General features: G+C 40.7%; 3 protein-coding genes, 1 non-coding gene and 1 pseudogene across 4 annotated transcripts; 4 read left to right on the top strand and 1 right to left on the bottom strand.

Annotated features, from left to right (window-relative positions):
• Positions 1-10,060: 10,060 nt before the first annotated feature.
• LOC145396972 (uncharacterized) lies at positions 10,061-10,537 on the bottom strand. Its single transcript, XM_080270202.1, has one exon. It carries the CDS (start codon positions 10,535-10,537, stop codon positions 10,061-10,063), a length of 477 nt encoding a protein of 158 aa, XP_080126328.1.
• A 3,762-nt stretch (positions 10,538-14,299) lies between these two features.
• Positions 14,300-14,623, top strand: LOC145396973 (zinc finger BED domain-containing protein 5-like). The gene has a single exon (XM_080270203.1). The coding sequence runs from the start codon at positions 14,300-14,302 to the stop codon at positions 14,621-14,623; it is 324 nt and encodes a 107-aa protein (XP_080126329.1).
• A 7,486-nt stretch (positions 14,624-22,109) lies between these two features.
• LOC145397381 (5S ribosomal RNA) lies at positions 22,110-22,228 on the top strand. The gene has a single exon (XR_013896956.1). It is a non-coding gene; the product is annotated as a 5S ribosomal RNA (ribosomal RNA).
• A 19,520-nt stretch (positions 22,229-41,748) lies between these two features.
• On the top strand, positions 41,749-233,714 carry LOC145396974 (ionotropic receptor 21a-like). The gene is made up of 14 exons (XM_080270204.1): positions 41,749-42,064; positions 42,366-42,565; positions 42,770-42,915; positions 62,519-62,708; positions 88,480-88,625; positions 98,948-99,041; positions 106,539-106,694; positions 116,135-116,279; positions 156,720-156,877; positions 201,903-202,054; positions 208,982-209,291; positions 209,645-209,797; positions 210,300-210,443; positions 233,526-233,714. Exons 1-14 carry the CDS (start codon positions 41,749-41,751, stop codon positions 233,712-233,714), a joined length of 2,499 nt encoding a protein of 832 aa, XP_080126330.1.
• Positions 186,872-186,990, top strand: LOC145397300 (5S ribosomal RNA; annotated as a pseudogene).
• Positions 233,715-288,358: the final 54,644 nt, after the last annotated feature.

A 288,358-nucleotide genomic window follows, 5' to 3' on the forward strand; every position in this document is an offset into this window, starting at 1 on the left:
TTACTTTTACCCGAATTAGAGATGTAAGCCAAGTCAGATATTAGGTGTGCCATTGCTTCATCCTTTGTTTGTTAAAGTAAATGCTGTGATGGATACGCAGCAAGAGAATGGAAAGGTGTAGTCATCGGCATATGAGTGGATAGGTTGAGATGTACAGCTTAGAAGGTCATTGATGATTAAAAGGAAAAGTTGGTGATGAGACAGAGCCCTGAGGGACATCACTATTAACAGCTCTTGGAGTACAATGGTGGCCGTCTAAAACAGCTGTGGTAGAACGACCAGAAAGGAAGCTAGAGATGAAGGCACAGATAGAAGGAGAGAAACAGTAAGAGGGCAATATGGAAATTAAAGATTTATGCCAGACTCGATCGAAAGCCTTTGGGATGTCAAGTGCAATGGCAAAGCTATCACCAAAGTACCGAAAGGAGGATGACCAGGAATCTGAAATATAGGTGAGAAAATCGCCAGGGATGGATCCCTGATAGAACGCATACTGATGATCAGAAAGAAGGCTGTGATAGGAAAGCTGTGTTAAAATATTTTTGTTAAGAATAACTCGAAAATTTTTGAAACAGGATGTTAAAGCTATTGGACAATAGTCAGAGGGATGGGAATTGCCATCTTTCTTTGAGACAGGCTGAATGAGAGCAAACTTCCAGCAAGAAGGAAAAGTGCCAATTAATAGACAATGGCAGAAAGGTTTACCTAGGCAGGTGAAAGCAAAGAAGTACAGTTCTTAAGGACAACAAGAGTGACCACATCAGGTTCGTATGCCTTGTTAGTATTGAGGCCAGTGATGGAAGAAAATACATCAATTGAAGAAATTTTAATGTCAATTATTATGAAGTTACAGAGGGGAAGAGATGGAGGAACAGCATCAGATTCGTCTACGGTGGAATTGGAGGAGACACTATGTGCGAATAGTTCTGCTTTATCAGCAGAAAAAATAGCTACAGAGCCATTAGAGTGGAAAAGAGGAGGGAAGGATGACGAGGTAAAGTTGTTAGAAAGGTTTTTCGCAAGGTGCCAGAAGGTGCGGGAAGAATTTGAGTTGGAGAGTTAAGAGCATTTAGTATGAATGAAATTAATTTTAGCTGGGCGAAGAACAGATTTAGCACGATTCTGGACAGAAACATAGAAGAGATATCGGGGTGGGCTGTCTCTGGTACCTTCTGTAGGCCTTCTTGCTGTGGGCAGCATTAAAATAAGCGTGATTAAACCATTTTTTTTTTTTTTTTTGCATTAGTCTCAGGATATGAGGAGGGAATATATGCTCCCATGCCCAAGAGAATAACCTCCATAATGTGCGAGGTACTCTCAGGTGGACCTCGGCCATGAAAGCAATAGTCATTCCAGGGAAAATGAAAGAAGTACTATCTGAGGGCCTCCCAGTCAGCAGCTCCAGAGTGCCACAGCCGCCACTTCTTGATAGGGTCCACAGGCCTTACTGGAGTGATAGGCCGGGTTAAGGTGATAAGGTTGTGATCAGAGGAGCCCAGGGCTGAGAAAAGGTTAACAGCATAGCAGAAGGATTAGTTATAAGAGATCAAGTATGTTGGAAATCTCCTCAAGGTGGTCAGGGGTACGGGTAGGCTGCTGTACAAGCTGCTCTAGGTCATTAAAGAAAGAAAAACTATAGGCTTGTTCACCAGGTGGATCAGTGAAAAGAGAGGAGAGCCAAATGTGGTGGTGAACATTGAAATCTCCTAGTATGGAAATATCAGAGAAATGAGAAATGGGTAGGATATCTTCCATCTTGGAAGTCAGATAGTCAATGAATTTTTCATAGTCACTAGAATCAGGGAATAAGTAAACAGCACAGATATATTTAGTCAGAGAATGACAGGATTGCTGAGGCCTGAGAGTAGAGAATTCTGAAGATTCAAGTTCAGGAACACGTGAGCAGATGTTATTGCCTACATATATACAATGGCCTCCTTTGGTTTTGAAATGAATATTGAGAAAGTATGAGGATACAGAAAAGGGATTACTATCAATTGCCTCAGAGAGTTGAGTTTCAGTGAGAAAGAGATTAGGTTTAGAGGAGGAGAGGTGGTGTTCAAAAGAGAGAAAGTTAGAGAAAAGAATGTGAATGTTGCAGAAATGAAGAAGTGAGTCAGACAGTGGTTCCAGTTATCTCGCTTGGTCGTCATCGGGAAAAGGGTAGATGGTGGGAGCTTTGATGCCCCCCCTTCCCCCCGGGTACTTCGAGACTTTGTAATGAGATGCCATTTACTTATTTATGTACCTATTTCTGGTTTAAATTTCGAGTACGAAGTCTATGAAGGTGGTGTTGACAGATAGAGAAACTTGTATTGGAGAGCAAACTGGCCTACTCTCTATGTTACTGAAACCCTGAAAAAGTTCAGCATAGGGGTATGGTCAGAAGCTAGTCCTGAGGGCTGATGAAACGGGAGCTCCAGCTCCCCCTACCATCTGCTTTCCATTCACCTTGGGGTACCGCCCTGCTCGACTGGTGCTACGATCTACTCCCAGCACATACCATTTTGTTTCAATATTCGGTTATCTATACTGGCCCTAAAATCTGGAACACTCTCTTTTGTGATCTAAAAATGTTTACATATTTACGTATATTTAAAAAGAAAACAAAGATATAAATACAATACTTCGCAGACAGCGAGGCTATGTTTTGCGCTTTTGTAATAATTTATCTTTTGTACATTGTAGTTATGTTTATAATTGGTGTTCATTTCTCTAATAAAAATACACATTTCTTATCAGTATTGATATGTTAAATGAGTACCTATCCCTTAAGGACTTATTTAGTTATATACGTATGTACTGAGGTGAGTGCGTAGGTGTGTGTCTATATTTAAATTATTTCTATATGTGCATGTACAAGTAAAACGTGTTTTTCTGTGGGAATACGAATAATATATTTGGCTGCTAAGGAGATAATGCTGTTCACCAGAGTAGCCACGCTAAATAAGAATACGTATTTAATAACATACGTATACAGTATAATGTCAGTAAACTTTATAAACTAAATTTAAACAAAACTACTACTACTACTACTACTACTACTACTTCTACTACTACTACTACTACTACTATTCACTCCCAAATGCATCATATCCCAGAACCATTTATTGCATAGCGCTTTGACCTGAACACTAAACTTTTTATTAATCGAAAATTCACATAGCAACAAATAAACAAACAAAAGCCGCAGCTTAAATGAAGATTAATGCTGGATTACCGAATTTGGTCTTTTATAATGTAAAGAGGCTGTAACATGAATCAAATCACATTTCTCACAATGACCCAGTCCTATAATTAGCCAAATTTATATTCTTCCTCAACAGATTTACAGCATTCCCCGTACGAACCTCCCAACACTACATAGGTTCATAGGAATGATGGCCTACACTACTAAGAATGTATAATGCTGCACCCCTTCCTTCTCCTTTGATACAGATTCTGTGTGTGTTTGTGTGTGTGTGTGTGTGTGTGTGTGTGTGTGTGTGTGTGTGTGTTTGTGTGAAGATATTCTTCTCCATTATTTTTTTAACGTACCAAACAATTCTATCCCCTTGGTGCAGGAGGAAGAGGAGATGGTGGTGCTGTCCCAGAAGTGTGTTAGTGTGCTGGTGCTTGTCTTTGCTGCAGCTACACTCCACACTGACATTACCTCAGCACTCGCCCACTCGACAGCAGTTGTGCCACCAGAGTCTGAGCGTGTCACTCCCGGTCACACCACCCACCAGCATGGGACGCAGCCTTTAGCCACGAGAACGAAGGATATCGTCAACAGTTTTGCAAGTCATGCACTCATCATTAATAATTCAGCGGTTTCGTCACTCTCCTGCTCATCGTCTAAGTACTTTGTTACTTGATTTTTTAAAACCACTTTGTATACATATGTAATCTACAACTAGCTCCACATTAGGGCATCACACTTAGGTAGGTAAGTGTGTGTAGAGGTTGGGGTGGGAGTTTGAGCGGGAGGAGAAGAACTGGTTTTGCTGCATCGTTCCTCAAGCTGACTGTGTAGAGGTAGGAAGGGGTAGGTGTGTTTGGATGTTTTACCTGTATTCACATTTTTCAGTGGGTGGACAGTGGCTTTGTTTTGCGGCAACGATAAATCCACCATTTGTGTAATGACATAGATAAAAATAGTTAACTGAGTCGAGTGATTGAAGTTCACTGAATGAAAGTAAACTGAATTTAACGATTAGTATCAAATCTGTAAGACCATGTCGCAATAATATCATGTGAAAGTCTACTAGCTCTGTAGAGAATGCCACATAGATCGGAACCAGAATCTATTATTTACATATTTTCCTCTATATGACTACCTAACATTTATTCAGTACCGGTACATAATTTTATTTTTGCGTGAATTACTCTGATAGATAGAACTGGACTATATTTATTTAATCTTTTTTTCTGAAACTGCAAATGTCACGTTAATACAGGACCGAATCTAGCACTTTGGAGTGTGGGGGAAGGGAAGGGAGCGAGGCTACTGCAAGATAGAGTTACCATATGATTCCTATAAACAGAACATTATGCACTTTCATTTTACCTGTTTTTTTTTGTAGAAGAGCAGTAATATAGGCAAGTATATAATCCTAATCAGTGAAGCATGAAATCACTTATAAGTAATCATTGATCTGCCAAAAAGTAGGGAGCTGTAAGTCCCTCCCCTCCCCTCCTCAAATTCGTGCCCGAAACAAATGCATGATGTTAAGTTTACATGATGATACAGCATTACCAATCTTCGATATCTGAATAATTATCAATCTGGTTGTTGTCATGGCTGTCCTTATGAACTTGTTACATCAATCGTAGCCTGTTTCTCATTTTTGCTTTTCCATGTGACTTGAGAAGAAATACCATGATAATCCCACTGCATCCCGGCAGATTTTTTGCCTATGGCCCTCTCCCCCCAGTCCCGGAAGATTTTTGGAAAGTTTTTTTTGCTGGGGGCTCAAACCTCCACTTTGGATGAGAAACAATGGAAAATACCCCCAAAAGTGCTCACGTGAGCTTATAAGTGCGCTATACAGGTGTCCCTCCAAACACCTGGTACCGTCTTCTCTGGATGTGCGGTGCTGCTGTCACGTTTTCTGTGGTAGGGGTAACTATTGCAACCACTCATAATAGGTAGATATTTGTTAATTTGATATGAATTTATATGTAGTACAAGAAGATATTGGTTTTCACACAATAATATTGGCAATATAAGCATTGTTTCACTAACCGAACACATCAACATACCGCAACTTCCTTGGCGATTTTACCTCCTCATCAGTTCTGCTTGTTTTTTCCTCCGGTGCCACGTAATCTTTGTCCTCCACATTGTCAGCAATTGGTGAATTACTCTCGCCTGTGAAGGCATCAAGCGTGGCTTGAAATTCGTCGTCTGAGAGACTGCGTGCGACACGTCTTTACTCGCCAGGTCACTGCTAACAGGTGAGTTGCTGAGACAATGCCGTGCAGTGGTCACGCAGGGTCAGGCAGTGTCCCCGCCTGGTGGCTGGTAGAGGAAGGTCTCCCACACATGCCTACCAGAAATCACCCGTGAAACTTGAAAAATGTGAAAATGAGGGACCTCACAATTGCAGAACGTACTTGTATGTCGTTGGGTCTCAGCATGAAAAAAAGTTGTGACATACCCATACGTCGACATGACGTGGCAGGTTAAGCTCATTTCATAGAAGCAAAGATAATCACATCCTTGCATAATTCACTTGTATTTTGTCTTTATCTCGTGGATGTTAATGCTTGTAATACTATGCTGAATGCTATACTTTCCTTCTTCGTTACATTATAATGTCATTTGAGAGTATGAAGACAATATACCAATCTTGCATTTCTATACTGTGTTTCTGGATATACCATTTTACATCAGATATATGATATGTGTAGAAAATTAGGAATAATCAAATGTAACAAGCACGTCATCTGAATTTATTATTTCTGAGCACATTTAGTCAGCACTTGCTAGTGGGGATCAATAGCCTGTCCAGCTCCTTTCACTTGCAGTGATGGCCAATAGCTGCTCTAGCATGCCACTAGAGATTCGAGTATGTGGCTGTTACAGGAACAACTTCCACTGGATGCTGGTGTGCTCCTTATTTTGTGATGACCTTCTTACCTGAGCAAGCTCCCAGGAATTTGCTATACTTAAATAGAGCAGTGATTCCCTACTTCGTGCCCTGTGCCACCATTTTATCCTTACTGTGCAGCAAAACTTGCTGTAATCTCTACAGTCATACTCTTGTAAATTGCCAATTCTCCATATCTAGAGATATTCCGTGGAGTTCTTGAGCAAGTCCTTGCGTGGCCAGTCATCAGCTCAAGATTCCCTTGCCCTGTAATCACTGCCGAATTCCTCTGGCATGTTTAATAAAGCACCGATGATGAACAAAACATACAATATGGAAATTGACACCTGTTTAGACTACGTGAGAAAAACTCGTACAAGTTCTGTAGCTGTCTCTCTGTGTGATGTAGTCCACCTGTGCAGCGTGATGTAATACTAGATGTTGTACTGTATATCGCCCATTCACTCTTGGCTTCTTACAAGATGTTGACCACGTGATGTAAGGGATGTTAAATAATCAATTAGTGTTTATCGTTACATATATTAGGAATTTACTGAATCCATACCAACCACCATCACTTTCATGATTCATTAGTTAACAATGCTTCCAGTAAGTGCTGTCAGCTCACATACCTAATAATACTATGTCTCCAACAATGAATCCTTCAATGAGACGTAGAGTAAAATGCATTCTTGTCTATGAAGATATTCAGTGCAGACCAAGAAGTCTGCCTCAGCAGTAAAATGCTGCTGTGCATACATTAGACTCCCTGCCCGATGTTCTTTTGTAAGTAGTTCTCTCCTGGTTGGGGCATAGGGATGGATGCCCTTCTTGCAAAAGCTACGCTTCACAGAAGTGGATGTCACTTCCACTTGAAGGGTTTCCTTGACTGCATCTCGAATGCATTCATACATGGGTTGACAGTGGCAATGGAAGTGGTCTACTGTCCCGGTCTAAAGTGGTTTGCTTTGGAGGTCGTTCCATCAGCAGATCAACCGGGTCCCCATTCTCTTCCGATATGAATGACGAAGGAACTACGTTGCAAATCCAGGGAAGGCACTCCAGCCTTCACCAACAAGCTAGCGATTGGGGAGGACCTAAAAGCTCCTGTAGCAAGTTGCAAACCAGCGTGATGTACAGGATTAAGAACCTTAAGTCGAGGGAGAGTTGGACATGAGTAAACCTCACAACCATAGGCAAGTTTAGATCCCACTAATGCCTGATACAGGTGTAGGAGAGTCTCATGAACAGCACCCCACTGGTTATGGGACAAAACCTTTAACAAATTCATAGCCCACATACAAGACACCAGATGTTGCAAATGTGGAACCAAAGTCAGCCAGCAGTCACATTTTAGACCAAGAAACTTGGTTTCCTCCACATACTGGAGGCGGCACCCACTGAGAAATAAGTCAGGGTCTGGGTGAACTCCCCTAATCCTACAAATGTGCATACCCACAGTTTTACTCAAAGAAAAAAGGAAAACCTCTTCGGTCCGCCCAATATATATATATATATATACATATATATATATATATATATATATATATATATATATATATATATATATATATATATATATATATATATATATATATATATATATATATATATATATAATTATATATATATATATATATATATATATATATATATATATATATATATATATAAATGACAGATGATCTTAGGTCTGTCGGCAGGCTGTCCTTGAATTTAAAAAATGAACCTATTCTAAAATTATTGACAAATACAAATTTAAAGTCGATCTGAGGATAGAGAGAACTTAATTTATTACATAGGTGATGTTTCATCTCCGAGGAAGCATCGCCTAAATAGGGCATTCTAAAGAACATAGATTGTTTCGGAACCGTATGAACAACAGGCCTTTGCTGGTACCTCATATTAAAAAATTTGCAGACTAAATTATCAAAAACATGTTTCGGAAAGCCATTCGTTAAGAAAAAAGATTTTAAACATTTTATTTCACTGTGAAATCTGTCATAGGTTGAAGTTAGATTATAAGCTCTATGTAGCAAGGTTTTGATGGCGTTTATCTTGAATTTATGACAACAATAACTCAAATAACTATTACCAACTCCTGAGAATGTCGGTTTATGAAAAATACTAAGTTCTAGTTTACCGTTACATTTTTCTATCATTAAATCCAAAAAAGATAGTTTACCATTAACTTCACTGTCTGTAGTAAATTCTATATTATTATGCTGTTTATTAATATACTCCAAAAACTTATTAGCTTGACACATTTTCAAAAATGGCAAACGTATCGTCAACATATCTGCAGTAAAATAATGATTTAAAATTATCCGGACAATTTCTTAGCCAATTCCGTTCATGAGAGCCCAGAAATATATTAGCAAAAGTGGGGCATAAGGGGGAACCCATTGCTACTCCATCAGTCTGTCTAAACAGTTCGTTGTTAAAAATGAATAGGCCATCCCTAACACACAATGTCAGCAAATTCTTAAACACAGATTTTGTCATGCCAGCAAATAACTGTAGGCCCTGAAAAGCTACATCTATACAAATATTAATGGTTTCATCTAGTGGAATATTTGTAAACAGGGATTTGACATCATAGCTCACCATGTAGTAATTGTTATTAAAAACAAATTGCGAAAGAGACTGCTTAAATTCATAGGAACTGGAAACTGAGTATTCGTTGGTGGTAAATGGTCTTAAAGGCAAAACGACGAATTTAGCCTGATGATAGGTAGCAGTGTTATAGGCAGCCATAATGGGTTGAAGCGGTACCGATTCCTTGTGAACCATTGGGAGTCTGTAAAGGACTGCTGGAGACGAACCTGTTGCTTTCAGCCGCTTCGAATCGTGTTCGTTCATTACGTTAAGAGATAACAGTTTAGTGACGAATCTATTTACCATGTCTTCCAGTTTGATATTCAGAGAAAAAATTTGACTGTAACATACTTTAACCAATTTAGAAGTGTCATTCAAAATATCATACATCTTGGAATTGTAATCAGTTTTGTCAAGTAATACAACACCCGATCCTTTATCCGGTTTGCAAATAACAAAATTACTTTTACCACCAAGAGCTTTAAGCAGGGATAGGTCCGCTTTAGTAAATATAGGAGAAAACACATTACGTGACTTAAAACATTCGAAATTTGCAAAAGCTATATCCTTTACACTTTTAATAACCTCGTCAAAATTATGACCCGCAGATAAATGGCAAGATTTCAATCTCTGAACAAGTTTTTCAAAAAGAACAAAATAACGGAAGAAGTTTAACTTGTGAACTGGAAGGTTAAATTCAAGGCCAAAGGCCAACAGGAACTTTTCACGAGCAGAGAGGGAAACACTCGAATAATTAAAGATTACTTTGTTTGGGACACAAGACGAGGGGTTTCCGTTAATACCAAGCTGTAATAATTTCTTATGATGCGTTTTAGACACATTGTCTTTAAGTACATTACATCTGAGACGCACGAAGGAATGTAAACATGCGCTATCCAGGCGTGACACAAGGTTTCCAAAATTTTCACTAACATTTTTAAATTTCACTTTCAAATGATTTAATTCCTTTTCTTTCGAATTGATTTCTAAATTTAGGAGTTTTGTTTCCCAAGATTTATGTAAATTAGAGCACATTAGAGTTTTTTGTACAATTTGAATTTCAAAAATTTGGGAAAAACACCATATGACTTGCAGCATTTGAGAAATGTAAGATCACACTGTTTCTTAACAATATTTCTGGAGGTCTTTTCAAAGCTCCGGAACACTTGCAGCGTAGCTTGTCCATATCGGCTGCAGACGACTTCTGAGACAGACTGGTCAGTGGGAAACCGGATCTTGCACAAGAAGAGAAATATATATATATATATATATATATATATATATATATATATATATATATATATATATATGTGTGTGTGTGTGTGTGTGTGTGTGTGTTTGTTCATGAGTTTATGAAATTGCAGTTATGAATTGCCTCGCTGGCCTAATCAAATGGTATTGCGGGCCTTATACGGCCCGAAGGCCAGACGTTCCCCACCTCTGACATAAAGGGAGGATAATAATCCTTCAGGCAATGAGTCTATTATGCCATTAATGGCAACTGCAAATAAAAGGACGATTAATACATTACATTGTGGAACACCTTCCTCCTGAAACCGAGGGGTAGAAAGTGAGGTGCCCACTTGAACCTGAAACCTGCCGTTCGACAAGAAGTCCTGGAGCAACACTGGCAGATGGCCACGCAACCCAGAGCTGTGAAGCATATTCATGCTGCCATGCTGCCACGTTGTATCATATGCCTTCTCCAAGCCAAAGAAAACAGTAACAAGATGCTGCTTCGAGGCAAAAACCTCACAGATAGCTGATTCAAGTCTGAGGAGGTTGTCAGATGTGCGAAACCCAGTCTGTGAAGGAGAGAAGAACCCATTCTTCCCTAGAAACCAAGCCAGCCTCACACTAACCATCATCTCAAACAGTTTACACATACAAAACATCAAACAAATAGGACAGCAATTAGAAACATGAGAATGGTCCTTACCAGGCTTAGGAAATGGGAGACTATACCCAGTTTCCAAGTAGTGGGCAGAATACCTTCATCCCAAATCCTATCCTAAAGGCCCAACAAAAACAGAAGAGATTCATCCGGTAAGTGGCTAATCATGGCATAAGGTATGTCATCCGGACCAGGAGCAGAATCACGACACTGCCGGAGAGCAGCTCTTAATTCATGGAGAGTAAAATATGTGTTATAGGTTTCTTCACCCCTAGAATGAAAGGAAAGACTAAGCCTCTCCTGTTGCTGCTGGTAACAACTGAACGTCTGAGAAGGATCCTTACCGGAGACACTGTAAAAGTTTTCTGTCAGGACAGATGCCACATTCAAATTGTTTGACACGGAAGCACAGTGAACAGTCAGCACTGGGGAAGGAGAAGGCGAATGCTTACCCATTATTTTCCTAACCTTCTTCCATACCAATGGTAAAGGAGTAGATGAGGAAACAGTCAAGACATAAACCCTCCAAGAGTTGCGGCAGGAGTTCTTCAGAACCCACTGATAGTGAGCTCGAGCTTTCTTGTAATCAGTTTTAAGAAAGGGAATATTACTGTTTTTCTTATATCTTCTGCCTGCTGCTTTACAGACACTTCGAGCCAGAGCACACTCCTCACTCCTCCAAGGCACAGGTCTCTTGCAGAATCTGCCAGACTTTCACAGGACAAAAGGATCCCAGCTTGAACTAGTTCTGCAACATCCACACTCTCAAACTCACAAACACCGAATTCAAGCCTACAGTGTTCCTCAAACTCTGCCAGTAAGTCTTATCCAAACACCATCGAAGAATGCATTCCACAGGCACTAAACTGCACGTTTTGACCACAATAGGGTAATGGTCACTACCACACAAGTCATGCAAAATTACACACGAAAAATCCAACGAGCAATCTGGAGAGGTGAACGTAAGATAAATAAATGAATAAGAACCAGTCTGAACATGAAAATGCATAGGGTCACCTTTAGTAAGAAGAGCCAAATCCAAATCCTCAGTTAAAGATGCCAAATCACCTCGGAGGTTAGAAACTGTATTGCCCCACAGAACATGATGCCCATTAAGATCACCCAGAATAGCAAACGGTCGAGGAAGCTAATTGATAAGGTGATCAAGGTCGGAACGTGAGACAGGCACAGATGGAGGTAAATAAATGCAACAAAATGTATATCTTCTCTCCAAGTGTAACTGAATAGCCACAACCTGATGAGGGTATCTAACAGAAAAGGAAGTGTATGGAATATCTGTCTGGCATAGAATAGCTCTACCACTTCGATTTGTACAGCCCATTAAAGCAGGGGGGTGGAAAACTGTATATCCTCTAGGAGCAGAAAGAGACCTATCTCCGACCACAGTCTCTTGAAGGCTAGCACAGAAAGGGTGAAACTCAAATAAAAACAACTGAAGTTCCTCCCACTTAACTCTAACACCACGACAGTTCCACTGCAAAGCAACATTTATTTAACCTGTCACGTCCTGAGGTTTTCCGCACCTCCGACATCCCCCAGTCCCGAGGTATTTTCGAAAAAATTTTTTTTGGCTAAAACCTTTGCTTTTGGTGAGAAACATCGAAAATTCATAGAGAAATCGCTCACCTGAGGTTTAAAATACTCAATCCAGGTAGGAGTTGTTCCTTACCTGACTGGGTTTTCTAACATGCTGGCACCAAAGAAAACGAGTTTTATGGGAGAGTAACTATTTTATCCACTCATAAATGGTATTTATTTATTTACTTGGTACAAATGTATATGTAGTATGAGAGTATATTGGTTTTCAAGCAGTAATAAAGGCATTATAAGCATTGTTTCACTCACTAACTAATCACCATACCTGACCTTTTTTTGCCACATTACCTGATCATTATTTCTGGCTGTTTCTTCCTCTAATGCTATGTAAACATTGTCCTCCACATTGTCATCGATTGGGGAATCACTCTGGCCCTGAATATCTTTACTAGCCAGGTCACTGGTAACAGGTGAATTGCTGATACAATGGGGGGAGGGGGGAGGTTATGCGGAGTAAGGCATTGTCCCTGCTTGGCATCTTGTAGAGGAATTGAGGAAGGTGTCCCATGTATACATATGAAAAATCACGCGCGAAAATTGAAAATTGTGCAAATTAGGGACCTTGCAATTGCACGACGTACCGGTACGTCGCTGGGACTGGCAAATGCAATTTGTTGCAACGTACCCATACGTCGACGGGACGGGGCGGGTTAACCAGACATGGTTGGTTACCAGGAACCTTTAGGAAGAGGAACACTGGATCCACCCAGATGAGGAATGGATGATTGAGGCCATACGTGGTGTTTAGAAAGACAAATTTGTTTATCGGTTCTGGGTTGACTGTAGGAGCTGGAGAAACAAGATTTGGTGCTGCAGCATTGTCAGAGGTAGCAGCAGAGGCTGCACTAACTCTCACACCAACCACCAGAAGCACGTCCACAGGAGAAGAAGCCTCAGAAGTAGTAGTGTCAAACTGCCTCTGACTGGTGTCTTTGGCAGAGAGTTTGCTTGGGGGATCCTCCACCAAAACCGACCCTGATGACCCCCTACTACATTTTGAAGAGCCAAAAGAACCTTGTTGGGTAGCGGGTGTAGGCTTACAAGCCTGAGGAATACGCAATATGCGTAGATGGTTAGACGTAGCAACTGCAGGTTGCAGCATTGTATGATGGGCAGAAATGGAGACAGGGACTGGAGAAGACTCTGGAGTCGAGGGTTGGCAAGACTCTCGAGCATCATCACAAACAGGGACTTGAGAAGGCTCTGCATTTGGGGATGACAAGACTCATGAGATGCAACACAAACAAAGACTGGAGAAGACACTACATTCGAGGGTTGGGACGACTCTTGAGCTTCATCACAAGCAGGTCAAACCAGAACTATGGCCGAAGAGAATGGCTCAAGGACAGAGCCATTGTCAGACACAGAAGCACATGCTGTTGAATGCGACTTGGAAGTCGCATCCCTAGAGGGGACCCTTGGACTTGATCTGGAGCCCAGCTGCAAATGTAACAACTTGACTAACAAACATCGATGGTACATGATACTTAGCCTCTGGGAAACTCAACCACTCCTTGGGATGTAGGGACAAAACCTCCTTCATAAATCTGTACCAATCACATGGCTTAGATCAGAGGTTCTTATCCTGGAGGATGTGAGCCCAGGGGAAAAAATAGGAATTTCTATAATTATATTTGTAATTCTCTTAACAAGAGCGTGGCTAATATCAAAATTTTTAAGAAGGATATACAAAACATGCTTGGATGGCTTTATGAACTACGAGAAGTAGAAATATTTCTAAATTCACAGCAGGTGTATGGTATGTAGAAGGACTGCTGGGCCTTGATAGCAGGCTGTGAAGCCTATGCCCAGAGTTGGACACATAAAAAAATAAAAAAGGCGGATCTCCATGAGAAGTTCCAGTCTGAAGGCTTTCTGCTGTCTCTAGCTTACCTGGTGGACATCTTCGAAGTGCTGAATGCAATAAACTTTAAACTATATGGGAAAACATCATCATCATGCACCACAACACCATTCGAGCCTTCATGGCCAAACTCGACCTCTGGAAATTTCGAATTCAAAATGGAAATACAGTCAGTTTTAGTAACTTGGAATCTGCCTTCATTCACAGTTATCTTGATTCTGAGGGGAAAAAATAATCACTCATTTGACTGACATGAAAGCAGAATTCATCAGATACTTCCTAGATATAGATGAGAAGCATGAAACCTGGAAATTCATCAGGAACCCATTACAATGTGAAGAATCTAATGTTTCGGATGAAGTGCAAGACAAATTTCTTGAATTAAAGTTCAACTCCTCAGCTGAGGAAGACTTGAAAGAACTGGCTCTTGAGACGTTCAGGGTCAAGTACCTGCCTGTGTACCCTCTGATCTTACATCAAGCTCTTCGGATTCTGACAATGTTTGGATCCATGTACCTTTGTGAAGCTGCATTTTCCATGCTCGTTGCTGTCAAGACCAAGTACAGAACCGGCTGAACGTTGAAGGGGACTTACGATGTGCACCCTTTGGCATTCGACCACTCATTCAAGATCTGGTAGCTAAGAAGCAGTGTAATTATCTAATTAAACTGGTAAGAGAGTAACCTCATTAAATATGCTGGGTATATTGTTTCCACAGAATTAATGCTCAATAGCAAGACTAAAAACGCCCTTTTTTTCAGCTTTTCCTTAAAATCTGGGAGGGAATTTTATCAGTTTGGTTGAAGATGCTAGGGGGGCGTGGAGGGAAGGACCAGCTACTAGAGGGGGCGTGGTAGCAAAAAGGTTAAGAGCCACTGACTTAGATGATGCTGCATGGCTACCACCATAGTTAACAAAAGTCTCAGGACCAACGCAATATTTCCTTTCATGAATGTCCATCCCATATGAAACACAAACTGGAGGCAGGGCTAGACACCGACAGGACCGACCAATGTGACCATAACGTTGGCAGTGAAAACATCTCCTTAGCATATTAACATACTCTTTAACTCGAAAACGATGCCAACCAGCAGTCAAAATCTCAGGAGCAAGCAGATAAAATATAACGATCAGTGTCGACGTCAGAACTAGGACACCACCTATCTTCTTAATTCTCTCCACTTTTGCAACATGTTGATCAGCAAGCTCTCTTATTAAGGTTGATTGCATTCCACACTTCGAAGATGTCCACCAGGTAAGCTAGAGATAGCAGAAAGCCTTCAGACTGGAACTTGTCATGGAGATCTGCCTTCTGCTGTGAATCTAGAAATATTGCTACTTTTCGTAGTTCATAAAGCCGTCCAAGCATGTTTTGTATATCCTTTATAATCATCTCGATATTAGGCACGCTCATGTTAAGAGAATTACAAATATAATTAGAGAAATTCCTTTTTTCTACCCGGGTTTGCATCCCCCCTGGAATTTACTCACGTCCCCCAGGTTAAGAACCTCTGCCTTAGATGGAGGTCGACGTCCACTGGCCGCCTCATAAGGCTCCAGGGTCACCATAAGAGACGGGGACTCCACAGAATTATCCTGAGACATGCCAGTGTGTCATGGCATTGAGATGCGAGCCAATTCATTATTAATTTCTTCCATTTAAAACAAGGAAAAGCCTTTATTCCCCCACGCCTCCACCCACCACGTAGCCCAACAAAAGGGGGTTATATGCCGGAGACAACTCCATTGGACCCCAGATGTAGCAGGAGAGTATATGAGGGGAACTACCTGGGGACCTGGGCAAGGGTGACTCCAGGACGATAGGAGCCACCGGGCCCCCCAGTGCCCACTTGACCCTAGCCAATTCATGACCAGCTGATTGACCTGGTCGGGCCCAAGCAAGCCGACCATCTAGCCAGAATAAGAAACCAAAGAGGTGCATTGCTAGCTGCAGGGTGCATCGTTCAGCATCACTCAACCCCCAAGACTCCCATCTCCAAGCATTAAGGGACGCCATGCATAGCAAACACGTGAGGAGGTAACAGTCTCACACTAGATGACAAACAGGCAGGGACTAACATCACCAGCGATGTAGGGGATGCTTCGTCCACGAGGCCAACAACAAAGGTAGACATGCCTCCAGAGTAGGTGGCACTGCCAGCCACGCTTCAAGCCCGGCCACCGCGTCAAGTTGACTAACCTTAGCGGGGCTCCCCAGCCTCTGTATGGTCTTGCATCCAGTGCATGTTATCTTACTCTTTCACCCACAGATGCGTAATCAATCACTGCCTTGCATCCTTTTAGCTCACGACCCACCATTTGAGCCTAAACAGGGTATTGGCTATCACTACTCCCCTCCTTGCTCAAATGTCCACTAGAGGACTACCATTCTCATCCATTTTTTTTTTTTTTAAATAACAGAACAGAGGAAGGAAAAACATATATATAAAAAAACTAATCCATACACCAGATTATTGGTGTCCTCTGCTCATAAAGTATATGTAACAGTTAGACTTGAACAGCATTAGGTTGAAGTTTTGAGGGAAACAACTCTGGGGAAGGGAGTTCCAGAGAGATGCAGTTCGAGGAATGAAAGAATTCTGATAGGCAGAAGTTCTGCAATATGGCTGAGTGACATTCCAGTCAGGAGCGCTACCAGATGCCTGTGTAGCACGAGGGAAGGCATGGAGAGGTGGCAACATTCCTTCTTACTTGTAGGGGAGGTAGTTTATTAGTAATAGCAGGATTATTAATAATTCTAACAGCTTTGTTCTGAATTTTGTCTTGTTTTAATCCAACCTCTCCATATCCATTCAACAAGGGTGAGCAATATTGAAGGTGAGAGTGCACATGACTCTTATAAATTAAGCTAACTGTTCGTCAGTGAAGAAGTTACGGACTCTGTACAATAATCTAAGTTTCTTTGAGGCGGTTTTAGCAAATGATCTGACATGAGAGGTCCAGCTGAGGGCATTGTTAAGTGAGACACCGAGAATTTCAATACTTTTGGAGATGGGAATATTTGTACCATTGAAGGTACTATACGAATCTGGCAATACCTATCTACTAGTAAATTGTATACATTTAGTTTTACTAGCATTGAATTAGACAAGGTTGTTTTGTCCCCATCCACTGATCGAAGATAGGTCTTGATCTATGGAGACTGGTGTACTGAGTTGAGAGTTAGAGATATCAGATTTTGTTAATGGGTGTCTGAGTGTGAATGAACTATGAAGTGTTGAGTCATCTGCATATGAATGGATGGGATTGTGGGTGATAGATAAGAGATCATTAATATGAACCAGGAACAGGGTTGGTGCAAGAACTGATCCCTGCAGCACTCCAGCGTTGAATCAGTGGAAATTGGACTATACATCATCTACTTTTACTCTTATTTTTCTGTCGCTGAGATATGAGGAAATCAAAGGGACAAAAGACTTTAGTCCATAGCAAGGGAGTTTAGAAAACAGGGAACGGTGCCATACTCTGTCGAAAGCTTTAGAAATATCAAGGGCTACTGCATGGCTTTCTCCATGTAGGTCGATTGATTGATGAATGGTACGAGTTAGGAGATTGAGTATGTCAATGGTGGCTCTTTCGTGGCGAAAACCATATTGTCTATCACTAATTAAATTGTTGGATTCAAGATGTTTAATTATGTGCTTATTAATTAAAGTTCCAAATACCTTATCAAGAGAAGAAGTGACAGCTATTGGTCTGTAGTCACAGGGGTCAGAGGAACTTCCTTTCTTTGAAACTGGGTGGATATTGGCTCCTTTCCATGAGCTAGGGAATGAAGAAGTACGTATGCATAGTCTGAATAATTTAGCAAGAACAGAGGCAAGTTCTGGGGAACACTTTTTCAAAACAATTGGCGGAATTCCATCTGGGCCACGGGTTTTGTTGGTATGTAAATTGTCTAGGATGGATTTTACGTATTTTGTCTGTATTTTAAGTAGAACAATTTCGGGAAGAGTCAAGTTTTAGTACTGGGATGTTCTGGCTGGCTTCCTCTATGGTAGAATTTCTAGCAAATGTATTGGCAAAGATATATGCTTTCACACGTGGGTCATTTGTAATGTTGCCATCTGAAGATTTTAGTGGGGGAATGGATGATGACTTGTTAAGGTAATTACTGAAAGAATTGAGAGTTGACCAGAATATTCTATTGTCATTATGGTTGTTAAGTACTTTTGATGCTTGATTTTGAAGAGTTTGATTTAGCAAGATTTATTACATGTTTTGCATGGTTTCTAGAAATTTTAAATTGAGAGAGTGATTCAGATGTTTTTTATTTTAAGTAAGAGTTATATGATAACGTCTTATGGACTCTTACTCTGGCACAGTTGCTATCAAACCATTATGGAGTGTTCGATCTTTTAGTGAACTGTTGACTTGGTATCAATAAATCCATACCAGAGTATTACGTCGCAAGTGTGGGACTGGGTGAAATTGGCATCACTAGAGAACAAAGACTGCCATGGAATGTCAGCAAGATAATTTCTAAAATCCATCCCAGTTTGCCCTATCAAAATGCCATCAAGTCACCCTGAGAGGTTCAGAACGAGGAGGTTTTGGGGGGCTAACTATTGAGGCTTTGATGAGATTGTGGTCAGAGGATCTAAGTAGAGATAATACCTCTATCCTGTACTGATCTGGATTATCTGTCAGGAATAGATCCAAGAGATGGGCATTATGATCAGGATTATCTAGTATTCTGGTTGGTTGCTTTACCAGCTGCGTGAGGTTAAACGATTCTGCAAACAGCTCGCACTCCAGACCAGCATCGTCAGTCCTAGCGGAATGCAATAACCATTCAACATTATGTAGGTTAAAATCACCCAGAATAGTAATTTCGGTGCTAAGGGAAAGGTTAAGGTTACTCAACTGTGTGGATATGGAATCAAATGCACTGGGTTCTGAAGAAGCACTTGGGAAGCAATAGACTACACAGATATATTTGATAATATTTTGACAATTTAGTTTATACAATGAGTAATTAAAACTGGATGAAGTGAAGTTTAAAATGGTGTCAACTGCATACTGAGATTTGATATAACAACAGGTGCCGCCCTTGTTACGTAAGTTTGTGAAGAGATGGTAACTGGGAAAACAAAATGGGAATATTTTAGTAGAGGGTGAGCTTTGTGGTTCTGTGAGGAATAGGGCCAAAGGGGATGTGGACTGTAGGAAAAAATGAACTGAATTTAAATTGGTACTAAGACCACGGATATTGGTGAAGAATAAGGCAGCACTTTCACTTCTCTGCTGATAAGCCTGACCGGAAATTGCATAGTCGCTGCCGACACAGTCGCTTGATGACGACCAGGAGGACTCTGTGCCACCAGTCCTACCCTGCCGGTGGTGGCAATTCGAGGTACCACATCGTTAGAAAGCAATATTGCAGTGGCCATTGCTAAAACAAATGGGAATAGAAGGTGTGATGTCTTATGTGCATGTAGTGTAGTGTAGACAGTCGAAGGTGGAGGTATTAAGAGAGCATGCTGGCCTACTCTCTGTGTAAATGAAAGCACTGAAAATGTTCAGCAAAGGGAGATGGTCAGGATCAAGTCCTGAGGGCTGGGGAAACGGGAGCTCCGGCTCTCCCTATCACCAGCTTGCCATCCACCTCGGGAGTACTTGCCCTGTTCGACTAGTGCTACAGTCTACTCCTCATTTCTGCACGCACCCCCAACTAACCAACTACTCCATCCACCTTCACATTCCGTAATTTTTCATTCGTTTCTCCAGTCAAAAACACTCTCTCACTCCTTACAAACTTTTCCATGCATGCTTCCACATTTGCTCAGAGCTCTTCTTTGACTCTGCTTGCACAGTCTTCTGTCGGCGCGCGCACACACACACACACACACACACACACACACACACACACACAACCGCCCACCATGCTTGTACTCCTACTTTCAATCTAACCCACATAATCTTTGAGCCAAGTGATTCATACTCTCTTATGTTCTCCTTCCATCTCAGGTGTACAATAGGACATACACTCTCCTTTGCCCTTTCATTCTCACCTACTCTCACACATATACCCTAATCCATAAGAAATGTGGAAAGCATTTAGTTATGAACTGTCGTCTATTGAGAGAAAAAATATACCTAGAATTATCCGAAGATATAACCACACTAATAAACCAACCTGGTTGTCGAAGAATATTCAAGAAATTGTTGGTCACAAAAGAAAAGCATATAACCAACCCCGTCCAGACCGATTATTCACCACAATCCCGGCAGATTTTCGATTTTTTTTTTTTTTTTTGGCTAAAACCTCCGCTTTTCATGAGAAACATTGGAAAATGCCCATAAAAGTGCTCAGTTGAGCTTGTAATCACATTACACAGGTGTCCCTCTGAATACCTGGTACCATCTTTGCAGGCCATGCCTTAGAGAAACCGTTTTCTATGGGAAGAGTAACTATTTCTAACCACGCCTAAAAGCTTTGATATTTATTTATTTGGTACGAATTTATATGTAGAACAAGAGTATATTGGTTTTCAGACAATAATAAAGGCGATATAAGTGTTGTTTCACTCACCAAACATATCAACATACCTCACCTTCTTTACAATTTTACCACCTCATCACATCTGCTTGTTTCTTCCTCTGGCTTGATTCCTCGTTTGTCCTCCACCTCCGGAATAACTTTCACCTTGAATTTCGTCATTGGAGTAACCATGGCGTGACATGTCTTAACTAGCCAGGTCACTGGCAACAGGTGAGTTGCTGAGAAAATTGTGTTGGGGCCAGGCAGTATCCCTGCCTGACGAGGGGTAGAGGAAGGTCTCCCACATATGCCTACCAGAAATCACCAGCGAACTTGAAAAATGTGCAAATGGCGGACCTCACAATTGCAAAACATATGGATAAGTCATCGGGTGTCACTGTGACAAAACGTGGGAATGTATTCATATGTGATCGGGACGCCTCGGGATAAAAATTAGAAATGTACAGGTAATAATGATAACAGTCCCTAATATTTTAAAACAGAGCAGCAATGTACGAAAATTAACTGGATTACTAAACGAGGCTATGAGGTAAATATTGCTCGTGAAGTAAAATTTTGAGAATCTTTCGTTATGTAAGGAATAATACTAATGTTAAAGATAGCATAAGTCCTCTATCAAACTCGTAAAGCGATTTTCAATGACAACCAAACAGCAGCAACTGTCCTGAAGGACCCCTTTAACATTATTTTCACATAAGAAAATAGTATACACATTCCCATCTCACATGTGGTTTTTGCAGAACCTGAAGACGATATAATTTTAATTATCGAAGTCCCAGGACATGAGGTATTAAATTAATCGACCCAACTAAATCAACCAGACAGGACCAGTATACTTCATAAATGCTAAAGAGTTAGTCTTCCTTTCCTATAACAAAAATATTCATTAGATCATCAAGTGAATCTGGGATGCCGGATCAACTCGCTAATATATCACCTGTCTCTAAAAAGGAGGATAAAAAATGAGCCACAAACTGTCACCAAACCAGCCTAACGATCTTACAACAGATATTCAACACAGGTTTCGTAATGATAGATCATGCCATACAAATCTGCTTGATTTTTAAGTACCATGCGATTATGGGGGGTTATATTCCATCGGATGTCATCAGTCTAATTTTCCATCTAAGACAAAGAGAAAAATTATAAGGCCACTCCTCTCTAACCAATTAAGTTCATGAACTGGTGTTTAGTTAACGAATCGCAAGCACCGTGTAGTGATAACTGGCTAATGATCAGTGTGCCTAGAAACAACAAGCGGAGTTCCACAATTGTCAGTTCTTGGACTAATTCTTTTCACTATAAATATCAATAATCTATAAAATGGACTCATTTCTATGGTAGTAAATTGTAAAAATGATATGATGATTGGAGGCAGAGTAATTATGCATAGAACTGTAAATCTATACAAAACAACTTGAATTCGTGAGAGAAATTGGAGCGAGAAATGGCAATTGAAATTTAATGTAGATTAATGTAAGGTAATGTACTTCGGGAAAAAAAATATTAAACATGAATAGATTATAATGCCAACGGCCCAACGGCCATACCACGTTGAGTACACCGCTTCCCGTCCGATCAGAGAAGTTAAGCAACGTTGGGTCTGGTTAGTACTTGGATGGGTGACCGCCTGGGAACACCAGATGCTGTTGGCATCCCTACGTGTCAAGTGGGGTTGGTGGAGGATTAGTGCCCCTCCCTGTAAAACAATTAACTCTAAGCCCTTGGCCACCCTGTTTGGGATACATGGCGTCTGGCAATGAATGAATGAAGATTATGATCAGTACATCACTGGCATAAGTAAAAGACAAGAAAGATTTGCGAGTTATTACAAGTAAAGACCTCAGAAGCTCAAAACAATGTATGGCAGCCAACAACAAGGCAAACAAAAGGCTTGGCTTCGTTGCAAATAACTTCGATCATAAAATGCCCGATGTTTTCATGTCATTAGTTATGCCACACCGAGAATACTGTTTGCAGAACTGGTCCCTGAACATTATTAGGGACGATTGGGAATTAATATAATTAAAGATATTCAAGGTAAAAAAAAGTGTATAGCAGCCAATAACAAGACAAACAAAATGCTCGGTTTCATCATAAGGAACTTCAATCATAAAAAGACCAATTTTTTAATATATCAATATTTAGACCATACCAAGAATACTGTGCACAGCAATGGCCCCTTAACCCTATTAATGTCTAAGATAACCTCGAGGGAGTGCAGTGCTGAACCACAAAAATTTCTGTATCGAAGCAAAATTTACATAACAAAGAGCAACAATGAAAATGAACATGTTTTCTCTAAAAATGGAAAGAAACTCGAAAGCAAGAGAAACTGATATAGGGAACAAAAATTAGTATTCGCGTAGTGGAACAATGGAGTAAGCTACCAGCAGAAATTATTGCAACATTTGTTGAGGCACCTAAAATTCGAGAAGACAAAAATTAATATTTCAAGACTATAGGCTACAACTTAGTGTAACATAATTACAGGTTGAAGTGTGTGACGACGATAATGACAAATTTTGCTTAAGGTGCGGGTAAGGGGATGGGTCTATTATGATGTGACAGGGGTAAACCAGCTCTGCTGTCGGGCCCTGATGCGGATGTCACTGATTGCACTGCGCAGTTGACCCTTGTGCGGTGTGGTGCAGTGAGGATCTGTCCCTTCTCCCCTTTGGAGCTAAGATGCGAATGACTGTGTTTGAATGGATAAGTAAATGGGGAGTGTGTCGTCCTGTCTCGGCTACCTCCCTTTCCTTGGGGGAAGCAGCCTAGGTATATAGATAGATAGATAGATGAAAACAATTGGAGACAGTATAAGCTCTTTCTTTTACAGACCTGTAAATTAAAGATCACATAGTGCAAAAATGTTCCTCATCTACCCGTTCCATAAAATATTCACTACTTGTTCTTTCTAACAAGAGTCATGTTCTTCCTACCCTTTTCCAAACAGTTTTACTGAGCAGTGTGGGAGACAGGATTCATTTCCTCTAAAACATCTTCTCCTACAAGTTGGTTAGGTCTCAGTAGAACTAACTTATTATCAAACAGATAGCCTCGTCACAGGCAAAAATATCTCATCGTATCTGTACCTTCATGCACTTCTGTGTAAATTATATGCAAAAATATGTATGTAGTCTAAGCATGAAGAATTCCAGTTACTGCACGTACGAAGTGCAGCAAATAAAAGAAAGCAGCTATAGGTAGATTGTGGCGACCTTCATCCACTCACCTGATGTAGTGCTGCCTATCTCTTCCTTTACTATTACCATTATTGCGCGCTTTTAATCGGCGGAGCAATATTGTTTTTTGTCGTCCTGTGTATGTGTGTGTGTGTGTGTGTGTGTGTGTGTGTGTGTGTGTGTGTGTGTGTGTGTGTAACTCACCGGGTCTGTCAGGATCACTTCATGGTCGTGATCATCAGCTTTTAGCCTCCCAGAAGAGAGCTGAGAGCTCATATAGTCCGATCTAAGGGCAAGGCTGTGACCTTCACACATGCACACACCCATCCCCTTGCTCAAGGCAGCCAGTAACCACCCACTTCGTCAATGAAACTTTTTGCAACCTGAGCGAGGTGCGAACTCCCGTCTACCAGATGGCAAACGAGAACGTTACCACTAAGCCAGCAAGGGGTGTGTGTGTGTGTGTGTGTGTGTGTGTGTGTGTGTGTGTGTGTGTGTGTGTGTGTGTGTGTGTGTGTGTGTGTGTGCTCCCATTGTATCTCATGAACGGCTTGAACTATTAACACGAGACCTTCAGGGTATCAAGATATCGCCAAAATCGTGGCCGAGTTCAAACATGGGCACTCGAGGTCAAGGTCAAGGTCGCTTAATCCTGCATCATCCTTGAACATGCTTGGGGTTTCATTTACTCGGGACTTATCTTGGAAAGATCATATTACATCTCTTGTAAAATCTGTTTCCAAGAGATTGGGTGTGCTAAGCCGACTCCGCTCTTTCTTTACCCCTGCACAATTGTTGACTCTATACAGGGGTTTTATCCGCCCCTGTGTGGAGTACAACTCTCATGTGTGGGGAGACTCCCCAATACAGCTCTTCTCAATAGGGTGGAGTCAAAGGCTTTTCGTCTCATTAACTCTCCTCCTCTGTATATATGTTATATATATATATATATATATATATATATATATATATATCGTTTTCGTTTTCGTTTTTAAAGGCTCCAACATGCTTGCATGTGTCGGCCTTGGTCACCTAATGGCGGCTCTCCACGCTGCACGATCCATTGCAGCCTCCCTGTTCAGTCCCTTAACCCTAAGGTCACACTTAATGACCTCGTCCCATGTATTTCTCGGTCTACCCCTCATAACCCCACCCCCAATATTAACACTTCTCACCTTCCTAACCCAATTATCATCCCCCATCCTCTCCACATGTCCAAAAAAAACTCAATCTACCTCTCCTCATCACAACACCAATACACTCCAGTCCCATCCTACCTCTCAACTCTTCCATTGTAAACCCAGCCCCTCCAGGCCTTGGACGCAGGGACACACTGCACATCCACCTAATCATTGTCATTTCTGTACGTCTGAGCCGGCGAATGTCTTCCTCCTTCACTGCCCTTATCTCACTGCCATACAGCATTACACTCCTAACACATGCTGCATACAAAGACCCCTTAGCACGTAGGGAGAGCCCTCTCAATGTCAGGAGAGGCAAGAGCTCCCTGAACTTCTTCCAACCACTTCTCACCCTAGCCACAGAGCTAGCTCCAGCCCCACCTCCAGCACACAACATGTCTCCCAAATAACAAAACTCTTCCACACACTCAAGAGATTCACCAGCAAGTTCAATCCTTTCACGTCTGACGATCTCCACCTGCTCACCCCGGCACGCCGTACACATAAAATCAGCATTATCTCGCAGTCTACCTCTGATACCACAACATCTCTTATGCACCCATTTATCACACACACCGCACAAGATGGAATTACTTCCCACGCCCTTGTGGCAAACTGCACATGGCCACTCTCCCTCGTCTTTGACAGTACCGCCACCAACCCTAGATATCATCACTTTTGTTTTATCTGCATTCACCCTTAAACCTTTTTGCCCCATACCATCTCTCCACTTCCTAAACCTTTCCTCCGCCTCCCTTTCATTCTCTGCAATCAACACCAAATCATCAGCATACAACAACTCCCACGGGAGTCCGTTTCTAAAGTCATGTGAAAGGGCTTCAAGTACAATGATAAACAACATGGGACTCAAGACTAACCCCTGATGCACACCAACATTCACGGAAAACTCATCACTCAAATCTCCATTCACTCTCCCCTGGGTGTGAGCACCCACATACATGGCCATAACCACCCTATATATATATATATATATATATATATATATATATATATATATATATATATTGTTACGGAACAGAAAAAGATAATGTACACTTTAAGTGAGAATACTAAAAATCACTACTGTCCCGTAAAGTTCCAGGTTCAAAACAAAAGAGTTAGGTAAAATTACAAGTTAAAGTTTAATGCTCAAACTAACAACAAAACATTCAGGACTCATGAGGATAATGTAATGGCAAAAAACAGGTTAAATATATGGTTAACTGCAATAGCCTCTATTAACACGAAATTAGCAAGAGTAAATTTATCTAAGTCAGCCCTGTTAAAATGAGAAAACTCTGGATAATGCTCAGTTAACGCAAGGTATATTATTACAGATACAAAATATTATTGCTAATGGCTGACACCCAAAACATATGAATCACAAAAACCTCACTTGGCATACGAATTAACACCCCATGCTACACAGTACAAGAAAAAATGTAATAACACTTATACTCAAATTACACAGCTGCTAGATGATTGGAGACTTCCTGAGCACTCACAATAATAACAACTGTACAGGGGAGGACAGAGATGTGAGCAAAATGAGGAGTAGATCTAAGTGGCCATAATGCAGAGACTGAGCTCATTATATAGGGGCCGGCAGAGCTTGATACAACTTGTAAGAAGGACGCGCAAATGAAGCCAGAGGGGACAAAGAGTTGACACTCCTGCTCTGAACAACAGAAAGAACGACTTACTCTACTATAAGGGAGGACGGGGGGAGTGAGGTAGAACACGCTCGTGATCAAACATGCAGCATACTGTACGTTAGAATTACACAAAGGATGATGAAATCATAGGCTATGTAACACCTCCTCACAAAGAAAAAAGAAATTTACAAAGGAAATTTCTTATTACTCTAAAACAATCTGTCTAAAGTCTAGATAAGCAATCTGCAATAATATTTTCTTTCCCCTTGACATGTTGTATGTCTAATGAATACTCCTGAAGAAGTAGACTCCATCTTGTCAATCTCTGATTTTTATCTTTAAACTTACTAAGGAATTTCAGTGGGTTATGATCGGTATAAATGACTATGGGGTCAAAACCAGAACACAAATGAAATGAAAAATGCTGTAAATCCAAAATCAAGACCAAAAGCTTTCTCAATAGTTGAGTAGTTCTCTTGAGGTGGAGTGAACTTCTTACAGTAATAAGATACAGGATGTTCAATACCCTGATCATCCTCTTGCAGCAAAACAGCCCCAGCTCCAGTATCACTTGCATCAACAGTCATCGTAAAAGGCTTAGCAAAATTTGGAGTAGCGAGCACTGGCTGACTTAATAAGATAGCTTTAAGTTTGGTGAAAGAGGATTCACAGTTATCGGTCCAGACAAATTTAACTCCCTTTTTCATTAGGTCTGTAAGTGGTGATACAAGAATTGAAAAGTTAAGAACAAATCTCCTGTAATAACCTACCATTCCCAAAAATCTTTGTAGCTCTTTCCTACTTTTAGGTCTGGGAAGATCACCTATAACCTGAACCTTAGCTCCTGGTGGTGCAACATGTCCATCACCAATTACGTACCCAAGGTACTGAACTTTAGCTTGACCAAACTCACACTTTGATAAATTAGCTACAAGATTAGCCTGAACCAAACGCTCAAGAAATTTACTGACATGGCATAGGTGATCTTTCCAGTTGTCACTGAAGATTAATACATCATCAATATAAACAACACACCCTGCCAAACCCTCTGTTACAACATTCATGAGCTTCTGAAATGTGGCTGGTGCATTCTTCATACCATATGGCATTACAGAACATGCAAAAGTCTTTCCTAGTGTTACAAAACATGAGATCTCCCTAGCATGTTCAGTCATAGGTACTTGCCAGTATCCCTTTAACAAATCAAACTTACTTATGTACCTAGCCTTTCCGATCTTGTCTATGCAATCTTCCACGCGAGGGAGAGGGTGTCTGTTTTGGTTATCTGATTAACACGTCTGTAGTCAATGCAAAGCCGCTGTGACCCACCTGGCTTAGGGACTAGAGTGACAGGAGAACTCCACTCGCTCTGACAGGGCTCAATCATCTTGTGGTCCAACAGGTAGCCAAGCTCCTTCTCGATGAGAGGAACTTTCACTGGGTTCACACGGTAAGGAGGCAATTTAATTGGCTTTGCGTCTCCAACATCGACATCATGCATCAACACAGTGGTTCTTCCTGGAGTGGCACGGAACACTTGCGGGTACTCCTGCAGTAATGCCGAAAACTCCTGCCTTTCCTTGGGAGCTAGATGAGAAAGCTTAGTCTGGAGATCATTCATGATATCAGGATTCTTCCCCAAACTATCACTCAGGCTCATACTGCATGGGAGAGCTTCACTTGCAGACCTGGGTGGAACAGCTACAGTGCAGACTGGGTTATTTTCGTCTCGCCTGTGACATAACTTTAGCATGTTGATGTGACATAGTTGCTTGTTCTTTCTACGATCTGGTGTGGCGATGACATAGTTGACATCACTGAGTTTCTTCTCCACGAAATAAGGACCACTAAACTTGGCTTGAAGAGGTCGCCCATGCACTGGTAGCAGAATCAAAACCTGATCTCCTGGCTGAAAGTGGCGTAACCTGGACTTCTTATCATACCAAGTCTTCATCTTCTCCTGAGCAGCTCCTAAATTCTCTCTCGCCAGCTGTAAAGCAGTGGACAGCCGTTCTTTGAACTTCATCACATACTCCAGCAGGTTGACGTCATCTTCCTCCGACAGCCAGCATTCCTTGAGTAGCTTAAAGGGTCCTCTTACTTCATGGCCAAACAGTAGTTCAAAGCCCAGTGATTCATTTGGAGATTCTCTTGCGGCAAATACAATGACTGGAAGACCTTTATCCCAGTCTTTCTGATGTTCCAAACAGTATTTCTTGAGCATCGATTTGAGTGTTTGATGATATCTCTCCAACGCTCCTTGGGTCTGGGATGGTAAGCTGAAGACGTGATCTGGGTGATGCCCAACTCTTTCAGAGACTGCTTGAAAACATTTGACATGAAATTACTTCCCCGGTCTGACTGTACCTCCTTGGGCAGACCAAACTTGGTGAAGAACCCTAGCATTTCCTTAACCACGTTCTTTGCAGAGATATTTCTAAGTGGAATGGCTTCAGGATAACGAGTAGCCATATCAATCAGGGTCAACACATATGAAAATCCTGAAGAAGTCTTAGGAAGAGGGCCCACAATATCCACCAACACACGGGTGAATGGCGCCTCAAAAGAAGGAATGGGAACTAGAGGTGCAACCTTTTTGGTCTGATTACACTTCCCGACAACTTGACAGGAGTGACAAGACTTACAATACCAGGAAACATCCCCGAAGATACCTGGCCAGTAGAAGTGTTTCAAAATGCGTGCCACAGTCTTCCACACTCCAAGGTGTCCTGCCAAACTGGAATCATGAGCCACTCTAATGATATCCTGCCTACAAACACGAGGGATGACAACTTGATGTACAACCTCCCATTCACAGTCGGCTGATGCTGTTGGGGGTCTCCACTTCCTCATAAGTACTCCTGACTTTATATAATAACAAGTAGAAGCACCAGCTGACTCTTCCTCACTGCAAGCAGAGTTAGCTAGACCTTTCAACTCAGGGTCAGCAACCTGCAACTCAACCAACTCTTGACGAGACAAATTATCAACACTACGGGGTACTGCCTCATCTGGTGAGTGGTCCAAATTAGCAAGAAAAGTGTCAGCTAGGATAACATCATCATCATCATCATTATCCTCTAAGTCACCAGTAACTTTAGACTTAGCCCTAGTGACAGCACATGCAGGGAACACATCAGGGACATCACAATCCTGGGCCGCAGCCACTGGCTCACTAGACAACTGAGGAGCTGGACACACTTGACTTCCACCAATATCATTTCCAAGTAAGAAAGTTACACCTGACATTGGGAGTGTCTCAACCAACCCAACCATAACAGAACCATTAACAAAACCAGACTCTAAATTCACTCTGCACAGAGGGACAAAGAAGTAATTATTCCCTACACCTTGTAAGATTACAGTTTCATCAGAGGAATTAACATTAGAGCCTAGAACACTGGTCAGCATAAGGGATTGGCAAGCACCTGTATCACGATATATTTTAACTGATTTCCTGTCATTACTGTCCAGAGGACTGACAAAACCATCAGACAGGAAATTAGCACATGAACTCTTGAGAGTATCACCCACGTTACTGCTCAAAAGAGGAGCTCCATCATGAGAATTTAATTTACCCCTCAAAGCAGGTTCAGTTAACTCAGTTAAAGAATTCTGGGAACTCTCAAGGGTGGACACTAGACCAATTGACTGAATATTTAAAGATTCCTTTTTGTTCACATCACACTGTCTCCTGAAACATTTCTCCGTAGTATGACCAAGCTTACTACAATAAGTACATTTACTTTCCTGAAATCTAGAGGTGGAGCTGGTATTTACTTCCTGAGAAACATCATCTTTATTCTCTTTCCTGTTACCTGTACTCTGAGTGGAGGCAACGTACTTACTCTCAGCTTTCCCTTTTTCTTTAGAATATCTCTTGTGAGTGAGAACATATTCATCAGCTAAAACTGCAGCATCAGACAAATTATCTATTCTTCTCTCATCAAGATATAGGCTTACATCTTTATTAATACACCTTTTGAAGCCCTCCAGCAAAATCATCTGCTTAAATTTGTCAAAATCAGAACCCACATTCTTAGAATTTAACCACTGCTCTAACAGATCTTCTTTGATTTTTGCATACTCAACATGGGATTGCTTATCTTGCTTATAAGTTGTCCTAAATTTTACTCTATAGGCTTCAGGAACAAGCTCATAGGCCTTAAGAATCAAGCTCTTAACTACATCATAATTATCACATTGATCCTGAGGCAAAGATGCATAAGTTACTTGAGCTTTACCGGTGAGAACAGTTTGAAGGAGTACTGGCCAATACTTTTTGGGCCAATTAAAACCCGTAGCTACCCTCTCAAACAACTGAAAATACTTTGTTAAATCAGATTCATTAAAAGGAGGGACAAGTTTAACATTTTTAGCCACATCAAAATCATCAGAGCTAGATGATCCAGTTCCACCTTGTTTCATGCGATACTCATGGTCTGCCTGAATCCTAGCAAGTTCAATTTGTGCCTGAGCCTGTACATGTGCCTCCTGAATACGAGCATTTGCCTGAAATTCAGCCTCCTGAATACGAGCCTGAGACTCCGCCTCCTTAGCATTTGCCTGAAATTCAGCCTCCTTAACACGAGCCTCCTGCAGAGCTAGCTGAAACTTAGCTATTTCAATCTGTGTTTGCTCATTTAGAGGAGTTACATTAAACAAGCTTTTATTAATCATGCCAACAATTTGATCTTTAGGATGATGAGAGTGAACTGCAATTCCCAATTGTTGAGCAACAAGCTTAAGTTCATTCTTTGTTCTGTTTTCTACATCACACACTGTTTGCACATTTGACAAAAAATCTTTGGCTTCATCAAGTGTAGTAATAGTAGACATCATGAATAAATCACAGTCACAAAATATCAAGCAATATCCTTATGATAATATCCTGAATATCCTGATAAGAGGTCGCCAAATTTATGTTATGGAACAGAGAAAGATAATGTACACTTTAAGTGAGAACACTAAAAATCACTACTGTCCCGTAGTGTTCCAGGTTCAAAACAAAAGAGTTAGGTAAAATTACAAGTTAAAGTTTAATGCTCAAACTAACAACAAAACATTCAGGACTCATAAGGATAATGTAATGGCAAAAAACAGGTTAAATATATGGTTAACTGCAATAGCCTCTATTAACACGAAATTAGCAAGAGTAAATTTATCTAATTCAGCCCTGTTAAAATGAGAAAACTCTGGATAATGCTCAGTTAACGCAAGATATATTATTACAGATACAAAATATTATTACTAATGGCTGACACCCAAAACATATGAATCACAAAAACCTCACTAGGCCTACTAATTAACACCCCATGCTACACAGTACAAGAAAAAATGTAATAACACTTATACTCAAATTACACAGCTGCTAGATGATTGGAGACTTCCTGAGCACTCACAATAATAACAACTGTACAGGGGAGGACAGAGATGTGAGCAAAATGAGGAGTAGATCTAAGTGGCCATAATGCAGAGACTGAGCTCATTATATAGGGGCCGGCAGAGCTTGATACAACTTGTAAGATGGACGCGGAAATGAAGCCAGAGGGGACAAAGAGTTGACACTCCTGCTCTGAACAACAGAAAGAACGACTTACTCTACTATAAGGGAGGACGGGGGGAGTGAGGTAGAACACGCTCGTGATCAAATATGCAGCATACTGTACGTTAGAATTACACAAAGGATGATGAAATCATAGGCTATGTAACAATATATATATATATATATATATATATATATCTATATATATATATATATATATATATATATATGTATATATATATCATCATCATCATCATCATCATCATCATCATCATCATCATCATGCGGACCTCCTTTCCCACCCTAGGGCAGGGTGAGGAGTAGCAATGTCCAGACAGCCCAAATTTGCCGAATCCAATGGGCCACGCTTCCATTCACTAGTCATTGAAGCTCCCGGAATCCTGGATCTATCGGATACCCGAAAAACATTCACCATGTTCTGTAGCTTCAAATAATCGTATCTGACAGAGTCAATCCAGACGCTGCCATTTTAGAAAGGGGTGCCAAAAATCCCTGATCATGCACTTATCCTCACAAAAGTCATCCAGCCAGCTCGATTTCCCGTCAGTTCCTTAGCCTCACCGAACTCCAAACCTCTCTTCGTCACACATTCATCCCCCATATCTCTCCACCTTCTCTTTGGCCTACCTTGCCTCCTCCCTCCTTCAAATTCGCTCAGATATACCTTTTTCACCACTCTATTGTTATCCATTCTCTTCTCATGACCATACCATCTCAGTACACTCTCTTCAGTTCTGGTGTCCACCGACTTCCTCACTCTGCATCTTTCACGAATCACATTATTTCGTATCCTATCCACCCTCTGTCCTCCATATACATTCCTCAGCAGTCCCTTCTCCACTGCTCTTACTCTTGACTTTTCATTTTCATGCCACACCATAGTCTCACATACACATGTTAACGTTGGCACTAACATTCCATCATGTAAGCCTCCACTCAAGCCTCTGTTTCTTATCAAGGACTTCATTGCACCAGCTACTTTTCTTCCTTGTGTCACTCTACTTTCAACTTCTTTTGCACATTTTCCTCTCTTTTCTATCACTGCACCCAGATATTTGAACTCTCTCACCAATTCCAGTCTCTCTCCATTCACTGTTACATTGCACGTGGGAGTCACCTTCACTCTCAGTAACAATCACTTTACTCTTTTCTACATTTATTCTCAAGGAACGAAGCCTACAGATCAGCAAAACTCAGCACTAACCTACCAAGTTCTTGTCCGGTACTTGCAAGGAGTACTGCATCATCAGCATACAACACATTTGAGATATTCCATCCATTACCATTCATTACCAATGCCATCCCACTCTCCATTACTCGTGCTTTTACTTCTCTCATCACCCCATCCATATATACTGTACATTGAACAACTATGGGGACATCGCACAATCTTGTCACACGCCCACACTGATCGTGAACCATTCACTTAGATGCCCATCAACCCTTCATGCTTCATCACCATCATAAAAAGTCTTGACGGCACCTAGCAGCTTACCCTCTACACCATACATGCGCAGAACTCTCCACAATCCTTCTTTGTCAACTTTGTCATATGCTTTATCCAGATTCATGAATGCCATAAACACCTTATGGTCCTTCTCACAAGCCTTCTGTACTACCTGTATCACTACAAATATTTGGTCCACACATCCTCTGCCACTCCTAAAACTACCATGTTCATTAGTTACCACGACTTCTGACATCTGTCTTACTTTCTCTGTAATAATTCTTCCATATACCTTTCCTACCACACTCAGTAAGCTTATGCCACGATAATTCATGCACTCACTTCGCTCACCTTTATTTTTGTACAGGGGTACAATCACAGCCTTTTTCCACTCTGCTGGCACAGTTTCACTCATCCATGCCTTCTTACATATCTCCAACAAGCACTTCATTCTATTCTTTCCACTACACTTAAGCATCTCTGCATACACCTCATCAACCCCAGCTGCTTTCCCATATTTCAGCCACTTCACAGCATTCTTCACCTGTGCGAGTGTCACGTCTCCTGGCACTGCATTCCCTTTTTGCACTCCCCCAAAACCAATCATGTGTACAGTCGCTCAGCTCTCTCTATTCCCATTCGTCAGGCTTTTAAAATATTCTTTCCATCTGGTCCTTACTTTATCTCCATAGGTTAATAATGTACCACCTGCATCCTTCACACCATCATATTTCTTTCCGCTTTCACTTCTACATTTCCGCACCTCTTTCCAGAATAACTTTCTATTTTCAGAGTAGTTCACATTCATTTTTCTTCCTAGACATTTACCTCCTTCTCTTTCCCCTTCACTATTCTCTTTATGTGCTTCTTGCTCTCAACATATTCAGTTCTTATTTCAACTGAACTCGTATCCTGTAACCACTTTAGCCAATTCTTCCTCTTTTCCTCCACGGATCTCTTTACATCCTCATCCCACCTTTCTTCTTTGTTGTTACTCTTTCCACACCACACACCGCTTTAGCATGTCTAACTAAGGAATCCCTATATGCATTCCACAGTCTGTCCAGATCTATTTCATTCCAGTTGAGTAATTCTAACTCGTCCTCTACTTTGGTCCTGTATTCATCTGCCATTTCTTTGATCCTCGGCTTCTCAACATTCAGTCCTTCTCCCTGACTGCTCCTCTCTCTCCTGATCCACCTCACTCCTCTCAGTTTGATCTTGCATACCACAATCATATGATCTGACAGACCTCCACATCGTCCTCTCACAGCCCTCGTATCAGTAACCATTCCCATCATTGACCTCTCTACAAGCACGTAATCAATTAGGCTTCTTTCAATACGATCCCCTTTCCCTCTATACCATGTGTATTTATGTGCATCTCTGTGTTTGAAATACGAGTTACAAATGCACAACCTCCTCTCCTGACACATATCCTTTAGTCTCTTCCCAATATCATTTTCTCCTGGTACTCCATAACAACCCATTATGTCATCCTCAGGACCAGTGCCTACTCTTCCATTCATATCCCCCATCACTATCACTTTATAGCTCCTGGGCATTTCTCTCACTACTTCACCCAGTTCATCCTAAAACCTGTCTTTAACTCTCTCACTCCTGTCCTCGCACGGTGCATATGCTACAATCACTGTCACTTTCACCTTCTCAAGCTTGAAGTTGATATAAATTCGCCACACTCTGACACATTTGTCGTCTCTCATTCCACTCTGCCACACCTCATTCATCAACAAAGCAACTCCTTCCTTACATCTTCCTCACCCATTCATTCCCGATCTTACACATTTCACACCCTCCCACTCCTCCACTTCGCACCCTTTCATCTTCGTTTCACACAATGTCATCACGGCATATCTCGCACTCTTGAACGCATTCACCACTTTCACCCTCTTGCTCTCCGCATTCACACCTCTCACATTCCACATGGCCATGCAAGTCTGCCCATTTGGTTGGGGCCCTGGGCAGGTATTGGGCCCTCCGAGGCTCTCTGAAATGACTGCCATAATTAAGAAATATTGGATACGGGAATCTGGGGGACACTTAACCCTGCCAGAAACCCCGGTTATATAGTTACCACCCAGCGTAGTTAATGGTTTCCTGGGTACAGGAAACCATTTGGCTTGTCATTCAGTGTAGAGATCATATGGCACCTATACATAGAGTGAGTGGATGATGGGTGCATCCACATACTACCCTTGCATGGGGTTGTCTCTCTCTCTCTCTCTCTCTCTCTCTCTCTCTCTCTCTCTCTCTCTCTCTCTCTATATATATATATATATATATATATATATATATACAGAGAGAGAGAGAGAGAGAGAGAGAGGAGAACCGCATGTAAGGGTTTAACATAATCTATATATAGACTTTACCGCAATGTGGAACAGTTGCTATATTTCATTAACATAGCAAGAAGGGTGTTGCAAGCATCTGGTTGGTGGAGTGTTATGAGTAGATTCTAGGCTTCTTTATTTCGCCTTGTAAAATGACCAAACCTAAAAAGGTATGCATCTCCCTAACATTAGTTTCCTTCCACATCAGATCTCTACTCTTTCTCATCATTTTCCCCTTCCCTCTCTTTTCGTCACAGACCTTGGCAGCATATTTGTTTGTTTCTCTCACTTTATGTTCAATTATATCCCTGTCTACAAAAGATAAAAATCTCCAGTGGGTCCTGAGAATTTTGCAAAACTATTTTGACCCCTGTGTCTCCAGTCAATGGCAATCGTTCACTATTAACTGGGGAGTGGCTCAACCACCCGACTGGAGCACTGTCACCATTGCATCAACTTCTGCACGATCAATATCGGAAGGATAATTTCATCAATATCTTAGTCTATTTTGGTTAACCCGTACCATCCCAGGGATTTTTGCAATTTTTTACCCTCCCAATCCCGGGACCAAAAACGGAAAATTTTTTTTATTGCATAAAACAATCCAAAAGGACATAAATCAAGGAAAAGCAAAAAAAAGTACTCCTTATAGAAGAAATAAGACCAGGATGGCCGTCTGTCGTGTTTTTAGTCCAGTTTCCCAAGCTGTTGGCAATGTTTTCCCACCCAGCTGGGCGGGATGAGAGAGAACGGGGGGGGGGGGAGGAGAGTGGGGGATTCCCCTTTCTCAGTGTCCTCCACTGGCTCATATACCTCTCCAGAATAGTCATCCAGGTCTTTCTCTTCTGAAGAATCACTAAATGAAGGGGCAGAAGGGTCCATGCGACAATTTCAACAGCCTCCTCCAGCCCAATGAGGAGGAAAAATGGCTTGATTTTCCCGACATTCTAATGCTACGACGAACAATGGCACACTGATGTTTCCCACCCACGCAGGGTTGCCAGATTCTTGTGACCGAAAGTAGCGCAAAAAGGCCTCAAAAGTAGCAAATTTCGGTATAAAGTAGCCCAACATAATTATGTACAGTATATATATATATATATATATATATATATATATATATATATATATATATATATATATATATATATATATAATCAATCTATTTATCTACAGTCTCTCTCTCTCCAGAAGTATATACATACAGACGCAGACAATTTAACTTTGCACAGCTTACCAGTTGAATGCTGCTCCAGTGTTCCTGTAAGGTTGTTCGACGTGATGTAAGCCTGATGTTAATTAACACAGAACTCCTTAATTACTGCATTAACTAAATTTACTTCTCTTTTCCTCAAATTATTTCATTTCCTTTACATTCGCGGAACTAAACTGTTTTCTTAACAAAACATAACTCATATTGTCTGAACTTAGTCATTTTTTCAACTTAACGAAACTCTTTTTGGATCTAAAGGAAAGTATTTTCTTAGACAGCTCATTATAATTTCATATTTAAATCATTCAGTAAGTCTCCACGACCACGACTTCACAGTTGAAGATTATCAGGAAAGTCTTCTGCTACTGCATCCACGACTCGTGGATGCAGAAGACACGGCTGAATGGGGTGGTAATCTCACACGTTCAGTTCGAATTCAATAGCCAATCAGGGATTTATACGAGAGTGCGAGAAATTTAAAGAGGGTGGATATGATAAATTATAAATCATTACCTTTGGGTGTCTTCAAAAGGTAATTATATTATATTTTAAGTGAAACATAATCACTAATCAATCTTTGACTTTCGCCTCATTAGCATACACTTAGCCACTGGGGGCAGGGGGGGCAGTTTGCCCCCCCTGGGATAATTTTTGGGAAATGCTGAGATTTTTGGCATAGTTCTTGTATGACAATACAGTTTTCCTAATTTTACCACTTGTATATTAAACAGTATTATCTACTTCCAAAAATATTTGTTTAGGAGCAATAATTTCCTTTGAAATTGAAAGCCAGACTAAATATTATAAAACTCTTGAGAAAAAATGACCAGTTATAACTTAACAACTTCCCCTATCACCTTAGATATGTGGTTAATATTAGAGCTCTAATGATGTTTTGCACTTGATTCCTGATGAGGTGAAAAAATGGCCTTCCTGTCCCCTCAGCCACATCTTCTCACCTGGCAGCCAGTTGCAAACACTACACAATTATTGTTACAAACAACTGAAACAAGCAGAATTTTTGAAGACTGCATGAAGCCATTTTGATCACCTCAGACTACATTTTAGAAGGTATGCAGATATAAATGTGTTTGCCAGGGGCCTCGTTTGGGTAGGGGACAGGGGGACGTGTCTCCCCCACTTTTTGGAGCCTGGGAGACAGAGTATCTTTTGCCCCCCTCCCCCACCTTTCAAGGCGAAAATTTTTCAGGATGAATAGCTTTATGCCGTTTTTCTTGTTTTTTCCTTAATGGAAAAATCCTTTCTATACAGTACAGTACAGTTCAGGTGACTTGAAAATCATTCCCTGCTGAGCGGGGCAGGTCGAGTGGTCACCTGAGTCAAGGATGCCTGAGCCAATGAGAATCAACTAAAAGAATAAGTAGTGGAAAATAGAATTTCTATTGGCTACCACCACAGCAGTAGTACAAAACAGAATACCAGACTGGGGGCGGGTGCTGCAGCGAATTTTGAAACAGAATACCAGACTGGGGGTGGGTGCGGCAGCGAATTTTAATTTACGCATATGTCCTAAGTGGAGAGAGAGGGAGAGAGAGAGAGAGAAATACAAAACCGCAAAGGAAAATAGAAAAAAAGTGATAGTATCACATATGTGGGAAAGTGTGTGTGTGTTTTGGACACTCAAGCCAGTGTCGTGTCATATTTGGGGGAAATATTTGAAGTGTTTGACTTTGATCCCCGTGGCAAAAATCCTGGATACGTCACTGTCATTAGTAGCCCAAGTTAGCCCAACTCATTTTTAAAGTAGCCCAAAAAGTCGCAAGTAGCGAAATTCAAAATTTAGTAGCACTTGGCTTCCAAAAGTAGCCCAATTCGCTACTTGTAGCCCAATCTGGCAACCCTGCACCCACGCAGAACCAAACTCAGTACTACAACTGCTTGGACACAGTGTTGCCAATACATTAAGCTATTCCTTAGCAAAAAATTAGCTAGATTAAAGCAGTTTGAGACGTGCTACAACGCTCGAATTTTGCTGTCTGCACCATCACGTCGCTGGGATTAATCGAGACGTTTTGTACTGTTGGCACCATGCCGACGGCGGGATTGTATGGGTTAACAAAGGGTGGGAGATGGTGGGCGAGAGAGCAAGAGAGGTGTGTTGTGGAGACAGGAACTCTGAGAGATGGGTGGTTGAGGTCAGAGGGAGAATGGCTGTGAAAAGACATCATATCTTTCAATAGATGTTGTTTACTATATCATACTTTGTTGTAACATATCACAGTAATATAGGATTTCATCATCATCATCATCATTATCCTGACCTCCATTCCCACCCTAGGACAGGGTGAGGAGTAGCAACGTCCAGACAGCCTAAGTTTGCCCAATTTAATGAGCTAAGCTTCCATTCACTCATCATTCCAGTCCATGGAATCCTGGCTCCATCAGATAGGCCAAAAATTTTTCACCACGTTCTGTACTTTCACATATAGGATGTAAGTATAATTAACACATAATACATTGTAGGTCTCCTTTCACTTTCTTGTCTTCCTCATATCCATACAAGTATGTTGTGGATAAAAGCACTGTCACATTCAATTCGTTTATATATTTATCCCTACTGGTTCTGATTGCCTGAAAAAACAATCCTGACATATTGTGACACCACCAGCTTTTGTCGTTCCACATCTATCCAAGAACGTTTACACTGGGGTTGGGGTACGGGTGGTGGGTGTGCAGTGTTCAATCTCCTGGTCATCACAGGCCACTACTGAGACTGCTAGGGGGCAGGGGAGAAATTAGCTCTTTCGAGTGTACGTGGAGTCTGCATCTTCTGTGGCAAAGCCTAACATTTGTAGGTCAGCCGTGGATGTATGATTTTGGAAATACTTGTTGTAGCTAGCTCAGTTACTCACATAGAAAACATATTTGTCGAGGATGTTAGCAACATTCACAAGATCATCAAAAAAGTTATCCATCAGCAGAGTTGTCAAAGGGATACAAGGGCGTTTATTACTTAGTATTACCCTTTCGCGCACGATGACGCAACGCAAATCATAATCCTTGTAATCTGAAGAGTAACCAATAATGAAACATGACGCAATTGTTTATGAATAATTGTAGAAACTTTTCCTGTGGATGAATTTGCGTCAAATTTTGGTAAGTCAATGGTGAGGGTAGCCAGGTCTAGAGGAAATATATGGCAACACCCAGGAGCTTATCAGAGGGGCAAGCGGCCTATTTTTAGCTCAGAGTTCTCCCAGCAGTCAGCCTAGTAGGGTGTCTGGGTGCGCAGCCAGCCTTTTTATTCCTTGATCTCTATTACTGCACCATCCATACCTTACATGTATTATATTGCTATTGTGTTATATATAGTGCAGTGTGCTTGTGAAGAAGGTTTCTAAGTGTTTCTTATATATTTTCAGAGAAAGCCAGATTTGAAATATCATAACCGATTTTTACCGTTCCCCTACTATTTTGCACCAAACCTACAATGTCTCACAAGGGCTTTTCATAGAAAGAGTACATGAAATACTTGTTTAGTGGAAGTGAGAGTGAAGAAAGCAGTCTAAGTGAATCTGAAAGTGAATTTGGTGAGGAAGAGAGAGCGAGGAGGAGGAAAGGGAGGGCTAAATCTGACCCCATGGGAGATAAGCACAAAGCCACCGTCAAGGCCGTGAGGCCGTGGTGATTAGTACTACAGACAGTCGTAGCACAGTCACTACCATCACACTTTTCACCACTGCCACCACTGGTGTAACTACTCCTGTCACCACTGCGATTAGTCCTATGACAACTGTCACCACCGCCATCACTCCTGTGACAACTGACACCATTGCCATCACTCCTATGACAATTGCCACCACTGCCATCACTGCCACCAGTCCTACCACCACTGGTATAACCCTTGCCACCAAGTGTCACGCCTGCCACCACTGGAACCACCCTGATCATGGAGACTGAGCAGTATTATCGCCACCTCTCTTCCACCCCTCCCACCCCAAACACTGTCCTCATTATCCCCACAGTCACCCTACACTCTCACAACACTCCAACCTGCCTGCATCTCACCACACATCCAAGATATTTCCATATCATCTTCCCCTTCAAAATCAAAGTCACTGTCCGCTTCAGACTACATTCCCCCTGAATATAGGCCAGCATCATCATCAGCAACAGCACCACCACAACCATCTCCTCCACAACTATTTTTATCACAATCATCACCACAAGTATCACCACAACCATCTTCATCACAACCATCACCACAACCATCTCCATCAACACGATTACCTGAACCTTCGTCCACCCAGCTATCATCAACACAATCATCATCATCATCTCCCTCCCCACCATAAAGACGAGGGTGGCGTGGGCCTAGGTGAGGTAATGGTGGGCGGCCGAGAGGTAGTCTTCTGTTTTGGGGTCGGATGAGCCACACACGTACACAGCCGAGCATTTTTCCAGGTGAAGACCGTCAGGAGGAAGCTTGGAGTTCTGGATTATTCACACCCAATGCTGGCCCCTTCACTGAAACCCCATGTTTGAGAGTGGCAGCACGAACAACACCACTCCAATACTTCCAACTTTCTTTTACCAGGGAGTTGTTGCTCTGCCTGATGGTCGAAACCAACAACTATGCCAAGTTCCTGGGGACTGCAATAGATGTTTGGTACCTCTGCAAAAAAGAGGAAATGGCCTGGTTCCTTGGATTATTCTTCCTTATGGGGATTTGTGAACGGCCAACCACAAGACACTATTGGCGTTCAACAGAGGTTCATGAATACCCCATATTTCGGCAGGCTATGAGTGGAAAACGCTTCAGGGCCATCCTGAAGCACTTTCATGCCTTCAGTGGTCTCGCCATACCCGAGGGCAATCAGGACCAGCTAATAAGGATGCACACAGTGATGTACAGTAGTATCTTCTTCAGAGGTTCAAGGAGGGTTACAGCCTGGCGGAACATCTTAGCCTGGATGAGGGATCTCTGGCTTGGAAGGGGCGGCTCTCCTCCCGTATATATAACCCTATGAAGCCTCAAAAGTATGCCTTAAAATATACATCTTGGCTGAGGCAAGGAGTGGTTACATTTGGATTTTTGAAGTATACACAGGGGATAACAAGTCCCTACAGAACACAGTGTGAGGCCTTGTTGAACCTTTGAACTGAAGAGGATACAAGTTGTATGTGAACAATTATTACAACTCTGTATCACTGTGTGAATGCCTTTTCACAGAGGGAGTGTATGTGTGTGGCACAGGACGACTGGCGAAGGGAGCACCGAGGGAGCTGCAGGACATCAGCAGTGCTAGAAGCCTTCCTGATGATGGATTGGAAGCTAGGCGCAAGGGCAGTGTAATGGTGTTGCTGTGGAAGGACAAACGTATCATAAGTATGGTGTCTGCCTTCCACAGCGATACCACCGTCCTTAAGCAGGTGCAAAGGAAGGTCAAGGGTCCAGCCAGGAAATTCCATCACATTCTGAAAACAAAGAACAAGCCCGTTGTGGTGGAGGACTATAATAGGCACATGGGCGGGGTGGATCATTTCGATCAGATGATCCAATACTACCCCACCCAAAGGAGAACGGTCAAGTGGACCAAGAAACTGACTTTATTTCATCCACATGGCCCTATTCAGTGCCTACACCCTCTACAAGAAGAACACCACCAGGCTTATGACTTCCTAGAATTCCAGGAACACATATGCCACAAACTCTTGGCATTCCAGAGGAAGGAGTGGCTGGCATCGGGTCATGCCCTTCAACATGCTCCTGACCTTCCCTCGCAAAGACGACCACCTGTACCTGCAGCAACAAGTCCCTCAACTGCAGCCTCCACTCTACCTGCAACAATTGCTGCACCTCCTGCAACACTTGGATGCAACACTGCACCACACCCTGGAGAGAATCCCCAACAGGAAAAGGCTGTGTGTGTTGTGCTATTTGAACAAGAGGAGGAGGGACACCAGCTATTTATGTCCTGTTTGTGATGTGCTGCTCTGCACAGGACTGTGCTTTCATCAGTATCATACTGATGAAAGCATACAGCAGTAAATCACATTGCACGCACACACACACACACACACACACACACACACACACACACAGATTTAAATGCTGTATATAAAAAATTTTGTGAATTTTATGAAATAGGAGTCCAGAAGTACATCCCACAGCACAAAGAAGCAGATAAGAAAATACAGAAATGGTTCAATACAGAATGTAAAAAATCAAAAGAAAGACGAGATTTGTTGTGGAATAGATACAGAAGACACAATAGTGAAAGGGCATATAATAATTACAAACAGGCAAGAAATGACTATACAAGAATAAGGAGGGAAGCCCAAAAACAGTTTGAGGAGGATATAATAAATAAAAGTAGTGATCAACCAAAGCTGTTTTACAGCTATATCAGAAGCAAAACCAAAGTAAAAGATATAATACAATCCATTACGAACGAGGGAATCATTTATACCCAAGAGAAAGATATTTGTGAAGCACTAAATAAGAATTTCCAATTAGTTTTTACAGAAGAAAAAAATTTTGAGAGGGACTATGTGGAACACGCGTGTCCACACATACTACCAGATATACAAATAGCAGAAAAAGTAATATAGGAGGAGTTAAGTAGATTAGACAGAGGAAAAGCAAGTGGTCCTGATGAAATTTCATGTTGGGTATTACGAGAATGCATAGGAGTTATGTAAACCATTATTTTTAATTTTCAAGAAATCCTTGAGTCAAGGTAAACTACCTTATATTTGGAAAAAAGCAAATATTGACCCCTTATTCAAGAAAGGAAATAGACAAAATCCACTCAACTACCGACCAGTATCACTGACCAGTGTTGTAAGCAAGGTATTAGAAAAACTTATAAGATAAGCTTGGGTAAATCATCTAGAAGAACATAGTATGATAACAGAAAGACAGTTTGGTTTCAGAAAAGGAAAATCATGTGTTTCTAATCTGTTGAGCTACTATGACAGAGCAACAAACACAATACAGGAAAGGGAAGGATGGGTGGACAGTATCTATTTAGATTTCAAGAAAGCTTTTGACACAGTACCACACCAAAGACTTTTATGGAAACTGTACCATCAAGGAGGAATTCGAGGCAAACTGTTTTGTTGGATGCAAGACTTTCTCATAAAAAGAGAAATGAGGACAGTACTAAGAGGAAACTACTCATCATGGAAAGAAGTGACTAGTGGAGTACCACAGGGTTCAGTGCTGGCACCAATCATGTTTTTAGTGTATATAAATGATAAAAACAGTAACACTGGAAATGAGAGCTATCTGAATATGTTTTTCAGATGATGCAAAAATACAAAGGAGAATTACTAACACAGACTCTTGTAAAGAGCTACAAGAAGAATTAAATAAACTTCATGAATGGAGTAGTACATGGCAAATGGAAGTCAATGTGGACAAGTGTCACGTAATCAAGTTTGGTAAAAGTGGAAAAAGACCTGATTGGGATTATAAGTTAGGAAATAAAACCCTATACACATTAGAAAGAGAGAAAGACCTAGGTGTGATTATCAATAACAGACTATCTCCGGCTGACCACATCAGCGAGAAGGTACGGAACTTGTATACATTGCTTGCAAATATGAGACTAGCATTCACATACATAAATGAAGACATGCTAAGAAGGATAATAACATCATTCATTGGACCAACCCTGGAATATGCATCAGTAGTCTGGAGTCCTCATCTCAAAAAGCACATAGACAAGATTGAAAAAGTTCAAAGGGCCGCTACAAGATGGATACCAAGCTTAAGGGGCCTAAGCTACGAAGAAAGACTAAATAAACTGAATCTACCAACACTACAGGAGAGAAGAAAAAGAGGTGACATGATAATGCTATATAAATGCATATCAGGAACGGAAAAAATAGACATTAATGATTACTTAACATATGGAGAAGCATCAGCAAGAGGACACTGCAAAAAATTGCATAAGAAAAGAGGTGATAAAGACGTAAGGAAATTCAGTGTTCCAAACAGAGCAATTGATCAATGGAATGCACTACCGAATGAAATAGTGTGTGCCAAAACAATTCACAAATTTAAGGATATGTACGATAAATATGGTTTAAGACACGGGACAGTACGAGCTTGACTCATTCTTGTAAAGATACAATTAGGTAAGAACAATTAGGTAAGAACAGGTTGTGATTGTACCTGTCCTCCTCTGTGCAACTCCATCTCCTCTCAAGAAACACTACAACACTGCTAGAGGAAGTGAGTAACCAGCTTATTTGTCTAGTTTTTATACAGTACTATTGTATTGTAGGAAATAAATTGTATGTTTACTATATATTACTCATAGTGAAAATTTGGGGCATTTCATTGCTATTCTCTCAGTCATTTTACTCGTAAAGTATAGGTCGCATAAAAAATAAGAAGAAAGCATGATGTAGCTGATGATTTCTTAAGTATACTTTTGTAAAACAAAGTAACCTTTGTGTGCAAATAATTTTTTGAGGAAAAGTTACGAAAGACGAACATATTCAGCCTACGGGCTGGAGCGTAGGTGCTGTCACCATGTGCAACTAACCATAACTTTTCAAAATTCATTTTCTCAATAACAGTGAGGGTTATAACACTGTGAATTATATCATGAGCTTCCTTAACCTTTGGGCTACAAAACTGGATAGAATTTACATATATGTTTGTAACAGTGTGATTAATAACATACGAAATAATAAGGAAATCAGACGTTTTTAGGCAATTTTCGTAGTTTTTTTTTTTTTCGATTTACTTGAAAACTACTGGAAAGATTAACTCGAAACTTGTCTTTTTCGAAAGACTGTGAAATTCTGCATATAGACATGTCCTTTGCAATTGCGCATCACGGGAAAAAATTTTCACGGGAAAATTTTTTCACGGTGATGTTGGGAAGTTATGACACGCTTGTTTTCACCTGAATAAGGTATATTCTAGCTTCGTTTCTGTACTATTATTCATCTGTTTTATGTTTTGCTTTTATCTGATAGTATGAACATCAGCGAAGATCATGGGATGCAATTTAAAACAATATAAACACTTTCCGAGGGTAAATTGGACCATAGAATTTTTTCCTTTCCGCGTGAGCAGGGCCAGCCTGAGCGGGGTTTTGGTTCTTTGTGGGAACCAAAACTTATCGAAAACTTATGGTGCCTGAGGGGGTTAATAGTAGCCCAATCTTTACTGAATGGAATACAGCAATTCATTATGGACACAAAACAACGCCAGGAGTCACGCTTAATCCCTCCACTTGCTCTCCTTGCCTCAGCCCTTGCCACTTTGTAAAGTTGCCTTCACGAGGCTGACTCTCAAAAATCGTGTATCTCCTATTGTGTTTCCTGGGCAATTAGGTGCTCACTAATGAGCTCTATGTTTCACATAGATTAGAGAAGTCTTGGGAATTGCAACCTCAGCCACGTTTAATATGGAATTAATTAAATTTTGGAATTTTACATACATGGTCTCACAAAATATATCCAAATCGGCCACCCTTGAGAAGGATCCCTAATCTGTTTTCCTAAAGTTAAATTTTGAAAGTGGAGTGTCTAAAAAACGTCTCGAGTATTACAAAGATAGATTGGTAAATGATAACTTCCCAAGGAGTAGAGAAATCTTGACGTGTATCTGGGGGAGGGGGGGGGGGCTGAGACAAGACAATGGCCTAAAAGTTACCAGTACGGTCATCTACACGAGTCACTACCATCGTTCAAAAGACAGAAGTTCAGCTGTAGTATCTGGTAGGCTCCTTGCTTCTCACGAACACAGATCCTTATCCTACCCATTATAATAGGTATGGGCATTATAATCGTCCATATCTAACTTTTTAGGAGAAGGTAGTCAAAAAGTGAATCCAACGCACCATCATCAAAGGGGCCCTTTGGAGGACAGTAGAGAGAACAAATACATACAAGTTATTAAATTTTGCTCTGCACATGATAGCTTGCAAATTAAATTTAGAACAACTGTCTGTGGATGTGACATGTGTGAGGATATGGCAACTGTGACCATTATATCTTCTACATGAGCGATAGTGTTTGAACTGTGGAGGATATGGTCACCATTAACCTCTTCATGGTATGGAACATCTCTTATACTCTTTTCCAGTTAACATCAGAATATATATTTTCTTTCGGTTACAAAAGTCATAGGTGCCACTGTGTAAATACAGACACCATTGACATTACTGTGGTTGGGACGTAGCAAGTATTTTATCCAAGCTTACATTGAAGATGGCATTAATCTGAGAGTGAATAATAGGAACCTGAATGTAAAGCAAAATATTAATTATTCCTGAAGTTAAAACCTGAGCTTAAAAAATAATTCATTGTCTGTGAAAGCCAACACAGAAATCAGTCAATAATCCTTAAGCAAGCAATTACTACCAGTAACTGTACTGTATCGTAGCTTATTAAATATGATTCACACATGCTAATAAAATGGAATTAATATTTGAACAATCAGACTCCTCACACCATTGTTTTCCACATGTGCATCCTTCCTCTCTCACTTCTGCCGGACAAATGGGGGGTCATTGGGAATTTGGGATCGGTAGGTTTTAAGGGCTCAAAGGATTCAAAGCAAGATGGTGAACTCGGCAAGGGAGGGTTCAACTTCCTGGTATTACGTCCTACTGTACATAACAATAACTTCATTCTCTATTATATTTTTGCTCTGTTCAGACGATTTTTCTAGCAGAAAAATAACTTGAAGGTGCATAAAAACATATCAGCAGATTTCAGGCTTTCTCTGAAAAATATTTGGAGGTTCTATTAAACAAATCGGGGCTCCTCTCTCGGGGCACCACAGTGTAAGAAATTTCTAGTATTTCCTAGTAAACAACTCGTAGGTCCTTACTCATCCCTAGAATCGTCCTTAAGTAAATTCAAACAAGTCTCATAGAGTTAGGTGGCCCGTAACTTAATCTCAACTCACCTACAGTAACTGTTTCTCTTCTATCTCTTAGCTAATCCCCCCTTGAATTGGCCAATTCGTAAAGGTTACTTATCTACTGCGGAGGGAGTGTTGGACAACCAATGACGATGCGTCTGCTTTTCTGTAGTTGCTTGAGCCATCAAGCGTCCTTGAGTGTATAGGTACAAGCTAACTTGATGAGGTTTAGGAGCACAGTGCATGAACGTGGCAGGCTCCAGTTCCTTATAGAATTGTAGGGGTGCCAACTATTAATTAATTACAGTACTAAATACAGTTAGATTACATCATTATATACAGTGTGAATCTAACAAATTAATCTTAGTTTTAATTAAACTAAAGTTAAACCAAATATTCCCTTTAACTATGTGAATTTCTTAAATCCACATCTGCTATAAGACCTTTTCATCCTCGCCACATCATCTAACGCACAGACGCAGTTTATGTCCATGGAAATAACCATATAATTACTTGTATTTACAATATAGTTGTCCACGAGGATTAAATGCAGGAGCATTTAATTTATCAATAATTAGAATTATTAAAGAGAACGTAATTTCTGGGTTATAAAAAACCTTTTGAACAAGTAATAACGGTCTCTAGTTTTCCTCTGCTTCTAACCAGGGACTTCTATTATAAAAAGTAGAGAGTGCAAATGCTCTGGGGAAAATATTTCCCACACTTTTAAGAGATTCGAAGCAGGATGGTGAATTGGGCGAAGTAGGGTTTCAGCAACCAGAATTAACACCCTTATTCCAATTACATCTATCCGTAGCCGAATATGTTCGTTCTATCTCTAGAAAGTAATCGAACTCCATGGGTTAGATGAAGCCTATACCAGCTCCTAAAAATTATATGTTGTTCCTAAATTAAATAACATCTGAATAGTGAAATCAGTAACAGATGGTTCAAACAGCCAATGTTTATTCCTTCTCTGCATTTTGTTACTGTTCTCTCCAATTTTCTTTTTTGTAAAGATTAGTCAAGATATTTCAAACGGAAATGCATTGTTATTTTATCCTTCATTAGCCCTTTGGAGAGGAAGGGTCTCTCTCAAGCAGCAGCAAATCGTCCAGAGGTCAAGTGATTAAAGATGTCTGCAGCTCGATATTGTGACTCTAGACAAACAGTGTACAGTATGGAGGCAACCACATAGAAAAGATATTGCACCCAGCTTCACTGTAGGCAAAATAAATTAATGAATTAACCACAACAACAACAACAACAACAATAATAATAATAATAATAAAAATAATAATAACAATAAAAATAATAATAATAATAATAATAATAATAATAATAAAAATAATAATAATAATAATAATAATAATAATAATAATAAAAATAATACAATAATAATAATAACTCGGGAAATTCATCACCCCTGCTCATAGTTAATTTAATGGTTGAACATTTGACTTTGTTCATTTACATTGTCATTTGACCGGTTGTTTTTAATATTAAATTATTTCATCCTTGCCAGACCCTCAACGCCACCAAATTTGTTCTAGATCGGAGCAAAAACTGTTTGAGTTAACCCCATGGCTTTAACCTGGCGTTGTCAGCATCAAAACTCTTCATCCTTGATTGTCCCTGAACTCCACCATAAGGTTTTGTGTAAACCGAGTTTATCTCTTGGCCTTGACCTTGATCTTACTCTGTGAGTGACTGATTTAAAATCCGAATCATTTCATCCGTGCTTCATTTTCAACCATTTCATTAAGTTTAATCTCTATCAGTTCAGAACTGTAAAATTAACCTTGCCCCATGACCCTGATGTTTGATTTGTTCTTCTGAAAAACATTAGGAAAGCTCAATCCTGACGGAAAACATTTACAGTAATTTTGGTCCGAACCAGGGACAAACTGAATTACTTGGTTCACAATTATTATTATTATTATTATTATTATTATTATTATTATTATACGTGCAGTTTTCATCATATAAAAAAAGGAAGACTGCTTACCCAATTCTGCGGAAAAAAAAAAAGTGTGTGAAAATTACACTGAGTGTAAGTGTGAGTAAGAGTAAGAAGTAAATTAGTGTGAGACACTGAGTGAGTTTGTGAAAAAAAGTGTGAGTGATTATGTGAAACTGTGAGCATGAATGCAATTAAGAGTATAAAACAGTGAGAGTAAAAGAGTGACTAGGAAGTGTCAGTGAGTGGAAAAGTATGAACGTTACTGCCATATTAAACAGAATGTGTAAAAATGTGTGTAGTCCACCTATTTTTATGCAGCAGTTTATGGAACACCTTCATTTTTTGTGAACAGCTTGTATTTCACAATAAAAAGGGAAATTACCAACGTTATAGAATGGTCCGAAATATTGATATATCCCAATTGAGCTTCATTTATTTTTAGGACGTCTGAATATGTCCAAATTTCTCACTCTTGGTTTTAATGATACGGTTCTAAGTTACAACGATTGAAAGATTGACTGAAACTAGGTGATAGTGTATACGTTTGTGAGTGAATGAATGCAAGAACAAGCCGGTAGGCTAAACTGACCACATCTAAGCGGGGCAAGTAGTACTCATTAACGTCTATAAGCAGGCAAAGTTTCATTCGATTCCATCCATCCACTGTGGAGCTCAAGGACTTAAAATTATCGAAATTGTCTACCCAAGGTACAAATTATCGGTGGCGCTGCCAGCGGCGGGAAGTGAGATTCGACACTAAAAATCTTTTCTATGTGGAGGAACTCCAGTGCATCAGTCCACCAAAGAATCATGGTCCTGGCTCAATAATCCTCGGAGCCTTGGCATTTTACACGGGCATGGTCGTATTTTTAGCGTTTTTCATATACTCAGCAATTGATGACCTTTGACTCCTGACCTGGTGGATATAGGTTATGCATGTACAAAGCACACTGGTAGTACTCATTAACGTCTATAAGCACCCAAAGTTTCACTCGATTCCATCCACTCACAGTGGAGCCAGGGCACTTGAAATTCGCAGAATGGCCCACCAGATGCACAACTTCTAGGTGGTACTGCCAGCGACTGGAACTGAGTTTCGACATGAAATGTAATTCTTGCATGGAGGTACTCCAGTGCAAGATTTCTTCCTAGAATCTTGGCTCTGGCTTAATAATCTTCAGAGCCTTAGTACTGTATTTCATGCGAGTATAGTCATGATTTTAGCTATTTTTACCATTTTAGCATCTGATAAACTTTGACCCGGACCCGGCCAATGTAGCATGTAAGTAAGTGTACAACAGAAAGTTGTAGTACTAGCCAATGTCTATAAGCATGCAAATTTTCATTCAGTTCCATTAAACTGCTGTGTAACTAGGGGGGAATTTCTGAAAACCAGTACTGGTTGGTAGGGATGGTAAGACTAATCTTTGTAGGCTTGCCACTCGAAAATTAGAGGAGAGAAGGGAAGAATGGATGGCACACTTTCGACAGGGAATGACCTCACGATTATGCCAAAAGAAGTCAGAGTATTCTATGCCCATTAATAATGCTCCTACACCTCAAAACATAAAAGTATTAAAAAAAAATGGGTGTTCGGTTGTTGCTAGCCAGTGAGTAGTTGTCTAGCAACCAAAGCTTGCAGACACAACTAGGTCATAGGCTAGTCATTGTGTCCAAGTTTTGCTGGAATTGGTTAATTCTGAAGGGTAGAATTGCCTGCCACAATTAAAGATTTCTAGCGATGCTGTGGCTAATCATTGCAGGATTGCCTCTTATTGGACATGTCCTCAAGATTAAGCCGAAAGAAGTCATAGCTTTCTATACCCATTGGTAAAGCTTGTTCAGCTCAAAACGTAAAAGTACAACAAATGCTGGTTTTTGGCCATTGCTAGACAACAAGTAGTTTCCTAGCAACCAAAACCTTGTGGGCAAAACTAGGTCATAGGTTGGTCAATGTGTCCAAGTTTCATCGGAATCAGTAGAAGTGCCTGCCAGAATTGTATATGAAAGATAGAATGAAAATGTGATTAACGTTAAACCGTCACGTCCCGAGCTATTAGCACCTCTGACACCCCCCAATCCCGGGGTATTTTCGATTTTTTTTTTCTTTGCTAAAACCTCCGCTTTTGGTGAGAAACATCGAAATTTCATAGAGAAATTGCTCACCTGAGGTTTAAAATACTCAATCCAGGTAGCAGTACCTCCTTACCTGACTGGGATTTTCTACCAGGCTGGCACCAAAGAAAACGAGTTCTATGGGAGGGTAACTATTTCACTCATAAACGGTATTTATTTATTTACTTGGTATGAATTTATATGTAGTATGAGAGTATATTGGTTTTCAAACAGTAGTATAGGCATTAAAAGCATTGTTTCACTCACTAACTCATCACCATACCTGACCTTCTTTTGCCACATTACCTGATCATCATTTCTGACTGTTTCTTCCTCTAATGCTATGTAAACTTTGTCCTCCACATTGTCATCAATTGGGGAATCACTCTGGCCCTGAATGTCTTTATTGGCCAGGTCATTGGTAACAGGTGAATTGCCGAGACAATGGCGTGTGGGGGGGGAGGTTATGCGGTGTAAGGCATTGTCCCTGCTTGGCATCTTGTAGAGGAATAGAGGAAGATGTCCCGTGTATACGTATGAAAAATCACACGCGAAAATTGAAAATTGTGCAAATTAGGGACCTTGCAATTGCATGACGTACCAGTACGTCATCGGGACTGGCAAATGCAAAATGTTGCAACGTACCCATATTTCGACAGGACGGGGTGGGTTAATGGTAGTATGGAGCTGGCAAAAAAAAAAAATAAAAAGAAAGAGAAACTGGTAGGCAACGATAACCTGCTCTAAGTAGACCAAGTTTTATCAGCAACAGGAAGTGAATTTCGAAACTTAAAGTAACTTCTACATGGAGGTACTCCAGTGCAACATTCCACCCAAGATTCATTGCTCTGACTCAATAATCTTCACAGCCATAGCATTTTGCACAAGTAAGGTCATAATTTTAGCGCTTTTCATATTTTCTACGCTTCATGACCTTTGACCCCTGACCTGACAGATATTTGTCATGCATGTATGATGCACACTTGTACTACTCATTAACTAATATAAGTATCCAAAGTTTCATTCGATTCCATTCTCCCACTGTAAAACAAGGGAACTTGAAATTCTCGGAATGGCCTACGAGAGGTATAGTTTCTACAGTAGGTGGTGTATGCCAGCGGCTGGAGGTGTTTCGACACTAAATGTCATTCTTGTGTGAAGGTACTCCACTGCAACATTCCACCCAAAAATCATGGCCCTGGCTTAACTCACCACCTCCCGGCCGATTTTTCACCACTGACCCCCCCCTCCCAATCCTGGCAGATTTTGGGGATCTTTTTTTTTTTTGGTTCTAACCTCTGCTTTTTATGAGAAACATTGAAAAATACCAAAATAAGTGCTCACCTGACTTTTGAGATATACAGATGTCCCTTCGAATAACTGGTACTGTCTTCTCTTTTTTTTTTTTTTTTTTTATGCGAGGAAGAAGGAACCAAAGGCCATGAGCCCGCAGTAACAGTTCCCTCCAAGAGAAAAACAAAATACAATATAGAGCCAAATTCAAGATCCGATCATTTTGAGATGCCTGGACACACTGCGTTTGAAAGACTGGAGATCATAGGCAGCAGGAAATACAGACAGAGGGAGACAGTTCCAGAGCTGACCTGTTGCATAAATGAAAGACTGGGAGTAACGGTTAACTCTTGCATTAGAGAGTTGGACAGAAAAAGGATGAGAGTTTGCTGCCAGACGGGTGCTACGCGCCCGTCGTAGAGGTGGAGGAATGCAAGCAGAGAGTTCAGAGGAGCAGTGACCATTAAAGTAGCGATAGAAAAGAGATAAAAGATGCAACAGTGCGGTGAAGAGACAGAGGTTGATGGGAGTCAGTAAGAGGAGGAGAGTTAGTGAGACGAAAAGCCTTTGCCTCCACCCTATTGAGAAGAGCTGTATGTGGGGATCCTCCCCACACATGAGAATTGTACTCCACTCAGGAGCGGATAAAACCCCTGTATAGAGTCAACAATTGTGCAGGGGTGAAGAAAGTGCGGAGTCGGCTTAGCACACCCAATCTCTTGGAAGCAGATTTTACAAGAGATGTAATATGATATTTCCAAGATAAGTCGAGTAAATGAAACCCCAAGCATGTTCAAGGATGATGCAGGATTAAGCTGAATATTATTAAACATTAGTGGGTATACCTGTGGAAGATTTTGTCGGGTTGATAGGTGTAAGAACTGAGTCTTAGATGCATTAAAGACAACCATATTATTTTTACCCCAGTCAGAGATACAAGCCAAATCAGACATTAGGTGTGCCACAGCCTCATCCCTTGCTTGTTGAAGTAACTGTTGAGATGGGTGTTGCGGGAACCGAATGGAAAGGTGAAGGGTGGAGTCGTCAGCGTATGAGTGGATAGGGTTAGATGTACAGCTTAGAAGATCATTGATGAATAAAAGGAAGAGAGTTGGTGATAGGACAGAGCCCTGAGGAACACCACTGTTGATAGATCTAGGAGAAGAACGATGGCCATCTACAACAGCGGCTATAGAACGACCAGAAAGGAAGCTAGAGATGAAGGCACAGATAGAAGGATAGAAACCGTAGGAGGGCAGTTTGGAAATTAAAGATTTATGCCAGACTCGATCGAAAGCCTTTGAGATGTCAAGTGCAATGGCAAAGCTTTCGCCAAAGTCCCGAAAGGAGGATGACCAGGAGTCTGAAAGGTAGGTGAGAAGATCGCCAGTGGAGCGTCCCTGACGGAACCCATACTGACGATCGGAAAGAAGGTTGTGATAGGAAAGATGCCTTAAAATTTTTCTATTAAGAATTGACTCGAAAACTTTTGAAATACAGGACGTTAAAGCAATTGGACGATAGTTGGAGGGTTGGGAGTGGTCACCCTTCTTTGGGACTGGCTGAATGAGAGCAAACTTCCAGCAAGAAGGAAAGGTACAAGTTGATAGACAAAAGGCGAAAAGAGTTTGCCTAGGCAGGGTGTAAGCACAGAAGCACAGTTCTTGAGAACAACAGGAGGGACCCCATCAGGCCCATATGCCTTGTTAGTACTGAGGCCAGTGATGGCAGAAAATACATCCAATGAAGAAATTTTAATGTCAGCCATGAGGAAGTCAGAGGGGGGAAGTGATGGAGGAACAGCACCGGAATCGTCTAAGGTAGAATTGGAGGAGAAAGTCTGTGCGAAGAGAACTGCTTTGTCAGTAGAAGAAATAGCTACAGAACCATCAGAGCAGAAAAGAGGAGGGAAGGATGATGAGGTAAAGTTGTTAGAAAGATTTTTGGCAAGATGCCAGAAGGAGCGGGAAGAATTCGAGTCGGAGAGTTGAGAGCATTTAGTATGGATGAAATTATTTTTAGTAGAGCGAAGAACAGACTTAGCACGATTCCGGGCTGAAACGTAAAGATGGTGTGATTCAGGGGTGGGTTGGCTCCGGTACCTTTTGTAGGCCCTCTCCTTGTTGCGGACAGCATTAGAACAAGCGTGATTAAACCAAGGCTTTCTTGCATTAGTCAAAGGATATGAGAAAGGAATGTATGCTTCCATGCCCGAGAGAATAACCTCCGTAATGCGCAAAGCACACTCAGATGACTCACGGCCATGGAAGCAATAATCAATCCATGGAAAATCAAAGAAATACTGCCTGAGGGCCTCCCAGTCCGCGGCTCCAAAATGCCACAGACGACGTTTCACTGGAGGGTCCACAGGCCGTACCGGAGTGATAGGACAGGTCAAGGTAATAAGGTTGTGATTGGAGGAGCCCAACGGAGAGAAAAGATTAACAGAGTAAGCAGAAGGATTAGTTGTGAGGAAGAGGTCAAGTATGTTGGAGCTCTCTCCAAGGCGGTCAGGGATACGGGTAGGATGCTGTACAAGCTGCTCTAGGTCATTAAGGATAGAAAAGATGTAGGCTTGTTCACCAGGTGGATCCGTGAAAGGAGAGGAGAGCCAAAGGTGGTGGTGAACATTGAAATCTCCAAGAATGGAGATTTCAGAGAAAGGGGAAATGGATAGAATGTGTTCCATCGTAGAAGTAAGATAGTCGAAGAATTTTTGATAGTCAGTAGAATTAGGGGATAAGTAAACAGCACAGATATATTTAGTCAGAGAATGACAGGAAAGCCGAAGCCAGAGTGTGGAGAATTCAGAAGAATCAAGTTCAGGAACACGAGAGCAAGATAAGTCGTTGCGTATATATACTGTACACAACAGCCACCTTTGGCTTTGAAATGAGTATAGAGAAAGTAGGAGGATACAGAAAAGGGTTTGCTGTCAGTTGCCTCAGACAGCTGAGTCTCCGTTAGAAAAAGAAGGTGAGGTTTAGAGGAGGAGAGGTGGTGCTCAACAGAGCGAAAGTTAGAGGAAAGGCCACGAATGTTGTAGAAATGAAGAAGAAGAGAGTCAGACCATGGTTCCAGGCACCTTGAGTCGTCACCGGGAGACGGGCAGATGGTGGGGGCATTTATGGTCCCCCCCCCTGGGGACTCCGAGGCTTGATACGATGACGCCATTTTGGTAAATTTTGAATAGGAAGTGTAGTGTGTACTGTGCATGTAGTTAGGTGTAGATAGTTAGAGAAATTTGTACTGGAGAGCATGCTGGCCTACTCTCTGTGTAACTGAGACACTGAAAAAGTTCAGCAAAGGGGGATGGTCAGGAACTAGTTCCTAGGGCTGATGAAACGGGAGCTCCAGCACTCCCTGTCATCAGCTTTCCATCCACCTCGGGAGTACTGCCCTGCTCGACTGGTGCTACAGTCTACTCCGTGCTGCTGCTGTCACGTTTTCAGTGATAGCAGTAACTATTGCAAACCCCTCAGAATAAGTAGATATTTGTTCATCCAACATGCACTGTCTCTCACCCTATCTCTTTTACAGTGAATTACAGTAGTAAATTTTCTCATACTTAAGCTCACACATTCGCATGCTCACACATTTTCACATATTTTGACTCTCACAGTTGGTTGCTTTCACTCACTCACTCACTCAGTCTCAGTCTCATGATCTCATTCCTCCTTCTCGTGTATATATATATATATATATATATACATATATATATATATATATATATATATATATATATATATATATATATTCCAGAGGGTTGAGTATGCACTTTTGTTCTAATTTCAGAAGGTACTTACCACAGATCTGCATCACATTTTTCAAATTGATTTTTATTATTATTATTATCATTATTATTATTATTATTATTATTATTATTAATATTTGCCCACACCTATTACTTAGGTCTAGATATTGCTTTTTCTGGTATTTTTATATTTCCTCCTCAGAGTCTCGCAACGATTCCGGAAAAATCGGAGACTGCACGAGGAATCTGAAAGGCCTAGGTTATGTGTCTTGGTATGGGTCATTGCTGATTAACCCGCCCCGTCCCGACGACGTATGGGTACGTCACCACGATTTGCATTTGCCAGTCCCGGCGACGTACCAGTACGTCGTGCAATTGCAATGTGCATAATTTCGACAATTTTCAAATTTCGCGCTTGATTTGCGGTACGTACCCTCGCCTGACCTTCCCCTACCTGCCACCAGGCGGGGACACTCGGCGACCCCGCGCGACCCACGCTAGCCCGCCACTTGTCCACTCACCTGGTAGCCACGGTCCTGCTCAGACATGGCTAAGAGAGGTCTCTCAGAGAGCGAAATTCAAGTCGCCCTGGACACCTTTACCGGCGACAGTGATTCCCCATTGGATGACGAGGAGATGGACAAAGATTATGTGCAGCCAGAGGAGGAGGAAACCACCAGCAGTGACGAGGAAGTTCCGTCACCAAGGAAGCGGCAGTACGTGACTTACCGTGCTGCTAGAGAGGGGCAGGAGGCAAAAAAGGCACGTGGTATGTCATATCCCTATCCCCAGCGTGCCTTGGAAGCCGAATTTGAGGTCGAGGACGAGGACGAGGACGGAGACGTGGGACGTGCTGCCACGTGGTATGGGCGGGAGGTGATTACGCATCGTGGCCCAGAGCGCACACCACGTCGTCTAAGCAGGTATGGGCCTAGCATTCTGTTTGGGGCGGTAGGAAGTGAAGTGGAGGGAGTGGGGAGTGAAATGGACATTCCTGGGATTAGGGAAAGTGAGAGTGAGGTGGGTGAGTCATTGCTCTCCCTACGCAGTGTGAGGCGGCAGAGTGGATCACGTGGGCCAGTGCGGGTGCGTTCCTTATCACGTGGGGTTGTGAGGGAGGGGAAGGTGGGGAGGAACCACTCCAAAGCACGTCTTATGCTCCCCAATATCCCCTAACACGTGGTCGAGCAAGGTTGCGTGAGAGAGCACGTGGTGTGGTAATGGAGGGGGAAGGTGGGGAGGAACCACTCCCCAGCACGTCTTCTGCTCCCCAATATCAAACTATTTCATCCCCACAGCCCCCTAATGTTCCTCAAGGCCGTAAGGGTAAGGGAAAGGGAAAGGGTAAAGGCAGAGGGAAGAGGAGTGACAGTGGGGAAGCCCTCCGTACTCCTTCTCCCCAACCTCCCCAACCAGGATCTCCTCACCACCCAGACGAAGGCGGTGATGGGGACGAGGGATTTGTGTCGTGGGATTGGGAGGATGGGAGTGATTTTTCTCCCCTCATTCACCCCTTCACTGAGCAGGGGCGATCTGGCTGCATTGCACCAGGTATTCACTGTAATTCAAGCAGGTTGGATTTTTTCCACCTGTTTTTCAGTGAGGCCTTCGTTGATCAGATCGTGCTTCAAACAAACCTGTTTGCAAGCGGCCAGCAGCTAGAAAGTGAAAGATTGGGAACAAGGAGTAGGCATTCAATGATTTATGATTACCCTGTCTCCATTCCAGAAATGTTCTTATTTTTTGCCCTTGTCCTTTTGATGGGTATAATAAGAAAAAATAGAATTCCTGCTTACTGGACTACGGACCCTGTTATGTTTACCCCCATATTTGGTCAAGTGATGAGCCGTAATCGGTTTCAACAAATTCTAAGTCGCCTCCATTTTTATGATGCTAATGACCCTGCAAATGCAAACAACATGGACAAAATGAGGCGAATTAGGCTGGTCTTTGATCACCTCAGGCAAACCTTTCGATCCTCATTCTATCCCTATAGAGATCTCGTCATAGACGAGAGTCTCGTGTTGTGGAGAGGCAATATTTCATTCAGACAGTATATACCCAGCAAAAGGCACCGTTTTGGGTTCAAGATCTTTGTTATGTGTGACTGTAGGACTGGATACGTGCAAGACATAGTCTTGTACACCGGTGCACAGACAGACATAATAGAAGATCGAAGTATAGGACTTTCTGGAGCAGTGGTAAAGACGATGATACAAGACTACCTTCATCGTGGTCACGTTCTCTATCTCGACAACTGGTACACTAGCCCTCTTCTCGCTCGTTATCTTCACAGACATGAAACGGGAGTCTGTGGAACCGTAAAGGTGAACCGGCGTCACATGGTCAAGGTAGGGCGGAAACTTGCAAGGAGTGAGGTTGTCTTCTTCAAAGCAAACAACATCCTTGCAACAATGTGGAACCACAACAGAGAAGTAAGCCTCTTGTCCACGGTTCACCGCCCCTTGATGCACCGTACTGATTCTGTTGATTACCATAGCGAGAGCAGGCGTCGTGTTTGGAAACCTGAATGTGTCATGGACTATAATATAAACATGCGCCTTGTGGACCTGTCAGACTCCATGATATCGACGGTAGAGTGTGCCAGGACCACGATGAAGTGGTATAAAAAACTGTTCTTTCACTTGCTAGATATCACTGCTCTGAATTGCCACCACCTTCATGCCATGACCACAGGAGTTCAGGAAACCTTTGAAGGGTTTGTGAGGGAGCTCACACGAGAAATCTTTGCAAAATATGCTGTTGAAAGGCCCCAGCAGCGCCCCCGCACTGCCCCTATTACCCACACTCCCCAGAGAATATCCGCCCGCCATTTCCCCACTCCTATCCCGCCCCAGCCCAACAGACCTAGGCCCCAGCGCAGGTGTCACGTGTGCAGTCATTCCCAGGTGAGACTCACGACACAGAGGAAGGACACCCGCTATGAGTGCGTGCAGTGTGACGTGGGTCTGTGTATTCACCCATGTTTTAGTGAATATCACACGTTGCTGCAATTTTAGCATGGTGTGACTGCGAAAGGACGCAGAAATTATGATGTAAATGCGACAGACAGACGCTCTGTCAAAATATCAGTTATGTGGATCGCCAAATATTAGTATAAAGTGCCTACGGGTAGAACATAAGTGCAAACATTGGGTGTAAGTATATAAATCTGCCCTAAGTTGAAACTTACATAGAGAGGGTTGTTTGATGCGATATTCTGTCGCTCAGTGCAATAAATACGGCCCCTTATTATAAATTTTCTATTATGTGACATTCTTACGGGTATAATATAAGTTCAAATTATTGTATATGATGATGTATTTCCTAAGTCAAATATTCATAGCGTGTCTATAAAGATAAGATTTCCTGACGCTTAGTCGAATGAATAAGGCACGTATTAGTCAAAATAAAAGTCAGCAAGTGATAAAGTGAATAATTAGTATATAAGTGTGTGAGTGAATTAGTATATAAGTGTGTGAGTATTATGTATGACGTAACATTCCTTGCGAGGGTATTTTCAGGCGATATTCTCACGCTCACTTGAATAAATAATGGCAGTAAGTATGTACAGTGCATTGGAGGGGTGTAAACGTGTGTAATGTAAGTGGGAAAATATAATTGGAGTGAATAAATAAAGTAGATGATGAAACACGAGTGTTTGAGATCGTGGTTGCTACGTGAATAGGCGCTAGCATATCGCTAAATGCCCTCGTAATGAATGAAAATAATTGAAAACCTTCACAGTGGTGGGGGAAAGGTTCTATGTAAATGGGAAAATAATTGGAAAGTGATAAAACAATTTGGTATGTTGAAATACGAGTCATAGCGAGTGCGCTTACTAAGCTGATGTGCGCTAAACTTATGCTGCATGTCATCAAAATGAATGAAAACATCTGAAATCACTTACAAACAGTTGTAATTGGTAAATTGTCATTGAAACAGAAGTATACAAGTAGAAAAAATGATAGGTTGACTCATACCAGAAACTTAGCATATAGCATGTTACGACTCGGACCAAACTCGCTATGCTCGCGCGATGGTACAATGCTTATTTTTCCTATATATGTGTCTGAAATACATTATATTGTTACTGTTATTGTTTATTAGTACAAATTCAATAAATGTAGAGGTGTTGTGTGTTGTTTGTCCCATTACTCATTACCATAGAAAACGTTTACGCATATCCAGCCCATTACAGAATACGATACCTGCGGGGGGAAACCGCACCTGTATAGACCACTTATAGACCGCAGAGACCACTTTCTTCAAGATTTTCCATAGTTTCTCGACCTAAGCGGAAGTTTCATAAGAAAAAAAAATTTTCCAAAAAGGCTCGGGACTTGGGGATGTCATAGGTGCGGAAAGGCTCGGGACGTGACGGGTTAAAAAAAAAAAAATCCAAATCCTTTACGCACAGTAGAAGGGCATGTCACAAAGAGTCTTATAGGAATTATGTTGTGAATGAAATAAGTTGGTCGTGTTTGCTGGAGATTTCAATACGACCTGCACAAGAAATCTGAATGGAAAGGTTATATGTCCTGGAATGGCCCATTGCTAATGGAAAAAATCAAAATCTCCCCTGTGGGGTTAGGGTCATTGTAAGAAACAGCAGATGGAGACTAGTGGCTGTTTGCAGGACAGTTACAGAGTTCTAGTTATTTTTAATATTATTATTAGTAATAGTATTAGTATTACTACTACTACTACTACTACTACTCTAGTAGTAGTAGTAGTAGTAGTAATAGTAGTAGTAGTAGTTGTAGTAGTATCATTACTGGGAGCTATTGTTTTTGTAGTTGTTGTTATAATAATGATGATGATGATGATTACTTGACGATTGTTTCACTACATAGCAGGCAGTGTCACCACGTAGATTGAGACAAGTATTGGCATATATTTCAGCCGTATAAACTTTTTAATATCCGTACTAGACATCCATGTTACTACCAGCTGTGCTTTACATCGCCTCACAGATAGACAGAATCTGGTTTCATTATTTCATCTGTCTGCTGTTGTACTTTCATGTGCAGTTAGATACTATATATTCATTAGCATATGTAGGATCAATCCCATTAGTCAGAGGACACTTATCTGCACGTTACCCTCACCGACCAAAACTTGTTCTAGTTTGCTTAAGAAAGACGTATCTTACTGTGTTAACGATGACTATGAACAACCCTTTGATTTCGAAAAGTGTCTTAAGCTAATGTAATTGAGTGAAGACAGCAAGAATAATCTGACATAACGTTGGGATCAAGGAGAAAGAGTTTATGTACTGTTGACTTTTCATGCACTTTTATAGAGGGATATTATTGTCGTCGTTATTTAATTTTTACCGTAAGTTTTCCCTGATTCCAATAGAGTGTCAAACTTGTTGTTGGGAGCTGATGTGGTGAGAGGAAAGGTGGATGATGAAGAGGCCCTGGCAAAGTTGCTGCGATGGATAATGGACAGGGAGCTTTCTGGCTGCTCTCTGCTCCTTGCCTTAGACCCCAGCTACTTAACAACATCTCTTGTCAACCAGCTGAGTTCAACACATTACTTCATGCAGGTCATGTGCTTTACTTTCCCTCTCATAGTTCAGCACAAAGGCTATTATAGTATTTCATTTTAGATACTGCTGGGCGATTTTTTCAGCTTTGGGAGACTTCTGACCATTGAGGTATTTAAATAAAGATTACATGCAAATATAATACATGCACTTCTTGTTCGCGTCTGCTTGCAGCCTAAATGTTCCATGAGATAAAGGTTTTTATTTTGTCAGACGTCTACGATCTATTCTTTACAAATAACTTTCAGTGTAACACTATATGGATGTGGAAGATGTACAGATTGTCCTTGGAGGAAGGTAGAGTCCTGGAGGATTGGAAGTCAGGTATAATCATTCCCCTGTACAAAGGAAAAGAGGAAAATCAAGTGTATGGTAACCATAGGAGCGTTTGTTTCTTAGTGCAATACGAAAAGTGTATGGTAGGATACTTATTGACAGAGTTAAGGAAATAACAGAGAAAATATTTTGAGAAGAACCGGGACGTATTTGGAAGGTAAGAGGTTGTATAGATCAGATGTCCATCCTTAGGTCTTTAGTGGAAAAGTTTCTAGAGAAAGGAAAGAATTGTATGGAGCCTCCATTGATTTTGAGAAAGCATATTACAGGGTGGATAGACAAGGAATGTGGAAAGTATTTTGAATATATGGAGTAAATGGGGAACCGTTAATGTCATGAATAGTATGTATGAGGGTGCTAAGGCTGGAGTGCGTGTAGATGGTGGACTGAGTGAAGTTTTCAGTCCGAATGTTGGACTGAAACAGGGATGTCATTTCTCAATGGTTATTCAATCTGCATATGAATGGAGCCTTAAAAGGAATAGAAGGTAGGGCAGTCGATTTTGGAGTGGTCCTAATGGGAAAGGACAGCATTTGGAAACTTACTGTTCTGTTGTTTGCAGGTGGTACTGCATTGCTAAGTGAAGGGGAACTGCAAGGCTTGATGAATGAGTTTGAAAGAGTGTGTAAGAAACGGAATCTAAAGGTGAATTTAGGAAAGCGTGAAGTCGTGGTCATCGAGAGAAGTGAAGTCACTGAATTCACAGTGAGATTGGATGATGAGGAAGTGGAAAATGTGATTGAATTTAAGCACTTGGGTATTGTGATGAGTAAGAATGGAAGTTTGGAGGATGAAGTGATTGAAAGGGTACAACAGTTAGGAAAGTCGCTGGTTCTGTGAAAACAGTGATAAGAAATAAGGAAGTGAGCATGGAAGTAAAAAAAAAACAGTCGCTGCATGATCGTATTACAATACCAACTCTAAAGTGTGGAAGTGAAGCTTGGGCCTTGTTGGACGGACAAGGCAGGAGTGAGAGCGGTGGAAATGAGTTATTTGAGAGGAGCACGTGGAGTTACATGGAGAGACAGACTGACAAAGGAGGAAGTGAGGAAGCGTTGTGGTGTGGATGTGGATGCGATAGAAAGCGTTAGGAGAAGTACACTGAGTTGGTTTGGCCATGTGGAGAGTGACAGACTAAAAAGGAGAGTGTAATGTGAGTGAGTTGGAGGGGGGGAGAGGGAAGGGGAGGCCGAGGATGAGATGGGGGGATGGAGTGGATAGGTATTTGTGAAAGGGGTGTGTGAGCTGGGGGGAGGGCAGCGAAATGGCGGGGGACAGGGCGACATGGAGGTGAAATGTTTGTAGCCACGCTTTACGGGATTAAGGCGTCTGGCAATATACAGATAAATAGATAACACTACACTAAAAGTCAATCATAAAACTACCTCTATAATACGTATTTCGATTTTATTATTTACATTCAATTCCCATATCTAACAAATTATGGCGTGGCCAGTCGGAATTATAGACATATAAAATCTTCAATCAAACTTTTTTTTTAATGCAAGGAAGAAGGAACCAAAGGCTAGGAGACCACAGATCGTGTCCTAACGAGAGAGAGAGAGAGAGAGAGAGAGAGAGAGAGAGAGAGAGAGAGAGAGAGAGAGAGAGCGAGAGAGAGAGAGAGGGAGAGATACAGGATTCGCAGCCTCTCATAATTCATAAATTAATATGATGTACTGTCAACATAACTTGTAATTTTGCAAAATGAATATTATCAGAAACAATTTCACAAGGTACATCAAGCAACTCGGGAAAATCATGTCATTGGTGAGATTGTGGCGAGTAGTAACTATAAAAAAATAACTGGTAAGAAAGGTTATATTTCTTGGTTGTCAGTATGTTTAAGGAACTGTACATGACAGGTACGCAGGAAAATACAGTGTAAAAGGAATGAACGAACAGTTAAGCCTTACCGTTAGGCAGCTGTTTGTTTAAACTTGTATATTATGGAAGCCTGCGCATTCTCAGCCGCCAGCCACTCACTCTCGTTCCTGTGTCGCACGTTAAACACATTTTCTCAGATGGTTCGCCGAGGTTTTTTCCCTCCATGCCTCTGCGATTACAAGTAGCGTTACCCGGGTTTACACTGGGCTATCATGGCTTCTTCATGCCTTCTTAATATGTGTTGGTTTCAGCGGACTGTGATGAATGTCTAGTTCTTATTGTCTTTCACTTGCGAGTGTCCGAGAATAGGGAACCGGAGTCAGAGATTTCTTTTTTCGCATAGGAGGGCCGATGGTGCTTACTGTCTATCGTCTGTGCTTGAAAGAACTTCTGGGTATCCGGCTGATTTATTTATTTATTTTTATGAAGAAGGCCGACCTCCTACACGTTTTATGACAATTTGTTTTTTATTGCTCTTTATTTATTCATTCTTGAAAATGATAATTATTTTCTTCTGTTATGGGGGTTTGAAGATTTTTTCTTTTTTCGCCATACGACCCAATTTTTGTGGCGCCAAGTTAGTATTTAACGATTTAATTCATTTCCTGTGTAGCAGTGATATCTGTGGCATTTGCCTTCCTGAAAGCAGTGCTTGAATCTTTATAGTGCATGGATTTTTAACATCTTCATCTTGTAACGAAAATATCACACAACGAAGGAAGATTCGCCAACTAACTTTTCTGTACCGTGAAATTCTGTCGGAATTTTTGAACCTAGTCTTCATAGAATCACTTCCCGATAGCATATCCTGATGTTTGCAAGTTCAGTAAAGTAGATATCACATAGGCATATCATATCTGAACATCCAAAAAAAACAGGGACGCCTTACAGAGTAGTGGGAGGAAGGGGGGTTAAAGTATTAAATACAACTTATTTTAACGGTATTAATGTGTCGTGTGCGGTGCTTTGCATGCTGTCATTGTTATGTATCTGAATGTGATGTGGATTATATGACTGATGTAATTCGTAAAATTTTATTCAGTTGGAGCCAAGGGAACATAAGAACATAAGACGAGAGAATAATTGCAGTAGGCCGGTTGGCCCGTGCTAGGCAGCTCCTAGAAGAGTAATTGAACTACTAGAATGAGATAAGGACAGCAAAGAAGAAGGCTCTCCCCCGCCCTCCAAACCCTCCAGCTGAAGCCGGCGGGAAAAAGTCAGAAAGAACAGCACTCAGTATAGAAAAACTGGCGTGGACATTTTATAGGAAAGTGTGAAAGGAGAATAGAGACTATCGTAGTGTAACACGAAAAGGAAAAGTATGAATTAGCATTGGTTATAAGATTTTTTTTTTCTATATCCACCCCTTATTTGTCATATGCTTATCTAACCTATGCTTGAAACTCTCAATGGAAGAGGCAGCAACTACTTTACTAGGTAGCTTATTCCATTTGTCTACTACTTTATTACCAAACCAATTTCTAGCTATTTCCTTATTGAAACGGAATGTATCGAATTTAAAACCATTACTTCTTGTTCTATCCTGTATGCTCACTTTAAGTACCTTGCTAATATCTCCCTTATTTATACCCTCCATCCACTTAAACACCTCAATTAAGTCTCCCCTTACTCTACGCCTCTCTAGCGCGTGCAGACTTAGTCTTTTCAGTCTGTCTTCATACGACAGGATCCGAACATCATGTATCATTTTTGTCATTCTTCTCTGTACATTTTCTAACGAGTTAATAAATTAGGCATAATTCAGGACAATCATATATGTTTTGAAAATTTCCCATCGACAGAGATCAATGGAGAAAAAGGACATTCCGCGAATGGTATCGTAGTCCTAATGGTGCAGTACGTGTTTATTTATTTATTATTATAGATTTCTATCCTTCTATCCGTGCCTTCATCTACAGCTTCCTTTCTGGTCGTTCTATAGCCGCTGTTGTAGACGGCCATCGTTCTTCTCCTACATCAATCAACAGTGGTGTTCCTCAGGGCTCTGTCCAATCACCAACTCTCTTCGCTTTTATTCATCAGTGACCTTCTAAGCTGTACATCTAACCCTATCCACTCGTACGTTGATGATTCCACCCTTCACCTCTCCATTTGGTTCCTGCAACGTCCTTCTCAGCAGTTACTTCAACAAACAAGGGATGAGACCATGGCACAACTAATGTCTGACTTTGCACGTATCTGTGACTGGGGTAAAAATAATCTTGTTTTTAATACATCAAAAACTCAGTTTTTACACTTATCAACCTGACATAATCTTCCATGGGAGTACCCACTAATGTTTAATAATATCCAGCTCAATCCTGCATCATCCTTGAACTTGCTTGGGGTTTCATTCACTCGGAACTTATCTTGGAAAGATGATCTTGCATCTCTCGTAAAAATCTGCTTCCAAGAGATTAGGTGTGCTAAGCAGACTCCGTACCTTCTTTACCACCGCACAGTTGTTAACTTTATACGGGTTTTATTCGCCCCTGTTTAGAGTACAACTCTCATGTGTGGGGAGGCTCCCCACATACAGCTCTTCTCAATAGGGTGGAGTCAAAGGCTCTTCCTTTCATCAACTCTCCTCTTCTTATTGGCTCCCTTCAACCTCTGTCTCTTCGCCGCACTGCTGCATCTATATCTCTTTTCTATCGCTGCTTCAATGGTCGCTGCTCCTTTGAACTGTCTGCTTGCATCCCTCCACCTCTTGGACGGGTGCTACACACCCGTCTAGCAACAAACTCTCATCCCTTTTCTGTCCAACTCTCTAATGCAAGAGTTAACCGTTACTCTCAGTCCTTTATTTATGCAACAGGTCAACTCTGGTGCTGTCTCCCTCTGTATGTATTTCCTACTTCCTATGATCTCCAGACTTTCAAACGCAGTGTGTCCAGGCATCTCGAAATGAACGGATTTTGAATTTGACTCTCTTTTGTATTGCTTTGTTTTTTCTTGAAGGGAACGGTTTGCGGGCTCTTGGCCTTTGGTTCCTTTATTGCACACACACAAAAATTTTTATTTTGGGTGTGCTGGACATCACCTGTTTCAACACCTCTTCTTCCATGACACTTCCGTCTGAAATCAGTATGAAGAGAGGCATACTTTCTTTTTTAAGTCAGCGTAATTGGCTCTAGCCAGTCACAGGCTGGCAACTCAGTTCTGCCACGGCCTTGTTGCGTAACAGGGTGTCTCCCATTCTAGCACTTGTTTTTCAGGAATTTGGGGCCGATAACTAAGGTATGGTTGGAGTTTGTTTTAGTTAAGACTGAATTGCTTGAGGTCGAGCTTAGAACTAAATTGCTCTGGATGTAGGTTAGGTTAAGTTGGGCCAGGGTAATTTAATATCCAAATACATTGTAATGTAATTATCTTGGGATGTGGGAGATATTTCAAAAGCTCGTCATATCCGAAAAAAAAAAAAGTAAAAATCAAAGGATTCTCATTAGCAAATATGAAAAAGAATTATTGCTACATCGATTATGATCTGAAAGAAAAAAATTGAGATTATTTAACTACTAAACGTTGCCTATGATTATTAGATACTATGTCTAAATTTTAAGTACAGTATATCAAAACAAACCTGGAAATTATCCTTGCAGGCCAGTCTTCGACGGATTCAGTATTTTCATGCTCTCTCTTTGTCATGTTTCTAGATTAATATTATGATCCATTACTCACAGCTAAATACATTCCAATGATTACAGTTTTCTTTGAGTATCCAGCAACGCCATATCAGAGAAAATTATCTACAAATACAGGATTATCAGCCCATATACAGACATGAAGGCAGACACAAGACTAATTATCACGAATACTGCATTCCAATGTCAAAGTGATATATGTGAACAGATATTTGATGACTTGAAAGAATTATGAAAGCATTAAAGATGGCATAATACAAAAGGAAATAGCATTCACTCTGAAATTAATTAGTTTATATATATATATATATATATATATATATATATATATATATATATATATATATATATATATATATATATATATATATATATATATATTATGCGAGGAAGAAGGAACCAAAGGCCATGAGCCCGCAGTAACAGTTCCCTCCAAGAGAAAAACAAAATACAACAGAGAGACAAATTCAAGATCCTATCATTTTGAGATGCCTGGACACACTGCTTTTGAAAGACTGGAGATCATAGGCAGCAGGAAATACAGACAGAGGGAGACAGTTCCAGAGCTGACCTGTTGCATGAATGAAAGACTGGGAGTAATGGTTAACTCATGCATTAGAGAGTTGGACAGAAAAAGGATGAGATTTTGTTGCCAGACGGGTGCTACGCGCCCGTCGTAGTGGAGAAGGAATGTAAGCAGACAGTTCAGAGGAGCAGTGACCATTAAAGTAGCGATAGAAAAGAGATAAAGATGCAACAGTGCGGCGAAGAGACAGAGGTTGAAGGGAGTCAGTAAGAGGAGGAGAGTTAATGAGACGAAAAGCCTTTGACTCCACCCTATTGAGAAGAGCTGTATGTTGGGAGCCTCCCCACACATGAGAGTTGTACTCCACACAGGGGCGGATAAAACCCCTGTATAGAGTCAACAATTGTGCAGGGGTAAAGAAAGAGCGGAGTCGGCTTAGCACACCCAATCTCTTGGAAGCAGATTTTACAAGATATGTAATATATATATATATATATATATATATATATATATATATATATATATATATATATATATATATATATATATATATATATATATATATATATATAGGTCAGGTGTGGGTAAGGGGATGAGTCTGTTATGATGTGGCAGGGGTAAACCAACTCTGCTGTAGGGCCCTGCTGCGGATGTCACTGCTTGCATTGCGCAGTTGACCCTTGTGCGGTGTGATGCGGTGAGGATCTGTCCGTTCTCCCTTTGGGGCTAAGATGCGAATGAATGTGTTTGAATGGATGAGTAAATGGAGAGTGAGTCGTCCTGTCTCGGCTACCTCCCTTTCCTTGGGGAAGCAGCCTAGGTATATATATATATATATATATATATATATATATATATATATATATATATATATATATATATATATATATATATATATTTATATATATATTATCAGATTTGATTAAACACCTCCATGAGAGAGGTATTGCAGTCACATCGCCAATGCGGATCTAAAAGGTTATGAGCACCACATAATTATTATAGTAATGTTTCCTTTCTGATTCCCACACCCTGACCCACTGCAGTGAGGACGACAATGAATTTAAGTTAATGTGGTCACGATCGTCGGCAATTATGCAGTGTGAAATTTTGCGATGTACTGCCGGGTCGATTAAACATCTTTAAGAGCGAAGCATCGTAGCTACCTCGTCTCTGTGGGTATAAATAGTGTAAGAGTACTGCATTATGATGATGTTTCCTTTCAGATTTGCACACCTCGACCCACTACAGTGGGGGCGACAATTAATTTAGGTTGATGCAGCCATACATCATCAACAATAGTGGCTACATTATGTTAAATTCACTGTCGCCTATGCTGCAATGTGTTAGTGGAGTGTGGGAATCCGAAAGATAACATCATATGTTGTACTCTCACACCTTTTAGGTCCGCAGCGGCGAGGTCGCAACAAGGCCTCGCTCTTAAAAGTGTTTAATCGAACTGATGGTATATTGCAAACAGTCATTCTGCATATATATATATATATATATATATATATATATAATATATATATATATATATATATATATATACACAGAGCTGGGCACCCGGTACCTAAAAAGTACCGTTGGTAACGTTACCGGTACTTGCCTAAAATTGTAGTGTCACTACCGGTACCGGTACAAGAAAACAAGTACCGAGTACTGACTCGGTACTCGGTACTCGGTACATGAATATGAATAAAATAAACTTGCTCAGTATTGATTTTTAATTTTTGTTACCATACTGAGGACCCAGAGACAAGTCTTGTCAAAAGAGCCGGACCTGAGGAGAGATGAAAGATGTTGTCAGTCAATTGTCACAGTCACATTAACTAAGGGGTGACTAAAGCATAAGGTTTAGCAACCGTTCTGTCCTTTACTTTCAGTATACTGTATAGATCACTAAACTTTAACCTGCTACTGTATTTTACATTCTTATACACCTAGTTCAGTGTTTATCAAAATAAACACAATTTTATGACTACATCGTGTCATTACATGCACAATAATCTGATTAATATTTACACAGTGCATTTTTTTTTTTTCACTGTTGCCCTTTAGGAAAATGAGCACTTCAAAATGACAGTCACTGAGTCCCGCCCGTTTTGGTTTGAGTACTTCCTTCCCTAATGAAAACAGACTTTCCACAGAACAGATGGTATTGGTGTGTTATAAGTTACAAATAAGTCTCTGAAAACCTAGCAAGGTAAGCAGTCCTTGTTGATTTTATGTTTCTGGGGTTTCTCCAAAAAATCCATTACTAGCTCTATCCCAGTCTCCTTTTTCTTCCTCCCTTTTACATAGAGGGGTTCGAAAAACTCATCCTTGACATCTTGCTCGTCATCATCATCAGTGGTGTTGCTCTCCACGTCCTCTAGCTTGCTCTCCAGTAGTGACACCATCTTCTTCTCAACCCTCCTCCTCATTATCTCTATGTCGTAGGAGGCAGACTCAGGTAACCACGCCAACCACGATAGCTTGAACTGGGGATGAAAGGCAGCAGCAAACAGGCAGCCAATGTCCTCGAAACGATGGCCGAACCTGCCTTCCACACCCCAATCACTGCATTCACTAGAGGCAAGCACACCGACAGATCGGCTCTTTCCTTCACCTCTTTTAATTTCTTGACGCACATGCCAGAGTCAGCAGCAGCACTCCCATGTAGGCCTTTTCCTCACTTTTTTTTTTTATTAAATCACACGATGTGTGAATATACATAAATGAAATGTACCGGTACTGAGTACCGACAAAATATGCTTAAAAATGTACCGTTGGTACCAATTTCAGTACATGATGAAAAAAGTAGTGACACTACTGCTACCAGTACTCGAATTGTAACTCAGTACTGGAACTCGGTACTTTTGTACCTTGATTCTGCTCACCTATGTGTACATATATATATATATATATACTGTATATATATATATATATATATATATCCAACTATATCTATCTATCAGTCTATCTATGTCTATCCAACTCTCTCTCTATCTGTGTGTATATATATATATATATATATATATATATATATATATATATATATATATATATATATATATATATATATATATATATATATATATATATAAGTAATTTTCCCAATATCCGATGTAACAGAGCCAAAGGCATGTACGGAATTTGGGCCCGTCCGGATATTGAGCCCCTGCCCCCTGGACAGGTACAATGTACTTATGGACTCTAACCCAGCCTAACTTTGAAAGCCACCTAAATAACTCCCTACTGGACATGCATAGCACCTATTTAAGACCCTATTCACACCAATAATGGACTGAAAACATGAAATAAATGAAAAGGAACCAGAAAATGAGGAATTTGAAATGAGTATGTAAAATATTTAACAGTGAACAGGGTACTTACAGCACGTCTGTGGCCGCTTTGGCAGTGGTGAAAATGCTCTTGAAGCCCGTACAGTAATCCAGTGTTGTGCTGCACTTAATTCTTTGCACTATGAGTTATAATTGTTTAACACTGTACATTCTGTTCTTAATTGCGCCACACCAGTTTCAACCACCAGTTTGCACTCCACATCTATCCTTTGCACTCTAAATTCTAATTTCTTAACACTGCACAACACCATAAAATCCCATGTGGTCTAGTGGCGAGGTATTGCAGTTTATTCACTGTTTATTCACAAAAAAGAGAACATGCAGCATCCATTGCGATGAGCATCTACTCACGATGGTAGTTAGGCAGTAACTGGGGAGGGGGGAGGAACAGCAGGGGGCCAGTGGCCGTGCATAAACACAGTTGTTCGGCACCACATACCAAATTCAAATAACGGATGGGAAAAAAACTTGTATTTTTTTTTTTTTGGGGGGCATTTTGGGGTCCCAAAGGCCCAGGCCCAAAATGTCCGGAAATTGGGGCGTCCGGGAATTGGACGTCTGGTTATTACAAAGATTACACACACACACACACACACACACACACACACACACACACACATATATATATATATATATATATATATATATATAGGGGAGGCGTGGCTCAATTGGTAGAGAGGTGGCCTGCCGTTCTAACGGACCCAGGTTCAAATCCTCGCTGGGGCAGGGAACAGTTTAAGGATTTGAATTTCATTAAATCAAGCTTTACTGATCTACCAGAAGATCCGCCAACATGTAAAAATACCCCCGCTAATACCAATACACCAGTCCTGTATGAGACAGCCCTAGCATGTATTCAATATGGACGGTGGGTGTTAGCGCCGAAGTGGTGACATGAAGAGGTATATGGTATGTAGGAGGACTGTTGGGCCTTGATAGCAGGCTGTGAAGCATATGCCCAGAGTCGAACACATAAAAAAAAAAAAGGTAGATATAGATAGATAGATAGAGAGATAGATTGACAGACAGATAGCTATATAGATAGTTAGATAAACAGATAGATATAATTGATAACTATCAGTACCTGCAAACAGACATCACTGTTATCATAACTTACAGGACCTTCCTGAAGGAATGGTATGTTGAACGGGGTTCAATCTCTTGAATGGTGTCAGTCTGACACCTGATCATAAGTGTGACTCTGAAGATACAAAATTATCAAGAAGGCCTTAGTGCAGAGGAAAATGTATTATATGAGAAAAGTATTGCGTCATTTTATCTTAAATACCGATCAGATACTTGCAGGCATCATTACTTATTCAGTATATACGTCGAGAATATTAGAATATTCACTACCCTGGAATTTCGTATTACATGGGAAGTTTACACATCCCCAGTGGGATTCAGTATCCTGAAAAAAAGATTTGAAGGCATCCAATATGCTTCTTTACTGTAATCGCCGACCATTAAGTACAGGATGTTGCACAAACATCTTTTTCAAGAAAAAAAAAATAAATATATTCAACAGCTGTGATTGACTGAACAGAATAAAGATGGCAGTTATCAGTATGTTCCACTTTTTAAAGCACTTAAATGCATCTTTGCAGATGAAACCGTGTGGAATGAATACTAATTGACCACTTCATCAGGATTTTAATTTTCTTGTGGTGAGTGTTACTTCAGAGATATTGGAGATGGACTTGCTTTCAAAAATAATTTATCTAAAGATAATCCTTACTGATTAATATTAATACTGCAATAAAATGCTTTGAAATTTCCAGTCTACTTGCCTATTGCAAGACAAAAACATAAAATTATTGTGTATATGTGACACTTGGCAAGTTTAGATCTTATCTTCGCTCCTTTTTTTTACAAGACACTGTTACTTATTTTGTGTGTGTGTGTGTGTGTGTGTGTGTGTGTGTGTGTGTGTGTGTGTAAAGGATTAACCTTTATGCATATTCACCATGATAAAATGATTTCATAATTTAGTAGTATACACGAAGGAACTTGAAGGTACAGGTACAAAATTACAAAAAAAAAAAAAAAAATGTAATGGGTTAAAGTTTGACTCATTACTAGTGTCAATTTGGGCTCTTATGGAATATTTTTTTTTTCCTGAACATTTTAGCACAGTATGACATTCTTGCTGATACTGTTTGTTTACCTCTACATATTTTCAGTGTTATCTCTTCTGCACTGATGAAAAGAGAACTGTTCAGAATTATAACTTAGCTGTAAAGCATCTTGCAAAGAATATGTTGAAAGTAATGTGAAGGGCATTAATTTTATTCAACTTTCACTGTATTAAAATATGATGTTGCCAATGCAGATGTTCCATCATGTTTGGGTAATGATATTTTTGAAGGTGTTGAAACAGATGGCATTGCCAGAATGTTGAAAAATATGATAAAGGAAAAAAATTTGGTTTACATAATAGAGCATAACCAAAGACAAGGAACGTTTCATTACTTCGGAAGAGATGCTGCCTCAGAGCATTGTCAGGTAAATGCAGTAAAGGTGGAGATAAATCAGGTGGACAGCTGCACAAAACAGGTTCGTAATATGACCAGTGTTTCTCATTATGCATGACAAAAGTAGAATGTACTCGCTTAAAGGCCGCCTTTGGTGGCCTCTGTCCAATATCAAGTCAGTTCCTATATTCAGTCAAAAGTAATATAAATTTGAATTATTCATGCCATGAGCGAGACATAACGAGGAATTTTTCCTTTATTTTCATTCTGCTGGGACACCAGTTGAGTAGAGAGAGAGAGAGAGAGAGAGAGACGCAGGACAGCAGTGTTTGCTATGACACTAAATTATACTATAGAATTATAGTATAGAATTATAGGAGTATAAAGTGGAAGGAGAAGCGAGAATGATAATACAACAGACATGTCACTCCTCTCTCCTGTCGTGCTGGCAATTTCAATGCCGGACCAAGGACGAATCCATGACATCCACTAAAAGTAAATACCAAATTTGAAGCAACAGGCCAGAAATGAGTCATAACTCGGGAACCGGTGGCCCGATTGGACTGGTAATTGTTTTATTATTCAAGTCAGAGCATTTTAACGATACTTTGCTCTAACAAAAATTGTGTTCTTTTGCGCCATTTTTGTTGTGTTACAGTAACCGACAAACAAACATACAGATATTGGATCATTATAATATAGATGATATTGTGGTACTATTTGTACCCCAGGGATTAGAGACTTGGGGATCGCTTAGGTAGCCATATGTGTTGATGAGTATTTACATAGTAGAAAATTATATTTTTACAAGTGAAGCAGTTTAAAAACAAAACATAAGCTTTTGAAGCACTACCATAATGCTAGGGTTTAGTTCATCAATCCAAGTACGACATTGCATTCTAAGATCAAGCACTCTTACGTCAATTAATGTTTAAAATGTGTTCAAAACTTCAAAAACATTTGTCAGCCTTCGTAAGAAAAGCATCACTTTTTTCAGTCCAACAAACACATCAGTCCCTTTTTCTCAGAAAGCAGCTAGTCCTTAAGGTAGTGCAACGAGTAACCTGTGAGCCCTGTTTTCATCCTTCATATTCCAGGATCTATTAAATGTCATACTGAGGATGATGAACATCATTATATGTCTGAACCAGTCCTATTTAAGTCGCATGTCAGTAACACACTTGTGGTAGGTGGGGGCTCTCACCATCCACTCACTCGATGTAGTGCTGCTCTTGGGTGTATGCCCTTTCCTCTCCATCCTTCTTTCTTTCCATTCTCTTCTGTCTTTCTTTTCTTCATTCTTTCCTTGTCCTTCTACCTACGGGTGACTTTACACTCCCTCTTCTTTCTTTCCTTCATTCAGCCTGTGGGTGACTTTACACTGAGTGACAAGCCAAATGGGTTCCTGTGCACCAGGAAACCGTTTACTATGCTGGATGGTAACCATATAACCAAATTTTGGCGCCTGGTGGTTTAGTGGGTAATTATTGCACTCCAATCGGATTGAGCCGGTGAAGGTTTATATCCAAGAGATGGTTGGGGCTGATTGCTCATGTAATGCCACTCAGGGATGAGTGAGGCTGGTCACTCTCATCTTAAATGTCGGGACCAACTGCCTAGCCCCGGGCTCCTACGCTTCTCATGGGGCAATCTAGGATTGGATGATGGATGGATGGATGGTCAGTAACACACAGGAAGCATCATTCTGTTTACAAATATACACATAATATGAGTATTAATCAGGTGTCTACCAAAATTCGGTATAGTTCCTGATTATGCTTCAGATCTTTAGCCTGCCCTGTATCCACAACATACGATGCACGTTGCAACTTTGTTTCATATTCAGTCCCCACAACGTACAATGCACGTTTTGCTATTGCAAGGTCCGTCGTTCGCACATTTTTCAAAATTCGCACATGATTTTTGGTACACATACACTGGACACCTTTCTCTACCACACCTTAGTATATTTTAGTACATTACTGATACTGTGTGTGCTTGAGATACTACTAGGCTAATAAGGCCTGTAAATATGCGATATTATGACACTCACTATAATAGTAAGGCCTGTGGTGGAAACTGGTATAATGTTAGTTGAAAAGTATAATGTAAGTTGAAAAATAGAATGTAAGTTGAAACAACAGTCATAGAGAGTCAACTGTGCAAGAATTTGGCAATTTTCATGTGTTTGTGAATGAAGCAATGCTTATATCGCCTATATTTTTGTGTGAAAACCATTATATTCTTGTACTACGTGTAAATTCGTACCAAATTAGCCCTTCGTTAGTCAGGTGCTGTGTTTTGGCACCCCAAATTTCTTTAAAAGCTCATATTTCCTAGCTGGTAATTTGAATATTTCTCTCCGTTCCAGTACTCTCCTGATTCAATGAGGGGAGGGAGCATGTGGATTGGTTTAGTCCTGCCTCTGCTGTAGTGAGAGAGAGGGGCACTCCCCCCCCCCCAGTGGGATGTCCAGTCACCCCATGAAACTAACCATTTATATCATATTGCGATATAGATTTTTTTTTATCTTATATTTCATATTGTTTATCATTATACTGATTATAAAAATCACAAAATGTATTTTCCTGTGCGTGTTTACCTGACAAATGAGATATGAGTCCATTTGTTATTTTTTTATTGATATAATTTATTGTATTTTATTATTATAAAATAATAAACATCACCTACAAGGCATTCAGTCTTTTCATTAGTGATTGCAGAGATATGCTGAAGGAGCAATATGAGTATATTTTACATATTAGTTACACTACATGTATTTTTGTATTGGGGTGTTGTAACACCCCACTGGACTAACCACTTTTGAATACCCCACAGGACTAATGAAGGGTTAATAAATATCTAAGTATTTGCAACAGTAGCAGCACGGCTACAGAAAACACACTAGATCAGGTGTTCATTTTCTTCTTTACTGTCCACATTTCGCACCCGTATAATAGCGTTGACCAGACAAAACATTTCAACACTCTTATTCGTGTCCTCATATCCATAGTTATGTTAGTTAAAATTTTTCTCATTCGTCCGAAAGCTTCTTTAGCTATGCCAATTATTCTTACAATTTCCTTCTCACTTCCTCCATCATCTGATATAACTTCACCCAAGTATTCGAAACTTCAATGCAGCATTATCTACGGAATACTGACTTTTTTGTCATGCCCTGAATAAAAGAAAATACACAAATAATGTGACCACCAACCACTTGGCATTTCATTCTCCCTCCTCTACCTCCCCTCCTCCCCTCCTTTACTTCATCCTCGCACTGTCGCTTGTCCTTCCACCCACCTTCCCTTCTCTCTCTGGCCCTTCCCTCTCAGCCCCTCTTACTCCACTGTGACTTGCCACACACGAAGGAGGCGGCCTGAGGCACAGGGTCCCGAATGGTATGTGATTATTTATTACCACGACTGTACATGCATTATGCAGAATGATTTTTTTGTGCTTGAGTGTCGACCGAGTACATTGACTATTAGTCATGCCACGTGATCAACCCCAGCCACCCAGAAAGGAGCGCATTTTCACGTATGCCAAGAAGTATGAGATGCTAGAGACAGAGCATGGAAGGAGGCAGGTTGAAATGGCGATAAAGCATGACATGAATGAAAGCAACATCAAAGGATTTGACTTAGGTTTTGAAGAAGGAATTGCAGGAGCAGCAACATCTCAACAATGACAACAACGGTATTGGAGGTGATTGGAGGTTGGGGGTGGGGGAAGAATGCCGCAAGAGTTACACATCAACAACATATGGGTACCCAGCCTAACTTCTGTTTTTGTTAATGCTAGTTTAACCCTTAAACTGTGGGCTACTTTCCAAATCTACACCAGTGTGGGAGGGATTATTTTTGAAAAATTAAAATAAAATAAAGTGTAATGAAATCAGGATCATAACGGCTGAAATAAACAAAGAATTTGATGTAACTCTCTTCAAATTGTGGACAGGCTGGATGGTGGTGAGTGTGAGAGGAGTGGTGGTGTGTCAAGTCACTTTCATTGGCAGACAACTGAGAGCAGGTGGGCGGAGTCTTGTTGTCTGCTCTTATTTGTAACAGCAGACTAAAACATATTATGTTTACATTATGTGCATTATTCCGTGTCTGTGGTGCACTATGAACACTATACACTATATTATAATGAAATTTTTTTATCTATTTCTGTCTATCGGTCTGTCTTTCTATGTACTGTATATCTTTATATCTATGTATCTATCAGTATTTATCTACCCATCTCTCTCTCTCGCTGCATATATATATATATATATATATATATATATATATATATATATATATATATATATATATATATATATATATATAACAAAAGAGGTGATACAAATGCAGTAATACTAAAAATCACTGTTTATTACCTAGAAAAAATCTAAGTTGCAGTTTGGCTTTGTTTCTGCAGGCAGCATAAAGTTCCTGCATCACTTTCATTGCACTGATTACTTCTTGGTATCTTGAGTAATGATGGCTCCTGCTTCCAGTGACTCTGCAATGAGTTTAGTGCTTTTTTGTAAAGTTTTAATGTTTCTGACATAGTTCTTGAAGTAATTTTCATTGTACATCAGATTAGTAAACTAGTACTTGTAAAGTTTTAATGTTTCTGACATAGTTCTTGAAGTCATTTTCATTGTACACCTGATTAGTAAACTAGTACTCTGCCTATTCGTACGAATTGAATCTGCATATCTTCTCCAAAGTCTTCCTTGTTGTAGGTATAAGAATGAATGCAAGGATAGCGAAAATTGCTCTTGAATTCCATCTCGCATTACTGACATTTGGAATTTTGTGAAAATTAATAAAAGGAAAATGATCTTTTTCTTCAAAGAATCTAAACACTCATTTTAAATGGTACAAAAACTTCATGTCATCTCTCCATCCTGACTTATCGAGGATCTCTTCTGTTCCATTAACAAACTGTTTGTTTGCATATTTTAGCAGCTTTATTTGTCGATACTCCAGAGTATGTCACCAAATTAGGTGCAACTTTACTTCTGTTGTGTTTTCTGGCTGGTGGATGATTAGTCTCATCTTTATCCTTGTATTAGCTATCACCAGATTCAGTGCAACTACCACTAGACGAAAGATCGCAAGATGTTGATGGTAATATAGGTTCATCAGGCAGTTTTTGTCTTTTTGAAGCGTGAATGGTTTCCTTACTTGCAACTTGACCTACCCCACTTCTCCTTTGCTTTGCACTTGTACGTGGTAGAGTTGTTTATCTTCAGTGGACAACCATTGACCATTTACTTTTGTGATATCAAGAAGTTTATTTAGGGCATCATGTTTTCCCCTCTTGACACATTCATCGTAAGATTTTAGCATCTTGTCAAGCTTTGCTTGTATTGCTTGATCTGACACATGTGGAAAGTTCAATTTACTCTCCCATAATTTTGTAACCTCTTTGGAAATTCGACTATTCGTTCTTTTTTTAATTTGATTTTTGCTCCAAGAAACTGATTACGTCCAACAACCTGCATTTGGGTTGGCATTCTGCATTTTCTCTTCTAATAAAGATTCTTCTAAAGCCACAATTCCTCTTCTATGTGACTCCTAGATCCGCACGAAGTTATTGGTCCAGACATCCTCGTTCTTCTGTACGATAGTATCACTTCGTTTGTGCGACATCATGGTTGTCTGAAAAACGAAAATATTTAGTATATAACAGTAACACACTAAGCAATTATTTTGCTGACTGTTCACCTGCACACTGCGAAGATAACTGTTAGATGCTGAAAACTGTGTCCCGTTTTATAATATTTAGATTATTCTAATATGTTTTAAACAATGTTAAACCACACTAGAACGTTACAAACTGTTCTAAAAAGTTCTAAACAGTTCTAGAATCTTCTGTGCAATATTATAAAGTTTTAAAAAATCTATATAAAGATTAAGAGAGTGATAAATCTTATGTATGGTAACGTTAAATATATGGTAATCCATTTTTTTATTTGGGGTTGAGAGTTTTTGAAAACTGAAAGGGATTTTTTTTTTTTTAACAAAAGTTCATCAATTTATGATACAGGCTAGCTTCTATTTGAAAAAAAAAAACAGTTATAACCCCAATATATATATATATATATATATATATATATATATATATATATATATATATATATATATATATATATTATATATATATATATATATATATATATATATATATATATATATATATATATATATATACATATACATATGGAGCCTCAGTGGTAAAGTGTGCGTTTTCGTACACTGAAGAACGAGGGTTCGCGCCCCACCAGGGTAATAAACTTTGGGAGCATTCTTCTGCCCATGTACTGCATTGGCAGGCATCAGGGGTGCTGTGGTTGAACCAGTGTCACATACTATAAAGTATGCTTGCACCTAGTTGGATTGCTCGGGCCAATTACACTTGGTTAACAGACTACACACACATCCAAAACCACTCCAACACTACAATACACTTACAAGCACTTCTCACTCTACATACAATCTCTACCAGACAGCCTAAGCCACTTGGTAGAGATACATTAGCTATATCGTCTCCGCTTCGGTTGGGATAGGCTGGTCCTGCAGTGGACACTCAAACTGCTGAAGAGATTTTATATATATATATATATATATATATATATATATATATATATATATATATAGCGCTCGACAAAAGTATTGCGTGCCTATATCAAGGCGCACAATACTTTTGGCGAAAATAGCATCACCCTTTTTTGGGAGAAAAAACTGAGCCAGAAGTTTTGGCTGCTAACATGACATCACAGCAGCCTGAGGCCTCACTGTGCACTGGTTGGCTGGCGCCTCAGTTGCCTGCAGGCTGCGTGAGAGAGAGGAATCCGGTCGCTCCTCCCTCTCTTATTGGGCCATTTTTTACCTAATGAACCGCAGTGTTTTGGCTTTCGCTACTTTAATATGGTCCCTATCTGTTAATTGTCTAGTGAAAAAATATCACAGATCATTGCTATAAAGGAGGCAGGCCACCCCACGAAGGAAATTAGTGATCTGGTTGGTGTGGCTCGGTCGACAGTGTGGAGGTGGTGTGCCCTTTACCGAGTGGAAAATATTGGTGACGTTCCTACAAGGAAACCACGGTCTGGTAGGCCCAGGAAAACTTCCCCGAGGTCTGTTAATGTGCTAAAACGTGCAGTGGAATCTAATCCTCATGTGAGTGCAAGGAAAATTAAGGAGAGCAACCAGAAGTGTTTGCCAAGGTTTCAGTGTGCACGGTTTCTCGAAGAGTCTATGAACTTGGTTACACAAGCCACAGGCCTGTGAGAAAGCCTATTCTTACACATAACCAGTGACTTCGTAGACTTGCCTTTGTTAAGAAGTACCTTACCTGGGGTGACGACCAATGGTTGTCAGTGTTGTGGTCTAATGAGGCAACGTTTACCATTACCTGTAACCGAGGAGCCCGCGTGTACCGGCGCAGAGGTAGTGACCCACTTGACCCCCATTAAGTGAAGAGCACAGTTAAACACCCTGATTCACTAATGGTATGGGGTTGTTTCTCTGGGAAGGGTTTGGGGAAGCTTGTTGTGCTTCCCAAGAACTGCAGAGTGAATCAGGACGTTTAACTGGAGCTGCTTTGTGATCATTTACCTGAGTCTTTCGAGCTCACAGGTGCGCGAGTGTTTCAGCAGGACAGTGCACCTGCTCATAAAGCCAAATCTGTCACCAACTGGCTTCGTGACTGCGAGGTCTCCTTCATGAAAGACTGGCCAGGCAATAGCCCAGACCTCAACCTGATAGAAAATCTCTGGTACCTCGTAAAGAAGAATCTCCAGAGGAAGGACCTGAGCTCTCTGCCTAAACTGGAAGCAGCCATTCGTGAGTCCTGAGCAAGTATATCACCCCAGCACCTGAGGAACCTCGCCCTTTCACTTCCATGACGTCTCAGGTCCGGGAAGAAGCGCAAAGGATACCCTACCAAGCATTAAAGATAATTATAATGCATTATTTACATGTTTTTCCATAGTTGAAAGGTTAGTTTCGTAGGAAGGACACAGGGCGCGCAATACTTTTGTCGAGCACTTGTATATATATATATATATATATATATATATATATATATTAGTGGTAGGTGGGGGTGCTCATCATCCACTCAGTCAATTTAGAGTCATGTCATATGAGCTCTACACTGAGTGAGAAGCCAAATGGTTTCCTGTACCCAGGAACCCATTTATTTACTACTCTGGGTGGTAACCATGTAACCGGAGTTTCTGGCAGGATTAAGTGTCCCCCAGATTCCCCTATCCAAAATCACTTAATGATGGCAGTTGTTTCAGAAAGCCTCAGAGGGCCCAATACCTGCCCAAGGCCCCAACCAAATGGGCAGACTCACATGGCCATGTGGAATGTGAGAGGTGTGAATGAGGAGAGCAAGAGGGTGGAAGTGGTGAATGTGTTCAAGAGTGCGAGATATGCCGTGATGGCATTGTGTGAAACGAAGATGAAAGGGTGCAAAGTGGAGGAGTGGGAGGGTGTGAAATGTGTAAGATCGGAAATGAATGGGAAAGGAAGATGTAAGGAAGGAGTTGCTTTGTTGATGAATGAGGTGTGGCAGAGTGGAATGAGAGACAACAAATTTGTCAGCTCGAGGTGTATGTATGTCATGTTCATGTTTGGGAAGATGAAAGGGGCATTGCTTGTAGTGTATGCACCGTGTGAGGACAGGAGTGAGAGAGGGAAAGACAGGTTTTGGGATGAGCTGGGTGAAGTAGTGGGAGAAATGCCCAGGAGCTTTAAAGTGATCATGATGGGGGATATGAATGGAAGAGTAGGCACTGGTCCTGAGGATGACATAATGGGTTGCTACGGAGTACCAGGAGAAAATGATAATGGGAATCGACTAAAGGATATGTGTCAGGAGAGGAGGTTGTGCATTTGTAACTCGTATTTCAAACACAAAGATGCACATAAATTTACGTGGTATAGAGGAAACGGGGATTGTGTTGAAAGAAGCCTGATTGATTATGTGCTCGTAGAGAGGTCGATGATGGGAATGGTTGCTGATACGAGGGTTGTAAGAGGACGATGTGGAGGTCTGTCAGATCATATGATCGTGGTATGCAAGATCAAGTTGAGTGGTGTGAGGTGGATCAAGAGAGAGAGGAGCAGTCAGGGAGAAAGACTGAAAGTTGAGAAGTGAGGATCAAAGAAATGGGAGATGATTACAGGACCAAAGTAGAGGACGAATTAGAATCAGTGAACTGGAAAGAATTGAATCTGGACAGCCTATGGAATGCATTTAGGGATTGCTTAGTTAGGAATGGTAAGGTGGTGTGTGGTGTGGCGAGAGTATCAACAAAAAAGATGGGTACGGCATGGTGGGATGAGGAGGTTAAGACAGCAGTAGAGGAAAAGAGAAAGAAGTGGGTAAAATCGTTGCAGGATAAGGGTTCAGTTCAAATAAGAACTGACTATATCGAGAGCAAGAAGCATGCAAAGAGACTAGTGAAGAGGAAAAAGAAAGAGGTAAATGATGATCTGGAAAGAAAAAATGAATGTGAACTACTCTTAAAATTGGAAGCTATTCTGGAAAGAAGTGCGAAAATGTAGAACTGAAAGAGGAAAGATATGTGCTGGTGTGAAGGATGCAGGTGGTAGGTTTCTAACCCATGGAGATGAAGTAAGGACCAGGTGGAAATAATATTTTGAAAGCCTGATGAATGGGATTAGAGAAAGCAGAGCAGCTGTAAACATGATTGGGTTGGGGTGTGTGCAGAGAACGAATGCAGTGCCAGGAGACGTGACACTCGCACAGGTGAAGAGTGCTGTGAAACGGCTGAAAAATGGGAAAGCAGCTGGGGTTGATGAGGTGTATGTAGAGATGCTTAAGTGTAGTGACGAGAATGGAATGAAGTGCTTGTTGGAGATATATGAGAAGGCATGGATGAGTGAAACTGTGCCTGCAGAGTGGAAAAAGGCTGTAATTGTACCCCTGTACAAAAATAAAGGTAAGCAATGTGAATGCAAGAATTATCGTGGCATAAGTTTATTGAGTGTGGTAGGGAAGGTAAATGGAAGAATTTTTATAGAGAAAGTATGAGATATCAGAAGTCCTCGTGAGTGATAAACAGGGTAGCTTTAGGAGTGACAGAGGATGTGTGGATCAAGTATGAGCAGTGAGACAGATAGCAGAGAAGGTTTGTGAGAAGGACCGTAAGGTGTTTATGGTATTTATGGATCTGGAAAAAGCATACGACAAAGTAAACAGGGAGGGATTGTGGAAAATTCTTGCGCATGTATGGTGTAGATGGTAAGCTGCTAGGTGCAGTCATGAGTTTTTATGATGGTAGCAAAGCATGTGTAAGGGTTAATGGGCATCTAAGTGAATGATTCACGATCGGTTTGGGCGTGCGACAAGGTCGTGTGATGTCCCCAAGGTTGTTCAATTTATATATGGATGGGGTGAAGAGAGAAGTAAAAACACGAGTAGTGGAGAGAGGGATGGAGTTGGTAATGAATGGTGATAGATGGAATATCTCAAACTTGTATGCTGATGATGCGGTAGCCTACTGCTTGCAAGTACCGGACAGGAACTTGGTAGGCTAGTCCAGAGTTTTGCTGATGTCTGTGAGCGTCATGCAGTGAGAGTAAATGTAGAGAAGAGTAAAGTGATGGTTACTGAGAGAGAAGGTGACTCCCAGTATGATGTCACAGTGAATGGAGAGAGACTGGAAATGGTGAGAGAGTTCAAATACTTCGGTACAGTGGTAGAAAAGTGATGAAAATGTGCAAAAGAAGTTGAAAGTAGAGTGACACAAGGAAGAAAAGTAGCTGGTGCAATGAAGGCCTTGGTAAGAAACAGAGGCTTGAGTGTTGCAGCTGCACGAGGCTTACATGAGGGAGTGTTAGTGCCAACTTTAACATATGGGTGTGAGACTATGGTGTGCCAAGAAAATGAAATGTCAAGAGTAAGGGCAGTGGAGATGGGACTGCTGAGGAATATATGTGGAATACAGAGGGTGGATAGGATTCGAAATAATGTGATCCGTGAAAAATGTGAAGTGAGGAAGTCGGTGGACACCAGACTCGAAGAGAGTGTCCTGAGATGGTATGCTCATGTTGAAAGAATGAATAACAATAGAGTTGTGAAAAAGGTATACCTGAATGAATTTGACAGAGGGATGAGGCGGGGAAGGACAAGGAGAAGGTGCAGAGATATGATGGGTGAGTGTTTGAGGACGAGAGGTTTGGAAGTCGGTGAGGCTAGGGAACTGACAAGAGATCAAGCTGGCTGGATGAATGTTGTGAGGAGAAGTGCATGATCAGGGAATTTGGTACCCCTTGTGAGCATGGCAGTGTCCGGATTGAGTCAATCGGATACATTTGTGTGAAGCTGCAGAATGTCGTGAATGTTTTTGGCGTATCCGGGAGAGCTAGGATTCCGGGGGCTTGAATGATGAGTAAATGGAAGCGTGGCCTATTTGGATTGGACAAGTTTGTGCTGTCTGGACATTGCTACTCCTCACCCAGTCCTTGGGTGGCAAAGGAGGTCCGGATGATGATGATGATGGTGACGATGATGATCTCTCTCTCTCTCTCTCTCTCTCTCTCTCTCTCTCTCTCTCTATATATATATATATATATATTTATATATATATATATATAATATAATATATAGAGAGAGATTCATACATACATATATATATAGATAGATAGATAGATAGATAGATATATATATAATATATATATAAATATATATATATATATATATATATATATATATATATATATATATATATATATATATATATATATATATATATATATATATATATATATATATATATATATATATATATATATATATATATATATATATATATATATATATATATATATATATATATATATATATATATATATATATATATATATATATATAGCCAGACGCCTCAATCCCGTTTGGGGTGGCCACAAACAAATCGCCTCCAAGTCGCCCTGTCCCCCGCCATTTCACTGCCCTGCTCCCAACTCACACCCCCCTCTCTCATATACCTCTCCACCCCATCCCTCCATCTCATCCTCGGCCTCCCCCTCCCTCTTCCCCCCTCCACCTCACTCACATACACTCTCTTCGTCAGTCTTTCACCCTCCATCCTCTCCACATGGCCAAACTACCTCAGTGTGTTCCTCATAACGATTCCTATTACATCCACATCCACACCACAACGCTCCTTTATATCCTCATTCGTCAGCCTGTCTCGCCACGTGACTCCACAGGCTCCTCTTAAATAACTCATTTCCACTGTTCTCACTCTTGACTTGTGTCCTTCCAACAATGTCCAAGCTTCACTTCCGTACGTTAGAGTTGGTATCACAATACTGTCATGTAGTAACTTTTTCACTTCCATGCTCACTTCCCTGTTTCTTATCACTGCTTTCAAAGAACCAGCAACCTTTCTTCCCTGCTGTACCCTTTCAAGCACTTCACCCTCCAAACCTCCATCCTTACTCATCACACTACCCAAGTACTTAAACGTACTCACATTTTCCAATTCCTCACCACCCAACCTCGCTGTACATTCACTAACTTCACCTCTCTCAAAGACCATCACTTTACTCTTCCCTACATTCACCTTTAGATTCCGTTTCTTACACACTCTCTCAAACTCATCCACCAAGCCTTGCAGCTCCCCTTCGTCTTCACTCAACAACACAGTATCATTTGCAAACAACAGTACAGGGATAAATGATTTAAGGTTAATGCTTAAGAAATATATATATATATATATATATATATATATATATATATATATATATATATATATATATATATATATATATATATATATATATATATATATATATATATATATATATATATATATATATATATATATATATATATATATATATATATATATATATATATATATATATATATATATATATATATATATATATATATATATATATATAGATAGATAGATAGATAGATAGATAGATAGATAGATAGATAGATATATTTCTTAAGCATTAACCTTAAATCCTTTATTACAATATGGGTAAGGTACAGTGTCACAAAGCCTTGACAAATGTTTGTTATCACTGATCAGTAAAGACATCGAGCTGGATAATGTATTACTTATGAAGCTATTGTGTTGCCAGTGTTTACCAAATTCAATATGTAATGTGTAGCGTGAACACTGGGCTACAGATATATTAGGTTTTCAGGGGTATGATGATCTCAGGTGAATAAAAGCATTATCATAAATTCAGTAGTAGGGAAGCCACTACGTCAATATGTCCAGTGTTGCTAAGCTACTTTCTTGTTCACGTTCACGTTCCTTAGTGGTTTAACTAGCATATTACAGCCGAACCGTTTCTGACATGTTATCCTTATGTTCTTAATATCGACACTGTTTGCAAGAGAAACATACAACATTACAGCAATATGTGAAGCTGCAATGTGGAAAAGAAATCAGTGAAGAAAAGGTGTTACGAAACCTCCTAAGAGCATCGAGAATACCCCATAATTTATTTTCGAAATGCTAAGAAATCCAGTCAATGAGAATGCGCTTCACTATATTAGGTGGTTGTGATTCGTGATGAAAGGGACCTGCTAACACCATCGTGGAGCAGCAAGCTGTGTCGAGCCTACCTCTTCCTGCTCCTTGGTCCACAACATCTGCTGTCTTTCGCTGACCAACACCTCCAGGCCTGGGATTACTATGGCAAGTAAGTGGAAGTAACTTGATTAAACTGTACAGTAGCTCTGATTAACAGTTTCAGCCAAAGCTAATATACAGTTTCGTGTTTCTGTTATTATAATGTATTTTGCTACTATAATTCGGCTGTGATGATATAAATCAACATTCTCATGATCGTACTGAATTATTCTTATACATATTGCTTAAAAAATTAAGAGGATTTGTTTGAGGGAATGCGCACTGCTGTATCTGATAAAACAAAACAATGCTTTTTAATGCTGTTAACAATCCAGCAATTCAAAAAGATCCGTTACATTTGCTTCAGTCTCCTGCAAGGGAAAACAAAACAGTCACACAAGAGCCAAAAGCTGTCATAAAAGTGAAGCTGGGAACGATCATCATCTTCATGTGAGTGACTTATTAAACAGACATCTTAGTTTAAATAAGTTCCTACCGAGAGATTCATTGGCTAACATATCATTCCATGTTACTAACTATATATAAGTACATTTCGGCTTTGTAAAAAAAAATAAAAAAAAAAAATTACTGAGGAACCTATTTGAGGGCTTTTCTGTGAAGACTTGGGTAAACTATCTGCATATGAAATTTGTTTTAGAGACTTGATGGTGTTTTTATGTCACTGGCCATTTATTGAAAATTTAAGACTCCTTTCTATCATTAGCTACAAGCCCAACACGGCATTTACTTTTTTCTGTGAATACATATCCTTTTAAAATTAGCATTAGTAGCTCCATGGATTTATAAAGCAGGTTAAGGTTCAACTGATGATTGCAGGAGACTTGCTATTGTGTCGAAAACAAGAGCATCAGTAGACAGTCTGTATAGGGATAGTGTTAATGTGCCATTATATTTGTTAAAGCTTAGGCCTCAACAAATATGCTTCGTAACTGCTAAGCACAGAAGTATTCTTTTTAAGCACATTCTTTAATCCTCAAAATTATCTATACCTAAAGCAGCCCACATTTTTCCACATACAGATTTCTCCATATTGTTATTGCTTCTTCTTCTTTATGGCTTAGAATACTCTAGCTTCGAAACTGGAGAGCAGATCACCTTGGTTTTTCACAGTGTTGTTTCATTTTCCACTGGGTCGGATGCAGAGCAGATACTGCCCTAAAGATTCAGATATAATAGGCAGGGACTATTGCCAACTTTTACAGTTTTGGTTCGATACAAATAAACTTGTTTGAAGGGTAAAAGATGAGGAAAGGGAGAATTGTTTCAATTTTAAGAACACTTGGTCGAAATTTAAGGTCACAAGATTGTGTTAGACACTGGACCCTTAACTCAAAATGTTGTCATTTAGTCTGTATTAAACTTGGTGGAACGCTTTGGAGTCAGCCATAGATTAAAATGCATAGTTTTGAATACAATATGACAAACGTTATGTTCACCTGGCAAGGTCAACTTAAACACTTCTGATCAAATTTGAACGAAACTTTTCTGGTGGGCTTCAAGGTTACGCAAGGATGAAGTATTTGAAAAAAAAAAAAAAAATGAGAGCAGTGGGTCAAAGGTGCAAGTTACAGAGCTGGGTCAAAACTTCAATCTTGGGCCGACTGCAAGACGTGGGTGTTGCACTCTCCCGATTCTCCTTGTTATTTTCTTTTTTTTTTTAGCTCATCAAAGAATTTTCGAACTGGAGAGGGTTAATCAGAGCTTTCATTAATCACTTCACTTCTCCGACGCTCTTAAGATGAAAAAGAAAACTTTAGGAGTTTTCTTAGAGATTTTTGAACATCAATAAAACAATTATATCTATATCTATTTCTATATCTATATATGTATCTCTCTCTCTCTCTCTCTCTCTCTCTCTCTCTAAACATTTGATAAAATTCATGACGATGTACAGGATGGTGCTGTGTCAAAGTCATCGGAATATGATCGACGCAGCAAAGTGATAAGTAACCCTACTCCTTGATTTTAATTTACTCCTTTACATGCCATTATGTTTTTGTTTTTTTTTAATGTGCTTGACTCTGAGCATAGGCTTCTCAGCCTAGTAGTCCTCCTACATATCGTGCACCTCTACATGTCACCAGTGCTGCATAAGTGCACCCAAAAATGTCATGATAATGGTATGACTACTAACCAAAAGTTCAGTATACAAAAGCAAGCCATAAAAAGTGTTGGGATGGGATTAAATGTTTTACTTTCTCGATCTTGTTCCGAAGGTTAATGACACAACTCGTCCTTTTACTTTCATACATTATATCAAAAGTTTAAGTACTTGTAATAGCATTCAGAACATCTTGATGGGATGTAGGTGGTCTGTACTTTCATTAGTTATGTTTATTTTACTCCATTTTGTTTAACACACCACACTTCATTACCAGGACAATGGAAGAAAAGGTAGGCTAAAACAGATCGCAGGTGTTTCCTTACTGCTGAGAAACAACGGAAAATACGACTAAAAACTTGAACATATCAAAATCAATGCAAAAAAGTAGACAGGCGTTTTGCTGGAGATTCATGAAATTGATACTAACTAGATCTTATTCTGATGGTTTAAGGCACACCACCTTCCCAACATCTCCATGCAGTTTAGGGAAATTTTTTGTACGTGTATTAATGTTCGGCACACGTTCATAAGAGATATGTAGTCTATTTTCTTTAACTCTTTATTTATTTTACTTCATTTTATTTACCACAACACACTTCATTACCGGGAGAGAGCAGATCACAAGTGTTTCCACACAGCTGAGAAACGGTGGAAGAGGAAGTATAGCAAATGATTAGAACCTGACAGAATCTATGACAAAACATAGACAGACGCACAATAGCAGATTCTTGCAACACTAGAGCCCATCCATATAATCAGGCTGTACTATGTACTATATTTCGGCAGGCATTTTCGCAACAACACAGCAGCATTCATAAAACACTTATAGAACTTGGTTATCGAATATGATGTAACAAGAATGCGTGCCCAAACAAGCTTCCCGCATCCCTGGTGTATCATGAAGCAATATAACGACCCGGCGATGCATCATGCACGGGGTTGTTTTATAAGGCCTATGTGTATGTAGCCCGGAATTCATGAGTAAGGAACAATACCATATTAATAAAACTAGATTGCAGGAAAAGTTTCTTTGATAATATGTAAAAAAATGGAATGAAAATAACATTTTGAAGCATGTTCCTAGGTAGGTGGGGGGACCCATCATCCACCCACTTAGTGTAGTGATACCCTGTTATGGGGGTAGTTCTACACTGAGTGGCAAGCCAAACGTTTTCCTGTAAACCAGGAAAGCATTTACAACGTTGGGTGGTAACTTTATAACTAACCAGCACGTGTTCCCTACGTGATAACAAGTGGGTTGGCGGAGGGTTAGTGCCCCTCCCAGGAAAGCAGCTAACTAAAAATACGAACAGGATTCCTCGGACCAGGACTGACCAAAAGTTGACGACTAAGGACTGAACAAAGGTCTTGCTTCTGATGGCTGCATGGAATGTAAGGGGTGCAAATGATGAGGTGAAAGAGAGAGAGACTGTTCAGATGCTTGAGGGTGCGAAAGTGGAATATGTGGACTAACTGAAACTAAAAGAGAGGTGAGAGTGTGAGAGAATGAGAGTATGCATGGGATATATGCGTGGGAGTAGGTGAGAATGAGAGGGCAAAAGAAGGTGTGTGTATTGTTGTGAGTAACAGAGGGAAGAAAAACGTAAGACAGTATGGATCAGTTGGCTCAAGGATTGTGTGGGTAAGAGTGAAAGTTGGACTTCATGTGTGGGCGATTGTGTGTGTGTATGCACCAGTGCAAGATCGTGCAAGTAGAGTGAGAGAACTCGTAAGGAAAGAGAGTGTTTTTGATTAGAGATATGAATGGAAAAGTACGGAATGTGAAGGTGGATGGAGTAGTTGGTGAGTATGGTGTGCCTGCTGAGACAGATGACAATGGCAGTGCTTTAGTGGACATTTGTGCCGGGAGGGGATTGGTGATAGCTAATACCCTCTTCAGGCACACAATTATCCATAGGTATACGTGGCGGGTTATGAGATGGGTGGATGGTGAACTGAACGAACGGAAGGCAATGATTGATTATGGGTGTATGGATGAAAGGATGAGAAGGTGTATAATGGATGCAAAAGTATATTGAGGTTGGGGGAGTGGACTTTCGGACCACCACTTGGTGGTGGTCAGAATCAAAGTCCAAACAAAATAAAAAAATAGGAGAAGGGAAGGACAGGAGGAGGTAGTTCTTACAAGGAGGGTAGAAAAGTTACAAGCGGATGGAAAAAAGGCCGAATATTAGAGGGGAGTGGAAGAGTGATTGGATAAATATGAATTGGAGCAGATGGGGGACGTGGAATGTGTGTGCAAGATATTCACGGAAGAAATCTGTGCAGCATGTGAGGTGGTGTGTGGTGTGAAGAGAAGACGAAAGGGGATGCAGGGAACAGCATGATGGAATGAAGAGGTGAGGGAGGCTGTAGCACAAAAGGAGAAGGCATATAGTAGGTGAATGAGAAACAGGGGCGTCATAGGAGTTGAGAGACGGAAGACAGAGTTATATGTTGAGAGGAAGAGAGAGGTGATAAGATTAGTAGGAGAGAGTATGAAGGGAGTGGATGAGGAATTTGGAAGGAATTTAAGTGTAAAGTGGAGGGAATGTCAGAAAATGTTCAGGAAAGAGGTAAAGAGAGTTAGACAGGGTGCCAAAGAAGTTAGTTGGGGAGTGAAAGATAGAAATGGTAGATTACTAGTGGAGAAGGGAGAAAAAGTGAGCAGATGGAGAGAACACTAAGGAATTGTTGAACATAGAGAATGAAAGTAATGCAAGTATAAGTGGCTGGGGAATGCCTGGGAGGAGGGATGTGAGAAAAGAGGAAGATATCAGTAGGATGGAAGTTGTGGAAGCAATGAAGAAAGTTAAAGTGGGGAAAGCCCCAGGAATTGAAGGAGTGTGTGGTGTAATGCAGAAGCATGGGGGTGAGATGGTAATAGAATGGATGTGGAAGATGTGCAGATTGGCCTGGGAGGAAGGTAGAGTCCCGGATGATTGGAAGTCAGGTATAATTATTCCCCTGTACAAAGGAAAAGGGGAAAATGAAGTGTGTGGTAATCATTGGGGCATTTGCCTTCATAGTGTAACTGGAAAAGTATATTTTAGGATACTTATTGACAGAGTTAAGGAAATAACAGAGGAATTACTTGGAGAAGAACAGGGAGGTTTTAGGAAGGGAAGGAGTTGTGTACATCAGATATTCACTCTTCGATCTTTAGTGGAAAATTCTCTAGAGAAGGCGAAGAAGTTTTATGCAGCCTTCATGGATTTAGAGAAGGCATATGACAGGGTGGATAGACAAGGATTGTTGAAAGAATTAGGAGTAAATGGAGTAGATGGAAAGTTGTTGAAGGCCGTGAAGAGTATGTAAGAGGGTGCGAAGGCTGCAGTGCATGTGGATAGTGAACTGAGTGAATTTTTCTCTTTGAAGGTTGCATTGAACCACAGATGTGTCATGTCTTCATGGTTGTTCAATCTGTACATGGATGGGGTTATAAGTGAGGTACTAGGTAGGGTAGTGGATGTTGGAGCGGCCCTAGTGAAAGAGGGCAGTGTTTGGAAACTCCATGTACTGCTGTTTGCAGATGATTCTGTATTGTTAAATGAAGACGAAGGGAGCTGCAAAGATTGGTGGATGAGTTTGGGAGAGTGTGTAAGAAACGGAATGTAAAGGTGAATGTAAGGAAAAGTAAAGTGATGGTCTTCCGGAGAAATGAAGTGAGTGAATGTACAGTGAGATTGGATAGGGACGAACTGGAGAATGTGAGTGCGTTGAAGTACTTGGGTAGTGTGATGAGTTACGATGGAAGTTTAGAGGATGAAGTGCTTGAAAGGGTACAGCAGGGAAGAAAGGTTGCTGGTTCCTTGAAAGCAATGATAAGAAACAGGGAAGTGAGCATGGAAGTGATAAAGTTACTATATGACAGTATTGTGATACCAACTCTAACATAAGGAAGTGAAGCTTGGACGTTGTTGGATGGATACAAGTCAAAAGTGAGAGCAGTGGAAATAAGCTATTTGAGAGGAGCATGTGGAGTCACGTGGAGAGACAGACTGACACATGAGGAAGTGAAACAGTGTTGTGGTGTTGATGTGGATGTGATAGGAAGAGTTAGGAGAAGCACATTAAGGTGGTTTGGACAAGTGAAGAGGATGGAGAGTGAGAGAGTGACGAGGAGAGCATATGTGACTGAGGTGGAGGGGGGGAGAGGGAGGGGGAGGCCAAGGATGAGATGGAAGGATGGAGTGGAGAGGTATATTAGACAGGGTGGTGTGAGCTGGGAGCAGAACAGTGAAATGACAGGGGACAGAGCAACATGGAAGCGATTTGTTTTGGGCCACCCCCTACGGGATTCAGGCGTTTGGCAATAGATAGATAAATTCCTAACAAATGAGTGGGTGAAGAGCTGTGCAAATGAAATATTTTTATTTATGGAGACCAGGCAAAAAAGAAAACTTTATGTGACATGAACAAACACGAATAGGGCAAGGTTAAGTTAAAAATGTATATAGAAGAGTTTATAGATGAGAAAATACTGACTGGAGTAATTAATCCACGGTAATAAACTTAAATATAGAGAGTAATGGGAATATTCATCTAGTATACATAGATATATAAGCTGTGATAGCTATGAGTGTCGAGAGATTGTCTAAATGGAAACCTATTGGATCTCAGGATGGGGCAAAGAAATGTGACAAAATCAAATTCCATAATGTCGATATACTGATCCGACATGTAAAAAGATCCCCAGAAATACCAGTGCATCATTCCTGAATTAGATTGCCCTTTAGATGTACAGTGGGTGTTAAAAATTATGACATGTGAAGGTACTTGCCATGTAGGAAGAATGTTGAGCCAAAGTGAATGGGCTGTTAAGTCAAGGTTCAGAGTCAGACGCTTTCTTCATTTATAAATTAGGTATATAATTAAAATATCTGTGAGCATTTAACCTCGATCTTTCACCTTCATATTCAGCCACAGTGGACATGTGTTTTCCAGATTACTATACGGTGGATAGGAACCAGAAGAAAAAAGTATATGTATATACAATTTAACTTCTGACAAATTTTCCATTTTTCTGGGATTTGGTCACTATCAAATGACCCCATCTTTATATGAGAATAAGAGTATGGATAATGATGATGATAATTTTTTTGGTGTCATAAGAAAAGAGAGGTGTAGGAAGCCAATTGGAACAACTTCATCCATTTACCGACAATCAGGCTTTCCTAAGGTGAGTTCCAACTAGATTTCAACACCGCTAGGTAGCAGTTTTCTTTTTCCAAAATGCTCATTAATTTTTATTAGCAACTATAAGGTTATAGGATATGTTGATTCGCGGGGTTCATACTAATTTTTGAAAATTTTCTTGATGAGGGGTAATGAAAATGTATGACTTGCTATATGAAAAAAAAATATATATATATATGTATGACCACATTACCTTGGAAAAATAATGGCTAATATTAAAAAGTAACACTTAACAAAATAAGAAATAGTAATGCAGATTATGACATATATTTAAATAAGATCCAACTGTAGCTACAATGATTCATTCTTTCATTAAAAAAATTCTCTAATAAGAGGAAAATGTCTGCAATAGCTTTAAAGATTTAGCTTTTTGGTTCAGTGTGCCAGTTTCATTTCATTCCTGCTTTGATTCATACCTGGATATCAACCGCCTGCTTGTTTCTTGGCCTAAAATGAAGCCTTCTCACTTCTCAAAACTAAATAGTTTGCTTGTTGTTTCTGTGACTTGCTTGACAAATCCTTCTTTGTCTTGAGCATGACATGACCTCTGAGGCCCTTGCATTGCCCCCGCAATGTACTTCAACTGTTGTTAGCCCAAAGGTTAAAGGTGGTTTATAAGCTCAATAAGACCAGCCAATCAGATCTAAGATTTGGGACGCCTCTGGGTTGATGGAAGAGTCTACCTGACACGGGCAGAAATATTCCAAAATAGAGTGCCTTCATCTCCATCGCCTCTCGATTCAGTAACCCCTTGACGCTCTGTCGCCTCTCCTTACTATCATCAGAGCGAATCAGTGCTTGAATTATCATGTCACTGTGGCCACTAAGGGCAAACTATGCTGAACGCTGTGTGGGAAGATTAACAGTATTCACCATAGCCTTTTTCTGACGCTTTAGCTGCTGCAGTTGAAATAATGGCAAAAGCCCTGAATCAATGAAGGTTTCATTTTAACGTTGAGCCAGCGAGGTTAGTAAACACCCACAATGCACCACATTATCACTTACAGATTATGTAGATGTTTTCCTTTGAGACCGTTATTTTGATATACATATCAGACAAAGTCTGTTGCTGTTGTCAACCATCTTGAGTGACTTACAAGGCCAATCTCAATAAGAGCCAGGTCTCGAGTCAAAGCTTCCTTCTCTTATGAATTATGCGAGATTGTGTCTGATGATTTCAGAATGTTTTCCTATCTTCGAAGGTTTCTCAGGTGTACAATGAAAGAGATACGGTCCACCTGACTCACTGCACACAATATAAGGCTCCTCTTTGTCTATCCCTGGAAACTGCCTCTCTGATTCCTCCGCCTTCAGCATCACTGTTGTTGTGTCTTGGCAGCCATCTAAAAAGACACGTTCAGTTAGTCCTTCCTTGCAAGAGTCATCAAATTTCTGGTCTAGTCTCATCATAAGTTTCTCCTATGCTCTGTTTACTTTATGGTGGTGAATTACAAGCCTCTCATCCTCGTTATTTATCTACCATACATCCTTCAACACAGCTGTAGCAATAGCAGCTGTAGGACAAAGGCCAACACTATTCCTGATACTCTGCAGTTAAACTCAAAGTGTTTCTCTCTAAAGTGTTGTATTCCATTTTTATACTGATGAATGTGATTTGGGGGTCAAACAGAGGCTCATTTGGAATAACATGCACATCATGGTCTTATTCATCTCCAAGAAATTCCAGTGTGTCAGATGATATCAGGGATTGTTGCTCATTTATATCAGCTTTCTATTTACCTTTTTCTTTTTGACTTACCTGTAATGTTCAGAAAGATCTGTAAGCCCGATATGATGAAGGTTGGTTGTGGTAGTTTTGTCTGTATTGTAATAAATGCAACTTCTTTCAAAGGAATCCATCTCTTTTTAGAAGACTGACATTTGGTGTGAGCTTCCTATTTGCACCCATGAGGGCAACCGTAGTTAAAGCAGGCAATGATTTCACATTTGAAAATAAGGTTGTCGAAGAGCTTACCAAGGTTTGCAATAAATGTGTCCTTGACTTCCAGTTTTCTTCAAACAAAATATATGTTTTTTCCTGCCCCCAGCCCCCTCGTATCTTGTTCAGTACGGTGAACTGTGAATTAACAGGAGGAGGATGGACCAAATAATTTGATCTTTCTTGATGTCCATATTTCTCTCACAGCTGGGTGGATGTCGATTGCAAGATTGGCTGCTGGGTAGTTTCTTACATCCTCATTGCTCTGTTCTCTTTTTTTGAAATCTATATGTTAGAAAATCATGTATAGTTGGAAGTTTAGGTGACAGAACCCTGCTGCTAGTTCCCAGCAGATTATCAGTATGCGCAAAAGTTGACTGTCTAGTCCGCTTTTTTTTTTTTTTTTTTTGTCATGTTGGACATCGCGTTCTGTTATGGGGAAATCAGTATTAACTGATAATCTAACCTTTAGTAGTAGAAAGACGGCCTCAGTATCAGTATTCTTTCCTATGAGCGTTGACTGAGTAGTGTCAAACTGTTTGAACAGGAACTGGTTAATGATTGTGTTAAAAGTTGGCACATATATTTGGTACTGTTATGAAGATTTTCTAACCTGTCAAAATTAGCAAAGTAGGAAATGCTTTTTTAACATCCCAAAATGGCCAAATGTGCGATTTTAAAAGACAGACTTGTACGATTTTATATTTCGAAGAAGTATTTGTCCATCAGAAATTCAACAGAATACAACAAAAAAAAGAAAAAAGAAAGAAACAGTAAACTAACTAGAACTGAAATATCAAAACTGGTTTTAAACTTTAATATGTTAAAATGCAAGTTTTTGACACGCAACATCTTTCATATTAGCAGGTTTTAAAAATCGGCACATTGAATAACCTCACCTAACCCAACCTTCCCTAATTTAAACTAACCTTGAAAGAGTGAACACAGCAAGACATGTCCTATCTTAGACTATTGCAAAAAAAAAAAAAAAAAAGAAAAAAAATTCCGCATACAGACAGCTTACAATATCTACATGAAACTTAGGAAGGGGGGGGGGGTAGTGGTGGATAGAAATTCATAGTTTTCATTTAGACTGCATGGCAGACTAATATCCGTCTTGTGTCCCCAGGTATATCATTGTTGGACTCAGTGTTGCAGACCTGAAAGCTCTTTCAAACACGACGAAGGGAAGAAAAACACAGCACATAGTCGGTCTTGTTAAGGTACTGTACTATGTGAGCTTTAACTCAGGTTCTACAGGAAGTATATGGATAATTTAACTTAAAGCACAATAATACTCGTATGATACATGCCGTCCTCGATTTATGCAGTTCTGACTTGCGAATTTTCACCAATGTAAACAAAGTTTTACAAAAGTATTTATGTTTCATACCTGCAACATGTCTCAGTTCACTTCAAAAACTTAGACTGAAATGATTAAAAAATCATAAGAATAAATATGAAACGCCAAAAAATCGGGGACTGAGCTGTCGATGCATAGTGTTGCTTAGTATGCCTCCACCAAGCCTTGCACGCAGACTCACCATACAACCTCCATGACAGTTCACTGTGGGTTGAAATGAGACTAAAGATGAACTAAGTCGACCCCATACGACCTTGACTTGGACCCCTTGACCTTGCTGACCTAATCAGTTCATCGTCCCTTCATACCGTATCACTGACAAAAGTTTCGTCGAAATTCATCAAGGGGTTCAGGAAATAAAGCGCCCAAACACTCATAACTTTGACCTTTGACCCCTTGACGTTGCCGACCAAGTTAGTTCAGCGATCCTTCATACTGGGCCTTTGACCAAAGTTTGGTTGAAATCCATTTAGAGGTTCAGGAGATATCACACCCACACGCATATGTCCTTAACTTTTCACCCATTGACATCGCTGACCTAATCTCGTCCCTTCATACTGTATCACAAACAAGTGTTTGGTCAAAATCTGAGGGGTTCAGAATATACAGTATTGCACCCACACCCAAATAACATTGACCTTTGACCCTTTGACCTTCCTGACCTAATCAGTTCATCGTCTCTTCATACTGTATTACTGACAAAAATTTGGTAGAAATCCGTAGACGGGTTCAAACAAGCACGGACGGACAGACCAATCTCTTAATGTCTTCTCCACCATAGATATTCAGAGGCATAACAAGACTAAATAAATAATTTTACATACAAACGAAACAAAATGGAATACTCGATTAGTCTCCACTTATGCACAGTGATAAGGTAAGACACATTTTTCTTACTAATGTCCAGTCGAGCAGTAAAGCTGCTGCCATTCTCTTGGTCACTCATTTAACATAAATACACATACTAATCATGAATTGTGTATGTATATACAGTACATTACTGCTACAGCTTCACCAGGGGTTAATTAAATTCTGTCTGCACTGGATTTCATAAATTCATAAAACAGTTTCGCATTGCCATCAAATAAGTGATGTTAAGTAGACTTTTATTTGGCATATTGACAGTCATCGTACATAGACTAGCGTCAAGTTTATCCCCTTACTTTAGAATCATATTCTTTGATCGAATTTTTGCGAGAACAGTATTCACCCAAGGCGATACTGCTAATTTACAGAAAAGTTTGCACTTCCACTCTCACTACCAACACTCTTGTGTTTATCATATTCATAACAAAGTGATGATAATAGCACTGACTTACAGGAAGTTAGGAGCTGCGGTGGTCATTCACCATGGGTGCACACGCCCTAATGACATGTTTATGTTCGCATTAAAAACAAAATAAGTTTTTTTGCACATAAATTATAAAAATAATAAAATGTATTTTTACCTAATTTTTACAGATATTACATGAAGACGAGTGTTAGCTTAAAAGGTCTAACGCAAATGGGACACATGTACTGTTTTTGGTGGGGAGGAGGTTCTGTCATTCGGTGAAAACAGTAACAAGAAAAAGAATGCTTGTTGGATACAATGTACACAAGTAATATACCTTAGCTCACAGTGAAATGGATAAAACGTTTTGTGGGGAGGGTTTCGTCTTGGAGAGTGATAGTCAGTGTCTGCAAGAGTAAGTTGGACAGAAGATCAGATTCACCTTTTGTACATGCTTCAATAGCCATATGTAATCGTAAGTTGGGAACAGCCTGTAAAGGTTAATGATATGTATCCAGATTTCTGTTTAGTCATGTACCACAATGATCAGTTTTCAGTCTTAGCTCCAACCTTGTTCCTAATTCGTATCAGTGATTACTTATTTGTCATCCGCAATCCCGTTCACTCATATGGAGATGACTTAACGCTTCATAGCTCCTTTGCCTATAACCACCATTTATAAAGTATGATATCTTTAACTCTGAACTCGGCACAGCAATCTCCTAAATTAAGACTTATCGAAGATCACTTAATGGGAATAAAATTATATTGTCTCATTTAATGCTAGGAAAACCAGATCTATTCAGATAACTAATTGACAGATTTTGCCTGATTCCTATATTACTTTAGTGGCTACTAATATTTCTAAATCTAATAGTATTGAAAGTGTTTTCTCGCGTGTACGTTCTCCATCTTTTATAGTTGATATTTTTATATTTGTTTGTTTATTTATTCATGTATTTCTGCCGGTCTTTTGTTTATTTGTTCTTGGACGTGCATTGATTTTGTAAGCAGGTTGTTACGTTTTCTTCGACCCCATATGACCGAGTTGTTTAAGCGCCAAGTTATCATTAAATAATATTTTACAGTTCCCAGCTTGACCTCTCACGTTAGACCACTTGCTAAAGCCGCCTCAACGAAGCCTGGATTATTAGTATACAAGGGCCATAACTTCATCATTGATGAGTAGTTATGATGTGATTTACAAGGCTCATGAGTGCTTTCGGTTTGATTATCGCTAACCCATTTGGGGTGAATGTGGGGAAGTTAGAACAAAAACAACTGGACAAAAATCAAAACATGGCAAAAATAGTTTCTAACTCAGCTATTGCCAATTAACTATCTCCCCTACAAATAGGGAATGTTGCCTACCTTGCACATTTTAAATACTTAGGTGAAGTTGCATCCATTGTTCCAACCCTACATGCTAGTGACCAAATAGATAGTAAAACACGCGACAATGCTGCTGGTTTTTGATTAGCTCAGGAATTGAATGCCATGATCATTCTCTCACTCAGAGTCATGTCGGACCTTTAACACCATAAAAATTAATCATTCTTAAAGTAATACAAATCTGTTGTAAACTTTGGTATTCTCATCCCCAGATTAGTTCCCCCTCCAAACATGAACCCCCAACAATTACCCCCCTCACCAACAATGGTCTTTTTCTAAACTGAGTATAAGTGTATGCTATAAACACAAATAATCTACAAAATGCATTCCAGGCTGAAGGAATTAATGATGCAAAAGACTGACATAAATCACTTGGTAGCTAAAATTCTACCGAAATAATAGAAATTTCTTTACTAGCAATAATTAGTACAACATGTACAGGTATTTACTGAATATAATGTCAACTTTCCTTTGCACCCAGTCCTGTCACGAAGTACTGAAAATTTATTCATTTTGTTAATTCCACTCTTTCATAAAACAACAGCAAATAAGCATATTGCTAAAAATTGTAGGTAGGTGGAGAAGATACTTAGGTAGAAATATGTAAAAAACTAAATGCAAGCCATTCCTCCTGTCTCCTAGTCCTTCAGAACAGAGGAAGGAAAACTAAAAAAAAAAAAGCAAATCCATACACCAGACTAAAGCTGTCCTCCATTCATAAAACATCGATAACAGTTGGACTTGACCTCAAGTGGTTTGAAGTCTGGAGGAAACTACTCTGGTGAGGCGAAGTCCAAGGAGATGCAGTTCCTGGAATAAAGGAAATTTCGTACGCCGAAGTTCTGCATTAGGGTGGTGTGGCGGCCAATTAATAAGTGCCACCAGTTGCCCGTGCTGCACGGGAGAAGGTGGGAAGAGGCGGTGCAATGGATGCAACCTCATACAAGCATCCACCACAAATGCATCCGCAAAACAATGCACGGGAAGCAACACCCCCAAAAAAAAACCTTTTCCAGATCCTTATAAAGGACTGTTGCATAGATGGAGTACTTTATCAGTGGCATCAGTAATAAGCATCATTATAAATGAAACCTATCAACTGGGTATACGATGCAGGTAATCTGTACCACCGAGTTCCTGAGCCTGCACTCATGGCTTGTGTTATGACTCCTTACATTTAATTGCACTCTGATTTGTGTATCAGTATTCTCGTTGGTTATGGGAGCTATATAGCATTGTTAGTATCCTCGTTGGATAAGGAGGTTTACTAGGTTTTCATTACCAGTTTACTGTACACAGAACACGTTATGCTTTATGCTGTCACGGATGCACCTGGAAAATATTGTTCTGATAAATGCATACTGTTTTATTAATGTTACACAGGTATACAAAAAAAAATTGTTTTGATTTTTCATGTGCTTTTTTTTTTTTATTTATGGGTGCTGAAATAAAAAATGAAAACCATTTTTCTCCATCAAGTAAAATTTTTTTCATGAAACACTTTTATTTGGTTATCGATTGTATTATTTTTTTTCAACCATTTTGCACTTTCAAAGTATTTACATATGGATATTTTGTTACAGTGATAATATGTTTAAATTTAGTATATTCAAGAATGAAAATCCATGTTTAAAACAACATTAATTTTATTTGATAATAAGCCAAAATGTAGCTGGAACACAACACACTGATGAGTCATACCAGTATTGGAGTACTGCAAACATATTTCAGTGTGACTCTGTTGGCTTGTGCACTTGCACATTACTTTCAGTGGAGTGTTTCTTTATCACAGTGTTATTTATTGAATATAGTTGTGTTTTATTGAAAAGTAATTATAATATTTGTTTTTTTACAGATAAATTATAATTTTGTACCGTCAACGATCATATTATGGCATTTACAGGTTGTGTGAGCTGTCCTGATCTTTTTTGCTTCATTTGTGGAAAGTTTCTAGTAAAAAAGGAACAGAAAACATAACAGATTAATTATAAAAAAAAAAACTTCTTATGCCTATTTTGGAATAAAACTTAGTGACCTGGACAAGTGGGCTCCTTACAGTGTCTGCAATGTTTGTGTTGAGGAACTGAGACAATGGACAAAAGGTAAAAAGAAGGCTCTTGTTTTGAGTATTCCAGTGATAAATGCTGTTTTTTTTTTTTTGTCTCATCAAAATTCATGGATACAACAAAAAGAATCAGAAATTGTTTATCCTAATCGTCCATCAGCAACAAGACCACGGGCCTGATCTACCAATCCCTAACCCACCTGATAGTTTTCATTATGTAGAAATGAGGAAGAAAGTGCTGCAGTAGATGTTGAAGAATTTTTCCTAAAGTGTCCATGCAATTAGCCACAGCCATTCTCTCAGGATGAACTTCATGATTTAAGATGAAACCTCAGTTTTCCCAAAGATGCTGCAGAGGTCTTGAGGTCCCGATTAAAATACAAAAACTTATTACATCCAGACACAACTTTCTCTTGGTACTGAATGAGAGAAATAGAGTTTGCACCATGTTTCAAGAAATATGGATCCTTGGTATATTGCAGTAATGTAAGCGGCCTAGTGCAGAAACTTGGCAGAGATTATTATGCATAGACTTTTTACAGATTCATCTAAAAGAAGCCTGAAAGGGGTACTTCCTCATAATGGTAATAAACATGCATCAATACCTGTTGTTCATTCTGTGCGTTATAAAGAAAAATGTACCAGATTCTGGCAAATCATCTCTAGAAAATCAACTAAAAAGAACAACGTGGGTTCGTCCGTGGAGATCTGAAAGGTCTGTATATCTTACTGGGTCAGCAGATAGGGCTTAGAAAATTCCCATGTTTTCTCTGTGAGTGGGACAATAGAGCCAAAGATTACACTGAATTCAGAAAGAATGGCCTATTCGAAAAAATCTACAGCTTGGTGCCATAAACATCATCAGACCTACTGTAGCTTCGTGTATCCAGATAAAGTGCTGCTACCACTGCTTCATATTAAACTTGGATATATGAAACAGTGAGTCAAAGCCCTATTAAAAGATGGAGCCCGTTTTATGGATTTGTGCCAAAAGTTTCCTAGTTTGTCTGAAGCTAAATTGAAAGAGGGCATATTTACTTGACCCGATATTAGAGAACTGATTTCTGATGCAGAATTTGATGTTGCAATGAACGACCTGGAACGGAAGACATGGGTATCATTCAAAGAAGTAATTCCCAAGTTTTTAGGTGACAATAAGGATGCAAATTACAAAGAAGTTATGAGAAATTTATTGGTCAAGTTTGAGGAGCTGGGTTGCAACATGAGTCTCAAAGCTCACATTTTGAATTCGCATTTGAAATTTTCCCTCCAAAATCTTGTAGTGGTGAGTTAAGAACAGGGTGAAAAATTACAGCAGGATATCAAGGACATGAAAGAAGGAACCAGAGACGCTGGGATGTCAGTATGATGGCGGATTACTGCTGGATGATTCATAGGGACGCACCAGAAAAAGTGTACAAACGACTGGCCATGAAGCAAAATTTTGAAGCAAAAAAACTGAGAAGTTACAAAGGCTACAGAAATAATCATGGAATATAGTGTTGTTTCCATTATGTATATGTTTTTATAATTATGCTTAATAAATATATTTTTTCTAATTAATTTAGAACATTGCTGTATAGGTCGATTGAAATTTTTGATTTCTATAATTTAAATAAATTTCTTTTTCATTTTGTACTAAAATGCGATGTGATGGAAACATTCTAATAAATGTATTTTTTTTTAATTCTGTTCATAAGTGCAATAAGAAATGACTACTCAGAATTAAAACAAATTTTAATGACTTTAATTCTGCAGATATGTGTTATAATTCAGGCACTCCAATGAAACAGTTATATACTCTTTCAGTACTATAATATCTCTCAGTTGAACAAATGGTCTTCTGACACTCTGATTATAGGGTAATTAATTGTTGCATTGATATAGAGAGTGAATACGTTAATTAGCCCCTCTGTGATATCCATAAAATAAATGTTTGCACTAAAAAGAAAAAAACTAATATGTTATATGATTCAGCATTTTACAAAATCGCCGAGGAAGAGGTGCTAAAATTCACAAGTCAACAGAAATAGAACCTTGTATTGAGTCATCACAGAATAATTAATGTCATATCAGTTTTTGTGCATTAATCATGTATTCATCTTTGTTCTTTTTGCCTATAAATACGACTGGAGACTTGAATATTGTTGGGTGTAGTACTCTAGTGGAGGACTGGAACTTAGGCTATGTGCTTTTGGTGGTAGGTGGTGGCGACCGGCATCTACTCCTTATGTAGTGCTGCTTACTTCTTCCTTCACTTTGATTCTTTTTCTGTTTCCCTTCCTTTCTTCCTATTTCTCCCCCTCTTTCCTGTCACTTTTTGTTTTCTTCTTTAATTTTCAGGTGGCTTTACACTGAATGACAAGCCTAATGGTTTCCCGAAAGCTATGAAACTATTTACAATGCTGGGTGGTAACAATACATCCAACCCATACTTGTTTCTAACGTGTCAATAAGTGGGTTGGTGTAGACTCAATGTCCCCCATCGTAAAGTAACTAACTCACCGCAAATGGCCACCCCTTACGGGATTATGGCGGCTGGCAGTGGATAGATAGATAAACTATGTATTTTAATGACGCTTGTGAAATCAATGCATATTAATGTAGCTTTCTCCTATTCTCTACAGTCCGGAGTGTCAGCCGGTGAGTTCAGTGTGTACGTGAACCAGGTTTATGCCAGACAAAGAGTGACGTTCCTGTCTACCTGGCGGCGCTCACACTTCACACACACGCCGACTCTCTTCCCAGACAAGATCTCAAATCTGCATGGTGCCACACTCAATGTAATTGCTTTTCTCCTTGGTACATACACACAAATACACACACACAATATATATATATATATATATATATATATATATATATATATATATATATATATATATATATATATATATATATATACCAGGCGTTGCCCGGACCAAAAAGTAAAACACTCTAATACTATTTGTTCTAATTCAGTCTTTCTTTCTACTCCAGAAAGACCATGTATCTCTAATGCTTTTGAAAAGGGATTACAAGAGGTCCAGAAACTTTCTCTTTCAGCTTTCTCAGATTAACGCACAGTAATTGTGCGCACTTGTATACTGTTTCCGGTGATCTCAATTAACCTTGGAGATCAACCACGCATGGTCCATTCTGAAGTGGGGGTCATGTGGATATCCATGCCAAAAATTGAGCTACTGGGTCAACTCGTTTGAGCGTGATTACAGGTGATTTCAAATGACTTCCAATCAGTAACCTCAAATGACCTCGGAGGTCACCCACAAATAGCCTATGTCTGAACTGGAGGTCATGTGAGTCTCCATGCCAAAAACTGAGATACAGGGGTACACGGCGTTGCCCGGGCCAGAATGGTAAACACTACCGGTGACCTCAAATGACCCAGGTCGAAAATTTAACCCCACTAATATTAATGTTGGGTCACTCTGATTCAGATTTTTTATGGGTTTGGGTGTCTCTGGCCCTTGGTTTGAGGGTCACTGAAGGATATATATATATATATATATATATATATATATATATATATATATATATATATATATATATATATATAAACATCGTCATCATCATCTATATATATATATATATATATATATATATATATATATATATATATATATATATATATATATATATATCATCGTCATCATCATCCGGGCCTCCTTTCCCACCCAAGGGCGCAGTGGGGAGTAGCAACGTCCAGACAGCACAAACTTGCCAAACTCAAATAGGCCACACTTCCATTCACTCATCAATCAAGCCCCCGGAATATGATTATATATATATATATATATATATATATATAGATAGATAGATAGATAGACAGATAGACAGATATAGATATACATATAGATAGATAAATAGATAGATAGATAAAGATAGGTTTGATATAGATAGATAGATACATACATGCATACATACAGACATACATACAAACATACATGCATACGTACATAGACCGATAGATAGATAGACTTTATTCATTTGCTTTCCTTCCCCCTGTTCTGTTATATATATATATATATATATATATATATATATATATATATATATATATATATATATATATATATATATATATACAGAGAGAGAGAGCCTCTGTGGTACAGTGGTAGGGTGTGCGTCTCGCACGCGGGTGGGCAGGGGTTTCGCCTCCCCGCCAGAGTTGTAAAAACTTCGGGAAGCGTTCACCACGCCACTGACCACTTTGGCGGACACAAGGGGTGCTGTGGTTGAACCAGTGTCGCATACTAATATGCTTGCACCCAGTCGGTTTAAGGCGAGCCGATTACACTTGCTTGACAGACACATCCAAAGCTACTCTAACACTACAATTACACTCACAAGCACTTCTCACCCTACATACAGTCTCTACCAGACAGCCTAAGCCACTTGGTAGAGATACATTGGCTGTATCGTCCCTGCTTCGGTAGGGATAGGCCGGTCCTGCAGTGGACCTCAATGGCTGATGAATATATATATATATATATATATATATATATATATATATATATATATATATATATATATAGAGAGAGAGAGAGAGAGAGAGAGAGAGAGAGAGAGAGAGAGAGATACATAGATACACAGATAGATATATTAAATAAGAGAACAGAGGAAGGAAAAACAAATGAATAAAAAAAATAATTCATACACCAGATTATTGGTGTCCTCCGTTCATAAAACATCAGTAACAGTTAGACTTGAACAGCTGTAGGTTGAAGTTTGGAAGGAAACATCTCTGAGGAAGCGAGTTCCAGAGAGATGCAGTTCGGGAACTGAAAGAATCCTGATGGGCAGAAGTTCTGCAATATGGTTGAGTGACATTCCAGTCATGAGCACTACCAGATGCCCGTGTAGCACGAGGGAAGGCATGGAGACTTGGCACCATGGAAGCAACTTCATCTGAGCATTTGCCATAAAAATATCTGTAAAATAATGCAAGGGAGGGAACATTCCTTTTTATCTGTAGGGGAGGTAGTTTATTTGTATTGGTAGGTTTGTTAATAATTCTAACAGCTTTGTTCTGATTTTTGTCTAGTTGTTTTAATGAAACCTCTCCACATCCATTCCACAAGGGTGAGCAATATTCAGTCTGAGAGCGCACATGACTCTTATAAATTATAGCTAACTGCTCGTCAGTGAAGAAGTTACGGACTCTGTACAATAATCCAAGTTTCTTTGAGGCGGATTTAGCAAGTGATCTAACATGAGAGGTCCAGCTGAGGGCATGGTTAAGTGTGATGCCGAGAATGTCAATACTTTTGGAGATGGGAATATTAGTACCATTGAAGGTAATATACGAATCTGGCAATATCTCTCTATTAGTAAATTGTATATACTTAGCTTTACTAGCATTAAATGAGACAAGGTTGTTTTGTCCCCACTGACTAATCGTAGATAGGTCTTGATTTATGGAGATGCCTGTACTGAGCTCAGAGGTAGAGATATTAAACTTTGTAAATGGGTGTCTGAGTGTGAATGAACTATGTAGTGTTGAGTCATCTGCATATGAGTGGATGGGATTGTGAGTGACAGATAATCTATCTATCTACCTATTGCCAGACGCCTCAATCACGTTTGGGGTGGCCACAAACAAATCGTCTCCAAGTCGCCCTGTCCCCCGCCATTTCACTGCCCTGCTCCCAACTCACACCCCCCTCTCTCATATACCTCTCCACCCCATCCCTCCATCTCATCCTCGGCCTCCCCCTCCCTCTTCCCCCCTCCACCTCACTCACATACCACTCTCTTCGTCAGTCTTTCACCCTCCATCCTCTCCACATGGCCAAACCACCTCAGTGTGTTCCTCATAACGCTTCCTATCACATCCACATCCACACCACAACGCTCCTTTATATCCTCATTCGTCAGCCTGTCTCTTCATGTGACTCCACAGGCTCCTCTTAAATAACTCATTTCCACTGCTCTCACTCTTGACTTGTGTCCTTCCAACAACGTCCAAGCTTCACTTCCGTACGTTAGAGTTCGTATCACAATACTGTCATGTAGTAACTTTTTCACTTCCATGCTCACTTCCCTGTTTCTTATCACTGCCTTCAAAGAACCAGCAACCTTTCTTTCCTGCTGTACCCTTTCAAGCACTTCACCCTCCAAACCTCCATCCTTACTCATCACACTACCCAAGTACTTAAACGTACTCACATTTTCCAATTCCTCACCATCCAACCTCGCTGTACATTCACTGACTTCACCTCTCTCAAAGACCATCACTTTACTCTTCCCTACATTCACCTTTACATTCCGTTTCTTACACACTCTCCCAAACTCATCCACCAAGCCTTGCAGCTCCCCTTCGTCTTCACTCAACAACACAGTATCATCTGCAAACAACAGTACAGGGAGCTTCCAAACACCATCCTCTCTCACCAGCGCCACTCCAACATCCACTACCCTACCTTGTACCTCTTTTATTACCCCATCCATGTACAGATTGAACAGCCATGGAGACATGACACATCCCTGTTTCAACCCAACTTTCAAAGAGAAAAATTTACTTAGTTCACCATCCACACGCACTGCAGCCTTCGCACCATCGTACATACTCTTCACAGCATTCAACAACTTCCCATCTACTCCATATATTCTTAACACTTTCCACAATCCTTGTCTATCACCCTGTCATATGCTTTCTCCAAATCCACGAAAGATAAGAGATCATTAATATGAACCAGGAACAGGGTTGGGGCCAGAACTGATCCTTGCGGCACACCGGCGTTAATTGAGTGGATATAGGAATATAAACCATCTACTTTTACTCTTATTTTCCTGTGACTGAGAGATGAGGAAATCAAAGGAACAGAAGACGTTAGTCCAAGGCAAGGGAGTTTGGACAGCAGGGAATGGGCTATACTCTGTCGAAAGCTTTAGAAATATCAAGGGCTACTGCAAGAGTTTCTCCATGTGGGTCAATTGACTGATGGATGGTATGAGTTAGAAGATTGAATTCGTCAATGGAGGATCTTACGTGGAGAAAACCATATTGTCTATCACTAATTAAGTTGTTGAATTCAAGATGTTTAACAATGTGCTTATTAATTAAAGTTTCAAATACCTTACCAAGAGAAGCTGTGACAGCAATTGGTCTGTGATCAGAGGGGTCAGTGGAACTTCCTTTCTTCGGAATTGGGTGGATATTGGCATCTTTCGATGAATTTGGGAATGAAGTACGTATGCATAGTCTGAATAATTTAGCTAGTTCAGGGGAACACTTTTTGAAAATATTTGGCAGAATTCCATCTGGGCCTGGAGCTTTGTTGGTAGGTAAATTGTCTAGGATGGATATTACGTATCTTGTCTGTATTTTAAGTGGAACAATTTCAGGAGAGTCAAGTTCTAGTACTGGGACGTTCTGGCTGGCTTCTTCTATGGTAGAATTTCTGGGATATGTACTAGCAAAAATAACTGCTTTCCCACGCAGGTCATTTGTAATGTTGCCATCTGAAGATTTTAGTAGATGAATGGATAATGACTTGTTAAAGTTATTATTGAAAAAATTAAAGGTTGCCCAGAATATTCTATTGTCATTAGGGTTGTTATGTAGCTTTGATGCTTGCTTTTGAAGAAAGTTTGATTTAGCTAGATTTATTACAGCTTTTGCATGATTTCTAGCAATTTTAAATTGAGAATGATTCAGATGTTTTTTATAGTAATAGTTATATGCTAATGACTTTTGGGGTGTTGCTCTGGGACAGTTGCCATCAAACCATTTTGGAGAGTTCGATCTTTTCGTGAACTGTTGACTTGGTATGAATAAATCCCTACCAGCTAGTATTAAGTCGCAAATGTGGGACTGGGTAGAATTCGGATCACTAGAGAAGAAAGACTGCCATGGAATGTCAGCAAGATAATTTCTAAATCCATTCCAGTCTGCCCTATCAAAGTGCCATCGGGTCACTCTGACATGTTCAGAACGGGGAGGTGTGGGAGGGTTAACTAATGAGGCTTTGATAGATAGATAGATAGATAGATAGATAAATAGATAGATTTTATTCCTTTGTTTTCCTTCCCCCTGTTCTGTTATTTAATATATATATATATATATATATATATATATATATATATATATATATATATATATATATATATCAAATGTCTATCTATCTATCTATCTATATATAGTCAGACGCCTTAATCCCTTATATGGGGTGGCCACAAACAAATCGCCTCCACGTCACCCTGTCCCCAGCCATTTCACTGCCCTGCTCCCAATTCACACACCCCTCTCTCATATACCTCTCCATTCCATCCCTCCATCTCATCCTTGGCCTTCCCCTCCCTCTCTCCCCCTCCACCGTACTCACATACATTCTTCTCGTCAGTCTCTCACTCCATCCTCTCCACATGGCCAAACCACCTCATTGTATTTCTCCTAACGTTTCCTACCACATCCAGATACATACCACAACCCTCCTTCACATCTTCATTTGTCAGTCTGTCTCTTCGTGTGACTCCACAGGCTCCTCTCAAATAACTCATTTCCACTGCTCTCATTTTTTACTTGTGTCCCTCTAACAACGTCCAAGCTTCACTTCCATACTTTAGAGCTGGTATCACAATATTATCATGTAGTAATTTTTTCACTTCCATGCTCACTTCTCTGTTTCTTATCACTGTCTTCCAGGAACCAGCAACCTTTCTTCGTTGTTGTACCTTTTGAAGCACTTCACCAAACTTCCATCCTTACTCATCACACTACCCAAGTACTTAAACATACTCACATTTTCCATTTCCTCATCATCCATCCTCATTGTACATTCACTGACTTCACCTCTCTCGAAGACCATAACTTGACTTTTCCCTATATTCACCTTTAGATTCCGTTTCTTACACACTCTCCCAAACTCATCCACCAAACCTTGGACTTGGAGCTCCCCTTAGTCTTCACTTAACAACACAGTATCATCTGCAAACAACAGTACAGGGAGTTTCCAAACACTGCCCTCTCTCATTAGGGCCATTCCAACATCCACTGCCCTAGCTTGTATTTCTTTTATAACCCCATCCATATACAGATTAAACAACCACAGAGACATGACACATCCTTGTTTCAATCCAACCTTCAAATAGAAAAATTCACTCAGTTCATTATCCACCTGCACTGCAGCCTTAGGACCCTCATACATACTCATCGCAGCATTCAACAACTTCCCATCTACTCCATAATTTTGTTCTTAAAACTTTCCACAATCCTTGTCTATCCACCCTGTCATATGCTTTCTGCACATCCACAAAGGCCGCATACAACTTGTTTCCCTTCTCTCGAAACTTTTCCACTAACGATCTAAGAATGAACATCTGATCTACACAACCTCTTCCCTTCCTAAAGCCTCCCTGTTCTTCTCCAACTAATTCCTCTGTTATTTCCCAAACTCTATCAACAAGTATACTACCGCCTATTACACTAAGAAGAGAAATGTCCCTATGATTACCACACACTTCTTTTTCCCGTTTCCCTTTGTACAAGGGAATAATTATACATGACTTCCAATCTACCAGGACTCTCCCTTCCTCCCAGGCCAATCGGTACATCTTCCACATCCATTCTACTAATATCTCTCCCCCATGCTTCAGCATTTCACCACACACTTCATCAATTCCTGGGGCTTTCCCCATTTTGTCTTTCTTCATTGCTTCCACAACTTCCATCCTGCTGATTTCTTCCTGTCTTCTCAGCTCCCTCCTTCACACAACCATTCCCCAGCCACTTATATTCACATTACTTACATTCTCAATGTTCAACAATTCATTAAAGTGTTCTCTCCATGTGCTAGTAACCTACCATTTTTATCTTTCACTCCCCCACGAACTTCATTGCCACCCTGTCTGACTCTCTTTACCTCTTTCCAGAACATTTTCTTACATTCCCTCCACTTGACACTCAAATTCATTCCAAATTCCTCATCCACTCTCTTCTTACTCTCTCTTACCAATCTTTTCATCTCTCTCTTCCTTTCTACATATATAACTCTGTCTTCCGTTTCTCAGCTTCTTCCACGCCCCTATTTCTCATCCATTCATTATATGGTTTCTTCTTTTGTGACACAGCCTGTCTCACCTCTTCATTCCACCATGCTGTTCCTTGCACCCCCTTTCATCTTCTTTTCACCCCACACACTACCTCCCATGCTGCACATTTTTCTTCTGTGAATATCTTGCACACAACTTCCACGTCTCCCATCTGCTCCAATTCATATTTACCCAATCGTTCCTCCACTTCTCTCTTATATTCTGCCTTCTTCTCATCATCTTGTAACCTTTCCACTTTCCTTGCATATACGGTACTCCTTCCCACCTTCCTTCCCTTCTCCTATTTCTCTATTTTACTTGGACCTTGATTCTGACCACCACCAAGTGGTGGTCCGCAAGTCCACTCCCCCAACCTCTATATGCTCTTGCATCCATTACACATCTTCCCATCCTTTCATGCACACACACATAATCAATCATTGCCCTCCTTTCATTCAGCTCACCATCCACCCTTCTCATCATTCGCCATGTATACCTGTGGATAATTTTGTGCCTGAAGAGGGTATTGGCTATCACTATCCCCCTCCCGGCACAAAAGTCCACTAAAGCACTGCCATTGTCATCTATCTCAGCAGGCACACCATACTCACCAACTACTCCATCCACCTTCACATTCCCTACTTTACCATTCATATCACCAATCAAAAACACTCTTTCATTTCTTTCAGTCTTTTCCCTGCACACTTCCACATTTGTCCAGAACTCTTCTCTCACTCTGCTTGCACAATCTCGCATTGGCGCATACACGCACACAATCGCCCACATTTGTATTCCAACTTTCAATCTTAAACATACAATCCTTGAGCCAACTGATCCATAATCTCTTATATTCTCCTTCCATCTGTTACTCACAACAATACACAATTCTTCTTTAGAAACCCTTTCATTCACACCTACTCCTGCACATATATCCCATCCATACTCCCATTCTCTCACACTCTCACCACCCATTTAGTTTCAGTTAATCCACATACATCCACTTTCGCATCCTCAAGCACCTGGACGATCCCTCTCTCTCTTTCACCTCATCATTTGCACCCCTTATATTCCATGTTGCCATCTGTATCATGTCCTTTGTTTGGTACTTAGTCGTCATCTTTTGGTCAGTCTTGGTCCGAGGCTTCTTGTTCGTATTTTTTGTTAGGGAGGGGCACTAATCCTCCACCAACCCATTTACTGTCACGTATGAAACACGTGTCGGTTGGTTATAAGGTTACCACCCAGCGCTGTAAATGATTTCCGGATTTACAAGAAATCATTTGGTTTCCTACTCAGTGTAGAGCTACCCTAAAAACAGGGTACCACTACACTATGTGGGTGGATGATGGGCGCCCCCACCTACCACAGTATATATATATATATATATATATATATATATATATCTATATATATATATATATATATATAAATATCTATCTATCTATCTATCTATATATATATATATATATATATATATATATATATATATATCTCTATTTATCTATATATACATATATATCAAACTCTCCCCAATATATATATATATATATATATATATATATATATATATATATATATATATATATATATATATATCCGTGCCAAGAACACTCTCTTGTTAAAAAGTCTCTCCAGAGCGTAATGAAATTGTTTGGATGTAGCATCTAGGGATCTGGATGTAGACCTAGATTATTTCATTGTAGCTGAATGTATTTACAAAGGTAATCAGAGAGCAAGCTACGGGGGTTTGCATGCGATTCAGTACTATAGGCTGTAAAGGACCTGTTGACACACAAGTTGTAATGGCAATAATCGGACGTAATTGTTCAGCCAGTCGTGTATGATGAGATAATAATTAAAGGAACAACCTGCCTCCCTTGTTCACATTTTGTGCATTTTTTTTTTTTTTTACTCCCAAACGTAACGTTTTTTTTTTCCTGTAAGTACTGTATGAACGTCCCACTTCATAGGCCCACGTTCTCTGCTAGCTGTTTTTAATTGCCACACACTGTTGGTGACAGTAAGTAAAGACTTGTCTAGGTCGCGATCTATGAAACGCGATGTTTGTATAATTTACAGTTTATTTGACGAAACAAAGAGATTTGCACCAAAGTATGTAAGAATATGGTCTCAGTGTTGAGAGGTCCATAGTTATTCTCCTCTCGTCTCTGGCATCTGGTGGTCATTTCAGGTGGCAGCATTTGAGTACCCTCCTGGCGTCATATATGACCAACATGATGGCGGACAGCTGAGTCTGTATGGAAGGGAAGTGGAGATGATAAGAACACTCTCCATCGCCTGTAATTTCACAGTAAACTTCTTGGAGCCTCCACCGGGTAAGGAGATTTCTAAGTGAGGGTTGGCTTTGGTTTATTGTTTACATAAGACCACGTAAGACTGAGTGACTGATCAAACCCCTTTCAATGCCATAACTGAGTATCCTAGTCCCGTGCCCATTCATTCCTAAGAGGGCAGTGGGGAATGAATTGGTAGGAAATTTAGAGTTTTCTTAGATAACAAAAAATTCCATTGAAGCCGTTTTCTCCTCTGCTTTCATGTGTTCCATAGTTGCCTGACTAAAATTTTTATCTGAAACTTTCGTCAGCTGAATGAGATAATATATTAGAAGCTAAAAGAATACTTATCTGCAGAAGAGTTAAAGTTATAGATATTTATCAACCATTTTCAGTTCCGTAGTGATATTTATCACCTGATAAAGGACAACAGCCTTCTTTGTGAAACCTAGAGGCTTACAGCATGTGCAAATATCATGGTTAGCCCTAGAACATGTTGTTAACCCTTACTGTGCCAACAACACATCTATGCGTTCTAGTATAAGTAAGGCCATGCATTCACTGGGCATGCATGTGTACTATTTTTAACACTCATCCATGTGACTCACCGTTTTGTTTCCTGCACCCCGGGGAGCCCAGCCACCTTGCCTCTCCGTCTCGTGCAAGAGGTAAGCATAAGATCACGTCTGGCTGATATGCATCATCAAATCATAACATGTGCCTGGAGGAGGCCACTACCCTTGCAACAAGTGATTACCCTGTGTCCTTACATTCTGACTCCTTGTACGATAATACTGACATGGACATGGACTACGTATGGCCTGACAGTAGTTCATCAAGCTGTGATGAACGTCCTGTACCATCACTGGGAAAACCTATATACCTGCAGTTCTGGAAGAGCACGTGTCATGTGTGGGCACTATTTACGGAGGAAGAGGAGAAGGAAAGTGAGGAAGAGGATGTCGGAGATGTGCCTGACTGGAGGAGGTCACCCCTAGCAAAGAGGAAGAGTCATGTACACGTGGAAGTATGGGGAAGCAACTGTGAGTACAGGCACAACAACGGACTGCTACCCATGTCACTGCAATAGTACCTCATCCACGTCATTCAAGTCAGGACCTGATCAACAATCTTCAACGTCGTTGGAAAGTGGGACAAGTTCAGTGAAGCCCCCAGTGACAGTGGGAAAGGGTAGGGTGTGCAGGAGGGGAAAAGGAGGGGGAACGTGTTTTCCTGCATCTCGACCAGTGCCACCGCAACCTACCATACCTCGACCAACACCACTGCCACCTATGCAAACATCAGATGACGAACAGGAGAGTGTGGTTATCGGTTATCTGTGACAATGATGACCTGATCCAGGGGAAAACTGAGCCGGACACAGAGTGGGATTGGGTGGATTGCTCATTACATTCGCCTACATAGTTCACCTTCAGGGCCACCTTTGGTTGGATGAATGCACCTGAGTACCTCTCCTATGGATTTTTTCTATAATTTTTTTCTCCGAGTACATTGTCAGACTCGTCCCAAATGAGACAAACATTCAGCACGGATTCTGACAGGCAGGAAAAAATTTCCCAGGAGGATCAAGGATGCCCAAGTGGTGGGATGTTCCAGTAAATGAAATGTACACATTTCTCATGACAATACTGATGATGGGAATGGTGAAGAAGTGAAGCATCATCCGGCATTGGAGTACCAACCCTCTGATCGTGGCGTACTTCTTCTCGCACGTCGTGGAACGAAACAATTTTCAAGACATCATGGGAAGCCTGCATTTCTTTGATCTGCTCACCAGTCCTACCAGCAGCAATGCCATGCACAGGATAAGGAACATGTCTGACCACCTTCGTCAACACTTCAGGGACGCCTTCATCCCATACAGGAATGTTGTCATCGATGAAAGTCTCGTACTTTGGCGGGGCAACATTCATTTCTGACAAAATATCCCCAGCAAGAGGCCAAACTCTTTGTGCTGTGCAACTGCAAAACCAGGTACAGCCAGGATGTCATGCTGTACACATCCAAAACAACAGACATTGTACCGGATCATAACCTGGGCCTGTCAGGTGCAGTGGTCAAGACAATGATAGAATTGTTTCTGGATAAGGAGCCCCTCCCTTGCTAAGTACCTTTATGAGAGAAATACTGGGGTGTGTGGTTCTGTTAACCCGTCAGGTCCCGAGGTTTTCCGCACCTCCGACATCCCCCAGTCCCGAGCCATTTTGGAAAAAAAAATTTTTGGCTAAAACTTCCGCTTTGGTTGAGAAACAAAGGAAAATCACCAAGAAAGGGCTTACCGTGGTCCATAAGTGGTCGGAAAAGGTGAGGTCCCCCGCGCCAGGTATCGTATTCTATCATTGACGTGTGAGGCGCTCACGTTTTCTATGGTAGGAAATATTGGGAGAAACAACAAACAACACCTCTATATTTATTGAATTTGAACTAATAAACAATAAGAGTAGCAATATAATGGATTTCAGACACATATATATGAAAAATTAGCATTGTACCAACGCGCGAGTATAGCGAGTTAGGTCCGAGTGGTAACATGCTATATGCTAAGTTTCTTGTATCAGTCAACATATCATTTTTTCTACTTGTATACTTCTGTTTCATTGACATTTTGCCTATTTTTACTGTTTGTAAATGTTTTCAGATGTTTTCATTCATTATGATGACATGCAGCATAAGTTCAGCGCACATCGGCTTACTAAGCGCACTCGCTATGACTCATATTTCAACATACCCAATTGTTTTATCACTTTCCTATTATTTTTTCCTTTACATAAAACCTTTCCTCCATCACTGTAAATGTTTTCAATTATTTACATTCATTACGAGGGCATTTAGAGAAATGCTAGCGCATATTCACGTAGCAAGCACAATCTCAAACACTCGTGTTTCATCTTCTACTTTATTTTTTCACTCCAATTATACTTTCCCACTTACATTACACACGTTTACACCCCTATACTGCACTATACATACTTACTGGCATTATTTATTCAAGTGAGCATCAGAATATCGCATGAAAATACCCTCGCAATGAATGTTTCGACCAACATAATACTCAAACACTTACATACAAATTCTTCACATATATTACACACTTTCCCATTTGTTGACTTCTATTTTCATAATTACGGACCTTATTCATCCAACTGAGCGTCAGGATATCGAATCTCTATACACACGCTAGGAATTTTTTGACTTAGAATATATTTCAGCACTTACAATATTTTGAACTTATATTATACCCGTTTGCATTTCCAATAATAATACTTACATATTTACGGGTCTTATTTATTGCACTGAGCAACATAATATCGCATCATAAAACCCTCGCTAGGTATGTTTCCACTTAGAGCATATTTATACACTTACACACAATTTTTGCACTTATGTTATACCCGTATGCACTTTATACTAATATTTTCAGATCAACATGACTGGTAATTTCACTGAGCGTCTGTTTGTTGCATTTACTTCATAGTTTCAGCGTCCTGTCGCATTCACACCATAGTAGAATTGCATCAAGGTGTGATATTCGCTCAAACATGGGTGAATACAGAGACCCACGTCACACTCGACGCACTCATAGCGGGTGTCCTTCCTCTGTGTGGTGAGTCTCACCTGGGAATTGCTACACACATGACACCTGCGTTGGGGCCTAGGTCTGTTAGGCTGGAGAGGGATAGGAGTGGGGAAATGGCGGCCGGATATTCTCAGGGGAGTTTGGGCAATAGGGGCAGTGCGGGTGCGATGTTGGGGCCTTTCAACAGCATACCGTGCAAACATCTCTCTTGTGAGCTCCCTCACAAACCCTTCAAAGGTTTCCTGAACTCCTGTTGTCATGGCGTGAAGGTGGTAGCAATTCAGAGCAGTGATGTCTAGCAAGTGAAAGAATAGTTTCTTTTACCACTTCATCGTGGTCCTGGCACACTCTACCGTCGATATCATGGAGTCTGACTGGTCCACCAGGTGCATGTTTATGTTATAGTCCATGACACTCAGGTTTCCAAATGTGACTCCTGTTCTCGCTCCGGTAATCAACGGAATCAGTACAGTGCATCATGGGGCGGTGAACTGTTGCCAAGAGGTTTACTTCTATATAATGGTTCCACACTGTTGCAAGGATGTTGTTGGCTTTGAAGAAGACAACCTCATTCCTGTCAAGTTTCCGCCCTACCTTGGCCATGTGACGCCGTTTCACCTTCACGGTTCCACAGATTCCCGTTTCATGCATGTGAAGATAATGAGCGAGAAGAGGGCTACTGTACCAGTTGTCCAGGTACAGGACGTGACCATGATGAAGGTAGTCTTCTATCATTGTCTTTACCACTGCTCCCGACAGTCCAATACTCCGATCTTCTATTATGTCTGTCTGTGCACCGGTGTACAAGACTATGTCTTGCACATATCCAGTCCTACGGTCGCACATAACAAAGATCTTGAACCCAAAACGGTGCCTTTTGCTGGGTATATACTGCCTAAATGAAATATTACCTCTCCACAACACGAGACTCTCGTCTATGACGAGGTCTCTGTAGGGATAAAATGACGAACGAAAGGTTTGCCTCAGGTGATCAAAGACCAACCTAATTCGCCTCATCTTATCTGTGTCGTTCGCATTTGCAGGATCATGAGCATCACAGAAATGGAGGCGACTTAGAATTTGTTGAAACCGATTACGGCTCATCACTTGCCCAAATATTGGTGTAAACATAACAGGGTCCCTAGTCCAGTAAGCCGGAATTCTGTTTTTTCGTATAATACCCATCAAAAGGACCAGGGCAAAAAATAGGAACATTTCTGAAAGGGAGACAGGGTAATCATATATGACAGAATACCTACTCCTTGTTCCCAATCTTTCACTCTCAAGGCGCTCGGTGCTTGCAAAAAGGTTGGTTTGGTAAACAATCTGCTCCACGAATGCCTCACTAAAGAAACAGGTGGAAAAAATCCAACCTGGTGGAATTACGGTGAATTCCGGGAGCAGTGCAGCCAGAGCGCCCCTGCTTAGTGAAGGGGTGAATGAGGGGAGAAAAATCGCTCCCATCCTTCCATTTCCATCCCACAAATCCCTCGTCCCCATCATCCCCATCACCGCCTTCATCTGGGTGGGGAGGAGATGCTGGTGGGGGAAGTTGGGGAGAAGGAGTGCGGAGGACTTCCCCACTGTCACTCCTCTTCCTTCTGCCTTTACCCTTTCCCTTTCCCTTACCCTTATGGCCTTGAGGAACATTAGGGGGCTGTGGGGATGAAGTTGGGGAATATTGGGGAGCATAAGACGTGCTGGGGAGTGGTTCCTCCCCACCTTCCCCCTCCATGACAACTCCACGTGATTTTTCACGCACCCTAACTCGCCCACGTGTTTGGGGATATTGGGGAGTATAAGACGTGCTTGGGAGTGGTTCCTCCCCACCTTCCCCCTCCATCACAACCCCACGTGATACAGAACGCACCCGCACTCGCCCACGTGATACACCCCTCCGCCTCACACTACCTAGGGAGAGCAATGACTCACTCACGCCACTCTCACTTTCCATACTCCTCCCTGCACTTTCCCTTTCACTCCCCACTCCCTCCACAGCACTTCCTAACTCCCCAAACAAAATACTAGGCCCATACCTGCTCGTCCGACGTGGTGTGAGCTCGGGGCCACGATGAGTAATTGCCTCACGTCCATACCACGTGGCAGCACATCCCACGACTCCATCATCATCCTCGTCCTCGTCATCAAATTCGGGTTCCACATCACGTTGGGGCTGTGCATAGGATGTTGCACGTGGTTTCTGGGCCGGCTGCCCCTCTCTAGTAGCACGGTAAGTCACTTACTGCCGCTTCCTGGGGGACGGGACTTTTTCATCACTGCTGGTGATTTCCTCCTCCTCTGGCTGCACATAATCTTTGTCAACAACCTCGTCATCCAGTGGGGAATCACTGTCGCCTGTAAAGGCGTCCAGGGCGGCTTGAATTTTAACCACTGAGAGACCTCTCGTAGCCATGTCTGAGCAGGACCATTGCTAACAAGTGAGTGGATGAGCCGCAGGTTAGTGCAGGTTGCGCGGGGTTGCCGAGTGTCCCTGCCTGGTGGCAGGTAGGGGAAGATCAAGCGAGGATATGTACCGAAAATCAAGCTCGAAATTTGAAAATTGTGGAAAGAATGCACTTTGCAATTGCACAACATACCGGTACGTCGCCGGGACTGGCAAATACAAAACGTTGCAACATACCCATACTTCGATGGGACGGGGCGGGTTAAACGGATCAGCAAACATATATCCCAGTTCCTAGCAAAAGCCAAGTGAGGTGACATGACCTGTTTCACGGCCAACAACATCCTCACCTTCATCTGGCAGGATTAATGGACTGTGAATATGCTGACCACCCTGCATGATCCTGGTATGGTGCAGTCCAGCACCTATGATACATCATGCAGGCATACGTCCCAAAATCCATAGAGGTGTTGGATTACAGTGCGAATATGAGGCTTGTTGACAAGTCTGATTCGATGCTGTCAAGTGTGGATTGTGCCAGGAAGACCATGCGCTTTTACAAGAAACTCTTCTTTCACCTCCTGAATATGACGATGCTGAACACTTATATCCTGCACCAGGCGGTGGCTGGCAGCCATCACGCCCTGGAGGAATTCATGGTCATGGTCATGAGGGATGTGCTTGTGATGTAAGCTGAACCACACAGGTGGTCAAGACCATAAAAATGATTAGATGAAAGAGAGACACTTCTACGCCTTACTGCTTGCCACTTTCCACTCTTTGTACTCTAAGTAGGGAAAAGAGTGAGCAAAAGGCAATGTCATGTGCTTCGCAACACTTCACGGCGCCCACGAAAAAGAACAGGCACCACCTACGTCTGCTGCCCGTGTGACACTGCCCTGTGTCTAGAGCCTTGCTTTGAGGAATATCACTACCTAATGAGGTTCTAGAGTGAATATGTGACGTTTGATTTGAGGCTGTAACTATGAAAAAGAGAAAAGAAATAAAGAAAAAATAATGTAGATAATTTATTACCCCAGTGACATACCCTATCAAAGGTAGCCAAATTTAGTGAATTGTGCTATTGAGAAATACAGTATGTAACGAGACCAAATATACATCTGATAATGTTATCTGAACAAAGTAAAGGTTCTAGAGGGAATATGTGATGGTTGATGTGAGACTGAAAAAAAAGAGCTAAAAAAAGTAATTCAGATAATAGATTACCCAAAGTGACCTACCGTATCAAATGTACCGAAATTTAGTGAACGGTGCTATTGAGTGATACGTAAGGAGACCATAATATACATCTAATAACGTTATCTGAAGCATTTTATTCCTTCCTAATTGTTATTAGCAAAAATATCCCCCTTATTACAAAAAGTACTAAAAAACAAATAAACCCAAATGTATGCAACTGCAAACGCACCCAAGGTCAAAACATGTTATAGACATCGCATTGGTGCAAGACAGATCACATCCAGGCGGGCATACGGCTGAGGGGGGGAGGTTGTGAAGTCCGACGGAGGTCGTGTCTGCCACGACCCGTTCAGATATTAGGCCGACAGTTAATTTTGACCGACTTCCTGCGACCTTTGCGTACTCACATTTGTGTGAAAAGATGTTTATTTTAGGAGTAGATTACAAAACTAAAATTAAAAATAAATAGCTGGCATTTTTTTTTGCCATACACCTAAATAATGGCCGGCACAGAATGATTAAAAAAAAAAAAAATAGCTGAAAATTTTCTGTAACCGTTGCTAGGCTACGAGTCGTTAAGAATCAGTTTCTTCTTCCCGGAAAAAGAATGTTCCCTGATCACTCCAAGCAAGCTGCGGGGTGTGGCAAAAAAATAAAAATAAAAGCGTTACGAAAAGTTAAACAGTATGGTACATCCGGTGGCAAAAACGGTGTCCCTCTGCGTCAGTCCTCGCTAAATGACTGCTTAATCACATCCCAGGTGGGAGTGGGGGGACGGGGAGCGTGTGTCGAGGCTTTTCCTCAACAGATGGCACTAACGCAAGGTTGCCTGAAACAAATTTCATCTACAGTGATTGGGTAGGGCATGTGTATCAAGGTCAGTCAAGTAGGAGTGATACACATTGTCTTATGACTGAGAGCATTGATTCCAATGGTAGATGATGACGAGAGATTTTGTGTTCTTGACGATGGAGGATAATGTTGACATGATTGATGATATATGGTGGATTATGATGACATGATGGATGATGGACGACGGATTATGGATGACGATTGATGATGATAGACGATGGATGAAAATGACAGATGATAGATTGATGATGATGATGGATGATAGATGATGGATGATAAATGACAGATGATGATGGATGGCGATGATTCATGATGATGATGCCTAGTGGTGGGTAATGATTACGTGTGATGGGTGATAATTATAAATGATGGTTGAGAGATTATGGATGGTTTGGATGATTGATGAGGACGATGGGTGATGACGATGGATGATGTCAATGGATGATAATGATGGATGATAATGATGGAGAATGATGAAACATTATCATGATGGGTGAGATATAATGGAGGTGATGATGGATGATAGCAATAAATGACAGATGACAGATGGTGGCCGATGATAATGGATGATTGTCGACGGATGATAGATGACATGATAATGATGTACGAAGAATAAGGATGATGGATGATTATGATGATAGAAGATGGATGATAAGGATAGGTATTCATGATGGATAATAGATGATAATGATGGATGTCGAATATGAATGATGATGCATGATGATGGTAAATAATCATGAGAGATATGATAGATAATGATAATAGCTAATGGATTGAAGATTATGGATGATGATGGACGATGGATAACGATGATGGATGATGATGATGGATGATGATGGACGATGGATGAGGGTGGTGGAGGGTGATGATGGGTGATGTGTAATGATGAATGATGGATGATGATGATGGATGTGGATGATGATGAAGGACGATGGGTGGTAATGATGGATGATGTATGTGATTACGGATAAGAGATGGATAGTGATGTATGGTGGAAGGTGGACGATGATGGATGATGATGAATAATGGATGATAAGATGTACAGTATGAAAGGTGGCGAATGATGATGATGGATGAGAGATAATCGATGAAGACAGGTGATGGTGATAAAAGATGGATGACGATAGTGGACGAAGGATTTGGATGAGTGATGAACCTGGATGATTGGAGAGGATGATGGATGACGATGATGGACAATGGATGATGATGTATGATGAATATTGATGACTGATGGTGCATGGTGGATGGCAGATGATAAATGATGATGATGGAAGATGGATGAAGATGATGGATGAGAGATGATGAGTGAGGATGCGAGATAATAGATTACAAATGATGGTGATACTGACGATGATGATAATTGTGACGATGATGATGATGATGATGGGTGATAAGTGAAGGATGAGGGGTGGCTGATGAAAGATGTAAGGTGGCTGATGATGGATGTTGATGATGGATGGTGGGTGATGGATGATAATGGTTGATGGATGGTGATGATGATAATGGATGATGATGGTGATGATGGATAACGATGATAATGATGATGTGATGATGGACGGTGGTTATTGATGATAATGATGATTATAACAATGATGATGATGATGTTGGACAATGGTGATGCTAATGATGATGGGGGTGATGAATAATGATAAGATGATGATGATGTTTGTTATTGCTATTGTTATTGCTAATACTGTTTGTTGCTGCTGCTCTTGCTGCTACTTCTAGGGCTATTGTTGCTCCGTTGGTGTTCCTGTTCTTGGCTTTGTTATTATTATTATTATTGTTATTATTATCATTATTATTATTATTATTATTATTATTATTATTATTATAGACAATTACAAATGAAGAATCGGAAAAAAAACACATCACAACATAGACTATAACTGAATGTATCTACCCATTTCTTTGTGTCCCTGTCTGTCAGTTTAGATTATTTTGTTAAGTCCATCAGTCTTTTTAGATCTTTTAGTATAGATCTGCAAATAGCTACGTTTTAATAATTATCTATCTGTAGATCTTCCTGCCTATATGGGCTATATTAGGCTTTTTAATTATCTACACACACACACACACACACACACACACACACACACACACACACACACACACACACACACACACACTACCATGAACTGGTTGAAATGGAGATTTACAATAAACTGGTGGAACGAGTAAACAGACTAGAGATGGCTTTTCAGAATGAAATTGATGAAATTAAGAAACAGATGCACTTGCAAAAGGAAGAAATAGAAAAATTAGGAAAGGAAGAAACAAGAAAGACACAACCATAGATGAGCTGACAGTAGAAGTGGGTTCACTTAAGAGGAAAATTAGTGAAATGGCAAGTACAGTAGTCAACCACGAGAGTATTATGGAAGAGTTCAAAAATGATACAGATACAATTAGGCAAGTGAGCAATCTGATAGATCAGAGCAGTGATATTGAGAAACTTAGAAACAAGGGCGGAAGAAAAAAGCATCAAAAAGGAAGTGAAAAGAATAATCCAAAACAATCCAAAATTAGACAAAAAGGAGATGGCAAATGTAATGAGCATATTGGAAGAAGTATCAGAGGAAATCTGTAGTAAAGACATAGAGGAACACAAAAGGTTAGGGAAATATGGAGAAACAAGTCAAGGCCCTTAAAGGTAACCTTCCAGAGTGTAAACACTGTAGAGGAGATACTAAAAAATGCAAAGAATCTTATGGAAAAAGAGGAGTTCAAAAATGTACTAGAGGAACTGAAATTACAAAGTAACTGGATTGCAGGTACGAAAGTGGTACATAAACAGGAGGGAATAAAAAGGAGGAAGGTAGTAGAACCAAGTCATGACAAGCATGTAAATAAGGTGATTAAGTTGGTGTACTCAAATGTGGATGGAATGGTATTTAAATTATTAGAAATGAATGATTATATCGGAGAAAATGAACCACATATAATATGCCTAACTGAAACAAAAGTAACACGAAGGATATCAAATGACATCCTAAACTTCGAGGAACACAATATATGGAGAAGAGACAGGAACTTAAAAAAAAGAGGAGGAATTATAATATTAACAAAGAAAAAGACAAAGAAATAGAAATAGATATACCCTGACAAGTAGAACTGATTGCAGTAGAGATCAATACACCTGAAGGGAAAGTAATTGTAGCCATTTTGTACATGCCACCCAGATCAAACACATGGGAAAGAGGCGCATATGAGGATCTGGCAGAGAGTACAATTCAGAGTTCAAGAGCATTCCTACATAGAATGGAAGAGAGATCGGAAAGAATTATACTAACTGGAGATTTTAACACAAATATTAAATGGAATACTTTAGATATAATGAGCCAAGAAAGCCGTTGGGACCCAAAGCTCCTGGATCTCGTGCAGGAGTTTTTCCTAACGCAACACGTAAGGGAAAGCACCAGGAAAAGAGGACTCGATGTACCCTCAATCCTAGATCTTATACTTACTAGGCAAGAAAACGATATTGACAATTTATTATATCACCCTCCATTCGGCAAAAACGACCATGCAATACTAAATTGCAACTTCAGGATTGCATATGACAGTTAACAGCAATGAAAGTTATACTAAGAGCCTAAACTATAAAAAAGGAAACTATCATGACCTAAAGAAGTACTTCTTAGAAACTGATAGGGAAAAGGAGCTTAGAGGACAAGATTTAAATGCTATATATAAAAAATTCTGTGAACTTTATGAAATAGGAGTCCAGACGTACATTCCAAAGCAAAAAAAAAAAAAAAAAAAGCAGAAAAGAAAATAAAGAAATGGTTCAGTACAGAATGTAAAAAATCTAAAGAAAAAAGATTTGTTGTGGAACAGATACAGAAGACAAAATAGTGAAGAGTAACACTATAAACAGGCGAGAAACGATTATACAAGAATAAGGAGGGAAGCCCAAAAACTGTTTGAGGAGGATATCATAAATAAAAGTACTGATCAACCGAAGCTATTTTACAGCTAAATCAGAAGCAAAACCAAAGTAAAAGATAAAATACAATCCATTACGGATGAGGGAATCACCTATACACAAGAGACGAAAATTTGTGAAGCACTAAATAAGAATTTCCAATCAGTTTTTACAAAAGAAAAAAAAAATTGAGAGGGATTATGTGGATCATTCATGCCCACACATATTACCACATATACAAAAATTGAAAAAGAAATACAGGAGAAGTTAAGTTAATTAGACAATGGAAAAGCAAATGGTCCTGATGAAATATCACGTTGGGTGCTACATGAACGTGCAAATGAGTTAAGTAAACCATTATCTTTAATTTTCAAGAAATCCTTGAGACAAGATAAACTACTTGAAATTTGGAAGAAAGCAAACATTGTTCCCTTATTCAAGAAAGGGAATAGACAAAATCCACTCAACTACCGACCAGTATCATTAACCAGTGTTGTAAGCAAGGTATTAGAAAAGCTTATAAGAAAAGCTTGGGTAAATCATCTAGAAGAACACAATATGATAACAGAAAGACTGTTTGGTTTCAGAAAAGGAAAATCATGTTTAGTGTAATATAAATGATATAGGCAGTAACACTGGAAATGAAAGTTATCTAAATATGTTTGCTGATGATGCAAAAATACAAAGGAGAATTACTAATACAGACTCTTGTAAAGAGCTACAAGAAGAATTAAATAAAACTTTATGAGTGGAGCAATACATGGCAAATGGAATGCAATGTGGGCAAGTGTTATGTAATCAAGTTAGGTAAAAGTGCAAAAAGACCTGATTGGGATTAGACAAGATTGAAAAAGTACAAAGGGCCGCTACAAGATGGGTACCAAGCTTAAGGGATCTAAGCTACGAAGAAAGACTAAAAAAGCTGAATCTACCAACATTACAAGAGAGCTGGAAAAGAGGTGACATGATTGTGCTATATAAATGCATATCAGGGAAGGAGAAAATAGACATAAATGATTACATAACCTATGGGGATGCATCAGCAAGGGGACAATGCAAAAAACTGCATAAAAAGAGAGGCGATAAAGTCGTAAGGAAATTTAGTTTCCCAAATAGAGCAATTAATCAGTGGAATGCACTACCGAATGAATTAGTGTGTGCCAAAACAATTCACAAATTTTAGGACATGTACGATAAAAATGGTTTAAGACACGGGACAGTACAAGCTTGACTCATTCATGTAAATATACAATTAGATAAGAACACACACACACACACACACACACACACACACACACACACACACACACACACACACTGTAACTGTAAGCAGGAATCATCACTGGAATCGATCCCATGTTTGTGAAGATACGTAATCGTTATCGATTTCATTGTCATCAAAGCCAGAGTAATCATAATCATAATCGATTCCACTGCAGTAGTTATCACGGTAATGGTTACATTATGATTTCTTACAAGCAGTGAAACTCAAGTTCATGCTCTTCACAGAAAAATTGTAATAATGTGGGAATATATAATGAAATAGGGGTATATTAAAACTGTGAGTTTGACAGCTATGAAGATTATGTGAAATGTACCCTAGAATGTGTGTAATCCATGTGTATACTGGTCAACTTTAAAAGGCAAAGAAGGACCTGGGGAGGAGAACTCATCACGTTCGGGTGCGGTGATGGGTCCCGCAGCGTGCTAACGAGGTTTGAAAATTCAGCGTATCTTTTTTCCCTGTTACGGTGAAAATATTTACAGCCTTGTGGTGCTGGCATTAGTTTGAAGATATTGAAGGAAATTCTGCTTTGTGTGTGTGTGTGTGTGTGTGTGTGTTTGTGTGTGTGTCTAAGGAACGGTGGCCGAATGAGTGAATATTGCGTTAACTATCATAACGGGCGATTTTATGAATGTGTATGTGGCACGTGATGGAGCACACCATGCACTCGTTTGAAATAGTGCTAAATTCATGTGCCTCTACTGTGAGTGAAAAGCCTTTTTTTTTTTTTTTTTTTTTTTTTAGTAGAAGGTTATATCATTTTGGGGGGTAATTTAATTGTTGCTATCGTGTTTCGAGCACTAGTGAATTTCGCAGGACGAAACTGGATTAAAGATAAACGGTAGACTAGATTAGTAGTAGTAGTAGTAGTATTTCATTACTGCTGCTTCTACTACTACTACCACAACTACTACTGCTGCTGCTGCTGCTGCTGCTGTTGCTGGTGGTGGGTGGTGGCGACCATCGTCTACTAGATGAAGTGCTGCCTATTTCTTCCTTCATCTTTATCCATCTGTCTGCACTCATCTTTTCCTATTTCTCCCTTTCCTTTTCCTCAGTTTTTATTGCTCCTTTTTTTTTTTTCGTTTTTTCTTTTTTTCGCTTCAGGCAGATCTACTCGAACAATGAGTGAAGTGCATCGTGGTTTCCTGAAACCCAAGTCGTCATTGCCCTTGCTGGGTGGAAACTGTATAACCAAATATCGTGCTGATGTGGAGCCAGCTGTGGTGTCCCTACTATTGGGAGTAGCGATTCAAATGCCATATCCTTCCAGTAAACAAACCTCCACACTTTTCCCCGCGCTTCGCATTTGCAAGGCACTATCAACTGCATACGAACATCAGTTCCCTTAATTGGAAGGCCCTGTAGGAGAGGTTGCATGCCTGTGATTGATAGGTCTGGTTAGTCTGACAAACTGGGGTTGGTGAACAAAAATAACAGCTACTACTGAAACAAGTATTATTATTATTAGTATACTGGCGCTCGCAGGGTGTTGTTTTGAGCACTGCGAGAGAGAGAGAGAGAGAGAGAGAGAGAGAGAGAGAGTGTGTGTGTGTGTGTGTGTGTGTGTGTGTGTGTGTGTGTGTGTGTCACTAGTTCGAATGTAAATATATTATGGACATTACAACTTGCAGTTTATTTAATACTAAAATATATATTTTGTGAGGTAGTGTGTATTCGATTACTAAATCTCTTAGCAAAACTCAACTTCACATGACTATGTTCGACAAGCTATTGCAAAATGACATAAATACCCATGCAAATTATAACTAGATACTTATTTACATTTTTTATGCTAGGAAGAAGGAACCAAAGGCCACGGGCCCGCAAAAACTGTTCCTTCCAAGAGAAAAACAAAATACAAGAGAGAGCCAAATTCAATATCAAATCATTTCAAGATGCCTGGACACTGCGTTTGAAGGACTGGAGATCATAGTTAGCAGGAAATGCAGACAGAGGGAGACGGTTCCAGAGTTGAGTTTCATAAATGAAGGACTGGGAGTAACGGCTAACTCTTGCATTAGAGAGTTAGACAGAAAAGAAATGAGTGTTTGCTGCTAGTCTGGTGCTACACGCCCTTCATAGAGGTGGAAGAATGCTAGCAGACAGTTCAGAGGAGCAGTGACCATTGAAGTAACGATAGAAAAGAGAAAAAGATGCAACAGTGCGGCGAAGAGACAGACGTTGAAGGGAGCCAGTAAAAGGAAGAAAGTTAATGAGATGAAAAACCTTTGACTTCACCCTATTGAGAAGAGCTGTATGTGGGGAGCCTCCTCACAGATGAGAGTTGTACTCTACACAGGGGTAGATAAAACCCGTGTATAAAGTCAACAGCTATGCCGGGGTAAAGAAGGAACGGAGTCGGCTTAGCACACCCAGTCTCTTGAAAGCAGATTTTACAAGAGATGTAATATGATCTTTCCAAGATAAGTCCCGAGTGAATGAAACCCCAAGCATGTTCAAGGATGATGAAGGATGCAGCAGAATATTATTAAACATTAGTGGGTACACCTGTGGAAGATGTTGTCGGGTTGCCAGGTGTAAAAACTGAGTCTTTGATGCATTGAAATCAACAAGATTATTGTTACCCCAGTCAAAGACACGACCCAAGTCAGACATTAGGTGTGCCATAGTCTCATCCCTTGTTTGCTGAAGTAACTGCTGAAGTGGACGTTTGCGGGAATCGAATGGAATGGTGAAGGATGGAGTCATCAGCATACGAGTGGATAGGGCTAGATGTACAGCTTAGAAGGACATTAGTAAATAAAAGGAAGAGAGTTGGTGATAGGACAGTGCCCTGAGGAACACCACTGTTGATAGATCTAGGAGAGGAACGATGGCCGTCTACAACAGAGGCTATAGAACGACCAGAAAGGAAGCTATAGATGAAGGCACAGATAGAAGGATAGAAATCATAAGAAGACAGTTTGGAAATTAAAGATTTATGCCAGACTCGATCGAAAGCTTTTGAGATGTCAAGTGCAATGGCAAAGCTTTCGCCAAAGTCCCGAAAGGAGGATGACCAGGAGTCTGAAAGGTAGGTGAGAAGATCGCCAGTGGAGCGTCCATGACTTTACCCATACTGATGATCAGAAAGAAGGTTGTGATAGGAAAGATGCTTTAAAATTTTTCTGTTAAGAATAGACTCAAAAACTTTTGAGACACAGGATGTTAAAGCAACTGGACGATAGTTAGAGGGATGGGAATGGTCACCCTTCTTTGGGACTGGCCGAATGAGAGCAAACTTCCAGCAAGAAGGAAAGGTACAAGTTGACCGACAAAGGCGAAAGAGTTTGCCTAGGCAGGGTGTAAGCACAGAAGCACAGGTTTTGAGGACAACAGGAGGGATTCCATGAGGCCCATATGCCTTGTTAGTATTGAGGCCTGTGATGGCAGAAAATACATCAGCTGAAGAAATTTTTGTCAACCACGAGGAAGTCAGGGGAGAGAAGTGATGGAGGAACAGCACCAGAATCGTCTAAGGTGGAATTGGAGGAGAAAGTCTGAACGAAAAGATCTGCTTTATCAGTAGAAGAAATAGCTACAGAGCCATCAGACTAGAAAAGAGGAAGGAAAGAGGATGAGGTAAAGTTGTTAGAAAGGTTTTTGGCAAGGTGCCGGAAGGAGCAGGAGGAATTCGACTTGGAGAGTTGAGAGCATTTAGTATAGATGAAATAATTTTTAGCAGCGCAAGAACAGATTTAGCACGATTATGCGCAGAAACATAAAAAAGATGTGATTCACGGGTGGGCTGGCTCTGGTACCTTTTATAGGCCCTCTCCTTGTTGCGGACAGCATTAGAACAGGCGCGATTAAACCAAGGCTTTCTTGCTTTAGTCAAAAGATATGAGAAGGGATTGTATGCTTCCATTCCTGAAAGAATAACCTTCATAATGCGCAAGGGACACTCAGGGAAGGCGGTGGCTCAATTGGTAGAGAGGTGGCCTGTAGTCCTAACGGACCCAGGTTCGAATCCCGGCTGGGGCAGGGAACAGTTTAAGGATTTGAATTTCATTAAATCAGGCTTTACTGATCTACCAGAAGACCCGCCGACATGTCGTAAAAATACCCCCGCTAATACCAATACACCAGTCCTGTATGAGACAGCCCTAGCATGTATTCAATATGGACGGTGGGTGTTAGCGCCGAAGTGGTGACATGTAGAGGTGTATGGTATGTAGGAGGACTGCTGGGCCTTGATAGCAGGCTATGAAGCCTATGCCCAGGGTCGGACACATAAAAAAAAAAAAAAAAAAAAAAAAAAAAAAAAGATGGCTCTCAGCCAAGGAAACAATAATAATTCCATGGAAAATCAAAGAAGTACTGCCTGAGGGCCTCCCAGTCTGCAGCTCCAAAGTGCCACAGTGGACATTTCTTTGGAGGGTCCACAGGCTGCACTGGAGCGATAGGACAGGTTAAGGTAATAAGGTTGTGATCGGAGGAGCCCAACGGAGAGGAAAGATTGACAGTGTAAGCAGAAGGATTAGTTGTAAGGAAGAGGTCAAGTATGTTGAAGCTTTCTCCAGAGTGGTCAGGGATACGGGTAGGGTGCTGTACAAGCTACTCTAATTATTGTGTAGCCACGATAACGAAGGTTCGCCATGACTGTTTATGGTATTGACTGTTTTTGTTGTTATGCAAATGCTGCTTTTGTGTTCACTGCCTAAAAACTTCATATGAACACAACACAGATATCTGCATAATTTTAACAGAGCTAACTGTATGCATAACTGTAACGATATTCCTTTCAGATAATGAGAGGGACCACAACTATATATCTGCAAATTTACAGTTTTACAGCTTTTGTGGCTTTCTCCAACACCTGTTACAAAGAAAACAATAAGCTGACTTGAATTCGGTATTTTCCACCGGGTTAAGGGCAAAATGTTCTTCCAAAATTCTCAGCAAACTTTCTTTTATCATAGTATTTTCAACCATGGAACTGAATCTCAATTAGATTATGAGATATTTCAATTTCAAATATGCAATTTTTCACTTAAAATGAGAACATGACCTTAAAAAATATGTTTGTCATTTATATTTGGTGCAAGTTCTTGGGATACCATAGGTTATCTTCCTGTATAATATCATCACGATCTAAGAGTAAAAGTGCAAATAAAATATAAATAATACTTACCACAAGAATAAGTTTCGCCATTTATATGGTGATGCTTAATAAAATAAAATCCTTCACCCTAATAGTAGGATCAATATTCTTCCCCGTGTAAATCCTTCCAAGCAATAACAAAACATTCATTTTCTCACCGCCCTACATTGGGGATACCACAAAGGTCTTTGTATAATGATTAACTTGACATCAGTAGTAGTTAAGAGATGTAACAGAGCAAAAGTATCATGAAAACGGTCTACCAAAATTTGCAGTAATTCTACTCCTTCCATCTACTTGTTTCCTTGACCTGTGTGTGTGTGTGTGTGTGTGTGTGTGTGTGTGTGTGTGTGTGTGTGTGTGTGTGTGTGTGTGTGTGTGTGTGTGACTAGCCAGATGTATGTATGTAAAATGCAGGCTCGATAGATTAATTGTTAAAAGGTAGCTAAATGTAGAGCTAGCCTAATTGATTAACGCTGATAGGAAGATACACAGATCTCAGTACACAGATAGACAGATCGATGGATGGACAGAATCGGCAGATAGATATGCAGAGTAACAGAATGGTAGGCAAAGATAATAAATCCATTTATTCTTTGGTGGCATTCCTTGCTGATTCCACACGTATCTCGTCATCATCATAAACATCAACATTTGTCTACTGTAATCCATCTGTCACCTGTTTTCATCATTCATCATCATCATCATCTATGACCATCTTCATTATCATTATCCATTATCATTATCATCATCATGATCCCTCATCATCATATATGATCATCATCCATTGTCCATCATCATCATCATCCGTAATTGTCATTCTTCACCGTAATCCATTATCTATCATCCATTATCTATCATCTAACATCCATCTAATCATTCATGTACCGTACCACATGATTCTACTCACAAACACAACTCTACAGTACACCATATTGTCGCCTGCCAATCCACTGAGGTAGGCGGAGCGACCGTCCAATCCCCCCTAACCCTTATTAACATTGGCTAACCGACTGATAAATGGGTTCCGGTCTACCACCGGTTGTCATGTGACTGCTAATTGCCAGAAGGGATTAGCTATAATAAAAGCCCAGACTGGCATGCACATTCAGCTCACAATATTCGCAGTCACTCACTAAGTCAAACAACATGGAAATTCCACCTCATAAAAAGTACTCTTTTAATATACAGCATGTTATAGCGCAATATACAACCTAAATCCTACGACAGAGTGATATTGTTCTGTGTGGTAGTACGAGTATGAAACCTGTTCAGCTACATTCATAATTCATTATCATCACCCATGATCAGTCAGATGTCACTTGCCCTCTATCGTTATCATCCATCATCATCAATCATCATTATCATTATCATCATCATTATAATCCATCGTAAGTACCCGCCATCATTATCCATCATTGATATCCATCATCCGTCATCACATTACATCTTAATCCACCATCTATCATCCTATATTCTTCATCTGAGGTTCGTCATTTACCATCATCATGTATCACCATCCATCATCCTCATCCATCATCCATTTTCATTTCCTAACATTTATCATCTTTCGCCCATCATCCATCATTTTCATCCACCATTTGATATGAGACATCTTCTATCGTCATGGTCTGTCATCATCATATACGATCAACGATTCCTTGAATGATAAAACGAAGTTAACGAGTATCAATCACACTTGACCCAACTTGTTATAAATTCTTCCCCCACTGACTGAAGGTGAAACTTTTTACAACTGACCATGTGACAATGTCATCTGTTAAGGAAACGACCAGACACATTCTTGCACACCTTCCCATCCTCATTCCCACCAAGGAAATAACAGTGGTGCCATCTTGCTTTAATGCTCGCAACTACTAGAAAATGAACATGCAAACGGACATGGAGACGAGCTTTAGGGCAAACTTTTCATTTTCATTCATTTAGGCACTGTCGACCCATTTTGTGGGAGATTGTAAATATATAAGTAATCTGCTTTGTATGTGTGTAATTTCCATATTCATGTTTATCATTACGTATTAATACATAATCCACTCAGTTCTCAGGGACATTGATAATACTTGTCTCAATGGAATGACATTATTTTAGTTATAGAAATAACAGTACAGTAATCTCTCAGTTTTCTGGACATAACAGAACCAAAGGCATGTTCGGGTAGTGGCAACATCCGGACAATGAAACTATTCCCCTACCATACCTAGACCCTATCAACACCCAACCTCCAACCTATACTTAACATATTTGTACAGTACTTGTGCTTAATTTGGCAGTGTTTTCCGGTCATTCAGGCATATTTAAACATTAAAACATGCAAAGGAATATCCAAAATAATGCTAAACATCAAGAAAACCATGCAGAAAAAAACACTGAAAACCAAAAAACACCCTACCTAAACTCCACTATACGTACAGTACCCCTCCTTATTTTGGCTGTGTTTTCCTTACATTCTGCCATATTTTGACACCAAAAATACATAGGATTATCTAAAATCATTTTCAGGAAAAAAACATGAAAAAAAAAACACTAATAACCAAAAAACACCCTTCCTATACACCACTGCATGTACAGCACCCCTCCTAATCTTGGCGCTGTTTTAACCCGCGGCGTTCCGTTGACGTACTTCCACGTCCTCACGTTTTGTCACTGCCAATCCCGTTGACGTACTTCAACGTCCTGCAATTGCAAGGTTCATAATTTCCACAATTTTCAAAATTCGTGCGAGATTTTCAATTCGCCCACCTACCCAAGCCTCCCCTACCTGCCACCAGGCGGGCAGCGTCCCAGACCCCGCGTGACCTGCGCTTACCCTTGTCTCGGTCACTCACCTGTTAGCAGTGACCCAGGTCAGACGTGGCGCATAAAGGTCTCTCAGACGACGAAATACAATCCACCCTGGATGCCTTCACTGGAGATAGTGATTCTCCACTTGATGATGATGTGGTGGATCGAGATTATGTGCAGCCTGAGGAGGAAATAACAAGCAGTGATGAGGAGGTCCCTTCGCCCCGGAAAAAGCGGTATGTCACGTATCGTAAGGCAAGGGAAGGCCAGCCTGCACCCAAAACACCTGCATGGACCTCTCTCCATCCCCTAGAGAGAGATTCTGATGAGGACGAGGATGAGGACGATGACGATGACGGCGGCTTAGGACGTGATGTTGCCTCGTGGTTGGGGAAGGAAAAAAATCTCACCCCGAGGATCAGAAGGTGGGGCGAGAAGGCAAATAACGTATGGCCTAGTGTTTTGTCTGGGGAAGGCGAAAGTGGTGTGGTGGGAGTGCGGGGTGAAAGGGAAAGTAGTGTGGCGGGTGCGAGGGGTGAAAGGGAAAGTGGTGTGGCGGGAGTGCGAGGTGAAAGGGAAAGTGGTGTGAGGGAGGCAGCACGAGCACGTGGTGCACGTAGGCCTAGGGGAGAGGAGGTGGAGCCACTCCCCAGCACGTCTTTCGCCATACAATATTCCCAAACTTCCTCCACACAGCCCCAGGATGTGGGGAAAGGAAGGAAAGGGAAGGGAAAGGGTAAAGGAAAAGGGAGAGGGAAGAGAAGTGCGAGTGATGAAAGGCGCCGCTCTCCACCTCCCCCACCACCACCGATGTTGCGTTGTGCCTTCAGCCATGTTTCAGAGAGTACCATAACTTCCTACACTACTGAAACTGTGTGGGATGGCGATATGACGCTCAGTATAATGGTAAGGCCAGTCAGTATGTGCTAAGTCTTATATAAACTTGAAACGGGTGTAATGTTTGCAGGAAAGTAATGTATAAGTTGAGAAATACTGTAAGTTGAACGAAGTGATATGAAAATTACACCCACTGTATAAATCTGCGAAAATATGATGCTCAGTATAACACTTTGGTCAGTAAATATGTGATAGCAAGAATATAAAGTGGAAACGGGTGTAATGTTAGCATGAATAAAATGTATAAGTTGAAAAATAGTGTAAGTTGTAATAATTGATGTCACGAGTACACCCACTGTGTAAATCTGCGAAAATATTACGCTCAGTAGAACATTCTGGTCAGTAAGTATGTGATAGGAATTATATAAAGTGGAAAAGGTTGTAATGTTAGTAGTAAGGTAAGTTATAAGTTGAATACTAGTGTAAGATGAAACAAATGACATCGCGATAACACTCACTGTGTAAGTACGCGATAATATGACGCTCAGTAGAATCGTAAGGTCTGAAATTATGTGATATCAATTATATCAAGTGTAAACATGTGCAATGTTAGTGGAGAATTATTATATAAGTACAAAAATAGGTTGCAAGTTGAAATAGTAGTCATAGCGACTTCACCGTCTGTGTTATTATGCGCTATTATTACGCTAAATATTTATGTAAGGCCTGAAACTATCTCAAAACAGTTCTCTAAAGTTGAAAAGTGTATAATGTTATTAGGAAAGTATTATGTAAGTAGAAAAAACACAATACAAGTTGAAACAACAGTCACAGCGAGTTCACTCACTATGTAAATAAGCGCTAACATTACGCTAAATGTTATCAAAAGGCCTGTGAATACGTAAAAACAGTTCAATAAAATGTAAAATGGTATAATGTTATTGTAGAAGTATTATGTAAGTAGAAAAAATGATATGTATCATGATTCTGGAATGTTAGCGATTCATCGTGACCAGTCTGCCCGATTTTGCTCGTTTCGCACGATGGTACAATGCTTATTTCAGCTCTATTTTTGTATAAAATCCAATTTACTCTTTTATCACATGTTTTTATGTTTGTAATAAATACATATCTACTTACTTTCATTGGTTTCCCAGACTTATAATACCATAGAAAACGTTAGAGGCTCAGACCACCTACAGAGAACACGGTGCCAGGCATACCTGTTTAGGGCAATTATGGACCCCGGGGAACAATTTCTTCATGACTGACCATTGTTTCTGACCAAAAGCGAAAGTTTTAGCAAAAAAAATTTGGGTCCAAAAATGGTCGGGATTGGGGAGTACCAGTGGTGAGAAAGTGGTTGGGACGGGGCGGGTTAAGGTCAATCTTCCATATTAAGACATCAGAACACACATAGGAATATCCAAAGTAATGCTAAATACCAAGATAACCATGGAAAAAAAAATGAAAAAACAAAACAAAAACAGCCTATACACTACTGTATGTACAGTACCCCTCCTAAGTTTGGCTCTCTTTTCCAGTCATTCTGCCATATTGAGACATCAAAACACACATAGGATTATCCATATTAAAGGTAAACATCAAGAAAACAATGCATAACCAACAAAAATCAAGAAACAACCTGCTAATGGTTTGAAAGTCTGTTGTCTGTGACAAATGATTACTCCTGGGACTAAAAAAAAAAAAAAAAAAAAAAAAAAAAAAAAAAATCGCTCGGCCAAACATAGCACCGGAAATTGGTTATATTGGTATAAATGGTATACCATCATTTTTGCTAGTGTTTATACTATAAAATGAACTAATAAAAACACATAAAACTGATGAGTAATATGACAGAAATGTAGTGGGAATAAAGTGTTCAAGAGTAAAACTTACCTTCATATAACCCCACCATCCTAATGCAAAATTTTGCCAGCACCTTCGAAGAGTTAAGCATATCTCTAGATGCAGAATGGCATGAGCTTTCTCGCGGGCACTTCGGAATTTCGATACAACCAATAGTATTCAAATGAATTGCCAAAAAAAATTGAAAACTCACGAGTCAATGTAATTGCCCGGGAGGACAGTAGGGACTAGGGGAGTTAGGGGGAAGCTGGGAGGGTATGGAAGTCGGACGCGAGGGGGGGAGCAGTGAGGCAGTAGGAAGGGTTTTCCCCCATCTGCCAACAGGTGGACTCTCCCACTTCTGTCAACAGGTGGATGGGTGCTTTTTCTGTACATTTACTTGTGACTTGCAGTCTGTTAGACACCGAGTGGCCATGCAGAAACAACTCACCGTGACTGGGGGACTTTCGTCGTTTGGTTGAGAGGTGGACGGATCCTGTCGCAGAACATGTACTCATAGCTTTTGGTCTGTGTTTGATGGTGGTGGTGGCTGGGAAAGATTTAGCCCAGTGGTCACTGGACATTCAGTGGGGATGCGTACACATGTTATGTCACCACTTGTGGGTTACAGTCATATTACTCGGGTGCTGGGGGTACGCTGGGAGTGACAGGACGTGCATATGACTTTGACCATTCAGTACAGTGGTAGACGGACATTTTAGCTCTGGTTGTGGGTTATGGACTATTTCCTGCTTACGGCTGAAGCCCAGAGTACTGAATGTTTGAACATGTTGACGGTCTGACTGAAGTTCTCGGGGACTTTTACATCCAGATGATAGCAAGTAAATTGGATAATGGCTTGATAGACCCAAGGTCCAGCATCTAGATAATGAACACGTCTGGATACTGAGCATCGGGATAATTGAGGGACTACTGAAGTTAACAGAGACGATAATGTGGAATGAAATGCATGCATGTGCATGAGCGAACACACACACACACACACACACACACACACACACACACACACACACACACACACAAACACATTCTTGTTTCTAAACACCGACTCCAGAAATATTTACTTGGTTTCACTGTGATTATCCATTGGCCAAATAAGCTATACATAAGGAACTGACAAGAACAAAGTATTAACAAACACATATTGCACTCACAGTGAGTACAGGTGCATACAAACTAAACAAACATAACCGCTTCACACACACACACACACACACACACACACACACACACACACACACACACACACACACACACACACACACACACACACACACACACACACACACACACACACACACACACACACACACACACACACACACACACACACACACACACATACACATCTATATATAAAAATAAATAGAGAGAGAGAGAGAGAGAGAGAGAGAGAGAGAGAGGTGTTTTACAGGGAATTTCTGTCACCAGGGATATCATGAAATCCCCTGGGAATTTGTGAAATGAGTTTAAATTAGGAAGGGTTTATTAAAGTTAAGCTAGTTAGGTTAGGTAGGGATAATCTAGGTTAAGTTTAGGGTAGGTTAGGCCAGGTTAGTTAGATTACGTTCGGTTACATTATTTTAACCCCTCCTCATGCAAGATGATGCAATGTGAGTCTAAGCCTTGCAATCTGAAGAGTAACCGATGATGCAACATAAGGCAACTTCCCTATAAATGGTCATAGAATCTTTTCCTGTGGATGGATTTGCGTCAAATTTGGTTGAGTCAAAGCTGAAGGTAGCCACATCTAAGGGAAATATATGGCAACAGACGGGAGCTTATCAGAGGGGCAAGCAGCCTATATTTAGCTCAGTATTCTCCTGACAGTCAGGCTCGAAGGGTGTGTGAGCGCATGGTCAGGCATTTAACCCGTGCCGTCCCGAGGACTTACTTCCACGTCCTCACGTTTTGTCACAGCTAATCCCGAGGACGTACTTCAACGTCCTGCAATTGCAAGGTTCATAATTTCCACAATTTTCAATTTTCGCGAGTCATTTTTGGTACGTATACACGGGACACCTTCCTCAACAAGATGCCAGGCAGAGACAATGCCTTACCCAGCATGACCTCCTCCCCTCCCCCCTGCATGCCCTTTTCTCAGCAATTCACCTGTTATCAGTGACCTGGCCAGTATAGCCATGTCATGCCACGGTACGAAATTCAGGGCCAGAGTGATTCCCCAATCAATGACAATGTGGAGGACAAACTTTACATAGCATTAGAGGAAGAAACAGTTAGAAATGATGATCAGGTAATGTGGCAAAAAAGGTCAGGTATTAGTGAGTGAAACAATGCTTATAATGCCTATATTACTGCTTGAAAACCAATATACTCTTGTACTACATATAAATTCGTAACAGTAAATAAATAAATACCGTTTATGAGTGGTGTGAAATAGTTATCCTCCCATAGAACTCGTTTTCTTTGGTGCCAGCCTGATAGAAAACCCAGTAAGGTAAGGAGGCTCTTCTACCTGTAATGAGTATTTTAAACCTCAGGTGAGCGATTTCTCTATCAATTTTCGATGTTTCTCACCAAAAGCGAAAGTTTTAGCAAAAAAAAAAGGGTCGAAAAATGGTCGGGATTGGGGGGTACCAGTGGTCAAAAAGTGGTCGGGACGGGGCGGGTTAAACCTGTATTTCCTACTACTGCACCATCCATACCTTATATGTGTATAGTGATACTGTGTTATATATAGTGCAGTGTGCTTGTGAAAAAAGTGTATACGTATTTCTTATCTATTTTCAGAGAAAGCCAGACTTGAACACTCCTAACCAATTTTTACCGTTCCCCTCCTGTTTTACAATTAACCTACAATGTCTCGCAAGGGCATATCAGAGAAAGAGTACATGACAACTGACACCACTGCGATCACTCCTATAACAACTGACACCACTGCCATCACTCCTATGACATGTGACGCCACTGCCATCACTCCTATGACATGTGACACCACTGCCATCACTCCTATGACAAATGACACCATTGCCATCACTCCTATGACCATTGACATACTCAATCTTCTAACTCATACCATCCATCAATCAATTAATCTACATGGAGGAACTCATGCAGTAGCTCTTGATATTTCTAAAGCTTTCAACAGAGTAAGGCACCGTTCCCTGCTGTCCACACTCCCTTGATATGGACTAATGTATTTTGTTCCTTCGATTTCTTCACATATTAGTGAAAGGAAAATAAAAGTAAAAGTAGATGATGTATATTCCAATTTTCACTCAATTAACGCCGGTGTGCCACAGGGGTCAGTTCTGGTGCCAACCCAATTCCTGGTTCATATTAATGACCTCTTATCTGTCACCCACAATCCCATCCACCCATACACAGATAACTGAACACTACATAGTTCATTCACACTCAGTCACCCATTTACAAAGTCTAATGTCTTTATCTCTCAACTCAGTAGAGCCATCTCCATAAATAAAGACCTATCTACGATCAGTGAATGGGGACAAAACAACCTTGTCTCATTTAATGCTAGTAACACTAAATATATACAATTTTCTAATAGATATTGCCAGATTCGTACATTACCTTCAGTGTTACTAATAATCCTATCTCCAAAAGTATTGAAATTCTTGGCATCTCACTTAACAATGCCCTCAGCTGGATCGCTCATGTTAGATCACTTGCTAGAACCGCACCAAAAAACCTTGAATGATTGTACAGAGTCCATAACTTCTTCGCTGATGAGCAGTTAACTGTAATTTATAAGTCATGTGTGCTCTCCACTTGAATACTGCTCACCCTTGTGGAATGGATGTGGAGAGGTTGCACTAAAACAACTAGACAATATTCAGAACAAAGCTGTTAGGATTATTAACAACCCTGCCATTACACATAAACTACCTCCCCTGCAAGTAAGTAGGTATGTTGCCTCCCTTGCTTTATTTTACAGATATTTTTATGGCAAATGCTCAGACGAAGTTGTGTCCATGGGGACATCTCTTCATGCCTTCCCTCGTGCTACATGGGCATCTGGTTGTGCTCATGACTGGAATGTCATTCAGCCATGTTCCTGAACTTCTTCCTATCAGAATTCTTTCATTCCCCGAACTGCGTCTCTGGAACTCGCTTCCCCAGGGTTGTTTCCCTCCAGATTTCAACCCACAGCTGTTCAAGTCTAACTGATACAGAAATATTTTGAACAGAGGACACCAGTAATCTGGTGTATGGATTTTTTTTTTATTCGTTTGTTTTTCCATCCTCTGTTCTGTTATTAAAAAAAAAAAAAAAACACCACTGCCGTCTCTCCTATGACAACTGACATCACTCCCATGACAATTGACACCACAGTCATGACTCTTATACAACTGACACCACTGCCATCACTCCTATGACAAGCGACACCACTGCCATCTCTCCACACACACAAACACACACACACACACACACACACACACACCGTTCGCTGGCGCAGTAGTAGCGTTCTCGTTTGCCATCTTGTAGACGGGAATTCGCGCCTCGCTCAGGTTGCGAAAAATTTCACTGACGAAGTGGGTGGTTACTGTCCCCCTTGAGGAAAGGGATGGGTGTGTGCATGTGTGAAGGTCACAGCCTTGCCCTTAGATCGGACTATATGAGCTCTCAGCTCCCTTCTGGGAGGGTAAAAGCTGACGATCACGACCATCAAATGATCCTGACCGACCAGGTGAATTACACACACACAGGCTGTGATAGTACCTGTCCTCCTCTCTGCAACTCCATCTCCTCTCAAGAAACACTACAACACTGCTAGAGGACGTGAGTAACCAGTTTTTTTGTCTAGTTTTAATACAATTGAATTATAAGGTATGAAATGTGTGTTTACCATATATTTCTCATAGGGAAAACATTGTGGATTTCATTGCTATTCTATCAAAAGTTATACTCGTAAAGGATAGGTAGCGTCAAAATCTGAAGAAAGCTTGATCAAGCTGATGATTTCTTATGCATACTTTTGTAAAGCAAATTAACCTATGTATGAAAATAAGTGGGGAAAAGTTACGAAAGACGAACATACTCAGCCTAGAGGCCAGAGCAAAGTTGCTGTCACTACACGCAACCCATCATAACTTTTCAAAAATCATTTTCTCCATAACAATAAGGGTTATAACACTGTGAATTATATCATGGGCTTCCCAAACCTTTGGGCTACAAAACTGGGAAGAATGTATATATACGTCTGTTACAGTCTCACTAACAACATACGAAATAATAAACAAATCAGACGTTTCTAGGCGATTTTCGTAGTTTTTTTCGATTTACCCAAAAACCATTGGACGTATCAACTTGAAACTTTCATAGATGAAAGATCGTGATATTCTACATATAGACATGTCCTTTGCAACTGCTCTTCCTGGAAAAAATTTTCACGGTGATGTTGGGCGGTTATGAGAAGCTAGTTTTCATGTAAATTAGGTTTATTCAGGCTTCATTTTTGTGCATTTTTCATCTGTTTTATGTTTTTTTTTTCTTATCTTACAGTATAATCATCAACGAAGATGATGGCAAGCGATTTATAACAACACAAGCACTTTCCTAGGGAAAATTGGGCCATAGAAATTTTTCCCTTGCCGCATGAGCGGAGCCAGCCTGAGCGAGGTTTTGGTTGTGTGCGTGGAATCAAAACTTATTGAGAACTCATGGTGCATGACACGGTTAAATAAATGCTAAGTTATGTTAAACGTTTATCTGAATTAACCTAACCTAACCTACAGTAGACTGACCTAATCTAAACTTAACCTACATTATCCCAGCCTAACCTAACAATCTAAATTAACCGAACCTTAATTAACCTATCCAGATTTAAACTCATTTCACGAATTCCCTAGAGATTTCATGATTTTCCGGTTTCAGAAATTGCCTGTAACATATATATATATATATATATATATATATATATATATATATATATATATATATATATATATATATATATAAAGTAGGTTCTTTTTCCGTGTTTGTTTAATATCGTCATAGTCGTACCCAAAACACCAACTTTATAAATAATCGTGCTATTTTCATTTAAAAACTCTTGAAAAAAATAGTGTTACTAAAGAAGTAAAAAAAAAAATGTTCAAAGTCCACAGATACACTTTAATCTGAAGATCATCATTTTCACTGTAAGAACCCGAAGAAGCAAATGTATGCCTCATCTGGCGGATTACGGCTTTAGTTAGAATGTGCTTGTGCCGTGATTCAATTCCATAAACACTATGGGAAGGTTCAGATGTCAGTTTCTCGTCCCTTTCAACACTCAAAGATTGTGATGTCAGAACAGGCAGCTCCAGCTTGGTGCCATTCCACATTGTTTCCTGAAGTTCCTGGTGAGAAAAGTACTCTGCTAGAGCAGAGCCATGATTTCGCGAGAAATAAGTCAAATATTCTGGTTGGCTGATCAACTCGGCTGGGTTGATCTTCGGCAAGTGATCACCTGTACAACAAACTATCAGCTGATCACGTTCCCTCCTCTGTCCTCCCGCTCGCTCACCAACAGCAACTAATATGGCGACATAAATAATTAATAAAGAATGTTTACCTGTATATGGAAAGCATATAAGCAACTGCATGACTCAGTATTTACTACTCATTATATGTAATGACATTACAAACGTTTTTGTCATCGTAACACCAGCCACACTACATTTACAAGCTGACACTATCATCGAAATGTTTAGCCAGTAATTCTTCGAACTTGTCTGGCTTCACCACATTTGAGTTATTTTGTGAAGATATTTGCACTGTAGCACCAGTCGAACAGGGCAGTACTCCCAAGGTTGATGGCAAGCTGGTGATAGGGAGAGCTGGAGCTCCCGTTTCACCAGCCCTTAGGACTTGATCCTGACCATCTCCCTTTTCTGAACATTTTCAGTGCATTCATTTACACAGAGAGTAGGCCAGCATGCTCTCATAATACCTCTACCTTCAACTGTCTACACCACACTACATGCGCATAACATATCACACCTTTTATTCACATCTTTAGTAATGGCCGCTACAATCTTACAATCAAATAAGGTGGTACCTCGGATTGCCACCACCGGCAGGGTAGGGCTGGAGGCACAGGGTCCTCCCGGTCGCCATCAAGCGACTGTGCCGGCAGCGACTGTTGCTATTTCCGGGAATGCTCGTCGGCGAAGAGGTGACGGTGCGGCTTTATTCTTTACCAACATCCGCGGCCTTACCACAAATTTAAACTCAGTTCATTTTTTCCTTCAGTCCATATCCCCTTTGGCCCTTTTCCTCACAGAACCACAAATCTCACCCTCTACCGATATATCTCCATTTTGTTTTCCCGGTTACCATCTCCTTACAAACTTTCGAAACAAGGGCGGCACCTGTTGTTATATCAAATCCCAATATGCAGTTGATACTATTTTAAACTTCACTTCATCCAGTTTTGATTACTCATTATATAAATTAAATTGCCAAAACATTACCAAATATATCTGTGTAGTTTATCGTTCCCCCAGTGCTTCTTCGGAACCCAGTGTATTTGATTCCATATCCACTCAGTTGAGTAACCTTGACCTTGCCCTTGGCAATGAAATTACCATTTTGGGTGATTTTAACATACACAATGTTGAATGGTTATTGCATTCTGCCCGGACTGACGACACTGGTCTAGAATGCGAGCTGTTTGCAGAATCGTTTAATCTCACCCAGTTGGTAAAGCAACCAACCAGAATACCTGATAATCCTGACCATAATGCCCATCTCTTGGATTTATTCTTGACAAATAATCCAGATCAATACAGGATAGAGGTACTGTCACCACTTGGATCCTCTGACCACAATCTCATCAAAGCCTCATTAGTTAACCCTCCTACACCTCCCCAATTCTACCCAGTCCCACATTTGCGACTTAATACTAGCTGGTATGGATTTATTCATACCAAGTCAACAATTCACTAAAAGATCAAACTCTCCAAAATGGTTTGATGGCAATTGTGCCAGAGCAACAACCCAAAAGTCATTAGCATATAACTCTTACTTAAAATAAAAAACATCTGAATCACTCTCCCAATTTAAAATTGCTAGAAATCATGCAAAAGCTGTATTAAATCTATCTAAATCAAACTTTCTTCAAAAGCAAGCATCAAAACTACTTAACAACCCTAATGACAATAGAATATTCTGGTCAACTCTTAATTCTTTCAATAATAACTTTAACAAGTCATCTTCCATTCCCCCACTAAAATCTTCAGATGGCAATATTACAAATGACCCACGTGGGAAAGCAGATATCTTTGCTAATACCTTTGCAAGAAACTCTACCATAGATGATACCAGCCAGAATGTCTCAGTACTGGAACTTGATTCTCCCGAAATTGCCCCACTTAAAATACAAAGATTCGTAAAATCCATCCTAGACAATTTACCCTCCAACAAAGCTCCAAGCCCAGATGGAATTCCGTCAATTGTTTTGAAAAAGTGTTTCCCTGAACTTGCCTCTGTCCTAGCCAAATTATTCAGACTATGCATACGTACTTCTTTATTCCCAAATTTATGGAAAGAAGCCAATATCCACCCAGTTCCGAAGAAAGGAAGTTCGTCTGACCCCTCCAATTACAGACCAATAGCTGTCACATCTTCTCTTGATAAGGTATTTGAAACTTTAATTAATAAGCATATTGTTAAACATCTTGAATCCAACAACTTAATTAGTGATAGACAATATGGTTTTCGCCACGAAAGATACACCATTGACATACTCAATCTCTTAACTTATACCATCCATCAATCAATTGATCTTTTTGGAGAAACTCATGCAGTAGCTTTTGATATCTCTAAAGCTTTCGACAGAGTATGGCACCGTTCCCTGCTGTCCAAACTCCCTTGCTATGGACTAACGTCTTTTGTTCCTTTGATTTCTTCTTATCTTAGTGACAGGAAAATAAGAGTAAAAGTAGATGATGTATATTCGAATTTCCACTCAATTAACGCCGGCGTGCCGCAGGGATCAGTTCTGGCGCCAACCCTATTTCTGGTTCATATTAATGATCTCTTATCTGTCACTCACAATCCCGTTCACTCATATGCAGATGACTCAACACTACATAGTTCATTCACACTCAGACATCCATTTACAAAGTCTAATATCTCTACCTCTCAACTCAGTACAGCCATCTCCATAAATCAAGATCTAGCTACAATCAGTGAATGGGGACAAAACAACCTTGTCTCTTTTAATGCTAGTAAAACTAAATATATACAGTTTACTAATAGACAGATATTGCCAGATTCGTACATTACCTTCAGTGCTACTAATATTCCTATCTCCAAAAGTATTGAAATTTTTGGTGTCTCACTTAACAATGCCCTCAGCTGGACCTCTCATGTCAGATCACTTGCTAAAACCGCCTCAAAGAAACTTGGATTATTGTGCAGAGTCCGTAACTCCTTCGCCGATGAGCAGTTAGCTATAATTTATAAGAGTCATGTGCTCTCTCAGCTTGAATATTGCTCACCCTTGTGGAATGCATGTGGAGAGGTTGCATTAAGACAACTAGACAAAATTCAGAATAAAGCTGTAAGAATCATTAACAACCCTGCCATTACATATAAACTACCTCCCCTGCAAGTAAGAAGGAATGTTGCCTCCCTTGCATTATTTTACAGATATTTTTTTGGCAAATGCTCAGACGAAGTTGCGTTCATGATGCCACCTCTCCATGCCTTCCCTCGTGCTACACGGGTATCTGGTAGCGCTCATGACTGGAATGTCACTCAGCCATATTGCAGAACTTCTGCCTATCAGAATTCTTTCATTCCCCGAACTGTATCTCTCTGGAACTCGCTTCCCCAGAATTGTTTTCCTCCAAATTTCAACCCACAACTGTTCAAGTCTAACTGTTACAGATATTTTATGAATAGAGGACACCAGTAATCTGGTGTACGGATTTTTTTTTTTTCCCCATTTGTTTTTCCTTCCTCCGTTCTGTTATTAAAAAAAAATAATAATAAACAATAATAACCACCATATAATTCTTATTTACTTAGCCATGGTTAAAAATGAGGAAAAGTGGGAAGAATGTGAAGAAGTACTGAGAATCAGCTGAGCTGTGTTTACGTTTGCGATCCAACAGCGGGAGGTTGGAAGGGGGCAACACTGCTCCCAACCATTGTTGAGTCAAAGTCAACCTGAAGGGTCCCGGTTGGAATTTGATGACGTCACAGTGTTGGATTTTGTCCTCGCCTGGACAAGAAAATGGCGCCGAAGGCAACATTATGACGTAAAAAGTCAACAGAAATCAACTTCGGTTGACTTTTAATTCTCGCGAAATCACGGCTCAGGTTCACTGATGCCAGTTTAAGAAAGATTGATTAGTTCAGACCATTGGGTAGCTTCAGTGCTGATGGCTGTGATCTTTTTCACTTTTTTCCAGGCTGATTTTCCACTTCTGAAAAAATAATAAATTTATTCATAATTCCATTTTAGATGTAATCCCAATCAGTTTTAGAACTGCTGGTTTATACTGAACTTAAATATAAAAATAAGTTTTATACAACTCAGTAATAATTTTTTCCCCATTTTCAATTATTAACAAATGTTTACCTGAAGGACAGAACTTGTGATCAGTTTCTCTCATTTCCACGTCATTAGACTTCATCATGGACTACAGCACATTCTCGGGCAGCAAGCCCCAAATGCATCGTACATCGGGTTGTTCAAAGCAACACCCTGGGTTATTGTACAATGCTACTCACGCGCACCACCAGTCTTTTCCATTCACACGACCCACCCTGCCCACTCCGCCGATCCTTGCACTCACCCGACCCACCCTGCCCACTCCGCCGATCCTTGCACTCACCCGACCAGTTGTACCTAATAATGATATGGTTGTAGAAGTACAGAACTCTATGATAACTGGCTGTCGGAGTCCCATCAGGTTGACTTAATTATTATCCTCCACCTTTAGCAAGGCAAGACGATATAGTTTTTGTCAGTGAATGTCTATGTCTGTCCATCTATCTGTCTATCTATCTATTGCCAGACGCCTCAATCCTGTAAAGATTGGCAACAAACAAATCGATTTTATGTTGCCTTGTGCCCCCCTATTTCGCTGCGATACCCCCCAGGTCACACACCCCTCTCTCATATATCTCTCCACTCCATTCTTTCATCTCACCCATGGCCTCCCCCTCCTCTAAACTCATTCACCAAGCCTTGCAATTCCCCATCGTCTTCACTTAACAACACAGTATCGTCTGCAAATTACAGTACAGGGAGTTCCCAAACGTTGCCCTCTCTCTTCAGGGCTGCTGCAGAATCCACTGCTCTACCTAATATCTCTTTTATAACCCCATTCATATAAAGACTGAACATCCACGGAGACAAGACCCATCCATGTTTCAATCCAGCATTCAACTACAAAAATTCACCCAATTCACTATCCACATGCACTGCAGCCTCTGCCTCCTCATACATACTCTTCATGGCATTCAACAACTTCCCATTTACTCTACATACTCTTAACACTTTCCACATTCCTTGTCTATCCATCCTGTCATATGCTTTCCCCAAGTCCTTGAAGGTCGCAAACAACTTCTTTCCCTTCTCTAGAAACTTTTCCACTAACGACCTAAAAATGAAAATCTGATCAATGCAACCTTTTACCTTCCTAAATCCTCCCTGTCCTTCATCAACTAATTACTCTGTTATTACTCTAACTCTACCAGTTTGTATGCAACCATACACTATTCCTATTACACTAAGAAGACAAATGCCCCAATGATTACTACACACTTCTTTTCCCCTTTTCCTTTGTACAGGGGAATATTTATACCTGACTTCCATACCTCTGGGACTCTACCTTCCTCCCAGGCCAATCTGCACAGCTTCCAAATCCATTTTACTACTATCTCTCCCACACGCTTCAGCATTTCACCACACACTTCATTAGTTCCTCGGGCTTTCTTCATTTTGTCTTTCTACATTGCATCCATTACTTCCACCTACTGATTTCTTCCTCTCTTCTCACGTCCCTCCTTCACCCAGCCATTCCTTAACCACTTATTCTGGCATCACCTTCATTCTCTATACATATCACTTCTTGAAAGCGTTCTCTCCATCTGCTAACTTTTCTCCCATCTCCACTAGCAATCTGAGGAGTAGACGGTAGCACCAGTCGAGCAGGGCAGTACTCCCAAGGTAGATGGAATGCTGATGACAGGGAGAGCTGGAGCTCCCGTTTCATCGGCCCTTGGGACTAGTTCCTGACCATCCCCCATTGCTGAACCTTTTCACTTTTTCAGTAACACAGAGTAGGCCAGCATGCTCTCAGATACAGTTTCTCTAACTGTCAACAACAAACTATATGCACAGTACACACTACACTTCCTTTTCAAAATTGGTAAAAAAAAAATGGCGACTAATAACCAAGCTTCAGAGTCCCTGGGGGGGGGGGAAGATGAATGCCCCCACCATCCACCCCTCTCCCGGTGACGACTCAACGAGCTGCCTGGAACCACTGTCCAACTCACTTTTTCATCGTTTCTACGACATTCGTGGCCTTTCCTCTAACTTTCGCTCTGTTGAGCACCACCTCTCCTCCTCTAAACCTCACCTTCTTTTTCTAATTGAGACTCAGCTGTCTGATGTAACTGATAGCAAACCCTTTTCTGTATCCTCCTACTTTCTCTATACTCATTTAAAAGCCAAAAGTGATTGTTGTGTATGTGTACGCAATGACTAATCTTGCCTTCTTGTTCATGAACTTGATTCTTCTGAATTCTCTACTCTCTGGCTTTATGTTTCCTGTCATTCTCTGACTAAATATATCTTCACTGTTTACTCATCCCCTAATTGTACTGACTATAAAAAATTCTTTGACTATCTTCCTTCCACGATGGAACACAATCTATCCATTTCTCCTTTCTCTGAAATCGCCAGTCTAAGAGATTTCAATGTTCACCACCACCTTAGGCTCTCCTCTCCTTTCACTGATCCACCTGGTGAACAAGCCTAAGTCCTTTCTATCCTTAATGACCTAGAACAGCTTGTACAGCACCCTACCCGTATCCCTGACAGCCTTGGAGAGAGTTCCAACATACATGACCTCCTCCTTAAAACTAATCCTTCTGCTTACACTGTCAATTATTTCCTCTCCGTTGGGCTCCTCCGATCACAACCTTATTACTTAACCTGTCCTATCGCTCCAGTATGGGCTGTGGACCCTCTAAAGAAACGTCGATTGTGCCACTTAGGAGCTGCGGATAGGGAAGCCCTCACGCGGTACTTCTTTGATTTTCCCTGGAATGATTTTTGCTTCCATGGTTGGGAGCCATCTGAGTGTGCCTCACGCATTACGGAGGTTATTCTCTCGAGCATGGAAGCATACATTCCCTTCTCTAATCCTTTGACTAATGCAAGAAAGCCTTGGTTAAATCACGATTGTTCTAATGCTATCCACAACAAGGAGAGGGCCTATAAAAGGTACCAAGAATCACATCCTTTCTATGTTTCTACCCGGAATTGTGCTAAATTCGTTCTTTGCCCTGCTAAAAATAATTTCATCCATACTAAATGCTCTCACCTCTCCAACTCGAATTCTTCCCACTCCTTCCGGCACCTTGCCAAAAACCTTTCTAACAACTTTACCTCATCACCCTTCACTCCTCTTTTCTACTCTGATGGCTCTGTAGCAACTTCTACTGATATAGCAGATCACTTCACTCAGACTTTCTCCTCCAATTCCACCTTAGACAATTTCGGTGCTGTTCCTCCATCACTTCCCTCCTCTGACTTCTTTATGGCTAACATAAAAATTTCTTCACCTGATGTATTTTATGCCATCACTGGCCTCAGTATTAACAATGTATGCCTGATGGAGTCCCTCCTGTTGTCCTCAAGAACTGTGCTTCTTTGCTTACACCCTGCCTAGGTAAACTCTTTCGCCTTTGTCTATCAACTTGTACCTTTCCTACTTGCTGAAAGTTTGCTCTCATTCAGCCAGTCCCAAAGAAGGGTGACCACTCCCAGCCCTCTAACTATCGTCCAATTGCTTTAACATCCTGTGTCTCAAACGTTTTCGAGTCAATTCTTAATAGAATAATTTTAAAGTATCTTTCCTATCACAACCTTCTTTCTGATCGTCAGTATGGGTTCTGTCAGGGACACTCCACTGGCGATCTTCTCACCTACCTTTCAGACTCCTGGTCATCCTCCTTTCGGGACTTTGGCGAAAGCTTTGCCATTCCACTTGATATCTCTTCTCAATAAGATGGAGTCAAAGTCTTTTCGTCTCATTAACTCTCCTCCTCTTACTGGCTCCCTTCATCCTGTGTCTCTTTGCCGCACTGTTGCATCTTTATCTCTTTTCTATCGCTACTTCAATGGCCACTGCTCCTCTGAACTGTCTGCTTGCATCCCTCCACCTCTACGGCGGGCGCGTAGCACCCGTCTAGCGATACACTCTTATCCATTTTCTGTCTCTAATGCAAGAGTTACCGTTACTCTTAGTCCTTCATTTATGCAAAAGGTCAACTCTAGAACTGTCTCCCTTTGTCTGTATTTCCTGCTTCCTATGATCTCCACACAGTGTGTCCAGTCATCTCGAAATGAACGGATCTTGAATTTGGTTCTCTTTTGTATTGTTTTTGTTTTTTTCTTGGAAGGAACAGTTTGCAGGCTCCTGGCCTTTGGTTCCTTCTTCCTTGCATAAAAAAATTTGACATTTACATCTTTCACTGCCCGACTAACTTCTTTATCACCCTGTCTTACTCTCTTTACCTCTTTCCAGAACATTTTCTTACATTCCCTCCACTTTACACTCAAATTCCTTCCATATTCTCATCCACTCTTTTCTTACTCTCTCTTACTAACTTTTTCACCTCTCTCTTCTTCTCTACATACAACTCTCTTTTGTCTTTCAAATTCCTCCATGCTCCTGCTTCTCATCCACTCAGTATTTGCTTTCGCCTTTTGTGCCAAAGTTTGTCTCAGCTCTTCATTCCACAATGGTATTCCTTGCACCGCCTTGTGTCATCTCGTCATTGCACACACCACCTCACATGCTGCACATATTTCTTCTGTGAAAATCTTGCACACACCTTCCACCTCCTCCATCTGCTCCAAATTATATTTGCCCAATCATTCCTTCACTTCTCTCTTACTGTATAATCTGCTTCTCTTCCATCCTCTTTTGCAACCATTCTACCATCCTTGAATGGACTGCTTCTTCCTCTCCATCATTCTTTCAATTCCTCCGTTGCATTTGACATTGGCCACCACCTCATGTTGGTCAGAAAGTCAACTGCCCTAACCTCTATATGCTCTTGCATCCATTACACACGTTCTCATACATACACACACACACACACACACACACACACACACACACACACACACACACACATACACACACACACACACACACAAACATATAGATAGATAAATAGATTGATAGATTCATTGACAGACAGATAGGTAGATAGATAGACTGATAGATAGATAAACGGATAGATACATAAAAAAGAGATAGATAGAATGATAGATATATATATGTGTGTGTGTGTGTGTGTGTGTGTGTGTGTGTGTGTGTGTGTGTGTGTGTGCGCTCGCGCGCGTGTTTTCCAAATATCTCGAAAAGTTGTTGACGAATACTCGCCAACCCTTCAGGAAGTAGCAACTATGTGAATGAGGAGAAATTATTAACTTTTCGTGAGGATTCGATCAAAATCGCCCGAATGCCAACCGTCATATATCAAATTGAATTTTGGCCAGTATTTCAATAATGGATTGATATATTTTCTTCAAATTTGATTAGAAAGTAGCTTGTACCTTAGCCAACAACATATTTTGACGGGAGATAAGTATTCGGCCCCCATCAATATTTTTCGTTTTTATTTAGTTCCAATGTTGGCCATCAGGTGCGCCACTGCAGCAACTGCAATGTACATTTTGTCGGAATAAGTCGCACAAGTTGTGTGTGCGTATATATATATATATATATATATATATATATATATATATATATATATATATATATATATATATATATATATATATATATATATATATATATATATATATATATTCTGTGACACGCACACAATATGGTGCATATCCCCAGTTCCTGATTGCCACTACCTGTAATCTTAGTTAATTTTTTCGTATGAAAACATGACAGAGAAAGTTTCCAGTGTTTACCTTAACGATGTATTATTACCTCATATATATATATATATATATATATATATATATATATATATATATATATATATATATATATATATATATATATACAGTATATATATATATATATATATATATATATATATATATATATATATATATATATATATATATATATATATATATATTTACTGTGCACACTATCGTCTTTTACATTCTTATGAAATGCAGTGCACGTTTATGAATGTCTCATTATTAGATTATGAGCTGCAAGGTCGTAAAAAATATAGCAAATATTTGTAAACAAGCTAGTCAATCGTGGTTCAATTCTGCCACCAGTATCTTTGTCACATGAAATATTACAGTGCCTTTCCTTCAACTACATTTGTCAAAGTAAAAAGTTTAAATAAATATTACAGAAAGTACTGGTCCTATTTTATTGATGTCTGCGTCCTGCAGGTGAGCTGTGGGGGGCTCGTCAGCCAAACGGAACCTGGACTGGGATAGCTGGCATGCTTGGGAGTGGCGCTGCAGACCTCGCCATCGCCAGCCTTTTCATTACAAGTCTGAAGGGCCGAATGGATACCCAGCATTATAGTTCTTCATTCGATCAAAACGTGAGCATTAGTCTGCTATCAACTATTTTATATTTCATTTCTAGTAACATGTATGATTCCATAAACTGTTGGCCACTTGTCAGTTTCATTTACCTCATTGAAACTGCTGACCTTTTTATATTATTATTACTTTCCTACAGTATAAATCAATCTTGGAAAGACCTCTCATCATGAAATTGCTATCGTTCTCGGGATCAGAAACTCCAATGTAGCGTTTAATTTTTATTTTAGCAAACCTTTCATACAAGTTCGGATATTCTAGAATGACAGTTTTGTTTCTGGAAATGTTTTCCGTCGATATACTAAAAACTTTGATGCCAGATTTTCACGCCATGCTCCTGAGTGGTAGCACTAAATCACGTGGTATTAATCGATATACTGCGTGTCGCGTGTCAAGCAACGTCCTGATTCCGATATTTTTTTTAGACCCTGCAAGCGACATTTCCAAATCTTAATTTTTTTGAGGTTATTTATGTAGATTATGCAATTATCTCTCCATTAAGATAATCCTAAGGCTAATAAAAATCGTTTGGCGGTATCAAGAATGAAAAAATACCAAGGTTATAGATGTGGGAACTTCCTTGATGCATTATGGTGTGGGAGGGTGAATTTGTGTGAAGTGGTATGAGAGGGTGGTTTGGTGTTTGGTATGTCGAGGTATCTATAGTATGAGGGATCAATTACCTCGTCTCCAATAATCGTTACTGAGGGTCAGAAGGACATGGCCGTTACTAGAGATGCTTTTTCATCTAAATATGACACCATGCTATGGGAGCAAGTAATTGTTCGACTTATTGTTACACTGTGTGCTTGCCTTGAGTAGTAAGTAACTATATGGATATAAAGTAGGCTTGTAAATTAGGTTTTTTATATGACCTTAATACCAACAAGAGTGAAGATACAGATGAAAAACACAACACCCAGTATATGAGCTATTGAATGTTAAACATGTAATAGCTCTAATAAGCTCTGCTGTGAAACATTTGTCCTATCTTACGAATCTTAGTATATTGTCCTCTTAAGTATATAAAGCAGAAACCTAAAATGTAGGATACAATATTGTTCTCTCGCACAGCTTTTGATGCAATGTCTCCAGTGCAATTAATTAGGAAAATTGAGGCACATTGTTTAGATGTGAATATTTGAATAAAACTTGGTTAAAGACATACATGTGCATCTCATTTCACATGATTATACGATTTTTACCCTAACCTCGCCCAGATTTCCGTCATCCTGCAGTTTCCTTCAATTACATTAGTGGCAGAGAAAGATAATGCCACGGCTTTAAATTCTCTCCATAGCACTTCCTTGTGACTGGCTTCACATTCTAGAGTTATTCAGTTGTTACAACTCAGCATTCAAGACACAGACATGGTATTGTAATATAAGGCCAAGTTAGAGTAAAAAGAGCATAGTAAACTTACCATGTGGCACAAGTAAGTCATATAATTACAGTGTTAACAGTCAACTGTTACAACATTTTAGAATACCTTCCCATTGCTTATAATACCTTCTCACCCATTCTTTGTTCTTCTCTTTCTCATGCCTCTTATTCCTTTTTACATCTGTTAACAATTGTATGGAGTAGATGGGAAGTTGTTGAATGCTGTGAAGAGTATGTACGATGGTGGAAGGCTGCAGTGCGTGTGGATGGTGAACAAAGTGAATTTTTCTCTTTGAAAGTTGGTTTGAAACAGGGATGTGTCATGTCTCCATGGTTGTTCAATCTGTACATGGATGGGGTAATAAAAGAGGTACAGGGTAGAGTAGTGGATGTTGGAGTGGATCTGGTGAGAGAGGATAGTGTTTGGAAACTCCCTGTACTGTTGTTTGCAGATGATACTGTGTTGTTGAGTGAAGACGAAGGGGAGCTGCAAGGCTTGGTGGATGAGTTTGAGAGAGTGTGTAAGAAACGGAACCTAAAGGTGAATGTAGGGAAGAGTAAAGTGATGGTCTGTGAGAGAGGTGAAGTTAGTGAATGTACAGCGAGGTTGGATGGTGAGGAATTGGAAAATGTGAGTACATTTAAGTATTTGGGTAGTGTGATGAGTAAGGATGGAGGTTTGGAGGGTGAAGTGCTTGAAAGGGTACAGCAGGGAAGAAAGGTTGCTGGTTCCTTGAAAGCAGTGATAAGAAACAGGGAAGTGAGCATGGAAGTGAAAAAGTTACTACATGACAGTATTGTGATACCAACTCTAACGTACGGAAGTGAAGCTTGGACATTGTTGGAAGGACACAAGTCAAGAGTGAGAGCAGTGGAAATGAGTTATTTAAGAGGAGCCTGTGGAGTCACGTGGAGAGACAGGCTGACGAATGAGGATATAAAGGAGCGTTGTGGTGTGGATGTGGATGTGGATGTGATAGGAAGCGTTATGAGGAACACACTGAGGTGGTTTGGCCATGTGGAGAGGATGGAGGGTGAAAGACTGACGAAGAGAGTGTATATGAGTGAGGTGGAGGGGGAAAGAGGGAGGGGGAGGCCGAGGATGAGATGGAGGGATGGGGTGGAGAGGTATATGAGAGAGGGGGGTGTGAGTTGGGAGCAAGGCAGTGAAATGGCGGGGGACAGGACGACTTGGAGGCGATTTGTTTGTGGCCACCCCAAACGGGATTGAGGCATCTGGCAATAGATAGATAGAACATTTGTACATTTTTTTCCTCTCAGTTTTCGGTGCTTGCCTGTATTCTTTCCGACACATTTGCAAACTTTTTAAAATTGGTCTGCTCTTTTCCGATAACTCATTTGTACTTTTCCTAGTAATCATCCTTTCCATTTTCCTTCCACTTCAATCACATTTTCCTAATCTTACTTCATTTCTTCTTACTTAAATATTCCCTTTTTATTCTTAAATAAAACACTGACACATTTGCAAGGACAGCCAAAGTCTTCACCCAGAAATGCGTATCGCTCACCATCTCTAAGAAACTAGATGCAATCCTCTGGCAACAGGGGGCATGTCATCGCAGCTTTGCCGAAATCTAATAAGTTCAGGCCACTTATCCTGGGATACTGTCCACAAAGTTTGGATACAATTTGCCCACATGAATTTGAGATATTTTGGAAACACACACACACACACACACACACACACACACACACACACACACACACACACAAATGCAGGTGAATACTTTATCACCTAGCTGGGAGGGCAATATCAAAAATGACAGAAAGAAAAGTCATAGGATTTCGCTCTCCGTGTTTCAGTTTCTCTTTGGGTTTGTCTTAAAAAAAAAAAAAAAAGATCAGTAATCCTCAGGCAATTCGAGGAATATTATCGCACCTTTGCCCAAATCTAATCATTTCTAACAACATATCCTGGGTTACTGCCCATAGTGTTTGGATACATTTTTCAAACAGAAAATGAACAGAGGAAGGTAAATACAAATAAAAGAATAAAATAATCCATACACGAGATTACTGGTGTCCTCCATTCATTAAAAAAAAAAAAAGTAACGGTGAGACTTCAACTGCTTTTGGTTGAAGTTTGGGGGGAGACTATGCTGGGGAGGTGATATTGAAAGAGGTACAGTTCGGGGAATAAAAGAATTCTGATAAGCAGAAGTTCTGTAATATGGCAGTGTGACAGTCCAGTCATCCGTGCTACCAGATGCCTGCATAGCACGTGGGGAGGTGTGGAGAGGTGACACAATGGACACAATTTCGTCTGAGTATTTGCCATAGAAGTATCCGTAAAATAATGCAAGAGAGGCAACATTCCTTCTTACTTGTTAGGGAGGTAGTTCATTTGTAATTGCAGGGCTATAAACCGTTTCGTGTTTATGGGTGTGGTGCAGATTTCATGCACTCGTTACCATTTAATGCAGGCTACATCTGCATACATTTCAACCACTGGTTACTATTCGATGCCGGTTGCGTTAAACAAAATGGCCCGTCTTTTTTTGGTAATGAAATGATCTTGTGTCCATTTCTAGATGAGAACAAAGTATTACTTGCATCTCTGTGTATTCCTCCACTGTGCTTAACCCACTATGCACCCAGCGTTACCCCACTGCCATAGTCAGTGTGCTACGAACCTTGCTGGAGCAGAAGATAATTTGCTTTTGCACTCCGTAAAATCGGCCCTAATTGACCTACAGTAATTCTCTATACACCAAAATGTTGCCAAATAAATTCTCTATAACTTTTTCTCAGTAACATTTACCATAAAAATTATATTTCCATGAGAAAAAACTGAAAAAATGCTGATATAACCAAAAATAAATTAAGACAATTTACATTTGACTAAACTTTTTTAGAACACCATAAGCATGTACATTTATTCAAGGTTACAGTGGAAAAAAATACGATTATCGAAGCATAAATAAGGGTGTGTGGATTAATAGTTTATAATGTATCGAGTGCGCGGGAATAGCGTGGTGAAGTAGGGGGGGGGGGTCTCTCAGTGTGTGGCCTTGGGAGCCCGGGACTGTCCCAAGTACTCGTTTGCAGTTGGACGCAGCCTGTGTCAATTGGCAACAATAGTTAATAATTCTCACAACTTTGTTCTGCATTTTGCCCAGTTGTCTTAGTACAACCTCCACATCCACTTCACAAGGGTGAGCAATATTCCAGCCGAGAGTGCACATGATTCTTGTAAATAATAACTATCTGCTAGTCAGTGGAAAATGTATGGATTCTGTAAAATAATCCAATTCCCACTGAAGCAGTTTTAGCAAGTGCTCTAACATAAGAGGTCTAGCTAAGGCTATTGTTAAGTGAAACACCGAGAATATCAATACTTTTAGAGATCGGAATATTAGCTGCACCAAAGGAAATATAGGAATTAGGCAATATCTGTCTACTTGTAAACTGTATTATATTTGGCTTTCCTAACATTAAATGAGACTATTATTTTGTCTCCATCCAGTGATCTTAGATGAGTCTTGATTTATGGAAATTGCTATACTGAGCTGCGAGTTAGAGATATATAGATTTGTGAATGGATGTTTTAAGTGTGAGTGAACTGTGAAGTACATATGAGTGACTGGAATTGTGGATTACAGATAAAAAAATCATTATTTTGAATTAGGAATAGGGTTGGACCCAGGACTGATCCTTGTGGCACACAGGCATTAACAAAGTGCAATTTAGAATACAGAACATATGCAGTACTTTTACTACTATTTTTCTGTCGCTGAGAGATGAGGAAATTAGTGGAATGAAAGATGATAGGCCATAGCAAGGGAGTTTGGATAGTAGGGAACCGTGCCATACTCTATCAAAAGGTTTTGAACTATAAAGGGCTACAGCATTGGCTTATCCATGTTGGTCAGTAGACTGATGGATGGTATGAGTCAGGAGATTGAGTATTTCAACAGTGGATCTTTCTTGGCGAAACCCATACTGTCTGTCACTAATTAAAATGCTGGATTCAGGTTGTTACAAAATGTGCTTAATTGCAGTCTCAAATACTTTATCAGAAGATGTGATAGCTATTGGTGTGTTATCAAAGGGGCCAAAGGAACTTCCTTTCTTCGTAACTGAGTGGATAATGTTTCCATCTGAAGATTTTAATTGGATAATGGGTGATGAAATGTTATTATTGAAAGACCTGAGAGCTGACCAGAATACTCTCTTGTATTCAGGACTATTAAATAATTTGGATACTTGGTTTTGAAGATAGTTTGTTTTAGCGAGATTAATTGCTGCTTTTGCATGGTTTCTAGCAATTTTAAACTGACAGGTTTTCAGATTTTTGTTTTCCTTTTATGTAAAAGTTATATGCTAAGGACTTGGGGATACTTCTCTGTCAAACGATTTTGGGAAGTCCTATCTTACATCGTTGAGTGGGTATGAACAATTCCTTACCAATTTGTATTCATTAATTAATGTGGGACTGTGTGGAAATTATACCAGCGGGTAAGAAAAACTGCCATGGAATATTACCAAGAAAACTTCTATATTCATTCCAGTCTGCCCTATCAAAGTGTCATCTGGTCACCCTAACTGGCTCAGAATGGGTAGGTTAAGGGCAGCAACTGACTAATGAGGCTTAGATGAGACTGTGGTCGGAAGATCTAAATGGTGACAGTACCTCTATCCAGTATTGACCTGGGGTATTTGTCAAGAATATGTCTGAAAGAGTGATGGTATGGTCACGATTATCTGGTATTTTCATTGGTTGTTTTTACTAATTGCATGAGATTAAATGATTCTGCAAGCAGCTCACATTCTAGACCAGTATCGTCAATCCTGGCAGAATGCAATAACCATTCTACATTATGGACGTTAAAATCACTCGAAATGGTAATTTCAGTGATAAGGATGAGGTTAAGGTTGGTCAACTGTGCGGATATGGTGTCAAATAGCTAGGTTTTGAAGAAGCATTGGGGTACCAATAAAACTATTCAGCCATATTTGGTAACATTTAGATAATAAATTTGCCCACTTGATTATAAGTTGTCTTGGTAACAGATAGAATCACACACAGACACAAAAATAGATGAAGGCGATTACTTCATCGACTTGCTAAGTAGGCAATAACAACAAACAGGTCTTACGCACTCCTAAACGACATTCATTTTATACATTTCACAAAGCTCTTCAACATCCCGTTCTCTTACCAAACTCAGTAACTTGTTGGAATGTTGGAATCTCTCCAGTGGCTCACATCGCCTTCTCTTACCAAATTTCGCAACTTGTTGGAGTGTTGGAATCTCTCCAGTAGCTCACCTATTTCCATGGACACTACAGTCCATTGTCTTCATTCACCTGATACTTGAATTTCGTCCTCTAACTTCTCTTCTTTCGTTTTAAAGAGTATTGTTTCCTGGTCATTCACTACTTCATACTTTACAATCTATTTGTCAACTATACCAGATAAAAGCATCCACACGTGGATGGCCAGAGAGAGCAAGTGCTCAGAAAGAGTAACAATCTAAAAACACTTTGTGCAGCCAAGGCAAAAAACTGACTTATTTCAAAGTTTATCAAGGAAAAGAAATCGTACAACCAGCTATTCCACACATCTGAAAAGCAAGTATAATTTTATGTAAATGAATGAGAAAGTTAGAACTGACTTTCCATGACCAGCCCAGGAGGAAACCACTTGCATGAGAGTGATTGCGCAACAAAAAGGAACATCATAATTTACACTGTGACAAGCTTCGCTCAACCACTCCCACGCTCAGCGATCGTTAGGGACTTCCATGCCTCCTCAGCTGAAAGTTTGTTTTGTTCCCAACCATATTTTTTATTCAGAGCAAGACAAACTATCAGCCACTGCAGCTAATTCAATTCACTAGCAATTTTTCATAAGGTATCCTCTTTCAATCCTACCCAAGTGGTGGTCTAGCTTTGAAAATTGAGTGAATTTTGATGAGAGCCTTGTAATTTATCATAAGGAAAGAACACCAAGTTTTCACTATATATATATATATATATATATATATATATATATATATATATATATATATATATATATATATATATATATATATATATATATATATATATATATATATTTATATAATGTTTCCAAAACATTTTCTTACAGTCCCTCCATTTTACACTCAAATTTCTTCCAAATTCCTCATCCACTCTCTTCTTACTCTCTCATACTAATCTTTTCATCTTTCCCTTCCTCTCTACATATAACTCTCTCTTCCATCTCTCTTCTTCTTCCACGCCCCTATTTCTCATCCACTCACTATATGCTTTCTTCTTTTGTGCCACGCCTGTCTCACCTCTTCATTCCACCATACTGTTCCTTGCACCCCCTTTCGTCTTCTCTTCACCCCACACAGCACCTCATATGCTACACATATTTCTTCTGTAAATATCTTGCACACACCTTCGACGTCCTCCATTTACTCCAATCGATATTTACCCAATCGCTCCTCCACTTCTCACTTATATTCTGCCTTTTTCTCATCCTCTTGTAACCTTTCCACTCTCCTTGCATATACTCCTTCCTCCCGTCCTTCCCTTTTTCTATTTCTCCATTTTACTTGGACCACCAGCAAGTGGTGGCCCGAAAGTCCTCTCCCCCAGCCTGTATATAGTCTTGCATCCATTACGCACCTTCGCATCCTTTCATTCACACACACATAATCATTGTCACCTTTCATTCAGTTCACCACCCACGCTTCTTGTCACTCGCCATGTATACCTGTGGATGATTTTGTGCCTGAAGAGGGTACTGGCTATCACCAACCCCCTTCCAGCACAATTTTTTTTTTTTTGTGAGGAAGAAGGAACCAAAGGCCATGAGCCCGCAGTTACAGTTCCCTCCAAGAGAAAAACAAAATACAATAGAGAGCCAAATTCTAGATCCGATCATTTTGAGATGCCTGGACACACTGCGTTTGAAAAACTGGAGATCATAGGCAGCAGGAAATACAGACAGAGGGAGACAGTTCCAGAGCAGACCTGTTGCATGAATGAAAGGCTGGGAGTAACGGTTAACTCTTGCATTAGAGAGTTGGACAGAAAAGGGATGAGAGTTTGCTGCCAGACGGGTGCTACGCGCCCGTCGTAGAGGTGGAGGAATGCAAGCAGACAGTTCAGAGGAGCAGTGACCATTAAAGTAGCGATAGAAAAGAGATAAAGATGCAACAGTGCGGCGAAGAGACAGAGATTGAAGGGAGTCAATAAGAGGAGCAGAGTTAATGAGACGAAAAGCCTTTGACTCCACCCTATTGAGAAGAGCTGTATGTTGGGAGCCTCCCCACACATGAGAGTTGTACTCCACACAGGGGCGGATAAAACCCCTGTATAGAGTCAACAATTGTGCAGGGGTAAAGAAAGAGCGGAGTGTGCTTAGCACACCCAATCTCTTGGAAGCAGATTTTACAAGAGATGTAATATGATCTTTCCAAGATAAGTCCCGAGTAAGTGAAACCCCAAGCATATTCAAGGATGATGCAGGATTAAGTTGAATATTATTAAACATTAGTGGGTATACCTGTGGAAGATTTTGTCGGGTTGAAAGGTGTAAGAACTGAGTCTTAGATGCATTAAAAACAACCATATTATTTTTACCCCAGTCAGAGATACGAGCCAAGTCAGACATTAGGTGTGCCATAGCCTCATCCCTTGTTTGTTGAAGTAACTGTTGAGATGGGCGTTGCGGGAACCGAATGGATAGGTGAAGGGTGGAGTCATCAGCGTATGAGTGGATAGGGTTAGATGTACAGCTTAGAAGATCATTGGTGAATAAAAGGAAGAGAGTAGGTGATAGGACAGAGCCCTGAGGAACACCACTGTTGATAGATCTAGGAGAAGAACGATGGCCGTCTACAATAGCGGCTATAGAACGACCAGAAAGGAAGCTAGCGATGAAGGCACAGATAGAAGGATAGAAACCATAGGAGGGCAGTTTGGAAATTAAAGATTTATGCCGGACTCGATCGAAAGCCTTTGAGATGCCAAGTGCAATGGCAAAGCTTTCGCCAAAGTCCCGAAAGGAGGATGACCAGGAGTCTGAAAGGTAGGTGAGAAGATCGCCAATGGAGCGTCCCTGACGGAACCCATACTGACGTTCGGAAAGAAGGTTGTGATAGGAAAGATGCCTTAAACTTTTTCTATTGAGAATTGACTCGAAAACTTTTGAAATACAGGACGTTAAAGCAATTGGACGATAGTTGGAGGGTCTGGAGTGGTCACCCTTCTTTGTGACTGGCTGAATGAGAGCAAACTTCCAGCAAGAAGGAAAGGTACAAGTTGACAGACAAAGGCGAAAGAGTTTGCCTAGGCAGGGTGTAAGCACAGAAGCACAGTTCTTGAGAACAACAGGAGGGACCCCATCAGGCCCATATGCCTTGTTAGTACTGAGGCCAGTAATGGCAGAAAATACATCAACTGAAGAAATTTTAATGTCAGCCATGAGGAAGTCAGAGGGGGGAAGAGATGGAGGAACAGCACTGGAATCGTCTAAGGTGGAATTGGAGGAGAAAGTCTGTGCGAAGAGATCTGCTTTATCAGTAGGAGAAATAGCTACAGAACCATCAGAGTAGAAAAGAGGAGGGAAGGATGATGAGGTAAAGTTGTTAGGAAGATTTTTGGCAAGGTGCCAGAAGGAGCGGGAAGAATTCGAGTTGGAGAGTTGAGAGCATTTAGTATGGATGAAATTATTTTTAGCAGAGCGAAGAACAGACTTAGCACGATTCCGGGCAGAAACGTAAAGATGATGTGATTCAGGAGTGGGTTGGCTCCGGTACCTTTTGTAGGCCCTCTCCTTGTTGCACAGCATTAGAACAAGCGTGATTAAACCAAGGCTTTCTTGCGTTAGTCAAAGGATATGAGAAAGGAATGTATGCTTCCATGCCCAAGAGAATAACCTCCGTAATGAGCAAGACACACTCAGATGGCTCCCGGTCATGGAAGCAATAATCATTCCAGGGAAAATCAAAGAAGTACTGCCTGAGGGCCTCCCAGTCCGCGGCTCCAAAATGCCACAAACGACGTTTCCCTGGAGGGTCCACAGGCCGCACTAAAGCACTGCCATTCTCATCTGTCTCAGCAGGCACACCCCACTCACCAACTACTCCATCCACCTTCACATTCCCAACCTTACCTTACCATTCATATCACCAGTCTAAAACACTCTCCCACTCCTTTCAAACTTTTCCATCCATATTTCCACACTTGTCCTGAACTCTTCTCTCACTCTACTTGCACAATCTTGCGTTGGTGAATACACGCACACAATCACCCACATTTGTAGTCCAACTTTCAATTTTACCTACACAATCCTTGAGCCAACTGGTCCATGCTCTCCTACATTCTCCTTCCATCTGTTTCTCACAACAATACACAATCCTTCTTTTGCTCTCATTCTCACCTACTCCCGCACATATACCCCATCTATACTCCCATTCTCTCACACTCTCACCTCCCCATTTAATTTCAGTTAATCCACATATATCCACTTTGGCACCCTCAAGCACCTGGACAATCTTTCTGTCTTTCACCTCATCATTGGCACCCCTTACATTCCACGTCGCCATCCGTATCATGTCCTTTGTTCGGTCCTTAATCATCATTTTTTGGTCAGTCCTGGTCCAAGGCTTCTTGTTCGGGCAGCCCAGATTTGCCCAGTCCAATGGACCATGCTTCCATTCGCTCATCATTCAGGCTCCCGGACTCCTATCACTTCTCACAACAATCATCCGGCCAGCTCAAGCACTTGTCAGTTCCATAGCCTCACCGACTTCCAAACCCCTATTTCACCCACACTCATCCACCATATCTCTCCACCTTCTCCTTGGCCTATCTCGCCTCCTTCCTCCTTCAAATTCGCTAAGAGATACCTTTTTCACCACTCTATTGTTATCCATTCTTTCCACATGACCATAATATCTCGGTACACTCGCTTCGATTCTGGTGTCCACCGACTTCCTCACCACATTTTTCACGGATCACATTATTTCGAATCCTATCCACCCTCTGTATTCCACATACATTCCTCAGCAGTCCCATCTCCACTGCTTTTACTCTTGACTTTTCATTTTCATGACACACAATAGTCTCACATCTATATGTTAAAGCTGGCACTAACACTTCCTCATGTAAGCCTCGTGCAGTTGCAACACTCAAGCCTCTGTTACTTATCAAGGCCTTCATTGCGCCAGCTACTTTTCTTCCTTGTGTCACCCTACTTTCAACCTATTTTGCACATTCTCCTCTCTTTTTTATCACTGTACCCAGGTATTTGAACTCTCTCACCAATTCCAGTCTCTCTCCATTCACAGTAACATCGCATTGGGAGTCACCTTATCTCTCAGTAACCATCACTTTACTCTTTTCTACATTACTCTCAAGGCATGACGCTCACAGACATCCTCAAAACTCTGCACTAGCCTACGAAGTTCTTGTCCGGAACTCGCAAGCAGTACTGCATCTTCAGCATACTGTACAACAAATTTGAAATATTCTATCCATCACCATTCATTACCATCCTCATCCCTCTCTCCATTACTCGTGTTTTCCTTCTCTCATCACCCCATCCATATATATATACATATATATATATATATATATATATATATATATATATATATATATATATATATATATATATATATATATATATGTATATATATATATATATATATATATATATATATATATATATATATATATATATATATATATATATAAAGAGAGAGAGAGAGAGAGAGAGAGAGAAAGATGATATATATATATATATATATATATATATATATATATATATATATATATATATATATATATATATATATATAAAGAGAGAGAGAGAGAGAGAGAGAGAGAAAGATGATATATATATATATATATATATATATATATATATATATATATATATATATATATTGAACAACAATGGGGACATCACACAACCTTGTCACACGCCCACACTGATCGTGAACCATTCACTTAGATGCCCATTAACCCTTACACATGCTTCACTACCTTCATAAAAACACTTGACGGCTCCTAGCAGCTTACCATTTACACCATACATGCACAGAACTTCCCACAATCCTTCTCTGTCCACTTTGTTGTATGCTTTTTCCAGAACCATGAATGACATAAGCACCTTATGGTCCTTCTCACATGCCTTCTGTACTGTCTCACTGCAAATTTTTGATCCACATAATTATGTTCTGCCACTCCTAAAGTCAATCTGTTTATTACTCACTAGGACTTCTGATGCCTGACTCACCTTCCCTATCACACTCAATAAACTTATGCCACCATAATTCTTCCATTCACTTCGTTCACCTTTATTTTTGTACAGAGGTACAATCACAGCCTTTTCCCACTCTGCTGACACAGGTTCCATGCTTTCTTACATGTCACGGGGGGATGTGAATTTATGAATGAATAATGCTAAAATGTTACTTGAAAACAGAGACAAGGAATTGACTTGTGAAAATCAAGCAGTAAGTTTACTTTATGCCGGCTTACTTCGCCGATTCTCTAAAGACCAGAATTTGTAAACTTTCTCAACAGTACACAGCAGAGACTATTTACTCACAAGTGCTGTTTGTAGTACAGTTAGTCTCTCGAGAAAGTGACTCCACCCCTGACAATCAATAACTAATGCTAACAATAATAATGAGATTCTTGCCGGTGCATTAACTCATGGCTGGCACAACGGATTTAAGCTTAATACAAAAGAACTGGCCCAAGTACCAGTTAAGGATAATGTGAAGAGTTTGTGCAAACTAGGAGCGGCAACTAAAATAAGCTTAAAGTGGAGAAGTAAAATGCGAGTTTAATTACATTAAGCTCAAAGAAAAGAACTGTAAAATTTATTGATTGCAATGAAATAGATTTACGTTATATGAATCGCAGAAATGAATTCAAAATAACAAGGAGAATACACTCACTCATTCAAAAGCTAAACACACTTAAGCCTAGGAAAACGAGTAGAAATACTGGTCATTGGAGGGGAGCTGAGCACCTGTGGTGAACATCAAAACACTGCTATTCGCTAAGCCCACTTCGCCAATTCACCGTCTAGGTGGAGATTCAGAAACTCTCTGTACAATGGCGGTGCTGCCTTACACTGGGCACAAACGATCCTACCCTCGCAGCGACTGAAAGCTGACTAAATTCAAACTATGAAAGAGGTAAGAGCTGGCCGTGTTTGCCGGAAGTAGGGCGTGGCCTAACTTCAAGGGTCAACAGAGAGAAAGTGAACGATGTATGCTCACAATAAATCACTCAGTGAAGGCACTAATGTGCAAAAGAATGATCACTTGTGAAACAGTGAGAAATTTTCTGAAAACCATCCCGATCGAGTGAATATGAGGACGGTTGAACTGAGTGATGCCCAGTGGGAATTCCAGTAGAGTTTGTGGTTTTCCCACTAAAGTACAATGTCATGAATTTATAAATACGCTCGCACGAATTCGTGACATTACGCCCCATCAAAATCAAATTTTTCTTCAGAAAATTTTTTGATATACATACATATAAATCCTAACTCAGTCACACAAGATTCACACTGTAGTGTGTGTACTATCCTGCTGCAGGAGAAAATCACAGTCGCCCATGAGTGAAAAAACCTCATATTTACATTAATAGAAGCAAGCTTGAGGAAAAAATCTGTGACTATGGTGAAAAATCCTGTACTCAGGTCAAACTGAGTGAAAAGTTCGCTACATTTACATTAACAACTAATTGTTATGTTGTGTGATGTATGTAATACATGGAGTAGGTGTGACAGTTGTGGTGTAACTGTGCCTACATGTAAAATTATATAATACAAATCAGTAGTAAAGAGAGGCGACGAGGCAGAAAAGAAGAGCCGATAGCATGCGGCAGAGATGATCATCTGATCTGCTTGACAAAATTGCTATACCTGCCAGCTGCACCTGCGAAAGCAATCAAGGTGGAACATCAAAAGTGTCAGTGCAACAAACAACTTTCTTAAAATTACAATTTCTCTCTCTCTGCCTAGCAGTCAGTATATATACTTCAAAGAGTACGCCTTAGCCGAAAATTTTAAGTGACAGCCAAGCTTTGTACATTCGAGGTCGCCAATATTTTCATATTGGATACATTATTAACCAGGAAACGTGGTCCCAGGACAGACTATCAAAAGATCCTTATAGTTTGCTGGTTAAACCCTAAACCTACATTATTATTAACCAGGAAACGTGGTCCCAGGATAGAATCTCAAAAGACCCTTATAGTTTACTGGTTAAACCCTAAACCTACATTATTATCAACCAGGAAAGATGGTCCCAGGACAGAATCTCAAAAGACCCTTATAGTTTACTGGTTAAACCCTATTCTACACTTACGATTAACATTGGCAAGCTGAGAATCCCTATGCAATCTCGAGCAGGTCACATTTTAACACCTACCATGGGTGTGAACACTCATGTGGATAATGTGCATTCTCCGGGAATCCTCAGAGAGGCCCACAGCTCGAGACACCTCAAGGTAATTCAAACACAGCCTCGGATTGTCCTTACGGGATTCTTGAACCTCCCCCTTAACCTACGATACATGTATGTACAGGCCCTGGACATAATGTGTCCTGTGGGGCCAACGGGCAAGACATCATGTCTGCACCCACATCATCACTGCCCTGTCACTCAACTGACTCTGAGATTATGGGTGTGGATTCAAACGGCAAAGGAAGGACATGTCCCTGATTGTTGGTACATTGACACACATTGCAGGAATGCACAAAGCTATCTATTTCCTCTCCCATTCCTGGCCAGAAAAAGTCAATACAGATGTGGCCCTGGGTTTTCCTTTTGCCCATGTGACCTCATGAGGCTGAACAATGACCCCATTCTAACACTTCTTGGCGATACTTAGCGGGAACAACAAACTGTAGTCGAACCACGCCCTGGGGTGTTCATGACTCACGGTAGAGCCGTCCTTGTTTACGAAGGAACCTGGCTTGACCTCCCCGTGAATACTTAATCAGTCTACCCTTTTGTTTCTTCTGCACAGCAGCAAGTGTCAGGTCAGAATGTTGTTCTTGGACAACATCTTGACTACAAATCAGATCTTGCAGCGATGCAATGGTCACCGGGGTGACACAGTTCGGAGCCTCGGCCATGGCTCATGTTACTGCAGCCGAAGTCTGAGTAGCGTCATCTACGGTGCAACTATACTTGGCACCTTGTATGTTGCCTATGATAAGGTCAAACAAAGGTTCTGGCATGACAACGGCGACTGTCATACCACTGTAAAATGGAGATGCCACCTGGATACGTGCCTCAGGGAACAATCTCACTGATCCATCAACAAGCTGAGCTTGGATCTGTCGACTGTACACTCCTCAAGCTGAACTAGACTCTGCCTGACAGAACAACCTGAGGAACCATTGTCTCTCAGGAACTTTACAGGAACGCCCCTCACAAACCCTGGCTAAACAAGGAAGGCACTGTTGCCTGTGGGAGGGCCTGTGGAGGAAGCAGCCAGCCATTGATGAGCCTGCTGAATAAATGATGCGGCAAACATAGTGCCCTGAGAATTAGATACCTGAGGGGTCGTACTCACTGTCTGGGGAGATGAAGCGTTGACCACCTGCGAAGGGTTCACTGTCGCTGGTGAACTAGTGAACTGTGGGGAAGTACCCGTACTGCTAGGGACGACACCACTGTACTGCTGTTGAGGAATGAAGGCTGCGTTTGACTCCTGCCTCCGATACACTGGGGCTAGTGCTGAAAAGGATTGTCCCGATTGTTGGTTGTGTGGCTGATATTGCTGCTGATTAGGGTACTTCTCGTAACCCTTCCAAACAGGTTTCTGTGTATTTTGCCTCTGGCCCTTCTTGTGTGGTGTGTTTGGACCTTGGCCATTATTCTGAGAACGGCCTTGATGCTGGAGTTCAGTCTGAGACGGTTTCCCAGATTTGTCAGGTTTCCTGTTCCAGGTGTGTTGCTTACGAGTTTGATACCCGTATGAAGTGAAGAATGCATCAGCCTTCTCCACCATTTGGCTGGCATCGCTTACCTGGCAGATCTTAAGCTAAGCCATAAGCTCAACAGGCCACGACTTTTCTAGCTGCATGCGCAGCATAAGGTCAATTATCCCCTCTCGTGTTGGAGGAGTTTCATCTTTTTCCATTCACTCATCTAAGTAAGCAGTAAGCCGATCAAGAAACTGAACAGCAGTCTCCTTTTCTTGTAAATGCGCCCTCATAAACTGACTCCTGGCGTTGTCAACTGTGAGCCAGTACGCTTTGATGAGTGCGGCCTTCATCATCTCACGAACTCTGTGGAGAATATTGAGGGCAAGGCTCTCAAACAAGCTAAGAAATTGGAGCTGGTTAGCTGCCTCATCCAGCTGGTACAGCTAAGCCATATCTTTGAGACGAGCCATGAATGGCTCGATTCGCTCGCCTTCCTTGTATGGAGGAAGCTTGAGGTGTGGGGTCCCCAGAACATGTGTAGGAAGAGTGCTCGTGGAGCTTGGGATAGGTGCACCAGATGTGTCTAAAGCCAAGGAGTTTTGCTTGAGCTTCAGCATCTCAAGTTCCTGTTTCTCACTTGTCTCGCACTCGAGCTCGTGTTCACGTTCTCTCTTGCGTTCCTCACGCTGAATTTGATGCTCTTCACAAGCATCAATCTCAAGTTGCTGCTGATAGCTAAACCGCGAAAGCACGTACTCCTTGATTTGTTCGGGGTTGCTAAGCCCCATATCTTTGGCTTCCTGTATATATATATTAGTAGTCATGATGCTAACTCAACTAAGGCTGAGTGGGCTAAAGACTGAGTACTGACTGCTATTTTGGAGAGAAATGCCAATAATCAAGAGTAAAGAATATAGGCATAGGTTGGTGGTGACCAATATTATCTGGTTAAACTGGTAAAGAAAGAAAATTTAAAAAGAAGCAACTGACTGGGAAAACTATTACGTAAAATTAATAGAAATGAATCAATAACCACCAGTAAGATAGTGCCTATACTCTTTAATGATAATTACCTAAGTATGAGTGAGTGTGTATTATCTCGTTAATAACTTTAGAGCTAGGAGTCACGGGGGGATGTGAAATTATGAATGAATAATGTTAAAATGTTGCTTGAAAATAAAGACAAGAAATTGACTTGTGAAAATCAAGCAGTAAGTTTACTTTATGCCGGCTTACTTCACTGATTCTTTAAAGACGAGAATTTATAAACTTTCTCAACAGTACACAGCGGAGACTAATTACTCACGCGTGCTGTTTGTAGTACTGTTAACCTCTCGAGAAAGTGACTCCATCCCTGACAATCAATAACTAATGCTAATAATAATAAACATGTTCTTGCCGGTGCATTAACTCCTGGCTGGCACAACGGATTTAAGCTTGATACAAAAGAACTGGCCCAAGTACCAGTTAAGGATAATGTGAAGAGTTTGTGCAAACTAGGAGCAGCAACTAAAATAACCTTAATGTGGAGAAATAAAACACGAGTTTAATTACATTAAGCTCAAAGAAAAGAACTGTAAATTTATTGACTGCAATGAAATAAATTTACGTTATATGAATCTCAAAAATGAATTCAAAATAACAAGGAGAATACACTCACTCGCTCATTCAAAAGCTAAACACACTTAAGCCTAGAAAAACAAATAGAAATACTGGTCAGTGGAGGGGAGTTGAGCGAAAAGACTGGGCGTCTGTGCTGAACATCAAAACACTGCTATTCGCTAAGCCCACTTCGCCAATTCAGCGTCTAGGTGGAGATTCAGGAACTCGCTGTACAACGGCGGCACTGCCTTGTGCTGGGCAGAAACAATCCTACCCTCGCGGTGACTGAAAGCTGACTAAATTCAAACTATGAAAGAGGTAGGGGCTGGCCGTGTTTGCCGGAAGTAGGGCGAGGCCTAGCTTCAACGGTCAACGGAGAGAAAGTGAATGATATACACTCACAATAAATCACTCAGTGAAGGCATAAGAATGATCACTTGTGAAACACTGAGAAATGTTCTGAAAACCATCCCGATTGAGTGAATACGAGGATGGTTGAATTGAGTGATGCCCCGTGGGAATTCCAGTAGAGTTCGTGGTTTTCCCACTAAAGCACAATGTCACGAATTTATAAATACGCTCGCGCGAATTCGTGGCAACATATCTCCAACAAGCACTTCATTCCACTCTTTCCACTACAGTACATTTAATCATACCTGCATGCAACTCGTCAACCCCAGCTGCTTTCCCATTTTTCAGCTGCTTCACAGCACTCTTCACCTGTGTGAGTTTCATATCTCCTGGCTCTGCATTCCTTCTCTGCACACCAACAAAACCAATCATGTTTACAGCCGCTCTGCTCTCTTTATTCCCATTCATCCCGCTTTCAAAACATTCTTTCCATCTGGTCCTTGCTTCATCCCCATGGGTTAATAATCTACGACATAGATCCTTCACACTATCACATTTCTTTCCACTTTCAATTCTACATTTCCGCACCTCTTTCCAGAATAACTTCCAATTTTCAGAGTAGTTCGCATTCACTTTTCTTCCTAGATCATCATTTACCTCTCTCTGCTTCCTTTTCACTATTCTCTTTACGTGCTTCTTGCTCTCAATATATTCAGTTCTTATTTCAACTGAACCCCCATCCTGTAACCACTTTAGCCACTTCTTCCTCTTTTCCTCCACCACTCTCTGAACCTCCTCATCCCACCATGCCGTACCTTCCTTCTTTGTTGTTACTCTTGCCACACCACACACCACTTTAGCATTCCTAACTAAGGAATCTTTATATGCATTCCATAGGTTGTCCAGATCCATTTCATTCCATTTCACAGATTCTAACTCCTCTACTTTGATCCTGTAGTCATCTGCCCTTTCTTTGATCCTCAGCTTCTCAAATTTCAGTCCTTCTCCCTGACTGGTCCTATCTCTCCTGATCCACCTCATTCCTCTCAGCTTGATCTTGCATACCACAATCATATAATCTTAAAGACCTCCACATCGTGCTCTCACGGCCCTCGTATCAGCAACCATTCCCATCATCGACCTCTCTACGAGCACGTAATCAATCAGGCTTCTTTCAATACAATCGCAGTTCCCTCTATACCATGTATATATTGTGCATTTTTGTGTTTGTTGCATTTGCAGCACTGTTTGTCAGTCATTTACAAACTCTCTTTTAACCCATGGACGCCAGGCTAAACTCTTCTCGTGCCTCACAGGAGTACAGAAAAAAAAAAAAACTTTATTCCTTGTCACGAATTCGCGCAAGCTTATTTATATAAATTCGTGACATTGTACCTTACTGAGAAAACCACGAACTCTAGTGGAATTCACACTGGGCATCACTCAGTTCAACCGTCCTCGTATTCACTTCGATCGGGATGTTTTTCAAAACATTCGTCACTGTTTCACAAGTGACCATTCTTATCCACAGCATTAGTGCTTTCACTGAGTGATATATTGTGAGCCAATATCATTCACCTTCCTTCTGTTGACCGTTGAAGTTAGGCCACGCCTATTTCCGGTTAACACGGCCATCTCTCGCCCCCTTTCATCGTTTGAAGTCAGTCAGCTAGGGATCGTCGCGAGAATAGGATCGTTTTGTGCCCAGCATAGAGCAGCATCTCTGTTGTACGGTGAATTCCTGAATCTCCACTTAGATGGTGATTGGCGAAGCGGGCTTGGAGCGAGTAGCAGCATTGGTGTTCATCACAGGCGCCCAGACTTTCGTTTCGGCTCCCATCCACTGACAAGTATTTCTGTTCGTTTTTCTAGGCTTAAGTTTAATTAGCTTTTCAATGAGTGAGTGAGTGTATTCTCTTGTTATTTGAATTTATGAGTCCACTAGTGACCGTGAAATTCTCCTTTTATATTCATTTTGAGATATAACATAAATTTATTTTATTGTAATTAATAAATTTACAGTTCTTTTCTTTGAGCTTAATGTAATTAGAGTCGTGTTTTCTTTCTCCACATTAAGCTTATTTTCGTTGCCACTCCTAGTTTCCACAAACTCTTTACAATATTCATAACTGGTACTTAGGCCAGTCCTTTTGTATCAATTTTAAATCCATTGTGGCAGCCAGGAGTTAAGCACCGGCAAGAACCTGTTTATTATTAATAGCATTAGTTATTGATTGTCAGGGGTGGATTCTCGAAGGGCTAACAGTACTACAACAGCACACGTGAGTAATTAGTCTCTGCTGTGTACTGTTGAGAAAGTTCATAAATTCTCGTCCTTAGAGTGTCAGGACTCCATATTATAAATACAATTCATAATAGAAAAGATGATAGATAGATTGATAGATAGATAGATAGACAGAGCACCAGGTAAGCCTGGGAATGGGATATGAGCTTGCAAGTCTAAATGAAGAAATGTTGACAATACACCGGATGCAGCAAGTCAGGGGATGAGATAGGTAGTGTGTCAGCGAGATAGGCACATGAACAATGCTTAGTGACCATACACACACATACACACATACTCACACACAGGTTTCTAGAACATTTCAACAACAGTGTAACACACGTGACACGACCCCTGCTACACCAGAATTTAGGAAGCAGAGCTCAGAAGGAGGTTAGCCATAGAACCGACAGGTAGTGGAGAGAGTGAACAAGAAGAGGGGTCCAACTAGATTTACTAAGTATATTGTCTCTATATTATACGCTGCTCAACTTAAGACTTTTCTCTGAAGATAATAAATCAAGATCAACTCTCTGTATTCATCTTTAACTCCTCCTGCTCTTCAATTATCAAAATAACAATAAAAACTCAAGACTCACCTATTACAAGAATTAAGAGTTACACATATCTAAATTATGGCTACAAAGCTTTTAACATTAAATGGTGGCAGTCTACGAGTCTATGAGTCTACGAGCGTACGAGCCAACGAGTCTACGAGTCTATGCGCCTACAAGTCTATGAGTCTACGAGCATACAGTAGCAATGACGAATTACAAATAACAAGTCTACAAAACAACTCTATAATCTTCACTCAATTTCAAGCAGCAGCAAGAAGAATAAAAAACAAAGCAAGTAAAGGAAAAGAATGACCAGAGCAACAAGCACAAAAAAAACAACACTCTCTCCTGCCTACCTCCATCGCTGACGCAGAGGTCAAGACACACAGCAAAACACCAGAGCCACATTTATAATGCATCTTACTCACCTTTCTTCACCCAGGTTACTCATCGCTACTCAGTTACTCACCACAGCTACCAGTGTGGGAAGCCGACGTCACCACACAAGCTTGCTGAGACATTGCCATACCAATCAACGTGTGACTGACACCAGGCACTTCTCACCCACTACTCATTACTCATTATTCACATAGCTCCTACTCATACTCATTTATTTCCACAGTACTGAGTTGGAAATTCGACGTTCTATGATGAGGTTCGCCTGAGACTACAGCTGTTAACCACTACATGCACCAAGCCATGGAATTTCCTGAGTAATATCGTCCATTATCACAGCCCTAGAATTATTGAGAGATCTTCATTCAACCCTGCATTTTTCTTCCGAGATCGAAAGTTGCATCAACATGCCTCTCCGATCTGTATCAAGTGAGTGTAATTATACTTACTCATTTCTTCTCAGTGCTAAAATTAGGTATATTCAACTCCTTTACTTATTTCTATATATACACTTATACACTCACTATCTGTCATTTATTACAACTCATTTACTCATGTTTTTAGTTAGGATATAAACAAAAGGCGTATTTCATAACACCATACCTTAAATTAGTGACAGGGATACTTTCGTCTCCACCTGTGTTAATACCAGATGATAAACAATTAGCGCCCACAGCGGATCCACAATTAGGAGAGCACCAAGGCAACACACCCATTGTACAAAACTCAACACAAACTAAAGATCAAGAAACAAATACTTCAGTCCTAGATGATGAGTGGGAAACCCCCTCTGACGTAGCAAGTGAGGACTATGTCTCTGACTTGCATACATATGACAATATACTTAACCCTTTAACCGCGGGTGTCATCCCAGAATGACATTGCAAAAACTGGACCAAACCGCGGGTGTCATTCTGGAATATTTGTGAATATTTTGAATACCGTGCATTTTTTCCGCGCGCCAATTGTTTCAAGGGAGAGTAGCTATTAAGTTCTTTCACTCCAGCCGACCCCCACCTCCCTCCTCCCATCCCCTGGGCCCCCACCTCCCACCCCCCGGGTCCCCCACCCCACCCCTGACCAAACACGCATCAGTATCTGTCCAGCTTAGTGAGTGACAACACCGCTGATGTGGCAGTGAAGTGCGGGCAATTACAGTGTCTTTTACCTGCCTCAGTGAACACAGAGTGGGTGTTTATCGTATGTGCAGTGTTCATATATGCTTATAGTATTATTATCAGAATGAGGTTGGCATTTGGTAATGGTGTGTGAGAGAAAAATAGTGATTTTAGATCGCTCACTTCTAATGGCACTCCCCATCCAGTGATAGTCAACGAAATCATGAAACCTACATCACTGCAAAGCCGAAGGTTAGTACTTTCTAATGGTACCTTATTTTTCGCTCTAGATTTATTCTGTGCAGAGTTATAAAGGTTTAAAGTTTGTTTACATTTTGGCTGGAACCCCCACGGGGGGGGCCAGTAGGGTCAAAACAATGCCCGCAGTTAAAGGGTTAACAGGGTTCACCGTTCAGGCCTAACCTATTACACTATTCCCTCACACAACGATAAACAAGTCCAAGTTAAATTAACAGAGCAAACAGTGAAAATTAATAACGCAACCAATACCGCGGATCAAACATCCCCACCCCATGTTTACGTTTATCATGAGGATAAAACTGCCCCAAAATTCTCTGGCACAGAAAAAGATCGTATTGACGTCATTTCATTGGTCAGTCAGTGAGAACAGGTCTTTATCAAAAAACATATAATAGATGAACAAGAGAAAATTGCCATTTTTTTCATCTTGCATAAGCCAGGAAAGATGTCCAGCAAGCAATTTACTAAGGTCAGATAAGCTCCTCAAGGCTAAGACATATGATGAATTTGAAACTGAATTTTTGAAGAAATTTTCTGGAGGTATGAACTTCTAGCCAGGTATATTTCCAGAATTACATAAGATTGTAGATCTTGTAAGGGAGCACGCTACAAACCATGTGCTCAGTGAAATAACTGCTGATGTCTCCACAATCAAAAGAACATTATTAGCTACTTTGGAAAACTCAAACTGGATGACAGATGATGGAAAGATGTCCCCAGACCTCGTCGTGGACATCAATGGTTATGTAGCTGCCTTGTGTAAATTACCTGACAGGACCCTTAAGATCGCCAAGATGATCGCATACACCCCAGGCATGTGCTTACTAGACTTAATGAACGAGGTAGAGATGCAGTGCAGTAAAGCAGGGATGATCGACACACACGCACATTCTAGGAGAATGAGAGTACCTGAGACAGTATCAGCTGTGAAAACATCTATAACGACCCCAAACAGAGAACAAAATCGATCGCGACCCGAAAGCAGGCAGAGCAAACAACTAAACGTGTCGAGGGTTCGATCACAAACACCAGGTTACAGGCAGTTTCATAGGTTTCTGCACAGCCCGAGCAGATCTCGCGCCACAAATAACACTACATATGGGAAGTCACCTCGTAGATCACAGTCAAGAGATAGGTCCATTCTATGTCATTTTTGTGCAAAACCAGGACACACAAGGAATGAATGCTTTATCAAAACAAAAGATGATAGACAAAAGACACAAGGATTTGGTCCCTACTGTAGGCATCATAGATGCCAAGGGCATTGGACCAGTAACTGCAAAACAGTGGAAAAAATTGTGTCTATGTTCAAATCGGGGGAAGACCAAGTCATGACAAAAAACGAACAAACGTAAAGAAAAGCAAGTCTAAAATTCACATAGAAGGCATGTTGGAAAATGAGTGTATCTTGATACCAGCTGTATGTGAGGATCAAGACGTTTCCTTATTTTTAGACACAGGCTCTCCAGTGAACTTAATAACACAAGAAGAAATAAATAGAATTTTCAGAAATAAGAAGAAAGTAACTTTTCTGGAAGAATTTGATTTAGATTTATATATAGTAGATGGAAAAAAAATCACAATAAAAGGTATGATAAGGTTAAATATCATTTTCACAGAGACTACAAGACCAATCTCTGCATTATTCTATATCGTTGAAAACTTAGCAATTAAAGCTCATATGTTTCTGGGCTTAAGATGCATGAGAACAGAGAAAATAACTTTACTTCAACAAATGAATGGAATAGACTATGACAATGAATTCATAGAGGAAATACCATCAGAGCCCTCATCGATTAGTAAAAGAGAACCAAAAAGAATTGGTAATATTAAAAGCTTAAACAAACATACACAAACAGATGAGTGTATAGATCCACTCACACCACCAGCCCCAGCCTCCATAATTAGAGACCCAGGTAACAGTACTGGTTTATCAGTTTTTCCCACCCATCTCACCAATGATTTAGTTATACCACCTAATTGCTTTATGAAAGTTACCATAAAGAGCAAATTACGGAATAGTACTGTTCTTGTCTTAGAAGAATTATGTAAAGTAAAAGGATTGTCAGTAGAAAACGCATTATGTCAGATGAACGATGAAGGGCAAACTCAGATATTCATAATTAATCACATGAATGGGGAAGTACAGTTGAAAAAGGGGACTTGCATAGTTAATATTGAAAAATGTCCCGCCCCTGTGAAGGAAATAGTTATAGCTGGAGTGACAAGTGAGATAAAATCCACAGATAGAGAAAGTATAAAAGAGAAGTTAATTCACTCAGGTGAATTTGATGAAGAAAATGATTTGTTAACCCTGCTGGAAACACACAGGGACACCATAGCATTACCCGGAGAACAATTAGGGTGTACTAACCTGATTAATCACAAGATTAATGTGCACCCAGAAACACCACCAATTTTCGTACCAGCCTACCGCATCCCACAATCTCAGCGTACACTTGCAAATCAGAATATCGATGAAATGTTAAAACTTGGTATTGAACCATCAGTCTCCCCGTGGAATGCCCCATTATTCTTCGTGCCCAAACGAAATAGAGAAATGCGTGCAGTTGTAGATTACCGTAAACTAAAGAATCACACAATCCCAGACCGATTTCCCATGCCATTGCTAAGCGACGTCCTAAAGAATATTGGACTGGAAGATAATGAATTTTCCACAATCGATCTACTAAATGGTTATTACCAAATTCCGGTTGAACAGGAGTCACGTAAATACACTGCCTTTTCCACAAATAGAGGACACTATCAGTATACAAGGATGCCGATGGGATTGAGGACAGCCCCAGGCACATTCCAGTGTCTTATGAATTATGTATTGTCCGGAATTTTAGGACGAGGAATATTTGTTTATCTTGACGATATTATAATCGCAACGAAAAATATTACAGATCATCTCATGATATTAGACTTACTCTTACAAAAGCTTGGTGATGCTGGTTTAAAAATTAAGCTTTCTAAATGCAAATTTTGCTTTAACGAAATAAATTTCTTAGGCCACAAATTAAGTTCTAATGGTATACACACCACTGATGACAAAATACAGGCAGTGAGAGATTTTCCTGAACCCACTACGACTCACGAAGTTAGACAATTTTTGGGTCTAGCTGGGTACTATAGGTCATTCGTACCACAATTCTCTCATATAGCCTTTCCTCTATTCCAAGTACTAAAAAAAGATGCTATATTCCAATGGGAAGAAGAACTAAAACAAGCATTTAACAATCTAAAAATTAAACTAACAAATGCACCTTGTTTGACATATCCGGATTTCACAAAATCATTTATTATCTGTACAGACGCATCAGTTAAAGGATTAGGGGCTGTACTGATGCAGGAAGATAAAAGAGGATTCAACCAATTGCATTTGCCAGCAGGCAAACAAAAGGTGCAGAGAAAAATTATTGCACTATAGACTTAGAGGCACTTGCAGTGGTTTTTGCATTACAAAAGTTTCGGTATTTGGTATATGGTTACGAAATACACTTATTCCCCGACCATAAACCACTAGTGGGTATGTTTAAAGAAAAACTCCTCTCTGGGAGGAGAGCAAGATGAAAATGTACAGTCGAAAACTACGATGTACAAATTCATTATATACAAGGTAAAATGAACATAGTAGCCAACGCATTATCTAGGAACCCGAACACAATTCAGGTTGCGGCATTAGATCTCAAAGGAAATATACCAAACAATGATGATACAGCAAAAGCACAAAGACTTGACCCAATATGGTCTAAAGTTATATACAAGTTAGAAAGTGGAGATGACATACAATTACCCAAACTGCATGTACTACTCGAACAATTCACAATAGTCAATAATACTTTATACAAGATAAACCCGAAACAACCAAAACACCAAAGAAATACTAACCAATTGGTAGTACCTAATGACATGATACCCCACGTATTACGAACGATACACGATAGCCCACATGCAGGACATCCTGGAAAGGATAGGACATTCAAACAAGCCCAGTTGTTATATTGCTGGCCTTCATTACGAAAAGATATAAACAATCATATAGACAGATGCGAATCATGTGCAAAACACAAAGGATACCCAATCACATCTGCACCGATGGGTAATTACCCTGTACCACATCAACCATGGGACGTTGTCGCTGTTGATTTACTCAAGACGCCATTATCATACAATAATAACCAATACCTATTCGTAGCAACAGATCATTTTTCCCGTTATGTCATTTTAGCTCCAATTAAAGATAAAACAGCAGAGACAGTAGCAAAGGCAATAACACATAATGTAATATGTCGCTTTACTACCCCAAAGGTACTAATAAGTGATAATAGAGGATAATTTAATTCTGATATCTTACAAGAAATATGTAAACAATACATCAAAAAGGTTAACGTTTTAGCCTATCACCCAGCATCTAAAGGGTTAGTAGAGAGACAAAATAAAAAAGTATTAGATGTGCTACGACACATTCTCAATGAAAATTGTGCAAGCTGGGATGATTGGATTCCCAGAGTAGAAGCCTCAATTAATGGATCCATAAATAAATCCATAGGTGACACACCACATTTCATTATACATGGGACAGATAAAAAACTATCATAAGAGCTCGTAGAAGGTGACAGTCTGCCCATATGCAATTACGATGATTACTCTAAACTCCGTTTACGTGAATTCCAGGACATACACAAAAGAGTCAAAAAACAATTAACGATGTCCAAGGAAGAAATGACGGAGGCATTTAACAAGAAGGCAAGAGATTCACCTATCAGCTTAGGACACATTGTTTATGGTATCATTCATACGAGAGACAATAAATTATCCCCCATATTTGAGGGCCCATACAGAGTAATTAACATAAAAGCAAACAAAGTTTTAATTAAGTCACTGTCTAGTGGCGAAGAGAAACAAGTTCATATTGACCATTTAAAACGAGTTTCAAGGGAACTATCCAATAATTATTCAGCCTCGGATACAACCGAACAAGCGAATGTAACTCATGAAACCAATCAAGAAAACAACAATAATTACAAAGATAAATTAAGGTCATACACCAAACAGTCAAACATAGGTGCAACTGTTTCAATAAAATCAACAGTACATCATTTACGAGATTTATATATCGATTTAAACTCCTTCTATAAATGAAATAACAATCAAGTTATTGTTCAACGTTAATCAACCGTAACGCACATCATCACTATCATCGACCACAGCATGACCATATTAGAAAATTAATAGATTTTTTTTGTCGGTAGGTAGCGATGAAGGGACTTATGCTATGGATTCTCCCCTACATAGCAAGAGGATATGCGCACTTAGACCCCCAACACATAGTACGGCAAGGATGCCTCAAAGCTCCAGCGGCCACGACTTCAATAGTAAAAGATGTCATGAGTACTGAAATAAGTCTGGATTACTTATATGAATTACCTTCTTATCTAGAAAATATCGCAAGACCCATGAGAACCCTGGACTTCATGATAGGAGGCTATGTTTCACAAGCACATAAGACAAAGGAAGTGGATGAAATAGTGAAGTTAGCGAAATGGAAAATAGAACAAGCTAAGTCAACTATCATCATCATGATCCAAGATCTCCCATCTTATGGAACGAAGGTACTGAGCAACAAGAACAACATCACACGTACTCGCCAAAAGCGCGGTTTGTTCGACCTGGGTGGCACAGTTCTTGGGAACATCTTTGGATTGGCTACAGAGGAAGACCTTAATGAAATAAACAACAAATTTAATAAAATAGCTCAGGTACTAACATACCAAGATAAATTCATCACAGGACATAAGTCAGCAATGAAGACAATTGTGAAAAATCTGAAAAAGGCAGAAAACATAGCTCTCGAGAGTGTAGATAAAATAAATGAAATGGAAGGTAACATAACACTTTTCTAACACTTCTCCATCATCACAGAACATATTGACACAATTCTACTACAATTAGACAACACTAGAGTTCGTTACAGGGCACTTATGCAAGGAATTTGGAATGCTGGTGATCGCAAGATCACAATTGACATACTTCCAGTTCATGAGCTATATCAAATAATTAGTCAAGGCATACATAAACATAAATTGAAGCCTTTGTTCCAAAGTAGGGAATTCATGCAATATTATCCATATTTAGAAGCAACACTAACACCGACTTCAGTAGTAGTTCATGTACCATTCATAACTGACAACCTGTTCACAGTATACCAAATACACCCTTTCCCTTCTAAGAATAATAACACTTTGGTCATCATCAACATCAACACAGACACCGAACTCATCATGGTCTCCAAGAGACGGAACACTGTCACTTTCGCAAGTGAATCAACGATTGAACGAAAGTGCTGCACTCCCTTACATGCTGTTCACCTTTGTCCTGCGTACATTTTCACGTTTCAGCCTACTGAAACAGTCCCTTGTGAAATGGCTATCATAAGAAATAACAATATTCAACATCACTGTAACTTCACTTTTGCTCCAGATAAGCTTGTACACCATCAACGCATCGGACACTCATGTTTTTTTTTTTATTTCACTCATGACACATCAGTTTACATAGTCTGTCCAGATATACCACCATTTCATACTTCAGCCTCAGGATTATACATAGCACCAGACTACTGTGCGGTATTTACACCATCCATGTCCACTTTATCCACCATCAATCACTACGCCATCCTCAATCATACACACAAACATTTCCACCCACTGCCTGATATGGACTTAAACATGAGCACAAGTATTAAGCTGACTTCACCTAAGTTTGAAACTATGCAACTGATCAATGAAACAATGAAGCCCTGGGAAGATTTGAGTTTCAGTATGTTCAACCCATATTATGTGTATAGCCCAGCACCTACTGTCTTTATAATCTTCTGCATTGTATTTGCAGTAGTGCTGTTCGCAATGCACAGAATGCATGTAAGAATTGCAAATTTGGAGTCAGTATTTAGTGGGGATAGAGTTAACATCCAAGTTAACCCCCCTGAACGAAGTGTACATATTTTGTATATAGTATTAATTTTATATATATATATATATATATATATATATATATATATATATATATATATATATATATATATATATATATATATATATATATATATATATATATATACCACGTTGAGTACACTGCTTCCCGTCCGATCAGCGAAGTTAAGCAACGTTGGGTCTGGTTAGTACTTGGATGGGTGACCGCCTGGGAACACCAGATGCTGTTGGCATAACGTTCTCCCTACGTGTCAAGTGGGGTTGGTGGAGTATTAGTGCCCCTCTCTGTAAAACAATTAACTCTAAGCCCTTGGCCACCCTGTTTGGGATACATGGCGTCTGGCAATGAATATATATATATATATATATATATATACAAAGAAGAATGACCCATGATATAGAGGAATGCTATACCAGTAGCATTATCTTTAAATGAAATATTAATAGCTCTTACCATAATCTTAACTTTAAACTTTTTTTTTTTTTTGCATATATGCATTTTACTACAGTAACCAATTTACAAACTGTATTAGAGTACAATAGTTTAACTTTAGTGCGTTTATTCAATTATGTATACAACTTGTTTAAAATGTAATATTACTAGGTCATTCCAAGTTACCATGAATATTATACCTGTACAATATTATAATGAATATTATATATTAAGAGTTAAGAAGAAGACTATTATGTATTAATGGATTAGCATATGTCAATAATGATTGCTGTAGAAGGACCTCCAGCGGCGTGACCGAGCAATGTCAGGACTCCATATTATAAATATAATTCATTATAGAAAACATGATAGATAGATTGATAGATAGAGAGACAGAGCACCAGGCAAGCCTGGGAATGGGATATGAGCTTGCAAGTCTAAGCGAAGGAATGTTGACAATACACCGGAAGCAGCAAGTCAGGGGATGAGATAGGCAGTGTGTTAGCGAGATAGGCACACGAACAATGCCTAGTGACCATACACACACATACACACATACTTACACACAGGCTTCTTGAACATTTCAACAACAGTGTAACACACGTGACATGACCCCTGCTACACCAGAATTTAGGAAGCAGAGCTCAGGAGGTTAGCCATAGAACCGACAGGTAGTGGAGAAAATGAACAAGAAGAGGGGTCCAACTAGATTTACTAAGTATATTGTCTCTGTATTATATGCTGCTCAACTTAAGACTTTCTCTGAAGATAAATCAAGATAAACTCCCTGTATTCATCTTTAACTCCTCCTGCTCTTCAATTATCAAAATAACAATAAAAACTCAAGACTCACCTATTACAAGAATTAAGAGTTACACATATCTAAATTAAGGCCACAAAGCTTTTAACAAGAGAATCGCCAAAGTAAGCCGGCATAAAGTAAAACTTACTGCTTGATTTTCACAAATTAATTCCTTGTCTATATTTTCAAGTACTATCAAGCATTCTTAATTCATAGATTCACATCCCCTCGTGACATCTGGTGACCTCATTCCAGGATATTAACTCATAGCTCTAAAGTTATTAACGAGATAATACTCACTCACTCACACCTAGGTATTTATCATTAAAGTTTATAGGCACTATCTTACTGGTGGTTATTGATTCATCTCTGTTAATTTTACATAATAGTTTTCCCATTCAGTTGCATTTTTTAAAATTTTCTTTCTTTACAAGTTTAACTTGATAAAGCTGTTCACCACCAACCTGTGTCTATATTCTTTACTTTTGATTATTGGCATTTCTCTGCAAAATAGCAGTCAGTACTCAGTCTTTAGTCTACTCAGCCTTACTTTAGTTACCATCATGGCTACTAGTATGTATGTACAGGAAGCCAAAGATATGGGGCTTAGCAATCCCCAACAAATAAAAGAATATGTGCTCTCTCGGTTTAGTTACGAGCAGCAAAGTGAGAATGATGCTCATGAAGAGTGATGAATTCAGCGTGAGGAACGCGAGAGAGAACGTGAACACGAGGAGTACAACATGAACACGAGCGAGAACAACGCGAACACGAGCAAAAACAATACGAAGAACGCGAGAGAGAACGCGAACACGAGCGAGAACAATGAGAAAGAGAACGCGAATACGAGCGAGAACAACGAGAGAGACAACGTGAATACGAGCTAGAACAATGAGAGAGAGAGAACGAGAACACGAACGTGCCGAGCGCGAGGCACGTGAGAAACATGAACTTGAGATGCTGAAGCTCAAGCAAAACTCCTTGGCTTCAGACACATCTGGTGCAGCTAACCCAAGCTCCACAAGAGCTCTCCTTGCACATGCTCTGGCGACCTCACGCATCGAGCTTCCTCCATACAAGGAAGGCGAGCAAATCGAGCCATTCATAACTTGTTTCAAAGTCATGGCTCAGTTGTACCAGCTGGATGAGGCAGCTAAGCAGCTCTAGTTTCTTAGCTTGTTTGAGGACCCTGTCCTCGATATTCTCCACAGAATTCGTCGAGACAATCTCAAGTATGAAATGATGAAAGCTGCATTCATCAAAGTGTCCAGCCTCACAGTTGACGACGCCAGGAGTCAGTTTATGAGGGCGCGTCTGCAAGAAAAGGAGACTGCTGTTCAGTTTCTTGATCGACTTACTGCTTACTTAGATGAGTGGATGGAGAAAGATGAAACTCCTCCCACGCAAGAGGAGATTATTGACTTTATGCTGTGCATGCAGCTAGAAAAGTTGTGGCCTGCTGAGCTTATGGCTCAGCTTAAGATCTGCCAGGTAAGGGATGCCAGCCAAATGGTGGAGAAGGCTGATGCATTCTTCACTGCATAAGGGTATCAAACTCGTAAGCAACACACCTGGAACAGGAAAGCTGACAAATCTGGGAAACCGTCTCAGACTGAACCCCAACATCAAGGCCGTTCTCAAAATAATGGCCAAGGTCCAAACAAACCGCAGAAGAAGGACCAGGGACAAAACACCCCGAAACCTGAGTGGAAGCTGTACAACAAGCAGGACCTTAACCAGTTGCAGTACCTATATTCCAAGCAGCAGCAGAGCAGGGACAAACCACGTAACCCTGAGCCAGGACAATCGACTTTAGTGTATCGGAGGCAGGATGCAAATGCAGCCTTCATTCCACAACAAGCGCACAATGGTGCCAACCCCACCAGTACAGGTACTTCTCCACAGTTTATGAGTCTCCCAGTGACAGCGAACCCTCCTCCACAGGTGGTTAATGCTCCATCTCCCCAGGCAGAGTATGACCTCTCAGGTATCTAATTATCGTGGCTCCATGTTTACCACATCATTCATTCAGCAGCCTCATCAGTGGCTGGCTGCTTCCTCCACAGGCCCTCCCACAGGTAACAGTGCCTTCCTTGTTCAGCCAGGGTTTGTGAGAGGTGTTCCTGCAAAGGTCCTGAGAGACAATGGTTCCTCAGGTTGCTCTGTCAGGTAGAATCTAGTTTGGCCTGAGAGCTACACAGGTCGACAGATCCAAGCTCAGCTTATTGATGGATCAGTGAGATTGTTCCCTGAGGCACGTATCCAGGTGGCATCTCCATTTTACACTGGTACGACACTTGCAGTTGTCATGCCAGAACCTTTGTTTGACCTAATAATAGGCAACATATCAGGTGCCAAGTATAGTTGCACAGTAGATGACGCTACTCAGACTTCGGCTGCAGTAACACGAGCCATGGCCAAGGCTCCGAACTATGTTACCCCGGTGACCATTACATGCTGCAAGATCTGATTTGTAGTCAGGATGTTGTCCAAGAACAATATTCTGACCCGACACTTGCTTCCATGAGGAAAAAACAGAAGGGTAAAGTGATTAAGTATTCATGGGGAGGTCAAGCCAAGTTCCTTCGCAAACAAGGACGGCTGTACTGTGAATCACGAATGCCCCAGGGTGAGGTTTGACTGCAGTTTGTCGTTCCTGCAAAGTTTCATCAAGCAGTATTAGAAAGGGGTCATTGTTCAGCCTCAGAAGGTCACATGGGCAAAAGGAAAACCCAGGGCCATATCCGTGCTGACTTTTTCTGGCCAGGAATGGGACAGGAAATAGATAGCTTTGTGCGTTCCTGCAATGTGTGTCAACGTACCACCAATCAGGAACATGTCCTTCCTGTGCCATTTGAATCCACATCCATAATCTCTGAGTCAGTTGAGAGAGAGGGCAGTGGTAATGTAGGCGAAGTCCTGATGTCTCGCCTGCTAACTGATGACTAACACGGGCAACTGTTGTACACTGGGTTCCATAAGATGGGCGTCCTCAGAGATTTATGCAATCCAAGGACCAGTTTGGTTCCCAGTTATTAGTGTACCAGTAAGACCTGAAGTCTCGCCCATTGGTCCCACAGGACACATTACATCCAGGACATGTATAGACCTATATACCATAGGTTAAGGGGGACGTTCGAGAACCCCACAGATCCAATCCGAGGCTGTGTCTGAATTACCTTGTGGAGCATCTCGAGCTGTGAGTCTGTCTGAGGATTCCCAGAGAATGCACATTATCACATTAGTGTTCATATCCACGTTTGGTGTTAAAATGTGACCTGCCCAAGACTGCGTAGGGATTCTCAGCTTGCTAATATTAATCGTAAGTGTGGAGCTAGGTTAACCAGTAAACTGCCCGTTCTCAGAGATTTGAGCAATCCAAGGACTAGCACGTTTCCTGGTTAATAATGTAGGTTTAACCAGTAAACTGCCCATTCTCAGAGATTTGAGCAATCCAAGGACTAGCACATTTCCTGATTAAGAATCTAGGTTTAACCAATAAACTACAGGGGTCCTCAGAGATTTGAGCAATCCAAGGACTACATTTCCTGGTTATTAATATATCCATTAACAAAATAATAGTGTACTTTTTGTAACATAAGTACTGACTACTAGGCAGAGAGTGAAATGTAATTTGATAAAAATTGTCGCACTGACACTTTTGACGCTCCACCTTTATTGCTTTCGTAGGTGCAGATGGTAGGTGTAGATCGTGCAGATCAGCTGATTGTCTCTGCCGCATGCTGCCGCCTCTTCTCTTCTGCTCGTCGTCTCTACTATTGATTTGTATTATATCATTTTACACGTATGCACAGTTACACCACAACTGTCACACCTACACTGTGTATTACATACATCACGCTACGTAACAATTAGTTGTTAATGTAAATGTAGCGAACTTTTCACTCAGTTTGACCTGAGTACAGGATTTTTCACCGTTGTCACGGAGTTTTTTCCTCAAGCTTGCTTCTATTAACGTAAATACGAGGTTTTTATGGTCATGGGAGACTGTGATTTTCTCCTGTAGCAGGATAGTACACACACCACAGTGTGAATCTTGTGGGACTGAGTTAGGATTTATTTGTATGTATATCGAAAGTTTTTCTGAAAAAAAAAATTGATTTTGGTGGGGCGTAATGTAATGAATTCGCGCGAGCATATTTATATAAATTCGTGACATTGTACCTTAGTGAAAAAACCATGAATTCTAGGAGAATTCCCACTGGGCATCACTCAGTTCAACCGTCTTCGTATTCACTTCGATCGGGATGGTTATCAGAACATTTGTCACTGTTTCACAAGTGATCATTCTTATCCACGACATTAATGCTTTCACTGAGTGATTATTTGTGAGCCTATATCGTTCACCTTCCTTCCATTGACCGCTGAAGTTAGGCCTCGCCTATTTCCGGCGAACACGGCCATCTCTCGCCCCCTTTCATAGTTTGAAGTCAGTCAGCTCGGGATTGTCGTGAGAATAGGATCTTTTTGTGCCCAGCGTTGAGCAGCATCTCTGTTGTATGGCGAATTCCTGAATCTCAACCTAGACGGTGATTGGCGAAGCGGGCTTGGAGCGAATAGCAGCATTGGTGTTCATCACAGGCGCCCAGACTTTCGTTTCGGCTCCCCTCCACTGACTAGTATTTCTGTTAATTTTTCTAGGCTTAAGTTTAATTAGCTTTTGAATTAGCGAGTGAGTATAATTTCTTGTCATTTGAATTCATGAGTCCACTAGTGACCGTGAAATTCTCCTTTTGAATTAATTTTGAGATATAACGTAAATTTATTTTATTGTAATCAATAAACTTACAGTTCTTTTCTTTGAGCTTAATGTAATTAGACTCGTGTTTTATTTCTCCACAGTAAGCTTATTTTAGTTGCCACTCCTAGTTTGCACAGATTCTATACAATATTCGTAACTGGTACTTAGGCCAGTCCTTTTGTATCAAATTTAAATCCATTGTGCAAGCGAGGAGTTAAGGACCGGCAAGAACCTGTTTATTATTATCAGCATTAGTTATTGATTGTTAGGGGTGGATTCTCGAGGGGCTAACAGTACTACAAACAGCACACGTGAGTAATTAGTCTCTGCTGCGTACTGTTGAGAAACTTCATAAATTCTCGTCTTTAGAGAATCGGCGAAGTAAGCTGGCATAAAGTAAAACTTACTGCTTGATTTTCACAAGTTCATTCCTTGTCTATATTTTCAAGTAATATCAAGCATTCTTAATTCATAAATTCACATCCCCCCATGACACTCCTAACTTTTGTATCTCAGAAACTAATCTCCGGGTTTGTAGATCATTGCATTGATGAGTAATGACGAGAGGAAGAGGACTAATTGTCGTCGCAAAAACAGGATGTGTTCCTATGTCTGCCCCCAGCCCCAACTATGGTTTTGCACTCAGCGTGATAACTTCTCCATTACTAGATAAATTAGATACAGTGGTGTCCAAGGCACGGCTTATGGCACTACCACTGACTCCTTTCCAAGTGTCCTTGGAAAGAGACTTGGCAGGGATGGAAGAGGCAAAAGTCCATGTTAGGCGGGAACGAAATCGGACGAGAAAGGTTAAAAGGTCGTCCTACACCTGGCAGTCACAAAGATGACAGAGGTGTGGTTGGGCCGGCTAGTGGGAGTTTCCCCGAGCTTTTGGTGATGAGATAAAGTGGCGGCCATTTCAAACTGCGCCGGGAAAACAAATGCAGTTCCTACTGACACCTGACGCCGGCGAGCTACCGATTTTTTTTACAGTTCCGACCAATACCTGGCAGTAATATTAGAGTTTCCCTCATGCCCGTTGACTTCCAGTGTGTGATGAACGCATTGCCATGCCATCAGCAGAGGACAGTGCCGTTACTGAGGGAGAGTTGGCATGTCGACCAGGAAAGACTGAGAAGTGAGGGTGGAAGGACAGAGCCCGATAGGACTCAGAATCTAGTCTTTTGGTGTTGCTAGAACATAAGGGTATGTCTGTCTGAGAGGGAGTTGGACAGTAATTTCTTATCGATGGGGTTTGTTTCTTGAGATAGAATGATGCTATATCAAACATTTTGCTCATGTGTACTGCAGATAGTTTGGGTAATAATGATGGTTGCTTTGTGTCAAAAACATGTAGAACGAGTTGGGTGAACTTGTTAAGGTGTGTGCAGGCTGAATGCATAGGTCAGAGTCCATGTTGGGAGGATGATGGTGGGATGTGAGGTCAATATTCTTTTCTGTCAGTCATTCCATAATTCTGTATTGAATACAAAACACTATCCACTACAACTACCCAATAACGTTAACCTAAGCGACCCCATACATGCATCAAAGATGACCTAGATATTTTAGTACTGCTTTCTGTATTTCTGCTGATGAAGAACATTGCACAAATTTCTTTTAGTTTTTCCAAAGTAATGTGAGCACACGCCTGCTCAAATAAGACTTTATTACTCGTTACTTCTGCCATTCTACATTCTCCTTTCTATTCTGTCTGTCTGTCACTTTATTACCTGCACTCTTGAGCCATTTCTTCTAAATATGCCCCTTTCCATACATCCACCACTCACTTCCTCACTCCATCAAGGTGTACCTGCAAATCCACCACCTTGCCATTGCACACCACATAGCTCTTTTTTGTGCTGCACACACACACACACACACACACACACACACACACACACACACACACACACAGTAGTCAATCACGAGAGTGTTATGGAAGAGTTCAAAAATGACACAGAGACAATTAGGCAAGCAAGCAGTCTTATGGACCAGAGCAGTGATATTGAGAAGATAACACAGGTGAATGAAGCTGTGCAAAGCTACAAAAATGATGTAGAAACCACGTATGCTGAAATGGTGAAAGTAAAGAAAGACTTAGAAACAAGGGTGGAGGAAAAAAACATTAAAAAGGAAGTGAAAAGAATAATCCAAAACAATCCAAAGTTAGTCAGAGATTCAGTAGAGCTAAACAAATCAATAGTAATCACTGGTATAGAAGAGGAAGAAATTAAAAACAAGATCACAAGAGACAAAAAGGAGATGGCAAATGTAATGAGCTTACTGAAAGAAGTATCAGAGGAAATCTGTAGTAAAGACATAGAGGAACACAAAAGGTTAGGGAAATACGAGAAAAGCAAGACAAGACCTCTAAAGGTGACTTTCCAGAGTGTAAACACCGTGGAAGAGATACTAAAAAATGCAAAGAATCTTATGGAAAAAGAGGAGTTCAAAAATGTATGGATAAAAAGATGCCTAACACAAGAGGAACTGGAATTACTGAAAGAGAAAAGGGAGGAAGCAAAAACAAAAAATGAAGGAAGATCAGAAGAGGAGAAGAAGAAATTTTTTTACAAAGTAATAGGATTGCAGGTACGAAAGTGGTACACAAACAGGATGGAAGAAAAAGGAGGAAGGTAGTAGAACCATGCCATGACAGGTATACAAACAAGATGATAAAGTTGATGTACTCAAATGTGGATGGAATGGTATCTAAATTACTAGAGATGAATGATTATGTCAGAGAAAATGAACCACAAATAATATGCCTAACTGAAACAAAATTAATACCAAGGATATCCAATGACATACTACTCTTAGAGGAATACAATACATGGAGAAGAGACAGAAATTTAAAAAAAAAGGAGGAGGAATTATAATATTAACTAAGAAAAATCTAAAAGTCAAGGAAATAAAACTAGATATACCATCACAAGTAGAACTGATTGCAGTAGAGATCGACACATCTGAAGGTAAAGTAATTGTAGCCAATTTATACATGCCACCCAGATCAAACACATGGGAAAGAGACGAATATGAGGACCTGGCAGAGAGTACAATTCAGAGTATAAGATCATTGCTACATAAAATGGAAGAGAAATCGGAAAGAATTATACTAACTGGGGATTTCAATACAAATACAAAATGGAATACTCTAGATATAAATAGCCAAGAAAGCTGTTGGGACCAAAAGCTCCTGGATCTCGTACAAGAATTTTTCTTAACGAAACATGTGAGGGAAACCACCAGAAAAAGAGGACTTGAGGTACCTTCAGTGCTAGATCTAATATTTACTAGGCAAGAAAATGATATTGACAGTTTAATACATCACCCTCCATTCGGCAAAAGCGATCATGCAGTACTAAATTATAACTTCAGGATAGCATATGACATAGTAAACAGCAATGACAGTTACAAAAAGAGCCTAAACTATAAAAAGGGAAATTATCAAGACCTAAAGAAGTATTTCTTAGAAGTAGACCTAAAGAAGTATTTCTTAGAAGTTGATTGGGAAAATGAGCTTAGAGGACAAGATTTAAATGCTGTATATAAAAAATTTTGTGAATTTTATGAAATAGGATTCCAGAAGCACATCCCACAGCACAAAGAAGCAGATAAGAAAATATAGAAATGGTTCAATACAGAATGTAAAAAATCAAAAGAAAGAAGAGATTTGTTGTGGAATAGATACAGAAGACACAATAGTGAAAGGGCGTATAATAATTACAAACAGGCAAGAAACGACTATACAAGAATAAGGAGGGAAGCCCAAAAACAGTTTGAGGAGGATATAATAAATAAAAGTATTGATCAACCAAAGCTGTTTTACAGCTATATCAGAAGCAAAACCAAAATAAAAGATATAATACAATCCATTACGGACGAGGGAATCACTTATACACAAGAGAAAGATATTTGTGAAGCAGTAAATATGAATTTCCAATTAGTTTTTACAGAAGAAAAAAATTTTGAGAGGGACTATGTGGAACACGCATGTCCACACATACTACCAGATATACAAATAGCAGAAAAAGTAATACAGGAGGAGTTAAGTAGATTAGACAGAGGAAAAGCAAGTGGTCCTGATGAAATTTCATGTTGGGTATTACGAGAATGTGCAAAGGAGTTAAGTAAACCATTATTTTTAATTTTCAAGAAATCCTTGAGTCAAGGTAAACTACCTGATATTTGGAAAAAAGCAAATATTGTCCCCTTATTCAAGAAAGGAAAGAGACAAAATCCACTCAACTGCCGACCAGTATCACTGACCAGTGTTGTAAGCAAGGTATTAGAAAAACTTATAAGAAAAGCATGGGTAAATCATCTAGAAGAACAAAGTATGATAACAGAAAGATAGTTTGGTTTCAGAAAAGGAAAATCATGTGTTACTAATCTGTTGAGCTACTATGACAGAGTAACAAACACAATACAGGAAAGGGAAGGATGGGTGGACAGTATCTATTTAGATTTCAAGAAAGCTTTTGACACAGTACCACACCAAAGACTTTTATGGAAACTGTACCATCAAGGAGGAATTCGAGGCATACTGTTTTGTTGGATGCAAGACTTTCTCATAAAAAGAGAAATGAGGACAGTACTAAGAGGAAACTACTCATCATGGAAAGAAGTGACTAGTGGAGTACCACAGGGTTCAGTGCTGGCACCAATCATGTTTTTAGTGTATATAAATGATATAAACAGTAACACTGGAAATGAGAGCTATCTGAATATGTTTGCAGATGATGCAAAAATACAAAGGAGAATTACTAACACAGACTCTTGTAAAGAGCTACAAGAAGAATTAAATAAACTTCATGAATGGAGTAGTACATGGCAAATGGAATTCATTGTGGACAAGTGTCATGTAATCAAGTTTGGTAAAAGTGGAAAAAGACCTGACTGGGATTATAAGTTAGGAAATAAAACCCTATACACATCAGAAAGAGAGAAAGACCTAGGTGTGATTATCAATAACAGACTATCTCCGGCTGACCACATCAGCGAGAAGGTACGGAACATGTATACACTACTTGCAAATATGAGAAAAGCATTCACATACATAAATGAAGACATGCTAAGAAGGATAATAACATCATTCATTAGACAAACCCTAGAATATGCATTAGTAGTCTGGAGTCCTCATCTCAAAAAGCATATAGACAAGATTGAAAAAGTTCAAAGGGCCGCTACAAGATGGATACCAAGCTTAAGGGACCTAAGCTACGAAGAAGGACTAAGAAAACTGAATCTACCAACACTACAGGAGAGAAGGAAAAGAGGTGACATGGTAATGCTGTATAAGTGCATATCAGGAAAGGAGAAAATAGACATAAATGATTACTTAACATATGGAGAAGCATCAGCAAGATGACACTGCAAAAAACTGCATAAGAAGAGAGGTGATAAAGACGTAAGGAAATTCAGTTTCCCAAACAGAACAATTGATCAATGGAATGCACTACCGAATGAAATAGTGTGTGCCAAAACAATTCACAAATTTAAGGATATGTACGATAAATATGGTTTAAGACACGGGACAGTATGAGCTTGACTCATTCCTGTAAAGATACAATTAGGTAGGTAAGAACACATGCACACACACTACCTCCTCTAATATTCTCTATGTATCTCCATTACACCAACTTACCTACATGTGCTTATCTTATTTCTGTCATTATTTTATTTGGATCTGCCTCCAGTTACTACATGAGGTACTTCACGTTCTTCCTTATTATTACTTTTTTTTATGCACGGAAATAGGAACAAAAGGTCAGAAGTCCGCAAGATTATTCCCTCCAATAAAAAACAAAAATAAGATAATACAGAGCTAAATTCAAGATCCGTTCATTTTGAGATGCCTTGACACACTGCGTTTGGAAGACTGAAGATAATAGGGAACAGGAAATACAGTCAGAGGAAGACAGTATCAAAGTTGACTTGTTGTACAGTATACATGAAGGACTGGGAGTAACGGTTCTATAACTCTTGAACTTGAGAACTGGACAGAAAAGGTATGAGAGTTTGTTGCTAGATGAATACTACCGTCAGCGCACATTCATGTGTCCGGAAGGGAGTGCGGCAACGTAAATTTCCTGAAATGATATCAGTCAATGTGTGGCCAGTTAAGAAAATCGCCGGGGAATAATGACTACTTGGCAATTTACTTCACTCCTCGGCCCATACCCCCCCACTGAGTGAAATAACGGTCAGCTGCATTTACGCTCGTTTTTGTTGGATGTTACTGTTGATTGTCTCCTAGGATTGACTCCCGTCCTTCGTGCGCTAAGTGTTTAAGCTGGCAGTGTGGTTTGTAAGCGATGTCTAAGCCATATACAAGCCATGACAACATTGTAAGAGTTATCGAATGTCATAAAATTGGTTTGAATAGCCGTCAAATAAGGGAATAAATTGGTGTTAATGAACGTACAGTGCGGCGATTGGTGACATATTTCAAGACCTCTGGAGGAGGGAAGGTACCTTCCCACAAACACGGAGGAAAGACACCCAAGATCAGCAAGCACAGCCTATAAGTTATCAGGCATCAGTTGGATGACAAACCAACCCTTACTGCCAGACAACTTAAAAAACAAAACCCTATTCTGCTTCAGGACATGAGTGTACGAACTATTCAGAGCGCCATACGAAAGAAACTTGGTTATCGGAAGTTGACAGCCAGGAAAAAGCCTTTCGTTACCGATATTCAGCGTAAAGAAAAGGGTTGCTTTTGCAAAGAAATATTCTTTATGGACTTTGGATGACTGGAGACGTGTTCTGTGGTCAGATTAATCCACGTTCTGCGTTAGTGAGTCGAAGGGGCAGATGGTGTGGCGTGGAAGAAATTCTGATCCCTGAAACCCGAAGTTCACGAGAAAGACTGTCAAGCATCCTGCCTCTATTATGGTGTGGGGGGCATTCTCTTACGGAGGAGCAGCCGACCTTATAATTCTCCCTAAAGGCCTGACTGTCAACGGAGACTCATATCTTCGGCTCCTAGACAATAATTTGGCTGAATGCTTTGCAGCTACTGGTACTGAAGTGCTGCAGCAGGATGGGGCTCCTTGTCACACTGCCAAAGCCATAAAACAATGGCTCTACACAAGTGAAGTTGAGTGTATTCCTGATTGGCCAAGCAGTAGTCCTGATATTTTACCAATTGAGAACCTCTGGGCTATTGTGAAAGAAAAATTAAGAGGTGAAGACACATCTACAGTGGCGAAATTGGAGGTTGCCCTTCGTCGTGCGGAGAGTACCATTCCTCCCACTACTCACATGAAACTCGCTGATAGTATCCCAGACCGTCTTGTGGAAGTGCGAAGACGCAAAGGTTATCCCATCAACAAGTAAAGAGATAGATGGTGAGTGTTCAAGTAAGAGTTAGTTGCAATATGTGCTGTAGTTTGGTTGTTATAATGATTTTATTTAGGCAGCGCAAGTTTTGTTTTCATTCGGACACGTCAATGTGCGCTGACTGTACGTGTCCGTCGTAGTGGTGCAGCTTTGCAAGCAGACAGTTCAGAGAAGCAGTGGCCACTGAAGTAGCGACAGCAAAGAGATAAAGATGCGGCAGTACGGTAAAGAGATAGAGGTTGAAATGAACCACTAAGAGGAGGAGAGATGTTGAGACAAGAAGTCTTTGGCTCCACCTTGTTGAGGAGCTGTGTGTGGTTAGCTTCTCCATACATGAGAGTTGTACTCTACACGGGCAAATAAAATCCGTGTATAGAGTCAACAACTGTGTATGGGTAAAGAGGGCACAGAGTCGGTTTAGCACACCTAATCTCTTGGAAGCAGATTTTATAAGAGAAGTAATATGAACTTTCCAAGATTTATCCCGAGATAATGAAACCCTAAGTATGTTCAAAGATTATGCAGGATTGAGTTGGATAGTTTAAAATTAGATATTATTCCTGCTCCCTATCCACAACTCTTATCTTTGATATAACTACAGTACGTAGTCATCTGATAACCCTCCTTCATTCATAAAATTATAATTCTCGTATCTAACACCTTTTTCGTCAATCGCTTATCCACAAACACTTTATCAGTCATTGCCCTTTACTCAACACTCTACCTTCCATTCATTTTTCTATCCTTATTTCACACTTGTATATCAGTTTGTGATTAACACTAGAATGCTTACGTTATTATCCTCACAGTACTGCTTTCGCCGGGAGATTTTTTTTTTTTCGACATTTTCTTTCAGTTTAGTTTATTTTAGTCTCTGTACACTTTAGTCTCTTTGATATAATCATACACTAATTATACACCTAAAAAAAATTTAAAAAATGTAACACAAATGCTTTTGTCGGGTAAAAAACACTTAATCCACATTATACCTGTGAAACACTTTTTTTTTTTTTTAATCAATTTAGACTCTTTTAGATTGTTTTCATCCTTTAGTCTCTTTGATTTAATCAGAAACTAATTATACACCTGGAAAAAAAGGAAAACACAAAAATAAAAAAAATGTAACACAAATGCTTTTGTCGGGTAAAAAACACTTTAAACCCAAATATCATGGTGATAAATGCGAGATGAAACCACATCACTACCTATGTAGGTAGGGGGTAGGGTGGATTGAAGGCCCAGGGAAGGACAGCTCCAAAGCTCCTATCATAACAAAATAGCAAATAAATAAATCGCCGAACAGGGAAATTAACCTGACGTAACCATTCTAGGGTTAAAGAGGTATTGTTGAAAGCCAAACACCTCTCAGCATATATGTTAAGCAATATAGGTTATTCTAATTCGCCCCTGATGCTTGACATCATTACGTAATCCTTACCATTTTTATATTATCTACTTATGCAATCAAATCGCCATTTAGAATCGCCCTCTCACTCACCCTAAACTATCCAGGCACACGTCGATATCCATCCAAACCTGTCCCTTTCACTCATGCTTCCCTGTCATCTGTTGCTGGATTCCCGAAGACAAACGCTCTTAACAGGTAATACTCAGTTCCATCCTCCCATAATCTTAAAATTTTTTCCAGGTAATTAATAACTTCATAAATAAATAAATAAATATATATATATATATATATATATATATATATATATATATATATATATATATATATATATATACATTTGTATCTCTCTCTCTCTCTCTCTCTCTCTCTACATATATACTATGCTCATAGGTGAACTGCATCATGCTGAGGGTGCCCCCACCAGTGCCACGCTGGCAGGCCGTCTTGTGGCCCTTCACACAGTACACATGGTTCGCCTTGGCCGTGGGTCTTCTGCTCAGTGGGCCACTTCTCTATTGCATGGGTCGATGCTCTGCCCAGAGGTACAAATGTTTCGTGTATTTAGTTTGAGAAAATTGCCCAATTATCACACATTTTATGGCTTCGTTAGGATCTCAAAGAAGTCATGAATCAATGTAGAAAATCTAAAGATTCTGAACTAAGACATATTACACCTTGCTGAAAGGGGGCATATTATAAAAAAAAAAATGGTGATAGGAAGATGTCTCTCCTACTTACCACTGATTTGATCCCTAAACATCAGGAGGTTTCTTCTTGGCAAGTATAATCGCCTGACATTAACCAGAGTATAATAGATAGGCAGACCTCCAAGGTTTAATGGTAAAACAGAAGTTTCTTAATTACACAACTCACACTCAACGACATAAACTTTTTGGATTTCAAATTCAGTGTTATTCTAAATGTAAAATAATATGTTTATGATGAAAGACGTTCTTTGTCAATGAATTAATGAATTTCGTCCTTTCTAGTCCAGCCCTAAAACGAGTTTGAGATCAATCCTCCTTCGCGTGTACTTTCCATTCTACATTCCTTCACCAGGGCGTTGCGGCCATAGCCATGTCTAACAATCTTTTGCAGAACTCATCGCCACAAATGAGACTTTTCCCTCAGTTCATCTTCCCGTTAATTCATTCATTTGTTCTCTACAGGCCACAAATATGGACAGACCTTCACAATTAACGTGTCATATTAATCCTCTCAATATGACAGTGTGCCTCATCTTAGTGGTATGCTCAATTCAACTTCAGTGTCACAGTAACGCCAATGGACAAGGAAAAAGAGCTAACTTCTTTATTTACAGGTGTATAGCCATAACATTGGCATCAATGAAAAGGGCATTCAGTATGCAGAAATTTAAGTCTCTGTCACAATTTTTATACAAGCCATGAACCGAGGCAATGTGCAATAGTAAATAAATAAACAAATGTGCACATGTTTCCCTACTTCATTAGGTGGTGGACGTAGGAAGGGAGGTATGTAAGCAGGGAGGTGGTTAAGCAGGTAGTTGGGTAGGTAGGTAGAGAGACAGGAAAACAGTGAGGTAGACAGACAAGTAAGTAGGTACGTAGTAAGGGAAGAGGGTAGACAAATATGTTTGTAGGTAGGTAGCCAGGCAGCCAAGTAGGGATGAGAAAGGTGAATAGGTAGGTAGTTAGGTAGGTAGGTAGATAGACAGAGAAGTAGACAGGTAACAAGGGAAGTAAGTAGACAGGGAGGTACGGTATATAAGTAGGTAGGCAGGCAGATAAGTATGGGAAAGAAAGGGAAGTAGGTGGGCAGGGCGATAGATAGGTAGGGATTGAACGAGGGAGACAGGAAGGGAGGTAAGTAGGTACAGTAAGAAGTAAGAGGTAGGAAGGGAGGCAAGTAAATAGGTGGTTAGATAAGCAGTGAGGTAAAAAGGAAAGCAGGTGTAGGCAGGCAGGGAGGTACGTAATGAGGTTGACAGGTATTGTTTCTTACATAAATACATATGAGATGGAAGAAAGTTCAGCTTCAATATCACTACCTAGCAAAAAGACTAGTGGCCATGTCGAGTTTCTGAGAGCACTATCAAAAAGCTTATGATATTTTACGTGTATACTTTGAGTAAAAATGAGAAAATAATAAAACCTACCGAGCGACAATATGTAGGTGTGGGTGAGGCAAGGAAAGAGAGTGTTTTTATGTCGCTTGCGGGCGAGGAGGAGAATTCTAGGTTTGTCGTCCATTTACTCAAAAACTATTGGACGTATTGAGTTCCTGTAACAACCTTGATAAAGATCAGTGAATTCTATGTATGTACAGGACATAACAATGTAATATTTCTGATGAGAAGTTGTTGTCACTTAGGCTGGAATATAAAGGTTATTGTGTGCGCATGATGAAAGTGCAGCACGGCCGTGAATACCCAGTTTTTTTTTTTTTTTCGATTTACTCGGAAACAATGAGGCCTATAAAAAATCGGAGGGTACCATGAGAAAGCTCATGAAATTCTACACGAAATTATAAAATAAAAACATAACGTGTGCAAGAATACCTTTGTAGTAGAGCTCCCTGTACAAAAATCACTTTTTTTTTTTTAATGGCTTTCAATTTTTGGCTATTTTCTCGAAAACTACAAACCGTATCACAACCGAACTTTCCCATTAGAAAGCTGATGAAATTCTCCATCAAAACTACTAATAATATTTTTCTGTATGATGGAAAACATTCGAACTGGGATGTGGGAATTGAGATTGACGTTCGGAAATGTTTACTCACGGTGGTCTAATGTACTTTTATTCATATTTGTCTGTATTATTTTTTTTTTCGCTTACCGGCTAGAACAAATATCGGCGAATAGATGATATAGCTTCATGGCAATATACAGAGGTTTGGGTGGCAAAAAGAAGGCGAGAATATGTGGTTTCAGTGGCGCACGGGGGGGCTGGTGAGGAACGGTGTGGAGTAAAATCGTGTTGGCAAAACTTATAAACTTATGCTTGCGCGAGAAGGTTAAGTGAGTATCAAGTCCAGTTGTTTCCGCCCCTGATTCACTGGTAACAGCAATCTGTATAAAGTATAGACACCCTATCTGTTTTTCAAAAGGGATTTTATCTGCACGGAATTTAGTGCCAAACCACTTCTCCAATATTAATCTGAAAATAACGATGCTTTCCTGATACAATGGACGTACTTTTCATTTTAATGTTAGCATTACCTTATCCTTGGAAGTTAGTTGACTGCCAATGCTCGAAGAAATGCAGACTACAAATTCTGTTATGTATCAGACTGTAGACTTATCATAGCATCCCTTGGACACTGACAAATCTTGCAGTCCCTATAAACTACGATGTTTTATTTTTTTCTCCATTACTATAAGTAGCCTACCATTTTTGTATAACACAAAAATACATTACACTGTAGTTTTACCACTCAGAAAAACATAATTTTTTTGGCATCCTCAAGTGTATATGACTCTAGAACATCTTCCAAGTAAAAATGCGGGCAAAGATAACCATACTTATATTCACAATTTTTTGTGCAAGGAAGAAGGAACAAGAACTGATATGCCTGCAACAGTGTTCCCTCCAAGAATAAGTATAATAATATAAGAGATAAATTTAGGATCCGTTCATTCGAAATTCCTCGACATATTGTATTTAAGAGACTAGAGGACATATGCAAAAGGAAATACTGATAGGGGAAGACAGTTCCAGATTACTGACCTGCTGAAATAATGAAGGACTGAGAGTATCGATTAACAATTGAATTAGAGAGCTGGATAGACACGGGATGATAGTTTGCTGCCAGGTGGGTGCTATGCACCCACTGAAATGGAGGGTAGGATGCAAGCAAATAGTTCAGGAGAGTGGTGACCATTTATGTAGCGATAGAGAAGACATAAAGATGCAATGGTGCATTGAAGAGACAAAGATTTAAAGGAGTCAGTCAGAGCAGGAGAGTTAATGAGACGAAAAGCCTTTAACTCCACCCTGTTGAGAAGAGCTGTTGATGGTTTGTATGTGGGAAGCCCCCCTCCCCACACTCATGAGAGATGTAATCTACACAGGGGCAAATAAAACTTCCATATAAAGCCAACATTTGTGCGAGGATAAAGAAAGCAATGAGTCAGATTAGCATTCTTGGAAGCAAATTTTTTATGAGAGGTTATATTATGATTTTCCATAATAAATCCCATGAGAATGAAAGCTCAGATATGTTCAAAGATGATGCAAGATATAGCCGGATATTGTTAAATATTAAAGGGTCCTCCTGTGGAAGATTTGGCATGTCAAAAGATATAGGAACGGAAGTTTTTGGTGCATGAAAGATAAGAAAGTTACTCGTACTTTTACTCTAATCATAGATACCAGCCAAGTCAGATTTTAGGTGTGCCATAACCTCAATCTATGTTTGTTGAAGTAACTGCTGTGATGGACTCTGCGAGAAAAGGATGGAAAGGTGAAGATTGGAGCCATGAACATGGGAGGGGATAGGGTCAGATGTACAGCTCAGAAGGTCATTGATGAATAACAGGGAGAGAGTTGGTGACAGAACAGAACCCTGAGGAACACCAGTAATGACAGCTGTAGAGAAGATCGGTGGCCACCTACAGCAGGGGCTATAAAACGGTCAGAAAAAAAATAATAATAAGGCATGAAAAGGATGGAAACCGAGAGAGAGCAGTTTAGGCATTAAAAATATATTCCAGATTTGATCGAAAGCATTTGAGATGGAAAGCTCAAAGACAAAGCTTTCACCAAAATCTTGAAAGATCGATGACCACGGGTCTGAAAGGAAGGTGAGAAGATTGCCAAATTGAGCATTCCAGGTAGAACTCATACTGTCATCGAAAAGGCTATGATATGAATGGTGTTTTTTAAACTTTTTTTTTTAAATTAAGAAAGCTTTCAAAAATTTAAGAAATACAGCATGGCAAAGCACTGTAGTGAAAGCTAAAAGGCTGGAAACTGTCACCCTTCTTTGGTATAGGCTGAATGAGTGCAAACATTTAGCATGAAAGAAAGTTACAAGTCAGCATAAAAAAGTGAAACAGTTTATCTAAGCAGAGTGTAAGCACAAGGGAACAGTTCTGGACATCAAAGGGGGCCCTCATTATGCCCGTATGCCTTGTTATAGTATCGAAAGGTTAAGGGATCGAGCACCGAAATCATCCAAGGTGGGCAAAGCGTCATGTCTTTTCAGTAGAAGGAACAACTACATAGCCATCACAGTGAAACAGACGGAGTGGGGGTGGGGGGAAGGAAGGTAAAGTTATAAAAGCTTCTGGGAAGGCGCCAAAGGTACCAAAAAGACTGAGCCTGATAATATAATTCAGAGCATTTAGTACAAATGAAATTATTCTTAACTGAGCAAAGAACAGACTTAAACACGTTTCCATCCAGAAACATAAAAGTCATTAGATTCAGGAGTGGGTTGGTGTTAGTTCCTTTTGTAGGACTCCTTCCTTCTGTGGACAGCACTGGAACCGGAGTGATTAAACATTTTTTTTAAATAATCAAAGGATAAGAAAACGTAACATATGATTCCATGTCCAAGGTAACACCGTAATGTCTTTAATGTGTGAGGCACAGTCAAATGGTTCTCAGCCATGGAACCAGTAATCATTACAGGGAAATTTGTAGAAGTATTGTCTGATGGCCTCCCAATCAGCGACTCCTAAGTGCCACAGCTCCTACTCAGTAGGAGGATCTGCAGGCCAAACTGGAGTGATGACAGGGGTTCTGGTGATAGGGTTGTGATCAGAGGAGCCCAAAGGAGAGACGTCATTAACAGAGTAAGCAGAAGGATTAGATGTAAGGAAAATTGTCAAGAATGTTGGAACTCTTTCCAAGGCGGTCAGGCATATGGGTAGGGTGCTGTGCAAGCTGTTCTGTCAAGAAGAATTGAGAAGAGGTAGTCTTTTCGTCAGGTAGATCAGTGAATCGAGAGAAAAGCCACAGGTGGTGATGATGAACTTTGATATCACCTAGAATGGAGATATCAGAGAAGGAAGAAATTGGTAGAATGTGTCCCGCCGTAGCAGTAAGACAGTCAAAGATTTTTTGATATCGATAGAACTGGGGGATTATTACACAAGACAGATATATTTAGTCAGAGAATGACAGGGTAATCGAGGCCAGAGTGTACAGAGTTCAGAGAATTCAAGTTCAGGAAAACGGGAATAAGACATGTTGTTGCATACATATTCATAGGAACCACCCCGACTTTGGAATGAGTATAGAGAAAGCAGATGGATACAGAGAAGGGTTTGTGGTCAGTTGCCTCAGACAGCTGAGTCTCATTATGGATAAGAAGGTGAGGTTAAGAGGGGGAGAGGTGGAGCTCAACAGACAGAAAATTGGAGGAAAGGCCAGGCATGTCACACAGCATAGAGTTAGATAATCATCCAGATCCCACTTAATCATTTTGTAAGAGGGGCGGATGGGTTTGGCATTCCCCCCCTACCCCCTGCCTGAGGCTTCGAGGATGGGTGCCGCGTCGCCTAGACGGGAAGAATTTTGTGTAGTGCAGGTAGTTTGGTGTAAATAACTAAAGAAAAATGTACAGGAGAGTATGCTAGTCTACTTTCCGTGTTACCGAAACAGAAATTTCAGATGAAAGGAATAGTCAGAAGCTAGTTTTTAATGCTGCTAATACGGGAGCTCCAGTTCTCCCCATCCCCATCATACACCTCAGAGGTACTGCCGTGTTCGATTGGTGTACAGAATCATAGCACAACATCGTACATTTTTTTTTTTTATAACTCGTGTGAAATATGAACCCATGATTTCATATTAGTAAAAAAAAAAATTAAGTTTGCATTTCAGGGGGAAGCCATCTTACAGAAAATAGCAGCAGCCCTATACGAAGAATATGGGAGTGGTAAAAAAAAAAAAAATCAAAACATATTTCAGTGGAAAGTGAATGCGTTCAAATTTGATTTTTAGCTTAGTACAAGAAGCGTTAGGAGGAATACAATGAGGTGGTTTGGCCATGTGGAGAGTACTGATGCAGAATTATTACTGGTTCAGGTTAAATGTGGGTGAACTGGCTGAACCATGATTTTTTTTTTATTAGAAAAAAAATATTTCTCTAAGTTATAGTGAATTGTAAAGCAAAATTTGAGTAAGATACCTGTAGGTTAGCTTAACTAGAGACTTCTGTTCTCTGTTATTGCCATTTTTGGCTGTCATTTAGACTTTTCAGAATCATTTGCGTGACTACGTCTAGTACAATCTGTCTATTAATGTAAGAGGAGATTGAGTATAGACAAACATGCTGAACTCCCCCGCAAATAAAAATTAACTTCTGGTAAAAGGGTTCAGCTATAAATTTGTACATAATCCAGTGCAGAACTATTGTAGTATACGGAAGTATTCAGAAAGGTATGTGATGAACATGAGTGACGGAAGCGATTTCCCATTCATTAATATAATATTCATCAACTGTTTGTATAACAAATTAATTTTATCTTGTTGCAGTCTTGGCCACTCCTCTTACCTGGAGTCTATGATATCAAGTTACCTACACGCCATCTCTATGCACCTACTCGAGCCAGTTGCCCGGGAACCCAACACCAACACCAGCCGGGTGGTGGCGGCCTTCCTGTGGCTGTACACGATGGTGCTGGGAATGTCTTACTGCTCCAACCTTATTGCCTTCCTCACCGTCACACGCCAACCTCGCACCATTGACACATTCAAAGATTATCAGGAGTCAGACCTCAGTATAGTTGGATTAGGTCCTCTTTTCGGTGACCTCATGATGGGCTCGACGAATGATTATATAAAAGTATATTTATTACAGTTTCTTAAGATGTAATTAAAATACCTGTCACTGCCTCCAAATTCTCATGGTCACAACTTTCAAGTTGTTGTGTAAATGACTAGACTGAAAGTTAAAGTATTCTCTGCAGCCATACTTTGTATATATGCATGTATTCTCCCCACCGTCTGATGATTTAAGTAAGCTTTGGAAAGACCTTGAATAGAGGGGGAGTAAATACAACTTACATTAATCCTTTCCGTGGGACTAATTTTTCCAAAGTTGAACAAAACTGTCTGGTGGTGTGAAGTATAAAGTAAAACACACGTTTACAGGCAGCATGACTTAATATTAAAAAATATATATTGATAACGTTTCAGGAGCTGTCTAAACGCTACATCACGGTAACTTCTCATCCAGAGTCTTGGGTGACAGATGGCAGAGCAGGTTACATTTCCAATCACAAGTACCTCCAATTTACTGTTGCAAAAATTAATAGTGAAAACAGAGCTCCTGTTGTACGTATTACGAAGGTCAGTATGTTACCCTTGTCTCCCAGTGTGTGTGTAAATATATATCCTTTTGAGAATACAACCCTCAATGGATTTGTCATACAGTTTCAAAGGATACAACCACCATAAGTCAAAAGACAGGACACATCATTGATACAGCAACGAATGAGGAAGAAAAATTATTAATAAATACCAAGTGCCTGGAGGGAATGACTGGGTTGAAACACTGAATGTGTTACACCATCTTCATCCTTTGACTGGCAATGGAATGATTCTGTTATGATTTTGTCAATAGAGATATATAATGGAGTAGGTTTCGCTCAAGGATCTGTTAACACCACATTTTTTTCTTCATATCATCTTATAGTGTCTATATGCCTAACAGGAAAATTATAAAAGAAATACAATTACAATGTGACTGTCATAATCTTAGGGGCTGGTGTAAAGAAATGACTAAAACTTATTTTATATTTCTTGAAAGTCATATTCAAATCTTGACTCATCGCTGACCTTGTGTACACAGGAATGTGCGTGGCCCTTCAGTTTAGCTGTGGGTTTACAAAGTTTTTCACCGTTGAAGCCCAGGATCGATGAAGTAATTAACAACATAGTCCAGAGTGGTATGCTGTCATACTGGTTCGACGAGAGTGTAAGAACTGCATCTCAGGTATATTTCCAATTTCAGTGTTTGTAGTATAGATTGATAGATTGACTATAATCAAAATCTGGTGGTGCAACTGCCAGGGTCATGTGCCTCCGGACAACGAGGTAAAAGACTCAGCAACTAAAAAGTGCATATTCAAAATAAAAATAATACCCGTTAGTAGAAATAAAACACTGAAATGAACAAAGAAATACTTTATAAAATATCAACTACTTATAAAAGTGGATGGAGGTCCGCCTCCTGAAGAAAACTAAAAACATCAGTAAAATAGCTAGAGGCTCCACCAAGCACCGAGGACAGATAGTAGGAACCATGTGCCCCCTTTTGCCTATGGAGGAATCTCTGAAATAGGTCCCCCAGACTCGGACACTCGACCAACAAGTGACTGACATGAAGGGAAACAAGGCAGTCATCACATTACAGTTGAGTCTCACCATTCATCAGGAACCCATGTGTATGACAAGAGTGACCAGTGCGAAGCCTAGCAAGAGCCACCTTCAATTCCAGAGGCAAGGAGGGGAGAACCCTTGGCACAAACACACTCTGAAATATTTCTTTTAGTTTATTGTAAGCAACACCATCCAAGTGTCTCTGCCAACACGTACGAATTGTGTACCGCAAGTAACGTGTCAGATCAGAAACAGGAAGCAGGTAGGGAACCCAACAGAATTCCACATGATGGCTACGACGGCCAAAAAGAAAAATCTATCTATCTATCTATTGCCAGATGCCTCAATCCCGTTTGGGGTGGCCACAAACAAATCGCCTCCACGTCGCCCTGTCCCCCTCCATTTCACTGCCTCGCTCCCAACTCACACACCCCTCTCTCATATACCTCTCCACCCCATCCCTCCATCTCATCCTGGGCCTCCCCCTCCCTCTTCCCCCCTCCACCTCACTCACATACACTCTCTTCGTCAGTCTTTCACCTTCCATCCTCTCCACATGGCCAAACCACCTCATTGTATTCCTCCTAACGCTTCTTATCACATCCACATCCACACCACAACGCTCCTTTATATCCTCATTTGTCAGCCTGCCTCTCCATGTGACTCCACAGGCTCCTCTTAAATAACTAATTTCCACTGCTGTCACTCTTGATTTGTGTCCTTCCAGCAACGTTCAAGCTTGACTTCCATACGTTAGAGTTGGTATCACAATACTGTCATGTAGTAACTTTTTCACTTCCATGCTCACTTCCGTTTCTTATCACTGCTTTCAAGGAGCCAGCAACCTTTCTTCCCTGCTGTACCCTTTCAAGCACTTCACCCTCCAAACTTCCATCCTTACTCATCACACTACCCAAGTACTTAAATTTACTCACATTTTCCAATTCCTTACCAGCCAACCTCGCTGTACATTCACTGACTTCACCTCTCTCAAAGACAATCACTTTACTCTTCCCTACATTCACCTTTAGATTCCGTTTCTTACACACACTCCCAAACTCATACACTAAGCCTTACAGCTCTCCTTCGTCTTCACTCAACAACAAAGTATCATCGCAAACAACAGTACAGTGAGTTTCCAAACACTACCCTCTCTCACCAGGGCCACTCCAACATCCACTACCCTACCTTGAACCTCTTTTATTACCCCATCCATGTACAGATTGAACAACCATGGAGACATGACACATCCCTGTTTTAACCCAAACTTCAAAGAGAAACATTCACCCAGTTCACAATTCACACGCACTGCAGCCTTAGCACCATCATGCATACTCTTCACAGCATTCAACAACTTCCCATCTACTCCATATATTCTTAATACTTTCCACAATCCTTGTCTATCCACCCTGTCATATTCTTTCTCCAAGTCCATGAAAGCCGCATACAAGTTCTTTCTCTTCTCTACAAACTTTTCCACTAAAGATCTAAGAATGAATATCTGATCTACACAACCTCTTCCCTTCCTAAAGCCTCCCTATTCTTCTCCAACTAATTCCTCTGTTCTTTCTCTAACTCTGTCAATAAGTATCCTACCACACACTTTTCCTATTATACTAAGAAGACAAATGCCCCTATGATTACCACACACTTCTTTTTCCCCTTTTCCTTTGTACAAGGGAATAATTATACCTGACTTCCAATCCTCCGGGACTCTACCTTCCTCCCAGGCCAATCTGCACATTTTCCACATCCATTCTACTACTATCTCTCCCCCATGCTTCAGCATTTCACCACACACTCCATCAATTCCCGGGGCTTTCCCCAATTTAACTTTCTTCATTGCTTCCACAACTTCTATCCTACTGATTTCTTCCTGTCTTCTCACCTCCCTCCTTCTCCCAGCCATTCCTCAGCCACTTACACTCGCATTACATCCATCCTTTATGTTCAACAATTCCTTAAAATGTTCACTCCATCTGCTCACTTTTTCTCCCTTCTCCACTAGTAATCTACCATTTTTATCTTTCCCTCCCCTGCTAACTTCACTTCCACCCTGTCTTACTCTTTTCACCTCTTTCCAGAATATTTTCTTACAGTCCCTTTACTTTACACTCAAGTTCCTTCCAAATTCCTCATCCGCTTTCTTCTTACTCTCTCTTACTAATCTTTTCACCTCTCTCTTTCTTTCTACATATAACTCTCTCTTCTGCCTCTCAACTTCTTCCTCACCCCTATTTCTCATCCATTCATAGTATGCTTTCTTCTTTTGTGCCACAGCCTGTCTCACCTCTTCATTCCACCACGCTGTTCCTTGCACTCCCCTCCGTCTTCTCTTCATCCCTCACACCACATCATATGCTGCACATATTTCTTGTGTGAATATTCTACACACACCTTCGACGTCCCCTATCTGCTCCAATTCATATTTGCCCAATCGTTCCTCCACTTCTCTCTTATACTCTGCCTTTTTCTCATCCTCTTGTAACCTTTCTACTCTCCTTACAAATACTCCTTCTTCCCGTCCTTCCTTTCTTCTATTTCTCCCTCTTAATTGGATCTTGATTCTGGCCACCACCAAGTAGTGGTCAGAAAGTCCACTCCCCAACCTCTATAAGCTCTTGCATCCATTACACATTTTCGCATCCTTTCATCCACACACACATAATCATTCATTGCTCTCCTTTCATTCAGTTCACCACCCACCCTTCTCATCACTCGCCATGTATACCTGTGGATCATTTTGTGCCTGAAGAGGGTATTGGGTATCACCAACCCCCTCCCAGCACAAATGTCCACTAACGCACTGCCATTCTCATCTATCTCAGCATGCACACCCCACTCACCAACTTTTCCATCCACCTTCACATTCCCTACTTTACCATTCATATCACCGATCAAAAACACTCTCATTCCTTCCAAACTTTTCCATGCACATTTCCACACTTGTCCAGAACTCTTCTCTCACTCTGCTTGCACGATCTTGCGTTGGCGCATACACACACACAATAGCCCACATTTGTATTCCAACTTTCAATCTTACCCACACAGTCCTTGACCCAACTGATCCATACTCTTTTATGCTCTTCGTCCATCTTTTACTCACAACTATACATACTCCTTTTGCCCTCTCATTCTCACCTACTCCTGCACATATACCCCATCCATACTCCTATTCTCTCACACTCTCACCTCTCCATTTAGTTTCAGTTATTCCGCATACATCAACTTTCACAACCTCAAGCACCTGGACAATCTCTCTCTCTTTCACCTCATCATTCACTCCCCTTACATTCCATGTTCCGATTACCATGTCCTTTGTCCGGTCTTTGGTCGTCATCTTTTGGTCAGTCCTTGTGAGAGGCTTATTGTTTGTCTTTTTAGTTAGTTGTTTTCCGGGGAGGGACACTAACCCTTCGCCAACCCTTTTAGTAACCTTTTACGACAAGCAGGGATACTGGGGGAGTATTCTTGAAAAAAAAAAACCCCTACCCCCAGGGATGGGATATAGTAAAAGACTCGAGTACTGAGTGAGCACTACAGGAGTCATTAAAAATCACCAAAATAGATTGAGGGAGAGTAAAAATTATTTTGAGGGCATATGAAATCGCAGACAGTTTCGCCGTATACACTGAAGTGATAACAGGAAGGCTACTGCCCATACTAAGGGAAGACAACACAACACAAAAGCCTACTTCAGTATCAGTCTTAGACCCGTCAGTATAGGCGAGGACAGAACCCTCATGAGTGGAGGCATGTCCTAAAAGGAGAGAAAAGGACACCTGAATGGGAAGTGAGCCCTATTTACTGACAATGGACTTACAAAATGTCATATGCGGGAGTAGCCAAATACCCACCCTTAGGATTCGATGTGGACAAACTACCATTCTCGAAACAAAGAGGGCTAACGTAACAAACCGGACCCTGTAACCAAAGGGCTTTGGGAAGCTAGGATCATTGTCATAAACAGAAGTTCAGTAATCGTGGGAGATGATGGAACAAGAAATTGAGTCCACAGTGCAGTGAAGACGATACCATCACTTCATCAACAATGACTGGCGTCACAGATCCAAGGGGAGTACACCAGCATCCACCAACAAACTTGAAATAGGGGATGACCTCAATGCCCTGGTTGCCAGAAGTACACCAGCTTGATGCACAGAATTTAACAACTAGAGACGGGCATCTGTTGCAGAGTAGTAGATTTCACACCCATATTCAAGTTTAGGAAGAATAAGAGACATATGCAAGAGGAGGAGGGTCTGACGGTCAGCACCATAAGGGGTATGAGCCAAAACCCTCAAAAGACTCAAAGATTTAAGACATGCCACCTTAACAGATTGAATATGAGGAACCCAGGTTAGTCATCTATCAAACACAAGACCCAAAAACCGGGTCTCTTCCACACAGGATACTCTTCGACCATAGAGATACAAGTCAGGGTCTGGGTGAACCCCACGAAGACAACATAGATACATAGCCTTTGTCTTTGTTAAAGAGAAACAGAAGCCACGAAACTCTGCCCAGCCAGAAATTCTATTAAGAGCCAGCTGCAACTTGCTTTCTATTAGAGACGTTCTAGATGTGATGAAGGAAATGGAGAGGACATCGACATATAGTGAGCCTCATACACCATCAAGAAGTACTCTGATTATGCTGTTGATGGCCACAGCAAAGAGAGTAACACTAAGGATACTTCCTTGTGGTACTTCATCTAGTGCACGGGCATTAGAAGCACTCAACCCACTCGGATCCTTAAAAAACAATTTTACAAAAACTGCTGAACAAAAATAGGCAAGTGCCCACGAAGACCAAACTAATGAGGAGAAAGTAAAATACCTTGACACCAGGCAGTGTCATATGCCTTCTTCAGATCGAAGAAGACCGTGACCTGGTGTTGCTTAGTGGAGAAAGCCTCACAGACAGAAGATTCCAAGGACAGTAGCGCATCAGAGGCAGATTGCAATTTTCGAAAACCATACTGAGCAGGGCATAAGAAGTCACCTCTCTCCAAAAACCACACAAGCCTAACATTGACTGTCTTTTCCAGAACTTTACATATACAAGAAGTCAGAGAAAGAGGCCGATAATTCGGCGCCTGTAGGTCGCCCTTACCTGGTTTGGGGATGGGAATAACCACAGCAACACCCAAACAAGCTGGAAACTCCACAGAGCACCAGATCATATTTAATAATGAAAGCAAAAACGAAAAAGACTCATCAGACAGGTGACATTAAAAGGCTTAAGGAATATCATCACAACCAGGAGAGGAATCATGGCACTGCAACAGAGCCGCCTGGAGTTCAGAAACTGAAAATGGAACATTGTAAGACTCTCCCACAGAAAAGGCAAAACTGACACCACGAGACTCTAGGTGCCGACAGTGGCAAGCCGGAAACGTATCTGCTTCCTTCTATGACTCACTGACAAAATGATCGACAAGCAACTCTTCAACAGCGAAAGAATCAGCCACAGTTCCACCTACTGCACATAAAACAGGAGGGGAGGGAACAGTAAATTTTCCTGAAATTTTCCTTGCCTCGTTTCACACTTGAGTGATTGAAGTCCTCAGATTGATGGAAGAAACATAACCCTTCCAGGAGAAACGCATGGCCTCCTTTAAAACCCACCTCATATGAGCTCGTGCCCTCTGATAACCCACCAGATACTGAGAATCCCTACGGTGACGACGAAGTCGAGAGAAGGCGACTCATTTGGCTATCACTGCTGAACTGCACTCAGAGTTCCACCAGGGAACCGGACGTTTAGGAAACTGACCCCTTGTTCATGGAATAGATAAATGGGCTGCTCAGTGCAATAGGTCACTGAAATATGACACTGCCTCAGTATGACAGCCAAACTCATTGATAGAAAGGGAAGTGGCCCTGAGACATGGCCAGTTAGCCTTATCCACAAGCCAGCGAGGAAGACGTGGCTGAGGTCCACCTGCACTAGCAGTTAAGAGTAACAGACAGTCGTCGCTGCCATAAAGATCTGGTAACATATCCCAGTTAAAATCTAAAACTGCACCAGCAGAGCATAAGAACAAATCAATGGCAGTAAAAGTTCCAGTCTGGCTATGGAAATAGGTCATTTTATCGGAGATGAAAATGCCCAACTCTTCATCTCCCACTAAAGAGGCCAGCATGACACCCTAATGGTTGGCCTCACTATTTCCCCATTGTGGATATTGACCATTCATATCTCCTAGTAACTGAAAGGGAGAAGGAAGGCCACGAATACGGCGTACCAGATCAGCCCTTTCAACAGTAGCACTAGAAGGAAGAGAAAGATAGCGGTGGCTGAATTGGTTGAGAGGCGGCCTACAGTCCTAGTGGACCCAGATTCGAATCCAGGCTGGGGCAGGGAACAGTTTAAGGATCCGAATCTCATAAAAGTAGAACTTTCCTGATCTACCAGAAGACCCCCCAACATGTTGTAAAAGTACCCCCGATAATACCAGTCCTCTATGATACAGCCCTAGCATGTTTTCAGTATGGATGGTGGGTATTAGCCCCGAAGTGGCGACATGTGGATGTGTAGGACGACTACTGGGCCTTTGGATAGGCTACTGCCCCCGAGAAATAGGCCCTGATGCCTTTGCCCAGGGTCGGACACGTAAAAAAGAAAAAAAAAAATGTGTGCTGCTGACTCCCAGGTGATAGGTGGCAGCGACCTTCATAAGTATATATATATATATATATATATATATATATATATATATATACTGTCTGGTCTCCTCCCTTTCTATTTATCCCATCCATTTCTCACTTTTATTACTTTTCTTTCCAGATCATGTATCTCTGCACTGAATGACAAGCCTAACTGTTTTTTCTAACCCAGGAAACCATTTACAATGCTGGGTGGTAACTTTATAACCAAATAATGGGGTACAGTGATGCCTACTGTGTTTCCTTTGCTAACTGGGTGGAGAGATCCTAATGCAGCGTCCATTTGGTAACCAAACCTTCACACTTTTCTCTGTGCCTCTCTGTGGGAAGGCGTTATTTATCACAGGGGAACAGATTTACTGCAAAGGATGGCCTTGTTGGAGCGATTCTATATCTGCAGTGTATGGGTCTGCTTTACCAGACAGACCAGGTTTACTCAAAAACAACAACAAGCTTAATTCCCATTCGTGCTGGCCAGCTTTTGTGGTTATTCGCATACACAGTTCTCTTAATCCTGCCCTACACCAATTCTCTATCTGAATTTTCTTTTCCTTCGAGCCTTAACGTCATTCATCGGCTTCCTAAATTCTATCTGATTCATTTCTTCTTTCACATTATTTCCGATCCCGCACAGTCTCGTCGCTTCAACCTTTTCCATTATATACACTGCTCCTGCTGTTTTTCATTTCTTCACTTCTTAGCATTTCCCAGACATTTGCAGCGTATTTATACAGGGACAAACAAATCCCTATTGTAATATCAGCAACTTAGTAGGGTTTGTTCAGTATGGCCAAACATAATGAATGTGGGAAAAAAATCTATGGTCCTTCCAAATAAAATAAACAGAGCTCGTCAAATCTGATAAAATGCAGAGGCACAGCGCCATTCAGTGATTTCTCTGACTTAACATATTAATTCAAAAGGCGTTTTATTATGTATTTCCTGTCTTTAGACAATTTTACTCAGCTTCAAGGAGACTTGACGAATGGGCGGGGTTAGATGTAGGCTTCATTAGCCCCTATTCTACTGGATGTCCTCCCTACTTTGAAAAAAATAGACTGATCTGATCCAGAGAAAAATTGCACATGTGCCATCAAAGTGATGTAATTAAGACTTGCTGTTATCACTTTCCACGAACATTTCACCCGTTCTGTTCTTTGCAGTCATTCGTGTATTCTTCAAACTCGTATTGTGCTACTTAAAGAGTCAACTCCAGGGAAATGTGATCCACCTTATATAAAAGGACTTTTAACAACACACCACCAAGTTTCTTTTCGGCGCAACATCACGAATTTTTGTGGGATAGTAGGCATTCTATTATCTCTCACCCCTATCCTCTAGGTGAATGCCAGAAACGAAGTATTAGTAAGTAAGTTGTTATGAAAGAAATTTCATGCATTTCCTGGTGAACTTATCATGGCATTAGTGCCTAAGAAATGCTCAGACCTTTGTCGATTTTTTAAAATGCAAAATCCAGTGGTAGGCAGACAGTGTCCAAAGGAATGGAGGGAAATGTAAGTTTAATAGTCGAAAGTAGCACGCCACCCTCAAGTTTTTGGTTAATGGACTAACTAACAACTCACCGACACTGACAGCAGCGAGTCCAGCTCGTATAGTTCCTGGATTCCCGTCAACTGCAAAATTTTCGAACACTGTAACTTCATAAGTATAAGTTGAGCAAAATCATTTTGTGGATAGGTGTGCAATATCCTTTTCTGTCCTATTGCTCCAGTAAGGCCTGTGGACCCTCCCAAGAAGCAGCGGCTGTGGCACTTTGGAGCTGCTGGTTGGGACAGCACTTCCTTGATTTTTCCTGGAATGATTACTGCTTCCATGACCGAGAGCCCTCTGAGTGTGCCTTGTGCATTACAGAGGTTATTCTCTCAGGCATGGAAGCATACATTCCTTTCTCTTATCTTATGACTGATGGTGGTTCTAATGCTATCCACAACAAGGAGAGGGCCTACAAACGGTACCGGAATGAATGAATGAATGAATAATGAGAAAAAGCTAGCACCAAGCCTAGAAAGGCTATGTGGCACTAAAGTAGCAAAGAAGGAAGGACAATTAAATTAGTTGCAAAATACGCAGGGCAGAAAGAAAAGCAACGATATTAGAAACAGATAAAGTAGGAGAGTCACCAAGGATATCAGCAAGCAAAGAGGAGCGGGCAGTTACAACGTGAACTGTGTGGCGGGGAGTCATCACTCATTAAGTGACCGTGAGTAAGGCGTGTTTGACCCAAGCAAAGACGAGCAAGGGCAGCCTCCCATCGTCGATTGGAGTGAGTGGAAATAGACCATGGAAGAACAGAAGGTTTAACGAGATGAAGTATATTGTTGACCTAGCAGTTCCATAAAGTTTGCCTTGGGTCACGGAAGAGGTGAGTAAGAATGGGAAAACAATCAATAGCAAGAATGGGTCGAGAAGACGTTAGAGATAGAGCACCAGAACCAGCCAGCGAGTCTACACATTCATTACCAGCAATTTCAACATGACCAGGGACACAGCAAAATTTAATCGACTTCTTGCGCAAAGAAAAATAAAAGATACACTTTGAATTTGTGTGACAAAGTGATGAGAAGAAGAAAAGGCCCATAGAGAAGAAAGTGCACTGTGAAAATCGGAGAAGATAACAAAAGAGGAAGAAGTGGAACAAAACAGAGACTTCAGAGCGAAAAGAATAGCATAAAATTCGGCTGTGAGGACACCTGCAACAAAAGGAAGGGAACTGGAAAGTGAAGACTCAGGGGAAACAACAGCAAAACCAACAAGCGAAGGGATTTGGAACCATCGGTAAAGGCAGAAGCAGCAGAAGGGTGAGAAGACATGTGTTGAAGAAAGAGGGAGCAGAGTGCGACAGGAGAAGGAAGAGAACGAGAACAAGGGAGAAAAGTACAGACCACTGGAGGAGGTAAAAGACAAGGGGGAAAAGAAATAGGATGAAAGGGAAGAATGCGTGGAAGATGAAACCACTAGACTGAGAAGAGCAGGGACACCGATGGAGAATGGAAGGAGGAGATGAGAGGCAGACTGAAAAGAACGGCAGTGAGGGAGAGGATGGCAGAGGAATTTACTGGAAGGAAACTGACACAGTCATGCATAAGACTTAAGTGTAAAGAGAGAATGACGAGGGGAGAGGGAGGAACACCCAGTTCGACACAGAGGCTTGTGGCCGGGATTGACAGAAAGGCCGGTATGGCTTAATGAAGACCAGTATGATGAAGGGAATCAAGTTTCGAAAGAGTACTGGTAGAGGCAGAAGAATAGACCTGACACCCATAATCAAGTTTAGAGAGAATTAGGACAGAGTGGAGACAAAGAAGCATGGTGCGATCAATGCCCCATGAAAGATGAGACAGAGTTTGTAAGAAGTGAATGCGATCAAGAGTGGAAGAAAAGAGGGAAGAAACATGTGCATTTCAATTTAACTTAGAGTCAAAGACAAGGCCAAGGAAAGTTGCAAGACCGATAAGAGAAAAGGGTGTCATAGAAGTAAAGAGGCGGTTGAGGTATAGTACGGTAACGGGTAAACGACAATGCATAAGACTTGGAGGTTGAAAATGAAAACCGTAAGTGGTGGTCCAAGTGGAGGCTGCTGTAATGGCACACTGAATAAGGAACTGGAGACAAGGGAGATCCGAATCTGCAGCGTAAATAGCAAAATCACCAACATATAGAGAGGCAGAAACAGAGGGAGGCAGAGAAAAAGGGCAGTATTGAGGACACAACCCTGGAAGACATCTTTGTGCTGGGAGAAGGCACGGGAAAGATAGACACCAAGGCAGACATGGAAGGTGCGGAGGGAAAGGAAATTTTGCAGAAAAACACAAATGTTACCATGAAGACCAAGGGAATGAAGATAATGCTGAATATGATAGTGCCACGTAGAATCGTAAGCCTTTTCCAAAAAAAAAAAAATAGCAATAACAGACCAGCAAAGAGAAAAAGCAGAGAGGATATAATACTCCAAAGGAAGGAGAGGATCTAGAGTGCTACAAGCTTTTCGATATCCAAATAGTAATGGGGAAAGAAGACAACCAAATTCAAGGTCCCACATAGGTCAACGATTGACCATACGTTCAAGTAGCAAGTAATTTACATAAACAACTGGTCAGAGCAAAGGGACGGTAGTCTTGAGGAAGGCGATCTATTTTACCAGGCTTAAGAAATGGTAGGATGACCATCACACGCCAAGCAGGAGGAAAGAAACCCTCAGATCAAATCCTGTTGTAAAGGGCCAAGAGAAAAGACATGGAACTAGAAGAGCGACGATTAACATACTACAATGAACTACAATGAATACCACCTTCATTGAAATCATTCCTCAACTGAAGCGTGGAGGAAGGAGCATTAATAGCCCCCTCGGCAAACAAAGTAAAAGAAATCAGGTCAGATTCTGAAAGAGATTTAATACTGTGAAAATCTCGAGAGGGGTGGAACCCTGAGCTTACAAGACTAAAGTAACTATTTAGAGCTTCACCAACCAAGGAAGCATCAAGTACAGAACTACCATCTAAAGAAGGAACAAGATCCTTAAGCTGAATATGCTTACCGGAGATTCTACAGATACGAGACCAAACTGCTGCAACAGGAGTATCCTCCGAAGTGGTAGAACAAAGGAGAATCAACTGTGATTGGCTTGACGGACAGTACAGTAGAAGGTAGCAGATGCATGCTGAAATAACAGGAGACTATAGGTACGCTCCGGTGTAGGTCATAGACAATGGAAGCTTTTCCAGGCAGCACCTTTAACACGGAGGGCAAGCTGACATTCAGGAGTCCACTACGGCACAGTTTTGGCTGCAGGAGGTCTAGTATTTCTAGGAATAGCAGCAAGAGAGCTCCTAAAACCAGGACCAAGAAGAAAGAAGGCAACTCGCGGGAAGAAGTAAGGGAGGAGGGAGGTAAAGAGGGGACCTTAAGAGAGGAAAGCAAGCTCCAGTTAGCAGCACAAATCTGCCAATGGGGAGGACGAGGAACCGGACAGAAAGAAGTAAGGGAAAGCTTGATAGGAAAGTGATCACTAAAAAGAAAGTCGCCCAGAACAGGCCAGTGAAAGTCAAGGGAAATAGAAGGAGGACAAAGAGACAGATCGGTGCAAGAAATGGAATGAGTATGAAGGTCAAAGTGTGTAGGCATGCCAGTATTGAGCAGTAATACATCAGACGAAGAAAGAAACTGTTGAGAGAGGCGGCTCCTGGTGTTGACAACAGAGTCACCCCAGAGGGTATGACAGCAATTAAAGTCTCCAAGGAGGAGAGTCCTAGAAGGAGGGGAACGAAGTAAGGAAGAAAAGGTAGAAAACCAAAAGGAATAGATGGAGAGAAAAAGAGAAAGCAGACAGTTATGCAGCGGTGAAGAAAGAGAAGGGCAGAAGCATGAGAGATAGAGGAAGAAACAGAAAGGGGTTTAAAAAGAACACTGTTATGGATAAGAAGGGCATCAAAAGAAGGAGGAGGAGAACCGAGAAAAGTAAAACCTGGAGGAAGGAACAGGGGAAGCACGAAGAAAAGTTTCTTGGAGAGATACAAGAAGAGGATCATGAACAGATATGAGGTATCATAAGGATGGACAACGGGATGCAAAACTGTGTATATTCCATGGTAGAAGGGCTATGACGAAGAAACTTGAATTAAGACTGGGGAGAGGGTAGTGGATGCACATGACGGTCAGAGCGAGAGTGCTAGGGAGGCATAGAGAGATCGAGGACAGAAGGAATAGGAGAAGAGAATGAAGATAAAGAAGTCACAGATGGGGGAGGATGGTTAAAGTTGGGGGGAGGGGAAAGTTCAGGAGAAGAGGGAGGAATAGGAGTAGGGAGAAGGGAAGAGAGAGGGGGATGGACGTCCACAGAAACAAGGGAGGACATTGAGGAAGTACAGCAAAGGTAGGAGACAATATCTTGAATGGTTTCTGTATCCGGGGGAGAAGAAACAGGAGAAAGGAACATTGACTAGATGACTTGAGGGTGCTGACAGGTGGGCAAGGGAGAGGATGAGGTACTGAGAGAAGTGGAACGTGAGGGATGTGTGGGAAGCTGGACAGGAGAAGCTGGAGGTGGGGAAGGCTAAAGACCAGGATTGTGAGATGGGGAAGAATCATGTACACCCTCTAAAAATTTTTTCGGCACCCCCTGCTCTGATACCTTTCGCAACGATCACTGTTACAGACGGCGAGAATACGTGGTGTAGTTGAAACCCCTGTACCTCTCTCACTCTCCCACTGGATTTCATCATTAGCGGACGAAGTAACACACACCAGCAACACAGGGCCATGGATACCAAGCACACACCGAAATTCAGGACATGATTCAGAATGCTTCGTGTGGTGTATCATAATGTATCGTGTCGCAAGGGTGCCGAAACTTTTTTTATAGCCTGTACACACTGACATTTGCCTACAGGAAGAGAAGGGGATGGAAGAGAGGACCGAGGGTATGCAGAGGAAGAAGGACGTATAAGGCGAGGAAAAAAGGTGGCAAGGAAAAGAATCAGGATTAGAAACAAGAGCAGAGAAAAAATTAGAAATAGGGACAGAAGCTGTGACACTGGAGGAGCTGGAGACTGGCGACACCATGGGAGTAGGACGAGCTAGGCGCGTGTATGTAACGGTTAGAAATGACAAAGGCTGCAAACTCTGCAGTGGGCCTCACAAAGTGAAAGGCCAGTTTTCCAGTGAACGCTGGACACTTCCATCTCAAACAGATGAGACATTTTCGATAGGTGGCAGAATGGCTACCCTGACAGTTAAGGCAGCACCAGATGGTGGAAGCACAGTCAGAGGAAGTGTGGCCAGCTTGTGTACAGCTGGGGCAGAGTGCAGTCGAGCAGGAGCAGTTGGCGGGTGGCCAAAGCACCAACAGGATGTGCACTGGCAAGGAGGTGGAATGTATATTGTCCAATCTGTAGAACAGTGCCCCCAATGATAATGGCAGGTGGAAGATCCCGAGAGTGGAAGACGATTTTAAGAGTATTAGCTGGTTGATGTCGGCGTCCACGAGGGAGAATGGTGTAGCACCGGACTGAGTGGATGGGATGCTGTTGCATGGAAAGGATGAGTCAGATATTGCCAGAGCACTCAACTAAAGCTCTCTGGCCAAAGGACATGGACGGTGGCATAAGGATGGTACCAGCAGAAAAATTAAGTTGAATATCCGGGGAGACAGAAATCGGGTGGCCTGAACAGTTGACAAGAGATGTCACTCTCTAGATTTGAGCAGAACTGTGAACTGTAAAAAGGCGGGAACCATTGGGTCGTACCAAAAAAGTGACATCTCTGCCTACCTGGCAAAGGAGGGAGAGGTGCAGCGAGAGGTCGTCATCTGTGGATGAATTATTGAAAAACTTGGTCCAGGTCTGCCAACCGTAGAGAGAGGTGGTGAAGGAAAGGGCAGGGACAGAAGAAGAGGAGGTCAGAGGAAGGGGACAGACGACACAGAAAAGAACAGAAATAGAAGAGGAAGGAGGAAGATAGGGATGATGGGTAACAACAGAAGAGGAAGAACGAGCAAAAGAGGATAGGACAGGAACTGGTGGAGTGGAGGACAAAGAACTTGAGAAGGATGGACTTGGAGTGGACACCACTGGTAGTGTTGAAGGAAGGGAGGAGGACGAAGCCATTGTCGAAAGCGGATCCTGGGTTGTCACCGGGGCTTGGCCAGATAAAGAAAGAAAGAGGGGGGGAGGGAGGAGAGGGGAGTAAGAAGAAGTAGGAGGACAGGAAGAGAAGGAAAGAGGCAGAAAAGTAGGGGAAGGAAGATCCGATACAGCGGTAGAAGGTTTAGGAGGAGCATCTCCCGTTGCTCCTTCAAAAAAGGTGCAAAATTCATTACTCGTCATGGTGAGCCGAATGTGGAAAAGCGAGAAAGAAATTGGTTCACTCTTGAGAACCCGGATCAGAAGTAAGGGAAAAATGAAGAAGACAAAGAGCTACTGTACCCGTCGTTCCCTGAGGCCATTCACAACTGACAAAAAAAATACACAGCCATGCATCCCAGTGGCACGGCTCTCACACCCTAGAAAAGGTAGGAAAAAAAGAAGATACAGGAAGGAAGAGAAGAAAAAAGGGCAAGCAAAATTAGTAGGGTTAAAGACTGGGATCTAAGGACGGGGGAAGCAGTACAGAGCGACACCACCCCCAACATCAGGCCCCAGCCCAAGACCCCAGTTGCCCCCCGATGACTGCAAAGTGCTTGGCACTGAAGGGGAGAAGGTACAGGAGCCAACACACCTCCGAATCTCATATTTTTTAAAATTTCTGCCCGGAATCATGCCAACTCTGTTCTTCACTCTGCTAAAAATAATAACATTCGTACTAATTGCTCTGAACTCTCTAACTCAAATTCTTCCCACTCCATCTGGGACCTTTCCAAGAACCTTTCTAACAATTTTATCTCAACATCCTTCCTCTTTTGCAATCTGATGTCTCTGTAGCTATTTCTTCTACTGATAAAGCAGAACTCTTTGCCCAGACTTTCTCCTCTAATTCCACCTTAAACGATTCCTGTTCTGTTCCTCCATCACTTCCCCCCCCCCCCTCTGTCTTCCTCATGGTTGACATAAAAATGTCTTCAGTTGAAGTATTCTCTGCCATCACTAGCTTCAATACTAACAAGACATATGGGCCTGATGGGGTCCCTCTTCTTGCCCTCAAGAACTGTGCTTCTGTGCTTACCCCCTGCCTAGGTAGTTTCTTTCGCCTTGATCAACCTGACTTTTCCTTCCTGCTGGAAGTTTGCTCTCGTTCAGCAGTCCCAAAGAAGGGTGACCATCCAGAGCCCTTTAATTATCACCTAATTGCTTCATCATCCTGTACTTCAAGTTCCTGAGTAAATTTTTAATAAGAAAAGGTTTAAAGACCTTTCCTATCAAAACCTTAATTCAGGTCGTTAGTATTTGTTCTGCCGGAGACGCATCACTGGAGATATTCTGGCCTCCCTTTCAGACTCCTGGTCTTCCTTGTTTCAGGATTTTGGATAAAGCTTTGCCATTGCAACTGACATCTGAAAGACTTTCGATCAAGTTTGGCATAAATCTTTAATTTCCAAAGTGCCCTCTTATGGTTCCTTTTCTTTTTGACCCTTCATCTCTAGTGTCTTTCTGGTCATTCTATAGCTGCTGTTGGAGATAGCCACTGTTCTTCTCCTGGAGCTATCAACAGTGGTGTCCCTTAGGGTTCTGTCCTATCACCAGCTCTCAAGAGAGTTAATAGTATGGTAATAATAAGTCAATAATAAGTTGAGTAAACTGTTCACAGTATTTCTTACACACACACACACACACACACACACACACACACACACACACACACACACACACACTGTCTATCTATCTATCTATCTATCTATCTGTCTATCAATCTGTCTGTAGTGGGATCTCCTAATAAGCGGGATCACAATATGCGAAACACCTAATATGCGAACGATCCAGGAAAAAATGATTTAAAAAAATATGCGAAATGTAATTCTACAATCTGTCTGCACGCAAGGGAAAAAGCTGTTCCCGCTTAAAACTGTAGCATTTAAAGCGACCACCAGATGGTTGATCGGTTTCCCGCTCTTTACCTCCCTCACGGCGTCTCTCAAGTCTAATCTCAAGACTTTCAGCCTGTGTCTGCCCACTCTGCGCCCACTTATTGTGGTGTTTGTAGCACTATACAAGACCTATTCTTGCTCATCTGTTACATCATGGCCCAAACGCTTCATTCCAAGAACAAGAGGATCTCTTTGCAGCCGAAAATGAAGGTTAGAGTTGAATTAGGAAAGTAAAAGGAACTCACACATTGGACGTGAACTTGGCTTAGGCGAAGCAACAGTGTAGAACATTCCCAAGAACAAGGAGCAGCTCTTTCGCACCATCAAGACTTATGGAGGCCAGGAAGTGGACGGGTGCAGTAAAGTTGCTAATCCTGCAATTATACAAATGGAATGCTACCTAGCACACTACATTCACAGTTCTATTATCTTTGAGCAAAAGTCTTGAGCTGATAGTAATGGGAAAATACTGTAAATGACAATGATAGGGTGAGGTGTCCACCATATAAGTTTATTTCCATTAATTCAATGGTTTCTAATATGCGATATTTCTAATATGCGGAGCATTTTGTCGACCATATTCTCGCATACTGGAAGACCACACTGTATCCACCCATCTGTTTATCTGTATCTGTCTATGTATCATAGTTTGGATATCCTAATGTAATGATTTGAATAATAATGCACGTAGGACATTGTATTTGCATTTTTAAAAACACCATTGTCTTCAGAACACCTTTACTCCTCATGACTTCTGCATCCAGGAAGGGAAGTTTTGTATCTAGTTTCGGTTTATGAGCAAACTTATGTATTGGGCATTTAGCTGAAGAAGGAATTCATCAGGGAGAAAGTTGTAAGAGCAAAGCCATAGCGTGTCATCAACGTTTTTAATCTATGTTTTTCTCATTTACAGAGGTCAATAAATTACTCTCAAAGTATTTCATGTAAATATTTGTCAGCACAGGGGACAGGGAACTAGCCATGTCCATAAAAAAAAAAAAAAAAATGTGTTGTGTTTTACCCTTAAAAGAAAAGAAAAATTATATACACACAGCCTTATTAGGTTAATGACGTTTTCACAAGGAATACCATCAATATCACTGCCTTAAACAGGTGATGTATTAAAATTCCATGGACAAAAAATGTATGTTTCATTATGTTTCGTTTCTGAAGGCTCCAATATGCATGCATGCATCGGCCTTGGTCACCAAATGGCGGCTTTCCATGCTGCTTGGTCTATGGCAGCATCCCTGCTCAGTCCCTTAACCCTGAGGTCACACTTAATGACCTCGTCTCACGTCTTTTTCTGTCAGTTCCTCGCAACCTCAGCCCCAGTATTAACGCATCTCATTTTCTGCACCCAGTTATCATCCCCCATCCTCTCCACATGCCCAAACCACCTCGATCTACCTCTCCTCATCACAACGCCAATACACTCCAGTCCCATCCTACCTCTCAACTCTTCCATCGTAAACCCAACTTAGTCCAGTTCCTGTTGTAGAGACCCGTATACAGCTCTTAGGAAGAGGCTTTGACTGGTGATTTGAATAAAGGATACCGCCAGTTTCAAAACAGTATTAGGTGGAATTGCTAGAATCATAGCATAAGTGAGAAAATGCGGTTTTTCAAAATGGCACCCCATCGGAGTTCTCCAGGACTACAAAGGCTTAAAATTTCTAATAGAAATGTACTACCTGGAAGACTATTATGGGGTTTTCAGGCACGTCCGACAGGATGGTGCCTATAGAAAATCAGTATGACCTTACATAGTACCCGACATCCAAGATGACCACCATCTAGACCTTCCCCAAACAAGTCATGTATCTTTTGAAGGAAACATCATGACTGGATGATTTTTATGCTAATTATGAGGTTTTCAGGCACTGCCGACACGATAGTACCTTTACTGATTCGATATCAACACATCTGATATTCAAAATTCAAGATGGCGGTCTTCCAAAATCCGTAGCTAACAAGAAAGTTGTCAAATTTTCGATATAACTGGCATACAGCAGTTCTCTCTGGATTTTACTTTCATTTTTTTTTTTTTTTTGTACATGCTTGAACTCAGTTTTGGAAGGTAGTTATTACATACTTTCCTTCCATGGAATCATGATGGTATCACGTCTTCTCAACTCCTTGGCATAATAGGCATTCTGGGAGTGGTTGGTGCAGAATGATGGTAATAATTCATATACAGAGAGCTCTATGTGCAAAGGAAAGACCCACTGCTTGAATCCATTACCCCAAAGAATGCTAGTCGTTTGTAAGTGTGACTTGATGTGATGTCTGTGCAAAAAGGAGGGTGTCAAATGTGTAATCTTTTGTCATAAACAGGAGTCAGTTTGTCAAAATAAGTGAAAATGCCATCTTTCAGTCATGATTAAGTCACATGTTCGAGAAATGAGCTTCACATTGTATTGATATCCGTATGACTGGGAAATGTCTTTGAATAAATACTTTTCTATGCATATGTTTTCATTACTTATTTGTGGCCATCTTGAATTTTGGGTATCAAATGTGGTGATATCGAATCACTAAGGGTACTATCGCGTCGGCAGTGCCTCAAAACCTCATAATTAACATAAAAATCATCTAGTCACGATGTGTCTTTCAAAGGATACAGGCCTTTTTTGTTTGGAGAGGGTCTGGATGGCAGCCATCTTGGACTTCAGGTACTACGAGAGGTCATGTTGATTTCCTATAGGCACCATCGCGTCGGACGTGCCTGAAAACCCCATAATAGTCTTCCAGGTACTACATTTCTATTAGAAATTGTAAGCCTTTGTAGTCCTGAAAGACCCCGGTGGTGGCCATCTGAAAACCGCCATTTTCTCACTTATGCTATGATTCTAACAATTCCACCTAATACTGTTTTGAAGCTAGCGGTATCCTTTATTCAAAACACCAGTCAAAGTCTCTACAGCAGGGACAAGATTAGCCCCTCAAGGCCTTGCACGCAGGGACGCAATGCACATCCACATAATCATTGTCATTTCTCTATGTCTGAGCCTGCGAATATCCTCTTCCTTTACTGGCCAGGTCTCACTACCATACAGTAGTACGCTCCTAACACATGCTGCATACAGTGATATCTTACAACATAGGAAAAGCCCTCTCACTGTCAGGAGAGTCAACAGCTCCCTGAACGTCTTCCAACCACTTTTCACCCTAGCCCCACCTCCAGCACATAACACGTCTCCCAAATAACAAAACTCTTCCATACACTCAAGAAACTAACAAGTAAGTTCAATCCTTTCATGCCTGACAATCTCCACCTGTTCTCCCCGACACGCCGCACACATAAAATCCACATTATCTCGCAATCTACCTCTAATACCACTACATCTCTTATGCACCAACTTATGACAAACACTGCACAAGATGGAATTACTTCCCACGCCCTTGTGGCAAATTGCATATGGCCACTCTCCCTGTTCTTTGACAGTACCACCTCCAACAGTAGATATCATCACCTTTGTTTTATCTGCATTTACCCTTAAGCCCTTGTGCCCCATACCATCTCTCCATTTCCTAAATCTATCCTCCGCCTCCCTTTCATTGTCTGCAATCAACACCAAATCATCAGCATACAACATCTCCCATGGGAGTCCATTTCTGAAGTCATTTGAGAGGGCTTCAAGTACTGTACCATGATAAAGAACGAGACTCAAAACTGACACCTGATGCACACCAACATTCACGGAAAACTCATCACTCAAATCTCCATTCACTCTTACATGGGTGCGAGCACCAACATATACGTCCATAACCACCCTAACCAGCCACTCCTCCATCTCAGTCTTCCTCACTGCCCACTTCACCACCCTCTAGGGACTCTGTCAAAGGCCTTCTCCAAATCAACAAAGAGTACAGTTCCCTTTTCTTTCCTATATATTTTTACTGAAGCTGTCGAACAATGAATATGGCATCAGTGGTCCCCTGCCTGGTATAAACCCAAATTGCATCCCATTAATATTCACACTTTCTCTAATCATACCTTCTAGGACTCTCTCCATTACCTTCATTACTTGATCTAAAAGCTTTATACCTGTACAATTTCGTTTTTCCAGGGCATCACCCTTCTCTTTGCACACATTTACAATTACACTCTTCAGACAATCATCTGGGACAACACACTCATATATAATCATATTTATCAGATCAGTGATTAACCTCATTCCTATATTTACCTGAGGCCTTCAACATTTCACCAGTCAACCCAGACACACATGCTGCCTTCCCCACCTGCATCCTGCCTTTTGCCTCACTCACAGTAGCACCATCAAAGGCCAAGGGCCAAACATTGGATCTGCTGGCTCCAAACCTTCCCTGTCTCAGTCAAACTGCTCATTCAACAATCGGCTATAATGCTCTCTCCATGCATCCTTAATATCCCCACTGTTCACCACTACCCTTCCTTCATCATTCTTCACACACTGCCCACCTATAATATCCCGATTATCCCTCTTCTCCTGCTTTGCCACCTGTAATGTCATATTCTTCCTTTCCACGTGAATTAGGTTATCAAGTAAAATTCTCTGTGACTCAGACTTCGTCCTGTACACCTCTCTTCTAGCCCTACATTTGGCAGTCAAATATTCTTCTTTGTTACCACCCTTCTTCTATTCTCGGAAAAGCCATTTTTTCCTCCTTAACTGCAGCTTCTACACCCTTGTCCAACCACCAAGTTCCTTTATGTCTTGGTGGGCCTCATGTCCAACAGCAAACTGCACCAGTAACTCTCAAGGGGTTGTTTTTGAGGGCTCTGTACTGTTCATTAACGTCTTTGTCAACGGCTCCCTGTTCAGCCACCACTCTCTTCATCTCGATATAGAAATCATCCCTTACTGCTTGGTTTTCCAGCTTCCATATTATCCTCCTAGATACTTCCAGTAAATCCTCTTTTTCATCACTCGTTCTTAAAGCACCATGTCACATACCAATAAATTGCGATGCTGCACACACTCCTCGCTTCCTATAACTTTAACATCCCTCACTAAAATCCTATCAGCCCTTCTGACCAGAAAATAATCTATCCGACTGATATTTCCCCCAGAATCTTATGTAACCAACCTACTATCACTTTTCCTAAAATGTGTGGTGCACACAATCATGTTCATTGCCTCCCCAAACTCGGGTGTCCTTTCCCCTTCCTCATTTCTTGTACCATATGCACATTCCCCATGTACTCCTTCATATCCTTGAGCTGCATCACCAATATGGCCATTTGAGTCCCCTCCCAAAACCACTATCTCATCATCCCCCATACCACTTACCACAAATATTAAGTCATCCCAAAATCTATCCTTCTCTAACACATCCAAGCCTGCCTGTGGGCATATGCCGATATAAATGAAAACATCATTCCACCGAACAAAATTTTCACTACTTATATCCTATCACTTCTCATAACATATTCCTCCCATTTCTCCGCAACCAACACGCCCACCCACCCATTTTCGTCTCCCCCCTCCCTCTTCCAAAACAAAGTATAGTAGCAATCCTTCCCAACAATCTTTCTGGCTGTTCCACTCCTGTACCGGACTTCTGCAAACATCCCACATCCACCCACCTCCTACTGAATGCCTCAACGACTTACCCCGCGCTACCCCTTAAACTTCCTATATTCCATGAACCTACTCTCATCCCCCTGTGTGATTTAATGTAATGAATTTTATATATTATTACAGTCTGAAAAAGGCTTGGAAACCAGGATCACACAGCATAATTATAGTTTAGGGAGGGTCTAACAGAGTAGTGACATATTCCAACACTAATCATGCAATGATCAACACACTCATAAGGCAGGTTCTGATACTAGAAAGGTTAAAAAGTTTCATTGAAAGAAATGTAGCTGACTCATGCTAAATTTCTGGCACATGTAAGAATAATGTAAACATGTCCTATGGCCTTTTTAAATGTGATGAATTGTTAAAAGACTTTATTGTAAAGCATTATCTCCCAGACCAATATTCTTTGTATAGGTTAGTAGGTAAAGCCAGACGAGGTGAGATGAGGTGAGATTATGGTATGTCAGAACATGCCAGGTTCCTCTTTGTTCTGTGTGCCCCTCTCTGCTGCTGATGTGTTTATATGACCTCTACGCTTATGTCTTTATGTCACTCTGTCTGAAGATGTAATATACGAAAGCACTTACCGTCTCCATTTTCTTTTCTCCTGTGGTCAATTTGCATTCATTTATCCACAGTGAAGTAAAGTTTCTGCACACACACACACACACACACACACACACACACACACACACACACACACACACACACACACACACACACACACACACACACACACACACACACACACACACACACACACACACACACACACACGCACAGAGAGAGAGAGAAAGAGAGAGAGAGAGAGAGAGAGAGAGAGAGAGAGAGAGAGAGAGAGAGGGAGATTTGATAGAAAGATATGCACACGTTGTCTTGTTTTCATGCTCTTCTAATGCATCTTATCACTCCATTAGAGGAGAAGGAAACCACAGAGGGGGACAGCAGACGGTGCTGAGGCCAGCGACACTGGGAAGGTGGTGGCACTAAACACTGATCACATGCAGGGAGCCTTCTACATCTTGGCCCTCAGTTACCTTTTCGCCATCTTGATCTTTCTTGCAGAGCTGATTGCGAGGCGCAGGAAACCTCACAGCAGAAATTAAGTGGAAGTACACTGCAAAGACCTGAAAAATATTCTATAAACATCGGACAGGACCTAAATAATATATATATATATATATATATATATATATATATATATATATATATATATATATATATATATATATATATATATATATATATATATATATATTCTTATGTACTAGTTATGTGAATTGGCATCTCCTAATCCAGCTGTATTACAACAATGAACATAATACTGAGAAGTAAGGTACGTTTTATTTACCTTTAGCCTATATTCTTGTGAGCTGATATTGGAGTAAGTGATTCAGTTCCTTCTCATTATCTGGATTTACAGCCATACGGCCAGAAACCCCAGTATTCTATGAAAGCGCATAGGGTAACAAAGATATTGAAAAGTAATGGCCTTAGGGGATTAAACAGCGAAAAGAAAACAGTAACATTCATTCATTCATTTATTAATCATCGAATCGTGTGTTGCCTCATGAGAAGCGTGGTGATCTGGGGCCAGACAAGTTGGTCCTGACATTCAAGATAAGAGTGACCAGCCTCACTCATCCCTGAGTGGCATTATGTGAGCAATAAACCCCAACCACCCCTTGAATATAAATCTGCTCTGGCTCAATTCGATTGGAGCGCCTTAATTACCCAAAAAACCACCAGGCGCCATAACTTGGTTATATGGTTACCATCCAGCATGGTAAATATTTTCCTGTTGTACAGGAAACCATTTAGCTTGTCGCTCAGTGCAGAGTCACCCTTAGACAGAGGAAGAGGAAAGAATGAAGGAAAGAAAAACAGAAGACGAAGGAAAGAAGAGAGGAAAGGGCAGTCACCCGAGAACAGCAATGCATCGGGTGAGTGGATGGTGAGCGCCCCCACCTACCATAGCAAAAGAAAACAGTAACAAGCTGAATAATATGTAATGAAAAACGAATGTGTGAAAAAATAAATTACCCCCTAAATCTTCTTTTTGTTAATTCAGGAATTCAAGTGTCTATCAAATATTAGGGTATCCTGTATGTACAGTCGTGGTAATAAATAATCACCTATCCTTTGGTACCCCGTGCCTCAGGCTGGCTCCCTTATGCATGGCAAGTCACAGCAATGTAAGAGGGGCTGAAAGGGAGGGGCCAGAAAAAGAAGGAAAGGTGGGGGGGGGGGCAAGTGATTGTGTTGGGATGTAGTGAGGAAGGAGAGGAAGAGAGGTAGGGGAGGGAGAATGAAATGCAAAGTGGTGGTCACAAAAATTGTCTATTTTCTTTCATTCAGGGCGGCGTCAGATAACAAGCATTTGAGTGGTGATATCAAGGGCTGACTCGTTAGAAAAATATACTGACTTGACGGATCAAACATTAGTGCGGAGCCAGATATCTGTGTTTATCCATGTATTTTGACTTCGGACCCAGAATGGAATCTGGATGACTTTGACATTTGTAATGTTTGTGTAAGAAACGTCCTTTACCCTTGCATGTCATTAATTTTTGGAACTAAATATCTTAAGCAACCTTTGACATGGCTGTGTCCACAGTCAATATGATCATCCTCTCGATCACTCCCTCTATACAGTAACCATCATGTCAAATACTTTATGTCATCTCTATACGAAAAGGCTATTCAAAATAACTGTGCATAAAAGGCAGATATATTTGATGTCTGTGCACATGGGCGGATATAATATCTATATATTTCACAATCTGTTGCTTGGACTCCATGTCGGTATGGGTTTGAATGGCCGTCCAACAACCCCAACATCCTCTCATCACATCAGAATGATATTTTCCTCCGCCAAAAAAAAACAAAAAACAGGCTTATTAAAAATACTTTTGTTGGACAAGGCAATAGTGGGTTGTGCTGGACACTTCTGGCTCTGCTTTAATGTTTGATTTGTCACGTCAGTATATTTCTCTCACTAGCCAACCCATGATATCACCACCTATCTATGGCTTGTTATATGACGCCACTAGACAATGTGTAATGCTTCATTATCTACCTAATATTAACTTCTTTATATCATGCCCTGAATGAAAGAAAATAAACAAATACTGCGACCATCACTTGGCATTTCATTCTCTCTCCCCTTCCTCATTCCACCCCGGCACCATTGCTCGTCCCCTGGACTTCTATGCATGGTCGTGGAGAGAGTGGATGCATGCTTGTGTGCTCTCTTCTCCAGATTAATAGGGCTGCTTCACTGACATTATCTTTTTTTTTTTTTTTTTTTTTCACCCTTCTGGTGGTGACTAGGTTAGCTATACCACATACCAATTACTCTGGCCAGGCATGTATGGCAACACTGTTCCGGCAGAGATTCTGATTGGCTGGAGGTGTTTGTTTGATTTCGTTGTTGCTAAAACTGATACTCTTTTTATTATCAGATGTGATACTGAGTTTGTCGACAATACAATCGTCAAAAGCAATAAGAAATCCGTTATACACTTATCAGCAATGAAATTTTCGTAGAAAGATAGAGATATTGCGTCAACAAAGTATTATAACAGTACAAGTCAAGGTCAGCATTCGAACAATTCCTTTAAATCTCTGACACTCAGTAATATAACAGAAAATTAAGGAAACTTGCTTAACCTAAGCGTTGGTATAACACATTTAAATTTTTGAGATCAGTCCGTACTGTGATAATAGAGGATATATGATGAAATAGTTTTCATTTAGCCTACTTTGATTTTTCGCAATTTTTTCAAACCTCCCTCCCCGCAGAACTAGTCTTTTCATTAGCATTTTTAATTATTCAGAGTTGTGGCACGGTTTAAGGGTGCAGACTGATCTTAAAATTTAAATGTGTGTTACACCAACGCTTAGATTAAGCAAGTTTCCTTAATTTTCTGTTATATTACGGAGTGTCGGAGATTTAAAGGAATTGTTCGAATGCTGACCTTGACTTGGACTGTTATAATACTTTGTTGACGCAATATCTCTATCTTCCTACGAAAATTTCATTGATAAGTATATAACGGATTTCTTATTGCTTTTGATGATTGCATTGTCGACAAACTCAGTATCACATCTGATAATAAAAAAGAGTATCAGTTTTAGCAACAACAAAATCGAACAAACACCTCCAGCCAATCAGAATCTCGGCAGGAACAGTGTTGCCATACATGCCTGACCAGATTAATTGGTATGAGGTATAGTGATTATTTACCTCCCCTCCCTGTTAATTTGGAACAGTAGGTGTCTGTTCCTTTGCACTGAGATTGCCTTTGCTTCCTGCCCACGGAGGGTCCCCCGCACTAATCACTCTGGGGCGTGAGCACATGGTCGGGCCTCCCTGGAATGGTTTGAGAGGGCAGTCTCAGATTTTGGTGTCTTGCCCCAAATTGTTTGTCCTTTTCTTGTCTTTCCTCCTCCTTCCCACTTCCCCCATTAGGGGGAAGTGGTTCCTATGGCGGACGCCCCTGCAGCCTCCCCCCCCCCTTCATGGAGGAAGGTGGTCCTGATGAACCCCAGACTGCCACACGGACTGACCGCCAACAGACTGAACGGCCCCAGACACACATCCCACTGGACATCCCTGTAAATAATGCCCAATTTGTCACCCTACATGCTCTCGGTTCCACTCCCTTGAGCAGTCTCTGTCCTTTTATCATCAAGAAGGTAATTGATGGCTGAGCTGGGGAAGTGGGACAAGTAAAAAAAAAAAACTTGCCAATGGGGACCTTTTAATCAAAACTTTCAACTTTCCTCAGGTTTAGGACTTAATGAAACTGCACAAGTTTCACTCTGATGATGTCGAGCCGAGGATCCCGCATGCCATGAATTCCTGCAAGGCTGTTATCACTTGCAAGGACCTCATGGTTATGGAAGAGGATGAAATCATACGGGAATTTGCTCAGCAGGATGTAACTGACGTGCTATTTATCGCTTGATTTGCCAAAGGCAAGAAGATGAAGACTCCCGTGATTACATTGACTTTCGGAAAAGTTTCACTCCCAGCTTATGTCAAAGTTGGGCACGAAATTGTTAATGTCAGGACGGAAACCATTTACAACTTTGCATGGTAACGATATAACTAACCCATACGTGTTCCCAACGTGTCAACTAGTGGGTTGGCGGAGGGTTAGTGCTCGCACCGTAAAACAACTAAGTCAAAGTCAAACGGCCACCCCTTTGAGGATTATGACGTCTGGCTATAAATATACTGTAGACAGATAGATAACTTAGGAAAGAATTTTAAACTAGAGGAGTTAGAAATAACATTCACTTATTCCTCCACTGGAAAGGGGCTCTTCGAGGCTTAATACAATCGTCTTGTTCTAGAGTGATGATAAATACAAACAACAAAAAATAATATAGCAGTTACTGCTGCCTCACCCCGGTCTGTCTGGCCGAGCAGACTCGTCGACCACAGGTATGCAACTGCTTCTTTGGGGCCGTCCTACAGATACAGTCGGCTCCAGGAATTATGTTACCCCCTTGCCATCCCGCTCTCGCTCATGTGCCACGGCGCACAACGTCTCCATCCCCCACGCCTCCTCCGCCTCAATCCTTCCCTCTCCTTACCACTCACAGTAACGCTTCCCCATTTATAACGTCGGCCATGTATTCTGAAAAGAATATAGTTGCCATAATTCATGACCCATTACATTTTGCATTCATGGCATTGCTTAAGCAAACAGCGTCAAAGTGAAAATTAATACGAAGCGGTACCAAGCCATAGCAAACCCGTCCCCGGCAATCATTTTAGAGCTGATGTATAAACACAATGGGATATCTAGTGAAAGTTATAATCACAGTTGGAGTAATTCTGGTGAAAATTGAAGATTTTATGCCCATTTGAAATTTTAGGCCCGACCGACCTGACATTGATCCCCTACTGCTAACTGAGGGGTGGCCCCCCCCTGATGTTATGAGGTATGTAATAGGATGCAGATTTGAAAGATGCACCTATAGGTTTTGGTTTCATGTCTATCTATCTCTCTACTTAATGCCAGACGCCTTAATCCCGCTCGGGGTGGCCACAAACAAATCGCCTCCATGTCGCCCTGTCCCCTGTCATTTCACTGCCCTGCTCCCAACTCACACCCCCTTCTCTCATATACCTCTCCACCAAATCCCTCCATCTCATCCTCGGCCTCCCCCTCCCTCTCCCCCCCTCCACCTAACTTACATACACTCTCTTCGTCAGTCTTTCACCCTCCATCCTCTCCACATGGCCAAACCACCTCAGTGTATTCCTCCTAACGCTTCCTATCACATCGACATCCACACCACAATGCTCCTTTATATCCTCATTTGTCAGCCTATCTCTCCATGTGGCTCCACAGGTTCCTCTTAAATAACTCATTTCCACTGCTCTCACTCTTGACTTGTGTCCTTCCAACAACGTCCAAGCTTCACTTCCATACGTTAGAGTTGGTATCACAATACTGTCATGTAGTAACTTTTTCACTTCCATGCTCACTTCCCTGTTTCTTATCACTGCTTTCAAGAAACCAGCAACCTTTCTTCATTGTTGTACCCTTTCAAGCACTTCACCCTCCAAACCTCCATCCTTACTCATCACACTACCCAAGTACTTAACCGTACTCACATTTTCCAATTCCTCACCATCCAACCTCGCCGTACATTCACTGACTTCACCTCTCTCAAAGACCATCATTTTACTCTTCCCTACATTCACCTTTAGATTCCGTTTCTTACACACTCTCCCAAACTCATCCACCAAGCCTTGCAGCTCTCCTTTGTCTTCACTCAACAACAAAGTATCATCTGCAAACAACAGTACAGGGAGTTTCCAAACACTACCCTTTCTCACCAGGGCCACTCCAACATCCACTTCCCTACCTTGTACCTCTTTTATTACCCCATCCATGTACAGATTGAACAACCATGGAAACATGACATCCCTGTTTCAACCCAACCTTCAAAGAGAAAAATTCATTCAGTTCAACATCCACACGCACTGCAGCCTTAGCACCATCATACATACTCTTCACAGCATTCAACAACTTCCTATCTACTCCATATATTCTTAATACTTTCCACAATCCTTGTCTATCCACCCTGTCATATGCTTTCTCCAAACCCATGAAAGCCGCATACAACTTCTTTCCCTTCTCTAGAAACTTTTCGACTAAAGATCTAGGAATGAATATCTGATCTACACAACCACTTCCCTTCTTAAAGCCTCCCTGTTCTTCTCCAACTAATTCCTCTGTTCTTTCTCTAACTCTGTCAATAAGTATCCTACCATACACTTTTCCTATTATACTAAGAAGACAAATGCCCCTATGATTACCACACACTTCTTTTTCCCCTTTTCCTTTGTACAAAGGAATAATTATACCAATCCTCCGGGACTCTACCTTCCTCCCAGGCCAATCTGCACATCTTCCACATCCATTCTACTACTATCTCTCCCCCATGCTTCAGCATTTCACCACACACTTCATCAATTCCTGGGGCCTTCCCCAATCTAACATTCTTCATTGCTTCCACAACTTCTGTCCTACTGATTTCTTCCTGACTTCTCACCTCCCTTCTTCTCCCAGCTATTCCCCAGCCACTTATACTCGCATTACATCCATCCTGTATGTTCAACAATTCCTTAAAGTGTTCTCTCCATCTGCTCACTTTTTCTCCCTTCTCCTCAAATAATCTACCATTTTTATCTTTCACTCCCCTGCTAACTTCACTTCCACCCTGTCTTACTCTCTTCACCTCTTTCCAGAACATTTTCTTACAGTCCCTCCACTTTACACTCAAATTCCTTCCAAATTCCTCATCCACTCTCTTCTTACTCTCTCTTACTAATCTTTTCACCTCTCTCTTTCTTTCTACATATAACTCTCTCTCCCTCCTTTCAACTTCTTCCACGCCCCTATTTCTCATCCATTCATTGTATGTTTTCTTCTTTTGTGCCACAGCCTGTCTCACCTTTTCATTCCACCACGCTGTTCCTTGCACTCCCCTCCGTCTTCTCTTCATCCCACACACCACATCACATGCTGCACATATTTTTTCTTTGAATATCATGCACACACCTTCCACGTCCCCTATCTGTTCCAATTCATATTTGCCTAATCGTTCCTCCACTTCTTTCTTATATTCTGCCTTTTTCTATTCCTTTTGTAACCTTTCCACTCTCCTTGCAAATACTCCTTCTTCCCGTCCTTCCCTTCTTCTATTTCTCCATCTTATTTGGATCTTGATTCTAGCCACCACCAAGTAGTGGTCAGAAAGTCCACTCCCCAAACCTCTATAAGCTCTTGCATCCATTACACATCTTCTCATCCTTTCATCCACACACACATAATCAATCATTGCCTTCCTTTCATTCGGTTCACCACCATGTCGATATGGCGAATTTGAAAGTAGTTATAGCAAAAAATATTTTTTACCCATATTTTTTATATATTTGGGGGGACCTACAGCCTGGGCCTTGGCCCAGTTTAGCCCAAAATTTATTTAGGTAATCATCGGCATAATTTTAGTCAAAATCGCACAAATTGTTTTTCCTTAAATTTGTTAACAGACAAACAGACAGACAGACAGACAGACAAACCGACTGAAAACAATGCCCGGCCCCTAAGTTCCCCCGGGGCGGGGACGGATAATTACAAGCTGGGATGTCAGGCCGAAGTGAGAAAGAGGCAACAAAACACCTGAACAACAAGGATGCGAACACCCTGTAATATGCCAGGACTTTTGAGGTTTTATGGCCTGGATGTCCCCTTAGGCTCCTGCTTTTCGCCCCCTGGAGTCATTTAAGATAATGACAGAAGGGAGGTAGAATAATATCATTATTATCCATAATAACCCACCTGAAACGTAGGAAAGCTTCATTTCGTATCCCCTTCTTGCCTTCGTCTCCCACTCACTCTTCGTCAGTGCTTTGCATTCTCGTTCTCTTGATTTTCTCCTCCCGCCGTCCCTTCTCTCCCTTCCGTTATCTCACCCTCTCCATCGCCCTACCTCTTCCCTCCCACCACTTTCTTCTTCAAAGGCAGTATATATTACAAGTAACACCACATAATCTCATAGAGATTCCATACTATATCTTCTGTGGATCATTCAGCCGCTTGTTAATATGTCAGTTAATTGTATCAAACTACTTAGCCTAATAAGAAAATTCTCTGCTGTCTGCCTCCTACCAAAACTAGTATTTCGCCGTTGCCATATGAGCGAGAGAGGGATGTCAGGGGGTAACAGGACTCCTGGAGCCGACTGTACAGTATAGCACATATACTGTGTTGAGATTTGGCGCCTCCTTGTGGATGTAGCACCTCTCCAGGGTTGGACCAGGGTCCCTCTCATGGCAAGAGGCAAGAAATATGAGGTTTGGCTCCCGGGTGGACAAGCGGCTGCTCCATCCAGAATGCACAGCACCACCGCATGTAAGTTCCTCGTCAGTGCCAGGAATAAAGGTTATATCTGCTACAACCTTCGGTTCAAGAATGTAATTTGCTTTTTTTTTTCTTCCTTACTGGACGAACACATTTAGCTGAGGAAGAATGTTTACTAGAGACGGGATTAATGAACAGTATATGTAACCTCATCAGTTCGTCCAGTCTGTCCTGATGTAAGTACAATATTTTGGCATCATAATCCAGAAGTGGTAATTGTGATGTAACCCCGGTTTACCTGGCCGGGATCACCCATCAACCACAGGCAAGCAATCGCCCCTGAAAGGCCGTCCATCGCAGTAAACCGATGATCCCTTGTCGTGGACAGTCCCTCGCTATTACGAAACACGGGAATTGTGTAGATGTTTGGTTCGTGGATGGATGCCGTATTTGCTTCTCACCACCCAGTTAACGCGGTCACCATAGGAGGCTTCACATCACCACGTTGTATGACTATGTTTTTACCATCTAGTGTTGCAAGTAGTTTGCTGGGTTACAGGAAGCTAACTGTTAGGCTAGTCACTGCGGTCGCCTTGGGATGAAGTAGGCAACGACACATCAAGTGAGTGAATAGAATTTTTTAAAAATGCAGGAAAAGTTTAAACTTCATAAATCCATGGGGCGTCATTATTTCTTTACTCACGCTGCTACCAGAGGAGACTGTTCGTGAAGGTGTTACTGAAGGCTAAATCAATCGACATTTATAAAAAAAAAAAAGATAAGTAACGAAAGTACGAGAGAAAGAACGAAAGAATGAAAGAGAAAAGTCGAGCTTAATGCAGTCACCTGAAGATAACAAGCATACAATATAAACTATGTGATGGTAATGATAGAGAGGGTCAGCATCAAACACCAAACATTAAGAGAAGCAGACATGCAGGAATAGCTTACTAAATCGTTATTACTCGCAGACATGGATGAGACGAAGCAGCGTTTGAAAGGATAGGTGTCATATAAATAGCATTCGGTAGTAAAGTCGAAATTAAGAGGATTCACAGCCAGCGATTACCAAAACTTCATTGCTCTGCTATAGATACGGTGAAACTGATCAATAGTGTGACGAGCGCCTGCGTGTTCACCTTCTTACTCCTATAAAGGCTCGTGTCTGTGGAGGTGGAGCTCAGTTGGCATCATCGCTGCTGCATCGCGCTGTCCTCTCTCCACCTTGCTGCAGCCACCTAGCGTAAGATTTGATCTATTTTCTGCAGTGTTTGTTCGAGCCGGCTAAGATCCTAAGCCCACTTTAGCTCAGTTGATGGCCAAGTATAGTCAGACTGGAGATTCTGAGTAGGAACCAACGAGATTCATTCCTACCCAATAACTTTGCCTCATCGACTTTCCTGCAACCATGACTTGGGACTGAAGTTGTACAAACGACTCTGCTCTGCCAGATGAAAACAAACAGATTATAGTTGATGCTTTAAATCTTTAGCACAATGACTTTTATTTCAATGTTCTCGCTGCCACGATTTGTTGTAATACAAGCCAGTGGCAGGAAAAAAGTCCAGAATTACCCTTGTCATGATCGTGGCAGCTCTTTCTTTGGGGGAAGGGGGGAAGGGGGGAAGAATATTAGAACATCTTACCCCGAAGATAGTGAGTAGCTGGATATTAATACCGGTACATTACCACTGACCCTCTCATAGTGTGGAAAACTCTACTATCCTCTGCCAGACTATTTATACTTCAGATGAAGGTGAGGTATACGAGCCTCAGATGTGAACGATAATGTTGAGGTTTATACTTAGCGCTACACTGATACTGACCAACTTCCAGATATTGCATGACCGATAAAGATGTATAGGCTCATTAGAATGAGCCTGAGTAGCTCTTGCATGACCCATAAAGAAGCACAGGCTTGTTAGGATGCGTCTGAGTAGCTTACTTCTTCATGAATCGGAGTCCCACAGATAAAAAAAACTGGGCCCTAAGCAAGTTTTTACCATATCCAGCAGTAAGAGAAGTCCTGCGGCTTGAAGGGAGAAAGAGAGAGAGAGAGAGAAAGCAGAATCCACCGTCACTTTTGTAATCTAGCAAAGCTAGAACTAAGTTTATAGTGAACGACAGATCTTTGATTAAGTTCTCTGAGCAAAGCCTAAGGCAATGGGTGAACAGAAACTTTGTCTGCCTTCACACTAGCTCAGGAAATCTTGAAACACTTTTGTTTTCAGCCTGTTTATAATAAACTTTAAACCTTATCATGTATGTTACTGATGCAAACGTGTTGGGACTGAACAAACATGAAAAGTGTTACCGAGAATATGAGGATGTAAAATAATTCATAGAATTTAGCCGTGACGTTTCTACGAAATCCCATATGCCAACAACATGAGCATGGATCATGTGGGTACAGCATGCTTGACACCTCAAGTTCTCGTGTGACAGTATATGGGACAGAGTACAGCTTTAAACAGTGTACAAGTGCAGTGTATAGTTTATTTACATCATCTCGAATCCGTGTCAAAACTTTGCAAGATATTGCTAAACTAACCGATACTAAACCTGCAGGTTGGAGTTTCCTTTCATTAATTCGAAAAGCCAGAAGTTTCAAGGAATAACTGGCTTCAGCTGTACATGTGTTGTACATAAAAGTTTCTAGTTCATGTGCATATGAAATTAGGAATGGGAGATGTACGCAGCATTGTGTAGCGAGTCTAATTCTACTATGTGTGGGAGTTTTGTACTTTGTACGTACGGTACTTCATGTTTACCTCCCAAACTGGTACTGCACTGCAAGCGTAGATCTATTGTTTGTACCAGTGTCTGTTTCATCTATCGGTGGCCAAGGTTTATAAATAATGTTGCAGAGGGTTGCTGGTGTATGTTTTCATTTGATTGAAACTGTATGGGTGTGCATGTAGTGATATGGATGACGAGTGTTAATTTGAGCTGAGGGAACAAATTGTCTGCCCTTATGTAGATGGTCCCCAACTCTCAGTAAAGAAATTTCTAAATAGGGAGGACGAGAAAATAAGCAGATCCTTAATAATGATGGGTCCTTTATAAAACTCCTGTAACTGCGGGATGCTGAGCCTGCATCCCGCATTACAGAGTTTAGTTAGGAACGATTCAGAAAGGCCAGACGTGTATTGTGACTGTCATGTGCTACAAGTATTATCGTAAAAATGTGGGAACTTGTCTACACGCTCGCTATCTCATCTTTAACTAAAAAAAAAAAAAATGCATACACTATTTGTATCTGTCGGTGGATGCTCTATCGATGCTGTTCGTTTGCATTATTTTGCAGCCAGCCTTCAGTAGCAATGCATCTCTCATGTTCACACTTGTCAGTAATTGCAAAGTGCGTACTTTGTATATATTGACCATTGTCTTCACCTCATTCAAAGATGGGAAAAAAGGTCAAGATGGTGGTTATAATGATTATGGTGGTGCTGTATTAATCCTCGTCGTGCTTTTAATTATACAAGAGTTTTATTCTGCACTAATCTGAGCTGTGTCGCTGTATTGTTCTTGACTGGAATAGTAAAATCGATTCTTTTGAGTTTTTAGGACATCGGAACTCAGTTCGTGTTGTAATTAGTCATGGAATGGTTTACTGTTCATTGTTACCCATCCCTGCCCCGGACGAGATCGCGGACAGGTAATGTTTTCATTTGGTTTGTATGTATGTATGTTTGTTTGTTTGTCTGATTGTTAAGAACTTCACGCAAAAACTACGGGTGAGATTTTGACTAAAATTACAGGGATGGTGGGCTACAACTTTCTCAACACCGGATTTCATTTTGGGCCAAATTAGACCAAGGACCAGGTTGTAGCCCCCCCCCCAAAAAAAAAAAAAAAAAAAAAATCCCATAACTCCTTTCAAATTCATCATATCGGGATGAAACCAAAACCTAAAAATGCATCTTTCAAACCTGCACCCTTTAACATGCCTCATTACATCACGCCCAGTTAGTGGTAGGGGATTAATGTCAAGTGGGTCTGGCCTAAAATTTTAAATGGGCATAAAATCGTCGATTTTCACCCGATTCACTCCAAATTTGATGAGTGACACCTTTCAGAATATATCCTGTTGTATTTATACGTCAGCAATAAAATGATTGCCGGGGACGGGTTTGCTGTGCCTAGGCATCGCATGTTTTAAATGTTTCTCCAAAAATCACAGACTTGCGAGTATAACTGAGAGAGAGAGAGAGAGAGAGAGAGAGAGAGAGAGGGGGGGGGTATTTGATGTTCTTTGTTGTGGGTAGTAAGGACTGTAATTGCTGAATTAATGAGTGCTACTTTCAACCTTGTTATTTGCTATAAGCTAGGGGCTGTTCTGTGTTTATCAGTTTGCAACTTATCATGTTTACACAAGCATGTTAATATCAGTGGGTTATATTCCTGCAGTCTGCTTGGGATACAATGCTATGATTTTTGGAGAAACTGAAGTATTGCTCATGTGTGTGTTGAACAGTGGCTGCAAACTGTGTACTTTGTATGTATTGATCATTGTCCTCACGTCATCCGAAGGTGGGAAAAAGGACCAGGATGGTGATTATGATGCTCTATTAATCTTGCTCGTGGTGCATTACTATTCTTTCTCGTTCTGGTAAATAGTTACTAAGTTTTTTTTTTTGTTGTTGTTGCTCTGGTGACCACGTCTGATTTTAATGACTCATACGTAAACTAGGATACATGGGATGGCGTCCAGTGTTATGAGAATTAATGCCAGTAATGTTGTTTGTTATGGTCATTTTTAGCTCGCATCATCAAAGGCTTGAGTGTGAGGTTTGTGAGGAGAGGTGTCTTAGAGTGATAGGAGGAAAACAGTCTTGTGCATCGTTAAAAGATTAACTCAATCTCATTCGTTTTTATTTTATTAACAGAGAATTTGCAGTAGGAATTACAGACAGTACATACGGCCAGGCCGGTAAAAAGTGTCACATACTTACCTGTCTGTTTTATATAACTTTTATTTACATTGCGAAATACTTGAATCTAAATACGAAACTTGAACAGTCAGGGTCTTATGATTACTTTTGTTCAAACCCCACTTGCTTCGCTGCTTGTTGGCAGTAAGTCATCATTTAATATACTGATTGATATATATTTTAAGTCATTACGCCTGGGCATTTTACACATGCTTTGCACTGATAACCCCATCTAATGTGACATGAGTGGGTGTAACGATTTTCTAGAACGGGAGCTCAATAAAAAAGATACATTGATAGAGATCTTCAGCAGAGATCTTAGCCAACCATAGAAAATAGCCCCAGGTATCCCACTGGGAAGGCTAACATGGGATATTTAAGTATACAGGTCTGTCCAACCTATTGCTTATACCTCTTCCCTTATAACGCACCAAATAATAGCCTCAATTCACTCACCGAAGTGATAATCCCTGTATAGTAGATGAAGTAAATCACATCAAGAACTTTTTATCTGCAGAATCTATGTTTATCCAAGTGAAAATATAACTGTTATCTACCTGAGCTGCGCACTATAATAATTTTTTAAAATAAATATTCTGATGAAATATCACACTTCCATTCATTCACATTCAGAAATTCAACATCTGTCACACCCTCATTAATTGTTCTTTCACTCTTACTCAAACTCTCACATTCATTGTAACTCTCTTTTCCAGCATCTCTTTGCAACACCACTCTGACTAACACTTTCTCTTGGAGTTTGTCAGAGTCTCCCACTCACAGTAACTGCTTGGTGTTCCCTCCCTTCCATCCAGTATTTCAAACTCACTGAACACCTAATCTCACTTTTACTCACCTCATCTTCACTGACGCCCATTCTCGCATACACATTCCCTCTCACACTGTCATTCACTCACTCACTGTGGCACTTTGTTTCTGCTATATAATTTCTCATCATCTCACTCACACTCATTCTCTCTCTCTCTCTCTCTCTCTCTGATATTTACACCTATTCATTATCTGACAATCCTGCTTAATCTGTCACACGCTATGACACTGAAAATCAAGAGAAAGAGAAAGTTACAGTTGCTCACTTTCTAAGCTTTCTTAAATAAATGCTCTCTCTCTCTCTCTCTCTCTCTCTCTCTCTCTCTCTCTCTCTCTCTCTCTCTCTCTCTCTCTCTCTCTCTCACATAGTCATTATTTTAATAGTAGGCCTGCAACACAGTTCTGTGTTTCCTTGTTGTTCAAAGTGAGTTACAGCGGCGGACTCTCCTCATACCCTCGGCCAAAACACAACAGTGAACCCTATTATTAATCAAGCATTCTAGTCCATCTGACGGTGTGGAATATGATTTGGCTGACATGGAGTCATAGCAGTCAAGGAGTATATATTTTTTTAGCTTATTCTTCCTGCTACCCGATGATTTTACTGGACTGAGGAAAACTCACCGGCAGAAATATCTTGATGAAGATTATATCTAGTCCAGTATGTGAGGGCTGCCGTAAATTTTATTACAGACATTTCGTGGTCAAGAGTATAATAGAATTACGTCGTCGGGGTAAATACACTGAAATTTTCTACTCTGTTAAATTGGACATATTCTGTACATATCACTGTTTTTCAAACGTTCTCAAAAGCACTGATTCAGACGACTATGGCTGACAGTGTGTTCAGCTTAGCAGAGGGTCGTACTCCTCCTACTGTAGCTTTGGGGGTTACTATTTTCCAGTGGTGGGCAAGTTAATGAAAAACGTTAGCTTCCTTAACTGATAATCAGTTAGTCAACTAATTAGCTTCGTTAAAGTTAATCAGTTAACTTATTAATTCTGCCAAAAATTCTCGGAAGTTAACCGTTCATCCGCTAGTTTTTCATATGAAACTCGATTTTCTTTAATAAAAGACACTTTTTGCTGCTAGAAAACGTTTATTAATACCCCAAAATATTTAGAAAATACAGTTAGAGTTCCACTTCTTCAACTACTTCTTCTTCTTCGAGTCCCTCACATGCAGGTGCTCATTCCCCTTCAAGAACATCAACATGTTGCAGTTGTCATCAGATAGCTTTGATCTCTTGGCTCTTATGATATCCTTCCCCAGCGAGAACAGGCGCTCCACTGCGGCATAATGTAGACAGTGTAGAGTCAATACTACCAACACCATGCTTAAACCCCGCAGTATCGATACCACGTTCGAGAATCGAGTATAAATGAGTACAGTGTCAGTACATTCATGGTATGCATGGAGTATGTGATATGAGTGTAGCAGAAATATTCAGTGTGGGAATTTATTTGATTTTGCACTATTTTATGAGCTGCTATTCTTTTTTTTCTCCAGCGACATGGTCGAAGTATGTCGTTATGAAACCTGTGTGAAGTTGTGAACCATCTGTTGTATCATATTACAGATGGTTCACAACTTCAGATCTAAGTTCATATAACTTACATGAACTTAGATCTGACACACACACACACACACACACACACACACACACACACACACACACACACACACACACACACACACACAAGAGTTTATCGATTTCTGAATCACCGTATTACTCACCACTAACTCTGACACTATCAATTTGACGATTTAAATGTCGATTCGAAGCATTTCTGACCTAAAGTGACCTGTTTTAGGACATTTAACGGATTAACGGATCAACGAAATGTTAGCGGAAGTTACCGCTAATCCGATAAGTTCAATAACAAACTTACGATTTAACTCGTTAACAAAAACATAAGCTTCGTTAATAACGGATTAACGATTAACGCGTTAATGCCCACCACTGCTATTTTCCTACCGATTAAGTTTTCATACGACTCCATTGTATTTTCTTTGCTGATAATATATTTTTAGTTTGGGCTTAGTCCAGCTTTGTAATGTACAAGAAGACGAGGCGTTGTTGTTGGTAAACCCCGGTATGTCTGGCCGAGCAGATCTGTCAACTGGAGGCAAGCAGCCGCCCCTACAGGGCCGTCCCCTGCAATGAACTGCTGTTCCTCTGCGGACGACAACGCCTCGCCACAGCAAGGCGCGGGTAAAAGTGTGGAGGTGTGGTTCCTGGATGGAAGCAGCATTTGTGTCTCTCCACCCATTTAATAGGGACATCATAGTAGCTTCCATAAAAACCAGCTAAATGGCTATATGGTTACGACCCAGCGTTGCAAATAATTTACTGGGTCACAGGAAACCATTAGGATTGTTATTCAGCGTAGGGTTACCTGAAGTGAGGAGAAGAGTTATAAAAATCGACAAGAAGGAAAGGGAGAGGAGGGAAAAGATGAGGGGCAAAAAGAGATACTGAATGAAAAAGGTGAAGGAGGAAGTAGGTAGCAATACATCAAGTGACAGGATGATAGTCGCCACCACCTACCCAACTGCAAGGTGTAATATGTAAACGAAAGGTGCCAAGGTAATGGAGCTACGAAGCCTCCCATGTCAACCAGAATGCCATCCTGTGATGGGGTGTTGTTCACCTGAAGTAGTACATATAGGGAGTGATTTAGTGTTTGCTGATGCTTGCAATTTGATATCTATCATGGTGTAATACTCATCCATAGTCATCACTAATGATTTTATACTTAACTTTTCTTTCCACTATATTATCCTGAAGAAGAAACTTTCCCTGAACTTGTCATAACTAATGAGCATACAAATGATTAATGGCCATTGCATGGCATAGGAATAACAAAAAGGCATTTCCATCAGCTAAAGGACACGGCAGCCTACCAAATGATTATCCAGAAACGAAAAAGTTTCAGCTCATTTCGGTCTATATATATATATATATATATATATATATATATATATATATATATATATATATATATATATATATATATATATATATATTTTATGTAAATAGTAGAGCGTGTGTAAGAGTGGGAAATGCTGTGAGTGATTGGTTTCCCGAGAAAGTGGGGCTGCGACAGGGATGTGTGATGTCGCCTTGGTTGTTTAATATTTACATGGATGGTGTTGTAAGGGAGGTGAATGCAAGAGTTTTAGGTGGTCTGAGTCTGGTAAATGTTGATGGTAGAGAGTGGAATCTGAAGCAGCTGCTGTTTGCAGATGATACTGCACTGGTGTCTGATTCAGAGGAGAGATTGAGACAGTTGGTAGAGGAGTTTGGAAGGGTGTGTGAAAGGAGGAAATTGAAAGTAAATGAGAATAAGAGTAAAGTGATGAAGTGTACGAGGTTGATAGATGGTAGGGGGATGAATATAGTTTTGAATGGTGAGTTGCTTGAGGAGGTAGATTGTTTTAAGTATCTAGGGTCACATGTTGCTGTGGATGGAAGAATAGATGCAGAAGTGAAGTTTAGAATAAATGAAGTAGGAAAGGTGCTGGGAGGAATGAAAAAAGTGTTTAAATGTCGTTCACTTAGAATGGATGTAAAGAGAAGGCTGTATGAGGGTGTTGTGGTACCGACTGCGTTATATGGGGCTGAAACATGGAATATGGGTGTAGCAGAGAGGAAAAGTTTGAATGTAATGGAGATGAGGTGTCTGAGGAGTATGTGTGGAGTGACACGTATGGATCGGGTGCGAAATGATGAAGTGCGAAGGAGAACTGGAGTTGTTCGGGAGATGGCTGGTAGAGTTGAGCAGAGGGTGTTGCGATGGTTTGGGCATATGGAGAGAATGGATAATGAGCGATTGGTGAAAAAGATAACTAGATCTGATGTGAGAGGTGTAAGGCTGAGAGGAAGACCAGAAATAGGATGGATGGACAGTGTGAAGAGAGCGCTGGATGCGAGAGGGATGTCTGTTGGGCAAGGAAGAGTGGCTGTGCGTGACAGAAATAAATGGAGAGAAGTTGTGAATGAATAAGTGATGACTCAGCCCTGAGGGGATACTCTCCCGCATTTGGTCTGATCAGCTAGTCAGGTCAGGTGCAGGTAAGGGGATGGGTCTGTTATGATGTGGCAGGGGTAAACCAATTCTGCTGTCGGGCCCTGCTGCGGATGTCACTGATTGCATTGCGCAGTTGACCCTTGTGCGGTGTGGTGCTGTGAGGATCTGTCCGTTCTCCCCTTTGGGGCTAAGATGTGAATGAATGTGTTTGAATGGATGAGTAAATGGGGTGTGTGTCGTCCTGTCTCGGCTACCTCCCTTTCCTTGGGGGAAGCAGCCTAGGTATATATATATATATATATATATATATATATATATATATATATATATATATATATATATATAAGTTGCAGTGTACATTGGTTATAGTTTCCCACTAACCTTTTGTTGTCGATCAACCCTAGTCTGTCAGGCCCAGCAGACACATTTACTTCAGGCAAGCGACTGCCACTGCCGGGTCATCCCCTGCAATGAACCAATGATCCTTTACGGCTGACAGCACGTCGCCACAGCGAGGAGCGGGGAATAACGTGATGGTTTGGCTCTTGGACAGAAGCCACATTTGCATTCCTTCACCTAGTTAGCAGAGGCACCATTGCAGGCTCCACTTCACCCCGCAGTCTGGCTGTATGGTTACCACCCACGCTGTAAGTGGTCTCCTGTGTTACAGAAAATTATTAAGCTTGTCAGTCAATGAAGAACCACCTGAAATGGAAAGAAGAACAATAAACGTGACAGGAAGGGAAGAGAGAAGTAGGAAGAGAGGAGGGCAGACATCGAGAGAGAATGTAAATAAGTAACTGAATCGGGTTATCCAGATATTGCCAGTCTTTAGGAACGTAAAACGGTTTGATTTTAAACAATTCGTCTTTATACAGATCTTGCCGAATGGAGCGCCTTCACTATTACATCTCAACCACTTTAATGGAGCGACTGAGGTTTGTGTTGATGTGGTGGAACAGACTGTCATCACGAGCCACAGCGGAAGAGAGCGGCTCCAGCGTCACCACAGTGTGTAGATAGATCAGGAGGTGGAAACGGGAAGGAAACGTGTACAGGAAATATAAAAATGGCTGCCTACCTAAAAGACTTCGACAAAGATAAAACGAGCATATTGTACTGAGTAATATGTTCTTGAGACCAATTGGTTACGAAAGACCTGCTGTCTCTATGCATTTACAGGGCAGAACCGGTTCCCATACGTCATGCACAAACTGCACGCCCACATTTTCATACGAGGAATATCAAAGACATATTCATTTCTCTCCGCAGCAATAGAAGACTTCATACCACCAAATAAATCTTAATAATTCATCCGTATAATGAACACAGGAAGTACACACAATATGAGGGGGTGGAGTTTATCAAGTGGTTAGAGAAGTAATCTGGTGTTGAACAGTCAAAGGTTCATTCCCAGGTAAATGTTTGATTATTTGAATTTTCTTAATAGTGATTTGACTAATCTTCTACAAGACCCACCTTCATATAAAACCACTCCCAATTAATGCTATCATACTGCTATACTAATGAGACGGTGGACATTACATCTGAGCTTGTTTGTGTGGAAGCGTGTGGCACATAGAAGGACTGGTGAGCCTTATGGAATGGAACAGTAAATCTATGTCTTGAGTAGGTCACAAAAAATAAATAGGATTCAGAATATTTCTGGACTTTTCCAATTAAATACTTTGACAACTCTTTCTCTGTCACGATTTGATTGACAATAATAATCTTGGAATCTTGTTCTACAGTGCCTCCTCTACGAAAGGAATATAACTGCAAGAAGTTATTTTCTAGATATTTTTGATTACAGAATGCCATATCATTATAGGTCCAGTTCTCAATGAATACGGAGCTGTAATTAGGTTACTAATGACAGAATGGAATATACATGAGGCAGAGCATTTTCAGTGTAAAGCCATCATGAATTATAACCCAACAACGGATGAAAACTGGACCAGTGTATCTGTGCTGACATTGAATTTATCACTCAAAATCCAAGAATAACCTCCCTATCTTGATCCTTTGTCATACATACATACATCTTTGTATTATAAATTTGCCTAATGGGAATAATGCAACAATGCTACTGTAATGTGATTTTTTTTTTTTTTTTTTTTTTTATGAAACGAGTAGCATCAATGAGATAAAGTTTTGAGTGAACTACAGCTTACAAGCGTATTTATTTTCAGCAACATCTATCCTCTTAAATCCGATGACATATTTTAGTAATATCCACTGACGAATTTCAGTAATAGCCAATGATATATTTCAGTAGAATTCAAATATTATATCAATAATATCCAGTGATGTATTTCAGTAATATCCAATGATTATTTCGATAATATTCAGTCACTCTCTGCACTCACGCATAAGCATGATTGGAACAAGCTCCTTAAGGGTGGAGAGGCCATTTCTAACTTTGCCGGTTATAAAGCTCAGGACTTGTTCGGCGTGTGGAAGCAGCAACAGAAGAGGTAACTGAGAACACAATCAATGATTGGCTGGAAGTGGACGAAGGAGACCCCGGGTACCAGACTCAGTCCAATAGGGATATTGTGGCGTCCGTGGCTGCAGGGGGCACTGACCATGAAGTGGAGGGGGAAGAAGAGGACGATGATGACAAAGTTGCAGAAATCCTGAGGCTCAAGTATGTTCGGGATGAAGTGGACGTCATCTTGACTACTGCAAGCATCCAAATTGGCGACCCATCATGGCCGATACCATGGCCACTTACCTGAGACAGGGCAGGCAGAAATGTGATAAAGCTTGCAGTCAAGAAGGATTCCCAGGCAGTTCTCCATCACGTCCTTTTTCCGTCCCATGACACTTACCACTCCATCACCAAAGCCCTCAACCTCCTCACATCATCCTCTGTCGCCCCAGCTGTCGACATCCTCATACTGGCTTCTGTACCCAATCCATCTGCTTCTTCACATTGTCGTTGTTTACTCCAGCCAGGCACCACCACGGCCACTTCTTCATTTCAGCCAGGTACCTCAGCCATGGTACCAACATCAGCCCCACCAACTGTTGTCCTTCCACCTGAAGTCCCCCTTAGTCAGAGGCCTCACCTCATTCCTTATGCCCCTCCATATCCACTGCCTACTTAAGCACCGTTCGAAGAGATCAAGCTTGAGGTGGTTGAGCTGGAGTAATCTTTGGAGGAGTCGTTCATCACTAGACAACATGGAATTATGTGTACTGTACAGTACAGTAGAGTAACGTACTGCACAGTGTGCAACTCTACTGTCCATTGATGTCAACACCTGGTGAGTACATACAATAATACACTAGGTACAGTACTGTATTACAGATGCATAATTTTTTTATTGTTTTTATTTGCTTAGTTTTAATCATTTACTCATGGTAAAGTTTTTTATGATAGAGGATCGAGATGAATAGACTCACAACATCTGGCTTAGAGCTTACATTTGCATTGGATATGCAATATCCAACGTCCACATTGTTTGGTGTAGGGCTTGGCTGAATTACAATGAGTAACTGAGAGTTATATATATATATATATATATATATATATATATATATATATATATATATATATATATATACTGTATATATGTCTGACCACTACCTGGTGGAGGGAAAGTTAAGAGTAGGTAAGAGATGGATGAGAGTTAGGAGGGTTAGGTGTGACAGGGAGGTTTTGAAAGTGAGTGAGTTGGATAAAAGAGAGAAAAAGATAGAGTTTCAGGGGAAATTGAACGATGAGTGGAACGCAGTGAAAGATCGGGAAAATGGCAGTGTGGAGGAGGAATGGCAGTTATTTAAGAGTGCTGTGGTGGGGCATGCAGAAGAGGTGTGTGGTGTGAGACGTGTGGGTGGTGGTGTAAGAAAAGGAAGTGAATGATGGTGCGAGGAAGTAAGTATGGCTGTGGCTGAGAAGAGATGTGCATATGAAGCGTGGCTGCAGAGGAAGGATGAGATGTCATATGAAAGGGGTAAGGAAAAGAGGAATAGGGCGAGACGGGCTGTGCGTGATGCTAAAGTGGCAGCAGATGAGAGGTAGGGTAGGTGGCTGACAGAATTTTCAACAGAATAAGAAATTGTTTTGGAAGGAGGTGAAAAGGGTGCGAAAGGGAGAGTCTGGGAAGGAAGAACGAGTAAAAGCAGAGGATGGAAGGATGTTAATTGAGATGGATGCAGTAAGGAAGAGATGGGCAGACTATTTTGAAAGATTGTTAAATGTAGAGGAGGAAAGGGTGGCTGAGATTGTGGCGGATGGAAGGGTGCAAGGAATAAATGTGTTGGGAGAGTTGAATGATTCTTTGATCATGAAGGAGGAAGTGGAGAAGGCAGTAAAGGAGATGAAAACAGAGAAAGCTGCAGGTATGGATGGGTGTGCTGTGGAATGCCTGAAGGGTGGTGGAGTCACTATTGTTAACTGGTCAGTAAGATTGTTGAATGTGTGCTTTGTGAAAGGTGCCAGTTGACTGGGCAAGTGCTTGTGTGGTCCCATTGTATAAAGGCAAGGATGATAAGTATGAATGTACTAGCTTTAGGGGTATAAGTCTGTTGAATGTTCTAGGTAAGGTGTATGGTAGCGTGTTAATTATGAGAGTTAGAGAGGGTACAGAGGGAGTGATTGGTGATGAGCAGTATGGCTTTAGGAGAGGGAGGGGATGCGTGGATCAGGTGTTTGCGGTGAGACAAGTGTGTGAAAAGTATTTAGCGAAACGCAAGGATGTGTTTTGGGCATTTATGGATTTAGAGAAAGCGTATGATAGAATTAATAGAGAGGCTTTGTGGACTGTTTTAAGTTTGTATGGACTTGATGGTAGGTTACTAAAAGGGGTGAATAGTTTTTATGTAAATAGTAAAGCATGTGTAAGTGTGGGAAATGCTATGAGTGATTGGTTTCCTGTGAGAGTGGGGCTGCGACAGGGATGTGTGATGTCACCTTGGTTGTGTAGTATTTACATGGATGGTGTTGTAAGGGAGGTGAATGCAAGAGTTTTAGGTGGTCTGAGTCTGGTGAATGTTGATGGTGGAGAGTGGAATCTGAAGCAGCTGCTGTTTGCAGATGATACTGCACTGGTGGCTGATTCAGAGGAGAGATTGAGACAGTTGGTGGAGGAGTTTGGAAGGATGTGTGAAAGAAGGAAATTGAAAGTAAATAAGAATAAGAGTAAAGTGATGAAGTGTGCGAGGTCGGTAGATGGTACGGGGATAAATATAGTTTTGAATGGTAAGTTGCTTGAGGAGGTAGAGTGTTTTAAATATTTAGGGTCGCATGTTGCTGTGGATGGAAGTATAGATGCAGAAGTGAAGTTTAGAATGAATGAAGTAGGAAAGGTGCTGGAAGGAATGAAAAAAGTATTTAGATGTCGTTCGTTTAGAATGGATGTAAAGAGAAGGCTGTATGAGGGTATTGTGGTACCGACTGCATTATATGGGGCTGAAACATGGAATATGAGTGTAGCAGAGAGGAAAAGTTTGAATGTAATGGAGATGAGGTGTATGAGGAGTATGTGTCAAGTGACGCGTATGGATCGAGTGCGAAATGATGAAGTGCGAAGGAGAACTGGAGTTGTTCGGGAGATGGCTGGTAGAGTTGAGCAGAGGGTGTTGCGATGGTTTGGGCATATGGAGAGAATGGATAATGAGCGATTGGTGAAAAAGATAACTAGATCTGATGTGAGAGGTGTAAGGCTGAGAGGAAGACCACGAATAGGATGGATGGACAGTGTGAAGAGAGCGGTGGATGCGAGAGGGATGTCTGTTGAGCAAGGAAGAGTGGCTGCGCGTGACAGAAGTAAACGGAGAGAAATTGTGAATGAATAAGTGATGACGCAGCCCTGAGGGGATATTCTCCTGCATTTGGTCTGATCAGCTAGTCAGGTCAGGTGCAGGTAAGGGGATGTTATGATGTGGCAGGGGTAAACCAGCTCTGCTGTTGGGCCCTGCTGCGGATGTCACTGATTGCATTGCGCAGTTGACCCTTGTGCGATGTGGTATGGTGAGGATCTGTCCGTTCTCCCCTTTGGGGCTAAGATGCGAATGAATGTGTTTGAATGGATGAATAAATGGAGAGTGTGTCGTCCTGTCTCGGCTACCTCCCTTTCCTTGGAGGAAGCAGCCTAGGTATATATATATATCAAACTCTCAGTTATATATACTGTATATATATATACAGTATATATATATATATATATATATATATATATATATATATATATATATATATATATATATATATATAGATAGATAGATAGATAGATAGATATGACAGATAATGAATGGAGGAAGGAAAGATATATATAACAGATAATGAATGGAGGAAGGAAAAACAAAGGGGAAAAAAAATAAGTTCATGTGCCTAAAGGCATCCTCCATTCATAAAATACCCATAACACCTGGACTTGAACTGAAGTGGATCAAATGTTTGTGGGCAAAAACTCCCAGGAAGCGAATTCCAGAGAGTAGTTGTTCAGGAGATAAATGAATTTTGATAAGCAGAGGTTCTGCATTGCGCGGGAGAGAGTGTGAATTCATGGGCGCTTCCAGCTGCTTGAGTATTTCGGGAGAAAATGTGAATGTAAGGCACAATTGAAGCCAGTTCATCTGAACACTTACGGTAAAAATGTCTATAAAATAATGCTAAAAAAGCAACATCTCTACGTACTGATAATGGAGGAAGGTCTTGCGTGATGGCAGGATTATTGATTAATCTAATGGCTTTATATTGAATTTTGTCCAACTGCCTCAATGCAACCGCTCCACATCCACTCCACAGTTGTGAACAGTATTCGATCTGAGAACGCACATGATTTTTGTATATTGTGGCCATCTGCTCGTCAGTGAAGAACTCACGAACTCTGTACATAAGCCCCAATTTTTTGGAAGCATTTTTAGCAAGGGATTTAACATAAGCTGTCCAGCTTAGGCTGAGGTTTAGAATAACACCTAGGATATCAATTGTGGTGGATATAGGAATATTGACATCATTTAAAATTATGTGAGAGTCTGAAGGATTCTTTCTGTTGGAGAAATTAAAGTGTTTAGTTTTCTGAGCATTAAATGAGACCAGATTTGTTTGTCCCCATTGATTAATTTTAGAAAGGTCCTGGTTCAGAGAAATTGCTGTGTTTATTTGGGAATTTATAATTATCAAATTGTGTAAAGGAGGTACTAAATATGGAAGAACTATGAAGGGTCGAGTCATCAGCATAAGAGTGTATTGGGTTGTGAGTGACAGATAGGAGGTCATTTATATAAATGAGAAAGAGGTTTGGCGCCAAAACTGATCCCTGAGGTACGCCACCATTTATGGAATGAAACTGAGAATAAATACCACCTACCATAACCCATATTTTTCTATTATGAAGGTAAGAAGAAATTAGAGGAACCAGTGATGCAAGGCCATAGTGTGACATCTTAGACAATAAGGCCCGGTGCCATACTCTGTCAAATGCTTTAGATATATCTGGTGCTATTGTGTGTGTTTCATCATGTTGGTCTATTGTTTTGTTAATCTGATGGGTAAGAAGGCAAAGAATGTCTACAGTTGAACGTTCTTGTCTAAATCCATATTGCCGACCGTTGATTAATTTATTGATTTCTGGATGCTTGATTATGTGTTTGTTAATTAGCGTCTCAAAAACTTTGCCAAGAATGGAAGTTATTGCAATTGGTCTATAGTTTGATGGATCAGAAGTGTTCCCCTTTTTAGGAATTAAATGAATTGGGCTACTGGGTCCAGTCGTTTGAATGTGTATTATTGGTGACCTCAAATGACCCGATCAGCGACATCAAGTGACCATGGAGGTCAACCTCACAAAGACTGTGTATGAACTGGAGGTCATGTGAGTGTTCATGCCAAAAATTGGGCTGCAGGTGTACCAGGCATTGTCCAGTCCCCTCAAAAAGCGAACACTCCATCAGTGACCTCAAATGACCCTGATCTGAATTTTGACTCCCCTAAAACCATCCGTGGGTGACCCTGATCCATAATATATATGGGTCTGGAGGTCTCTAACCCTAGGTCTGGGCGTAATTGAAGGACAACAAACACACAACTTGGTTATACAGTAAAAGTCCATTAATCCGAATGGCAGTGGACCGAGAATCATTCGGAATATCAGATTTTTTGGATTTCATCTTTAAACTGAAATTTGACCGAATGGATCACTTTTCATTCATTCATAATACGATATGGCACATATTAACATTACGTATTACACAATTTTTTTATTTAATAATGTATTTCTGAAGACACGAACTGTAATTGGTAAATTAAGAGAAATTTTGGGTTGCGTAATGCGTAATGTTGAAAACAACAGTTGTAGGCACGTAAAACCAATTAGAGAGAGTAAGTCAAGGGTTAACATTACGCCTGTATTATAAAAGCAAATAAACTTAATATGTATTAAAGTGGAAAATTCCTTAAACCTACGGTACAGACCCAAAAGGTTCCGAGACAATTCGCCGTCAAAATATGGACGATTCCCCCTCAGGACAATTCCCTGTCATTTTATAAATATACCTATTATTGATTAATTGATACTTTAATAACTCAATTTTCAGGGGGATCTATCAAAGTCTGTGTTCATTCAATAGTGTAGGCTTTGGATATCATTTATAAGTCGCGCTTTTAGACAATAATTAACTTGTTCATACCTCGCTGTTGTTGACTTTGAATTATATTCTAGCATCACCTATAGTTGTCTTCATTATTTTCCATTGGTACTTCAATATCCTGGTTGAATTTTAAAACGACTTTGAAGAGGTACAAGTATTCAAAAACTAGTGTACTTGCCAAATAAACTGATATGTAAATAAACGACAGGGAATCGTCCTGACGGCAAATTGGCTTCTTGTTGTTGTGACGACCAGTTGACAGCAAATTATCCCAAAACCATCCAAAAGGGTTCGTTTGTTTATGAGGAGTTGCCGATCCATGCATTACCTGATCCATGACCACACCGCTCGGCACTTCGGCGCATTTGGCGCCCAGTTTGAATTTTTTAATTTTGATTTTTTTTTTTTTTTTACTTTTGAAGTTTTTGTCAGCCTTCTTTAAGAATTCGGATTATTGGGATTTTTGGATTATTGGTGTTCGGATTAACGGACTTTTACTGTATATATATATATATATATATATATATATATATATATATATATATATATATATATATATATATATATATATATATATATATATATATATATATATATATATATGCTGATACCTACAAGGAAAAAATAAACATGAAGTATCCCAAGCTCTTTCGTGTACCCATATCTTCAAGGGAGAACAAAGTGCTTGGGATATTGCATGTTTTCGTTTTCCTTGCAGATATCAGTATACCTATGAATCATGTGTTATTTAGTTATTAATTTGCATATATATATATATATATATATATATATATATATATATATATATATATATATATATATATATATATATATATATATATATATATAAAGAGGTGTGTGTGAGGGATGTCATAGCATGTTGTATATGGTGATGATTTGGCACGATACAGAATGGCATATAACAAACACGGTTTTTAAACAGAATCAGCTTGAATGGAGCGACTTCACTATTACAGACGAACAACTGTTTCTGAGAGGGCACGATTTATATGGATGCGACGAAACGGAATATCAGTACGTTCCATCGCTCAAGCCAGTGGGACGAGCTTGAACACTGTTTATAGATGGTTGAGGAGGTGGAAACAGGAACAAACCATTTACGCAAAACCAAGAAGTGGGTGGCCACGTAAAGAAGAGATTCAAGTTTGAAAGAACTACCAAGTTCATAAGCAAGGATACACATGTGGTCAAAAAGTCTTTTTCGGGGATCACTGCTTTTGGAATATGAAACTTTTTCACTTTCTGCCCGATCAACTCTAAATAAGTGAACCTCATGGCAAGTGAAATAATTCAGTATCTTACCAGCAGTTGGCACTGAAGTAAACACGGCTACATGTTTATCCTTGCTTATGAACGTGACTATACCTGGATTGCAAAGCTAAATTCTTCAACCGTTTATTAATGTACTCTTCGTTCTGCGTTCAGATAATATTATTCATCTTAGAATAGCTCTTCCGTGTACTAGGTACTCATGAATGAGTTTTGTAATCCATCCACTTTGACAAATGTACCGGAAGCTGAATAAAGTGAGTCAATAAAAAAAAAAAAAAAAAAAAAAAAAACAGACCTTCTCTGACTGGTGTTCAAAACGGTATTGCCAGCCATTTTGTAGTTCTCTTTCACCACTTCTGAAACTAATGCGAGTAGCATAGAACATTTTCACATAGGTAGCCTTTATAATAAACCTTATGCAAACGACTGTTCTCTGTTTCCACTTTCCCTCGTCCTCATGGAAAGTTTCTTTCACGGCAGAAGGAAACTGGCTGAGAAGTACACACTTACATGGAATATATAACAACATACTTAGCAGCACGTATGTATCTTCAACAAAATTATGCTAAATTTAGTTCTAAAATTAATCGGTGTTTCTTTAGCCGAAGTAGGCTGGATACGATAAGAATTTGAGAAAGATGTAGAGTAGGAAAATTACTTGATGAAACAGCAGAAATGAGTGATTTGATGCTCTGGTCATACAGAGAACAGATATGAATAGTGATAAAATGGTATATATAAGATTAAAGACAAGACATAAATATAAATGTGAGTGAAACTATATATAAATGAGAGTGCGTGTAATAAACATATATAAACTGATATACTTAGAAGAATTCTGTTCAAGGCACAGCATGAAAGAAGAGTCACTTCAAAACAGACAGTGGAAATAACAATAGAATTAAAAACTTTGACAGGAATGAAAAGGAGCTCGGCAAGAGTGATGCAGCTTCCACCATCACATCAATCATATCAAGGATGCAGGTAACTTTACACTGACAAATTAGGAAAGCTATTTAAGAAATACTTGAAAAGCAAAGCTGTCATCAAACCAGTGAATTATGTGTGTTTTTGACCACTTCATATAAAGAGCTTTCAGTAAGTACTGATAAAACTTCTGTCCGTACGTATTTTTGTGTAAAAACCTGAAGAAGTGTTAACAAATATAATTATTACTACATCAGATACAAAGCTATGAACACATAGGATTTCATATTAGCTACTCGAAAATGAACCATATTCATTCTGTTAACCAAGTATTTGAGGAAATTTCAGAAAATAGACTTTTTTCATGACAATGCCAGTGATGAGAATACTTCAAGGGCAAGGTGCAGAAGGAGCTTTAATTTTGAGCACTTGAAGATACATTTTGAGACAGCACTGTTACCATAAAATTACATCTATAATCGATAAAATTACATCGATAGAGTACAAGGAGCCACGAGGTCACTACAGTTATAGCATACATGAAAGAAGTCCGCCCTGTCAGGTGGACGTCACTTGTATGGATATGTGGTTCATTTTACTGGGCTCTGTGTTTGAAATTCGTCACATTTTGAACTTGATTCTTTCTTTCTCTGGATCCTTTCCACCTCATATAATGTGGCACAAAGTTTGATGCCGACGACGACAACGAAACGATGACAACAACAATTATGAAATAAATAGAACAGTACTAGATTCGATGCTGTAATTACTTCCGCCAACAAAGCTGGAGGAGGTTATGTATTCACCAATGTCTGTCTGTCTTTGCCAAGACGATATTTCCAATATTTCTCAATGAATTTCAATGAATTATGGAAGGATGGGCCATGGGCCGAGGAAGAAGTGATTAAACTTTGGGTCGGATTCGGATCCAGACCCAGAGTACCCTGCACAATATCCCCCAAAGTTCTCAATGAATTTCCATCAAATTTTGTGGAAGGGTGGGCCATGAGCCAAGAAAGAATTGATTTAATTTTGGGGTGGATCTGGATCTGGATCCGGGTCATCACTGGCTGAGGTATCCACTCTCTGAGTGCTTTCTAGTTTCAATTGTGAAGACCAGGAGCACTACAGCGATATGCAAGTGCAAAAAGAGAAACTACTAATGCAGCAGAAATACTGAGATTTGTATAAAAAACAGAAGGCTGTTTTCTTCATAACAGCTGTAAGTGACTAATAATTACTTTGTCTAGTGTCCTGGTTATATCTTGATTCAAATTTTCAGACCCAAAGGAGGCTTCTGTTGCCTTGCTAAATCAGAAATTGTCCTGGGGAGATTAATAAATTTAATTGTCCTTATTTTGATAATTCCATATTCAAATTAAATTCTTTTGGTAAAGTTAAGTATTTTTGTTGTGTTTATCGTTCCCCTGGGGGTAGGAGGGTTTCAAGAATACTCCCCCAGTATCCCTGCTTGTCGTACGAGGCAACTAAAAGGGTTGGTGGTGGGTTAGTGCCCCACCCCGTAAAAAGAACTAACTAAACAAGCGAATAAAGGGCCTCGGACCAGGACAGACCATATGTTGACGACTAAGGAACGGACAAAGGACATTCTGAGGGTGGGAACATGGAATGTGAGAGGAGTGAATGATGAAGTGAAAGAGAGAGAGATTGTTCAGGTGCTTGAGAGTGCAATAGTGGATATATGTGGATTGACTGAAACTAAATGGTAGGGTGAAAGGGGGAGAGAATGGGAATATGGTTTAGGTATATGTGCGGGAGTTAATGAGAATGAGAGGGCAAGACAGGGAGTATGTCTGACGATAAGCAAGAAGTGGAAGGAGACTATAAGAGAGTATGGAACAGTGGGTGCAAGGATTGTATGGGTGAGGATGAACGTAGGTATACAAGCGTGGGCGATTGTATGTGTGAATGCTCCGACAGAGGACCGAGTGGCAAGAGTGAAAGATGAGTTTTGGACGAGAGTAGAAGCATATATGGACAAATCTGAGAGGAGCAAGAGAGTGTTTTTGATTGGAGACATGAATGGCAAAGTCGGGAATGTACGAGTGGATGGAGTGGTTGGTCAGTGGGGTGTGCCAGCGGAAGTAGATGGGAATGGTAGTGCTTTGGTGGACATCTGTGCTGGTAAGGGGTTGGCAATAGCCAACACCTACTTTCGTCATAAGATGATCCACCGGTATACATGGAGAGTAATGAGGAGGATGGATGGTGAACTTGTTGAACGAAAGGCAATGATAGACTACGTGTGTGTGGATGAGCGAATGAGAAGACCAGTGTTGGATGCAAGAGTGTGGAGAGGGTGGGGGACTGGAGTCTCGGACCATCACCTAGTGAAGGCCAAGGTAAAGATGCAAAGAAAATGGTTGAGGAGACGAAGGGGAAGACAGGAGGTAACAGCTCCTGTGAGATGAGTGGAGATTTTTCAAGACAGTGAGAAAGTGGCAGAGTATAAGAGCATAGTGGAAGAAAGATTGGGAAGGTATGAGCTAGAGCAGATGGAAGGGGTGGAAGACGTATGTTACATATTTACAGAAGAGATAGGCGCAGCGTGTGAGGTGGTTTGTGCAGTGAGGAGGAGATGCAAGGGTGTGCAAGGGACAGCATGGTGGAATGATGAGGTGAAGCGAGCTGTGGAACAAAAGAAGAAGGCATATAGTGAATAGTTAGTGAGTAGAGGTAGGGGAGAAGATGTGAGAGAGAAGAGAGAGGTATATGTGAGCAAGAGAAGGGAGGTGAAGAGACTGGTGAAGGAGAGTAAGAAGAAAGTAGATGAAGAGTTTGGGAGAAATCTGAGTGTGAAATGGAGGGAGAGTAAGAAATTGTTTTGGAAGGAGGTAAAGAAAGTAAGGTAGTGTGAAAGAGGAAATAGTAAGGGAGTGAAAGATAGGAGTAATAGATTGCTGGTGGAGAAGGGAGAAAAACTGAGGAGATGGAAGGAGCACTTTGAGGATTTGTTGAATGTAGAGAATGGCAGCAGTTAGAGTATAAGTGGTTGGGGAATGACTGGGTGAAGGAGAGATGAGAGGAGGGAGGAAGAGATCAGTAGGGCGGAAGCAGTGGAAGCAATGAACAAGATCAAGTTGGAAAAGGCCCCAGGAATTGATGGAGTGTGTGGTGAAATGCCGAGGTATGGGGGTGAGATTGTTGTGGAGTGGATATGGAAGTTGTGTAGATTGGCTTGGGAAGAGGGAAGGGTTCCAGAGGACTGGAAATCAGGTATAATTGTTTCTTTATACAAAAGAAATGGGGAGAAAGAAGTATGTGGTAACCATAGGGGTATTTGCCTTCTTAGTGTGACTGGTAAAATATATGGTAGAATACTCATTGGTAGGGTTAGGCATATGACAGAGGAGCTAGGTGGAGAAGAACAAGGGGGATTTAGGAAAGGAAAAGGGTGTGTAGATCAGATATATGTTCTAAGATGTTTAGTGGAGAAATATCTAGAGAAGGGAAAGAAAGTGTATGCTGCCTTCATGGACTTGGAGAAAGCTTATGACAGAATAGATAGGCAAGGTATGTGGAAGGTATGAAGGATATATGGAGTGGAGGGGAAATTGTTGAGTGCTGCGAAGAGTATGTACGAAGGAGCTAGGGCTACAGTCCGAGTGGATGGTGAGCTGAGTGAGTTCTTAGATCTCAGATTGGGACTAAAACAGGGTTGTATGATGTCTCCATGGCTCTTTAATATATACATGGATGGGGTTGCAAAGGAGGTGCAAGGTAGGGCAGTGGATGTGGGGGTGGCTCTAATGAATGAGGGTGAGGTTTGGAAGATTCCGGTGTTGCTGTTTGCTGATGATACAGTATTGTTGAGTGAAGATGAACGAGAGTTGCAATGTTTGGTGAATGAATTTGGGACAGTGTGTAGGAGGAGGAAGCTGAAAGTTAATGTAAACAAAAGTAAAGATATGGTGTTTGAGAGGTATGAAGTCACAGAATGTACGGTGAGGTTGGATGGCGAGGATATGGAGAATGTGAGTGCATTCAAGTACTTGGGTAGTGTGATGAGTAAGGATGGAACTCTGAGGGATGAAGTGTGTGAAAGGGTACAACAGGGAAGGAAGGTTGTTGGCTCACTGAAAGCAGTGATGAGAAATAGGGAGGTGAGTATGGAAGTTAAGAAGTCACTGCAGGATAGTATTGTGATCCCTACCCTGACGTATGGAAGAGAGGTGTGGACCTTGCAAGAGGGGAACAAGTCAAGAGTGAGAGCAGTGAAAATGAGCTACTTGAGAGGAGCATGTGGAGTGACATGGAGGGACAGGTTGACGAATGAAGAAGTGAAGGAACGCTGTGGGGTGGATGTGGATTTGGTTGAGAAGATTAGGAGAAATACACTGAAGTGGTTTGGACATGTGGAGAGAATGGAGAATGAAAGACTGACTAAGAGGGTGTATGTAGGTGAGGTGGAGGGAGGGAGAGGGAGGGGTAGACCGAAGATGAGGTGCAGGGATGGAGTTGAGAGGTATATGAGGGAGGGGGGTGTGAGTTGGGGGGAGGGTAGTCAAATGGTGGGTGACAGAGCGACTTGGAGGCGTTTTGTCTGCTGCCACCCTTTGCGGGATTAGGGCGTTGGGCTATAGATAGATAGATATATAGATCGTTCCCCTAATGGCCTTCCAGAGCCGAGTCTATTTGACTCTGTCGTCACAACTATGTCTTCAACATTAATACCGCATCAGAAATTTACTATTCTGGGTGATTTTAATGTCCATAATAATGAACGGCTCACTTAATCAGCCAGAACTGATGACTCTGGTCTTGAATGTGAGCTATTTGCAGACTCATTTAATCTCACCCAGTTAGTCAATCAACCTACCCGTGTACCAGACAACCCCGATCAAAATCCCCACCTTCTGGACTTGTTTCTAACAACCAGTTCAGATAATTGTAATGTCAGAGTGAATTCCCCCCTTGGATCCTCTGATCATTGTCTGATTCAAGCCACCAGTTTAACACCTACCACACCCTCCTGCTCTGAACCTGTCGTGGTGACTAAATGGCACTACGACAGCAGACTGGGAGGGTCTCCAAAATTTTTTCATGGATGTTCCTTGGACCTCCTATTTCTCTCAAGATGCAAACTCCACATTCGGCTATTCAGATGTTTCCCTCTCAAAAATGGAACACTTCTTATTATTCTTTGACTTAGATTTCTGTATCCCAGTCCCTAAGCCTTCTTTTCATAGATATTTCTTACAAACCACTTATATTCCTATGGGTGCAGCAAAAATCGATGGAAGTGAAAGAGTGACGGTCCTATAAAATATGCAGTGATAATTTATTTTATTTTTTTTCTTTACAATTTCTCATTTTCTTTAGAAAGACAATGAATGGAGGGAAAAATAAAAAAAGGAAATTAAAGAAACAAGTCCATGTGCCTAAAGGCATCTTCCATTCATAAAATATTTATAACAACTGGATTTAAATATAAGTGGATTAAATTTTTGTGAGAAACAACTCCCAGAAAGTGAATTCCAGAAAGTAGTAGTTCTGGGGATAAATGAATTTTGATAAGCGGAGGTTCTGCATTGCAGGGGAGAGAGTGTGAAATCATAGGCTCTCCCAGCTTCCTGAGTATTTCGGAAGAAAATATGAAGGGGAGGCATAACTGAAGTAAGTTGGTCACAGCACTCACGGTAAAACTATCGGTATAATAATGCTGTAGATGCAACATCTCTGCATACTGATAATGAAGGAAGATCCTGCGTAATGGCAGGATTATCGTTAAATCTAATAGCTGTCTATCTATCTATTGCCAGACACCTTAATCCAATACGGGGCTGCCACAAACAAATCGCCTCCACGTCACCCTGTCCCCCGCCATTTAACTGCCCCACTCCCAATTCACCCCCCCCCTCTCTCATATACCTCGCCGCTCCATCACTCCATCTCATCCTTGGCCTTCCCCTCCCTCTATCCCCCTCCACCTCACTCACACTCTCCTCGTTAGTCTCTCACTTTCCATCCTCTCCACATGGCGAAACCACCTAAATGTATTTCTCCTCACGTGTCCTATCACATCCACATCCACACAACAACGCTCCTTCACATCCTCATTTGTCAGGCTGTCTCTCCATGTGTCTCCACAGGCTGATCTCAGATAACTCATTTCCACTGCTCTCACTCTTGACTTGTGTCCCTCCAACAACGTCCAAGCTTCATTTCCATACGTTAAAGTTGGTATCACAATACTGTCATGTAATAACTTTTTCACTTCCATGCTCACTTCCGTTTCTTATCACTGCCTTCAAGGAACCAGCAACCTTTCATCCCTGTTGTACCCTTTCAAGCACTTCACCCTCCAAATTTCCATCCTTACTCATCACACTACCCATGTACTTAAACGTACTCAAAATTTCCATTTCCTCATCATCCAGCCTCACTGTACATTCACTGACTTCACCTCTTTCGACGACCATAACTTTACTCATCCCTACATTCACCTTTAGATTCCGTTTCTTATACACTCTCCCAAAACTCTTCCACCAAGCCTTGCAGCTCCCCTTCGTCTTCACTTAACAACACAATATCATCTGTAACAACAGTACTGGGAGTTTCCAAACACTGCCCTCTCTCATTAGGGCCACTCCAACATCCATTGCCCTTCCTTGTATCTCTTTAATAACTCCATTCATATTCAGATTGAACAACCGTGGTAACATGACACATGCCTGTTTCAACCCAACCTTAAAATAGAAAATCTCGCTCAGTTCAGTATTCACACGCACTGCAGTCTTAGCACCCTCATTCATACTTTTCACAGCATTGAACAACTTCCCATTTACTCCGTACATTCTTAATACTTTCCACAATCCTTGTTTATCCACCCTGTCATATGCTTTCTCCAAACCCATGAAGGCCGCATACAATTTCTTCCCCTTCTCTAGAAACTTTTCCACTAAAGATCTAAGAATGAATATATAATGTAGACAACCTCTTCCCTTCCTAAAGCCTCCCTGTTCTTCTCCAATTAATTCCTCTGTTATTTCCCTAACTCTGTCAATAAGCATCCTACCATATACTTTTCCTATTACACCAAGAAGACAAATGCCCCTATGATTACCACACACTTCTTTTCCCCCTTTCCCTTTACACAAGGGAATAATTATACCTGACTCTACCTTCGTCCCAGGCCAATCTGCACATCTTCCACATCCATTCTATTATCTCTCCCCCATGCTTCAGCATTTCACCACACTCTCCATCAATTCCTGGGGCTTTCCCCATTTTGACTTTCTACATTGCTTCCACAACTTCCATCTTACTGATTTCTTCCTTTCTTCTCACCTTCCTTCTTCTCCCAGCCATTCCCCAGCCACTAATACTTGCATTACTTTCATTCTCTATGTTCAACAATTCATTAAAGTGTTCTCTCCATCTGCTCCCTTTTTCTCCCTTCTCAACTAGTAATCTACCATTTTTATCTTTCACTCCCCTACTAACTTCATTGGCACCCTGTTTGACTCTTTACCTCTTTCCAGAACATTTCCTCACATTCCCTCCACTTTACACTCCAATTCCTTCCAAATTCCTCGCCCAGTCTCTTCCTACTCTCTCTTACTAATCTTTTCACCTCTCTCTTCCTTTCTACATATAACTCTCTCTTCCATCTCTCAATTTCTTCCACGCCCCTATTTCTCATCCATTCATTATATGCTTTTTTTTCTTTTGTGCCACAGCCTGTCTAACCTCTTCATTCCACCAAGCTGTTCCTTGCACCCCCTTTCGTCTTCTCTTTACCCCACACACCACCTCACATGCTGCACATATTTCTTCTGTGAATATCTTGCACACACCTTCCACGTCCCCCATCTGCTCCAATTCATATCTAATGACTTGATTTTGAATTTTGTCCAACTGCTTCAGTGCAACTGCTCCGCATCCACTCCACAGTAGCGAACAGTATTCGATCTGGGAATGCACATGACTTTTGTATATTGTGACCAACTGCTCGTCAGTGAAGAACTCACGAACTCTGTAAAGATGTCCGAAATTTTTAGAATCATTTTTATCAAGAGATTTAACCTAAGCTATCTAGCTTAGGTTGGTGTTTTGTGTGACGCCAAGGATATCAGTTGTAGTGGATATGGGAATACTGACATCATTTAAAATTATGTGGGAGTCTGAGGGATTCTTTTTGTACTAAAAATTAATGTAGTTTTCTCAGCATTAAATGAGACCAGATTTTTTGGTCTCCATGGATTAATATTAGAAAGGTCCTAGTTCAGAGTAATTGCTGTGTTTATTTGGAAGTTTATAATATGAGATTGGGTAAAGGAGGTACTAAATGTGAAAGAACTATGAAGTGTCATCAGCATAAGAGGGTATTTGGTTGTGAGTGACAGATAGGAGGTAATTTATTAAGTATGTATGAGAAAGAGGGTTGGGGCCAAAAATGATCCCTGAGGTACGCCAGCATTTATAGAATGAAACTGAGAATAAATTCCATCTACCATGACCCGTATTTTTCTATTAGGAAGGTAAGAAGAAATGAGAGGAACCAGTGATGCAAGGCCATAGTGTGACATCTTAGACAATATGGCCCGGTGCCATATTCCGTCAAATGCTTTTGAAATATCAAGTGCTATTGTGTGTGTTTCACCATGTTGGTCTATTGTTTTGTTAATCTGATGGGTAAGAAGGCAAAAAATGTCTACAAATGAACGTTCTTCTCTAAATCCATACTGCCGATCATTGATTAATTTATTGATTTCTAGGTGCTTGACTATGTGTCTGTCCCAAAAACTTTAGAGACCGGAAGTTATAGCGACTGGTCTATAGATTGATTGATCAGAAGTGGCCTCCTTTTTAGGAACAGGATGGATATTTGCTTCTTTCCATGGGGCTGGAAAATTTGAGGTACAGATGCATAAGCGGAAAAGTTTCCCAATACAGCAGCCAACACTAGGGAAAAATTTTTAAGTACTATTTAAGGAATTTCATCTGGACCAGTAGCATTGTCTGTGAGAGAGTCTGTAATACAGCTTGAACTATCTTGTGTGTATCTTGAAAGGGGGTATTTGAGGGGAATAAAAAAATCAAGTACAGGAATATTGTGATATTCTGTATTTAAGGTTTACTTTGTTGAAAAATTATCAACGAGAAGGCTGGCTTTTTTACATGGGACACTTACTAGCTTTCCATGGGGGGACTGTAACGATGGAATGGAAGAGGTGGTAGTGAAGTTAGATTTGAATGAATTAAGGGTAGACCAGAATATTGTGTTACCATTTGGGTTGTTTAGTACAGTAGTTTGTTAGCTTGTTTATGAAGTGTTTAATTTAGAAAGACTGACAATAGTTTTGGCGTGGTATCTGACATTTCTTTGCAAGTTAAAGGCTTCTTTAGTTTTGGTCGTTCTATAACGGGTATAGGCTAATGTTTTATGTTCTGTTGCCCTACCACAATTATGGTCAAACCATTTAGGTGAATTACATCTTTCTTTAATTATAATGGGGAATAAATATTTCCATGCCGACTTCAATAAAATCCTGTATATATATATATATATATATATATATATATATATATATATATATATATATATATATATATATATATATATATATATGGAGCCTCTGTGGTACAGTGGTGTAGTGTGCATTTCGTACATGGATGAACCAGGGTTCGTGCCCCACCAGGGTAATAAACTTTGTGAGTATTCACCCGTCCACGTACTGCATTGGCGGACACAAGGGGTGCTGTGGTTGAATCAGTGTCGCTTACTATGACGTATGCTTGCACCCAGTCGGCTTGCGCGGGCCAATTACACTTGGTTCACAGACTACACACACATCCAAAGTCACTCCAACACTACCATTTCACTTACAAGCACTTCCCACTCTACATACAATCTCTACCAGACAGCCTAAGCCACTTGGTAGAGATACATTGGCTGCATCGTCCCGACTTCGGTCGGGATAGGCCGGTCCTGCAGTGGATACTCAAACGGCTGATGATTATATATATATATATATATATATATATATATATATATATATATATATATATATATTTTTTAGAGAGAGAGAGAGAGAGAGAGAGAGAGAGAGAGAGAGACTGATATAGACATATATCTAGACAGATGGACAGATACATAGATTATTAACATACACGTACCTCATTAGTGAGACACATGAGCTTCGCAGGATTTGCAGATCCACTGTATAATTGAAGAAATACTTGACAGATACATTTTCATTTGTTCTTGGACACTTAGCAGTCTTCGCCTTTACTTATTTTCTCTGCTAGTGAGCGTTAAACCCAGTATACACTAATAACAGGTAGAAAAATACAGAAAAAAATTTAAGTATTTTTACGCTGTGTATGGGTATTCGTCCTCAGTGTGAATCCAGAATGTTACAAGTGACACTTCCATATACTTTACTTTTAGAGTGTTTTAGAGTACGGTCATTACGGCCATCTGCTAGCTCCTGTTCTTCACCAAGACTATGATGCTGGTAATTATTTAATAGATGATGAATGAATGGATTTCTCTTCAAATCGTAGCTTTCAACAAGGTGCTCACATGTCGGTGGATCAATGAATATGTATTTGTATCAGCAGTCTTAGGAAACATATCCAAGTTGCATTCTTTATACCACCGTGTTTAAGTTGTCCTAATTAGGGCCGACAGCTGACGTATATGGAAATATTCCTGGTTCTCTTTCATACACTGATGTCTGCTATATTAGTTTGTGCCTCGACTGACAGTCACCAGGTGATGAGTGCAGGTATGTAATGTAGAATGGCATTACATTCTGCAGTCGATGGTGTTCTCTTGGTAGGGGTATTGTTACCATTAGTGTAGGTTTCCCTATTTGTATCATTAGGCTTTAGCATAGGTAAGCGATTTCTCTGTTAGGTTATTAGTTATAGGTTTCTTGATTAGGTTATTTTTTTCTAATAAGTAATGTCATTAAAAAAAGAAAATAAAGAAAATAAAGAAAATATCTATCTATCTATCTATTTATCTGTCTATCTACCAATCAGTCTATCTCTATCTATCTATCTAGCTATCTAGCTATCTATCTGTCTATCTATCTATCTATCTATATATATATTTATCTATCTATCTATATATATCTATATCTATATATATATTTATCTATCTATCTATCTATCTATATACCTAGCCGAGACAGGACGACACACTCCCAATTTACTCATCAACTCAAACACATTCATTCACATCTTAGTCCCAAAGAGGAGAAGGGACAGATCCTCACCGCACCACACCGCACGAGGGTCAACTGCTCAGTGCAATCAGTGACATCTGCAGCAGAGCCCGACAGTAGAGCTGGTTTACCCCTGCCACATCATAATGGACCCATCCCCTTACCCGCACATGACCTGATCAGCTGATCAGACAAAATGTGGGAGAATATCTACTCACGGCTGCGTCATCATTTATTCATTTACAATTTCTCTCCATTTATTCCTATCACGCACAGCCACTCTTCCTTGCTCAACAGACATCCCTTTCGCATCCAAAGCTCTCTTCACACTGTCCATCCATCCTACTCGTGGTCTTCCCCTCAGCCTTAAGCCTCTCACATCAGATCTAGTTATCTTTTTCACCGATCGCGCATTTTCCATTCTCTCCAAATGTCCAAACCATCGCTACACCCTCTGCTCAACTCGATCAGCCATCTCCCTCACAACTCCAGTTCTCCTTCACACTTCATCATTTCTTACTCAATCTATATGCGTCACTCAACACATACTCCTCAGACACCTCATCTCCATCACATTCAAACTTTTCCTCTCTGCTACACCCATATTCCATGTTTCAGCCCCATATAATGCAGTCGGTACCACAACACCCTCATACAGCCTTCTCTTTACGTCCATTCTAAGCAAACGACATCTACACACTTTTTCATTCCTCCCAGCACCTTTCCTACTTCATTCATTCTAAACTTCACTTCTGCATTATTCTTCCATCCACAGCAACATGTGACCCTAAATACTTAAAACACTCTACCTCCCCAAGCAACTCACCATTCAAATCTATATTCATCCTCCTACCATATACCAACCACATACACTTCATCACTTTACTCTTATTCTCATTTATTTTCAGTTTCCTCCTTTCACACGCCCTTCCAAACTCCTCTACCAACTGTCTCAATCTCTACTCTGAATCAGCCACCAGTGCAGTATCATCCACAAACAGCAGCTGCTTCAGATTCCACTCTCTACTATCAACATTCACCAGACTCAGACGTCCACCTAACACTCTTGCATTCACCTCCCTTACAACATATAAAAATTAAACAACCAAAGTGACATCACACATCCCTGCTGCAGCCCCACTCTCACGTAAAACCAATCACTCACAGTATTTCCCACTCTTACACATGCTGTACTATTTACATAAAAAATTTTCACTCCTTTTAGTATCCTACCACCAAGTCCATACAATCTTAAAACAGTCCACAATGCCTCCCTATCAGTTCTATAATACGCTTTCTCTAAATCCATGAACTCCCAAAAACACATCTTTACCTTTAGCTAAATACTTTTCACAACCTGTCTCACAGCAAACACTTGATCCACGCATCCTATCCCTCTCCTAAAGCCACACTGTTCATCACCAATCACTCCCTCTGTACCCTTTCTAAGTCTCTTAATTAACTCTCTGCTATACACGTTACCTGCAACACTCAACAGACTTATACCCCTAAAGCTAGTACATTCATACTTATCACCCTTATCTTTATACAACGGGACCACACAAGCACTTGTCCAGTCATTTGGTACCATACCTTTCACAAAGCACACATTCAACAGTCTTACTAACCAGTCAACAATAGTCGCTCCACCACCCCTTCAGACATTCCACAGCACACCCATCCATACCTGCAGCTTTCCCTGTTTTCATTTCATTTACTACCTCCTGCACTTCCTCCTTGTTGATCAAAGAATCATTCAACTCTCCCAACACATTTATTCCTTGCACTCTTCCATATGTATAGGTATATATAAATATATATATATATATATATATATATATATATATACATAGAGAGAGAAAGAGAGAGAGAGAGAGAGAGAGAGAGAGATGTATATAAATAGATAGATATAGATAGATAGATTGATAGATAGATAGATAATTTGTTTATTTATTTATTTATTTGTTTATATATATATATATATATCTATCTATATATATATATATATATATATATATATATATATATATATATATATATATATATATATATATGCGCCTTAATGATCGGGGACTTCAGCCCCAATGGTCGATAAACACACACACACACACACAAAATAAATGTAACATTCCATAGCCTCATTTTCCTTGCCAGATTTCATTTTGTCTGCAGAAGGTAATTTCTCATTTCTCCCTTGCAAGACATTTCTAACCTTGCTCAGGTGTTCAAAAGTATCTAAAAGTAGCAGATCTTGGCACACCAGGTTTCATTATCTAGTTATTCACAAAATTTAAGTTTCTCTCCAAAAGTAAAGAAGGTAAGCATTTCCTCCCTCAATTCAGGATTGTACTCGAGACATCTTTCCTCTTAATAACTATCTTTTGTGTGGAGGATAAAAGCAAAACGAGAACATCCCATTCTTCGCAAAGTAGAGAAAACAATCCTGACTTTACTGGTCTGCCTTTGTTAAACTTTACCATTTTCAAAATGTTACCAACAACAGGATTCAGTTCGTATCCCGGAGTGTGGCAAGCAGTGTTTGACGGGGCAAAAAACAATGTGTTTCAACCAAATTTGGTATTTCTTTTTTAACTAATGATACAAAATCTTTTACTGACTCTACCACTGAAGGAGCACCATCCGTGTAAATTCCTACACATGATTTCCAAGGCAAACCAATACTTTGCGATTAGTAACTCACTGCAGAAAATATATCTTCTTCCATTGTTTCCACTAGTTCCCTGCTGCATACCTCCAAAGCAATTTTTTTTTTTTAACATCAAGTCTACATATAAATGTAAATAAGTTGATATTATTGGACAAGTGGACATCCACAGTAAGATAAACATGAATGAAAGTGAACAACTATTTTTCTTTATGCAAGAAGGAACCAAAGGCCAGGAGCCCGCAAACCGTTCCTTCCAAGAAAAAAAAAAAAAAACAATACAAAAGAGAGACAAATTCAGGATCCGTTCATTTCGAGATGCCTGGACAAAATGCGTTTAAAAGACTGGAGATCACAGGAACAGAGTTGACCTGTTGCATCAATTAAAAACTGGGAGTACCAATTAACAGTCGCATTAGAGAGCTGGACACAAAAGGCATGAGAATTTGTTGCTAGGCAGGTGCTAAGCACCCGTTGTAGAAGTAAAGGGATGCAAGCAGACAGTTCAGAGGAGCAGTGACCATTGAAGTAGCGATAGAAAAGAGATAAAGCTGCAACACTGTGGCGAAGAGACAGAGATTGAAGAGAGCCGGTAAGAGGAGGAGAGTTGATGAGACGAAAAGCCTTTGACTCCACCCTATTGAGAAGAGCTGTATGTGGGGAGCCTCCCCACACATGAGAGTTGTACTCTAAACAAGGGCGAATAAAACCCGTGTAGAAAGTCAACAACTGTACAGGGGTAAAGAAGGTACTGAGTCGGCTTAGCACACCTAACCTCTTGGAAGCATATTTTACAAGAGATGCAATATGATTTTTCCAAGATAAGTCCCGAGTCAATGAAGCCCCAGGCATGTTCAAGGATGATGTAGGATTGAGTTGGATATTATTAACTCTTTGAGGGTACTCCTGTGGAAGATTGTGTCGGGTTGATAGGTGTAAAAACTGAGTTTTTGGTGTATTAAAAACAACAAGATTATTTTTACCCCAGTCGGAGATACGAGCCAAGTCAGACATTAGGTGTGCCATAGCCTCATCCCTTGTATGTTGAAGTAAATGCTGAGATGGACGTTACGGGAACTGAATGGAAAGGTGAAGGGTGGAATCATCAGCGCATCAGTGGATAGGAATAGATGTACAGCTTAGTAGGTCATTGATGAATAAAAGGAAGAGAGTTGGTGATAGGACAGAGCCCTGAGGAACACCACTGTTAATAGATCTAGGAGAAGAACGATGGCCTTCTACAACAGCTGCTATAGAACGACCAGAAAGGAAGCTAGAGATGAAGGCACAGATAGAAGGATAGAAACCGTAAGAGGGCAGTTTAGAAATGAAAGATTTATGTCAGACTCGATCGAAAGCCTTTGAAATGTCAAGTGCAATGGCATAGCTTTCGCCAAAGTCCCAAAAGGAGGATGACCAGGAGTCAGAAAGGTAGGTGAGAAGATCGCCTGTGGAGCATTGCTGCCGGAACCCATACTGACGGTCAGAAAGAAGGTTGTGATAAGAAAGATGCTTTAGAATTTTTCTATTAAGAATAGACTCAAAAACTTTTGAGATACAGGATGTTAATGCAATTGGACGATAGTTAGAGGGTTGGGAATGGTCACCCTTCTTTGGGACCGGCTGAATGAGAGCAAACTTCCAGCAAGAAGGAAACGTACAAGTTGACAGACAATGGCGAAAGAGTTTGCCTAGGCAGGGTGTAAGCACAGAAGCACAGTTCTTGAGAACAACAGGAGGGACTCCATCAGGCTCATATACCTTATTAGTACTGAGGCCAGCAATCGCAGAAAATACATCAGCTGAAGAAATTTTAATGTTAGCCATGAGGAAGTCAGAGGGGGGAAGTGATGGAGGAACAGCACCGGAATCGTCTAAGGTGGAATTGGAGGAGAAAGTCTGAGCGAAGAAATCTGCTTTATCAGTAGAAGAAATAGCTACAGAGCCATCACAGTAGAAAAGAGGAGGGAAGGATGATGAGGTAAAGTTGTTAGAAAGGTTTTTGGCAAGGTGCCAGAAGGAGCGGTAAGAATTTGAGTTGGAGAGTTGAGAGCATTTAGTACGGATGAAATTATTTTTAGCAGATACCTATCAGGATTAATAGATTTATAAAGGTGGCCGTCAAGTGCGGGTTTGCTCTTTTTGTACTGTCCGAAGCCTATCTGTGTTCTACATCCATACAACGTTTCATCAAAGGTCAAAAAGTCACCTGGCTCTAACACTGAACAACAAGTACTGAACTGTTGATAAAGCTCCCTGATTGCTGCAAACGGATCATGCACCCATCTAGTGTCAGGTAGCAGTGTTGTCGAAAGTTATGTTGGCATGTAAGAAATCGTTTTACTGTCATGACAATTCCAAATGTTGGGTGACAAACCCCTTCCACAAAAAGACTTTTATAGCAATATTTATTTTGTCCCTACAAACCTCTTGCATAAAGCAGTCCAAAATGACTTTTTAATTCTATGGACTTAATCACTTTGATGTGTGTTGGTATTTCAGTGTTGTCTGTCTTAGAAATTTGGGCAATTATACCCTGAATCTTCTTATTAGCACGGTATGGGTTATAGTATTATCAATTATAATAGATGTTATAAACAACTCCTTTGAAATTATTTCTGTATTAGCTGACCTTTCCCCCCCTGTCAAACATCCTTCACTAGGCAATACCTGGTACATTTCAATAGGCCTACCTCTATATGATTGGGCCATGCTATTGACTTACCGACATCAGATTTTCTCCGGGATTACTCTAAAATACAAGTATATTCCCTGAGCTTGTGTGGCAGGACAAAATCGTCATAATTCTGTTTGTTCAAAGAACTGTCCAGAGAACTGTATAATCTATTTTTACCAACGGCTTCTAGTATCTCACTGGTACCCATTCATCTTCATGCAATAGCACGCCACTACGATAGCCGTGTGTGTGTGTGTGTGTGTGTGTGTGTGTGTGTGTGTGTGCATGCAATACAATGTACAATGCACGTGTGTGTGTGTGTGCAATACAATGTACAATGCACGTGTGTGTGTGTGTGTGTGTGTGTGTGTGCAATACCACACAGTGCACGTGTGTGGGGGGGGGGGCGAACTAACCATTTCATTGGGTTTGTGCAGCCATAAAGCAAAACCCGTGAATAATACACAGATGAAATACATAAAAAAAAAACATTAATGATAGACAATAATAGATGATAATAGACAATAAAATACATACATACATATATATTAATAAAATACTTTTAAGCTAGGAAACTGTATTGTACGTCTGGAAGGTGTGTTGTTGTCGTTAGGCTTGCATAGAAAAAGATCTCATAAATTCCACTCATCATCGTACGTTTTCTTTTTGTTTAGCGCTCTCCACGAGAAAAAGTCATTAATATTAGAGAAAAGGCCTATTTCAACCCATTTTTAAAATCTTAGATTCATTATTTGTTGTGTTTTTAATTTTTTAATGAGAAACCATTCCTAAAATCATGCATTACTTAAAAACTTGAGTTTATTGTCTATAATTAAGCTAGGGCTTACCAGAATTGTTCCGGGGTGCATCGAATAGAGTTAAGGAATGGTTCATGTCACTTAATTCTCATACCACATCTAAATTTTTCACATGCTTCTCCCAAGTTTCTCCCTGAACTATTATGTCATCCAAGTACACGTGTAATTGACCCCGTAAGACCAATTAGCACGTGGTTAATTATGTGTTGAAATGCAGCAGGAGCCTCCTTTAGTCCAAAAGGATGTTCATTGTACTTCCAGTGACCCTCAGGGGAGGAAAAGGCTTTCTTTTCTTTGCTATGTTCTGACAACAGTATCTGGTGGTATCCCTGACAGAGGTCCAGACAACTCAAATAATGGCTCTTCCCTAGTTGTGCCAATATGTTCTGAATATTGGGAAGGGGAAATCGATCCTCTCAGATATTGGCATTTAACTTTCTGGAATCCAGACATAGCCTTAATTCACCTTCCTTCTGTGCTACCGGCAGCAGGGGAGCATTATTTGGACTTTGTAAGGGCCAGATAATTCCCTGCTCCAACACGGTCCCTAAATTATCCTTTATACCTTCTTTGTATTTCACTGGAATAGGGTATGGCTTCGTGTATGCTACTTCTGGGCTTATAGTTATTATCTCATGATAATAGTATGGGGTCACATTAAGCAATTCATCTTCCATGGCGAACACTGTTGAATGCTTCTGCTGCACTACCAGCGTCTTTGAGGTCTTATTCTCCCTGAAGGAAACATATTATCAATTAGAGCGAACAAGTTCCTCATCCGGGACTTTCCTACCACTTTAGGATCTTATGTGATAACTTCTGATATCACTTCTCTTTTACTTCTATGTTCTATCTGACTTCTGTCACCTGTATCACATGAAACTCCGCAACATGGTTTCGCGTGTTCCAAACATGTATTCCCTTTGAGATCGATCCTGTTCGGACTAGGATTAACGAACCTCATCTTAAAATGAAATCGCGATTTCTCTCGTGCCTTCTCTACTCTCTGTAACCCTCCTTGCTCTTGCTGTTCCAGATCTGGGATCTCATCTTTCTCCTGTATCAACACTAATCCTGGACAAAGGATTGTCGCTAATATTTTCCCTTATTGAGGTTCAAAGATAACCGCTTCGTCCTGCTTCGCCTTCGCTTCTAAGATAATTGTCCCACACGTCCAGGCATCTATAACTGTTGTCTTCGGTATCACAGCTTTTATGACATTTATGTCGGCTTCTACTTGTACTTCATTAAACTCACTACTTGTGCCACTTCTTCATATTCCAGTGAACGATATCTACAGACTCGCCTTCTATAAGATAGAGTCATCGGACTCGTTATTAAGTCCATTGTAGTTGACAACATAAAGTCCATCCCAAGCAACATGGGTGTTGGCCATTGGTATAGTTAGGCATGGGCATTGGGGGCTATAGCCCCAACTGTTTTATGAATATCCTCGGATCTCAAACTGCATTTTTTATGTATAAAATAAATTGATAAATAACTTGTGTTTACGATCTAATCATCATATCAAAAAAATGGGAGATCTGGTTAGATGTTGGTTGGCATATGTTGATTGCATCATTTTTATGAGCAGGACAGGACAGAGGAGGAAAGAACAAGAGAAACCAGAGGAGATGGGGAGTGCGATGGACATATGAGACACCAAAAGAGCTTCTGGAGAGATGAAGAGGAGAGTATCAGATGAACAAGACACAGCATTAACACAGTTTTGTCACAACTCAGATTGTACTCATTTTATTTTTTATTTCATATTGCAGAAGTAAGCCTAAACACCTAACCGGAACCTTTTGGTACAGCACAGTACTGTCTTATATCTTATATTAATTTTGCTCTAAAAAACTTAACAATTTTCCTGTGAAAATCAAAAGATATCTGAGCTGGGCTAACCCTCCAATGTGTCAAGATTCTAACTACGCCCCAGGTGTAGATAGCCCTAGACTTTTTATAATTACAAAGGAATGAGCATACCACTTATCTCCAATTCGAAGACCTACTTCCAGCATACCTTCAGTAATTATCTCGTCTCCACTCAAATTGAATAACCTCACCGTTCCTTCCTCCCATCATCTCGTGCGAGGTTCAGAGTCAATTGCTGGTATATTTCCTTAGCAATTAATTATCTTGCTGCCCCATTGTCAACCAATTCCAGAATACCTTCGTCTAGGCCTTTCACGTTTACCAGCATAGCAACTAATTTCTCGTGGCCCAAGATTGAGGCGGACGGAATTGGGTTGGAGATTTTTTTATCTCTGACTCTGAGGTGTCCTACCTGGTGATTCACCCCATGATGCATGTCTGCAGCGGCAGTTTCTTCCTATCTCGCTATTATCTTCTCTTCCCCAATTATGTTCTCACTCCCAGTTATCTTGTTTTCCCCAATTATCTTGTTTTCTCCAATTACCTTGTTTTCCCCTTTTACCTACCCAACACTGCTGAACCTGGTGGCAAGGTCTGTTACATTGTAACGTCTTCCTGTCTGACAGTTAATAAAGTCAAGTCGCCAATTACAATCTCGAGCAATATGTCCTTTGCGATGACAGTTATAACATTCAGTTGCCACCTGGCAGTTCCTAGCAACATGTCCAACCTTCTTACAATAATAACAAGTGGAGGACAGGACTTCTTTACTTCCTCTTAGGTTTACTGGTTAAACCCTAAACCTACATTATTATTAACCAGGAAACGTGGTCAAACTGAACAAAAAGACTGGGCACCTGTGCAGGACATCAAATGCTGCAATTCACTAAGCCAAAGGACCCAGTTTACTGGTTAAACCAAACTGTACACTTACGATTAACATTGGCAAGCTGAGAATCGCTACGCAATCTCGGGCAGGTCACATTTTAACACCCACCGTGAGTGTGAAGACTCATGTGGATAATGTGCATTCTCCAGGAATCCTCAGAGAGGCCCACAGCTCGAGACATTCCACAAGGTAATTCATACACAGCCTGTCCTTACAGGGGTCTTGAACTTCCCCTTAACCTACGGTATACATATATGTACAGGCCCTGGACATAATGTGTCCTGTGGGGCCAACGGGTGAGACATCAGATCTGCATCCACATTACCACTGCCCTGTCTCTCAACTGCTTCAGAGATATATGGGTGTGGATTCAAATGGTGCAGGAAAGACATGTCCCTGATTAGTGGTATGTTGACACACATTGCAGGAATGCACAAAGCTATCTATTTCTTGTCCCATTCCTGGCCAGAAAAAGTCAGCAAGGATTCGATCCTGGGTTTTCCTTTTGCCCATGTGACCTCGTGAGGCTGAACAATGACCCCATTCTAACACTGCTAGGCAATACTTAGCAGGAACGACAAACTGCAGTCGAACCTTACCCTGGGGTGTTCGTTACTCACGGCAGAGCTGTCTTTGTTAACGAAGGAACTTGACTTGACCTCCCCGTGAATACTTAATCACTCTACCCTTTTGTTTCTTTTGCACAGCAGCAAGTGTCTGGTCAGAATGTTGTTCTTGAACATCTTGGCTACAAATCAGACCTTGCGGCGATACAATGGTCACCGGGGTGACACAGTTCGGAGCCTCAGCCATGGCTCGTGTTTCTGCAGCCGAAGTCTGAGTAGCGTCATCTATGGTGCAACTATACTTGGCACCTGGAATATTGCCTATGATAAGGTCAAACAAAGGTTCTGGCATGACAACTGCGACTGTCGTACCAGTGTAAAATGGAGATGCCACCTGGATACATGCCTTAGGGAACAATCTCACTGATCCATCAATAAGCCTAGCTTGGATCTGTCGACCCGTGTACTCCTCAAGCTGAACTAGACTCTGCCTGACAGAGCAACCTGAGAAACCATTGTCTTTCAGGACCTTCACAGGAATGCCTCCCACAAACCCTGGCTGAACAAGGAAGGCACTGTTGCCTGCAGGAAGGCCTGTGGAGGAAGCAGCCAGCCACTGATGAGGCTGTTGAATGAATGATGCAGCAAACATGGTGCCCTGAGAATTAGATACCTGAGGGGTCATACTCACCGTCTGGGGAGATGGAGTGTTAACCTCCTGTGGCAGAGTATTCACTGTCGCTAGGGGACTAGTGAACTGTGGGGAAGTACCTGTACTGCTAGGGACGACACCACAGTGCTGCTGTTGAGGAATGAAGGCTGCGTTTGCCTCCTGCTTTCGATACACTGGGGCTGGTGCTGAGAAGGATTGTCCTGACCTTTGATTCCATGACTGATATTGATGCTGGTTAGGGTACTTGTCGTACCTCTTCCAAGCAGGTTTCTGTGTATTTTGCCCCTGGTCCTTCTTCTGCGGTTTGTTCAGACTTTGGCCATTATTCTGAGAACGGCCTTGTTGCTGGGATTCAGTCTGAGACGGTTTCCCAGATTTGTCAGCTTTCCTGTTCCAGGTGGTTGCTTACGAGTTTGATACCCATATGCAGTGAAGAATGCATCAGCCTACTCCACCATTTGGCTGGCATCCCTTACCTGGCAGATCTTAAGATGAGCCATAAGCTCAGCAGGCCACGACTCTTCTAGCTGCGTGTGCAGCATAAGGTCAATTATCCCCTCGTGCATGGAAGGAGTTTCATCTTTCTCAATCCACTCATCTAAGCAAGCAGTAAGCCGATCAAGAAACTGAACAGCAGTCTCTTTTTCTTGTAAAAGCACCCTCATAAACTGACTCTTGGCGTTGTCAACTGTGAGACCGTACACTTTGACGAGTGCGGCCTTCATCATCTCATATGTGAGATTGTCTCCACGAATTCTGTGGAGAATATCGAGGGCAGGGCCCTCAAACAAGCTAAGAAACTGGAGCCGCTTAGCTGCCTCATCCAGCTGGTACAGCTGAGCCATGTCTTCGAAACGAGCTATGAATGGCTCAGTTTGCTAGCCTCCCTTGTATGGAGGAAGTTTGATGTGTGGGATCGCCAGAACATGTGCAGGGAGAGCGCTTGTGGAGCTTGGGTGAGCTGCACCAGATATGTCTGAAGCCAAGGAGTCTCGCATGAGCCTCAGCATCTCAAGTCCATGTCTCTCACATGCCTCACGTTCGGCACGTTCGTGTTCTCCTTCTCTCTCGTTGTTCTCGCTCATATAACGTTCTCTCTCGCATTGTTCTTGCTCGTGTTTGCATTCTCTCTCACGTTCCTCGCGCTGTTCTCGCTCGTACTCACGTTGAATTCTACGCTCTTCACGAGCATCATTCTCACGTTGTTGCTCATAACTAAACCGAGAGAGTACATATTCTTTTAATTGATTGGGGTCACTAAGCCCCATATCTTAGGCTTCCTGTACATATATATTAGTAGTCATGATGCTAACTTAGTCTGAGTGAACTAAAGACTAAGTACTGACTGCTATTTTGCAGAGAAATGCCAATAATCAAGAATAAAGAATATAGGCACAGGTTGGTGGTTACCAGTTTTATCTAATTAAACTGGTAAAGAAAGAAAATTAAAATAGAAGCAACTGACTAGGAAAACTATTACGTAAAATTGATAGAAATGAATCAATAACCACCAGTAAGATAGTGCCTATAGACTTTAAAGATAAATACCTAAGTGTGAGTGAGTGAGTATTATCTCATTAATAACTTTAGAGCTATGAGTTAATATCCTGGTATAAGGTCGCCAGATGTCACGGGGGGATGTGAATTTATGAATTAATAATAACTCGATGTTGCTTGAAAATAGAGACAAGGAACTGACTTGTGGAAATCAAGCAGTAAGTTTTACTTTATGCTTTCTTACTTCGCCGATTCTCTAAGGACGATTATGTATAAACTTTCTCAACAGTACACAGTAGAAACTAATTACTCACGCATGCTGTTTCTTAGTACTGTTAGCCTCTTGAAAAAGTGACTTCACCCCTGACAATCACTAACTAGTGCTATTAATGATAAACAGGTTCTTTGCCGGTCCATTAACTCGTGGCTGGCACAACGGATTTAAGCTTGATACAAAAGAACTGGCCTAAGTACCAGTTATGATTAATGTAAAGCATTTGTGCAAACTAGGAGTGGCAACTAAAATAAGCTTAATGTGGAGAGATAAAACACGAGTTTAACTACATTAAGCTCAAAGAAAAAGAACTGTAAATTTATTATTTACAATGGAATAAATTTGCGTTACAAGAGTCTCAAAAATGAATTCAAAATAACAAGGAGAATACACTCACTCGCTCATTCAAAAGCTAAACACTTAAACCTAGAAAAAAAAAATGAAAGAAATACTTGTCAGTGGAAGGGAGCTGAGCAAAAAGAACGCTGCAGTTCGCTAAGCCCGTTTCGCCTATTCACCGTCTAGGTGGAGATTCAGGAACTCACTGTACAATGCTGGGCACAAACGGTCCTATTCTCGCGACGACTCAAACCTGACTAACTTCAAACTATGAAAGAGGGCGAGGGATGGCTGTGTTCGAACTTCAACAGTCAACGGAAAGAAGGTGTGCAATATACGCTCACAATAAATCACTCAGTGAAGGCACTAATATCGTGCATTAGATTGATCATTTGTGAAACAGTGAAAAATGTTCTGAAAACCATCCCGATCGGAGTGAATACGAGGACGGTTGAACTGAGTGATGCATAGTGGGAATTCCACTAGAATTTGTGGTTTTCTCACTGATGTACAATATCACGAATTTATAAATATGCTCGCGCGAATTCGTGACAGTGGCACTGTCCCTGTGTGTGTGTGTGTGTGTGTGTGTACTGTCCCTGTCTTACTGTCAATCTGTGTGTGTGTGTGTGTGTGTGTGTGTGTGTGTGTATTGTCCCTGTCTTACTGTCAGTCTGTGTGTGTGTGTGTGTGTGTGTGTGTGTGTGTGTGTGTGTGTCCTGTCCCTGTCTTACTGTCAGTCTGTGTGTGTGTGTGTGTGTGTGTGTGTGTGTGTGTGTGTTGGAGTCAGTTGGTTGGGTGGGTGGGGTGAATGAGGCTAGATTGGTGGGTGAGGTGGTTCGCTGCATCGCCAGGGTGGGTGGGCAGGATGGGTGGTAAGGGTAGGGAGGGTTATTGGTTGGGGTGTGTGGAGTGGCTTGGGGTGGGTTGTAGGGTTAGATGGGTTAGTGTGTGGATGCATGGAGTGGGGTGGGTATGTGAGGGGCGGGGTTGGTTGTAGGTCAGATTACCCGGGTAAGGAGTACAAAGGAGTACAAAGGAAAGCAAATAGCAACAGACCTTATGGTCCTTCCGAGGCTGTTTGTTACAGCGTAGACTATGACTATGAGATCTAACTCTATATGCTGAAGGAAAAGGATTGTAGAGTAAGAAGGCTACCCCCGCCTCCAAACCCTCCAGTTATAACTGGCAAGAGAAAGTAAGAAAAACCACCATGCAGCATGGAAAAACTGACATGGAAATTTCATAGGAAAGACTGAAAAGGTAAAGCTACATTCTATAATACTTTATCTATAAGCTACCAGTACGAATAACCCGAAAGAAAAAGTAGTAAAGTAAAATGAATAATCGAATAAATAAATAACTAATGCATGACGCTATGTATGGGAACGTTGAGTTAATGGGGCATCTGCGGACTCAGCACGGAAGTAGCACAGTGTACAGTGTGGATGTTCAGGAGTGGTGTGGCAGCCTTGCCTGGTGCTATTAACCCCTTAACCGCGGGGTGTCACGTTCGTGACGCTTGGGAGCAAGGGATCATACCGCGGGGCGTTGCTTTTGTGATTCTGTGTTATTTTGAATTCACCCGGGCTTCCAAGTGGGGGCTTGTATCATCTATCAGTACTGCCAATGTCTAACACTAGTCAGCACTCCTAATCTCATCTGTACTCCCATCCATTGTTGACAATTTAGCCATTTCTCCCCGTTCTTGACTCCCCTCCCTACCCCCCTCCATTACCTATCATCTCGCCTGCCCAGCCATGCTACGCTAAGTAAATCTTCCCTGGAATTTTTCATTGATTTCATCCATTGAAATAAGCCCTATGTCCTATTCTTATACCAAATAATATATACAAGAAAGAAATAAGGTAAGTGAGAGTGCCATACACCTGGAATTGGCTAATTATCACCTGACAACACCTCACGTGCACTCGTTCGCTAATTTTCGCTGTTTTTTTTCCCTTGAAAAATGCCGTATAATCTATTTTCGTAATAAATATACATGTAAGGAGGGAAGGGAGAAGCCTAAGTGATATTTACATTCACCCGGAACTACCTAATTTATAATGTATTGTCTAGATTTCCTGCCAATCATTTCAGTGCTATACATAGCTGTTTCAAGAGCTAACATTGGTAGCACTGAATATCCCCTAAGTAGGCCTCTACCCCGGCCCTCCCTTATCAGTTTACTCTCATCTTCCGAAGTGGAGGTACGTCTGTTTCTTCTTGCTGACTTCAGGGACTTTTTCACCCCCATGCA

The sequence above is a fragment of the Coenobita brevimanus genome, chromosome 40 (assembly GCF_032717465.1).
Source record: "Coenobita brevimanus isolate Jiangsu-jjx chromosome 40, ASM3271746v2, whole genome shotgun sequence".
Classification (NCBI taxonomy): Eukaryota; Metazoa; Arthropoda; class Malacostraca; order Decapoda; family Coenobitidae; genus Coenobita; species Coenobita brevimanus.

What these genes read in the sequence shown, in the direction of transcription:
- LOC145396972 (XM_080270202.1), bottom strand. Translation starts at nt 10,537, where the DNA reads ATGGTTAGTGTGAGGCTGGCTTGGTTTCTAGGGAAGAATGGGTTCTTC.
- LOC145396973 (XM_080270203.1), top strand. Translation starts at nt 14,300, where the DNA reads ATGAAAGCAGAATTCATCAGATACTTCCTAGATATAGATGAGAAGCAT.
- LOC145396974 (XM_080270204.1), top strand. Translation starts at nt 41,749, where the DNA reads ATGGTCGAAACCAACAACTATGCCAAGTTCCTGGGGACTGCAATAGAT. An exon ending in GGTCGATGCTCTGCCCAGAG is followed by an intron (nt 202,055 to 208,981) that starts GTACAAATGTTT and finishes ATCTTGTTGCAG; the next exon opens with TCTTGGCCACTCCTCTTACC. An exon ending in CTGTTGTACGTATTACGAAG is followed by an intron (nt 209,798 to 210,299) that starts GTCAGTATGTTA and finishes TTGTGTACACAG; the next exon opens with GAATGTGCGTGGCCCTTCAG.